The sequence below is a fragment of the Heteronotia binoei genome, chromosome 16 (assembly GCF_032191835.1).
Source record: "Heteronotia binoei isolate CCM8104 ecotype False Entrance Well chromosome 16, APGP_CSIRO_Hbin_v1, whole genome shotgun sequence".
NCBI lineage: Eukaryota > Metazoa > Chordata > Lepidosauria > Squamata > Gekkonidae > Heteronotia > Heteronotia binoei.
In genome coordinates, this window is record NC_083238.1 from 49393622 (window position 1) to 49649135 (window position 255514).

Genomic DNA, 255514 nt, shown 5'->3' on the forward strand with positions numbered 1-255514 from the left:
TTAGCCCAATCTTATCAGATTTTGGAAGCTAAGTAGAAGGGAGGCCACCAAGGAAGGCTCTGCAGAGGAAGGCAATGGCAAACCACTTCTACCTCTTGCTTGCCTTAAAAGCCCCTTGCTGGGATTGCCATATGTGGGTTACAATGTGATGGCATCTGCCAAGGAGTTCAAGGCTGAACTCCATGGGTCCCCGGTGTGGTTGTACACTGTCCTTCCTTTAAAAAAAAATTATGAAGTTTTATTTAATTTCTGCCAAAATAGAGATTTATTCTACAGGAACACATTACTCTAAGATCATGCAGCAGAAAAACAAGAAAACTAACTTAACTATCTAACACTTTTCAAGACTTGCGTTAGATGACACAAACCTTAATTCCAAGAGTCAAAGGCCACAGCTCAGTAATTTTCTACACTGCATGCAATTGCAGTTCAAGTAGCCCAGGCCTTTCGTCCATCAGCATCTAAGCTAGTCTCTCTTCTCCAGGGTCGCAGCTCAATTATAGTTTTTTAGCCAAGCGACATCAGGAGATGATGACACCCAATCAGGACACGTTCTTGGGAGAAATCTCAAGAAGATTATGTCATCCCCGATTCTTCCCCTCCCATCATAGGGGCTGCAGGCTCTCATGAGAAGCTAATTACCATACTTCCAGCTCTGGCCTTGAAGGTGACAAGGGCTGAGTACAGAGAAACCAATTAAATAACACCTGCAAGATGGAACAAGCCTGTTACTATTCACATTAACCCTTGAGGGGAGTCAGGAGTGCTTTGTGCCCACCACACTGTATCATAATCCCAAAAGTAGCCCCAGACTCAAAAAAGTTGGCGACCCTCGTTTCAAACAGACTTTTAAACTGCTTGTAAAGTAATGAACGAGGAGAAAATAAATATTATTTAAATTGCTCTATTCAAATGAGGAAGATAGCTGGATAGTACCTGGATCATTGCAGCACAAAGTCCTTGTCCCACATCCATGCCACCATGTGTCAGGAGCACAGACCCATCAGTCTACAAATGAGCCAGAGCAGCAACCCACCCAAACTCCAAATGTTTGCTGGGTGAAGACTGGGTCACTACTTAAGTCCAGAAGTCCAGAAGGAGGAAAATGGCAGGGGTTGTTTTGTAAAAAAAAAAAAAAAAGGTGGTGGAGCTCATTAGCATTACTCATTAGCATAAGCTGCCCCCCCCCCAGCCAAAAGCAACCTGATGCAAGAAAGGCTCCCTTGGGCCCAGTCAAAAGGCCAGCAAACCACCCGCCACCCAAAATCACATAAGAAGTAGAGAATCTAAATAATAATAATAATAATAAAGTGGCGTGGGCTTCTCCAGGGGTTAATGAGGGTTGCTGGGGGCATGGCAAAAGGCCCTGGTGGCTGGCTGGCTGCCCACTCTCCTAATTCAGATATTGTTATGCAGCTGCAGCTACTATTCAATGGACAAGGTAGGTGGGGAGGAGGAGGGGGAACCACCAGAAAGGTTCAGTAGCTGCACTCCTGTGAGCTCCTGCTGAATCTGAGGCCTGGAAAATGGTATACCAATGCAGGATTTCTACTGTATGGAGAACAATGCAAATTGTGAGGCTGGGGTGGGCAGGGCCGGATCAAACCCTGTGGAGGCCCCTAGGCAGTCGAAATCTTGGGGGGCCCCTCACAAATTACCTTAGAGTCTGAGCCCCATCCCACTGCCCATGGCCCCTGCAACAACCTGTAGGCACCTTCTTAAAAGCCCCTTTTACTAAACTGTGGGGGAGAGGCAGAGAGAGGCAAACTTGGCAACGATGCCAGCAGTAGCCGCACCAGGCAGGTCGGGCAAAAAGCGGCTCAGTTGCTGGCTGTGTGCAGGCTGGGAGGGCTGCAGGCAGGGCGGAAAAGGGTGGGGGGGAGCTGGCCCGGGGCCCCTAAAGGCGTGGGGGCCCATAGGCCAGTGCCTACTTTGCCTAATTGTTAATCCGCCTATGGGGATGGGGAACAACAATGGCGGCAGCAGAACATAACTGAAAAGTCCCAAAAGTTGAATCTTCAAACCTCTCCAATTAGCTGGAAGGTCCCAGGTTGAATCTGCAGCAGAAAGGATCAAGCAGTAAGAAGGATTGCCAGGCCCTACCTGGATCCAGGAGGGGTAGGATTTGCATGTGTGGCATGACGACATCACCTGGAAGTGAACTTATAGTGCCAGACGCATTGCTGGGGGGATGCTCTGTCACTTAGGGAAAAACTCTATGATAATCACTTCTGGGTGATGTCACCACACCAGGCATGTCGCAGAGAACTGGAGCTCTTCAGGGGCAGGATTGCCCCTGGCGACCAGTTATGTGGTGGTGGGTTGGGGCCCCCAAAACCAAGGGAAACCTCGCCCCTGGTGGGAGGCTGGGAACTCTAGCAATAGGTGATGTGAAAGGTCTCCATCCAAGACTCCAGAGAGCTGCTGCCAGTCAGAGTGACCTTGACTGACCTGTGAGATGGCAACTTCACATGAGCATCTTGAGCTCTCTTCTAAAAGCACAAAACAGTCTCCTGGTTTCACCTCCTACTCTGACAAATTCCACCCTTGAGGTCTCATGACCCGCCTGAGTCTCAGGGTCTGAATGTCAGGAGATTTGGCACCCCTCCCCTCCCCCCCCCAAAAAAAGTAGTCCAGAAATTTTCCACATTGTATGTGAATAATGTGTAAAAAGGTAACGGTAGCCCCCTGTGCAAGCACCAGTTGTTTCCGACTCTGGGGTGATGTAGCATCATGACGTTTTCACCGCAGACTTTTTTTACGAGGTGGTTTGCCATTGTCTTCCCTAGTCATCTAGTGCAGGGGTGGGCCAATGGTAGCTCTCCAGATGTTTTTTGCTTACAACTCCCATCAGCCCAGCATGGTCATGCTGGCTGGGGCTGATGGGAGGTGTAAGCAAAAACCATCTGGAGAGCTACCGTTGGCCACCCCTGATTTAGTGGCCCCGTGGCGCAGAGTGGTAAAGCAGCAGTACTGCAGTACTGTGATCTGAACTCTCTGCTCACGACCTGAGTTCGATTCCGGTGGAAGCTGGATTCAGGTAGCCAGCCCAAGGTTGACTCAGTCTTCCATCCTTCTGAGGTCGGTAAAATGAGTCCCCAGCTTGCTGGGGGGAAAGTGTAAAAGACTGGGGAAGGCAATGGCAAACCACCCCGTAAAAAGTCTGCTGTGAAAACGTTGTAAAAGCAATGTCACCCCAGAGTTGGAAGCGACTGGTGCTTGCACAGGGGACCTTTCCTTTCCTTTCCCTAGTCATCTACACTTTACCCCCAGCAAGCTGGGTACTCATTTGACTGAAGGATGGAAAGCTGAGTCAACCTTGAGCCGGCTACCTGAAACTGCTCAGTATTCTTACAGCAGACAGGGCTGGGATAGGAGGCTGAGAAATATCCTGTCCCTGAGGAAGCGTATGTGGGACTAAGGCTGAGAGTGCTCCATATCGATTCTGCAGTACAATCTAGCGACATTGTCTCCTCGCTGCAGGGTGGGGAATGCGAAACCGAGAGAAAGCATTTGACGACTCTCACATCATACGTTGAGATAAACGGTTGCAGGTGAGAGACAGTATTTCTGCAGGGCAGACTTTGGTGAATTTGGAGGCACCTTGAATTGTGGGCTCTGTAAAGCTGGTAAGGATCAAAGCTGACAAAGAAGACTGCAAGAGACTCGTTACCTATTCAGCCTTTATTTGTGCAGCATGTTGCAGATATAAATCCTCCAGTGCAACCCTGCACAATATAGAAAGACATGGTAGATTCTTCATTTTGCTTCGCTAACCATGACCATGGCCTGGATCACCCCCAAGCATCACAGATCATCCAAAAACATTACAATGATTGCACAGATTATCCAGATATGTCAAATATCTGACAAGACAATGGTTTATATCAAGCACAGGATGGAGAAAGTGGAGATAGAGACCCCTTTGATCCTTCTTCCAACATGCTAGATCTTAAGGCCACTCAAAAGTTGATAGGTAAGATTTGGGATGGACAGGAAGAAGAAGAAGAAGAAATTGGATTTATATCCCACCCTCCTCTCCAAAAGAGCCCCATGGCACAGAGTGTTAAAGCTGCAGTACTGCAGTCCTAAGCTCTGCTCATGACCTGAGTTCGATCCCCGGCGGAAGCTGGGTTTTCAGGTAGCCGGCTCCAGGTCAACTCAGCTTTCCATCCTTCTGAGGTCGGTAAAATAAGTCCCCAGCTTGCTGGGGGGAAAGTGTAGATGACTGGGGAAGGCAATGGCAAACCACCCTGTAAAAAGTCTGCTGTGAAAACGTCACCCCAGAGTCAGAAACAACTGGTGCTTGCACAGGGGACCTTTTCTTTCCTCCTCTCCAAATCTCAGAGTCTCAGAGAGGCTCACCATCTTCTTTATCTTCTTCCCCCACAACAGACACCTTGTGAGGTGGGTGGGGCTGAGAGAGCTCTCCCAGAAGCTGCCCTTTCAAGGACAACTCCTGTGAGACTTATGGCTGACCCAAGGCCATTCCAGCAGCTGCAAGTGGAAGAGTGGGGAATCAAACCTGGTTCTCCTAGGTAAGAATCCGCGCACTTAACCACTACACCAAACTGGCTCTCTACACCAAACTGGCACTTCTTCACTCAACAAATAATTAAATAATGAGATTCTGTCTATTTATTGACTTCTTTTGTACCCTGCCCTTCTCCCCAATCCAGTTTACATAATTCTCCCCAAGGTGGTTTACATAATTCTTTTCTCCATTTTGTCCATGGATGGGTATAAACAGTCACTAGAGGAAAGGGTTTAAAAGGGGATTAGGCAGAATAATGGAGGTTAGTTACATCAGTGGCTATTAATAACTGAGACTGAAGGGAGCCTTCATATCCTGAGGGCAGTAAACCTCTGAAAGCCGGTGTTTGTTAGGAGGCAACATCAGGAGAAAAGCTTGTTGGATATTGTAATGCAAGAGATATTGGATATTGCATGCAAGAGGATCTGAGAGGGAAAGGGTTAAGAAAACTCTCTCTCTCTCTCTCTCTCTCTCTCACACACACACACACACATACCATAGTTGGTCCCACCCTCCTCTCATCAGTCAGATCAGTTGTTCTTTGGCCCTTGCTTGTCTTCTGTTTCATCTTATGTAGGGCCTCTCTTCTTCTTCTCAGTCTCACCCGGACTTGGAGCTGTAACAAGTTAACCTTTCTGAAGTTAATCTGTTCACAATAAGTGAAATGTACCTGCATGAATATATGTGATGTAAGATCTGCATCTATTTTTATAAGTAAAATTTCTTTCTCTTGTTACCATTGGAGTCAGATCATCTTTGTAAATTGTTTGAACAGCATTTTCCCTTAACCGGGAAATGTGGAGTATTGGGGGATGCTGTGTACATCTTCTGTGCTTCCATAGCAAATGGTTTCTTTCATTTAACGCAACGGAGCTTGGCCTCTGTGCCCTGTTTTTTGTCCTGTCAGTTAGTCTGTGGGAAGCAGAATGCTAGACTAAAGGGCGTACCTTAATTTATATGGCATAAAACATTTGCAAAGATTTGTTGCGTATTAAAGGTACCCTAGACGTGACAGTACTCATATGTGCAATCAATATCAAACAGCTGAAAAAATTGAAAAATTGGAAAGCAGGAAAAAAATTCGTACAACTGTTTGATGGTTATTATTTCCAAGCTTCAAAATGACTCATAAAACAGATTGCACAGGAACATCTATGAAATCAAATAGTTTGATTTCACTTCAACCCGTGTTGTTAAAGAGCCAGCTAAAATTTTATGGCAGAAGTTATTCCCCCCACCCCAGTCACTTTCTGTGGGTAGCCATAACGGACTTCCTGTGGGTAGCTGCAACGGACATTCTGTGGGTAACCTGTAACAGACTACAGCTCAAATACATTCTAGTGACTCCTCATTTCTCCACAGCCCAAAGCCAATAATGCTAGGAAAAGTTGAAGGCATCAGAAAGAAGAAGAATTGCAGATTTATACCCTGTCCAGTTTGGTGTAGTGGTTAAGTGCACGGACTATCTGGGAGAACTGGGTTTGATTCCCCACTCATCCATTTTCATCTGCTGGAATGGCCTTGGGTCAGCCATAGCTTGGGTTAGCCATAGCTCTGGCAGACGTTGTCCTTGAAAGGGCAGCTGCTGTGAGAGTCCTCTCAACCTTACCCACCCCACAGGGTGTCTGTTGTGGGGGAGGAAGATAAATGAGATTGTGAGCTGCTCTGAGATTCATGAGTGGAGGGTGGGATATAAATCCAATATCATCTTCTTTTTCTTCCTTCTCTCTAAATCAGAGACTCAGAGTGGCTTCCCCAACAACAGACACTCTGTGATGTGGATGGGGCTGAGAGAGCTCTTCCAGAAGCTGCCCTTTCAAGGACAACTACAAGAGCTATGGTTGAACCAAGACCATTCCAGCAGGTGCAAGTGGAGGAGTGGGGAATCAAACCCGGTTCTCCCGGATAAGAGTCTGCATACTTAACCACTACACCAAACTGAAGAGGAAGACCCAACATGTGATGGATGGACTCACTCAAGGAAACCGCAGCCCTTGGTTTGCAAGACCTGAGCAAAACTGTTAAGGACAGGATGTTTCGGAAGTCATTGATTCATAGTGTCACCATAAGCTGCAAGTGACTTGACAGTACACAATACACACAAAGCTGATGCTCATCTATATGCAGGCACATCATGGTTCAAACCCTTATTGTTTTATTGTTTGTATTTAAAATAAATGGTTTTTTTAAAAAATTGTTCAAATCCTTGAATGCAGCCACATTGTGCTGCTGCTGCTCTAAAAGAGGTCACTGCAATCTTAAATAAAATCAAAACTCTTTGAGTGTGTATCATTACTTTACTTATCCAGTCATTGTGTGTAATAGATATTTTAGACATTGGCTAAATAACAGTCAAAGAGGGAAAGCCTGGCGTTTTCCCAAAATTACAACTGATCTCCAGACCACAGAGATGGAGAAAATGGCTACTTTGGTGGGTTGCGTCTATGACACTACACGTTGCTGATTGATATCCCTCCCTTCCCCAAACCCCGCCCTCCTTGCGTCCCAACTTTCCAGGAATTTTTCAAACTGGAGCTCACAATCCTTCCCCATTATGTACTTGTCGGCATCTACTTGTTATGCATTTACCCTGAACAGTTAAGACATCTCATGACCAATGTTCCCTCTAAGCCGCAAAGTCCTGTGAGCAAAAATTCTATTTCGTGAGCTACCGGCATTCAAGTTGTTTCAGTTTCAGTTTATTTCAATTTATATCCCGCCCTTCCCACTGAAGTGGCTCAGGGTGGCTTACAACACATAAGAACTAACATAGGATTGAAAATACAACAAATTACGCCGTTAAAACAGTAAAATGGTAAAATGGAGTTGTGAGCTCCTGCATCAATGAGTGTGCTCTGGGGTCCTCCTTCCTGAGCTAAGACAAAAAGGTGTGAGCTGGAGGCTAAAAATCTGTGAGCTAGCTCGCACGAACTCAGCTTAAAGGCAACACTGCTCATGACAATCAGGAACTCCTTGTTGCATTTTAATGGGATTTACACAAAATTTAACAGAACGGATATCTATTTTTGCATGGAATTGACATTGGAGAACAAAGTATTATTAGAGGAGTTGTTGCTTTGATTTGTCCGGTTGGTTTTTCGCTGATCTGCAGCATGGTACCCACCTTTTTGGACTGAAGAGGAAAACATATTGTGGGTTATTGTGTTTTGACTGGTTTTGTATCTCGCTTTGGTTTGGATATATTATATTAAATATTAAACTAAGTACACAGTATGTCATATAGAAATTCTTAGTAAATTTGTCACAGGGTAACCTGTTAGTCTGTGGGAAACAGAATGCTAGACTAAGCGGTGTCAGGCCTGTAGCTACAGGGGGGCCTGTGGGGGATCTGCCCCCTGACTTCCTGTCAGGTGCCCCGACTCAGGTGACCTGTCCTTCCCTCCATCTCTCGCCGCCACTGCAGGGGTGAAAGCTGAGAGCTACCTGTCACGTTCTCAGGGTGCAGGCAGGCAGGAGTCCAAAGCCAGTCCAAGGTCAAAGTCCAGGAAGTCAAGCAGGAGCCAAGTCACCAATGCAGAATCACAAACTGGAATCAGAAGTCAATGTCCAAAAGCCAAAAGGTCAGGGTGCCAAGGAAATCAAGCAGGTCAGGATCAGGAAGGAGCGTGGATCAGGAAGGAGCATGGAAGGAGCGTGGATGCTTCCACAAGGTTACCACGCCCTGGGTGGGAGCTATATGGGAGTCTCAATCAGCCTGCTCCCTTGGTGGCAGTGACTCTGCTAGAACTCAGGGCTGAGAGATCTGAAGCATCGGCGTGCCTCATGTCTTCTCTCTGAAAGTTCTTTCCGGAGCCTGCTTCAAACTCTTGAGATGGGAGGAGGAGAGCTTGGAGGAGATCGATCGTCAACAGCTGAGACTGGTGCCTGGAGAGTGATTGATGGGCCAGCTGCTGTTTGTTCAGCTGAGGAACTGGCTGGCAACTCTTCCAGGTCTGTTAACCCTTCTAGCTCCTTCTCGTCAGGGCTCATGACACTACCCCTCTATCCCCTCATGATTTAAATTGTATGGGAGGGGATACCCAGGAGCTGCTGCCCCTCCCACACCATTTAAAGGGCCCTCAAGTGGTGGTAGTGGTGGGAGAGAAGGTCAGGCACCCTGAGTGGGGCACCCTGAATTGCAGCAGCCAGGGGAGGGGAGCCAATAAGTGCCCCCTGACTTTTTTACATGCCCCCCAACTTTTAAAATCCTGGCTACGGGCCTGAGTGGCATATATATATATATATATATATATATATATATATATATATATATATATATATACATACCGTATATACTCGAGTATAAGTCGACCCGAATATAAGCCGAGGCTTCTAATTTTACCCCAAAAATCTGGGAAAACTTATTGACTCGAGTATAAGCCGAGGGTGGGATACGCAGCAGTTACTATTCCTGTGGCAGGTAAGGCCACAATGCTGCTTGCAATGAAAGATGAGGAGAATGGTGGTGCAGAACACAAATCAACAATACCAAGGCAGAAGTCATTTCTGGTCAGACTGAAAACACCAGTCCCAGCACGACCCCTCCCCCTTCACTGAGGAGAGGAGAGCAGGGGGCAGCTTTAGCTGTCCTTGGAATTCCGGGGATGCGGGCGGAATAGTGACTCGAGTATAAGCCGAGGAGGGGTTTTTTCTGCCCAAAATTTGGGCAGAAAAACTAGGCTTATACTCGAGTATATAGGGTATATATATATATATATATATAGTCTTCATTTGTGACTGCTCTCGTTGTGTTGTAACTTCCAGTTGGTGGCTGGGATTCTCAACTGATCTCCAGGCGACAGAGATTAATTCACCTGGAGAAAATGGCCACTTGGAAGGTGAACTCTTTGGTTTTATATCCCATTTAAGTCCCTCCCCAAACCCCACCCTCCTCAGGCCCCACCCCCCAAATCTCCAGGTATTTCCCAGCCTGGAGCTGGCAATCCTGTTGACATTGATACAGTAGAACAGAATTTATCCCAGCATTTCAAACTCTAAAACCTCTTGTTTACATCAGTCCAGCAGCTCTTAAGTGACCAATATTTGGCATGCAAACAGATGTTGTTGTTTCTGCGATTAGGCTTGTCGTCATAGACCAAGAACTTACTAAGACAATCATGAAGGGGAAACGGAATATTTTAGTTTGCGTCAACAGCCCATGGTTTATAGGTCCCAGGTTCATCTTTGGGAATCTAAAGCAGGGGAAAAATGAGAGAGAGAGAGAGAGAGAGAGAGAGAGAGAGAGAGAGATGTTTTAAAGTGTGAATTTGTGTCATGAAATGTTGAAAATCCAAAATCCCGTGATTTCCACATCTTGCTTTTAAAATTTAAAAAATACAAGAGAGCTAACCCCAAAGCTCCCCTGGTCTCATCTAGCTTGACTTTAGGAGAACAGAACACATCTCAGCTTTGGCCTACTATCTGGTATGTCTGTGTAAGGCTGAGCAACCGACTGATTTAACTCAGTAGGCAGAGAATCAGGGAATGGAGGCTAACATCACAGGGAGGGTCTATTTTCTGGGGTTGGGAAATTCCTGGAGATTTGGATGTGGATCCTGGGTAAGGTGAGATTTGGGGAGGAAAGAAACTTCAGCTGGGTATAGGGTTGCTAGGTCTGGGTTGGAAAATACCTGGAGGTTTTGGGGGTGGATCTGGGAAAGGGTGCGGTTTGGGGAGGGGAGGGGAGAGGCCTCAGCGTGGGACAATGACATGGAGTTAGGCTTGCCAATCCCCAGGTCCCATCAGGAGTTCTTCCGCTTTCCCAGGCTCCTTCCTGCCCCCAGTCAGCTGGCCAGCGGGGGGAAGCCCCGCCCCCAGAGGACCATGTGACTTTCCCCCTCCAGAGGCTCCAGTTTCCGATTGAAAGGCTTCCTCTTGGGATGAGGTGTCTGTGTTACTTGGAGGCCAATCCCTTGCTTCAGAGTCGCCAGAAACGGGATGGGGGGGGAGGGAAACGTCTGCTGAGCACTTCATTATTCCCTAGGTGGAGATCGATTCTCATAGGGTATAATGGGGAATTGATCTGGAGATTTCGGGGGCTCTGAGGGAGCTGTTTTTTGAGGTAGAGGCACCACATTTTCAGTATAGTATTTAGTGCCTCTCCCCAAAGTACCCTCCAAGTTTCAAAACGATTGGACCAGGGGGTCCAATTCTATGAGCCCCAAAAGAAGGTGCCCCTATCCTTCATTATTTCCTATGGAAGGAAGACATTTAAAAAGGTGTGCTGCCCCTTTAAATGTGATGGCCAGAACTCCCTTGGAGTTCAATTATGCTTTTCACACCCTTGTTCCTGGCTCCACCCCAATGTCTCCTGGCTCCACCCCCAAAGTCTCCTGGCTCCACCCCGAAAGTCACCAGATATTTCTTGAATTGGACTTGGCAACCCTACATGGAGTCCATCAAAGCAGCCATTTTCTCCAGGGGGGCCGATCTCTGCCAGTTGAAGTTCAGTTGTAACGGGTATAATTCTAGCAGGAGCTCCTTTGCATATTAGGCCACACACCCCTGATGTAGCCAATTCTCCAAGAGCTTACAGTAGCCCCTGTACAAAGAGCCTTGTAAGCTCTTGGAGGATTGGTTATATCAGGGGTGTGTGGCCTAATATGCAAAGGAGCTCCTGCTAGATTCCACAAGTGGGTAAAAGTGGGAGATCCCTAGGCTCCACATGGAGGCTGGCAACCCCAGCTGGGTATAATGCCATGAACTCCACCCTCCAACCCAGCCGTTTTCTCCGGTGGAACTGACTTCCATGGGCTGGAGGCAAGTTGTAATTCCAGGAGATCTTCAGGTTGGCACCCCAAATGTTATTTGGAAAAGGGGGGGAGGAATTTAGTATGACTGATACTATAATTCATACTGTTACTGTGCTTTTCAAGCCAAAACCCAGTTTCTGTGATGCCCAGTTATTCTTTCTCTTTCCAAGAGAAGTATATTAGAAGAACCCAGCACTTGGAGTGTTTTGATAGGTCATTAAAGGAAAACAGAGGCCAGGCGTCGCTGACCCAGGCTTTATTGGAAGCAACTGTGGAACAAACCAGAAACAAGTATAACTCCTCCTTAGTTCTCTGACCAGAAGCTACATTTCCAGTTTCTTATTGATTAAAGTTCATCTTTGTACAGTTTCCAGGTTCCCGCTGGACACTGGTGCGGGATTGGGGTGTGATGGTTTTCCAAATCCAGATTGAGAAACTCCTGAAGATTTGGGGATGCTTGTGGGCCAGATAAGAGCCCTGGACAGGCTAATTTTGACCCATGGGTCCTATTTTTGACATCCCTGCCGTAGGGTTTTCAAGGCAAGAGATTAACAGAGGTGATTTGCCATTAACGTCCTCTTCATCATGATCCTGGTATGGCTTGATGGTTTCCCATCTGAATACTGACCAAGTCCAGCCCTGCTTAGATTCCATGATCTGACAAGACTGACGTAGCCTAGGTCATCCAGGTCAGGTCATAGACGGCTGGGTATAAGAAATCCCAGAGAAAATTAAACCAGTAAAGCCCGATAAAATGTATGACAACATAAATGTTCCTGGACTAGAGCTCACTTCTTTGGATGCAATGATCCGATTCTCAGCAGGCCTACCTTTTATGAAGCTCTTTTATGAAAATAATAAACAGCAGGGCCAAGGGGCTATGAATTTCAGGTTCAGTATAGTATATCACTCTGCCCTGCGGCACAGAGTGGTAAAGCTGCAATACTGCAGTTCAAGCTCTCTGCTCATGACCTGAGTTCGATCCTGGCAGAAGCTGGTTCAGGTATCCGGCTCAAGGTTGACTCAGCCTTCCATCCTTCCGGGGTCGGTAAAATGAGTACCCAGCTTGCTGGGGGTAAAGTGTAGGTGACTGGGGAAGGCAATGGCAAACCACCTCATTTAAAGATGTGAAAACATCGTGATGTGACGTCACCCCAGAGTTGGAAACAACTGGTGCTTGCACAGGGGACTACCTTTACCTTTATAAAAAGGACAAGGCAAAGAATACTTAGGAAGTCCTTACCATCTCTGTGAAATGATCAGCACAGGCCATGCGAATCCTTGCTATGTTCAATGGACTGTCCAGCGTAAAAATTTCATTCAGTCCTCTTTCCTTCCGGGCAGCAGCCACGGCATCCTTGATAGCGAAAAACACGGATGACCCCAAGAACAGCCCAGCTTCTCCCATACCCTGCAAATAAAACAAAAAGGCAGTAAAACAGATTGCTGAGGAAGCTGGATTAGAAATAAAAAGCAAATGTTGGTGGCAGCTGAATAGTACTGTGGAACATCATGTAGCAGTTCAGATTGCATCCAGCTGAAGAACCGGCAAAGTCTAACCTTGAACCTTGAATATTTTGAACAGGGTACTTTTCTTTGGAAAGCAGCTAGCTGCAAGATGTAAACGAAAGACCAAAAATTAGCCCATTGCAGGGGTGGAATTCAAGCTGGAGCTCCTTTGCATATTAGGCCACACGCCCCTGATGTAGCCGATCCTCCAAGAGCTTACAGGGCTCTTTTTTGTAAGCTCTTGGAGGATTGGCTGCATCAGGGGTGTGTGGCCTGATATGCAAAGGAGCTCCTGCTAGAATTCCATCCCTGGCTCATTGCAATTTGAAATGTACAGATGCCAAGTGTACAGAGATGAGGATAGGGCTGCCAGGCTGCTCCTGGCAATCGATGGGAGGGCCGGGGGGGGGGGGGTATGGACATGGTGGGGGGGCATAATGACATCACTTCCTGGGAAAATCTGGAAATGATTGTGGGAGGCTCTTGGCAGGGCCAGCCCTGCTACTAGGCAAACTAGGTGATTGCCTAGGGTGCCAGCCTTCTGGGGGTACTGAATTGGGTGCCCCGCATGTGAATTGGTGACATTATCAGTGCCAGAAGTTAGCTTTGCCTAGGATGTCAGACAGTCTAGGGCCGGCCCTTTCTCTAGGAACTGCAATTTCCTGCATTTCCTAGAACTACCTGCTGTTACTTCTGTATTACCTCCAGGGATGACAGTGCCGTGATGGTAATGCTACCACTTTTTCTCATCCCTTGCCCTTGATGCAGAGTTCCTGAACTCATAGGATAAATTAAAAGTCAAATGAATGCTGTAACTGTGCATTCAGTGGATTCAGTGTAATAGAAGAAGACAACATGGGAATTTTATTTGCATTTCTCATTTGCTTACCTTGGAGGAGTAGATTGCGAATGGGTTTCTTGTGTTTGGCAGCAAGTAGATTCTAAATTGTTCTGGGACGTCGCAAACAGCAGGGATTTTATATGTGTCCGGGCCCAACGTGTGCTGTTGTCCTTCTGGAGAGAATTTTATTTCTTCTTTGGTATAAAGTCCGAGTCCCTGCATAAAGCCACCTTCAATCTGAGGGAATAAATATACATGCTTTCTGTATGTATATTTGAAATATTAAATTTGTCAGAGAACGTGGCTTTTGGATCCATAATTTATTCCCACTGGAAAGTGCTAAACAAGGGTGGCCAAACTTGCTTTACGTAAGAGCCACACAGAATAAACATCAGATGCTTGAGAGCTGCAAGACATGAACATCAGATGCTTGAGAGCTGCAAGACAGGAAGGAGGGAGGGAGGCAGCCAAACCGATGGGGGAAACGAGAAGTGGAAAGAAAGCAACTTTAACCTTAAATGCATTCTCCATGCGGCCAGCTGGCTTGGCTTGGCAAAGTGATTTAAAGAGACCTGCGCCTTCTCCAAGCCAGCCGATGAGGTGGTTGGAGCTTTGAGAGCCACACAATGTGTGTGAAAGAGCCACATGTGGCTCCTGAGACATAGTTTGGCCATCCCTGCGCTAAATCGTCTCTCTAGCTAACTATATTCTTCTATTACTGGGAACACACATTATTAGATAGGTGTATTATTGTTATTAGATAGATAGACCAGCTCCAGATTTGGAAATTCCTGAAAATTTGGGAGTAGAGCCTGGGGCAGACGGAGTTTGGGGAGAGAAGGGACCTTGTCGGGGTATCATACCCCAGAGGCCACCTTCCAAAGCAGCCATTTGCTCCAGTGGAACTGACCTCTATAGTCTGGAAATTAGTTGTGATTCTGGGAGATCTGCAGCTAAGGTTGTCATCTCTGAGTTGGGAAATACCTTGAGATTTTGGAGGTGGAGCCTGAGAATGGCATAGTTTGGGGACGCAAAAGCAGGGCCGGCTCATCCACTAGGCAAACTAAGTGGTTGTCTAGGGTGCCGGGAGGGGGGTGCCAAATTGGGCTCCCCCCCGGTGCCCATGACAAACGCCTAGTTTGCCTGTCTCCCCCTGCCCCCACTGCCTACCCCATCCCTTCCCTTCCCTTGAGCTCCGCCCACCCCCCGCACGATCACAAGGAGCGCATTGTGCCAAGGCTCGGCCCTACTGGCTTTGACACGGACAGTGTCTGATCCTTCTTTGAAGAGTGCGCTGGAGGAGGCTTCGCACCCCCTCACTTCTGGACCCTCATTTCAGGTTAATTGATTATTGGTCTAAGAACAAAAGGCACTTTTTGTACACCTTGTTTGATCAGAAAGCCCATATGACAAGACTTCTTTGAGTCCCCAAGATGGGAGAATTAAACCAAAAATCAGTCCATGATATTCCATTATATTGCCGTCAGTACAATAAAGGGAAATGCCTTGCACAAACCTGTCCTATATCGATTCCCGGATTGATGCTGTAACAGGCATCCATAACAATGTCTGTCCGGAGATTCTGACAGAGGAGTAAGAAGAACAGTGATTTTTAAATAATGAGTTTAGAAAAATTTGAAGACAACCATAATTGAAACCCATATGAACTATACCCGCAATGTCTTCATGGATTCTGATCTGTTTTTGGAAGCTCCAAGGTCTACCATGTCCAAGATAGCTGTTGGAGTGAGCGACTCAGCATGGCAGGACATTGGGGGTGGGGGCCCACTACATCACTCTGTTTGTATAGATATCACAGAATAGAATGCCTCCCTTTGTCTTAACATGTGAACCGCCCTCTGACCGCCCTCACGCTTTGTCCTCTCCCTTCTGCACATGGCCTTCCATGGAGAAACACGTCTATGCAGGTCTCTCCCGTAGATCCAATGCCTTCACATATGATGCCGGATTAGCTGGCCATTTATGATAGGAAAGTATTCTTTGGATTAGGTCTCTCTCTTTTCAACTGAAACCTGAATGTGAACTGGATCTACTTGAATAAATGTAAGTTTGCCTTTTGCAGCATACTTCTTGTAAGTTTTATTTGCTGCTCGCAGGATCACACTTCTATGACTGGACAAAACACTGCTGTATTAACTAAATATCCCAGTACTAGTTGTTGGAATTCTGTACCTGTCCTGCGTGTCTTTGCAATGTTCTAAGTTCCAGTCATTATAGTTAAAATGTTTACCTGTTCTCTATTGTCTGCCTGACTAGGAAGAGGAACTTGGCTGTCTGCCAATGAAGACAAAGCTCACAAAAGGACTGTTTGCTTGTTTATGCTATTGGTCAGTTAATCAGGTGACTTCCTTTGTCTAGGTAGAGAGAGGTCAAGGATAAGGAGAAGAGTCTCCATTAGCAATGTGTCTTTCTTAGTGATAAGATGCAACTGATACGGTAGTGTTTCTTATTTTCTTCCCAGTTCCCCATCTCTGTAGAGATAAACTTATGCTTTGTTTATACTGAAAGAGCGCTCAATCTCATTTTGATCCAACGACCCATTGAACTGTTTGGGATATAAAAATTGATTTTCCAAACAAAATATCTCTAACACTAGTCTGGTTCTGGAACTAGACAAAATTTTCCATAAGAGAGGTTGAACTGTATTGTAGCCAACAGTGGTCCACCCAGGCCAGAATCATGGCTATGGTGATATGCACCATTCAGATATACTGTGCTAAAGTACACGGCATACAGAATGTTCTAAAGTCTTGAACATCTTAAGCACAGGTATGCCTTGATTTGACTCTCCAGGTTAACAGATACTAATTATTCCTGCTCTGCATAGAACACCGTCAAGATCTTTTAAAAACAGTGTGTGGTGATGGAAAAGCCAAAGATGATGAACATAAGAACATAAAAGAAGCCATGTTGGATCAGGCCAATGGCCCATCCAGTCCAACACTCTGTGTCACACAGTGGCAAAAAAAATTATACACACACACACACACACACACATATATATATACACTGTGGCTAATAGCCACTGATGGACCTCTGCTCCATATTTTTATCTAACCCCCTCTGGAAGCTGTCTATGCCTGTAGCCGCCACCACCTCCTGTGGCAGTGAATTCCACATGTTAATCACCCTTTGGGTGAAGAAGTACTTCCTTTTATCCGTTGTAACCTGTGAAAATTCCAGACTATGGGCATGTTCTCCACTGCTTCCAGCATAGCTGGGAAATAGAAAAGAGAGAAGTTGGGTCACAGAGATTACCCATTTGTCATGGTCATTTTTTGCCTTTTCCCATTTAAAAGTTCAGCTGACCTCTGACTGATGCTGAAGAAATAGTTCATATCTAAATAGGATGAAGGAAGCCACTAAACCAGGCCTTAACTAACAAAGAGGGGACATTACTAGAGCTGCCAATCTCCAAACGGAGCCTGCTGTTCTCCTAGAATGACAACAGATCTCCAGACTACATAGTTCCCCTGGAGGAAATGGCTGCTTTGGAGGGTGGACTCTATGGCGCCACACTCCCTGTGAGTTCCCTTGTCTCCCCAAACTCTTCCCTACTCAAGCTTCACACCCAAATGTCTAGAAATTTCCCACCCTGGAGTTGCTAATCCTAAAAAGCACACCTTGTGATCCCCTGTCAGGCAGTCAATCTCAACTTCAGAGCAAGCAGCGCCAAAAACAAAGTAGGGTAAAGCATGGCCTTCTCCAGTCTCCCAGTCCATATGGGCATAGTATCCTCTGATAAGAGAAAGAAATCAAGCTGTTTAAATAGTACGAGTTCACTTTCACTAAAAAAAGAGAAAATCCTCATGTGGACTTTAAAAATCATGTGAAATTCCAGATAACCTTGACTTTCACTAAATCCTAAATTTCTAACTCTTGTTCCCTCTACCCCACAATCTAATATATTCTCTAAAACAGTGGACCCCAACCTTTTTGGCAGCAGGGACCAGTTTTGTGCAAGACAATTTTTCCATGGACTGAGGGGCGGGAGGGGGGGACAGGATGGTTTGGGGATGATACAATTGTGCACTTTATTTCTATTAGTTTGGTGCGGTGGTTAAGTGTTTGGACTCTTATCTGGGAGAACCGGGTTTGATTCCCCACTCCTCCACTTGCAGCTGTTGGAATGGCCTTGGGTCAGCCACAGCTCTCACAGAGTCGTCTTTGAAAGGGCAGCTGCTGTGAGAGCTCTCTCAGCCCCACCCACCTCACAGGGTGTCAGTTGTGGGGGAGGAAGATAAAGGAGATTTGAACTGCTCTGAGACGCAGAGATTCAAAGTGGAGGGTGGAATATAAATCAAAATAATATTATTATTATTATTATTATTATTATTATTATTAATATTATTATTATATTGTAATATATAATGACATAATTATACAACTCACAGCCTGGTTGCTAACAAGTCATGGACCAATACTGATCCATGGCCCGGGGGTTGGGGACCTCTGCTCTAAAACATCTGGTCCAGCTGGTTTGAGCCCCACATGCTCTCCTATTTGCTAATTCTACAATGATGATAAGGCTGTCCTAATAGAACCTCTGCCATCATTTCTCCTGATAAGACATATAATAGTCTGGTTAGGAGAACAATCTAGGCCCTCAGCCCCCAAAATAAATCCACTTGGTTAACAAATGCAGGGTTGAGAGGTTGGACTATAAGTGCTCCACAGACATAAGGGGCCAAGTGTGGAATAGGAATATGGAGGGAGGGAAGTCAACATGGTATAGCCCTATCTAATCAGATCTCAGAAGCTAAATAGGGTTGGCTCATGGATGGAGGATGGCCAAGGCAGACTCTGCAGAAGAAGACAATGGCAATTTACCTCTGGTTTTCACTTGCCTCAGAAACCCCTTGCTGAGGTCACCATAAATTGGCTGTGATTTGATGGTACAGATGAAGGAAGGCTTTTCTAAAACCCTTTACCCCATGCTGTCCTTCAGACCAGAAATGTTCCTGGGAAGCCATTATTTGTCCCCTATAAGGCCACCAATACTGGCAGGGGCCTGGTTGCTCCAGCAGGGGAAATAATGGCTTCCTGAAGCCATTTCAAGTTGGGAAAACCTACCCTTTGTGTTCCCAATTTGAACTGGGTTTACATGAGCCTGATTTTGAGAGAAAATGAATGTCATGGAATTTCCAATGTGTCACTTCAGTTTTCACATGTGCTAAATAATGCCGTTTCAACCCACTAGAGTGACAGTTTGCAAGTGGATGTTGACATTTCACACAGTAAAATCCAGTTGCAAAGTGCTAGTACTTTTAAATCTCTGGCCAGATAGTTTTTCCACTCCTCAACGCAAAGAGCTTATTGCTTACTTGATACTGGCAGGTAAAATTTTAGTAGCTCAGAAGTGGAAAAAACCTAATCTTCCTACTATGGATGAATGGTTTGCGAAAGTCAGGGAGCTTATTGTGCAAGATAAATTGTCCACACAGCTTTTAATCATGGAAACACCGAACTATAAGAATAACTTTATTGAAAAATGGTTTCCATATCTTGAATATGTGAACTCAATTGCCTCTGTAGAAGAAATATTGCCTCCTGAATTGTTGAACTTTATTGTTCTGTAATTGATTGATCTATGCTTCTTTTTTGTAAAACCAAACTTTGATATAACTTTTGTATAAGCGTTATTTAAGTTCTTGTTTGTAACTTTTTTTTAACAATAAAATTGAAATTAAAAAAAAAAAAAGTGGATTGAAAGTGAACAATTTAGTGTGCATGAAAGTGCCTATCTCCACAATCTGAACAGTATCCAAGATTCACAAAGGTGCAGCCATTTAGGAAATGATGAGGAATTCCTTACTTGAAGAAACCGGTAGCTGAGAGGCTGATGCTTTCCTCAAAGGCCTTTTTAATCTGGAAGAGTTAGACCATTAAGTGCCATTTCTGATAGACACAAACAAATGTGTACACAAATAAAAACTGGGGAACCTTAAAACTGAAACTTGCTCCTCTCCACAATACAGGCAAGTTTATTATTTTTTGATTATTATTACACAACTCAGGGCAGACTTTTTCATTCTCCTTAGGAAATATATGGAGTCTTAGGGCTCCAGTCTGTGCTGGAGCTTACTAGTCTTCCAGGTCAGTGCAATGAAAACTGTGGGAAATACTACCACTATACACACCAATCTGGAAGGCCCAGGCTAGCCTGGTCTCGCTAGATCTCAGAAGCTAAGCAGGGTCAGCCCTGATTAGTACTTGGATCAGAGACCTCCAAGGATCTCCAGGGTTACTATGCAGAGGCAGGCAACGGCAAACCACCTATGAATGTCTGTTGCCTTTGAAAAGCCTATGGAGTCGCCAGAAGTCATCCACAGCTCGACGGCACGTTCGACTATCACTACTACCATGCAGATCTGAAGAGGTGTGTGTGCACCTGAAAGCTTTTACCCAGAATACAACATTGTTGGTCTTAAAGGTGCTGCTGGACTCTAATTTTGTTCTGCTGCCTCGGACCAACACGGCTACCCACCTAGGGTTTTTTTTTCTACCTCTCCGATGGGGAAAAATGCAAGACACTGCACTAAAACAGAATAAGGGACAGCAGTCTGCAGGTCTCCCTCTCTATATATTCATAATTTTCCCTTGCACAGAAGAAAGTTGTTTAAATTTCATAAATGAACAGAAGAGTACAATCGTGGTATGCTAAGTTACAACTGATGCATTATATGCTGATAAAGCAGTGAAATAAGTTCAGGAATAAGAAAGTAATTACTCCCCACCCCATGCCAGATTTCAATTTTTTCAATGGCCTCAACATTTCCAGAGTAGGTGGAGCTACGTTACACAGAGGAGGTACTTAGAATCACAGAATCATAGAGTTGGAAGGTACCTCCAGGTTCAACCCCCTCCACAATGCAGGAAATTCACAAATACCTCCCCCTAAATTCACAGGATCCGCATTGCTGTCAGATGGCCCTTTAGCCCCAAGGAAGGAGAGCCACCACCTCCCGAGGAAGCCTGTTCCACTGAGGAGCCGCTCTAACGGTCAGGAAGTTCTTCCTAATGTTGAGCCGGAAACTCTTCTGGTTTAATTTCAACCCATTGGTTCTGGTCCTACCTTCTGGGGCCACAGAAAACAATTCCACACCCTCCTCAATAGGACAGCCCTTGTATTTGGTTGGTTCAGAACTCTGCCTTCCATGTTGAGTCAGAAAATCAGTCTACACCAGGGGTGGCCAACGGTAGCTCTCCAGATGTTTTTTGCCTACAACTCCCATCAGCCCAAGATGGGAGTTGTAGGCAAAAAACATCTGGAGAGCTACCGTTGGCCACCCCTGGTCCACACAAGCAGGAACTGGAATGGAGTCCGAGTGTCTGCACAAACGTGTGATCTAAACAGGATGATGGTTTCATTACAAGGATACAAATGGTACTTACCCAATCTTCCCATTTGCCTTGTGGATTTTTTTTAATGATTGGCTCAAGACGTTTTCGGAGTATTTGGCAAGCGCTCTGTTGGACCAAGTGGCAGAGGACACCAGGATTAATCCATCACAACAATAAGACCACGTTTGCGTTTGTTAACGTTCTCTGAATAACTTTGGCAAATATCAAATGCGTTGCCCTTTTCCCTGGCAGGGCTCCTGTGGCTTTAATATCTGTTTGACAGGTAGCAATCCAACAGATAAAGTTTCCCCTGCTTAGAGCTAATAGATCCAAAAGTGTTTGATATGGAACTCTTCCTATGCTATTTTTAAACACTTGGATGGCCCATCAGGAAAAAGGCTATTACTTTGAAAAAAACCCCAATGCATTTAAGAAGCCAAGCTACAGCAAACACTGTGCATAAAAACCCTGGATTTACCCAAGATGTGTTGACTGCATTGTAGTATAAAAATGCAAATGCTCAAGGATGTCACATAGGAACTGCAATAAGCAAAAGAAAGCATTCTAACCTGTACAGCTTTAGCATTGACTTCTGTACCAATCGATCCCGCTGTGAGAAGAGCGTTGGGAATTGGAATGGTGCTTCTTTCAGAAAGATGTATGTATGAGGATGGTATCTTTAATTCGTGGCTAGCGACCTTTTTGTTGAGGAAAGTTAAGATATCATTATTAAAGGTGTGCTCTTCAAAAATTATTGTTTTAATTACAGTTCAGGTTGTTCTGCAGTGTGTGCTTTTTGTTACATCCAAATGTTAGGTGAGGGAGTTTTGTTTTAAGAAATCTTTTCTGGCAGGTTTCTGGGTTCTGTGGGGAAAAAGCATTTATCAGGTTGGGGGGGGGATACTTCTCTGAAGTTAAAATGGACAATTTTGAAGTGCTTTTGCATTTGTTCCTGCACACCCTCAATTTTAAACCTAGGAGCCCTATCAGCTCTGGGTTGGGAAATACCTGGAGATTTTGGGAGTGGAGTCTGAGAAGCGTGGGGTTTGGGGATTGGAGGGACTTGGCTGGGATACAATGTCACAGATCCCGCCTTCCAGAGTGGCCATTTTCTCCAGGCAAACTGATCTGTCACCCAATGCTCAGTTGTAATTCCAGGAGATCTCCAGCCACCACCTGCAAGACTCACCTTGACGACAAACTCTGCATTGCAGCCACTGGTCTTTCTTGTAACAGAGCCAGCCCAAGACCTACCAGAACTTTGCAAACACTCCTGAAGCCTGAAGATGCTTCATGAAGATGCTCAGTATTCTCCTGGCACCAGCCCAAGCCTCAAAAGAATGCAGACAGGCTCAGCAGCTGTCCCCTGCCAGATGCTGGGACCTGGGTGGTCTCTGCTGCAAGAAGGCCAGCAGCTGCAATGTGAACCCAGACAGCAAAATAGAATCCTGCAGTTTCCCCCTTCTCTTTTCATTTCAAGAAACTGAAAGACCCATGGGGGTGGCCTATCAGCTGATAGTCAGACCTCCTCTGTTTAAAAATTAATGTTTAGGGTTCTCTCCCTCTCACCACCCTGGTCCTCAAAGCATTCTCAAACTCCCAGGAGATATTTTTTCATTAATCCCAGAATTCTAGGTTGTTGTTGTTTTGGTCAGATATATCCAAGCTGAGCCAAAGTGGCTATTTTGAGGGTGGTGGCAGCTCAGGTATATCCAGATGGAACACTCTAGCTGGGGCAGTGATGCTCTGTCTTCTTGGTGCCTGGAAGGAGGGCTTTTGGAGTTCTGGACCCGTTGGTGGACCTCCTGATGGCACCTGGTTTCTGGCCACTGTGTGACAGAGAGTGTTGGACTAGATGGGCCATTAGCCTGATCCAACATGGCTTCTCTTATGTTCTTATGTCTGAGGCAGTGATGCTCTTGTATTCTTGGTGTTTGGAGGGCAACAGTAGGAGGGCTTCTGGAGTTCTGGCCCTGCTGGTGGACTTCCTGATGGCACCTGGTTTTTGGCTACTGTATGACACAGAGTGTTGGACTGGATGGGCCATTGGCCTGATCCAACATGGCTTCTCTTATGTTCTTATAGATGGAACACTGTGTCTGAGGCAGTGATGCTCTGTATTCTTGGTGCTTGAGGGGGGCAATGGTAGGAGGGCCTCTGGAGTTCTGGCCTTGTCGGTGGACCTCCTGATGCACTGTGGTTTTTGGCCAAAGTATGACATAGAGTGTTTGACTGGATGGGCTATTGGCCTGATCCAACATGGCTTCTCCTATGTTCTTTTGTTCAGATGCACACACCTAATTGTTATTTGTATTAGAGTTACAACACAAATTCAAACATTCAGCATATAGAGGAACAAATGTGTTAGAGAACTTGTCACGCCACACAAAAATACAGAATTTTCAGATTTATTTAAAAAGAACTAAGAGCCAATCACAATGAGTGCCCAAAACTGAACTGAAAAAACAGCTTTTACTCTATGCCTTCAACATATACAGGAATTTGTCCTACCTGTAACATCTTGGTGTAAAGTCCTTGTCCCAATTCTGCTCCACCACAAAGCACCAGTACTGACCCATCTAAATAGATGTTGACCAGAGCTGAAGCCTGCAGAGAAACAGATTTTTTTCATGCATAATGACATTGTAAACATCACGCCAGCACTTAACAATTTGATGTACAAAAGCATACCAGGAGTAAAACTACGTCTCATTCAAAAAGGGCAGAACAACTACTATAACGGCACCAGGAAATGAACTTTGCTGTAAACCCCACATTTTATAGATGCGAGGTCCTGAGTCTCATTAAAAAGGACTTTAGACAGCACGGCCAAGAAAGACCTGCTTGATATACTGGAAGGCTCTGTCAGTTGCTGTCTGTTGGGTCTTATTGAGTGCTGGCAGCATTACAGCAGATCGGTGCTATCCACTAGGTGGAACAGAGAAAGGGGCAAACAGAGCCCAATTTTTGGGGGAGGGGGGGAGGGCTGATTTTAATGGTTTTATAATGCAATTTTATTTTGTATGCTTTAAATCATTAGACATCTTGGTGACCCTGGTAAGGGCAGAAAGGCAAGGTACGAATGTTATAAATGAATGAATGAACAAACAAACAATAGCAATGGAGCAACAGAGTTTTTGTAAGATGAGAAAGGAAAAACAAAGAGAGGAAGGAAACTTAACCTAAAAACTGGGACCAGGAACCTAAAAGCCTTACGTCCTGGTTGAGGGCATACCATCACAGATCTTATTCTATGCCTCAGCAGAATGGTCCAGAATGCCTCGTTTCCCCCAAAGTAATTTCTTGTCAAGAAATAATTCCTAATTAAGTACAGAGCAGTAAGAGATTGGACTGGTCTGAGAACACAACAACACAGTGTAAGTCAATACGGTGGCCTATCATTTTTCTGCTTTGCTTTTCAAAATAGTAAATCTCCAGAGATTCAAAAGCTTACCTGGTGGTAACATGTGTCATTGAACCCAACGGAGAACAACATGGGGATGATGGCGATCCCTTTCTTCTTCCAGTAGTTTTGTTCATTAAATTCTTCTGTTGCTTTCCTCCTGTTGTAGTAATCAGACCTCTTCAAGCATTCTTTCCAACACACAACCAAATTCCTGGGATCAACCTCTTCTTTGAAGGGAGTGAGGGTAATTGTTTTGAACATGTTCATCTCACGGACCTTCACAAGGAGACAAGCAAGATATCATCATTTGTGCCAAGTACTTCTGAACTATTTTGGGCAGGGGGTCATGCTGTAGAAAAATAGGTGGTGGAGCTCATCCAGGAATTGTTATGCAGCTGCGCCTACTATTCAATGGACAAGGAGGTGGAACTCTCAGAAGGAGGAGGCGGAACTCTCAGAAAGGTTCAGGAGCTGTGCTCCTGTGAGCTCCCACTGAATCTGAGGCCTGATTTTGGGAGACATTTATCCAGGAGTTACATTGTCCTAGCTTACTGATTACATCCATTTCCCCACCATTAGAAAAAAAAATGTAGTTTAAGATCAAGGGAAACTATTATGTATTGTATACCCCATGTGGCTGGGGATGGTGAGATCTGACTTTATCTCTTGGTTTTACCACCTGGGAGAGAATATGAACTAAAAAAAAGACAGAAGATTACAATTAATAAAAACGGTAAGTGTAAACTCATATTAAAATAAGGAACAGGAAATGGACTTAATTTTGTGACCACGGAAATTAGTCTTGATGTTTATTTTCCAGCTTGTGTGATATTTGTATCATACCCTAGGGGCTGTGACTGTTTGAGTTGGCATGCTTCCAGCAAAACTTCACTCAGCTTCTTATTCCCAACCTCATGTTGTTAGGGATTGTAATTCTGCATGGGAAAGGATCTGGGATGGAAAGGGTTAAGAGAATTCTCTCACTCAGGTGAGAGTAAATCTTCTTTTGTCTCTCTCTTTTCTTTGTCAGTAAAAAATTCTTTCTCTTGTTACCACTGGAGTCAGACCATCTTTGTAATTTGTTTGAACAGCATTTTCCCCTTAACTGAAACAGAGAGCATTGGGGTTCTGCGTAAAGCAGGGGTGTCAAACTCATTGGTTATGTGGGCCGGATCTGACATAAATGAGACCTTGTTGGGCTGGGCCATGTCGGGTTGGGCCATGCGTGTATATAAGATTAGGAAGCAGAGATATAAATTTTATAAATAACACAAACACAAATATATATTTTTTAAAAACTTAAAACATGCTTAAAATGTTAGTGCTCATTGGTCTTAAAGATGCTTTCTTTGTATTTCTTCCATGGGATTGTATTTCTCCCATGGGATCCAGGAAACTGGGCAAAGAAAGTTCTGGCTCTTTCCTTCCTTCCCCAGGAGATGGGGGGGAGGAGCCTCAGCCAATAGAAGTAAGAGGTTTGACTCAGTAGCTCTGCTGTGCAATTGAGAGAGCCTGGCAAAGCAAGCTATTCCTCCCCCCTTCCTCCACAAGGGAGGAGACTCAGTCAATGGAGGAAACAGAGGTTTTGCCCTGTAGCTCCTGTGTGATTGAGCAAGCCTTGCAAAGCAAGCTGTTATGCCAAAGGAAGCAAGAGAGAGGGAGCAGGAAGCAGATGACAGCCCATTGCTCAGGGGCCTGATAAGAGCCTTCCAGGGGCCTGATTCGGCCCCCAAACTGCATGTTTGACACCCCTGGCATAAAGCTTCTGTATTTCCAAGGCAATTTTTTCCATTAAACCCAATACATGTTTCCTGTGTTAATATGAAAAACAGGAATAGGACATTTCCAGGACAAAACTGGTGTAAGGAAGAGGATGTTTGAGCTTCCCCTGTCCATGATTCATCCCTGCAAACGCTTTCCTCCTTCATGCTTCAGCCAGGTGCCAGAATTACAAAGAAGCCCCTGGCTAGGAAAATGGCCTCTGGGTCAGAAGGACATTTGCATGAGAAAATTGGTGGGCACAGCTTCTGCCTCTTATTCTCCCCTGTATCTGTGGGCTGGAGAAAAAGCCCAGCAGGAACTCATTTGCATATTAGGCCACACCCCTGATGCCAAGCCAGCTGGAACGGCGTTCCTGTGCATTCCTGCTCCAAAAAAGCCCCTGAAGCATCTGCTGAACATGTAGTTTCACCCTCATTCACAGTGGAGTCATGAACACATGAGTCTGCCTTATACCGAACCAGACCCCTGGTCCACCAAGGTCAGCATTGCCTGCTTTGCAGCAGCTAGAATGACAATAGCTGCAAACTGGGTAGACTCTTCTCCACCTTTATTAGATCAATGGTTTCACAGTCTGCGGGAATTGTTTGTTCCGAATAAAATGGCATGCGATTCTTTTGATTTTTCGATTGAGCAATATGAACATCAAGTGGTAGCTGTCTGGTTTCCTCTGGTAAAGTATTTAACAGAATATGACATTGTACCTAACAGTTCATTCTACAAAAAGCTGATCTATTTTTGATCTGTATTTAATATTTGTTTTGTCCTTGTTTGCTGTGATTTTCATATGTCAGATTTGATGTATGCTAAATCGTTGACACATTGTAATTTTTTTGTGAAAAGGATAAATAAACTTTACTGTTGTCCAGAAAAAAAGTATTGCCTGCTCAGACTGGCAGCCGCTCGCCAGTTTGGTGCAGTGGTTAAGTATGTGGACTCTTATCTGGGAGAACCGGGTTTGATTCCCCACTCCTCCACTTGCACCTGCTGGAATGGCCTTGGGTCAGCCATAGCTCTGACAGAGGTTGTCCTTGAAAGGGCAGCTGCTGTGAGAGTCCTCTCCAGCCCCACCCACCTCACAGGGTGTCTGTTGTGGGGGAGGAAGGTAAAGGAGATTGTGAGCCGCTCTGAGACTCTTCGGAGTGGAGAGCGGGATATAAATCCAATATCATCATCATCTTCTTCTTCTTCTTCTTCTTCTTCTTCTTCTTCTTCTTCTTCTTCTTCTTCTTCTTCTTCTTCTTCTTCTTCTTCTTCTTCTTCTTCTTCTTCTTCTTCTTCAGGCAGGCAGAGGTCTTTCCCTTCACCTACTGCCAGGGATTGAACCTGGGACTTTCTGCATGCAAAGAGGAAGCTCTACCACTGATTTACAGTCCCTCCCACCATCCTTCAGTATGACGTATCATTCACTTCAGGTCTCTTTTTCTAGCAGGAGCTCCTCCGCATATTAGGCCACGCCCCCCTGATGTAGCCAATCCTCCAAGAGCTTAGAGGGCTCTTAATACAGGGCCTACTGTAAGCTCCAGGAGGATTGGCTACATCGGGGGGGCGTGGCCTAATATGCAGAGAAGCTCCTGCTAGAAAAAGAGCCCTGATTCCCTTATTTACCTTATCATGTGGCAAGCCAAGCTCATCTGCTACAGCTGCAACCCACATCTCTGCAGAAAGGGCCGACTGCGGGAAACCGAATCCTCGAAACGCAGTATTCGACGGCAGATTGGTCTTGCAGGCACGTCCACGACATCGGAAGTTGGGGATGTCGTAAGCGTTAAAACTTTTTAGAACTACATATGCTATGAGCTAGTGCATGGGGATAGAGACAAAAAGTAATAATAATGAATCCCGTGCCTTATGGAATCTGCAAGGAAGGGTTAAAAAGGCAGGATGGCTTGAAGTTTCGCAGGCCGAACAGTTTGTTTAGGCTAGCCTACTAAACAAAGCCTCAATGTTGTATAGGAACCAGAGCCAGTAAGTCTGCATGTGTGTGCATGGGAGAAAGAGGGAAAGAGTGAGAGAGAGCACCGTCTCTGTGCTTGTTTTGCATTGTTCCAGACATTTTTGTATGTGTGTGTGTGAGAAAAAGTGAGCGAGAGCACAGTCTCTGTGCTTGTTTTGCATTGTTCCAGACATTTTTGTGTGTGTGTGTGTGTGTGAGAAAGAGTGAGCGAGAGCACAGTCTCTGTGCTTGTTTTGCATTGTTCCAGACATTTGTGTGTGTGTGTGTGTGTGTGAGAAAGAGTGAGCTAGAGCACAGTCTCTGTGCTTGTTTTGCATTGTTCCAGACATTTTTGTATGTGTGTGTGTGAGAAAGAGTGCGAGAGCACAGTCTCTGTGCTTGTTTTGCATTGTTCCAGACATTTTTGTGTGTGTGTGTGTGTGAGAAAGAGTGCGAGAGCACAGTCTCTGTGCTTGTTTTGCATTGTTCCAGACATTTTTGTGTGTGTGTGAGAAAGAGTGAATGAGAGCACAGTCTCTGTGCTTGTTTTGCATTGTTCCAGACATTTTTGTATGTGTGTGTGTGAGAAAGAGTGAGTGAGAGCACAGTCTCTGTGCTTGTTTTGCATTGTTCCAGACATTTTTGTGTGTGTTGTGTGTGAGAAAGAGTGAGCGAGAGCACAGTCTCTGTGCTTGTTTTGCATTGTTCCAGACATTTTTGTATGTGTGTATGAGAAAGAGTGTGAGAGAGCACAGTCTCTGTGCTTGTTTTGCACTGTTCCAGACATTTTTGTATGTGAGTGTGTGAGAAAGAGGGAGAGAGAGCACAGTCTCTGTGTTTGTTTTGCATTGTTCCAGACATTTTTGGATAGAAACCTCAGTGTTGGTGTCCCAAGAAATCCCAGGCCCAGATGATGTCTCTACTGTAAATAGACAAGCTATTCTCCTGCAGTCTCGTGTGCACTATGAAGATAGTAATACTGAAGTTTTATTCAGACAGATACTGATGCCACAAAGTGGCTTACAACAACTTTCTCCCCTTGTTCATTTTATAATCACAACCATTGCTCCCTCTAAGCTGAGTTAGTGTGAGCTAGCTCACAGATTTTTAGCCTCCAGCTCACACATTTTTGTCTTAGCTCAGGAAAAATGGCCCCAGAGCACACTCATTGATGCAGGAGCTCATAACTGGAATGCCAGTAGCTCAAAAATAGTATTCCCTCTAAGCTGAGTTAGTGTGAGCTAGCTCACAGATTTTTAGCCTCCAGCTCACACATTTTTGTCTTAGCTCAAGAAGGAGGACCCCAGAGCCCACTAATTTATGCAGTCACTCACAACTGGAAGGCCAGTAGCTCACAAAGCAGAATTTTTGCTAACAAGACTCTGCAGCTTAGAGGGAAAATTACTCATAACTGTCCTATGAAGGGCAAACTTAAAGAAATGGATCCAGGTTCTATGGATCCGAAGCTTTTAAAATCTGTAGGAGAGCTTGTTTGGACTTGGAGCCCCACTGCTCAGGGAGGAAAGGTTCTAGGGCTGCCAATCCCTGGGGGGGGGGGCAGTCCCCTGGTTGGAGGCCCTCCCCCATTTTCAGGGTCATCAGAAAGCAGGAGGGGGGAGGGAAATGTCTGCTGGGCACTCCATTATTTCCTATGGAGACAGATTCCCATTGGGTATAATGGAAAATTGATCCCTGGGGTTCGGGGGGGCTGTTTTTTGAGATAGAGGCACCAAATTTTCAGCAAAGCACCTGGCGTCTCTCCTCAAAATACCCCCCATATTTCAAAAAGTTTGGACTGGAGGTCCAATTCTATGAGCCCCCCCTATCCTTCATTATTTCCAATGGAGAGAAGGCATTTAAAAGGAGTGTGGTCCCTTTAAATGTGAAGGCCAGACCTCCCTTTGGAGATCAATTGTGCCTGCTACACCCTCCTGGCTCCACCCCCAAAGTCCCCAGATATTTGTTGAGTCGGACTTGGCAACCCTAAAGGGTTCCTATCTTCCCCATCACTATTTTTCCACCCAAAAACAGCGCTGGGGGAATTATTTCCGTTTCTGCAGTGTCACATGGAGCGTTCTTTGCATGTGGAACAGTGCCCCCCCAGTGCTGTTCTGGCATAAGAAAATAGTTTGGGGAGTGGAAGGCAGAAACCCTTACTCTCCTCCCCACCACGTTGGTTGCCTGTGCCCAGATGGGCTCTCCTTCTAATAGCCATTCCATGTAGTGGGGAACCCAGGTTGTGTAGGGGAATGTGAAGACAACCAGGGCTTTTGGGTTTTTTTGTAGAAAAAGCCCAGCAGGAACTCATTTGGGTACTTAGATCAGACATAACATCTATTAGTGATCCCCAGGCCAAGGGAGGCAAGATTAAAGTCAACTTGAGAGAGAGCCTTCTCAATCGCTGCCCCCTTCTGGTGCAATCAGTTGCTGGAAGAAGTTAGGGCCTTGCGGGACCTCGCCTAGTTCCACAAGGCCTGTAAAATGACACTATTCCGGCTGGCCTTTAATCCGGAATGACTTATATGGGAGTAGGGAATGATATCTTATATCCTGAACGCCATCTGAAATGCAATAGTGTCAACTGATATTAGCACCAGAATGTTTTTAATGGTTTTAATAATGTAATGACAACTGTTCTGTTTTATATGTTGTGAGCCGCCCTGAGCCTGCTACGGCGGGATGTAAATCCAATAAATCTAAATCTAAATTTGCATATTAGGCCACTCCCCCTGACATCACCATTGTTTCACACAGGGCTTTTTTGTAGAAAAAGTCCAGCAGGAACTCATTTGCCTATTAGGCCACACCCCTCTGATGTCAAATCGGCCAGAACTGTGTTCCTGTGCATTCCTGCTAAAAAAAAAAAAGCCCCAAATACAACTGTTAAAAAACATGCATGTCAAATTTGGCTGTGAGATAGGCTGAGATGACTAGCCCAAAGTCAACCAGTGGTTCCAAAGTAGATTGGGGACTCAAACCTTGGTGTCCCAGATCCTAGGCCAACACTCTAACCACCACCCCATGCTGGCTTTCAACATTCCTGAGAGGTTTGTGGAAGGGTTCTTCTTCTAGCAGGAGCACCTCTGCATATTAGGCCACACCCCCTGATGTGGCCAATCCTCCTGGACCTTTCAGTAGGCCTTGTACTAAGAGCCCTTTAAACTCTTGGAGGATTGGCTACATCAGGGGGGCGTGGCCTAATAGGCAGAGGAACTCCTGCTAGAAAAAGAGCCCCAATTGAATCACAAGAATGAGCTCTAAGAGCCAGTGTGGTGTAGTGGCTAGGAACATTGGGCTCTAATCTGGAGAACGGTTTGATTCCCCATTCCTCTGCATGAAGCCAGCCGGGTGACCTTGGGTTAGTCACAGCTTTCTCAGCGCTTTCTCAGCCTCACCTACGTCACAGGGTGCCTGTTGTGGGGAGAGGAAAGGAAGGCGATTGTAAGCCACTCCAAGACTCCTTCAGGCAGTGAAAGGCGGGGTAGAAAAACCAACTACTCCTTTTCCTAATCCTCCTTGACCTCTGTACATAAGTAAGCATGAAGGAACTCCAATCAAGAGCCTTCCAGTTAAGGGAATCTATATAAATTACACTTAAAAGTCCTCAAATTTGTATATTGCTTAGACCTGATAGCAGATTGAGATTTGGTCAACATGTCCAGTTGTTATCTAATGTCCAGAAGTTATCTAAATTACAAGTGTCTTTCTGCTCCAAAAAGCAAAAGCCAAGAAATTCCACCTCCCTCTTTCGGCAAACAGAATTTCATCTCATTTTTCAAATTGTGAATGTGCTGCTAAATTGTGAGCAACTTACCTCATCAGACATATCCAATGTACACCCTCCATTTACATAGCACATAAGGTCAACAGCTTGGATTCTACCGTCATTCATAAATCCAATCTAAAAATAAATATTATAATAGTGAAAAATAAAATATTTCAGTAGGGACAAACATCACTCTGGGCTTTTCCTCATTCTTTTCTTCCTTGTCTCAGCGTTCCTTTTTGTTGGTTTCTCCCCCTGCTCTGCATGTGTTTTGTTCCCTTTAGTGGTCAATTCAATAATACAATCAGGGCTTTTTCTGTGGCAGGAACTCCTTTGTATATTAGGCCACACCCTCCCTGATGTAGCCAATCCTCCTGGAGCTTACAGTAGGCCCTGTAGTAAGAGCCCTGGAAGCTCTTGGAGGATTGGCTACATCAGGGGTGTGTGGCCTAACATGCAAAGGAGTTTCTGCTACAAAAAAAGCCCCAATTACAACACTTAGAACCAGTTTGGTGTAATGGTTAAGTGTGCGGACTCTTATCCAGGAGTAGGGTTGCCAAGTCCAATTCAAGAAATATCTGGGGACTTTGGGGGTGGAGCCAGGAGACATTGGGGGCGGAGCCAGGAACAAGGGTGTGACAAGCAGAATTGAACTCCAAGGGAGTTCTGGCCATCACATTTAAAGGGACAGCACACCTTTTAAAATGTTTTCCTTCCATAGGAAATAATGAAGGATAGGGGCACCTTCTTTTGGGGCTCATAGAATTGGACCCCCTGCTCCAATTGTTTTGAAACTTGGGGGGTACTTTGAGGAGAGGCACTAGATACTATATTAAAATTTTGGTGCCTCTACCTCAAAAAACAGCTCCCCCAGAGACAAAGCTATCAGGGGTCTCGCTGTTGACTCTGCTAATAGAAACCTCTGTGTAAACAGGGAGGGATTCCAACAGAGATCAGAGCCCTTTTCTCTTTCATGAAAAATTAAACATTTTTTTCAAACTTTTGGGAACTCACACCCACACCCCCCTGGACAGTAATTAACTTCTTCCTGTTCTGTCGACAGCCCAGTTTTCCAAAAAAACAGAGTGGGATGGATTATTTTTCAAAGGAAGTGTTATTGAAACACTTCTCAGCCATGTCCTAAGAACGGGGAGGGGGGAACTGTCACAGTGTGACCTAGGAAGTGTGGGTTGAGGACATGGGCATTCATCCAGGACAGCTAGGTCCTCGTGGGGTCCTCGCAGGGTACCCAGAGGCTGCCCCATCCCCCCTCCTCCTCCTCCCAGCTCTGAAAGGCGAGGCCCCGTGCCCCCGGAGCAGCCGTGCGGGCGCCCACCCAGCCTCATCCCCGCACATCCCAGCCGCCTCCTCCTCGCTCGCCCGCTGGAGAGCCGGCAGACGCACGCCAGGCTGCCCCGGCTCCGGCAGCCTTGGCGAGGTAGACGAGGAAGGAGGTGAGATGGCCGAGCTCAGCCACCCAAGGGAGGCCCACCCGGGTCCCGTGCGCGCCCTCCTGCCTGGCACTCACCACCTGGCGCGCAATCTCGATGGCCGCCACGGCCCCTTCGCCGCCGCCTCCAGAAGCCGAGCGAGCTCTTTGGCGCCGTTTCCCCCCCCTTCCATTTTTGGGTGGGGCGGGGGAAGAGGGTGGAAATCCTGGACCCCCCCCACCAGAGTGGGAGGGTTGGGAAGCCTATCCGGGAGAACTGGGTTTGATTCCCCACTCCTCCACTTGCAGGTGCTGGAATGGCCTTGAGTCAGCCATAGCTCTGGCAGACGTTGTCCTTGAAAGGGCAGCTTCTGGGAGAGCTCTCTTAGCCGCAGCCATCTCACAGGGTGTCTGTTGTGTGTGTGTGGGGGGGGGGGGGGAAGGTAAAGGAGATTGTGACAACTCTGAAACTCTGAGATTCCGAGTATAGGGGGGGATATAAATCTAATATCATCATCATCTTCATCATCTTCTTCTTCTGCATCTCCCTACAAATTTAAACTGCAGGTTATGCTGGACATAAAGCAATGTAATATTGAATTGACCAGTAGAGAAAGCAAAACACATGTGGAACTAGAACACGCCCCCCCCCCCCAAAAAAAAAGCAACAGGGACACATAAGCTGGAAAAATGAGCATGAGAAAATGCCCTCTGTGAAATGTGTGAGAACTTTTACTACAGGCTCCAAAACAGAAAATCCAGGGTTTACAATGCTGGGGTGAAAAAAGGCTTCATTGCATTTTTAACTTTCTTTTAATTATTTCTATTACTGGTATTATGAGTATTTTTCCCACTTAGTTTATTGCTTGATCAGCAAAACAACAAAACAAAACTCAAGTCTGGAAATGAATTTTTTTAAGATAAAAGAAGGAGGAGGAGAAGAAGGAAAACCAAAAGTTAACATCTGCTTTTGATCAGTCATACATGAGGGCGCAATATTTTAGCGGTCTTTATTTTATAAAACATTGACTGAAATTATGTCAATGAATGGACAGCTAGTGGGCATCATATAATTTTAATATGTCCAGAGCTGCAATCCTCCAGGAGGGGCCTAGAAATCTCCTGGAATCACACCTGATCTCCAGACCACACAGGGGTATAGTCAGGATTTTAAAAGTCAGGGGGCTTTTTAAAAAGTTGGGGGGCACCTTTTCCCATCCACTGCACGGCTTGCCGCTTCTCAGAAGCTTTCTTCTGGCAAAAAAAAGCCCCCACACCAAACTGTGCCCCAGAAGGCCCCTGGAAGTCAGGGGTGCTTTGGGCAGAAGTAGGCTTCTCAATCCCCAGGTCCCAGTGGGGGATCCCCCGGTTTTACAGGCTGCACCCCACCCCCAGCCAGCTGGCCAGCAGGGGGAAGCCCGGCCCCCATAGCCACCATGTACCTCTAGATCTCTGGCAGGTTTAGGAACCTGCAAACAGTTCCTGCTTTAAAATGTGTGTGCGTCCCTTTATATAAGAGCAGGAAGTACTTCATGGGGAAGGGTCAGCAGCAGAGCCTCATCAGAGCACAGCCCCTCTGTTTGTTTTGCTTTCGTTTCACAGCAAGTAAGTGGGTGTGAAAGAGAGCAGCGTAGCCCCTGTACTTTTCAGATGTCCTTGTGGAGGAACCACAGCGAGTAAGTTCAGAAGTCTTTGTAGGGGAGCCAGTAAGAGCATGTGCCTGTCTCTGTGCTTGTTTTGCATTGTTTTCAGAGGCTTTGTATAGGAGCCTGTTTATGGGATGGAGGAAAACGCCACCTCTCTCTCTTTTTATTTCCAGTGTTAGCCTGAAGAACAGCAGTTCCTGTGAGTAAAGCCCCAGTGAGATCACAAAAATGCGAGCTTGATGGATTAGAAAATGGACTGAAGGACATAAAAACAGATATGACAAAGTTGACGCAAAGCAAAAATTTTATTGATACAAAACAAATACTAAAGGAGCAAGGTACAGGCAACTTGGAAATTAAACAGGAAGAATCAGAGACCAGGATTACTAGATCAGACATGTATAAGGTAAAATATACTCCAAGATTTTTAAGCATATCAGAGGAAATAAATGAGGATTTATTTTGTTCAGTAGTGGAAACATTGACCCCCATGCTGGAAAAAGAACAAAAAAAACTCGAGAGGGAAATTGAATATATATATAGGTTAAACTCTCTAAAGCTAAAAAAGAATGGTTCACTTAGAGAAATGCATTCAAGAGACATAAGGAAACAGATCAAAGATGTAGTTTGGAGAAGGGAAAGGGAGCAACTTATTAGATCTAGAGGTCAGAAAAATAAAAAAATGAAAGAGATATTATGGATAATTAGGCATTTAACTCCAAAACCAAGAGAGGTTTTAAATAACCAAGAGAGAAATTGGCGTAAACGGAAGAAATACCAAAAATGGAGGACTCATTAGGAAAGAAATACCAAAAATGGAGGATTCATAATTGGATGGTGCTGCTGAACGGAATGCCAAAGCAAATAGTTAGATTAGTGGGGCAAGTCATAAAGATGGTTAAAGGTGTATGGAAGGAAAGTATTATGTAAGGTGTCAAGCGTCATCGATAAAATATCTTTAATTGAGTTTTCCTTGAGTGCAAGTGAAAAGGATAAATGGGTTTAATTTGTAATGTAATAGTGAAGGTGAATGCAGAAATGGTGAATAGAGATAATGGAATTTGAATGTATATATAATTAGTGAAAATACTGCCTTCGACTTCTGTTTTAATATTTTTTTCTTTTGTATAGTAACAGGCTTGCACACAATATATTAATTTAATAAACTATAAAAATACTAAAAAAAAAATGCGAGCTTGCAAACTCTGTGCATTTTGGCTGCTTTTTGTGTGTTTACACTTTCATTTACTAGAATTGCAACTATTGGGGGATGAGGAAATGATGGCTATTCAGGTGAACTGCATTGCTGTATTTTTATGTGTTTATTTTGGGAATTGGAAAGTCTGGCTCCGCCCAAAGTCTCCTGGTTCCACCCCCAAAGTCCCCAGATATTTTCTGAATTAGACTTGGCAACCCTAGGCAGAAGTCAGGGGGCAGTGCCCCCACAGGCACTCCCTGTGGCCCCTGGCCTGTCTATAGAGATCAGTTCCCCTGAAGAAAACCAGGGGAGCCCTCTTCCAAGCTCCACTTCAAATCTCAAGGGGCGTTTTCACACAGACCTTAATCAGTAGCGACGCCCCTCTTCACCGCGCAGGATCGGCGCGGATTTCGCACTAATTGCCGCGGAGCACCCGGAAGAGCCGGAAAGTCCCGCGGCTTTTGCGGCGCAAATGGAAACTGGTTTTTGGCGGTTTCCGTTTGCGCCGCAAAAGCCGCGGGACTTTCCGGCTCTTCCGGGTGCTCCGCGGCAATTAGTGCGAAATCCGCGCCGATCCTGCGCGGTGAAGAGGGGCGTCGCTACTGATTAAGGTCTGTGCGAAAACGCCCAAGGAATTTCACAACCCAGAGTGGGCAATCCTATATATTACCAAAAACAGGAAGATACTTTTGCCCTGTGCTTTGTTGAGAAATTTACAAGATTCAGTCCCTGGCATCTCTGTTCAAAGGGATCTCAGACAATCAGGCTTGAAGAAGCTTCCACCTAAGATCCTAGAAGAGTGTTGCTTGTTAGAGTACACCAAGGGTGGCCAAACGGTGGCTCAGGAGCCACATGTGGCTCTTTCACACATATTGTATGGCTCTCAAAGCATCCCCCCACTGCCCTGTCAGCCAGCTGGAGAAGGCATTTCTCTCTTTAAATCTCTTCTCCAAGCCAAGCCGGCTGGTGGCTTGGATAATGCATTTAAAGTCGCTTTCTTTCCACCTCTGCCTCCCCCATCCCCTCCTCCCTCCCTCCCTCCCTCCCTCCCTTCCTTCCTTCCTTCCTTCCTTCCTTCCTTCCTTCCTTCCTTCCTTCTTGCCTGCCTGTCTGCCTTGCAGCTCTTAAACATCTAACATTCATGTCTTGCAGCTTTCAAACATCTGACATTTATTCTCAGTGGCTCTTATGTTAAGCAAGTTTGGTTATGTATGCCTGGAACATACTGAATCAGGCCAACTTCTCAGTTTTTAAAAGATGTCTAATTCTGCCATTCATCCTGTTCAGCACAGCCTAGATAATGTTCTTATCATTGCTGACTGGCTTTGCAGCAAGCAATTACTTCTAAGGCCAAGTAATTCTGGGAAGAAAGCATTGTGAGAAAAAGGAATTTAAAGGATATGAAATTACACCTTGTATGTGTGACCTAAACTGAACATGTCAGAAAGAAGAAGAATTGCAGATTTATACCCCACCCTTCTCTCTGAATCACAGACTCAGAGTGGCTTACAGTCTCCTATATCTTCTCCTCCCACAACAGACACCCTGTGAGGTGGGTGGGGCTGAGAGAGCTCTTACAACAGCTATCCTTTCAAGGACAACTCCTATGAGAGCTATGGCTGAACCAAGGCCATTCCAGCAGCTGCAAGTGGAGGAGTGGGGAATCAAACCCGGTTCTCCCAGATAAGAGTCCACACACTTAACCACTACACTAAACTGGTTGCATTACTTACTTTATATTTCCCCAAGAAAGGGTGTCGCCCTCCAAATACAAACATGTCAACATCTCGTTCCAAGGTAAAGCGTACTGGACAGCCGGTTCTAAAAAGAAACAAACCAGAAATGGTAGCTTTGAGATATAATGCTAGCAGAACAAAGATTCAATTCAGATTGCACAGGGCTTCTTTTGTAGCAGGAACTCCTTTGCATATTAGGCCACACCTCCCTGATGTAGCCAATCCTCCTGGAGCTTACACTAGGCCCTGTAAGAAGAGCCCTGTAAGCTCATGTAGGATTGGCTACATCCGGAGGGCGTGGCCTAATATGCTCACGCACAAAGTACTATTTAGAACATAAGAACATAAGAGAAGCCATGTTGGATCAGGCCAACGGCCCATCAAGTCCAACACTCTGTGTCACACAGTGGCAAAAAATGTTATATACACACATACACTGTGGCTAATAGCCACTGATGGACCTCTGCTCCATATTTTTATCTAAACCCCTCTTGAAGGTGGCTATACTTGTGGCCGCCACCACCTCCTGTGGCAGTGAATTCCACATGTTAATCACCCTTTGGGTGAAGAAGTACTTCCTTTTATCCGTTTTAACCTGTCTGCTCAGCAATTTCATCGAATGCCCACGAGTTCTTGTATTGTGAGAAAGGGAGAAAAGTACTTCTTTCTCTACTTTCTCCATTCCATGCATTATCTTGTAAACCTCTATCATGTCACCCCGCAGTCGACGTTTCTCCAAGCTAAAGAGTCCCAAGCGTTTCAACCTTTCTTCATAGGGAAAGTGCTCCAGCCCTTTAATCATTCTAGTTGCCCTTCTCTAAAGCTATAATATCCTTTTTGAGGTGCGGCGACCAGAACTGCACACAGTACTCCAAATGAGACCGCACCATCGATTTATACAGGGGCATTATGATACTGGCTGATTTGTTTTCAATTCCCTTCCTAATAATTCCCAGCATGGCGTTGGCCTTTTTTATTGCAAACACACACTGTCTTGACACTTTCAGTGAGTTATCTATCATGACCCCAAGATCTCTCTCTTGATCAGTCTCTGCCAGTTCACACATACAAGGTGTATTTAAAAAATCAAGCTATCACAAACACTAGGATGAGCCAGGCCATCTTATTTTTTTTTTTAAATCTCAAAAATTTTCTTTATTGAAAATTCAAACAACTTACATAAAATCATAAAGCTTCAAAAGATGATACAACAAATTCCACACATAGATAAGGATACAAAAAAGTACATCTAAGTTAAATAATTAGCAAAACGAATTCTTAAAAAAGGCGACCACTTTTCCATGACAGACTTATATAAACTGAGGTGTTATAGCCCGTGACTGCACCTCATCAGTGATCCTCTCCTCACAACAGACCCCCTGTGAGGTAGGTGGGGCTGAGAGAGCTCTGAGGGAACTGCTCTTGACAGAACAGCTGAGAGAACTGGAACTGACCCAAGGTCACACTAGCTGGCTGCATGTGGAGGAGGCACGGGGACTCAAACCTGGTCCTCCCAGATTAGAGTCCACCACTCTTAACCACTACACCAAACTGGCTCTCAGGGGAGGGGAAGGCGCAATGTCAGCCTACACTGCTGGTGTGGCCATTCCCACAATGGCCCATGTGCCAGTGAGAAGTCGAGAAGTGTGAGGCAGGGGTTGGGCCAGGAGGGGTCCTGGTGGGAGGCGACAAAACTTAACCTCCCTCTCCTGCTTCTCTTCTAGGCAAGCTTTGGCACTCCTATTTGAGATCAGGCACAATCAGAGGTCTTACTTGTGGGCTGCCACTGCAGCTGCGCCGGCAAAAAATGGAGGTTTGCTACTTTTCCCTCCAAAAGCTCCACCCACTCGTGTCGTGTGGCACCTGATCTTGCTGAACTGGACGCCCAACACTGTAGCCACTAATTGCTGTAAGAAAAGAGAAGAAAGCAGGATATTACACGCAGGCCTGTCCCTTTCGGGTTCTTATTCCATCCTTTAATTTCGGTTCTTGGTACATAAATGCTGACTCGTCTCAACCCTAAATCCTGAGCACCACCTAGGCCGCCAACAGTCAGAGCTGCTAGAGCAATACTGCTAAAACAATGGGTCAGTATATCCTCCTCACCCTTCCCTACCAGGTCTCCTGAGGAATCCCCCCAAACCTGGAACCAGCCCTTCAGGTCTGTTAGTGTACTGTTTACAAAGCAGTTTTGTTTGCCCTGAAGGTTGCTGCGATCTGCCAACCAACATCTGTTGGCAATCCCTGGCCCAAAGGACATCCGTCTTGCCGAAAGGCCCTGGCCCCAACCTGGTGGAATCAGCTCCCTATGGAGATTCGGGCCCTACCAGATTTGTTACCTTTCCGTAGGGCCTGTAAGACGGAGCTGTTCCCCTAGGCGTTTGGTTGAGGCAAGCGGGCGTCCTTCTCTTCATTGCCGATACCATCTGCTATCCTCCCCCGCAGTGATCCATCATCAGAATTGTTATATCTGGGCCGCTGATTATACTCCAACCTGCACTATGAGCCCACCCGCCTCTGTTACATAATACTGTGTTGTGTTGTTTTGTTTTTCATTGCATTTTGTTGGTTTTATTGTATTTAAGTGGTTTTATTTGGATGTAATCCGTCCTGAGCCCGTCTGGGAAATTTACGGCGGAAATTTACCTAAATAAATGAATGAATTTGAGCACTATATGAAGATGCTAGAGTCCATGGTGTCTATTGCTGCTTATAGTCAAATAGATTGTCTGGGTTTTTAAACCAGAAATAATACTGGGGAGAAATAATAACTAGAAACAATATCAGGTTGAGGCAACATGCCATGAGCAATGATAACTCTCTCAATATTCTCTTAATATTTGACTTATTAAATGGCTTCTGCTTCAGCCCCTGTAATATACTTAAATGGGTGGGTTCTTTACTCTGTTGAAAAGGAAGAAGAACTTGTCACACTGGCAGCAAAACAGTAGCCCCCGACAATATTTTGATATGTAGCGTCCTTCTCTACATATTTGGTGTAGTGGTTAAGTGTGCAGACTCTTATCTGGGAGAACCGGATTTGATTCCCCACTCCTCCACTTGCAGCTGCTGGAATGGCCTTGGGTCAGTCATAGCTCTCGCAGAGCTGTCCCTGCAATGGCAGCTGCTGTGAGAGCTCTCTCAGCCCCACCCACCTCACAGGGTGTCTGTTGTGGGGGAGGAAGGTAAAGGAGATTGTGAGCCGCTCTGAGACTCTTGAGATTCAGAGTGGAGGGCGGGATATAAATCCAATGTCGTTGTCGTCGTCTTCTTCTTCCATTGGATATGGTAGTTTGAGGCTATCCCATTTTGATGGGATGCATTACTAGCCTTCTTTTCTGCAAGTGGGGTAGGTAAGCAATAGCTATCCAATTGTTGCTGTTGAAACAGTGACAGTGGCAATCAAAGACTCGAATTACCTGGACACTCAAAGCATTCTGGGTAGAGACGTGGATGTCCATTTCGTTGTCCTCTTTTCTTGGAATTGCAACAGTACAGTTTGTTTCCAAGTAAAAATGCTTTTGCCCTCCAATATGATTTTCACCTGTCAAGATCCAATGAAGGGTAAGCACTCAAAGCTAATTTTGACAATTTCCTCAAGTAATTTCCCTATGCAAGGTGATTTTTATATGATTTGTAACTGAACACACTGTCCTCTATATATGTGTGTGGAGGTCCAGATCCTGAAGACCTGTGGCATTATCTGCTGGCCTGTCTACTTTATTCAGCCCTAAGCAGGGCTGCTTTTGTAGGTAAAGCACCACAGGAACTCATTTGCATATTAGGCCACACCCCCTCGTGTCACTATTGTTTCTCACAGGGCTTTTTTGTAGAAAAACCCAGCAGGAATTTATTTATTAGGCCACACATCCCTGACACCAAGCCAGCCGGAACTGTGTTCCTGTGCATTCCTGCTCAAAAAAAGCTCTGGCCCTAAGGAAGAAATTTTTAGGTGCAGTCTTGGCCAATTTAGGCCTTAGCACTGTGGTGGAACAAGTCATAGAATCAAACAAGTCACTGTGGTGGAACAAGTCATAGTTGGAAGGGACCTCCAGATCATCTAGCTAGGTTTGCCAAGTCCCTCCACCACTGTGGAGGGAGACTCCTCTTGTGTGGGGAAATCATGTGGGGTGCAATAACAGCATCATGCTGGGCATGTTGGGCCAGAGACGCTCTAGGATTCATGGTAAAACCTCTATGGTACCATAGAGTTTTACTGAAAATCCTAGAACATCCCTGGTGCAATATGCCCAGCATGATGATGTCACTTCTGTGCAACAATGGGCTCTTTGGGGGGAGGGATCCCCCCAGTGGCCTGCTCCGTGCCGGCCAGGGGATCCCCCCACCCCTGGCAGGAGCTTGGCAGTCAAACATCTAGTTCAATCCCCTGCACAATGCAGGAACTTCAGACATACCTCCCCCCCCCCCCCCCACACACACATACATCCCCAGTGACCCCTGCTCCATGCCCAGAAGATGGCAAAAACCTCCAGGATCCCTGGCCAAACTGACCTGGAGAAAAACTGCTGACTGACCCCAAAGTGTCAATCAGCATTTCCTTGGGCATGTAAGAAAGGGCCACAAGAACTAAGTATTGATGCAACTCATCCCGCCCTCCTTCTCATGATCTGCCTAAATTAAGTCATATTCTTATTTGCAGATGTGGAACCAGAGCTCTCATATAAGGCTGCCCTTTTTGCCTTAGCAGCAAAGAAAATTTGGGCCGAGCTAGGTCAGTTGCTTATAGGAGTCGTTCCTTTCTCTTATGAAACAAGTTTTAAAATGTAATTTTTATAGTATTTTAACTCAGTCTTACTATACTGTGTTTTATTGGATACAATTTTTTAGTGTTAGCCTCTTGTAATGGCCATTGGCAATAAAAATGAACTGAACTGAACTGTCCTCATATACGCTTGGGTAATACTATTATAGAACCTTAAGACCAGCTATACCATCTTGTTGTGACCTGGATAACCCAGGCTAGTTCGATCTCATCCAGGGCTTTTTTTTGTAGTAGGAACTCCTTTGCATATTAGGCCGCACACCCCTGATGTAGCCAATCCTCCAAGAGCTTACCTGAGGGACCATCTGTCCCCATATGTTCCCCAGAGGGTACTAAGATCAGGAACTCAACATCTTTTTGTGATCCCCGAGCTTAGAGAGGCGAGACTGACGGCTACCAGGGATGGCGCCTTCTCAGTAGCGGCCCCTTACTGGTGGAACCAGCTGCCGGAAGAGGTTAGGGCCTTGCGGGACCTCACCCAGTTCCGCAGGGCCTGCAAGACCATACTCTTCCGCCTTTCTTTCGGCTGACTTTGAGACTGCAACAGCAGGAGGAATCCAGGGAATAATAACGCCATCGGATCTGAACAACATCAGAATGTTACTAGCGCCAACTGTTTTTAAATTGTTTTAAATTTAAATGATTGTAATATGATGATTGCTGTAAGCCGCCCTGAGCCTGCCTCGGCAGGGAGGGTGTGGTATAAATTTAATAAAACCTAACCTAAACCTTACAGCGCTCTTCTTACAGGGCCTACTGCAAGCTCCAGGAGGATTGGCTACATCAGGGATGTGTGGCCTAATATGCGAAGGAGCTCCTGCTACCAAAAAAGGCCCTGATCTCATCAGATTTTGGAGGCTAAGCAGAGTCAACCTTGGTTAGTACTTGGACAGGAGACCATCAAGGAATTCCTGGGTCGCTTTGCAGAGAGACAATGGGGAACCACCTCTGAATGACTTTTGCCTTAAAAACACTATTGGGGGGGGGTCACCATATTGACTGCAACTTGAAGGCAATTTCCACCATGTGGTCTTGGGGGTCACTTACCTGTTTACCCATCAATGTGATATATGCAGGGGTGGCATTCTAGCAGGAACTCCTTTGCATATTAGGCCACACACCCCTGATGTAGCCAATCCTCCAAGAGCTTACAAGGCTCTTTTTTTGTAAGTTCTTGGATGATTGGCTACATCAGAGGGATGTGGCCTAATATGCAAAGGAGCTCCTGCTAGAATTCTGCCCCTGGACATATGACATCATCTGCCCACAATTACCCTTTGCTCTCTACACAGGCAAACAGTTCAGTCCCCCCTCAAAGAATAAATGGTCACAAATCCAAAGTTTAAAATAGCAGTATTAGAAGCCAACAGGAGAACATCTCAGCCTCCCAGTAAAATGCTGCTATCTTAGAAGTCACCATGCTTAAAAAAAAAAGCTTTCAAAGGAAGACTGTGGTGTGAAACTGATGAACTAAAATTACTCAAAATGTTTGATGCAACATCACCCCTTTGCCCTTTGCCATAGGCTAACCACAGACCTGAGATCACTTAGTCATTATAGGCACTAAAGATGTTTGTAAAACTTGGATTCTGCCACTACTTCTGGTGTCAACCAGTTTAGCAAAACCAAAGTCATGGCCAATTACTGTAATTTTAAATCATCTTGGCTCTTTAAATTCTACATAATTTCGCCCTCTACTTCCTGCATCTTGGAGCCACTGAACAACAATGAGAACAAATCATAGCAATTACAGAAGAAACAGCTGAGTGTGACTAATCTTGATTAGCCTTTATCATAGACAGAGAGTGATTAAAATGTGGAATTTGCTGCTAAAGGATGTAGTGATGGCCACAGGAATAGATAACTTTAAAGGGGGATTAGATAGATTCACAGAGGATAAATCTATCAAGGGCTACTAGCTATGGTGACTGAAAGAAGCCTTCACTTTCAAAGGCATTGATCCTCTGAATTCCAGCGTTAGGGGGCAACATCAGAGGAAGACCTCGGCCTCTGCGTCCTGTTCTTGGCCATCCAGAAGAACTGGTTGGCCACTGTGTGAGACAGGATGCTGGACTAGGTGGATCACTGGTCTGATCCAGAAGGATTCTTCTTAGGTTCTTATGAAGGCCTTGGATTCTATGCCCTGCTGTTGACCCTTCTGAGGAACTGGTTGACCACTGTGTGAGTTAGGATACTGGACACTGGTCTGAGTCTACTGAACTTCCAGAGAAGAGCTCATGCGCAGTAAATAACTACCATGTGAATAGATCTGTCCTCTTAGGAGCTCAGTAATATGACTAACACTCCATCCGGGACTATACCTTCAATAATTCTGTCAACTGTCTGAAATGCTTCTTCAACATTTCCTTGTTCAATTTTCTTTTCTTCTAAGAAGTATGAATTATGCTGAATGGCATCCTGTAACAAAGACAAAAACATGACATCCCGTCCCAGAAAATAATCAAAAACATGGCAACAACTTTGCTGCCTTCATTTCGTGGAGGGCATCTCTCCTAGTAAAACCGCACTGAGGGTTTTCTTGTTTTTGTCTTTACCTCAATTGTCAGAATCAGTTCCAGATCCTGGTATTCTATCTTCACTTTTTTGGTGGCCTCCTTTGCAAGCTCGTAGGTCTCTGCGACCACACCACAGATAACGTGACCAACGTATACTACCTGCATGGCATAACCAAGCAACAAAAGATAAGGAGAAATGCTTTACCACAATAGTAGCATCTTTACAGTTTTTAATCTTCTCCAATAAACTTAGTTCAGTCACAGGAAGCAATTTTCAAGTTGTGTTCTGACCAATCCTGAGGGTCCTTGTTTCTCTGGAAGATGTACTGCCTAACACTTCTCCTCATCCATGGCATTATGCTACTAAAGGTAAAGGTAGTCCCCTGTTCAAGCGCCAGTCGTTTCCGACTCTGGGGTGACGTTTTCACGGCAGACTTTTGAAGGGGTGGTTTGCCATTGCCTTCCCCAGTCATCTACGCTTCCCCCCCAGCAAGCTGGGCACTCATTTTACCGACGTCGGAAGGATGGAAGGCTGAGTCAACCTGAGCCGGCTACCTGAACCAGCTTTCGCGCAGGAAGAATACTGTTTTGTTTCTAAAGGTGTAAGAAGCTACACATTGTCTCACACAGTGGCCAACCAATGGCAGAGAGGCCAAGGCCTTCCTATAGGGTTGCCAAGTCCAATTCAAGAAATATCTGGGGACTTTGGGGGTGGAGCCAGGAGACATCGGGGGAGGAACCAGGAACAAGGGTGTGATGAGCATATTGAACTCCAAGAGAGTTCTGGCCATCACATTTAAAGGGACAGCACACCTTTTTAAATGTCTTCCTTCTATAGGAAATAATGAAGGATAGGGGCACCTTCTTTTGGGGCTCATAGAATTAGACCCCGTGGTCCAATCGTTTTGAAACTTGGGGGTACCTTGGCGAGAGGTACTAGATACTATACTGAAAATTTGGTCTCTCTACCTCAAAAAAAACTCCCCCAGAGCCCCCGAAACCTCCAGATCAATAATAAAGTGCTCAGCAGACGTTTCCCTCCCCCCACCCTGTTTCTGGCGAGTCTGAAGCAGGGGATTAGCCTCTCTACTCATGAGTTGCTGCCAACTTCTTCACAGCAACACAGACACACCATCCCAAGAGGAAGCCTTTCAATCAGAGACTGAAGCCTCCGGAGGTGCAAAGGCACATGGTCCTCTGGGGGCAGGGCTTCCCCTCCCCCCCGCCGGCCAGCTGACTGGGGGCGGGAAGGAGCCTGGGAAAGTGGAAGAACTCCCGCTGGGACCTGAGGATTGGCAAGCCTACCTTCCTAAGAACATAAGAAGAGCCCAGTTGGATCAGACCAGTGGTCCATCTAGTCCAGCATCCTGTCTCACACAATGGCCAAACAGTTCCTCTGGAGGTTCAACAAAAGGGCACGGAGGCTGAGGCCTTCCTCTGACATTGCCTCCTGATACTGGTATCCAGAGTCTGGAGATGAAGTTCCGTTTAGTCCTCATGGTTACTAGCCACTGATAGACCCATCGTCCATGAATCTGTTTGATCTCCTTCTAATGTTGTCTATGCCTATGGATCCTGTTCTCTAGTACAAACTTTGCCTCATTGACATAGTCCAATTTGTGGGACAAGTGGCACATGTAACTATCCCGGATTCCATCTCCCAACATCACAGAACTTAGATTTTCACTGTGTAATTTTGTCCATAAAAGCTGGAGGGGGTGGAGAGAGAGAGAGAGAAATACTACAGCTAGTTGCATCATCCCCATGTTGATTTACTGAGTTCTAGCTGTAAAGCAACTGAGTTCTGGGGAGGGGCAGTGATCCAGTAGTAGAACACCTGCTTGGTATATAGGGTTGCCAAGTCCAATTCAAGAAATATCTGGGGACTTTGGGGGCGGAGCCAGGAAGCATTGGGGGTGGAGCCAGGAGCAAGGTTGTGAAAAGCATAATTGAACTTCAAGGGAGTTCTGGCCATCACATTTAAACGGACTGCATACCTTTTAAATGCCTTCCTTCCATAGGAAATAATGAGGGATAGGGGCACCTCTTTTGGGGCTCATAGAATTGGGCCCCCTGGTCCAATCGTATTTTGGGGAGAGGCACTAGATGCTATACTGAAAATTTGGTGCCTCTACCTCAAAAAACAGCTCCCTCAGAGCCTCCGATACCCATGGATCAATTCCCCATTATTCCCTATGGGACTTGTTCTCCATAGGGAATAATTGCCCAGCAGACATTTCCCTCCCCCGCCCCCCGCCGCTTTCTGATAACCCTAAAGCAGGGGGGGAAGGCCTCCAAACCTGGGGATTGGCAACCCTTTCTCTCTCTCTCTCTCTCTCTCTCTCTCTCTCTCTCACACACACACACTCTTAGTTGCTCTGAAACAAAAGCAAAACAAACCAAGGGACTGTGTTGCTGATCCTTCCCATGAAGAACTTCTGCTCAACTTTAAAGGCACACAGACACACACACATTTTGAAACGGACCTGTTTGCAGGTTTCTAAACCTGCCCAAGACCTAGAGCTGCATGGTGACTGTGGGGGCGGGGCTTCCCCCACCGACCAGCTGGCTGGGGTCAGGGGGAAGCCTGTAAAGCCGGGGGGTCGCCCGCTGGGACCTGGGGCTTGGGAAGCCTATTGGTATGCAGAAGGTGTCCCAGGTTCAATCCCCGGCATCTCCAGTTGAAAAGACCAGGAAGTAGATGATGTGAAAGATCCCAAGACCCTGCAGAGCTGCTGCCAGGCTGAACAGACAATACTGACCCTGATGGACCAACGGCCTGATTCAGTAATAAGCATCTTCATGTGTTCATCCAGGGCTTTTTTTGTAGCAGGAACTCCTTTGCATATTAGGCCACACACCCTGGATGTAGCCAATCCTCCTGGACCTTACAGGACGCCCTGTAAGAAGAACCCTGCAAGCTCTTGGAGGATTGGCTACAATCAGGGTCTGTGGCCTAATAAGCAGAGGAGTTCCTGCTACAAAAAAACCCCTGTGTCATCTATTCAGCAGTGTTCATGTAAGCAGGATATCTGTCAGCTGATAATTTCGGTGGGCGGAAATGTATATTTAGAAGGCAAAAAGTCAACATCAAAAAGTACCTCATCTTCAGCAAACACTTTCTCATGCTCATTGCCATTTTCGCCTGGAATATCAGCTGCTGATACCACAGCGACCACCCCTGGTACTTCTAAGGCTTCTGAGGTATCGATGAATCTGGAAAGGGGAAAGTAGTACCCAGTTCAGAGAACAAGGAGTAACAATGCACTAAACCCTTGAATGGATGAGGCTGTTTATAGTTCATACAGTAGCATTCAAGAGTGAAAATAAATATACACTTGTCCTATATGTCGTATGATACTGCATAACTGAACTGAGAAACCGCTCATATACCTGGAGTAAAAAATAGTGGTCTTTTCTGCACCCTCAGCTTAGCTTCTGATTTTCTTTGTAGCCAATCCACAAGCACTGGAAATAGTTTGGGCACGGTCAGGGGTGGAATTCTAGCAGGAGCTCCTTTGCATATTAGGCCACACACCCCTGATGAGCCAATCCTCCAAGAGCTCACAAGGCTCTTCTTTGTAAGCTCTTGGAAGATTGGCTACATCAGGGGTGTGTGGCCTAATATGCAAAGGATCTCCTGCTAGAATTCCACCCCTGGGCATGGTTCTTTGGCACATCTGGCCCCCCTCTAGATGGATTTTCACTGTTGTGGAGTCAGTTTACTTTTCTTTGCATGTGTCTTAAAATAATCAGGATTTTCAAGGGAAGGTGATGGTGTCATTGGTGGTGTCACAGCACCACCCTTCCCTTTTATTTGTTGCACATGCTTATATCGATATCATAGCTTTATTTATTAGGTACTAAAATATAGATACAGCAGTGTAATGAGCAGTTTAGTTTTCATTTTTAAAGTAAGCCTCTAGCCCAGGGGTGTCAAACATGTGGCTTGGGGGCCAAATCAGCCCCCAAAGGGGGCCCAATATTTTGCCACTAGTAGTAGCTGAAATTCAGCTTCCTCTTGAGGCCAAGCAAATTTAGTGCTTAAGAGCACACGAAAGCTTACATTCTAAATAAAACTTGGTTGGTCTTAAAGGTGCAACTTGACTCCTGCTTTGTTCAAATCTTTAATTGTGTTTGTCTGTGTCCTTTATAAAGTTTATGTCTCCACTACCTGGCATGACATTTTATGACATGTATGGCCCGGCCTGACAAGGTCTCATTGATGTCAGATCTGCCCCTCATACAAATGAGTTCAACACCGTTGCTCTAGCCCTCTCCCTTGCGAAGATATGCCTTTTTCCATCCTATTTTTGTGAAGGAAAAGTCTAGAGACTTACTTTGTTAAAAAAAAAATGAAAGCTGGGAGTTCAGAGAACTTAATAAGCCTATTGTTACAACACTAAACCTATCATTGCTATGCTATATCAATATATCAATATATCAATATTTTACTGCCTTTACAAAAATTAAACCTCTCAACTTCAAGGTGGGGAGTAGGAGAGAGAATGTTTTGATGATGATGATGTTGATGATGATGATGATGATGATGATGATGATGATGATGATGATGATGATGTTGATGATGATGATGATAGCAACAATGACGATGATGACAATGCATACATTGAAAAGTGGGATGGAGGTTCGTAGTAGTGGATGGGACAAAGAAAAGTGGCAGAAACGTTACAGGTAGTTCCCTGTGGAAGCACCGAGTTGTTACCAACCCATGGGGTGACGTCACATCATGACGTTTTCTTGGCAGACTTTTTAGAAGGAAAAGGGTTTCCATAAAAAGACTGAAAAGTGGTTTTAAAAGAACCAGAAATAACCTGTTGTGGTCAGAAACAAAAGCAAAGACTAACAGCACAAAAATGCACAGGGAAATCAGGGGATAACCGAAGCAGTGTAGGGACAGAATTAGAAATTAGAAATCCCAAGATGTCTCCTGAATGATGTACAGAGAAGCATGAGATAAATATGAGCTGAACATGGAAGCCTTGATACATGGTCCATATGCAGCCAATTCCCATATTATTGTGATTACATGTAAAAAATGTGTATTGATGCTCCCTCTGTAAACCTGCTCTATATTTGCAATTGCCCATTTCTTGTTCTATCCAACCCCTGAATCAAACAAATGTAGATAAAACATGATCTGTGGCTTCATTTGGTTACCGTTTCCTCACAGAGGTTCTTAATTTCGTCACTCACAGAATCTTCGCATGGGCTCGTGTGCTGGTCACCACTGCCATGTAGAGCTGTCTGTCTATTGGACTGATGTCATCAGTGTAGATGGCCTCACCAGTGGCATGCTTAATCCCAGACTCGTGCATGATGGGACGCCCCACTGGGTCTTGAGGAGGCTGCTGAGGGTCAACATCCTGTCACCAGGTAAGGAGTCAGTTACTTTTTAGGTAGATCATGCCAGGTAGTGTTATTTAGACATATCTACTAAATTCGCTTGGCCTCAAGGGGAAGCTGAATTTCAGCTACTACTAGTGGCAAAATATTGGGCCCAAAACTTGAGGAACATTATTATTAGTGGGCAACCCTTCACCTTTCCGAACAAAACTACTGTCTTTCCTCAAAAGGAAGATGACCTTGAATGTAAGACAGTAATAAAAAATAAAAGTAGTTCTCTGTGCAAGCACCAGTCATTTCTGACTCTGGGGTGACATCGCATCACAATGTTTTCACAGCAGACTTTTTACGGGGTGGTTTGCCATTGCCTTCCCCAGTCATCTACACTTCATCCCCAGCAAGCTGGGTACTCATTTTACCAACCTCAGAAGGATGGAAGGCTGAGTCAACCTTGAGCCGGCTACCTGAACCCAGCTTCCGCTGAGATAGAACAGGTTATGAGCAGAGCTTGAACTGCAGTACTGCAGCTTACCACTCCGCGCCATGGAGCTCCTTACCAAGATAGTAATACAAAAATTATAATGGACCCAACTTGTATGCCCATATAAGACAACCTTCTCTTTTTTTATGGTGCACCTGTGTGTGTGTGAGGGTAGGGACTTGTCTTGCATTTTAGTACATACCCAAGTATGACTAGTACCATTCTAGTCATACTGAGAGAATCAGGCAAGAAGATTATTATGCCAAAAAAAAAAGCACTCAAGATTCACAAAACAATAAACATAATGTTTGTACAGGTTCAATGAAGAAAAAAGTACAACTAGTAAAGAAGAAGAGATTTTATTTTGTACCCCGCCCTTAATTTGGGTTTTGGAGTGGCTTATATAATTTTACCTTCCTCTCCCCACAACAAACATTCTGTGAGGTAGGTGAGGCTGATAGAGCTCTGAGAGACCTGCTCTTGAGAGAACAGCTTTTAGAGAACTTGTGACTGACTCAAGGTCACCCAGCTGGCTTCATGTGAAAGAGTGGAGAATCAAACCTGGTTCTCCAGATTAGAGCTGCTGCTCTTAATACTAATAATAATAACAACAATAGGAGTTGTTTTTTATACCCTGCTTTATATCCCTTAAGGTGTCTTAGAGTGGTATACAATCTCCTTCCCTTCCTCTCCCCACCACAGAGACCCTGTGAGCAATGCTCCCTCTAAGCTGTGGGGTCTTGTGAGCAAAAATTCTACTTCATGAGCTGGCATTAAAGTTGTGAGCTACTGCATAAATTAGCTTGTTCTGGGACCATTTTTCCTGAGCAAAGAAAAAGAATACATGAGCTGAAGGCTAAAAAATTATGAGCTAGCTCACATCATCTCAGCTTAGTGGGGGCACTGCCTGTGAAGTAGGTAGGGCTGAGAGAGCTCTGAGAGAGAACTGCTCTTGAGAGAACAGCTCTGAGAGAACCGTGACTGGACCAAGATCAGCCAAATGGCTGCATGTTGAAAAGTGGGGAATCAAACCTGGTTCTCCCAGATTAGAGTCCGCACACTTAACCACTGCACCAAATTGGCTCTGTGTACAGTCCGGAGTGGTGATGGAAAGTGCCTTCAGGTCACAACTGACTTACAGCAGCCCCTGGTTCTCAAGGCAAGAGATTAGATGTGGCTTGCCAATGCCTGCCCCTGAGTAATGGCCATGGACTTTCTTGGTTTTCTCCCACCCAAATACTAACTAGAGCTAACCCTGCTTAGCTTCTGATCAGGCTAGACTGGGCCATTGAGGCCCGGGAGTACAGTCTTAGCTACGGATAAGTTGCTATGGAAACAACTCCACTGACCTGATATTCTTGCATGCCCTGTGGGGGGTTGTCATGGAACTCATCCAAGGCACTCAAGTTTTCCTTTGGCAAGCCAGGGTACTTGGAAGGGTACTGTAGGAAAGACAATGACATGAGGAAACAATATATATCCTAATGATATTTTCAAAGCTGGCTTTTATAAAAAAAAATATGGTGTTTCCAAAGCAGTCTAATCAGCTTGCTTTCACCAATCACCATGATCAGCAAGTCATGACGAATGGCTGTTTCTAAGGGGAAAATCTCTATTTATGTTATTTTAACAAATAATTTATATGCAGGCCAACATAAGTTACTGAATTTCATGGTGTTACAATGCATGTAAAATCTGCTTTATACAGGACATCTTTTCTACATAGAAGAAGGGAAAAAACTAGGTTCAAAAATGCACGAGTTGTTAGCGGGAATGATGTTAAGAACATAAAAAGAGCCCAGATGGATCAGACCAGTGGTCTGTCTAGTCTAGTAACCTGTCTCACACAGTGGCCAACCAGCTCCTCTAGACAGCCCACAACAGGGCACAGAGGCCGAGGCATTCATAAGAACATAAGTAGAGCCCAGCTGGATCAGACCAGTGGTCTGTCTAGTCCAGTATCCTGTCTCACACAGTGGCCAACCAGCTCCTCTGGACAGCCCACAACAGGGCACAGAGTAGGCTTCCCAACCCCCCCGCCCTGGCGGGGGACTCCTGGGTTCGCAGCCTCATCTCCCGCTCTTTAAAAATCGGGAAGTGGGGGAGAACATACATGTAGGCTTCATATTGTTGTAGAGCTCCTGAGTCGTTTGTAAAATGTGTGCCCCTTTAAGGCTGGGCAGGAAGCAGGAAACAGGAAGAGCTTCGGAGAACAGCCCCTCCCTTTTTTTCCTTTCGTTTTCACAGCAAGTAGAGTTCTCCGGAAGAAGATCTAGTAAGTATTTGTGTTTGTGTGAGAGGGCGGGGGCAGGGGATTCCCTGGTTTGGAGGCCCTCCCCCCCTTAGAAAGCGTAGGGGGGGGAGGGAAATGTCTACTGGGCACTCTATTATTCCCTATGGAGAACGATTCCCATAGGGAATAATAGGGAATTGATCCATGGGTATTGGGGGCTCTGGGGGGGCTATGTTTTGAGGTAGAGGCACCAGATTTTCAGTACAGCATCTAGTGCCTCTCCCCAAAATACCCCCCAAGTTTCAAAATGATTGGACCAGGGGGTCCAATTCTATGAGCCCCTAAAGATGGTGCCCCTATCCTTAATTATTTCCTATGGAATAAAGGCATTTTAAAAGGTGTGCTGTCCCTTTAAATGTGATGGCCAGAACTCCCTTGGAGTTCAATTATGCTTGTCACATCCTTGTTCCTGGCTCCACCCCCAATGTCTCCTGGCTCCACCCCCAAAGTCTCCTGGCTCCGCCCCCAAAGTCCCCAGATTTTTCTTTAATTGGACTTGGCAACCCTAGCACAGAGGCCGAGGCCTTCATAAGAACATAAGTAGAGCCCAGCTGGATCAGACCAATAGTCCATCTAGTCCAGCCTCCTTTCTCACACAGTGGCCAACCAGTTCCTCTAGAGGGCCAACAACAGGGCACAAGGTATAGATATAAGAATATCCCTTGCTAATAGATGTAGACCAAAAACTACCATTCAAAGTGAAAAATTCTAGTCCCTGACTCAGGACTGCTCACATAGAGAAGGAAATATCTTGTGTGATCTGGGTCTGATTATCAGACCGTAAATTATACAGTCAGCTCTACCTCCACACAGATACACATTCTGCTTACCGTGCACTTTAAACCTTGTAGCACTTCCAAATAGAATCTGTAAAAGAAGCTGACAAGGAGAGTCCGTCTGTATTCCACTTTTCCACCTACTGCTGAAGGTGAGAGTTGGATTTCTTCAAGAATGAGCCTGCAGGCTTCATCCAACATCTGCTCATTCCAGTTTCTGGGGGAGACATAATATGTCACGCTTGTTGCTTTAGATCTACTAACTTGTAGGCCTAGATAAAACTTTAATGTGTAGACTTAAGGCTTAAACGACACAATGGATCTTCCAGGAAGCTATTTACTTATTTATTTTATACCCCACACCCTCTCCCCACAGGGAACTTGGGGTGGTTTACAACATTTAAAAATAGAACAAATATAAATAAGAGCAATAAACAGAACAACAAAACCAATTACAATGCCAACTTCATTTTTTTTTTTTGGGGCCTGTGTGAGACAGGATGCTGGACTAGATGGACCACTGGTCTGATCCAGCAGGGCTCTTATATTCTTATGAGGGGAAGGCTTCAGCCTCTCTGCCCTGTTATTGGACCTTCAGAGAAATTGGTTGGCGACTGTGTGAGACAAGATGGTCTGGAGGGACAATTGGTCTGACCCAGCAGGGCTCCTGTGATGTTCTTAGGAAGGCCTCAGTCTCTCTGCCCTGTTGTTGGCCCTCCAGAGGAACTGGTTGGCCACTGTGTGAGACAGGGTGCTGGACGAGATGGTCCACTGGTGTGACCCAGCAGGGCTCCGCTGATGTTCTTAGGAAGGCCTTGGCCTCTGTGCCCTTTTGTTGGTCATCCATTGGACTGGCTCGCCACTGTGTGAGGCAGGATGCTGGATTAGATGGACTATTGGTTTGATCAAACAGGACTCTTCCTGTGGAATAATACTGGGAGAGGTGATACCATAGGTATCTGAGACATTTTAGGGCTTTTTAAGTCAAAATCAGCACTTTGAATTTGTACTAGAAGCTGACCAGAAGCCAGGGCAGATGCCAAAATATTGGTGTTATATGTGTAGACTAGGGGCCCCAGTCAGCAATCTAGCAGCCACCTTCTGGACTTTAGGGGAACATTTCCCTTCCCCCCGCTGTTTTCTGATGATCCTGAAGCACAATCTCCTTTACTCCCCCCCCCCCCCCACACACACACAACAGACACCCTGTGAGGCAGGTGGGGCTGAGAAAGCTCTCTCAGAAGCTGCCCTTTCAAGGACAACTCCTGTGAGAACTATGGCTAACCCAAGGCCATTCCAGCAGCTGCAAGTGGAGGAGTGGGGAATCAAACCCGGTTCTCCCAGATAAGAGTCCATGCACTTAACTATTGCACCAAACTGGCTGTTACCAACTATATGTTGGGTTCAGTATATGCTACAGTTTACAGCTGCTGCTGCTACCGGGGCTTGACACCTAAATCGTTCAGTTTTCACTTATACTCAGAAATCAAACTTTCATTTCATTTCATGTATTCAACATATCCTGCCCTACCCACAAAATGGGCTCAGGATGGCTCACATCATAAAACCAACGGAAGCAAAACAATAAATAAGATCAATGATTAATAGCAAAAAAAAAGGCTCATGTCAGATAAAATAAGTGTGTGCACAATTTAAATGAAACAGTGTACATGCACACAAAAGCTGATGCCTAGAATAAAACTTGGTTGGTTCTTAAAGGTGCCACTGGCCTCAAATTTTGTTCTTAAAGGCCTCTGATCTTCATGGCCACACTCAATCTCACTTTCCCCCAAAATGTAAATTGGAACCAAGCAAGTATTTTGAATCCACCAACAATGTTCCCTCTATGCTGCAGAGACTTGTGAGCAAAAACTCTATTTTGTGAGCTACTGGCATTAAAGTTGTGAGCTACTGCATAAATTGTGCTCTAGGGCCATTTTTACTGGGCTAAGACAAAAATGTGTGAGCTGGAGGCTTGAAATCTGTGAGCTACTTCATGCTAACTCAGCTTAGAGGGAACACTGTCCACCAAAGAGAGCCTGCAGTCTGACTGTTGGTGCATTAAAAGTGGAGGGGGAAGGAGTGTCACTATTATCTTGACAATTGCTGCCATATTTTGACAGTTATCTTGATAATTGCTGCCCTATCCAAGGCTGATTGGTTCATCATCTGTTCCACCTCATGAGCCTTTCAAGTCAAGAGAAGCAGAAGCTCAATTAGCATTTCTAAGGAGCTAAGCTTGGGTTGTAAAGTCATTAAGTCATTCATAAAGTCATTCACTGAAGCTCAGAGGGAAAATTACACAAAGCCCTTATCACCCCATTAATGCCTTTGAAGCCCCAGGTCCTGTGTTGATTGCCCAGCGGGGGCTTAGCCTCGGGTGGGAAAATCCAGGGGGGGGGCTGGAGCCCCCCAGCCCCCACGTACTTTATGCCTATGACACTGTTGACTCATGTTCAGCATATGGTCCACTAAGAACCCTAGATCCTTTTTGCATATACTACTGCTAAGACAAGTCTCCCCTATCTTATAACCATGCATTGGATTTTTCCTACCTATATGTAGAACTTTACATTTATCCCTGTTAAAATTAATTTTATTGGTTTTAGCCCAGTTTTCCAGCCTGTCAAGATCATCCTGGATCCTGTTTCTGTCTTCTACTGTATTTGCAACCCCTCCCAATTTAGTATCATCTGCAAATTTAATAAGCATTTCCTCTATTCCTTCATCCAAATCATTTATAAAGATGCTGGACAAAACAGGTCCCAGGACAGATCCTTGAGGCATTCCACTTGTCACTCCTCTCCAAGTGGATGAGGAACCATTCACAAGCAACTGTCAACCAGTTACAGATCCACTTAATGGTAAAAGGATCCAAACCACATTTTACCAACATTAACAAGGATAGTATCTGGATTCTGGAACCTTATCAAAAGCCTTACTTAAATCAAGATAAACTATGTCTACAGCATTCCCCTGAGCCAGCAAGGTAGTAATTTTCTCAAAAAAAAAGAAAAAGAGATCAGGTTAGTCTGACATGACTTGTCCTTGAGAAAGCCATGCTGGCTCTTAGTAATCGCAGCCATCCTTTCTAAATGTTCCAAGAATGTCTGTTTGATTATTTGTTCTAAAACTTTTCCAGGTATAGATGTCAAGCTGACGAGTCAGTAGTTACCTGGATCCTCCTTTTTCCCCTTCTTGAAGATGGGAACAATATTCACCCGCCTTCAATCTTCCAGCACCTCTCCTGTTCTCCAAGAATTCTCAAAAATAATAGCCAGAGGCTCAAAAATTAAATCTGCAAGGTCTTTTAGTACCCTTGGATGCAGTTCATCTGGCCCTGAGGACCAAGTTTCATTTAAAGAAACTAGGTGTTTATATACTACCCCTATGCTGATCCTAGGTTCCAACTGCATACCCTTATTATATGTTTTGTTTTTGCCATGTTGAGCACTGTTTCCCTTAGAAGAAAAACAAGTCTTGTAAATATTTCAAACAAATACATTCAATAGAGGCATGGTTTCCTCCTGGTCACTCCTCTTCAATTCTTCAATTCTGGAAAGCTGCAAATGTTTCCTGAATCAAGGATATTTCCTCTGCATCAGGTCTTCTTCCAAAGACCATCTTGGAAAAGAAAATAGGTCACTCTATCCCTTGGTTCTTTTATTTACAGCTAAACCATGCCTTTGCTACACTGGACCTTCAAAAATTTTCTGCTCTCCACCCACTGACTGAACGTTTGCTACATTCCTCACCCTCCAACAATAAAGGCCTCATTTCTGTGACCTATGATATTTTACTCCGCTTGGACAGTTCGAGACCTCTGGGTCACCAGCTGACGTGGCATCAGGATTGCAATCTTTCCCTTTCTCCAGACCAATGGGCTGACATATATTCATCTCCTCTCTGCTCCTCACCGGTGATCAATACTAGACTACAGACATTTAAAATAATTAATGGATATCTCACACCTGTCCGGCTTGCTTCCTTTTCAAAATCTACCTCTCCTTTATGATGGAAGAAATGTGGCCAACTAGGCACCTTCGCTCACTGTTGGTGGGAATGTCCAGTGGTAATGAAATTTTGGACTGAAGTTCTTCATCGGATTCAACTTATCACCTCCTACCATATAACTCTCGATCCTGCTCTCATCTTCTTGAATTTTTGGGACTCCCTTTCTATCCCTACACTGCGACAGGAACTAATTGTCAGCTTACTAGTTGCTGCCAAAGCCTCAGTTGCATCTTTCTGGAAGGCTCCCACAGCTCCCACTGTTACCACTTGGCTCTCAAAGGTGTGGGAGCATTTCATTATGGAAAAAATCCAATCTAATCTACAACGCTCTAATCCCTCTAACTTTTCTGCCAAATGGTTTCCTTTTGTCAATTATGTTACTTCTCAAGAAATTCCTCCTTATACCTCTTCACAAATGTTTATGGTCTACTTTTAATTGTCTTTGCCCTGCTTTTGTTTCTTACTCTTCTTTCTTGACACAGGAGTGGACACTACTGTTTAGCTTTGATGTTTCCCTCCCCCCCCCTTTCCCCCCTTCTTCATTCCTTCTTCCTCTCGTTCCCTCCCTTTCTCCTCATCAAACCTCATACTTTGTCTAGCTCTATACTGAGTGAATTTACTTTTATTGTTACATACTTCAGGGTGTACTATTAAGTAATTGAACATTTTCCTAATAGTTTCACAGTATGCAAAGCTCTATAGTTTAGTATATACGATCTCTTTTGATTCATTTCATACTGCTGCTTGATATGTTACTTGCATTTTGAATATCTACTTACTTGTTTACTGATTTTACTTTTCTTTCTGTATATCTCTGAGTTCTCTCAATAAATTTTTGAAATGTTAAAAAAAAAAAGTCTGGTATCTCAGGACTATCTCTTAGCCTTTATTCCCGTTCCTAAAGAAAAGTTCACATGCCTCTATTGAATGTATTTGTTTGAAATACAATACAGCTCTTTTACTGCAGATCACATGGCTAAACTCCTGAAACTATAAGTATAGAAAATCCGCCTCACACATTAGAATTAACCATCTTCCCCATTAGGAAGAAGGGCTGTTCTGACAGGATTCCCAGGATCTTCATACCTTCCTCGTAACTTCCGACAGGTGACCGGGGCACTCACTGTGGTACGGCCAATGCCTCCATATAAAATAGTCAGGTTCTCAATGACATCAGTGCCTGGCTGGAACCGGACTTGCATGGCTGAATTGATCACTGACAACGCATTTTTCCTCTGCTCAGCTTGTCGAAATGCAGACACAAATTCATCCTGGCAAGATAAGGAGAAATCTGGTCATTTACCCCTCTACACTGATCCTTGCTTTCATAAGAACATTAGAGAAGCCATGTTGGATCAGACCAATGGCCCATCCAGTCCAACACCCTGTGTCACACAGTGGCCAAAAAACCCAGGCGCCATCAGGAGGTCCATCAGTGGGGCCACGGCACTAGAAGCCCTCCCACTGTGCCCCCCCACAAGCACCAAGAATACAGAGCATCACTGCCCCATCTATAAGAACATAAGAGAAGCCATGTTGGATCAGGCCAAGGGCCCATCCAGTCCAACACTCTGTGTCACATAAGAACATAAGAAAAGCCATGTTGGATCAGGCCAATGTCCCATTCAGTCTGACACTCTGTGTCACATAAGAGAAGCCATGTTGGATCAGGCCAATGGCCCATCCAGTCCAACACTCTGTGTCACACAGTGGCCAAAAAACCCAGGCGCCATCAGGAGGTCCATCAGTGGGACAAGGATACTAGAAGCCATCCCACTGTGCCCCTCCAAGCATCAAGAATACAGAGCATCACTGCCCCAGACAGAGAGTTCCAACCAGAGAGTTGTCATGCAATGTGCCCTGCTCAGTGACATCACCTGTAAGTGACATCATCGCACCGGGGATGCTCTGGATTTGTGGTAAAAATCTATGGCACCATAGAGTTTTTACTGCAAATCCTAGATCCTCATGCCAGGGGCTCTCTAGGATTTGTGATAAAACTCTATGGTACCATAGAGGGGTTTTTTTTACTGATAATCCTAGAGCATCCCTGGCGCAACGTGCACACTTCTGGGTGACATCATCATGCTGCACATGCTTCTTGTGTGTGAAAGGAGTCCTCTGCCACAGCAGCCCTATCTGAAAAGTGATTTTTATCATTAAAACATACCCTACCGGGCCACTGGTACATGAATTTGCATGCAACATGTAGTTTGGTCTCCAGAAAGTAAACCGTGGTTGGTGTGTTTGTTCATGATGGAGTCCCCATTACAGCATTTCACCATAAGTCCAAATATTGCAGATGCTTTTAAAACTGCTGAAGGAGGATGAAGAGTGCCAAACAGCCATAATCAGGCTAAAAGCTCCAAAGCACTCACTTCTTCTGAGAATGGAATCAGAACGGAGACTAGGATCTCTTTTGGTGAAAGGTCTGCCTCTGGCAATCGTGCGAGGAATTCACCACTCAGGGGAATCTGTCGTATTCCGTCTGTTAGAGAAAAATAAAGCCTTTACATCAGGGGCGTCAAACATGCAGTTCAGAGGCCAAATCAGGCCCCCGGAGGGCTCCTATCAGGCCCCTGAGCAACTGGCTGTCATCTGCTTCCTCTTCCCTCTCTCTTGCTTCCTTCTGCATAACGGCTTGCTTTGCAAAGCTTGCTCAATTGCACAGGAGCTAGATATCAAAACCTCTATTTTCTCCATTGGCTGAGGCTCCTCCCTTGAGGAGGAATAGCTTGCTTTGCCAGGCTCTCAATTGCACAGCAGAGTTACTGAGCCAAGCCTTTCTTCCTTCTATCAACTGAGGTTCCTCCCCCCCACACAAGTCCCTGGGGAAGGTAGGAAAGAGCCAGAGCTTCCTTTGTCCAGTTCCCTGGATCCCATGGAAGAAATACAAAGAAAGTCCCTTTAAGACTAATATATATATTTGTGTCTGTCTGTGTTCTGTATAAAATTTTTATCTCAGGTACCTAATCTTAAATAGGTACACACATGGCCCGGCCCAACATGGCCCGGCCCAGCAAGGTCTGATTTATGTCACATCCGGCCCTTATAACAAATGAGTTTTACACGCCTGCTTTACATAATATGCTCTTTAAGCATGCCCAGAAGGATGTATGGGTAGGACTGCATCGCTAGAAGGGTGTAGTTTTGCAAGATTGCTAATCTAGAACTGTTGGTTGAAATCCATGGGAGGAGAAGGAGGGGGAGGAGATTGGATTGATATCTCACTCTTCACTTGGAGTCTCAGAGCAGTTTACAATCTCCTTCCCTTCGTCTCCCCACAACAGACACCCAGGGAGGTAGGTGGAGCTGAGAGACCCCTGAGAGAACTGACCTTGCTAGAACAGCTCTGTGAGAGCTGTGACTGACCCAAGTTCAACCAGTAGGCCTCATGTGGAGGACTGGGGAATCAAACCTGGTTCTCCAGATTAGTGCCTGTCGCTTTTACCCACTATGCTAAACTGCCACATAATTATAATTCTGCATAGCATAGCACTGCACAAAATCTCTATTTCCCACTGGAGTTTGTAGCATGCTCAGAGCTTTGCATGTTCAAATCAGCATGCTTTTTAAGAATGCAAAACCTTTTGCCTTTGATCACAGAGTCATAGAATCATAAGAGTTGGAAGGAAACCACTCTGACTGTCAGGAAGTTCTTCCTAATGTTGAGCCAGAAACTCTTTTGATGTAATTTCAACCCATTGGTTCTGGTCCTACCTTCCGGGGCCACAGAAAACAATTCCACACCATCCTCTATATGACAGCCCTTCAAGTCCTTGAAGATGGTGATCATATCACCTCTCAGCCACCTCCTCTCCAGGCTAAACATGCCCAGGTCCTTCAACCTTTCCTCATAGGACTTGGTCTCCAGCCCCATCACCATCTTCGTCGCCCTCCTCTGGACCCATTCCAGCTTATCTATATGCTTCTTAAAATGTGGTGCCCAAAACTGAACACAAGACTCCAGGTGATGCCTTACCAGAGCAGAGTACTACAGAATTTTCTCTTAGGTTACCCTTTCTGTTGTTCCGTTTGGGCAATGTTATACAACATAAACGTTTACACAATGTAACATCATCCTACAATTTTTTTCACAAAAATAGAGAGAACATCGATTCTGTAATCCGCATGTCTTCCTTCTCTCCCTGTCTAGTGTTATTTTGGGGTAGAACATCAGACATCATTCTTGACTTGACCTATTTTTTTGTGAAGACTTTCGTAATATTTTTCTTATAGGCTTTTAGGGGGCTGCTGTGTTGATCTTCATTGGCAGCCAGACATAACACCTAGAGATTTATAGATACAGCACACTGCTTTGTCCACTATTGTGAATGTGGACTCAACAGAGGACTGAATTGGGTGTTCCTGCCTAGCTCATTGGAGCCATACGAATGGAGCTTGGGGACTTGGGAACAACGGGCAGCAGGATCCAAACCCCTGCTGCCCTACACCAATCACAAGTCCCCGCCAGTTTGAATGACCCAATAACGTGCTTGCGTGGGAACCCTGAGTTGTATATAGTTGGCCCCGTGGACCCAGTTCTCCAGTCTTACAGTGTAGCCACCAACAATGCTGTACTTAACAAAGAGCTGTTATTCATTACCACCTCACCCCTTCAATGCTTAGAACCTACTATATTATATCCACTAAAGCAAGTTTTATTGCTATTAACAGACTGTAAGGCCCTTTACCTGTTGATGCCAGATTGAGGATCGCTTTCCCAGCTGCCAGGACGGGGTTCAGATCCCAAGTTGACCCTCTACTTACGATGTGTCCTCCTAAGGACTGATAAACAAGGGCATTATTACTATCATTAGTAAAACTGATTGCCTAGCTCACATGCATAGCCATACGGCCAATGTGCTTCAGTGCTGTTCACGCTGTTTAACGCTGTCCTCTTTGGCCATTCGTCTGCTAAAAATCACCTTTTGGGCTGCTTGTATAAGGAATGTGGAAGGATTTGCAATTGATTGGATGTAAAACTGCTCCTCTTTGATTGGAATGGGTCCTTGAGCATCACAGAGGGTATTCTACGTGATGACTCTTAAAAATGGCTTTCCCACTATCTACAGGCCCCTTCCTTGGAATGGGCATCTTGTGACAATAGGGTAGCCAGGTCCGACTCAAGACATATCTGGGGACTTTTGGGATGGAGCCAGGAGACTTTGGGGGTGGAGCCAGGAGCAAGGGTGTGACCAGCATGACTGAACTCCAAAGGGAGTTCTGGCCATCACAGTTAAAGGGACTGCATGCCTTTAAATGCCGTCCCTCCATTTGAAAATAATGAAGGATAGGGGCACCTTCTTTTGGGGCTCATGGAATTGAATCCTCTGGTCTAATCTTTTTGAAACTTTGGGGGTGTTTTGAGGAGAAGCACTGAATGCAGTGCTGAAAATTTGGTGCCTCTACCTCAAAAAACAGCCCCCCCCCCGAGCCCCAGAAACCTATGGATCAATGCTCCATTATACCCTGGGAACTGGTCTCCATAGGGTATAATAGAGTGCCCAACAGACATTCCCCCCCTTGCTTTCTGCTAAGTGTGAAGTGGATGGAGGGCCTCCAGACCAGAGGACCCCCTGCTCCTGCCTGGGGATTGGCAACCCTATGTAACAATTTTCTCCCCTCTATGGGTTGAAGGAGCTGAGGGAACATAAGTGAGACAATGGTAGGGGCAAGATTTTAATTGTTTTAACTGCTTGAACTATGAACCTTATTGTTCTGGTGTGTGTCTTTTAAAATGTTTTGAGCCACCCCAAGCTCTACATTGCAGGAGAGGGGGTGGGATATAAATCTAATAAATAAATAAAATAAATAAAATAAACTGAGTAGAGCCCAATTAGACCAACTGTCTCCTTCCCTCTCTTCCAGTCCTTCTAGTATGGTGGATGCTTAGCAACATTCTCAGGGTTATTTATAGGAGCAGAGCATGTTTTCTGGGATGGTCCTACTTCCATGCTGTCCAAAACTAAGTAGTAGAAAATAGCAAGAGTCCAGCAGCACCAAAAAGACTAAAAAAAAATTGTGGCAGGGTATAAGCTTTCATGAGTCACTGCTCACTTCTTCAGATACAGCCAGACTAAAAAAAACAAAGTTTTTGAAGTAGGGATGGGCACAAACCAAAAACTGAACTGCAGTTTGAGCACGAATCAAGCTGATGCATAGTTCATTTTGAACTGGTTCATTTGGTTGCACCATGCCCGAAACGGAAATCGAACTGCCTTTTTTCCTTGGTGGATGGTTTGTTTTGTTTTTCTGGATCATTTTTCCAGGCAGCCTGGCACTGATTCAATCAATTCCTAGACAATATTGAGGGTGACTTCTGGGAGCCCTAGAAACACCCGTAGCAGTTGTCCATACCTTGATCGGCAGCTCTGGGAGCCAATCATGGAGCTCCCATTCTACTATATGGGAGCAGACACCCTAACTCGGCTACTTTCATGCTGCAGAACAAAGAGAGAAGAGTGAGTTGTCATGAGAGCTGAAGCTGAGCTTTTCTAGAGGCACCTGCTTTGGGGGCTATAACTCGGACATTCCAAATCCAATCTTCACCCAACTTGGAGGGCCAGTGGAGGAGAGCCTGCTGAAGACTTCTGGTGAGTTTGGCTTCTCTAACTTATGAGGGGGCTGTTCAACACCTCCTGAAGAAAACAAACCAAATGAACCACAAACCAGCTCAGGAAATCAAATGAACCATGAACCACCAGTTTAGGCAATTAAATGAGCTACGTACCAAAATGAACCACCCGTTTCCTGATTTGAGCCCATCTATTCTGAAATGAAGGGAATCCTTCTGAAGCTCAGGCACGTACCTAGAGCATCAAATGACAGAACTAGTCCTAGTCAGATAAAGGCATCTTTGAGTTTCATGACCCCTATTCAAAGTACACCTTCTCTAAAAGCCTGTCTCCTCACAGCTGCTGTCCAGAAAGCAAGGCCAAGGAACATAAGGTAATCCAGGGGTGGAATTCTAGCAGGAGCTCCTTTGCATGTTAGGCCACACACCCCTGATGTAGCCAATCCTCCAAGAGCTTACAAAAAAGAGCCTTGTAAGCTCTTAGAGGATTGGCTACATCAGGGGGTGTGGCCTAATATGCAAAGGAGCTCCTGCTAGAATGCCACCCCTGAGGTAATCTATACTTCCCAAAAGGTAACAGTCGGGAAGACCTACAGCTAAATTCCTGATCTGTTCTCCTGCCAGTGTTCTCAGTTGCTTCAACAGAGTATGGTAAATCTTTGTCTTCTCTGTGGGAAGTTCTGGAACCACATTTAACAGGATGTCTCTCAGCTGGGCCAGGTGGGTTGCCGCACCTATCACAATCCCTGGAAGCAAATAATTTTGTCATTACAGTTTTCATGTAAGTTATAAACCATGCATATTTCACTGATTTATCAAAAAGATTAATAAGCTTCCCTTTCTCCCAGATGACTGGGATCCAAGATGGGTAACAACAATAAAATAATAAAAGTTCTTTTATAAAACATAAAATTCACACCCACTGGGCAAACTTTATCATTCAAGGCATCTAACAAAGCAATCATCTTGCATGTAGAACAGTTCAATCCTAAAAATACTTTCCTAGGAACGAGTCTCATTGGAGAGACTTTAGTAGGACATAGACATGCTTGCTCTGAAAGACTCTTCTGAAGAACCCTGTTTTAAAAACTCTCTGAAATTGCGAGTGAGATCTTCTGATCTCTTCTAGAAGGCTGTTCTGTAGAATTAGAGCCACCATTTTAAAAGCCTGTGAACAGGCCGCAGTGGAACATATCCTTGTGGGAGGTCAATAGAGCCAAAAGGCACTGTTGTGCTGAGCAAAGCTACTGAATGGGCTCATAGCAGTAAAGGTGATCCTTCAGTTATGCTGATCCCAGATTGTGAAAGGCTTTAAAGATAAATGCCAGGACTTGAACTAGACTCAGAAACCTTCCTTTCTTTCTTTCTTTCTTTCTTTCTTTCTTTCTTTCTTTCTTTCTTTCTTTCTTTCTTTCTTTCTTTCTTTCTTTCTTTCTTTCTTATCTATCATCTGTCTGTCCGTCTGTCCATCCATCCATCTATCATCCATCCATCCATCCATCCATCTGCTCTGGCGGCTTCTTAGGTACATTGGAAACCTACCATTGTCTGCCATGGAGACAAGATATAGATCAGGAATCCTAGCAGGATAAAGGACAACTGGGTGACAAATGCCCAGCATTTTCATATCAAGTCCTAAAGGGGATTAAAAAACAGATGTTAGAAAAGTTAGAGTGGTATTAAACAAAACAATAGCAGAACAGTGTCTTCAAATGAAGGTTGCCTAAATAGCTGAAAGAAAGGTGATGGGGGTGTGGCTTCAGCTGAGACGCTGTGGGTGGAGGTAGGGTTGAGATTCCACTGGTTCTGGTGCAGGACCTCCTGTCCCCAACTGAGTGAGAAGCGGTGGGAGGGAATGGAAGGAAGGAAAGTGTCAACTAACAACTTGATGTCACTTCCTATTTCAAAATAGGAAGTGACATCATGAACAAGAAGTGATATTTTCAGAACAAAGTGGTCATGATGTCAGAGCAAAAAGTTAATGTCGCTGGGAGAAGCCTTCTCCTTGATATAGTTATTGTCTACTTACAGGGACCTTATTTTAGATAAGGGAGCAGTCTGAAAAGATATCCTGCTTGAAGTGGTGCAGTCCATTTTACTTAATTAGGACTCTACCACCTTATTCCATTGCATGTGTAGACCTAGCTTTAGTTTTCTCATAACTGAAGTGTTTGTATGATCCAACGAGAGCTCAGTGCATTGAAAATGGCTGCATCAGGTTTCTGTCTCCAATGAAATTGCTGATGTAGGACCAGTGGGTCCAGATAGTCCCTTGGTGCTCATCTGGAGACTTCTTCAAACTTAGAACTCCCTTCCATTAGAAACAGTGGTGGAGCAGCGGCCTTGTACAAGTCCCAGGTTCAATCCCTGTCATCTCCAATTGAAAGGATTGTGTAGTAGCTGATATAAAAGACATTTGTACCTGAGACCTTGTGGAGAGCCGCTGCATGTCTGAATAGACAATACTAATGGATATATTGATGGACATCTGATATCACTTACTTAAACTTGCTGCAAGCAATATCACATTGAAACAATCCTTACTGTTGACAAAAATTTTGCAACTAATGAAGTGGTCCTATTATCCATAACTAATAAAAAATATTTGAATTAGACTCTGCAAAGAAAGGTAAAATTTGTAAGATATGAACGGTGCTAAGGAGTTCTTCCTCAAGTCCTCCAAAAAACAAAAGCAAAATGCATTCCAAAGTCTCAATTTGACCATCCCTACACTCACATCTTCCAGCTGAATAAGAACCCGGTTCCCTCTAAACTGTTAGGATGAGCTAGCTCACAGATTTTTAGCCTCCAGCTCACACATTTTTGTCTTAGCTCAGGAAGGATGACTCCAGAGCACAATAATTTATGCAGTAGTTCACAACTTTAATGCCAGTAGCTCACAACTTCCACACCAGCAGCTCACAAAGTAGAGGGAACATTAACAACTACTGGTATAAACGCCCTCAGTAACCTTTGACAAAAAGATGTTTAGCCTAGCCAGAAAAAATGCCCTTCTAGGACATCTGCTCTGATTCAACAGAAGGCACCTTCATGAATTAATTTAATTAATCTGGCTCAGCCTTTCTTGGGCTGGACTGGAATTCTAATCATGCATACATCCTGCTATGAATACTCTCCGCTGACATGTGAAAAGATTTCACTCTTTACACACCTATGCTTGTGTTCCCTACCACAAGGGGGGCATAGGGGTACTTGGCTTTCAGACCCAGAAGTTCTTGTAGTGATACAGGAGAAATCCAGGTAGTCCTTTTCTCATTGAAAACCAGAGTTCTTTCTTTGTCCCGTTCACCCATTCTCTGTAAGGAAAAACAAATGTTACCCTAGGGATAATGTAGATGTTAAAGCAGAAACAAGCACTTTTGATAGCAATGGATCAGGGATGGAAAAGAACATGACACCAGACGATGTAGTCATGGAGTTTCTGTCTTCCCATCCTCTAAAACAGGGATATCAAACATGTGGCCCGAGGGCTGGATCACGCCCCCAGAGGGCTACTATCAGGCCTCCAAGCAACTCACTTCCATTTGCTTCCTTCTCCCTCTCTTGCTTCTTTCTCTGTCACAGCGTGCAATGCCAGGCTTGTTCAATTGCACAGAAGCTGCAGAGCAAAGCCTCGATTTTCTCCACTGGCTGACCACCACATGAAGCAACTTATGTACAAAAGCTTGCAATGCCCAGCCATTTCATATTTACCTCTGATGCAGAGGCAGGCAATATAACCACCACTTGAGGAAATGTCCAAGCACCACCAGGGGTCATCAGAAGTTAGTCATGCAAGCAAGCATGCATGCACACACAAAAACTCATTCCCTCCCCCCCAAAACCCCCAATTATTCTCAAAAAGCACAAGTAAAAGGATTATTTCCTACCATTAGTTCAGGTGGAAATATATAATCCTGGGTTGGATCCTGGGGCTGGAATCCCTCTGGCTGGCAGAGACCTGAACACATCTTAAGGAAAAGAAATTAATGGCCAACATTAATTTATGTGGAGATTGGAAAAGCAGGAGTTATAGCTCCTCAGCTCTTCATGCTATTGATCCAGCTCAATCTGAGTTGTTTGATGCCCTCCTGGGTTTCTCGCGTGCAAGAACTACCTTCAACCAGCCCATAATCATCTTACTGCCGAATAATGTAGTTTACTCTATGTGATGGCCACAAACCCCCTCAGCCTGTGGTGGCCACTGTTTTAACTCAGCCATGCTGATGGGCAAGCACATTAAAATCCATGGCGAGAAAGTGATAAGTATGTTATTTCTAGATGCTTAATCTATCCGGTGCTTGCTTTTCATCAAACTACTATACATTTCCCAGGTTTTACGGTTAGATGGCAAAAGCCAGTCCGGACCCAGGCCATAGACAGCTTAATGTGGCCAGAACTCAGTTTGTGGGCTGACCGAGAACTGCAACAGTCTTTGAGCTAAGAGGCCATTCAGAACTTGAGGTAAGTTTGCCAGCTCTGGGGATGAAAACTCCTGGAGCTTTGGGGTGGAGCCTGAAGAGGGTGTAGGGCTCCTAAATTCCTGCTGGGGGGGGGGAGATCCCCCAGTTCCTCCCCCCTCCAAAGAGTCTGTTGCTGTGTGGCATGATGATATCACCTGGAAGTGACATATGCCAGGCATGTCGAATGGGACGCTCTGGGAATTTGCTTGAAACTCTATGACTTCCAAGCACAGACATGAGGGACAAAATGACAGTGTGTGTGTGTGGGTGCACGCTGATGCCAGAAGCTCCACTGCGGCTGCCACTGAGCTTGCCCTTGCCGAGGAAGTGAGAGCAGCAGGGGGCATCTGGCCTGGGGGTACTAGCCTTGCGCCAGCTTCCAAGCGCCCCCTATGGTCACCCAGCTGGCTTCATGGAGTGGGGAATCCAACCCAGTTCTCTAGATTAAAGTCTGCTACTCTTAAACACTACACCAAGCTGGTTCTCAAGGAAGTAACCAGAAATGAGGATGGAGATGGTGGTTCCACATGATTCTTATGCTAGCTGGATTTAGTGTGGCAAGGTGAGCTGTGACAGGGAGATATGCCCCTCTTCTAGCTGGTGTCTACACACCATTTTTTGCATTCTGGATCCACTTCTGAGCTGACTCTGTTTCATGTTCCCATGACCAGCCCAACGCCAGCCATCTCTGAAGCAACATGCGGTCAGGGAACTAACTCGATATCAGCATGAGAAGATACCACAAGGCTATGACCAATCTAAGTCTGTTTTCTGAGTCATCACCTTGGTGTAGCTGTAGGCAAATAAACTGTCAGGGCAGGACTAATTGAACTGACCGGCACAACTCCCTGTTGGCTTGATCTTAGTTGTCTGCTGTCAGTTCAGGACAAATGTAGTCAATGATACATTCTCTTGTTCCTTCCTGAGGATACTTCTAATTGGAAAATTTCACAAATGTCACAATGCCTGCATCGATGGGCCTGATGCATTCAAGTCATACGGGGACAATTAGGATCCTTCTTTTGTCAGCAGTCAAATCTCTCCTCTCGCTGAGGGGCAGTTTATAGCTCGCATAACTATATATGCAGTTCCTGAAATATCACCTCAGAAATAATAAGTGCAAGACATTGCCTGGCCCGAAATGACAAAAAATGGATGCCAATCAGAAACAAGTCTGGACATGTAATTTAGCGGTGTAAGAAAGAGAGGCTGGTTAGTTAATGACCTCCATGCCTTGGAGGGATGCAGCTTCACTTTCTTGTACCCACTGAACTTTAATTAAGCAACACTTAATTCTATTCACCAAACCTAGCAGCTTTTCCCATCCAGTACTTGCAGAGTCATCAAACTTCATTCACGCCTATAGTTCACCTCAGGAAACCCCATCAAGCCATCTCTTTGTCCACCTCCAGAAAACCCATTAAATTATTGCTTTTCTGGCAAACATGTCATACCTGCCAGAAGGCACATTTTGCCTTATAGCAGAAGGCATTCTGCTTCCCAGCTCTTTCTCTCTGGGTGTTTTCGCACTTACGTTTTACTGGCACGAAGACCCTCCTCACGCCGGCGGATCTGCAGTGATTTCGCACTAGAAGCGCCGGCGCAGCCCATTGCGCCGGCTACTTCCGTCGCTAAGCCAGCACAAACGTTTTCCTGCTTCTTGGCGGTTTCCGTTTGCGCTGGCTTAGCGACGGAAGTAGCCGGCGCAATGGGCTGCGCCGGCGCTTCTAGTGCGAAATCACTGCAGATCCGCCGGCGTGAGGAGGGTCTTCGCGCCAGTAAAACGTAAGTGCGAAAACACCCTCTGTGTGTTTCTCTCCCTCTCTTTGTGTATCTTGGATCCTCCACATACACACCCATGTTGCTGGGATCTCTTCTCTTCATGAAATGCTGGTTGTTTTGCTGCTTCCATGGACCTCTCTATAGAATGACAATTATCACCTCCCTGAAATCTTTCTCCTCCTCCCTGTGTTTCCTTTTAGCTAGCTCTTGCGTGTGTGTTTTATTGCATGCATTGTGTTTTATTCTTTCACTGTTTTAAATAAAAACCTTCCTGGATGAACATCTGCCTGATTTATTTTGAGAGTTCTCTTAATGGAAAAATCCCCATAAACATTGGTGGAGAATCCCAATTACCCTCTCTCATTGTCTCCTTAAGCTAATTCCTCCAATTAATTAGAAGACCACCTCTTTGGGTAACAGTGCTTTAGTCCAAAAAAGATAGGCATAGCTGATGCAACTCTGTTCCCACCTTCTGCCCAGAACTAAACACTCTTGTGAAACTCATTGATATTCACAGAAGAGTATTAAAGTTCTACGAAAAATATGGAAAAGGAGGTCACAAGCTTACCCGATCTCCTCTTTTTGGCTCTGTAGCCAAATCTTCTTCTCTTTCTTCCCCCTTCTTGCATTCTTGATCCAAGCAACATTTCCCACTCCCTGCTAAGGGACAGCACTCCTGCAGAGAGTAGTTTTTAAAAAATAATATGATGGATGTAACGGACATAAATATACTGAGTGATTGAGAGAGCCATCCTAAGCAGATCTGCTTTAAATTCTAGTAAGGTCTCTTCAGTGGTGCTCACTCCCAGAAAAGTGTTCTCAGGATTGCACTGTTAAAGCACGTTTGGCTGATCTTTTCTCTTACGAATGTGTGAGCACTCACACCCTATGTATTTTTTATAACAATAATCACTGTGCTTATTTTATTATCCTCCCTGTACGGTGGTTCTTCATTTAGATTCCACTAAGGCCGGTGGCAGAGTAAGCATACCTCCTCAGAGAAATTACTATCATGCTCTGGCCAAGAATACGTCTTTTGGGTAGGAAAAGCTTTTGGTTTTTGTTAGGGTCAACTGTCTTTACCTATAGCTTCAGATCAGGTAAGCCTTCCAGAACATTCTCCTCTTGCAGTCCAGTGTAGTATATATGATGACCTGGATAGCCCAGGCTAGCCTGATCTCATTGGCTCTCAGAAGCTAAGAAGAGCTGGTTCTGACAAGCATTTGGATGGGAGACCTCCAAGGAATACCAGGATAGGGAGATAGGAAGTGGCAAACCACCTCTGAAGACTCCTGCCTTAAAAACTCCATGGGGTCACCATAAGTCCACTGTGACTTGATGGCACTTTGCACCATATGAACATGTTTTTCAGATTAGCTCTACCCTTAAGGTCATGGTCACACTTTACAAATGAAATCTGACTTCCATATTCCCCGTTGAAGGACACTATTGAATCTTCCAATGAACAGATTTGTTAGGGTGAGTCCCCCTTCTTACCGGAGAGAAAACACTGAAGCTGTCGATTATAGGTCTGTACCCAGTGCAACGGCATAAATTACCTTGAAGAAAGGATCAGACAAAGGAAGAACAAATAAATAAATGTTTAAGTTATGATTTCACAGCTGAACCACGGCCTTCACCTCTGGACTATTCAGTGTTTGTACACTTGTCAAATCTGAGTATGGGCTGGATTCATCTCCAGGTGTGTTTCTGGTACTTTAACAGGAAGGAAATCCCACTCCCCTAATGGTACAAGTTTATCAGAAACTATGCCTTATTCTTGCGGGGCTAGAATATTCAAATGTTCACAGCTCCAGTTGCAAAGAAATTCAACTTACCCAAACCCTTATATGCCACCATGTTTTCCTAGTACCATATGTAAGTATGAATCCCAACAAGGCCACTGGTCAAGAAACCTTTTACAAACAATGGCTGATAACAGACCGCCAGCTCGGAGCGGCATGAAGCCACCCCAAAGAGAGCCAGCGGGGAAAGGGGCAGACTGGAAGCCTCCAGATGGCATGTGGTATGCCTCTGGAACAGGGATGGGCTGCGTGCGCTCTGGAGGAGCTTCCAGCGTGCTCGTGTGCCTCCTGGCTACTCCCCAGGCACTTTCTCAAAGCCACCTCAGAAATTAGGTACCACTTTGTAAGTGGTGCCTTTCTGAGCTAGCTTTGACCTGGCCCTGGGTGGGCTGCTGTTGGGATGGGGACAAGCAGCAGATGTGTACGTTGTGGTTGTGTTTTTTTGGTCCGCCTGCCTCCTGTCCCCAGGGTGGCTTAAACCCCCATATGTTCTTTTATTGGGGGGGGGTCTGAATGACCAATATGGCTACCCACCAGACCAACGCAGGTGGGTCTCAATGACCAACGTGGCTACCCACCAGACCAACACAGGTGGGTCTCAATGACCAACGTGGCTACCCACCAGACCAACGCAGGTGGGTCTCAATGACCAACTTGGCTACCCACCAGGCCAATACAGGTGGGTCTCAATGACCAACATGGCTACCCACCAGACCAACACAGGTGGGTCTCAATGACCAACGTGGCTACCCACCAGACCAACGCAGGTGGGTCTCAATGACCAACTTGGCTACCCACCAGACCAATACAGGTGGGTCTCAATGACCAACATGGCTACCCACCAGACCAACACAGGTGGGTCTCTATGACCAACATGGCTACCCACCAGATCAACATAGTCACCCATCTGGGGCTACAAGCAGAGACATCCTCAAGAGAGGATTGGATAAACCTATCGAGCAGAGGTCCATCAGTGGCTCTTAGCCACAAGGTATGTTTGGAACACTCTGTCTGGGGCAAATGATGCTATGTATTCTTGGTGCTTGGGGGGCAACAGTGGGAGGGCTTCTGGAGTTTTGGCCCTGCTGGTGGATCTCTTGGGTTTTGGCCACTGTGTGACACAGAGTGTTAGACTGGATGGGCCATTGGCCTGATCCAGTACGGCTTCTTATACGTTCTTATATTCTTAAGAAAGAGGTGTCACTAGAGCTGAATAGAGCATCAAAACAGGAACAGAAAATGAATTTGAGGAGATTGGTCAGAACTAGATAACTGTTGACCAAGACACAGAAAACCCCAATTTTAATTCATTCTCCATTTGTCAGATACTTTTTTCAAAACCCATTTTGAAGAAAGCCAGCCTACCATCCAGTGCAGCCAAAATCTGCTCCATGGTGGGTTCCGGGTGATTCCTTAGCAGAGAATACATCGACATCACCATTCCGGGGGTGCAGAAGCCACACTGGGAGCTGTGGCATTTGGCCAGCCTTTTCTGGAAGGGAAACCAGCTCTGCTCATGAACACATTTTCATGGATGGTCCACAAAGAAGGATTATCTTCTGGAAGCAATCTGTCCTGGAAGCACATTGGCATCAGTGTTCCCTCTAAGCTGAGTTAGCGTGAGCTAGCTCACAGATTTTGAGCCTCCAGCTCACACATTTTTGTCTTAGCTCAGGAAGGAGGACCCCAGAGCACACTAATTTTATGCAGTAGCTCACAGCTTTAATGCCAGTAGCTCACAAAGTAGAATCTTTGCTCACAAAGCTCTGTAGCTTAGAGGGAACGTTGATTGGCATCATCCTTGTTGTACCATCTCAACCAATGGTGCATGCAGCACAATGCTTTCCATCACCCGTTCTTTCCTGACCCTGCTCTTCTGCCTTTAATAGCCATAGAAGAACCAAGGAAGAAAAGCTGTTACATGCATCCATTTTAAGGTCCTAGGATAAGGTCCTGGCATATGGTCTGAAGGCACACATTATGGTCACCTTGCTGGTCAGTGTAGGATGGGAGACTCAGTACCTGGGAACCCCGTGCAGGACTTTTTAAAGCAGGAGCTCCTTTGCATATTAGGCCACACACCCCTGATGTAGCCAATCCTCCAAGGGTTTACAGGGCTCTTCTTACAGGGCCTACTGTAAGCTCTTGGAGGATTGGCTACATCGGTGTGTGTGTGTGTAGCCTAATATGGAAATGAGTTCCTGCTACAAAAAAAGCCCTGACCCCATGTATACTGTCTTGAGATCCATGGAAGAAAAGAGGGATGTAAATGAAAGAAATACAATAATATATAGAACTTCACCAGCTAGATTTGTAGATCAGGGTCACAGAATAAGAGTTGGTTCCCTGGCCTTTAGCTCTCACCTGAATGGGATGAAGTTTGGTTTTTGTGTTTCCGACTCCTTCTACAGTGGTTACTGCAGCACCATACAATGAGCATAGTGGAAGCAGACAAGAATTGGCAGGGAAATGTCTTTAGAATGTTAAGGATAATTCTCAATTCTTAACTGTATTCATTCCTAATTTGCAGTATTTACTTGGGCCATCGTAAGTGGTTTGGATGCTTTGAGCCTAAATCTAGTCCAACAGGAAATATAGGTCAACACTTGCAATAAAAGGCACTGGGCTCCTCTGGAAACCTTCAAGGGGAAAACACTGTTGTCATGCCTAGAACATTGGAACAGCAAGGAGCTAGGTTAGAAGGTCCCTGTGTCCAGTCACCTACAATATTCCCAGTTGTAACCATTTCTCCATCTGATATAAACTGGGGGAAAGAGGCCACAATCAGGGAAACAGCTGGGCCACAATACTCATTCTTTGCAGATAGATGCCAAGGGATAAAACGGATAAAAGGGTTAATCACCAAAGGGTGATTAACATGTGGAATTCACTGCCACAGAAGGTGGTGGCGGCTACAAGCATAGCCAGCTTTAAGAGGGGATTGGATAAAAATACGGAGCAGAGGTCCATCAGTGGCTATTAGCCACAGTGTATATATATATATGTGTGTGTGTATGTATATGTGTGTGTGTATGTATATACATATATTGGCCACTGTGTGACACAGAGTGTTGGACTGGATGGGCTGTTGGCCTGATCCAACATGGCTACTCTTATGTTCTTATGATGGGGAGCTAAATGATTTTTGCATAAGGTGGTAACTTAGACTGATCCAGGCATTGATGTCTGAACAGAGCTTGGTGATCTCACAGATCTCTTAAATTTTTGATGGCATGTAATGCGTCTCATTCCACCTTCTTCTCATATTCTGCCTCCTTCACCCCAAATTCCCCTCACCCATAAAGGGGTAAGAGCTGCTGTCTAGTTCAAAGCAAGTCAAAAGTTGGGACAAAGGACTCCAACCTTGCTTTTCTCTGAATTCTCAGAGGAATTCTCAAAGGAACGTGGAGGAATTACGGTTCCCAGGATTCTTTGCAGAAGTGCCACGTCAGTTAAAATAGTGAAAAACAATACAATCTCTATGTGTGGAACTACCCACGATCTTTCTTTCTCTTCTTTAAAAGGATACTGTATCTTCTTAGTGTTGGGGTTGTATGTAGAGACCATGACGGTACAAGCTCCACACCCTCCAATTCCACAGCCATACTTGGTTCCTGTGAGACAGACTGATCGTGCACGACACAGTTAAGGAAAACAAAAGGCAGCCTGTGGTGCCATTTTGACATTTTTTTTGTCAGAACATCGTTTGCATTCCTGTTTTCATTTATCAAAGGAAAGACAAATGTAAAATGAATGAAAAGAAAGGGTTTTTTACCAAGCTGGTCACTAAGTTTAAGAAGGAAAGGTCCCCTGTGCAAGCACCAGTCGTTTCCGACTCTGGGGTGACGTTGCTTTCACGTTTTCACGGCAGACTTTTTACGGGGAGGTTTGCCATTGCCTTCCCCAGTCATCTACACTTTCCCCCCAGCAAGCTGGGTCCTCATTTTACCGACCTTGGAAGGATGGAAGGCTGAGTCAACCTGAGCTGGCTACCTGAAAACTCAGCTTCTGCCGGGATCGAACTCAGGTTGTGAGCAGAGAGTTCAGACCACAGTACTGCAGTACTGCTGCTTTACCACTCTGCGGCCCGGGGCCGCTAAGTTTAAGAAAGCATTGCATTAATCTGATCTCTGGTGATTCCTAGAGCTACCCATTGTCATTTCCGGGTGTGCCATGATGGTAAAATGGAGGCGAGGAGAATAATGTGAGCTGCTTTGAGTTCCCATGGGACAGGGGAAGTAAGAACTAAGTAAGGAAATGAATAAATTAATGCTTGCTTTCTACCACATAGAACCCCGTGGCGCAGAGTGTTTTCCCATCCAGGAGCTTGCACAGGAGACTACCTTTACCTTTAAGAGCCCCGTGGCGCAGAGTGGTAAAGCTGCAGTACTGCAGTCAGAGCTCTCTGCTCACGACCTGAGTTCGATCCCCGGGGGAAGCTGGGTTTTCAGATAGCCGGCTTGAGGTTGACTCAGCCTTCTGAGGTCGGTAAAATGAATCCCCAGCTTGCTGGGGGGAAAGTGTAGAGGACTGGGGAAGGCAATGGCAAACCACCCCGTAAAAAGTCTGCCATGAAAACATTGTGAAAGCAACGTCACCCCAGAGTCAGAAACGACTGGTGCTTGGACAGGGGACTACCTTTACCTTTACCTTTTTTTCTACCACATATCCCTATTTTCTGGATAATGACCTGTGAATCAAGCTGACCAATGTAAAACACAAATTATCTCTGTTTGGGAGTGAGGTCTTATAAGGAGAGACTCTCAGGCTGTGCTGGTGGCCCTAACAAAGACTGCAACCAAGGAATTATTCTGACTCCTACCCCACTTTTAAAAAAAAAAAAAATCTGAGTTTGTTCTGCTTACTGGGTTTCCTCTGCTTTTTGAATCAATACTAGGATGGTTATGCAATGTAAAAAGGAAAAAAAGCATCAAAGGATACGCCTCTTTCTCAGGTAATTAAGCAACAGTTCTTCCGGATCAGCACACCTTTCAATTACCTGCGACAGAAATGAAAGAAGAGGAGGATCGTAATACACCTTGCCAAAAAGGATTACCTGTGTTTTTGATAGCGGGTGAATTAATAGCACAATGCTCCCATTTCACTTCCTTCAGCTCCCGCTTTTCTTTCTCACACAAGTTATACAGACAATTGAGAGCCATCCAAAATAAGGAATAAAGACAAGTAATCTATCAGTAGAGAAGTACAAATAGAAGTGAACTTTGCTAAACACCTCAGCATCAGAAGAGCAGTATAGCGTATGAGGAAGAAGTATGAGGAAAACACAATCCTGTTGAAACAGTATGATAGCAAAATGGGTAGTTAAGCCGCAGTTTCTCAGGATTAGCATACAATTCTTCTGAGAGCATTCTTTTAAAAACCTTGAGACATTTTCAGTTGCTCATGATACCCAAGCGTATGTGGGGGATGTTGTTAATTTAGGGTAAAAAGCTGGAAAAATGTTATTTTGAAAAATGTACATCAGTTTCAGCTATAACAGGGCTGGCTGGCCAAATTTGCTTAACATAAGAACTACGTAGAATAAACATCAGATGTTTGAGAGCTGCAAGACATGAACAAATATTACACACACATTTTTATTAAAAATCTTAATACTTCCTTTGCACAGAAAGATAAAATACATATATATGCACTTTATAACACACCAAGGAGACTTGAAGGAGACTTTAAAAAAAAACACAAAAGCTTGGAATAACAGTCCCCATAAGACCAGCATAGGGAAAGGTTAGGGAATTATTTTTTGGCACCAGTTGGAGAAGGAAATGCACATGTACCATATAAATCACCGACCACTGTTTGCATCATTATGCATCACTCTTTGTCATGACACCAAGGTCAGTAAATACAGCTCCTACAAGAGCTATTAAACTAAGGGGAACCCTGTGCCACTCTCTTTAATTGCATCCCTCCTTCCAGTGGCTCCTTGGCTCTTGTGCTCTCCTTCCCCACTTTAGATCTCCAGATGACCGCTGTGGTGGACGAGAAGACCTTGAAAGCCTATTTCCCCCTCCTTCCCTGCTTCATACATGGCAGAAATAGTCACCTACCCATGGGTCAGCTCTCAGAGGTTGACTGAGGTCCCAACAGCAAGCATGCTTACTTGAAAGTAAGCCTACATTAAATGCCTCCTCAGTCTCCAGGAGCCACACAATATGTGTGAAAGAGCCACATGTGGCTCCTAAGCCGCAGTTTAGCCAACCCTGAACTTTTTGCATTTGTTACAGATTGAAGGGAAAGGGAAATGAAAATTTAGTATTGTGTAAAAATGTTCTTGGCATGAGGTATAGGTTGTGGCATAAACACACTTACAGGAAAATTCAGACCCCCTCCCCACTAGTTCAGCCCACATCTTGTTTGCTGCTTGTGAACCAGCAGCTAATGTTTTGGTGATCAGATGGATGGTTCATCAACCTATTTGTGGCTTTTAGGAAGGAATACAGTGAAGCCACTTGCCAAATGATGCATTATGACACAACCAGCTTTCCCTCAACCGTACCCAGTATTTTCCCTGCCATGCCACTAAATGGTTTTTTGAGAAGTTTAGGAAAATAACTTTTAAAAATGATCATTGTGAAAGTGCACATTAACATTCTAACAGTCCTTTGCAGGTGCCCCCAACCTTTTTAAGCTTACAGGCATCTCTGGAATTCTGATACAGGTGGTGGCAGCCACCACGAAATGGCTGCCACAAGAGGAAGAGCTAGGGTTGCCAAGTCCTCTTCATCCCCCAATGGGGGACATTCACGCACATGACGCGCGTATGAAAGACAAATGACGTCACCCAGAAGTGACGTCATCAAATGGCGGCACCCATGGGGGCCACTCTAGGCGTTTCAAGAAAAACTCTATGGTTTCCCTGGACGCTCTAGCCATTTGGGAGGTTAAAACTCTATGGTGCAAAAGTACCATAGAGTTTTAACCTCCCAAATGGCTAGAGCTTCCAGGAAAACCATAGAGTTTTCCTGAAAACACCTAGAGAGGTCCCGCATGGACGCTGCCATTTTGATGACATCACTTCCGGACGAGATCATCGCAGGGGGAGGTTCCCCTCACCAGCCCGATGTGGGCTGGTGGGTTGAGAACCTCCTGGGCAGGAGATTCCCCGCCTGGACTGGGAGGTTGGCAGCCCTAGGAAGAGCCAGCTGCAAAATGGCTGTCATAAAATGGCTGCCACAAAAGGCAGAGCCTGCTGTAGGAGGCAGAAGAAGTACAGGAGAAAAGGGGGGGGGGTAATTTAAACAAATACACTGGTGAAAAAAATTGAAGGAGAATAACAACCTACTTTCCAAAAGCAATTGGTGGGCACCAGGAAAGGTGTTTGGTGGACACCATAGTGCCCAGACCCACACTGAGGACTGCTGATCTATTGCCATGATCCCTGAATTCCCAGTTGTGCTGCAGTAGCACAGACTATGTGTGAAAATGACACTCACATACTTCTGTACAATTCCAAATTTTTCATTTGAAAAAAGTGCTAGGAGTTAGTTTGGGTTTCCAGCTTTTACTTTGCTTTATTTATTTATTTATTTATTTATTTATTTAATTTATACTCCGCCCTTCCCACCGAAACAGGCTGAGGGCGGCTTACAACATAAAATCCCAGAAACAATAAAATAAATAGGTATTAAAAATACACATTCAGCAATAAAATAACAATGATTAAAACAGTTAAAACAGAAAAACAAACTATTAAGTTGCTGCTATTCTGATGGCTACAGCCTTCTTCCACAGCTCTTAGATACCGGTGCCAGTCAATTGTATGCCAGCCGTAAGAGGACAGTCTTGCCGGCCTTGTGGAACTGCACCAGGTTCTGCAAGGCCCTCACCTCATCTGGTAGTTTGTTCCACCAGCAGGGGGCTATGATTGAGAAGGCCCTGTCTCTAGTTGATTTCAATCGGGCCTCTTTCAACCCGGGGATTACTAACAGATTTTGAGATCCCGATCTAAGTACTCTCTGGGGAACATGTGGGGAGAGACGGTCCCTAAGGTAGGCAGGCCCTCGGCCATATAGGGCTTTAAAGGTAATAACCAGCACCTTGTAACGAACCCGGTATACTATTGGCAGCAAGTGCAGTTCCCAGAGTCCCAGCTGAATGTGCTCCTGCCTGGATGTGCTTTCACCATCAACTTCTTTTACAATAAATTAAAACAATCCAGGTTCCTTGAAAATTTATTGGGCTGAATCCGAAGGCTTCTCCAGTGGGAAGGGTTGCGGCATTTCATAGTTGGTTAGAGGGAATTCCAGGTTGGCCGTGTTCTGATCCTGGAGGAACGGGAATCCTAGTTGCAGGGCCCACAATCCCCTGCCTTGAGCAGCCTATTCGGTGAGACTGGATGAGACACCAGACTCCTGTAGGGTTGCCAAGTCCGACTCAAGAAATGTCTGGGGACTTTGGGGGTGGAGCCAGGAGACTTTGGAGGTGGAGCCAGGAGCAAGGGTGTGGCAAGCACAATTGAACTGCAAAGCCAGTTCGGGCCATCACATTTAAAGGGACCATGCTCCTTTTAAATGCTTTCCCTCCATTTGGAAAAATGGATAGGGACACCTTCTTTGGGGGCTCATAGAATTGGACCCCCTGGTCCAATCTTTTTGAAACTTGGTGGGTATTTTGAGGAGAGCCACCAGATGCTATGCTGAAATTTTGGTGCCTCTACCACAGAAAACAGCCCCCCCCCCACAGCCCCAGATACCCACGGATCAATTTTCCATTATGCTCTATGGGAACCGGCCTCCATAGGGCATAATGGAGTTCCCAGCAGACATTTCCCTCCCCCCCCCATTTTCTGCTGACTTTGAAGTGGGGGGAGGGCCTCCAACCGGGGGGATCCCCTGCCCCCACCTGGGGATTGGCAACTCTAGAATCCTGCTTGGCATTTGGGGCGTTAAAACTGAAATACAGGTTTGGGGGGAACTGAATGTTAAGTTTTTCCCCCTCTGGCCCTTTTCTTTATGCAAATCCTCTGCTGCAGCAGTTTTACTACTTGGGGGTGAGCACATGCATGCGAGAAGGATGTAGTTTAAAGAGGTTACTTTCCCCTCCTGCACAATTAAAAATCAACTTAATGGATAAAGCTGATTTTTCAGTGCTCTCTGATGCAGTAAACAAAGTCAATTAAATATTTTGCAACAAACACTACAAGGAGAAAGGGAAGGAATGCAGTGATTTGGCCAGGTTTCTTCCTAAATTTCCTAATGACTTATCTACATTTAGAGTAAATTTCTATGTGAATTTTGTTTTAGAAGTAGAATGATATGATAACATTACTATATCACAGTCACAGAACCTTTACAGGCATAACAACAACAGTATCAAATCAAGGAAGCAGGGGGAAAAGTGGTTAATTAAATATTCTAAGCAGACTTCTCCTCTTATAAGCACAGCAAAGGAAGTTTGCCACCACTTCAGTGGTTTCAGCCTTATCTGAGGCTAGTAAACTTACTATCTTGCTTTCATCAGATTTACTCTCCAGGGATCGCAATATAGGATCTAGATAAGATGCACGTAAATCAGAGTAGAATCTACAGGATAAAAGTACATGGTCTGTTCCTTCAGTATCCTTCAGCCCACAGGGACATAGCCTATCAAAGAATATTTTTTTTAAAAAAAACCTCCTGTATAACACGGCAAATGGAAGCACATTAAAACGGGTCAACATAAATGCCCTTTGAATATGGGGTCAATCAAACAAGAAAAATACTCTGCAAGAGGACCACTAAAAGGAATCCCCCCCATATACTAGTACTATATCAAGATACGAGCTTTCATGTGCAGGCATACGTCCTCAGATACTTTTGCTGATCTTAAAGGTACCACTGGACTCAACATTTGTTCTATTGCTTCCGACCAACACCTGGATCTATTACTACATCAGAATGACACAGCGAGATGCTCTTTTCCTTAATCAGTCTCGGGCATTCAAACACATGAGGAATTATTTGCACATTTTTAACCTAGGTATATAGTACGAACAACTGAATGGTTTTATTTGCCTGAGCGTGGTTTCACACACATGCAATCACAGAACAAATTTCAGCAAGTGAAAAATGACACGCAAAAATGTCCAATGACTACAGAAAATGCATTCAAATTTAATTGGTTTGGAAAGGAAAGGTCCCCTGTGCAAGCACCAGTCGTTTCCGACTCTGGGGTGACGTTGCTTTCACAACTTTTTCCCGGCAGACTTTTTACGGGGTGGTTTGCCATTGCCTCCCCCAGTCTTTTACACTTTCCCCCCAGCAGGCTGGGTACTCATTTTACCCACCTCGGAACGATGGAAGGCTGAGTCAATTTTGGGCCAGCTACCTGAATCCAGCTTCTGCTGGAATCGAACTCAGGTTGTGAGCAGAGAGTTCAGACCATAGTACTGCAGTACTGCTGCTTTACCAATCTGCGCCACGGGGCAGCATCGGTTTGGAAGGTCCCTTTTAAAGGATGATATCATATCATATTACTAGCCTTCCTAATGAGTCTTCCAGTTTTAAAAGTAGCACACCGATAAATAAATAGATAATGATGATGATAATGTAGATGATAGATAACTGATGATGATGAAGATAGATGATGATAGATGATAGATTAGATGATTAGGGGGAGGATGGTGGCTCTGTGGTAGAGCATCTGCTTGGGAAGCAGAAGGTCCCAGGTTCAATCCCCGGCATCTCCAAAAAAGGGACCAGGCAAATAGGTGTGAAAAACCTCATCTTGAGAGACCCTGGAGAGCCGCTGCCAGTCTGAGAAGACAATACTGACTTTGATGGACCAAGGGTCTGATTCAGTATAAGACAGCTTCATATGTTCATGATGATGATGATGATGATTATGATGATGATGAAGAAGAAGAAGAAGAAGAAGAAGAAGAAGATAGATAGATAGATAGATAGATAGATAGATAGATAGATAAAATAAATCTTTTACCTTCTTTCCATTCACAAAAAATACGAGCTCATCTGATTGTGGGGGGCAAGCCATTCTGCCAGTCAAACCTCCCCACAGGAAAGCTGTCAAAGCTTATGTCAGTCACCAGCAAGGGAGTTGTTTTCACCAGATGCTTCCAGAACGGAGTAATTCTTGTGACTTCCAGAACTAAAACAAAAACGAAACCTGCAGGGAGGAGCCAGGGTGCAATCAACCAAAACAAACAAACAAACAAACTGCCTCTACATTGGCGCAGTATTTCCACTTCAAACATGTGGAATTGATCTGGAAGAGCTTAAGCCCATACTAAAGGCGCTGAAGTTGCTGCCTCCAGGATATTGAACACAAAACATTAACATGGCAAATACCTAGTCTCCTCCCCTGTCTCCCAAGCCTCATCACCCGCTGGTCCGTCTTCTCCTCCCTGCTTTCCCTCTTCCCTGCCCAGTCCCTGGCTTCTGGTTCTTCCCTCTCATAATCTGACCCACGTGAGACAGAATCCTACTTCTGCATAGGGCTGCCAAGCCCCTGGGCCAGGCCGGCGCAATGTCACTACCCACACCAATGTCATCACGCTGGCGACATCGCGTGCCAGCCACTCTAGGCATTTCTGGGAAAATCTATGGTTTTCCCAGACGCTTTAGCTTTTGGGGGGGGGAAACTCTATGGTACAATGTGGGCCGGCGGGTTGGGAACCTCCCGGATGGGAGAACTCCCACTCGGCCCGGAGGCTTGGCAGCCCTATGCAGAAGTAGAATTCTGTCCCACGTGGTCAGATTATGAGAAGGAAGAACCATCGCCGGCACGATGACATCATCATGGGTGATGCCATCGCGCCATGTGTGCTTTGCACGTATGAAAACATATGTCCCGGAGGACGCAGAGGACTTGGCAACCCTCCTTCTGCAGACTCATAAATCATGGTGCTACTGGTATCTTTGCCACTTCTTTCTTCTTCTTTCTCCTCAGTCCCAGGATACAGATGGTGCAGATCTCAGAATATTTTCATATGTGAGACTGAAAAATGCACTTGAGCCTATTTTGTGCCTTTTGTGTAGTAGAGTAAACAAGGAACACCCAGTTCTTTATGGCCGAGGGCCTCTTAATTAACAACAGGGGTCGTTTTGTAGAAAAATAGGTGGTGGAGCTCATTAGCGTAATTCATTAGCATATGCCATCCCCCCACCAGCCAAAAGCAACCCAACGCAAGAAAGAGAGCGCTGGGAAACGAGGCCTGCTTGGGCTGGCTAGAAATCCAGCCAGCCCAAGCAGGCCTCGCTCACCTGGGGCTCTCTTTGGTTGCCACACCCCAGTCAAAAGGCCAGCAAGCCACCCGCCACCCAGAATCACATAGGAAGTGAATAAAAGATGGTGTGGGCTTCTCCAAGGGTTAATGATGGCTGCTGGGGGTGTGGCAAAGCCCCTAGTGGCTGGCTGGCTGCCCGCTCTCCTAATCCAGGGATTATTATGCAGCTGCACCTCCTATTCAATGGACAAGGCAGGTAGGTGGGGAGGAGGAGGAGGGCCATCAGAAAGGTTCAGGCCTGATTAACAGTAAATGTGGGGCAGTTAACATGGCTATTGGCATAAGGAATAACAATATTTATTCACTCCATTGCTAGGATCTGGGCAAAGCTTATGTTGAATCATTCATCACAACTTTCACCATGGAAAATGATTTTATATCAACATTTTTGCATGGTGGAACACCCCTCAGGCTATGATTCCACCATGCAAAAGTGTTGATATAAAATTATCTTCCTTCCCACGCGCAGGAAGGAAGTGGGTAGGAGGTAAGGGAAGTGCTGCTTTTTCAGTGGGCCACTAGCACTGCTGCCACGGTTTCCCCTGCCAATGGATCAGCTGATCAGGGGGGGAGGTCGACCTAAGAGGTGCTTCACTGCCCCTTCCTGGGCCTTAAAATGGTGAAAATGGGGGGGAGATGTCGTGGGGGGCAGGGGCGAGGCTGCGCGGAGGGTCGGGGAAGCAAGGCTGCGTGGCCTGGTTGCAAACCGGTCCATGGACCGGGGTTGGGGACCCGTGCTGTAAATCCTGCTTTGAATTTCCCACCACTGGAGGTAGTGGGCATAAGTTAGGCTCATTCTATGGTTAAACCCTGCTCTGAAGCTGTTAGCTTTGTAACCCTGGATATGGATGCCAGCCTCCAGGTGGGACCTGGGGATCCCCTGGAATGACATCTCATCTACAGAGATCAGCTCCTCTAGAGAAAATCGATGTTTTGGAGGGTGGACTCTATGGTGTAGTACCCCACTGAGGTCCCTGTCCTCCCCAGGCTCCACCCCCAAATCTCCAGGAGTTTCCCAACATGGGTCTCTCAATCCAACTCCCATCCGCATGGCTCACTTTGTAGCAGAAGCTCCTTTGCATGTTAGGCCACACCTCCCCCTCCGATGTAGCCAGTCCTTCAAGAGCTTACAGTAGGCCCTGTGAGAAAAACCCTGCAAGCCAGGGGTGTCAAACTCATTTGTTACGAGGGCCGGATCTGACCTAAATGAGACCTCGTTGGGACAAGCCAGGCCGTGTCGGGCTGGGCTATGTGTGTACCTACTTAAGAATAGGTAGCAGAGAGATAAACTTTTTAAAAGACACAGATGAACACAACTAAAGATTTTTTTAAAAAAATCCCCTTAAAATAAAACATGCTTAAAACATTAGCACGTATTGGTCTTAAAGGTGCTTTCTTTGTATCTCTTCCATGCAAGCCAGTGAACTGGGCAAAGGAAGTCCTTCCCTCCCCAGGCAACCAGGAGGGGGAGGAGCCTCAACCAATGGAATAATAATAATAATAACTTTTATTTATATCCCGCCCTCCCCGCCGAGGCAGGCTCAATGGAGAAAATAGAGGTTTTGCTCTGTAGTTCCTGGGCGATTGAGCAAGCCTTGCAAAGCAAGTTGTGATGCAAAAGGAGGCAACGGGGAAGAAGAAGGAAGCAGACAAGAGCCAGTTGCTCAGGGGCCTGATAGGAGCTCTCTGGGGGCCTGATTTGGCCCCTGGGCCACACGTTTGACACCCCTGCTGTAAGCTCTTGGAGGATTGGCTACATTAGGGGTGTGTGGCCTAATATACAAAGGAGCTCCTGCTACTAAGTGAGCCTTGCCCATCCCCCTCTGTTGGCTAGGGGGGGACCTGGCAACCTTAATTTCCAATTACATATTTAATGGTCTGTGGGCAGTTGCAAGTGTTTAAAAAAAAAAAAAAAACTGTGGGAATTTAGCACATCATTCATGAAGTTTGTTTACGAAATAAGACACCCAGGTATGTTTGTTCCTACAGAAACAGGATGGAGCCTTTTGTTGAACAACCATAAGAACGTGCAGTTCTGGTAATCACATAACGTCCATATGCTTGGTAAACTAACAAAGGCTCTCCAGAATTAGAAGCAGGAGATCTGGCTTGAAAGCAGATCAGCAGGTTTCCACGGATTCTTCTATTACATTTTTTTATCCCACCCCTCCTCCCAGAAGTCCAGTGTGAAGTCCACGGTTCTCTGGTTCCCATTTCAACTTCATAAGAACATAAGAGAAGCCATGTTGGATCAGGCCAATGGTCCATCCAGTCCAACACTGTGTCACACAGTGGCCAAAACCCAGGTGCCATTGGGAGGTCCACCAGCAGGGCCAGAACTCCAGAAGCCTTTGCACTGTTGCCCCCCAAGCACCAAGAATACAGAACATCACTGCCCCAGGCATAAGAACATAAGAGAAGCCACATTAGATCAGGCCAATGGCCCATCCAGTCCAACACTCTGTGTCACACAGTGGCAAATTTTTTTTTTATATATACACACTGTGGCTAATAGCCACTGATAGATCTCTGCTCCATATTTTTATCTAAACCCCTCTTGAAGGTGGCTATGCTTGTGGCCGCCACCACCTCCTGTGGCAGTGAATTCCACATGTTAATCACCCTTTGGATGAAGAAGTACTTCCTTTTATCCATTTTAACCTGTCTGCTCAGCAATTTCATCAAATGCCCACAAGTTCTTGTATTGTGAGAAAGCGAGAAAAGTACTTCTTTCTCTACTTTCTCCATCCCATGCATTATCTTGTAAACCTCTATCATGTCACCCCGCAGTCGACGTTTCTCCAAGCTAAAGAGTTCCAAGCGTTTCAACCTTTCTACATAGGGAAAGTGTTCCAGCCCTTTAATCATTCTAGTTGCCCTTTTCTGGACAACATAAGAGAAGCTATGTTGGATCCAGTCCAACACTCTGTGTCGCACAGTGGCCAAAACCCAGGTGCCATCAGAAGGTCCACCAGCAGGGCCAGAACTCCAGAAGCCCTCCCACTGTTGCCTCCCAAGGTGTCCTTAGAAGCAGCTGTTGGCTATTCTTAGAGTGTGCTCCAGATACCATCTAATTCTGCATTATACAGGGATGATTCTGATACTGAGAGAAAGCAATTTTGAGATGACCCTTCAAATGTTGTCCTGAAGTGGTGATATGTCTGTACTACAGACTTTGGTGAGGTTGCAAGCATTCTACTGTCAACTCTATATTTCAAGTAGGGGCTTAAGCTGATAATGAAGACAGTAAAAACTCAGTACCTGCTCCATCTTTATTGGCAAAATACGTTGCATAGCCATTAAAATATTATCCAGCATTTTTATTTGATTAGGATGCACAAGACAGAATATACAGATATTTCACTTCGCGGACTTTGTTCATGTTCTAAATCTTCTGAAACCACACCGAATGCTGAAAAGACTCCAGTATTGAATATCCAGACTGCAGGTAAACTACTTTAAAAGATTAATTAGATAACAATGATACAATAACCTTTATCTGTGCAGTCAGTATTGAACCATGACATTGATGGAGACACAAGAAAAGGAGAAAAATATTGCAATCATCATATTCATGGCCGAGCTATTGCTCCAACAGTGGTCAAGGAGATCACAGAATCATAGAATTGGATGGGACCTCCAGGATCATCTAGTCCAACCCCTTGCATAATGCAAGAAATTCACAAATACCTCCCCCTCACAACCCCAGTGAACCCTGCAAGAGTTTACAGGGCTCTCCTTACAGGGCTTACTGTAAGCTCTTAGAGGATTAGCTACACCACGGGTGTGTGGCCTAACCCTAATATGAAACCTAACCCTAATATGTTCCTGCTACAAAAAAACAAAAACAAACCCTGAGTAAATTTATTGTTAGTTGTTAATCTGGATTATTATGGTCTTTCATGTTTCAGTTCTATGTATTCTATGTATTTTACTGACATGTTGTGCCTCACCCTGAGCCTGCTTGCGGGGGACAGTGGGATATAAATCAAAGCAAACGAATAAATAACAAATTCATCTTCCTTCGAACACCACTGATTTCCACCCCCTGCTCACAGAAACCCTGTGAACTGATCCACTGAGCCTGGCATTTCATATCCCCTCATATTTTCCACTAGGTTCCTTGTCAATGTTCTCATTATGATGCAGTCACTCTAAACAGTTAGTATGTTCCAAGAAGATGAGGAGCTCAATTAGTTGCTGGAAGTGGGGGTAGGGTTGCCAGATACCCCCTGGCCATTGGCATGGGGAGAGGGTAGGGTTGCCAGAACTAGGTTGGGTAACTAGGGTTGCCAATCCCCAGGTGAGGGCTGGAGATCCCCCGGTTTGGAGGCCCTTCACCCCACTTCAAAGTCACCAGAAAGCTGGGAGGGGGAGAAGAGAAATGTCTGCAGGCCATGCCATTATTCCCTATGGAGACTCATTCCCATAGGGAATAATGGAAAATTGATCCATGGGTATCCTTCATTATTTCTAATGGAGGAAAGGCATTTAAAAGGTGTGCGGTCCCTTTAGATGTGATGGCCAGATGACCTTGGAGTTCAGTTATGCTTGTCACAACCTTGTCTCCTGACTCCATCTCCAAAGTCTCCTGGTTCCATCCCCAAAGTCCCCAGATATTTCTTGAATTGAACTTGGCAACCCTATATGTAACTCTTGGAGATGTAAGGATAGAACCTGGGGGGGACAGGGACCTAAGCAAGGTATAGTGCCATAGAGTCCACCCTCCAAAGCATCCATTTCCTCCAGGGGGACTCATCTGTGTAGTCTGGAGATGAGCTAACATTCCAGGAGATCTCCAGGTCCCACCTGGAGGCTGGCATCCCTAAATGGGGGGGAATTCTTATAGAATACAATCAGTTTGTATCATGAATGTTCAGCAATTTACAACTGGGTGCTGTATTTCCCTAGCCTGTTCACCATTGCTACACTCAGCGTGCTGCTGGTTGATTCCAAGTTATAATGAAACAATACAGCATTTATTCCAGCATTACAAAATTAAAAAAGCCCTTATTTCCATCAGTCCCATACAGCTAATGTGAACCCCAACAATATGTAATAGGTGAGTGTTGATTTGTTGATTCCAAGCCTAACCGCAGAAAGAATCCCAGTTATTAAAACAATTCCACTACCTGGGGGATCAAAACCCAAGCATTTTAGGGCCCGTCAATAGCCCATGGTTTATAGGTACCGGGTTCATCCTTTGGAATCTAAAAAAGAATTGGGAGAGAGGGAGAAATTGAAGTGCAATTTCATATTGATAAATGTTGAAAATAATAAAAAAAAAAATGTACTGTAACTCTCTCTCTGTGGGGCTGCCCTTGACTCTGCTCCGGAAACTCCAGTGGGTGCAGAACACAGCTGCCGGTTATTAGCATTGAGGCCTATACGGGTGCGAATGCAGCTGGTGCTGCATGAACTGCAATGGCTCCCCATCAAGTACCAGATCCATTTCAAGGTGCTGGTTCTTACTTTTAAGGCCCTATATGACCTGGGGCCTGCATATCTTTGGGACTGCCTCTCCCCATGCAAGCCCCCCCCCCCCGGCTTTGAAATCATCTACACAACATCTTCTTGCATTCCTTGGTCCTAAGGACACCTGGCTGGCCTCAGCAAGGGCCAGGGCCTTTTCAATCCTGGTGGAATGAGCTCCCGTTGGAGATCCGGGCCCTGCAGAACTTACCTAAGTTTCACAGGGCCTGTAAGACAGAGCTCTTCCGCCAGGCTTTTAATCTACTGGGCGTCCTCTGAAACCTTCCCCCAGCACTTTACTATCCTTGTGCTCGAGCTGGGTCAAGGATCTGAGTCACAACCTTAAGTGGTGTCAATGACTGCAAACTGCGCTAAGTGGTGTTAATTAGCTGAAGTTGTACCCACTGCTGAACTATGGCCTCAGGCTGTACCTGCTGGAGTTATGGTCTTCTTATGAACTACTTCTTGAATTAGTTTGCTCTGGAGCCATTTTTCCTGAGCTGAGACAAAAATGTGTGAGCCAAAGGCTAAAACACTGTGAGCTAGCTCATGCTGACTCAGCTTAGAGGGAATGCTGTCCCATCCAGTCAGTAGACTTTCTTGTACACATTCTCCTGTAATGCCCTTATGTGCTCCAGGCTTAAATGGATTATGCAGTGCCTTGATAAATGGACTATGGTTCCTTTAGTGACAATAGAGCAAAAGGTTCCATTCCTCTTAGAGGATTCTGATTCCCAACGTACTTATTGCATTGCTCAAGTTCTACAGGCTGCAGAGAAGCGTCAAAGGAAGGTGTCTTTAGACATAGCCTTTATTTAAGTTTTGTTTTATGGTTAAAGACCTTGGTCTAAGAACAAGGGATGTAAGAAACCAAATCAGAATAAAATATGTAGGGGGTGCAGGAAAAAAAATAAACACCAAAAAAGGGACATGATATAGGACAGAAAGAAAAGAGTGGAGAGTATTTAGAAAGCGCTTACCATCTCTGTAAAAGGATCGGCACACGCCATGCGAATCCTCGCTATGTTCAGTGGACCTTCGTGGACGAAAAATTCGTTCATTCCTCTTTGTTTCCGGGCAGCGTCCACAGCATCCTTGATAGCGAAGAATATGGAGGATGCCATGAACACTCCAGCTTCTCCCATATCCTGCAAGGTTAAAAAAAAAGGCTGTCAGGTTTGGAAGTGAGATTAGAAATAAAAGAACAGGTTGGTGGCCAGCACATAGCGATAGAGGGTTTTTCTGTTTGAAATTCAGTTTCTATATTTCAAGCAGTTCAATGGATCGCTGGATCAAAATAACCTCTGAGAGGCTTTTTAATTTGAAAGCAAAAATATATTTATTACTACAAGGGGATGGGGAACTGGGAGAGAAAAATAACAAAGCACTAAGATACTACATTGTTGCTATGTTGAAAACATGTCTAAGAGAGTGAGGGAAGACTTCCCCTTTCTTCTTGACCTTTTGCTGGCTAGGCAAAGGAGTCACCTGACTAACTAGCCAAACCAAGGAACAAGTTTTCCCGTGTTCTCTCTTGATTGGCAGAGAGCCAGGACCTTCTTCCTAGGGCATGCAGACAACAGGGAATCAGGTACAGTATTAACCCTATAATGACTGGAACTTTAGAACATTGCAAAGGACATGCAGAACAGATACGTAATTCCAACACATAGAAGACACAAATGTGCCATCTGTTAGAAGTGCCTGGCGTGATGTCCCTGTGCCTCAGTCCTCCAGAAGCAAGTGACCACAGAGATCGCAGGCAGACAGGCAAACACTGAACGTCTTCCTGTTTACTCTCTATTGTCACAGGCTCCCTTTGAAATGTAGATCAACAGTCTTTAGGGAAAAGCAAGTTCCTTCCCTCTTCTCTTTCTCTCTCTCTCTCTTCCATGCGCACACGATGGGGGATCCAGGATCAAGCGTAGATCAACTACACTGTTAGCTAACTAGCCTAGGAATCTTATACTTCAGGGATGGCCAATGGTAGCTCTCCAGATGTTTTTTGCCTACAACTCCCATCAGCCCCAGCCATTGGCCATGCTGGCTGGAATTGATGGGAGTTGTAGGCAAAAAACATCTGGAGAGCTACCATTGGCCACCCCTGCTATACATCTTTTCTCTCCACCAGGGGTCATTTCATAGCAGGAGCTCCTTTGCATATTAGGCCACATACCCCTGATGTAGCCAATCCTCCAAGAGCTTACACAAGAGAGCCCTGTAAGATCTTGGAGAATTGGCTACATCAGGGTGTGTGGCCTAATATGCAAAGGAGATCCTGCTACAAAAAAAAAAGCCCTGCCCTCCACTATAATATATGCTGAGCAGACTTCGGAGGAAGACAGGAGGGCCTGGCGTGACTTTGTCCATGGGGTCGTAAAGAGTCAGACTCGACTGTGCGACTGAACAACAACAAAGAATAAAGTAGATAGCATTTTGTTTCAACTTGAAATGTGGCCCTGTATAGCTCTGTCACTTTGCAACCACACAGTCAGGTCTAATACGAGCACTGCTGTGTCAAAGCCTTGTGCACTCTGCTAATCAAAAAAAAAATCTGGACCACAAGAACCAGCACCCTTCCCAGCACCATCAAGTTGCAACCAACGTATGGTAACCTTAGCAAAGGGCTTTCAAGGCAAATGAAAAGCAGAGGGGATTCCATTGTCTTCCTCTGCAGAGTTCACTGTTCAGGCTGGCAAAGATTCTCATGAGAATTTTATCTGTTATTTTATTTTTAAGCCTTGCTGGTGAATGTTAGGTGTTACTGGAGAATGAAAACAAGAAAAAGGACCTGGAAGTTCTTTTGGTTCTATGTTCTGGGAGCGGCTTTTGCGGGGGGGGGGGGGAGAGGTGTTATTTCCAAAGATACTACTGATTTCTGCAGAACTGCTTCATTAATTGAACTATCTCTAAAACTATCTAGATTCAAACAAAGACTATAAATGTCCCTTCCGGGGATTCAGCTGAACAATGTGGAATTTTCTTTAATGAATATGTTATTTCATAAGTCTCATTTGTTTACTTTGGAGGAGTAGATGGCAATTGGGTTTCTTGTGTTCGGCAGCAAGTAGATTCTAAACTGTTCTGGGACATCGCAAACAGCAGGGATTTTATAAGAGTCTGGGCCTCGGTTGTACTGTTCTCCTTCTGGGGAGAATTTTAGGTCTTCTGCTGTAAAGAATCCAACTCCTTGCATAAAGCCACCTTCAACCTGTGGGTATAAAGAGATGTAATTTAAGTTTGCATGCATGAAGTATTACATCTACTAGAGCAGTGTCAAACATGGAACCTAGGAGCCAAATCAGGCCCCCAGAAGGTTCCTATCAGGCCTCCAAGCAACTGGCTGTTCTCTGCTTCCTTCTCCCTCTCTCTTGCTTCTTTCAGAAAAACAGCTTGCCTTGCCCGGCTTGCTAAATCGCACAGGAGCTACAGAGCAATACCTCTATTTTCTCCATCTGCTGAGGCTCCTTCTTTGGGGGGGAAAGGGCAGAGGAATAGCTTGCTTTGCCAGGCTCTCTCAATTGCACAGCAGAGCTACTAAGCCAAGCCTCTATTCCTTCTATTGGCTGAGGCTCCCCCCCCCCCAGTTCCCTAGGGTAAGAAGGAAAACTTTGCCCAGTTCCCTGGATCATACAGAAGAGATACAAAGAAAGCACCTTTAAGATCAATGACTGCTAATGTTTTAATTTAAAAAAAAATCTTTGTGTTTGTCTGTGTCCTTTAAAGTTTTTATCTCTGCTACCTGGCTTTACATTTTATGACACACACGGCCTGGCCTCGCAAGGTCTCATTTATATCAGATCTGGCTCTCATAACAAATGAGTTCAACAGCCTGTACTAGAGAATGAGGGTTTTATCATCACAATTTAACTTAACGTTTTCCTTCCTGATGCAATGCGTTAAACCCAATCTTGTAATATAATGTATGGGACATATATTGATTTCTTCCTTTGATCCATAGGAGACCTCTCATTGATTGCTGCTCATCGATTGTTGCCTGCTAGTGTGCCTCTGTGCTGGTATGTCACTTCCAAGTTTTATTATAGAGTTTCAGGTGATTCCTAGAGCCACCCATTATCACTTCCAGGTTGTATCCAGAAGTGATAATGGGTAGTTCTAGGAATCACTGGAGTGGGGACATGGGTGGATGACATTGGCAATATTGGTTACGTCACCTCTGGGTTGTATCCTGAAGGGATGTAGTAATGCAGCCAACATTGCCAACATCACCCACCCATGTCCCCGTCCCCTCCTCTCCTGCTGCTTGCTGCCCCACCTTTCTCATTCCATCCAATTCAGGCAGAAAATAATTGCAACTTTTAAACTTATTTACTGTAAACACTGTAGCTTTTCTGTCCTCTGGCACAATGCCTTAACTAGTTAAAAAATGTCCATAGCTATACACACCCTGTCTCCATCCCTGGATCCGCCCTGCCTTCCCCACTCACAAATCCCCAGGGATTTCCCAACCCAGAACGGGCACCCCAAAGGGGCAGGATCTTCAGTGCTGGAAGTGAAATCTGAGATCACAGGTGGAATTCAAGACCTGCAGATTATGACAAAAAGGTAAAGGTAGTCCCCTGTGCAAGCACCAGTCGTTTTTGGCTCTGGGGTGATGTTGCTTTCACGACGTTTTCACGGCAGAGTTTTTACAGGGTGGTTTGCCATTGCCTTCCCCAGTCATCTACACTTTACCCCCAGCAAGCTGGGTACTCATTTTACCAACTTCGAAAGGATGGAAGGCTGAGTCAACCTGGAGCTGGCTACCTGAACCAGCCTCTGCTGGGATTGAACTCAGGTCGTAAGCAGAGGGCTCCGACTGCAGTACTGCAGCTTTACCACTCTGCGCCACGGGGGTCTTGTCAGACTACAAATGCGCTCCTCCTAATATAATATGCACTGATAAGGAACTTTTGAGTGGCTGAAGGATATTTATATCTTCTTTCCAAGAATGCCACCAACTCTCATCTGAATGAAATATGCAAACGGGGCAGATTGAGGCACATGAGCTATTGCTTCTAAGAATAAACACCTTTTTTTGATCAGAAATCCCATAAGACAAGGCTGCACCGAGACATCTGTAAGGCGGGGTGAGGGTGGTTGGACTAAAATGTTTAAATGAATAAAATATCATTTGATGAATATTTGCCTGCAGCACATCATGTGAAATTCCTGGTACACACCTGTCCTATGTCGATTGCTGGATTGATGCTGTAACAGGCATCCATAACAAGGTCTGATCGGAGATTCTGTTAGACAAATAAGCTGATCAGCACAGGTTATTAAAACAATTAAGAAAAGCTTGGTGTAGTGGTTAAGTGTGCGGACCCTTATCTGGGAGAACCGGGTTTGATTCCCCACTCCTCCACTTGCACCTGCTGGAATGGCCTTGGGTCAGCCATAGCTCTGGCACAGGTTGTCCTTGAAAGGGCAGCTGCTGTGAGAGCCCTCTCCAGCCCCACCCACCTCACAGGGTGTCTGTTGTGGGGGAGGAAGGTAAAGGAGATTGTGAGCCACTCTGAGATTCAGAGTGGAGGGCGGTATATAAATCCAGTATCTTCATCTTCCTCAGCTTTCATCCACCAACAATATCCTAGGGTTGCCTGCCTCCAGGTGATAATAATCCAGAGCAAGTGTGGCCAAACTGTGGCTCTTTCACACATATTGTGCAGCTCCCGGAGGCTGAGGCTTACTCTTGAGTCAGTGTGCACAGCATTAGGACCTCAGTCAGCCTCTGAGTGCTGACCCATAGGTAGGCAACTATTTCCAGCATGTGTGAAGTGGGGAGAGAGGGGGAAATAGGGAGGCTTGCAAACTCTTCTCCACCACAGAGGTCGCCCAGACATCTAGTGCAGGGAAAGAGTGCAAGAGCCGAGGGAGAGAAGTGAGCATGTAAGTTGTGCGCAGTATTTGTTCATGTCTTGTGGCTCTCAAGCACCTGATGTTTATTCTTTGTGGCTCTTACATTAAGCAAGCCTGGGCACCCGTGATCCAGAGGGTTCCACAGAACAAACCCAGTGAGTGTTTGCAGCCTCCACGTTGTGGGTGGTGATCTCCTGGGATTACAAACTGATCCCCAGGTGACACAGATCAGTTCACCTGGAGAAAATGGCAGGTGGACTCTATGGCAGGGGTGGCCAACGGTAGCTCTCCAGATGTTTTTTGCCTAGAACTCGCATCAGCCCCAGCCATTGGCCATGCTGGCTGGGGCTGATGGGAGTTGTAGGCAAAAAACTTCTGGAGAGCTACCGTTGGCCACCCCTGCTCTATGGCATCATGCCCCATTGAAGGCCCCCTCCCTGAACCTCACGTTCCTCAAGCTCCGCCTCACAAATCTCCAGGTCTTTCCCAACCCAGAGCTGGCAACCCTAATCATCACAGATTCCAAAAAGCTGATTCTATAAAGAACCAAAGACTATTTCACAAGCAGGGCCAGATCTAGGGGGGAGCAGAGGGGGCACTTGCCTCGGGCGCTGCTGGGGGGGGGCATCAAATTGGGTATGGAGTCCATTCTATTCTATGGGTCCATAAGATAGAATGGGCCAATAAAGGGGCGTCATTTTTAATTCCCCCTCCCATCAAAAATATGTAGATCCGGTCCTGTTCATAAGCTCTGAGATGGAAGGACCCTCCTTCTTTCAAACTGGGCATTACAAAAGTCCTTCAGTATGGGTATCAGCTGCCTTCCTCTGCTTACAGGAACAAGCCTGAGGGGCGGGGGAAAGAAATCTGACTCTATGGTTTGGATATTCAGCCAGATCTCTGTTTCCGGCATTTGAAAGCTCCAGGATCTGTTGCGTCTTCGACAATCCAGAGCTAGAACTGGGAGAATTACATTCTGAAGCAGGAGCTAAGGAGAGGTCGTAATTTTTTAGGGGGGAGGGGCTGTCAACAAGTGTGGCATAGTGGTTAAGAGTGGTGGACTCTAATCTGGAGAATTAGGTTTGATTCCCCACTGGGTGACCTTGGGCCAGTCCCGGTTCTCTCAGAACTCTCTCAGCCCCACCTACCTGAGCCGCCCTGAGGCCGCCTTTGGCGGGGGAGGGCGGGATATAAAAATAAATTTATTATTATTATTATTCACAAGCAGGGCTCTTTTGGTAGCAGGAGCTCCTTTGCATATTAGGAGCCCCCTTGATGTAGCCAATCCTCCGGGAGCTTATAGTAGGCCCTGTACAAAGAGCCTTGTAAGCTCTTGGAGGATTGGCTACATCAGAGGGTGTGTGGCCTAATAGGCAAAGGAGTTCCTGCTACAAAATGAGCCCTGCTCACAAGATGCCTGTTGCAGGGAGAGGAAGGGAAGGCGATTGTAGGACACTTTGAGACTCCTTAAGGTAGAGAAAAGTGGGGTATAAAAAAAATAACTCTTTTTCTTCTTATGGCAACCTCGTGGTTGCTCACAAGACTCTGCAGCTCAAAGAGAACACTGATCACAACCTTGGTATTCCTTGGCAGTCTCTTATCCAAATACTAGTCACAGCTGACCCTGCTTAGCTTCTGAGATCTATCCAGGTCAAATTATTCTTATGTACAGGGCTTTATTATTTTTTTGTAAGCAGGAATGCACAGGAACAGTTCTGGCTGGCTTGGTGCAAATGTATTCCTGCTGGGCTTTTCCTACAAGAAAGCCCTGTGGGAAACACTGGTGATGTTAAGGGGTGGTCTAATAGTCATATGAGTTCCTGCTGGGCTTTTTCTACAAAAAAAGCTCCGCTTATGTATATAGGAAAGGAAAGGTCCCCTGTGCAAGCACCAGTCAATTCCGACTCTGGGGTGATGTTGCTTTCACAACGTTTTCAGGGCAGACTTTTTACGGGGTGGTTTGCCATTGCCTTCCCCAGTCATCTACGCTTTCCCCCCAGCAAGCTGGGGACTCATTTTACCGACCTCAGAAGGTTGGAAGGCTGAGTCAACCTCGAGCCGGCTATCTGAAAATCCAGCTACCGCTGGGGATCGAACTCAGGTCGTGAGCAGGACTTATGACTGCAGAACTGCAGTTTTAACACTCTGTGCCATGGGGCTCTTATGTATATAACTGATGTATAAATGACATACTTGCTAACAAGCTTGGATCGTGTGTGCACATTTTGAAATCATTGCAGTCGGTTATCAAGGATTACCTTATGGTCCCCTGTCAGGCAGTCAATCTCCACTTCAGAGCAAGAAGCCCCAAAAACAAAGTATGAAAAAGGGTTTCCTTCTCCAGCCTTCCAGTCCATATGGGCGACATATCCCCTGATGGGAGAAACAAATCCAACTCTTCAAATACCAGGAGTTCACTGGACTGTAATGTTCTGTGACAATATTGTTGATATGCTGCTCCAACATGAGCTGGACAACTGAAAGGAAGCGGGCTGTTTCACAGACGGCACACGGGTCACAGTCATTCTTTGTCATTTCCCATTTTTGGTTGAGCTCTGTCTATTGCTAAACTCACATCTGTTCTCCCTTTACTTCTAGCCCAGGTATACAGGGTATAATATAGTGGGTTCCACGCAATGAAGAGGCAAGGTGGTAGTGATCATCAGCTCCTTATTAGGTACAGCATAGTATAGGGCTGCACTCAGAGACTGGGGAACTGGGCCAATGGGGCCAACTATATACAACTCAGGGTTCCCGCGCTACCACGTTATTGGGTCATTCAAACCAGCAGAGGACCCGTGATTGGAGCAAGGCAGCAGGGCTTTGGATCCTGCTGCCCATTGTTCCTGAGTCCCCAAGCTCCGTTTGTATGGCTCCAATGAGCCAGGCAGGAACACCCATATGCAGTAAGTCTTTACTTGAGGCCTCATACACAACACAGGGCCACTGACACTTGCTGGATGATGCTCATTCTACATCAGCTACTGAGTTTCTCCAAGGGTGTTAAAAGTTTCTGCCTCTTTGAGAATGTAACACCCACCATCACATTCTCTGATGATGCCTATATAATAGGCCTATGAGGATATGGATCCTCATTCCAAAGATGAGGCTAGGGATGTGGTTTCCTTCTCTCTAACCGTCAGATGTGTGGGGCTCAGTTTGGATCAAGAAATTAGGGTGTTCTAAGCCAACGGTCCCCAACCTTTGGGGTACCAGGGACTGGTTTCATGGAAGACAATTTTTTCACAGACCCGGGGGGAAGGGGGGCAGTGGTTTTGGGATGATACAATTCTGCAGTTTATTTCTATTATTACATTTTAATATGTAATTCAAGAATTATACAACTCATCATAATGCAGAATCAGTGCTTGTTTTCCTACAACTAGGTGCTTGCTCACCCATTGCTTACCTCCTGTGTGGCCCGGATGCTAACAGGCCATGGACCAGTACCAGTCCACGGACCAAGGGTTGGGAACCCCTGTTCTAAGATTTTCCCAATCTGCAAATATTGCCAGGGAACCGCTACTTACCCACTAGAGAAATTGAGATGGGAACCTGTGTTATGTTCTCAGCTGGGCAAACAGCGACTTCCTGAGAGCATTTAAGATCAGGAAACATGTTTGGGGAAGGCTTGAAATGCTCTCCACCTTGTGGTTTTAATTCAAACCAGATCCTTTTGCACCTGAATTCTAGAAAGGAAGTCTGGGAGCTCCTTCCCTGGGATTCCTGTTGTCACCTCTGTTGACTCTTGAGCCATACAATCTGAGAAGCATCTGTGATTCCCCAAAGACAGCAATTTGGGAAATGATACAGGATTCCTTACTTGAAGTAGCCAGTAGCTGAGAGGCTGATGCTTTCCTCAAAAGCTTTCTTAATCTGCAAGAGAAAGATCATCAAGTGACACTTATAGCAAAGGAAGAACAATTTTCTAGCTCTTTATAGTCAAATTTCTGATTTTTCTTGCTATTCAAAATTTCTGATTTTTCTTGCTATTCAAGTACGAGGCAATGATTAATAAAACTGGAGGCAGATCTTCACTTTCTCTTTAGAAAAACAATGAAATTTTAGGGCATTACTATGTCGAAGCCTCCAATAGCAGCACAAACCAAAATTATATGAAGTAGTATATTAATGTTCTGCAGATGATGTTTGTGAATAATTGATAGCGTAAAAAGGTAAAGGTAGTCCCCTGGGCAAGTACCAGTCGTTTTCGACTCTGGGGTGACGTTGCTTTCACAATGTTTTCACAGTAGACTTTTTACTGGGTGGTTTGCCATGGCCTTCCCCAGTCATATATACTTTCCCCCCAGCAAGCTGGGTACTCATTTGACTGACCTTGGAAGGATGGAAGGCTGAGTCATCCTGGAGCCAGCTACCTGAACCAGCTTCTGCTGGGATTGAACTCAGGTCTTGACTTGTGAGCAGAGGGCTCCGACTGCAGTACTGCAGCTTTACCACTCTGCACCATGGGGCTCTTCTAACTAATAGTGTAGGCAGGGCTTTTATTTTTTGTAGCAGGAACTCCGTTGCATATTAGGCCACACACCCCTGATGTAGCCAATCCTCCAAGAGCTTACAGGGCTCTTCTTACAGGGCCTACTCAGGGCTCCAGGAGGATTGGCTACATCAGGGGTGTGTGGCCTAATAGGCAAAGGAGTTTCTGCTTAGGGCTGTCAAGCTCCCACCAGGGGTGGGGGATCCCCTGTCTGGGAGGGCCCCAATGCACTGGCATGGAGCATGCCACCAGGGGGATCCCCTCCCCCGAAGAACCCCATCAGTGTGCAAAGTGATGTCATCACACCGGGGATGGTATGCAGGGATGCTTAGGCTTCCCAACCCTCCTGCCCTGGTGGGGGACCCCTGAATTTTCAGCCTCCTCCCCTGCCCTCAAAAAATCTGGGGCAGGGGGAAAGAGAACATAGCTGTAGGCATCATGTTGGGATCCGTTTTTAAAATGTGTCCCTTTAAGGCTGCACAGGAAACAGGAAGGGCTTCATGGGAAAGTAACAGTTTCCATGGAGAATGGCCCCTCCCTTTCTTTTCCTGTGCAGCCTTGCTTTCGGTTTCATAGCAAGCACATGCTGCTGGAAGAAGACCAAGTACCTTAAGAGTTTGTGTGTGTGTGAGAGAGAGAGGGAGGGGGGATTCCCTGGTATGGAGGCCCTCCCCCCCTTTAGAAAGCGTGGGGGGGAGGGAAATGTCTACTAGGCACTCTATTATTCCCTATGGAGAACGATTCCCATAGGGAATAATAGGGAATTGATCCGTGGGTATTGGGGGCTCTGGGGGGCTATTTTTTGAGGTAGAGGCACCAGATTTTTATTCCGTGAATAAACAATTTTTATTAGTAACATATGGTAGCAAAACTATATTTACAACTTATAAAAGCTTAAAGTAAAAGAAAAAAAACTTTCTACCCCATATCTTACTTTTCCCCCACCCCTCCCCCCCGTTACTTGACCCCCACCAGTGTTGTTTACTTAAAGGAAACAAATATTAAAGGTACCTTTAACTGTTAAGAAAACCCCAAAAAGTTATATTCTTATTTTAAAAACCTTAATCATTATCAAAGATTAGGGTTTGTAGAATCTTTCGGGATCAAGTGCCGTGTTCTACTGGAGAAAGTTTTCCTTCCAGACGTTTCGTTCTCAGCTGCGGAGAACATCCTCAGTGGCGTTGCAGCCGGAGCAGGTGCTCAGACCTTCTTGGCTGCTGTGCATTGAGTGGGGCCAGGACTGCTGGAGAGCTGCTATTTGTAGGCTGGAGGGGGTGTGATGAAAGTCTACACCTGTGGTGCAGTCTACATTGGCACTACCCAACGCAGTATCAACACCCGTCTCACCGAACACAAGAGACACTGTCGCTTGTTTCAGCCAGAAAAATCAGCTCTAGCTGAACATGCACTTCAAGAAAGAGACCACATCATCCACTTTGAAAGAACTGAAGTCCTTTCTACGGTCTCACATTATCATACCCGCCTGAACAGAGAAGCTATTGAGATTTACAAACACCAGCACAATTTTAACAGAAAGGAAGAAGGCATTTTCATCCACCAATCTTGGTACCCAGCTCTGCAAAACACCCTACAGACTATAAATTGCAGGAAGTCTCAGAACAACCAGCAAATTCCACAGAACAATCAGCACAGTCAACAACCATCTTCCTTATCTTCAAACCCCTTCCAACCTTCCCAGCAATTAACACAGAACAATGGTCACATTCAACAGCCAGTTTCTTTATCACTACCCTTCCAGGAAGCCCCACCAAACAATGGGCACATCCACAAACCAATTGCCCTTTCATCACACCCCCTCCAGCCTACAAATAGCAGCTCTCCAGCAGCCCTGGCCCCACTCAATGCACAGCAGCCAAGAAGGTCTGAGCGCCTGCTCCGGCTGCAATGCCACTGAGGATGTTCTCCGCAGCTGAGAACGAAATGTCTGGAAGGAAAACTTTCTCCAGTAGAACACGGCACTTGATCCCGAAAGATTCTACAAACCCTAATGATGTTACCAGCCGTGAAAACCTGAAATCTTTGATTATCAAAGATTGTCCAATGTCCTTTTATTTTCCACTTTTTCTAAGTATCTTCTGAATTTCTTCCACTCCAACTTAAAAAGTTCCAAATCATAGTCTCTTAATTTTCTTGTTAATTTGTCTATTTCACTCCATGACATAACTTTTGTAATCCAGTCCCATTTCTCTGGTATTTTTTCTTGCTTCCACAGCTGCGCATACAATGTCCTAGCAGCTGAGAGCAAGTACCATATTAAAAATCTGTCTTCTTTTGGAAATTTTTCCATTTGTAATCCCAGCAGAAAGGTCTCTGCCACTTTATTGAATTCATATCCCAAAATCTTAGAAATCTCTTGCTGAATCATTTGCCAAAACATTTTAGCCCTTTCACAAGTCCACCACATATGGTAGAAAGAACCTTCGTGCTTTTTACATTTCCAACACCTATCTGGCATCTTGTTGTTCATCTTTGCTAATTTTTTTGGAGTCATATACCATCTATACATCATCTTAAAACAGTTTTCTTTAATACTATGACATGTTGCGAGTTTCATAGAATTCTTCCACAAATATTCCCAAGATTCCATCTTTATTTCTTTATTAACATTAATTGCCCATTTTATCATCTGAGATTTCACTACTTCATCTTCTGTAGACCATTGTAAGAGTAATTTGTATACTTTTGAAATTAATTTCTCATTATCTCCAAGCAGAACTCTTTCCATTTCTGTTTGCTCCTTCCTTATTCCTTCAGTTTTGATATCATTCTCCACCAAACTTTTTTATTTGTTGCATTTTAAACCAATCATATTTGTAACTCAGTTCTTCTGCAGTTTTCAGTTCTATTTTTCCACTTTGTATTTTTAGTAGCTGATTGTATGATAACCGTTTTTCTTTGGCTGTTTTAGCCGTTATCTTTATCACTTCAGCTGGCACTATCCACAAAGGTCTCCTCTCATCACCATATTTCTTATACTTTATCCATGCATTTAGTAGATTACTTCTTATATAATGGTGAGAGAAAAGGCCATCCATCTTCTTTTTTCCGTAATATAAGTATGCATGCCAGCCAAATTTTTTTCCATGGCTTTCCAACACTAAAAGTTTTTTATTTAACAACGTTATCCATTCTCTCATTCATACTAAACAAACTGCTTCGTGATACAATTTCAAATCTGGTAATTGGAATCCACCTCTCTCTTTTGCATCTGTCAAGATTTTCATTTTAATCCTTGGTTTCTTCCCGGCCCACACAAATTCTGAAATCTTCCTTCACCATTTATCAAACTGTTTAGCATCTTTCACAATGGGAATAGTTTGAAACAGATACATTATCCTTGGTAGAATATTCATTTTTATTGCAGCTATTCTGCCCAACAATGACAAATTGAGCTTGTTCCATTTTAGCACATCTTCCTCTATTCTACGCCATAGCTTCCCATAATTATTCTTAAACAAATCAATATTTTTCATTGTTAACTCTACCCCTAGGTACTTTACCTTAGAGGTAACGTCACAGCCCGTTAGTCTTTGTAATTCTTGTTGTCTATTTACCTGCATATTCTTGCACAAAATTTTAGATTTTTCTTTATTTATATAAAGTCCCACCAACTCCCCAAACTCTTGTATTCTCATTAATAACAAAGGTGTAACTTGTATGGGGTTTTCATTTATAAACATTATGTCATCAGCAAATGCTCTGTACTTGTAGGTATATCCTTTTATTTGTAACCCTTCTAGATCTTTTTCTTCTTGAATCTGCATCAATAAAATTTCAAGAGTCATTATAAACAACAATGGTGAAAGCGGACAGCCTTGTCTAGTACCTTTGCTGATTTTCATTTCGTCTGTAAGATCTGCATTAACACACAACCTTGCCCTTTGTTCAGAATATATTGCTTTTATCATTCTTATAAAGCTTTCTCCAAGCTCCATCTTATCCATTACTGCAAACATAAAGTCCCAGTTTAAATTGTCAAATGCTTTCTCTGCATCCGCAAAGAATAATGCTACTTCTTTTTCTGGATGTCTTTCATAATATTCTACAATATTTACAACAGTTCTAATATTGTCTCTTATTTGTCTTTTGGGAAGAAAACCAGCTTGATCTTCCTTTATAAAATTTATCAAATGTTGTTTAAGTCGTTCTGCCAGAATTTTTGTAAATATTTTGTAGTCGTTATTCAAAAGCGAAATTGGTCTGTAGTTTTTCACATTTGTGGCATCTCTATCTTCTTTAGGTATCAAGGAAATAACGGCTTCTTTCCATGTATTTGGTACATTCCCTTTTGTTCTTATTACATTCATCAACTTCTGCAATTTTGGTATTAATTCATCCTTAAAAGTTTTAAAAGTTCTGGCCTGGGAGCTTTCTCATTTTTCATTGCGTTGATTGCTGCTTCAATTTCTATTTTTTCAATTGGGTCATTCAAAACTTTTCTCATATTTTCAGTTAGGGGCTCAATTTTTAATTTTTGTAGATATTCATCTACTTTCTCTCTCTTTACTTCAGCACCTTTAAACAGCTTGGCATAGTACTTAAAAATTCTCTTTTTATTCCCTCTTGAGTAACTACTTCTCTTCCATCTATCACAATTCTACTAATTATTTTGTTTTCTCTCTTTTTCTTCAGTTGCCACGCCAAATACTTTTCCGTCTTATTTGCCCCTTCAAACGATTTCTGCTGAAGCCTTTTCAGATTCCATTCCACTTCTTTGTTTAACAAATGTCTCAATTGAGTTTGTAATATTGAAATTTCCCATAGAATTTTCTTTTTCCCTGGTCTTTTTCTCAGCTCCCCTTCTTTTTTCTTTATTTCATTTTGAATGTCCAATAATTGTTTTTCTTTTTTCCTTTTGTCTTTATTGTTCAGAGTAATCAACAACCCACTCATTACTGCTTTATAAGCATCCCAGACCATCTGAAAGTCAATATCTTCTTTATCATTCACTTGGAAAAATTCCTTAGTTTTTTTTTCTAGAAATGTCACTGTTTCTTTGTAGCAAATCTTCATTCAGTCTCCATCTCCTCAATCTTTTAGACAATTTTGTAATCCACATTATTGGGTTATGATCAGCCCCAATTTTAGGTAAAATCTCTATCTTCCTTGTTATGAGACCTAAGTCTCTAGTTCCCCAAAGCATGTCAATTCTGGAAAAAGTCTTATGTCTTGCAGAAAAAAAAGTATAGTCCCGCACTTCAGGATTGAACTTCCTCCATATATCTTCTAAATTTTCTTGTTTAACTAATTCAAAGAAAGACTTTGGCAGTTTCCCTTCTTTCCCATCGTTTTTTTCCCCTCCAGATCTATCCAATGAGTTCTCGACTGTTCCATTAAAATCTCCCATTAAGAGTGTTTGATCATAAGTCAACTCATCTAACTGTTGTGTAATGTCTTTTAAAAAAGCATCCTTTGCACCGTTAGGTGCATATAGTCCCAATAACAACGTTTTTTCCCCACTTAATATTATCTCAACTGCTACAAATCTTCCATCTTTATCTTTAAATACTAACTTTGGCTCCAATTCTTGTTTAATATAGAAAACTACTCCCCTTTTCTTCTGTTCAGCTAATGAGAAAAATTCCGTTCCCAATTGTTTGTTCCATAAAAATTTATAATCCTTTTGTTTAATGTGTACTTCTTGCAAACAAATTGTATTACAATTTTGCTTCTTGATCCAATGAAATGTTGCCCTTCTTTTTTGTGGTGAATTTAGTCCATTAACGTTCCAAGACAATAATTTGTAATCCATCATGGTGCAAGTTCTTTATTTTCTTCAAAAAATCTACTCAACTCCTGGGCATTTGTAATTGTAACTCTCTTCCCCTGAAGTTCAAAACTCAAACCTTCGGGTATTATCCTTCTGAACCTTGTGCCATTGTCTTTCAGTTTTTCTGTCAACTTTTTGTATGTTCTCCTGTCGTTTATCACTTGTCTTGGCAGCTCCTTCATGATTCTCACTTCACTGCCTCCTACTATCGGTGACTTTACAAAGTTTTTGTTCATGATCCTTCCCACCATTTCCTTTGCCATATATCTTATAACATCTCTTGGCAAATTGTTTTTCTTGGCAAAAAGCGAATTAACTCTGTACATGTAATCATACATGTTTTTGGTCTCATCAGGGTCTTCACCTAAAAATTCTGCAATTATTTTTATTATATATCCTTTCAAATCACCATTCTCTGCTTCAGTTACTCCTCTCAGACATATCTGAGTTTCCATTAATTTACAGTCGTGGATTGTCACTTTTTCTTGAATTTTCAACAAGGCGGTGTCATGTACTTTAACTTTCTCTTTCACCCCCTGCACTTTCTTAAGAGGCACCAGATTTTTAGTATAGCATCTAGTGCCTCTCCCCAAAATACCCCCCAAGTTTCAAAAATATTGGACCAAAGGGTCCAATTCTATGAGCCCCAAAAGATGGTGCCCCTATCCTTAATTATTTCCTATGGAAGAAAGGCATTTTAAAAGGCAAGCTGTCCCTTTAAATGTGATGGCCAGAACTCCCTTGGAGTTCAATTATGCTTGTCACATCCTTGTTCCTGGCTCCACCCCCAATGTCTCCTGGCTCCACCCCCAAAGTCTCCTGGCTCCACCCCCAAAGTCCCCAGATTTTTCTTTAATTGGACTTGGCAACCCTAGGGATGCTCTAGGACTCACACAAAAAAATCTCTATGGTACCATAGAGTTTTACCACAAATCCTAGAGCGTTTCCAGTGTGGCACTCTAGGAATCATGGTAAAGTGAGCCCTAGAGTGTCCCCTGTGCGATGACATCACTTCCGGGTGATGTCACTGCACCTGTGAAGAACATGTGAAGAACAAGCCCCTCGCTGGATCAGCAGTGGGACTTGGCAACCCTGCTCCTGCTCCAAAAAAAGCCCTGAGTATAGATGTGCAATGTGGAAGGAAGTTTAAGCTCATTCTCTCTGTCCCTCCATAGCAAGGGTCCCCAATCTTTTTTGAGCCTGTAGAAACCCATATGGCCGCTGCAGGAAATGGAGCCAGTCACAAAATGGCTGCCACAATTTACCTTCAGTCACACAGTGAATATCCTCATGCTGTGGTAGCAGCTACATTTTTTAAAATCTGCCCAGCCAATCAAATATCCATAGTTAATCATAGGTTTTGCTTGGCAGAAGTCAAACTTTGCCTTGCCCACCATCTAAAATCACTTGGTGGGCATCAGGAAAGGAGGGAACAATGGCAGTGTATGGGCAACTGTAGATGAACAGTTTGCAGGACAATCATCTTATATTTCTGCCCCATCAAGAGAGTCCCTTCCTGGTACATGTTTTAGTATTACTATTTATTAAATCATTTATCCCAAACATTTCTTTGTGGTTCAAGGTGGCTTACAAGAAAAGTTTAAAAAAAACCCCACCCATTTCCAGTTAAAGCCAGAATAACAAACCATCCAAATTTCTCCCTCTCTTAAAAGATGCCTGCCTTTGAAACTAATCAAGTCCTTCTTCAAAAGGATAACTTCATCACCTGTCCTAGTAGCATCCCCATTGAAGTTACCTAAGTATCCTGAAAATCATGTCCCGCTGCCAGAAAAAGGCATGAATTTTAAGTAATATCAGGGCCCCCTTCAGACCAGAAACAATACCTCGGTCATTCCCCCGCTGTTTCAGAACTTCAGGACTGTGCCCATGCTATAGGAATCAGGCAACATATGGGCCAAGCCACCATCTTCTCTAATTTCCCTCACCTCAGCCCACTTCCAATGCATGTACTCACCTCCTGTTCTTCCGCTTCCCCCTCTTTCCACTCTCTTCCCTCTTTTCGCCACTCCCTCAGGGCTAAATCACACACTGCAGCTCACCTCATTTCCCATTCAAGCCTCATCTCCCTGTATTTCACTCCCTTGAACACCCCAAACCCTTTGTCTCTCCCTTCCTCTTCTCCTGTTCCTCTCTTGGGGAATGCCCCACACAGATCCATGGTGGCAGCGGCAGGGGGACTGTAGGAGACTAGCTTAACAGGTTCCACTACAAATTAATTGCCTTCTTATTTTCCCCAACTCCTGATGTTTATTAGTTTTTAGTATATTCCCCAATTTTAGCATATTTTATTACTTTGCCCTTTAACATGATGATGATATTGATGATAATGATGATATTGGATTTTTATCCCGCCCTCCACTCCAAATCTCAGAGTCTCAGAGCAGCTCACATTCTCTATCTTCCTCCCCCACAACAAACACCCTGTGAAGTGGGTGGGGCTGAGAGGACTCTCACAGCAGCTGCTCTTTCAAGGACAACCTCTGAGAGAGCTGTGGCTGACCCAAGGCCATTCCAGCAACTGAGAGTGGAAAAGTGGGGAATCAAACCCAGTTCTCCCAGATAAGAGTCCGCACACTTAACCACTACACCAAACTGGCTCTCACACCAAACTGGATCTCCTTTCTTGTTTTCTTTTTATATATGTTCAATAAACATCAAATCTAGTTTCAATTCACTGTTGACATCTCCCCCCCACCCCCCATGTCATACCTCCCTTCAGAAATATTTGTTCTCCGCAGAGTGTGTATTGTTGTTGTTCAGTCGCACAGTCGAGTTTGACTCTTTGAGACCCCATGGACAAAGTCACACCAGGCCCTCCTGTTTTCCACCATCCTCTGAAGTATGCTCAAATTCATGTTTGTTACATCAATAATGCTGTCCAGCCATCTCATCTTTTCTCGTCCCCTTCTTTTGCCTTCTGTCTTTCCCAACATCAGGATCTTCTCCAGTGAGTGCTCCCTTCTCATTTGGTGGCCAAAGGATTTGAGGTTCAGCTTCAGCATCTGGCTTTCCAGGGTTGATTTCCCTTAGGACTGACTGATTTGATCTTCTTGCAGTTCAAGGGACTCTCAAGATTCTTCTCCAGCACCACATCTCAGAGTGTGTATATACATACACTAAATCCTTTGCCAGGATTCTGAAACACGCATGTAAATTCTGTCCAGCCCCTCCCCCTGATCCATTGGCAACACTGCTGTGTTGATCTTGATAATCCATCAAGACAAGCAGGCTTTAGAATGGGGATCCAACTGTCTACACAAACATATTATTCAAACAGGATAATTATTCCATTTTAGGAATACAAACGATGCTTACCCACTCTTCCCATTTGCCTTTGGGGTTTTTTTTAATGACTGGTTCAAGGCGCTTCCGAAGAGTTCGGCACGCATTCTGTTGGAACAGGCGGCAAAGGAAAACAGGATGAATTCATCACAACAACATGGCCAGGTTTTATTTTCTAACATTCTAACGTAAATTGTGGGTCTAAAGGGCATGATCATTTTTTCAGTCTTTCTTGAGCATCTGTGACTTTTCCTTGACAATAGGACCTTCTCAGGTTAGAGATGTTCATCCCTCTATAGTATTTGAGTTACCGTCAAAGGACCATGTGCTCCCAATGTGGAAATTACTCCTAAGTATATGCATAGGACTGAACAGACTTTCAGTCCCATTAATATCAATGGAATTTAAACGCAACCCACTTCTTTTGGATTGGTGACTGTATATTCTGAAAAAGTATCAATTTATGATTGCATTGATTGGATGTATATTAACTCTTGTTAGCTTTGTTGCAATGTGAAGAACAGGGATACTAATTCTTTAATAAAGAGCTACACCTGCTGTGCTGTAGGTACCTAAGAGAACACTTCAGTCAGGGTTGCAAAACCTGATCTCGATCCTCAGCATCAAAGAGGCCAGACTCAAGATGAAGCAGAGCCTTTTCTGTTGTGGCTCCTGCCTGGTGGAACGAGCTGCCGGAGGAGGTTAGGGCCCTGCGAGAGCTTTCACAGTTCCGCAGAGCCTGTAAAACAGCGCTCTTCCACCAGGCATTTTGGAATTAAAATCGACAACAACAGGAAAGCAGAAATTAATCCAGCTGGCCCACCTCGAATATCATATTGTGACTGGGGATCTTTTCCTTATAGGACATCCAGCAGAAATACTTGAATAATAAAATCTTAACATCAACGGAGTTGGTAGTATCCGCCATCATTCATACATCAATATATTTGATCAAATAGCACCTGCCATTGTTTTATCTAATTGTTTTATATGTTTATGATGTACTTGTATTTTTATCCTTTGTCTATTAATATTGGTTTTATGACCTCTTAATGTGAGCCACCCTGAGTCTGCTTCGGCGGGGAGGGAGGAATACAAGTAGAATTAATAAATAATAGAAATGCTCAGAGATGTTACTTAGAAGACAGTATGGGAGCCCCAAACAAGTGGCCAAACCTGGACTGCTTTGCCGTTGGTTTCTGAGGCAAAAGCTCCCGCTGTGACCATCGCGTTGGGTATTGGAACGGTACTTCTTTCAAAAATACGTATATAAGATGAGGGTATCATTAATTCATGGGTGGCAACCTGTTTATTTTCAAAACAAAAGAAATCATCACTTCTATTAGGAATCACAGCACAGTCTCAAACTCGGGAAGGAACGTAATATTTGCAATTAAAGTCAAGCAGGTAAAGGAACAAACGGGTTAGGAAATCCATGATCTCTCAAACAAAACAAAACAAAACCGAAACTCCTCCAGTTATATTTACATAGGACCCAATTGGAACATATACCTAAAATTGCACTGGCAAAACAACTTTGGCTCTGTAGCTCTATTTTGTTATATACAGAGGTCATTTTGAAGAAAAATAGGTGGTGGAGCTCATCCAGGGATTGTTATGCAGCTGCATATACGATTCAATGGACAAGGTGGGAAGGAGGAGGAGGAACCCTCAGAAAGGTTCAGGAGCTGAGCCTGGTTATATATATATACATGGAAGCTGCATGGTTGTCTTACCTGTAACACCTTGGTGTAAAGCCCTTGTCCCAGCTCACATCCACCACAATGCACCAACACTGACCCATCTAAATAGATGTTCACAAGAGCATAAGCCTACGGAGAAATGGGAAAAATGAGAGACTTTGTTCGTTAATAACTATGCTACTAACATCATACTAATCTTTAACAAATAGATGTTCAAAAACATGGTGGTTGGTCACAGTCAACTTCTGATGACCCCTCATTCGATATAAACCGAATAAAATAAAATAAATAATAAATAAATAAAATGAGGTTTTCAAGACAAGCGATAAACAGGGGTAGTTTGCCATTGCCTAGGGCTGCCAAGCTCCCTCTGGGGGTGGGGTTTCCCCTGGTTTGGGGGGCCCAGGGAGGGGGATCCCCATCCCCAAAGAGACCCATTGTCACACAACATGCCATGTGTGATGATGTCAACCAGAAGTGATGCCATCGCACCAGGTACGTCATGCCAGGTATGCTCTAGGATTTGTGAATTCTAGAGCATCCCTGGTGCGACATGCCTGGCGCAATGATGTCACTTCTAGGCAGCACCGGCCCGAGGACACATGATGCCCTAGGCAGACTGCTGGCTCACCTCCACAGCACCCCCGCCTCCCCCTTGTGGAGCCGCACTCCCACCTCCCCCCCAACATGCCTCCTCCTTCCTCCCTTCCCTACCCCAGGTCTATTTCAAAGCCTGGAAGGGTGATGGAGCCACGCTCTCAGGGGATCTAAAGGCGCCCCCTGCTAATCAGCTGATCAGCAGGTAGAACGTCGATTGCGGGGTGACATGATAGAGGTTTACAAGATTATGCATGGGTTGGAGTAGGTAGAGAAAGAAGTACTTTTCTCCCTTTCTCACAATACAAGAACTCGTGGGCATTCAATGAAATTGCTGAGCAGTCGGTTTAGAATGGATAAAAGGAGGTACTTCTTCACCCAAAGGGTGGTTAACATGTGGAATTCACTGTCACAGGAGGTGGTGGTGGCTACAAGCATAGCCAGCTTCAAAGGGGGTTAGATAAAAATATGGAGCAGAGGTCCATCAGTGGCTATTAGGCACAGTGTGTGTGTGTGTGTGTGTGTGTATATATATATATATATATATATATATATATATATAAAATTTTTGGCCACTGTGTGACACAGAGTATTGGACTGTGTCACACAACATGACTTCTCTTATGTTCTTATGTTCTTAATTTTCTGTTTATACAAATGGTGAAATCAATAACGTTATGGTCACTGCTCTCAAGCGGTGCGATCACTTTTACATCTCTCACCAAGTCTTGGGCATTACTTAGAACCAAATCCAGGATCGACCCACCCCTGGTAGGTTCAGAGACCATCTGCTCCATAGCACAGTCATTGAGAGCATCTAGAAACTCAATCTCTTTCTCTCGACCAAAACACATATTGACCCAATCAATCTGCGGGTAGTTAAAATCACCTATGACGACACAGGTTTTACGTCTAGCCGCTATCTTTAAGCTTCCATCATATTATAGTCGTCCTCTATCTTTTGGTTTGGTGGGCAATAACAAACTCCCATAGTTAAAATTCCTTTTGGGCCCTCTATTTCAACCCAAAGCATTTCCAGAAGGGAATCTAATTCTCCGACCTCAGTCTTACAGGACCGTATGCCCTCTCTGACATACAGAGCCACCCAACCTCCAACCCTTCCCTCCTTATCCTTCCAATATAACTTATATCCAGGAATCACCATGTCCCACTGATTCTCGTCATTCCACCAAGCTTCTGAAATTCCCACAATGTCTATGTTTTTTCCCAACACTAAACATTCCAACTCACCAATTTTACTTTGAACACTTCTAGCATTTGTGTTCAAACATCTATAATTTCCCAGGCAAGCTAGGCCCGCCACCTTCCTCCTGCCGCCTTGAGACTCTGGCAGGCAGTCCATTCTGTTTGTCACCATCTCAGTGGACAACTCTGATCCATTACCTGGTAGAAAAGTAACAGCTAACCCTTCATCTCTTTATGAGTCCTCCTGAACCAAAGACATTTCATCTCCTGTCGGCTTTCCTCCAAGATTTAGTTTAAAAACTGCTCTGCCACCTTTTTGATTTTAAGCGCTAGCAGCCTGGTTCCATCTGGGGACAAGTGGAGACCGTCTTTTTTGTACAGCTCCCACTTGTTCCAGAAAGCATCCCAGTGCCTAACAAACTTAAACCCTTCCTCCTTACACCATCGTCTCATCCACACATTGAGACTTCTAATTTGTGCCTGTCTCTCCAGCCCTGCACATGGAACAGGTAGCACTTCTGAGAAGGCTACCTTGGAGGTCCTGGCCTTAAGTCTCCCACCTAGCAGCCTAAATTTTTCCTCCAGAACCTCACTACTGCATTTCCCCACATTGTTAGTGCCAATATGCACCACGACCACTGGCTCCTCCCCAGCACTGTCTATCAGCCTATCTACTACACGCGTAATGTCCGCTACCTTCGCACCAGGCAGGCAAGTCACCATGCAGTCAGTACGGGGTTTTGCCACCCAGCTGTCTACTTTCCTAAGGATCGAATCACCAGCTACCAAGACCCCCCCTCTCTCCCTGCCCAGGGATGGTTCCTTGGCGTGAAAGGATTCCCACTCACCAACTGAAGAAGAGGTCCCTTCTGAGGGTGCATTCCCCTTATCCTCAGCCCGGTGCCCTGTTCCCTCTAGACCCTCATGCGCCCTAGCAGCAACGGGGCTGCCACGTCCAGAGCGGGGCTCATCTAACACGTCCCCAAGAGTCTTCTCTGAGTGCCTAACTGACTGTCTCTGCTTCTCCAGGTCAGTCACCTCAGCCTCAAGGGTACAAACTCGTTCCCTGAGGACCAGGAGCTCCTTGCATTGAGCACACACCCAAGACTTCTGCCCTGTGGGCAGATAGTCATACATGTGACACTCAGTGCAAAACACTGGAAAGCCCCCACCCCCCTACTGGCATTCTACCTTCATGATAGCTTTTTAAAAATATACAGTCCCCTTTTAAACCCTGTTTGTTTTCATGGCTCCCCGCCTGGAGAGTCTACTTACCTTATTGGGAACACAAGGAATCTGGGTTCCTGGTCCTTACACAGCCCCCAGGTTAAGAGCCACAGGACAAGAGCCCTTTAGCTCTCTGGCAAGGCACAGCTTAATAATGCAAAGAGGGTGGGGAACACAGCCACTCCTAATCAATCAGCAACAATCACCTTCAATCACCTTCACCTTCAGCCCTTCACACAAACTCAGAAGTTTTCAGCAACTCCCCCAGCTGCTGAGCCACAAACCTTATGCTTGTAGCACTTCTCTGCTCTATCCCAGAGCTCTCTGCAATGTGCTCAGTCTCTGGAAAGGCGCACCAGAGTCGAAAATGACTGGTGCTTGCACAGGGGACTACCTTTACCCTTTACAAATGAGAGGGAAATGATGTCAGTCAATAATAATGGCTGTCAACTCTGTATCTGCATCTCCTCAAAGCCAAAACTATAATGAATAAGCACAGCAGTGAGCAATGCTGCTTTAAAAGATAAGAACGTAAGAGAGCCCTGGCGGATCAGACCAAAGTTCCTCTGGAGGTCCCACAACAGGGCACAGAGGCCGAGGCCTTCCTAAGAACATCAGAAAAAACTGGATTACCACAAGCCTAGTTAATCCTGTGTAAATCATGAGGTGTAAAATTGTCCTTTCACAAAGCACGGCTGTGAACACCACTGATGGATGCTCTGTTATGCAGGAAAGTCATGCCCTCTGCTAATTTCAAAGTGTGAAAAACAGAACAAGAAGAAGATGACATTGGATTTATATCCCGCCCTCCACCCTGAATCTCAGAGTCTCAGAGCGGCTCACAATCTCCTTTAGATTCCTCCCCCACAACAGACACCCTGTGAGGTGGGTGGGGCTGAAAGGGCTCACACAGCAGCTGCCCTTTCAAGGACAACCTCTGCCAGAGTTATGGCTGACCCAAGGCCATTCCAGCAGCTGCAAGTGGAGGAGCGGGGAATCAAACCCAGTTCTCCCAGATAAGAGTCCACGCCCTTAAACACTACACCAAACTGGCTCTCTTAATGTATAAAGTACCACTTACAGTTAACAGACAGCTAGCCATGCAGGCAAACTGGGAAAAAAAACAAAATAAACTGGACAGCCTGTCCATCACTCCACTTCCCAATTAGCTTTCACTCTGAAGAGATATATCACAAAAGGAGTTACAGCAATCAGAGAAATCTCTGATTCCTAAGGAAGATAAAGATAGCACAAACGTAAAAAATTATAGACCAATCTCATTGTTGAATAATGACTATAAGATCTATACAAGAATTTTAGCAGAGCGACTGAAACAATACCTGACCAACTTTATAAACAAAGACCAAGCGGGATTTCTTCCTAAAAGACAAATAAGGGACAATGTAAGAGCTGTTATTAATGTTGTGGAATACTATGAAAAGCATCCGGAAAAAGAAGTGGCCTTATTTTTTGTTGACGCAGAGAAAGCCTTCGACAACTTAAATTGGGACTTTATGTTTGCGGTAATGGAAAAAATTAATTTAGGGGAACAATTTATAAAAATGACAAGAGCAATATATACAGATCAGCATGCAAAATTGTGTATAAATGCAGACCTTACCAAAGAATTGAAAGTGAGTAAAGGAACAAGGCAAGGATGCCCGCTATCACCATTGTTGTTTATAATGACTCTTGAAATTTTGTTACAACAAATTCAAAAAGATGAAAAAATAGAAGGTCTAAAAATTAGAAGATTCTCTTATAAATATAAAGCTTTTGCAGATGATATAGTGTTCATAATGGAGAATCCGGTTCAAGTGTCACCACTGCTGTTAGCTAAGATAAAAGAATACGGAGAACTAGCAGGATTATACATAAATAAGGAGAAATCGAAATTCCTCTGTAAAAACATGCAACCAAATAAAACAAACGAACTACAAAAGGTGACAGGTTGTGAAGTCACAACCAAAGTTAGGTACCTTGGAATAGAGATAACAATGAAGAACATTGATTTATACAAAAACAATTATGAAAAACTGTGGTGTAAGATGGACAAAGATTTGATGAAATGGAATAAACTCAACTTGTCCTTACTGGGCAGGATAGCTGCAATCAAAATGAATATTTTGCCAAGGATAATGTATTTGTTTCAAACCATCCCGATTGTAAAAGAAGCAAAACAATTCAACAAATGGCAAAGGAAAATCTCTGATTTCATTTGGGCCGGAAAGAAACCAAGGATAAAGATGAAGATCTTAACGGATGCCAAAGAGAGAGGAGGTTTTCAACTTCCCGATCTAAGACTATACCACGATGCAGTTTGTTTGACATGGATAAAAGATTGGATAATGTTGTTAGATAAAAAACCTTTGTGGTTAGAAGCTCACGGAAATAGATTCGGCTGGCATGCATACATGTACTATGGGAAGAATAAAATGGATGGTTTTTTCTCTCACCACTATGTCAGAAATACATTACTAAATACTTGGATAAAATACAAGAAATACGGGGACGAGAGAAAACCATTATGGATAGTGCCAGCAGAAGTAATAAAAATAACAGCTGATTCTGAAGAAAAAAGAGAAATGTCATATAACCAACTGCTTAAGATTCAAGGAGACAAAATTGAATTAAAAACCTCAGAAGAGCTAAATAACAATTATGATTGGTTTCAAATGCAACAAATTAAAAGTTTGATGGAAAATGACATAAAATCAGAGGGGATTAGACGAGAACAAACAGAACTGGAAAGAGTCCTGTTAGGTGACAATGAAAAATTGATATCAAAAGTATATAAGTTATTATTGAAATGGTCTACAGAAGAAGAAGTAGTAAAGTCTCAAATGGTCAAATGGGCAATTAATGTGAATAGAGAAATACAAATGGAAACATGGGAGCACCTCTGGAAGAACTCAATGAAGATATCAACTTGTCAAAGCATTAAGGAGAACTGTTTTAAAATGATGTATAGGTGGTATATGACTCCGAAAAAATTGGCTAAGATAAGTAAGAAAATGTCGGATAGATGTTGGAAATGTAAAAAACATGAAGGTTCTTTCTTCCATATGTGGTGGACATGTGAAAGAGCGAAAGAATTCTGGAAGATGATACAACAAGAAATCACCAAAATTTTGGGCTATGATTTTAAGAAAATTGCAGAGACGTTTTTACTTGGATTACAATTAGAAAAATACCCAAAAGAAGACAGGACTTTAATTTGGTACCTGTTATCAGCTGCTAGGACTTTGTACGCGCAGCTTTGGAAGCAAGAAAAAATACCAGAGAAATGGGAATGGACCATGAAAGTTTTATCGTGGTGTGAAATGGACAAATTAACCAGAACACTAAGAGACTATGATTTAGAGATATTCAAAAGGGAGTGGAGAAAATTTAAAGGATATATGGAGAAAACTTGGAAAGTAAAGAAATATTGGACATTTTTTTAGTTGTAAGAATATATATACGGAACTTTGAGCAATCAGAAGTGCCTTTAGTATGGATTTGAACTTATAACCTCGGGGAAGTCAACATTGGAGGGAGGGGGGATGGAAATGTCATATGGGTTATTGTGAAAAAAAAGAAAAAATTAAGAAATAGATAAGCTTTGTAACCATATGCTACCAATAAATTGTTTAAAACAAAAACAAAAGGAGTTACAGCAGGAAGTGATCAAAACTGCCTCTTAGTAGACCCCCCACAGATACTCCTGTTTCTATGCATGTATGATTCTTACTTGACACCATTGATTTCAGTGGGTCTTAATCATAACCAGCATTAGTCACTGAGGAGTATGATGCTTTTGCTTTGCTTTTTAGAAGAGGAGGCCTCTAGGATATGGTCACGAGGGGATGCCTTGTCCCCAGCTCCTTCAAGTGGCCTCTCTAGGAATCATCAAAACTTCCTGGTTTTACCATAGGGTTTCTGGCAATTCCTAGAGAGCCATGACATCACTTCCCAGGGACACCTGGAAGTACATCACACCATTGTCAATGCCTGCCCCATTCCAGGTCTGCACTGGTTGCCAGACTGGGCCAAGCAACTCTGCTTTAGAGACTCAAAAATCTACCTGATGTTCATATGTTTTGGTGCCTCCATTTGAAAACAACATGGGAATGATCGAAATGCCTTTCTTCTTCCAGTAGTTTTGCTTGTTAAATTCCTCAATTGCTTTTCTTCTGTTGTAGTAGTCAGACCTCTTAAAGCATTGATTCCAACATTCAATCATATTCTTCGGATCAACCTTTTTTTTGTAGGGTGTGTCAGTAACCGTTTTGTACATGTTCATCTCCCGGACCTTCAAAAGGAGACACGCGAGATGTTGTCATTTTATCTGCTCGTGCTTTAAGCACTGCCTGTTTTATCTGTTGATATTATTTTCTGTAGCCATGCCTTTTACATATGTATTCTTGTACCATGCATCTGACTCGCCAACTAATTCACCTCTGTATTCATGGGCCGGGGAATAAGAATTCGTTAAACATGTAGTTTCACCATTGACCAAATAAGAATTGCTCCAACATGACTTACTTTCTCGTGAGGCAAGCCAAGCTCATCTGCCACAGCTGCAATCCACATTTCTGTGGCAAGGCCCGATTGCGGGAAACCGAATCCTCGTAATGCAGTATTCGATGGCATATGAGTCTTGCAGGTACGTCCGCGACATCGGTAGTTGGGGATGTCGTAGGCATTAAAACTTTTCAGCACCACAAAGTCTATCACCTAATGCACAAGGACAGATGATCAATTTATGATCGTGAGTTCTGTGACGCACAGATTCTGCAAAGGAGTGTAAGGAAAGGTCTTGGTGGGTGAAAATGTTGCAGGTCTGGCTTAACTGGTCAGTTGGGAAGACGATAAACCTGACTCTATCATGCTAAGTAGAGTTATGTCCTTCTCAGTCCTTTGAAGTCAGTGGGCTTAGAACACTGTAACTCTGCTTAGGATGGCACTGTAAGCACACTGGTGTTGTGCCATGGCCCAAGAAATCCCAGGTTGTACATTGTCTCAACTATGAGCTCAATAGGTGGCAGTAGGTGATGAACCGTTCTCTTGCAACCTAAGAACTCCATCTCCAGATAATAGTGACATACCGGACAGAATTGCGGTAAGGATCAAATCTCTAAAATGTTCTCTAAATGCTTGGCAAAAATATAAGCATTAAGGATCCCAGTTCAACAACCATCTAGAGGAATCTAGATAACATTACATTGAATTAAAACATATGCTGCTTAGACCTGAGAAGATGGTTGAGAATTGTTCAGTGTGTTCTGGAAGGAGGTTATCTAAGCCACAGGCATGTTCCTGCTTTAACAGGTAAATGTCAAGAAATTCCTTCTCCCTTGCCCATCAAGAGGGAGGCAAGATTGAAGACCACCAGAGAGAGAGCCTTTTCAATCGCGGCCCCCTATTGGTGGAACCAACTCCCAAAAGAAGTAAGAGCCTTGCTGGACCTTGCCCAGTTCCGCAAGGCCTATAAGACAACTCTGTTTCGACTCGCCTTCAACTGAACTTATAGTAGTATGTGAGGATACCCAAGAGGGCTGAAGACACTGGAAATTAATGACACTAGCACCAACATTGTTTTAATCTGTTTTAATTGTTTATTGTTCAATTGTTTAATGTTTTAACTGTTAAAGCTTAGAACTGCTGTGAGACGCCCTGAGCCTGCTTCGGCGGGGAGGGCGGGATACAAATCCAATAAAACAAACAAACAAATAAATAAATAAAATCAGCAGGGGTGGAATTCTAGCAGGAGCTCCTTTGCATATTAAACCACACTAGGGTTGCCAAGTCCAATTCAAGCAATATCTGGGGACTTTGGGGGTGGAGCCAGGAGACTTTGGGGGTGGAGCCAGGAGACATTAGGGGTGGAGCCAAGATCAAGGCTGTGACAAGCATAATTGAACTCCAAAGGGAGTTCTGGCCATCACATTTAAAGGGACGGCACACCTTTTCCATTCCTTCCTTCCATAGGAAATAATGAAGGATTGGGCACTTTCTTTTGGGGCTCATAGAACTGGACCCCCTGGTCCAATCCTTTTGAAACTTGGGGGGTATTTTGGGGAGAGGCACTAGATGCTATACTGAAAATGTGGTGCCTCTATCCCAAAACCCAGCCCCCCCCAGAGCCCCAGATACCTGCGGATCAATTCTCCATGATTTTCTATGGGAATAAATCTCCATAGGGAATAATAGAGTTCCCAGCAGACATCTCCCTCCCCTCCCCCTGCTTTCTGACGACCCTGAAGCGGGGGGAGGCCCTCCAAATGAGGGGATCTCCTGCCCCCACCTGGGGATTGGCAAACCTAGGCCACACTCCCTTATGTAGCCAGAACTCCAAGAGCTTACAAAAAAAGAGCCTTTGTAAGCCCTTGGAGGATTAGCTACATCAGGGGTGGGTGGCCTAATATGCAAAGGAGCTCCTGCTAGAATTCCACCCCTGCCCATCAGGAATGAATATAATTTCATCCCATTTTTCAGTTGCTTTGTGAGAAGCCTACTGTAAAGGATTGCTTCTTTCTGAGACCTCTTATATGTAACACCTGTAAAGGCACCTCTTTCTAGAGTGTTCTGAGGCAATGTGTGTTACGCTGCCTCCCTGCCTTCCTTACTTTCAGTGCCACCAAAGGCTCTTGCCTTGGAATTCTTAGCTGGAACCCCAAAACAGGATGGCTTAGTTATATTCAGTAGAATGATGGAATGGTGATTGTGTGAAGGTGGCTCTGAGGTAAAAGGGAAGCCTTCACTCTAAATAAAACAGCTGTTCTCTTAAACATAGAGTTAATTTAGAAGTATAATATAAATAATAGAGGTATAAGAGTATAATGGTTTCACTGAGTTCATAAATGTAATGGTTTCAGATAGGTACATAAGCATAATGTTTTCAGAGAGGTACACTTCTCCTCCTTTCTCTGAAGTTCCTTAAATGGACTTAGCCACAAAGGTTTATTTCCTGACTTGCCACATAGGCCAATAACATACACAACTAGGGTTCCAGGTCCCTCAAAGACACCAGTGGGGAGATGGGGGGGACATTCTGGGAGCTGGAAACATCCCACATCGCTGGAAGTGACGTCATGACATCACATGTAGGCACGTCAGTGATGACACTCTGGGATGTATGGTAAAAATCAGCTTCAAACCATAGAGTTTTGCTCCCAAACGAGAGCATTGCCCCCTCAACATCTCCAACGTGCCTATGTCACTTTTGGGTGATGCAGGCACGTTGTATGATGTCACTTCTGGTTGTAGCTGTTGGGGGGTGCTTCCTCTCCCTGGCCAGCTGGCCAGCTTTGGGCAAAAACCCATAGGGGATCTCCCACCTCCAATTGGGAAATGGCAACCCTCTCCACAACAGATTTCTCTCACACTCCACAGCACCTTATTATTCACCCACTCTGCTCTCTTCCTCCCTCTCTCACACACTCTCTGAACAAACTGTCCCTTCAAACCCCTTCGGCACAGCTACCATCCAATCTTAACATATTTCAGTTACCTATCTAGCTCCTTCCTCCTTCCTTCCTTTCTTCCTTCCTTCTTTCCTTTTCTTTCTCAGGCCTGCATTTTAGATTAGCACCAACCATTTTAGATTAGCACCAAACCAATTTTGAATTGTTTTAAACTGTAGAATTTGTGATTTTATAATATAATTGTTTTAATTGTTACCATGATTTTATACAGTGAGCCGCCCTGAGCCTGCCTCCGCGGGAAGGGCAGGATATAAATCAAATCAAACAAAAATAAAAACAAACAAACAGCAGCAGCATACTCCCACATTAACTCACAGAAATAAAATTCACACAAAATAGTTTCATAGCGAAGCACCACACTTACCATTTCAGACATATCCTTTGTACACCCACCATTTATATAGTACACAAGGTCAGCAGCTTGGATTGTACCATCATTCATGAATCCCACCTAATAAAAGCAACAACATTGCAGTAGTGAGAAGAAGCATTAAGTGTTACCATTCCAATTCACTGAAATTTGGGGGGATTTTTCCTGCGGGTTACAAAGCAATGAATATTTGCTACATTTTAAGATAGGCTTCAATATATCTTGATTTTCTTTATTTGTTTTTATAATAGGTTTTATAAATTGAAAAGAAAACAGTGCTATGTTTTGACAAAAATACAATGCTGTGGTTTTCTCTGAGAACATGGCATCCGGTTTTCACATAAAATATAAGACCCAGGCAATATTTTACTTATCTCGTTTATTGCTTAATCTCTCACACACAGACCACCCCCACAAAAAAAAAAAAAGCCTGAAAAGGGATTTTTCAAAGGAAACACAAAAGTTAAACTTTTGTTGCATTTGATTTTGGTAAAGACACCAACTTTCAAGTACGTGCTAAAGAATGATGTTACAATATTTTAGATAATATTAGATATTATTTTCAAATATTTTAGATATTTAGAATATTTTAGACAATGTTTTAGAGAGCCAGTTTGGTGTAGTGAGAGCCAGTTTGGTATAGTGGTTAAGTGTGCGGACTTTTATGCGGGAGAACCGGGTTTGATTCCCCACTCCTCCACTTACAGCTGCTGGAATGGCCTTGGGTCAGCCATAGCTCTTGCAGAGCTGTCCTTGAAAGGGCAGCTGCTGTGAGAGCCCTCTCAGCCCCAACCACCTCACAAGATGTCTGTTTTGGGGAGGGGAAGGGAAAAGAGATTGTAAGCCACTCTGAGACTCCTTTAGGTAGTGAAGGACAAGGTATAAATCCAATTTATCCTCCCCCCCCCCCCAAAGATAAAGGTGCTACTACCCTGTGGTCTAGTCATGGCTGGCCCTGCCACTAGGCAGATTAGGCATTTGCCTAGCGTGCCGGTCAGGGTGCAGAATTGCGTGCTCCCCCCGGTGCTCCCCCCAGTTGCACAGAGGCTGGTAGCTTTGCTTCGCTTCTGATCAAAAGGGAGGCAGAGCGAAGCCAGCTGGCTAGATGGCTTGCATGCCTTCGCCTTCCTTCCTAGGTGCCCTCCCCATCCTACCCCACTGTGAGGGCGGCAGGGTGTGGCACCACTACGAAGGAGGGCAGTGGGGGACGGTGGGCAGCAGGTTTGACTGGGGCACTGTGCGCCCTAGGGCTGCCCCTGGGTCTAGTGAAGGTTTACATGTAGAAGGCAATGTACTCTCTAAGCTGTAGGGTCTTGTGAGCAAAAATTCTACTTTGTGAGCTACTGGCATTAAAGTTGTAAGCTACTGCATAATTTAATGTGCTCTGGGGTTATTCTTCCTGAGCTAAGACAAAAATATGTGAGCTGGAAGCTAAAAACCTGTGAGCTAGGTCATGCTAACTCAGCTTAGAGAGAACACTGGTAGAAGGTTCTAGATTCGACCACTACCGCCTCCATTCAAAGGGATCTTTGGGAAAGGTTTCTGGCCTACAACACTGGACAATTGTTGATAGTTACGAGTATACTCAATCAGGCCAAATACTCGGTTTCTAAAATATGTTTAATTCTTCCATTCGTCCTGTGCAGCCCAGCATACAGAATACCCCTCTTTTCCTTGTCGACTGGATTACCTATGTCCTGTGCAGCTTAAGACAAAGCAAACTTTTGGGAGAAGAACACTGAGACAAAGAAATTTCAAGGACTTAGACCAGAGAATGTACAAATTACAGCTCACAACAGTCCTGTTTGGATAATACTGTGCGTGACCGACAGACCTGACTGACTGATCGATTGATTCAATTTTCATTCCACCCTTCCCGCAAACCTCAGAGTCCATATTACTTACTTTATATTGCCCCAAAAGAGGGTGTCGACCTCCAGTTATGAACATGTCATCATCTCGTTCCAGAATAAAACGTACTGGACAGCCAGTCCTAATTAAAAAAGCAGGAAGGGACTCATGCTGACTTCAGAGCAAAGATCAAATCCAGGTTGCCTACTCAAAACCTGAAAAGTACTGAAACCCTTCTATTTAACACCATTTGTAAAACTACGCACAAAATTAAAATGCTGCATTTATTTCAAATGAAGATTACTCCCCGCCCCCCAGTGTGCCATCAAGAAAAAGAGGGGGTCAGCTTACAGTTACATAACAGTTACAAACATGTAAAATAGTACGGAAAAAGTGTAATTTTTTTCCAAAGGGGGCGTCACCTTACATTCATGGAAGGCTGCCTTTCAGGCAAATACGGTACAGAAAATGAAATGGAGAACTTAGTTGATGATGTTTGTATAGCTGTTGTGACAAGTGGGGGGTAAGGTGGAGGTTTTGAGGGGGTTTTGCCTGTTATCTTTAGTTGTCCCACCCTTCTGCCACACTTCCATTCTGAGGAGAATGGAGCTTTCCCTGTTTCTAAAAATCGCCTTGTTTGTCACTGCTACCATTAACCCTTAAGAACACAAGAGAAGCCATGTTGGATCAGGCCAAAGGCCCATCCACTCCAACACTCTGTGTCATACAGTGGCCAAAAACCAGTTGCCATCAGGAGGTCCACCAGTGGGGCCAGAACTCCAGAAGCCCTTGCACTGTTGCCCTCCAAACACCAAGAATACAGAGCAAAAAACGAGAAGAAGAATCATGTTTATTACTTATATCCTAGTGGTTTGGTTTATAGAAGGCATAGAATAGCCAATGTAGCCAAGGGAAGAACAAAAAGAGTTTATTCAGAAACTGAATATTTAAAAGGATGATGTGATTTTTAAGCTGGAGTTTATGTAGGTACACCTTAGTATTTTATTTAGTGTTGTTACTATAACTATAGTATATATCTTTGTGCGGTGGTGGCAGCTGCTCCCAGAGCACCATTTAAGAAATCCTGCACAGGTGATCAGATCTTCAATGGTCAATCAAAAGTCCTGCCAGCCCTGCCCACTTCTTAAAACACCTGGCAGGTGTCAGGAAAGGTTTTGGCAGGTGCCCTGGCACTCATGGGCACTGCAAGTTTTATTATGGACAAACTGGGCATAGGGTAAATTTGTAAGGACCCGGTATCTTCTCATAACATTCTGGAATTGCCATAATCCTCTGAACATGGTGAAAAGAAAGTATTAGAATGTATTTATTAATGTACAGATTTATTTAGTCCTGGATTCATTGCTGCATGAAATGGCGGCAGCTAAAGGAGGGCTAATTTTTAGTAGCAGAAACTTCTTTGCATATTAGGCCACACCCCTCTGATGTAGCCAATCGTCCTGGAACTTACAGGGCTCTTAGTACAGGGCCTACTGTAAGCTTCAAGAGGATTGGCTATATCGGGGGGGTGTTGCCTAATATGCCAAGGAGCTCCTGCTACAAAGCCCTTTAACCACACGGGATGAACACAGTAAGAGGTTGGTGATTAGGAGATAACTGTGTTCCAAAATTTTACTCACAAGGTATTTTAAAATTGGGGGGGGGGGTTATCACAATAAACTATTTTCCATTATTTTTTGCTTGTTCAACTGAAATTGCTTTATGAAATTTCTCACACATTTACACAAAATGAGAAAAATATCCTTAAGGGACTAAGACCCAAACTTCACATAAGAGTAATGTGTCAATTACAAAACAAAATTTACAAAGAGAACACTAAAGAGACCACTTAAGCCAGAACGCCTATAACAAAGTTCTTGCTTGCTATGTAGACCTCTTGTTTCATGTTAATGTTGCCATGCAGTATTCACACCTGAAACAAAGTTCCAATGTTCTCCAAAATAGTCAACAGTGTTGGAGAACCGCTAATGCTGCTAGAGCATGTGCCTCGCCTGGTGAGTGGGTGCTGTAACAATTTGGGAGAGTCCCAGTGTTTTGACACGAAGCAACCAGAACAGTCCCAGTGTCGCCATGGATGAATCTAGGTCCGTTGCCTGAATGGAGGTTGGGTCATTGACATGGACATTGAAATCACCCAGGATCAAGAGCCTTGGGTGTTCCAATGCTCAGCCTGCCATGGCTTCCATCAGGGATGGTAAGGCGCTGGATGGTGCATTAGATGGACGGTACACCAGCCAAACCGCCAATCTCTCCCTAACATTCCACGCCAGACCAACACATTCAATGCCGGCAATTTTTGGCGACGGGAGCACCCAAAAGGAGTAAGCCTCCCATATTAATAGAGCTACCCCTCTCCCTCGCCCGCTAGTCCATGATTGGTGAAAGACTGAGAATCCTTGGGGGGGAGTGACCTGGGAGAGAGTCACTGACTCCCCGTTGTGCACCCAGGTCTCAGTTACTCAAGCCAGGTCCATATCCTGCTCAAGCAGGAAGTCATGAAGGACTGAGGTTTTATTATTTATGGACCTGGCATTGCATAACACCAATGATGGAGGTGAGTAGTTCAACCTGGCCCCACTACCCATTACCATTGGGATGGGACACAACCTAGAAGGAGGCCGAGCTCCTCCATAGCTTCTTTAAAAAGCCAGGGACTGATAGTTTTGCAGACAAAAAGGTAGCTGGGGAGGAGGTGGGGGGCGGGGCAAGGAGGTGGGGAGGGGGTTGACGCTGGAGGTTCAGGAACTGAGCTCCTGCTCAATCGTAGGCCTGTGCATATGAGAATTAGTGGGAATTCTGCATTTCTTTTCATCAGAAAGTAATGAAAAAAAGAAAGAAAAGCAATGAACAACATTAAAAAAGAACCGTTCTATACACTTTCTATATATTTGGTTTTAACGGGTTTATTCACATATACTGATATTATTTTGGAAAAATAAAAAAATTAAAATATTAAAAATAAAAACATTAAAATAAGTAATTAATTGTTTACTAACTTTGTTGAGCCCAGAACAGTCGTTTAGTGTTTAGGAGTGGACCTACTGACATTTTAACCTCGGTGGAAATGGTCACATTAAATGCCAAAACTGGGGAAGGAGGAAAAATGGAGACAGCCCTACCCCCCACTCCCAGATCCTAGACAGAGTTATCAGAATTCCAAACACATGGACTTCAACATGGGGTCACAAAGGTACACCTCTGCTTAGAACTGCACTGATGTCTCAAGTCCAAAGAAGACATCAGTCCCCTTTTTCTTTATTTCTATAAAATCACAATCACAACTCTTACTTGTGTGCTGCTACCGCTGCGGCAGAAGCAAAAAAGGAAGGTTTCGTTATTTTCCCTCCAAAAGCTCCACCGACTCGTGTCGTGCGGCACCTGATCCTATTGGCCTGGACACCCAACGTTGAGGCTACCAGTTGCTGCAACAAAAGAGAAAACAAACTTTTTACATAGGCCAGTCCCATCGTTTTTGCTACATGTTCATGTTGGAAAAGGCAATCCCTGGTGTACAAAGGAGAACAGAAGAAGTCCCTGCAGGTGGCAGCAAGAATACAATTAGATAGGATAGTGAGGTCTCTCCTGTTAAGTGTCTGTCATTCCTTGTCTGTCTCCAGATTACTACCCTCAAGGCAATTTCTCCTTTCTTCTTGGAAGCGCCACACCCAGACTTACCCTCTCTCTCAACTGAGATGTAGTTAGGAACCTATCTCTGTCTCTCTTCTTCCCTATCAAGTATGATAATTCCTAAATAAACCCAGGGGGTGGAATTCTAGCAGGAGCTCCTTTGCATATTAAGCCACACCCCCTGATGTAGCCAATCCTCCAAGAGCTTACAATTTTGGAACAGACACCCTGTGAAGTAGGTGGGGCTGAGAAGGTTCTCACAGCAGCTGCCCTTTCAAGGACAACTCTCCGAGAGCTATGGCTGACCCAAGGCCATTCCAGCAGCTGCAAGTGGAGGAGTGGGGAATCAAACCCACTTCTCCCAGACAGAAGTCCACACACTTAACCACTACACCAAACTGACTCTCCTTATCACAAATGGCCAGTACTTTCCCTGTCACAAATGACCAGCTAATCTGGCATCATGTGTGTGGGAGGATGAGGGCATTGTATCTACAGGAGAGACCTGCAGACACACGTGTCTCCATGGAAGGCCATGTGGGAGAGAGTGAGAGGACAAAGTGAAAGACAGAGGAGGGGTCAGAGTGCAGCTCCCAGGTAAAGACAAAGCAAGGCATCCTATTCAAAGAGAAGACATCAAGACACGCTAAGAGTGATATAGCACCCCCAGTATCCAGGCGTACTGAGTTACTCACACCAACATTATTAACCAAGGGAAGTCCTGCTTAGATTCCCAGATCTGACGAGATAGGGCTAGTCAGGGGTGGAATTCTAGCAGAAGCTCCTTTGCATATTAGGCCACAAACCCCTGATGTAGCCAATCCTCCAAGAGCTTACAGGGCTCTTTTTTGTAAGCTCTTGGAGGATTGGCTACATCAGGGGTGTGTGGCCTCATATGCAAAGGAGCTCCTGCTAGAATTCCGCCCCTGGGGCTAGCCTGGGTCATCCAAATCAGGTCATACCATTGTAGCTGTTGGCAAAGTTTCAGCATGACGACAGTCCCAAGACTGGCATTACCTGGACGTTTGCAGCATCCTGTGTGGAAACATAGACGATCATTTCATTGTCCTCTTTTCTCGGAATGACAACGGTGCTATTTGTTTCCATGTAAAAATGTTTTTGCCATCCAGTATGGTTTTCACCTGTTAAGAGCAAATGAAGAGGGAAGCACGTGAGCTAATCTTAACCATTTCCCCAGTGTATATCCAGTTTCCTCATTGTATATCGGCACCAGATTTTTCAAAAATGTCTTCAAATTACAACAGAACCTAATAGAATCAGTTATGCCAGCTTGGGCTCATTCAGTTGCTCATCTTCCCATGTGACATTTGTCATCATGCCCCCATAATTTTCTTGCTGCCCAAGTGTATCCTTAACCAGTTTCTTTTCCTGAGTGTGTGACTGGAGGGAGGGGGTTGTCTTCAGTTACTGCTTTTCTCCTGTTGGAGAGCACACATTAAAGTTTCATTTCTAAAAAATAATTGTGCACCTATAAACCTGTAAAAAAAAATCAACACAGGGAAAAAAGGAGAGTGACTGAAGCCTCCACAACTTTGTGCAAAGGATCCATCTGGGAGTGTTAGGGCTAGAGATGTGAAGGCCTGGGGAAAAAACCAGAAAAATTAAGGGGGGGGGGGAAACGGGTTTTTTCGGTTTTTTTCCTGAAGCCTTTTTTTTTTCTGAAAAATTGAAAAAATTGAAAAAAAGAAAAGAAATTGATTATGGAATGTTTTATTTTAACATGATTAATAAAATATTTTATTATTTATTTGAATACAAGGTATTCAAATATTTCCCAAATCATTTCAAAAAAATATGTATGGTATCAGATTATTCTAATTTCTGTGCACTGAGGACAAGCAAGTCCTAGGTTATGCCCATTCATTGAAACTTAGTCCTACATTCCCTTCTGTACACTTCCCCCCTCTTCAATTCTTATGAGAATGAGTTTTTTATTTTTATTTAATACTGTGGAGAGGAACTATGAATAATTGTTACTTCTGGATTTTTAAAAATTGTTTCGTGGAGGTTTTTTTGTCCGTTCCACATAAACTAGTAAAGAATTCAGGAGAGTGTTGCTCCATTTGTTAGAATTGCAAATAAATATTATTTAAAAAATAAATTGTAATAATTATTTGGATACACTATATTTTTAATATGCTAGTTGTGATAATTTCATGCCAAATAAAATTGTCCATAGTCATATTTTACGTTCGTAAAGTAACAGAATGACTTTCAATCTGGAAAAGAAAAAATAAGTGCTAATGTAGCATTTTTTTTCAATTTTTCCGAAAATTTCTGTTTCTCCCCAAAAAAAACCCAGGAAAAAAATGGGGTTTTTTTCTGAGCTTCAAAATTTCCGGAAATTTTACATCTCTAGTTAGGGCACCAGATCTGCGGAGAAGGGCAATAAATGGAGAATGGGAAACTTTAAAATGAAGAGGTAATAATGAGTGAAAGAAGTGCCTCGATGACACTTTGCAAGCCCACATGTGGGCAGTTCATGACACGATTTTGTTGTACGAGGGAAAAAATGCCACACATCTGGTTTGGAAAAGACATGGGGGGAGAAACACAGAAAAAAAATGGAAATGCAGCCCATTGATAATGATCTGAAGGACTATCTCCTCCATATGATTTGAAGGACCGTTTCCTTCCATATTTCCCTGTGCACCAACTACAGTAATCAAGCAGCCATCTCCTGGCTATCCTGCCACTTAGTGCTGGTCATCTGGCATCAACCAGAGCCTGGGCCTTCTCCATCATGGCTCCAGCACGGCCGGTGTCATGGATAATACAAAGAGCATTGAAGAACAATTGTTGACAAAGGCCAGTGACACGTTCAAAAGTTTTTTTCTAGAACAGCTTTGGAAGTACTTCTACAGGCCACAACTAAAGAACAATCTGTTCTAGCAAATATCTTGAATCAAACTGGTGTATAGAAATGTTTTACTAACAACAAAAGTGACCTCAGGTCACTATGAGCATAAAATAACTAGGAGAGAAGTCTGGTAGGTATTAACAGATACAAGACATATGTTAACTGGGAAACCAAGAAATTAGGCAGGCCAGGTCACAGCAGGGGATCCCCCGGCTTTGCAGGCTCTTTCCTGCCCCCAGTTAGCTGACCAGTGGGGGAAACCCCATCCCAACAGCCACCATGTGCCTTTCCACCTCAGAAGGCTAGAAGAAGCTTGGAAACTGCTTGCTTTCTGGAAGGTGGGTGTGCCTTTAAATCTGTAGGAGCCAGGCTGAATGGGGCGGGATGAGCTGGCGGAACAACATAGCTGCTCCCAGTGAGCTGTGAAGCTGTAAGAAAGGGAAACTATCCCAGTCCGTCTGTTTGTTTTATATTCCTTTCAAAAGTCATCTGCACAATAAGATAGAGAGTAAATAGTAAACTAGAACCTTTGGTTTCCCTGTGTTAGTCTGAAAACTTGGTTGAATATACAGCAGATGATGACATTCAACAACTCTGTGAGTAAACTGCCTCAGTAAGATCACAAAAGTGCGTGATTGCAAACTGTTTGTTTTGGCTGCTTTGTGTGAGGGTGGGGTGGGAGAGGGAGAGAAAGAAAGAGAGAGAGGACATGCAGCTGCTGCGAGATGAGGAAATGAAGAATGTATTCAGGAGAATTGCTCTGCTGTATTTGTATTTATTTTAGGGAATGTGAAAGTCTCCTGGTTCCACCCCCAAAGTCCCCAGATATTCTCTGAGTTAGGCTTGGCAACCCTACAAAAAACTGAAGTGTCAAGAGAACAAGTTACACTCAGTCAAGGATGGGGGACCTTGCTCAGTTCCGCAGGGCCTGTAAGACAGCCCTCTTCCGGTTAGCCTATGCCTGATGAGATAATGTAGCTACCAGATTTTTGTGTTTATACTGTATAGTTTAATGTTTAATTTTAAGGTTTTTAGGTTTTAATTGTCTGATTTTAGAGGTAATAACTTGCTCTGATTTTACTGTTTTATTGTTTTATTGTTGTTGTAAGCCGCCCTGAGCCACTTGTGGGAAGGGCGGGATAGAAGTCACCAAATAAATAAAATAAAAATAAATAAAAGCATACAGTTGATCAGTTAATGGTTAATAAATAATTATACACTTGTGGAAACTTTAGTCATCAAAACGGATACATCTTTCTGTTCCAGTTAAAATTGGTAATAATGACCAAATGTTTATCTAAAGAGACAGGAGCATAAATTTAGTTCTTACTGTTTCCATGACAAAAGTCATAAACAGTGAGAAGATAATTTTAGTGTATGTTATCTAGGACCCAAACTCCATGACCAAAAAAGGCAAGGTACTAAGTACCAGAGGTCTGATATTGTTTGTATAGAAGGCATTAAAGATGCATGTTTAGTGATCACAAAACAAATTGCAAATATATGAAAATTGACTGTAGTTACAAAATTATGAAAATATCAACATGCATCAAAATAACCATGATTAAGATCATAGCAATAAATTGACTTTTACAACATTAGCAATTACATATATTAACCATTGCAATAACACGCACAAAATCCTTGCAATTAAAAAAAAATTCTTGTGAAATTGAACACGTAATCTGGCAGGGGAGACACCTTGATCATGAAGGTTTTCGTAGGGTGAGGCTCATCCATTGCACTCCGAGGGTGCTGACCCCTGCAATTTCTTGTTGTGAGTCCTTGTTCTGTTTATTTCTTACAACACAATTTCATAACTTTTTTTTCCGTTGCAAGCATTTTTGTGCATGTTATTGCAATGGTTAATGTATGTAATTGCTAATGTCAAAGACAATTTATTGTTGTGATCTTAATCATTGCTATTGTGATGCATGTGGATGTTTTCATAATTTTGTAATTACAATCAATATTCATACCTTTGCAATTTGATATTTGTAACGTGGTCACTATATGTGCTCCTTTAATATCTTCTATGCCAGGGGTGGCCAAACAGTGGCTCTCAAAGCCCCCACCACCTCATTGGCCAGCTTAGAGAAGGCGTTTAAAGTTAAATAATGCATTTAAAGTAAAAGCTGTTTTCTTTCTACCTCTTCCTCCCTATCTATTTCCTTCCTTCCTTCTCTCAAACATCTGATGCTTATCATCAGTTTGGTGTAGTAGTTAAGTGCGTGGAGTCAGTGGTTAAATGTAGAGAACCAGTTTGGTGTCGTGGTTAAGTGCGCGGACTCTTATCTGGGAGAACTGGGTTTGATTCCCCACTCCTCCACTTGCAGCTGCTGGAATGGCCTCGGGTCAGCCATAGCTCTGGCAGAGGTTGTCCTTGAAACGGCAGCTGCTGTGAGAGCCCTCTCAGCCCCACCCACCTCACAGGGTGTCTTGTGGGGGGAGAAGATGTAGGAGATTGTAAGCTGCTCTGAGTCTCTGATTCAGAGAGAAGGGCGGGGTATAAATCTGCAATTCTTCTTCTTCTTATTTTGTATTTAGGAAGTTTGGCCACCCCTGTTCTATACAAACAATATCAAACCTTTACTACTCAGTACCTTCCCCTTTTTTTGTTATCAAGAGTTTTCCTATCTCTTTTTGTTGGTTTTAGGGTTTTTTTAGGTTTTCCCAAACTCCACAACACATTTTTGAGCGAGTAGAGTCTTTCCCTGTAGACACACAGCAGCTACAAGGAATATCTCTTTAAAAATGAAAGGGATCCTGATTCAGCTCAGAACTGCAATGTGAGGTAAGAGAGTCCTGTCTTACTCCTATGCCATTTCCTCAAGCTGAAACAGCCCTGATAGGGAGGAGTTACCTGCTTGAGCAGTATTATGTGTGCACACAGCTCCAAAATGGGGGATATAATTCCCTCCAGGGGATGTTTCAGTTCAGGAAAAAGGCACCAAGGAGACAGAAGTCCCTCCTTTCCCATGCTCCAATTCTGAGCTGAATTGGATTCCCAATGATTTTTAAAATGAGGTGCCCCAGAGCTATTGTGTGGCTGTGGGGAGAGTGAGTTGTTCATGGATGTGGAGAAAGCGACTGTACTTGGCCTGAGAATATAAGAGTAAAGGTTTTTGCAGGTGTTTTATTTTGTAAGACAAAAATTAGCTGAGACTGTGAGCTGCAGTTAGTGAGACAGTCAGAGATGGTTTTAATATGAGGTAGTCTCTTGGAGACATAAATATGGCAGCTCTGGAATGAAACGCAACCACTTTCTTTACTCCCTCAGCCTGAAGCTCATTTCATCTGGGCACCTACTGGTGGGTAACCTGAACTTTCAGCTCTGCCAAATTTACCTTATCACTTAACTACATAGATAACCAGGGCTCATTTTGTAGCAAGAGCTCCTTTGCCTATTAGGCCACACCCCCCTGATGTAGCCAATCCTCCAAGAGCTTACAGGGATCTTCTTACAGGGCCTACTGTAAGCCCTTGGAGGATTGGCTACACTGAGGAGGTGTGACCTAATATGCAAAGGAGCTCCTGTAGCTAATCCATACAAAGAGGACTTGACAGCTAGGAAAAGTCCAAATGTAAAAATTGAGGACTTGCAGCTGAAGGATACCAGTGCAGACCGACTAAGGGTGGATGCATACAAGCCTACCTCCCGTGCAAGATGAGCTGTTATCAAAGGGTCACAACAGCAATGTCTACTGAGGTGGGAGACGAAAGCTCACACGCAACAAATAAGTAGAAGAATAACGTTTGTCCAATGGCACCTTTAAGGGCAACAAAGTTTTATTCAAGGTACAAGCTTTTGTGTTGGTCTTAAGTTTCATGTTGTTCTTAAAGCAGCTACCCTACATGAATATAACAAGTGCCATGTGAATTGATCAGCTCAATCTGGCCTATTTTACGACTGTTGAAACGTCCCTAAGACCGCATTGGAAATCTTACCTTCGATAATTCTGTCTACTGTCTGAAATGCTTTTTCAACATCTCCTTGTTCTATTTTCTTTTCTTGTAGGAGGTATGAATTATGCCTTATGGCATCCTGCAATGAGGGCGAAAACATGACATCCAATCCCAGAAGAGCAGACCAAAATACAACAGCAACATTGCCATTTTCATTTTGGGATTCTGTAGACATGTGGCGTATTTTCCTAGGAAAATCTCCAAGTTCACTTTTGCCAAGGAGCTGGATCATGCCTAACGTGGACTAGATACCATTTCCCCTGCTCATTTGCTTCCTGATGTGCAAATGTCAGCACCCAACAGGCTTAATGGACAAGAAAGAAACCAACAAGCAAATAAGCAAAAAGTACTTTGGCCAACCTCAGACACTGAAGAAACCTGCACACTTTGTATGAGGATATGATAGGGTATTCCCAATGCCACGTGTATGCATAGCAGTACTCAATTAATCTTCCCCACAGTCAGTTGTATGTACAAGTTTTATACTAAACGGCTGGTTTTTACCTCAATTGTCAGAATCGGTTCCAAGTCTTGATACTGTATCTTCACTTTTTTGGCAGCTTCCTTTGCAAGCTCATAGGTCTCCGCGACCACGCCACAGATAATGTGACCAACATATATTACCTGCATGGTATAGCCAAGCAACAGAAGGTTAGGAGAACCGTTTCATCACAATGCCAGCAACAGTGGATTTTTTTAACCTGTTTGTTCAGTCTAAGGAAGCAGTTTTCTAATTGTGTTCTCAGTAACCCTGAGGTTCCTTGCTTCTCTTGGAAGGCAAATTGTCTAACGCTACTGTGGGGAGGGCTTCTGGAGTTCTGGCCCTGCTGGTGGACCTCCTGATGGCCCCTGCGTTTTGGCCACTGTGTGACACAGAGTGTTGGACTGGATGGGCCATACACTTACATCTTACATCATTCCCTGAATTGTGCCACCAGATAAAAGTATTGTATGCTACAATGACTGCAGTACAGAAGTCTAAACACCCACACCAACAAATACCTCATCTTCAGCAAATACTTTCTCATGTTCATCACCATTTTTCCCTGGAATATCAGCAGCTGATACCACAGCAACCACTCCTGGAGTTTCTAAGGCTGCTGACAAATGAATAGCTCTGGAAACAAGAAAGGAGGATTAATGTCCTAATTCAGAAGACAACAAGGGGTAATGGTAAACTGAACTGTTGAATGTAAGAAGCATTCAAGGGGTAAAATGTCTACATGTTGGGTATCTTTTTTGGGTCATTCCATTCAGTCACATTTTTTTTCACTCAAATTCTTAATTTCGTCACTCACATAATCTTCGCATGGGCTCGTGTGCTGGTCACCGGCGCCATGTAGAGCTGCCCATCTACTGGAGCAATGTCATCGGTGTAGACAGCCTCACCAGTGGCATGCTTAATCCCAGACTCGTGCATGATGGGACGCCCCACTGGGTCCTGGGGAGGCTGCTGGGAGTCGACATCCTGTCAAAGAGTAAGGAGTCCCTTACTATAGAGATAGATCAGATCATATCAGGAAGTATTGCTCAGAGTTTATCGGGGTGGTTCTAACCACCCTCCACGGAACCTTCCTCCAGATTAAATGGCCTTTCCTCCAATGAAAGGGGTAGGATCCACATCCTCTACTGATTTCACCTGGCTACAAGAAGAGGCTGAATTTCTGCCTGCACTGGCTAAATCAGAGGTGTCAATCTCATTTCTTATGAGAGCCAGATATGACCTAAATTTCATTTTGTCAGTTAAGGCCATGTGTGTCACAAAATGCAATGCCAGGTATTAGAGATATAACTTATAAAGGACACAAGCAAAACTAATTGAGGATATTTTTTTTATTTGAAACATGTTTAAAATAGCAATACTCTTCCTTACAGTAGCTCCATGATGCCCACCCTCCCTCTTCCCCTGTCCACTATGCATTAGCACTGGGACAATATTCAAGGACATAATGCACACGTCAGGAGTGTCAAACATGAGGCCCAGGGGCCAAATCAGGCCCCCAAAGGGCTCCTATCAGGCCCCCGAGCAACTGGCTGTCATCTCCTTCCTTCTCCCTCTCTCTTGTTTGGTGTAGTGGTTAAATGCGCGGACTCTTATCTGGGAGAACCAGGTTTGATTCCCCACTCCTCCACTTGCACCTGCTGGAATGGCCTTGGGTTAGTCATAGCTATCGCAGAAGTTGTCCTTGAAAAAGCAGCTTCTGGAAAAGCCCTCTCAGCCCCACCCACCTCACAGGCGGAAAAAGATAAAGGAGTTGTCCTTGAAAAAGCAGCTGCTGTGAGAGCTCTCTCAGCCCCATCTACCTCACAGGGTGTCTGTTGTGGGGGAGAAGATATAGGAGATTGTAAGCCGTTCTGAGTCTCTTTCAGAGAGAAGGGCAAGGTATAAATATGCAGTCTTCTTCTTCTTTTTGCTCCTTTCTGCATCACAATTTGTTTTGCCAGGCTTGCTCAATCACACAGCAGCTACAGAGCAAAACCTCTATTTTCTCCATTGGCTGAGGCTCTTCCCTTGGAGAGGAAGGTGAGGAGGCAGAGCTTGCTTTGCCAGGCTCTCTCAATCGCACAGCAGAACTACTAAGCCAAGCCTCTCTTCCTTCTATTGGCTGAAGCTCCTCCCCCTCCTGGTCCCCTGGAGAGGAAGGAAATAGCCAGAGCTTCCTTTGCCCAGTTCCCTGGATCCCATGGGAGAAATACAAAAAAAAAAAAAAGACTAACAAGCACTGATGTTTTAAGTTTCTTTTTTTAAAAAATCTTTAATTGTGTCTGTGTCCTCTATAAAGTTTATATCTCTGCTACCTAATCTTAGATAGGTACACAAACGTCCCAGCCTGACATGGCCCGGCCCAACAAGGTTTCATTTATGTCAAATCTGGCCCTCATAACAAATGAGTTTGACACCCCTGCCCTGTGTCATCTGGCAATAAAAGTAATTAGTTGCTCGTGGGCCAGATATGAGTGCTGGATAGAATGTGTCCAGCCCACAGGCCATATGTTTGACACTTCTGGACTAAATATTGAGCTCAGGACTTGAAGAACACTATTATTAATTGGCAAAGCTTTGGCTCACTGAAGGATAGCCATATCATTGACACCAATATCAGCTCTTAGTATGTTGTGGTGCCCTCCAATGTCCAGACATGCTGAGCTGCTCACTCCGACAACATGGGCACCATCACCGCTCCGAAAATTACTCCACTGACCTGATATTCTTGCATGCCCTGTGGGGGATGGTCATGGAACTCGCTTAAGGCACTCAAGGTTTCCTCTGACAAGTCAGGATACCTGGAGGGGTACTGTAGGAAGGGAAACTATTTCAGAAAACAATATGTTGTAACAATATTTTCAAAGCTGGCTTTTATGGAAATGTTTTTAAAGCGTTTATTAGCTTGCTTTTCCATCTGTAACCATTCTCAGAAAGTCACCTTGAACGGTTGTTTATAAGGGGAAAATATCTATTTATACTATCCTAACAGGTAATTCAGGAGTCAAGTGGCACCTTTAAGACCAACACACTTTTATTCGGGATGTAAGCTTCCGTGTGCATGCACACTTCTTCAGACAAGGAAGGAGGTACAGTAATTCACTCCTCATTCCTCGTCTGAAGAAATGTGCATGCACATGAAAGCTTACATTCTGAATAAAAGTTTGTTGGCCTTAAAGGTGATACTTGACTCCTGCTTTGTTCTACTGCTTCAGACAAGATGTCTGCCCACCTGGATCTATCTAACAGATAATTTTATATTTAGGGCACTGTAAAACAAAATAGGAGTCAATTGACCTTTAAGACCAACTAAGTTTTAATTAGAACGTAAGCTTTGATGTGCTCTTAAGCACACTTCATCATATGAGGAATCCGGCACAGTGAGCAGAGCCACACATAGCTGGTAGGTAGTGGCTCAAAATGCAAAATGGTACAGATTTAAGATCCAATGGCAGAATAGTAAAATTATCTGGAAGGCAGTGGTTTAGAATGTAAAATGGTACAAATATAAGATCCAATGACAGAATAGTAAAATTAACAAATTGAGCAAATTTTTGGTCAGATCAAAGGTTGCTCAATTTGTTAATTTTACTATTCTGTCATTGTAAAATTAGTAAAATTAATAGTAAAATTAACAAATTGAAAAAAAAACTTTGATCTGATCAAAGGTTTGCTCAATTTGTTAATGTTATTATTCTGTCATTGGATCTTATATTTGTACCATTTTACATTCTAAACCCCGGCCTACCAGATAATTTTACTATTCTGCCATTGGATCTTAAATCTGTACCATTCTGCATTCTGGGCCACTGCCTACCAGCTATGTGCGGCTCTGCTCACTGTGCTGGATTCCTCGTCTGATGAAGTGTGCTTAGAGCACATGAAAGCTTACATTTTGAATAAAACTAAGTTGGTCTTAAAGGTGCAATTGACTCCTATTGTTCTGCTACAGATTAACACAGCTGCCTACTTAGGGCATATTAAGTAACTGGATTTGATGCATCAAAGGGAAAATATTCTTGGTACACTGCAAACAAGATCAGTTTTATACTGGGTATTTTCCCTACAACTGTATAAGAATAAGGTAAAAACATGAATTTGTTAGCAGGGATGGCATTCTGTTAACAGGGCAGGAAGCAGGAAAATTAGAGGCCAAAAAAGTTTAGTGGGGAGAGCCATCACTTGCCAATCTGAGAGACTATAGCGCTCTTTGTTCTATGTAAATGGGCACTCCACAGCACTTATCAAATGACCAGTGATGGGAAAGCAAGCTTGGGCTGCTCTTGTGCTTTTAAAAACAGCTCAGCCTGCTGGAATCCAAACAGTGGGTAGACCAAGCCACTATTGAAAATGGGAAGTTATTTATTCTAGTGCCCTGGAATTAGGGTTGCCAAGTCCCTCCACCGCTCTAGGATTCGCGGTAAAATTCTATGGTAACATAGAGTTTTTAGTGCGAGTCCTAGAGCATCCCCAGCGTGATGTCTTCCAGGTGATCATTGTGCCGGAGACGGTGCACACCGACCGTGCTCTTCAAGGGCAGGGATCTCCCCTGGTGGCCTGCTGCCTGCCAGTGGGTTGGGGCCCTCCAGGGTGGAGGATGCCCTGCCCCTGGCGGGAGCTTGGCAGCCCTACCTGGAATGGCCAGGACTGTTCATGCAGAGAAGGAAACATCTTGTGTGATGCATGCCAGTCAATCTGCCAGTCTTGCCCTTGCAATGTGGCAAGCCCCCCCCCCCCCCCCCCGCCAGGTGGCACAGATGGCTAGCATACTACATGCCTATAGGGAGCTTATCATGACATGCAGGGTTTTTTTGTAGCAGAAACTCCTTTGCATATTAGGGCACACAGCCCTGCTGTAGCCAATCCTCCAAGAGCTTACAGGGCCTCTACTGTAAGCTCCAGGAAGATTGGCTACATCAGGGGTGTGTGGCCTAATATGCAAAGGAGTTCCTGCTACAAAAAAAGCCCTGATGACATGTGGCTTTATAGGGGCTGAGTGAGCACACTGTGAGATCTGTCAAATATTCACTCTACAACAACACAGATATGAAAGGTGATTTCTACTCACCATGCACTTTAAACCTTGTAGCACTTCCAGATAAAATCTGAAAAAGAAGCTGACGAGGAGAGTCCGTCTGTATTCCACTTTCCCACCTAATGCAGAAGGCGAGAGTTGGATTTCTTCCAGAATGAGCCTGCAAGCATCGTCCAGCATCTGCTCATTCCAGCTTCTGAGGAGGATATGATGCACAAGGTAAGGTAAAGGTAGTCCCCTGTGCAAGTACCAGTCGTTTCCGTCTCTGGGGTGACGTTGCTTTCACAACATTTTCACAGCAGACTTTTTACGGGATGGTTTGCCATTGCCTTTCCCAGCCACCTACACTTTCCCCCCAGTAAACTGGGTACTCATTTTTCTGACCTCGGAAGGATGGAAGGCTAAGTCAACCTGGAGCCGGCTACCTGAACCAGCTTCCACTGGGATCAAACTCAGGTTGTGAGCTCCGACTGCAGTACGGCAGCTTTACCACTCTGCGCCATGGGGCTGCATATGATGCACAAACACGCCTGCTTATTTAATATCTTGCAGAGTTAGCCTTTTTTTTAAAAAAAATGTACATAGTGCAACATTTTACTTCAATGTAGCTGCCCCAAATTTGACCAGAACAGTGGCCAAGGAAGGCACCTCTCTGAAGCCATCCCTGTGGGGAAATCTGCAGTTATTGTGACAGGTGAAAAAAAAAATCCTTTTAAAGTCAGTGGTGTTCTTGACATACTTAAATAAGGGACGTTGGCTGTTTATCTCATTACATATACTAACCGATCCTCCACTATATTTTAATGGATTCTTTTTTCCTAATGGCAAATTAGAATGATGCTTATATGTATGTTACACATATAAATTAAACCTCTGAGAAACCTATGCCCTCGTTTTAACCCAGAGCTAACATTACAACAGACTTTTATTTCTTGTGCTGCACATCCAGGATACCTTAATGACGTAGACATCAATCTGCTATTCCAACTTATATTGCCTTCGTTGTTGTCTTAGGTCAGTCAACACAAACTAACACTCACCAGACGCCAACTTGTGATTCTTCTGCTAAAAAACATTTCCATGACTCTGCACACTAACTCACTGCCCACTTTCTCTATATTTAGGACTGCTGGCCATTCCATACTATTGTCTGATGAAGTGTGCTTGGAGCACACGAAAGCTTACATTCTGAATAAACCTTCATTGGTCTTAAAAGTGAAACTTGACTCCTGCTTTGTTCTAACAGAAATTCCAGACACACTGTGAGAAACTGGGGAGATTAAAATATAAGCCAGTGATGGAATAGGCAGATAAGAAGCTGAAACCATGTGGATACAGATCGAGAACGGCTTGTCAGGTAAATCTTGCAACTACATGCATTATTTTAGTGGAGGAAGAGGAGGAGGAGGAAAAAGTTGGTTTTATACCCTGATGTAGGAGTCTCTGAGAGGCTTACAATCACATTCCGTTCCTTTCCCCACAGCAGACACCCTGTGAGGTAGGCAGGGCTGAGAGAGCTCTGAAAGAGCTGTGGTTAAGAAGAAGATATTGGATTTATATCCTGCCCTCCACTCCGAAGAGTCTCAGAGCAGCTCATAATCTCCTTTACCTTCCTCCCCCACAACAGACACCCTGTGAGGTGGGTGGGGCTGGAGAGGGCTCTCATAGCAGCTGCCCTTTCAAGGACAACCTCTGCCAGAGCTATGGCTGACCCAAGGCCATGCTAGCAAGTGCAAGTGGATGAGTGGGGAATAAAACCCGGTTCTCCCAGATAAGAGTCCGCACGTTTAACCACTACACCAAATTGGCTCTCCAACCCAAGGTCACCCAGCTGGCTTTATGTGGGGAAGAAGAAGAAGATGATGATATTGGATTTATATCTCGCCCTATACTCTGAATCTCAGAGCGGTCACAATTCTCTTTACCTTCCCACCCCCCACAACAGACACCCTGTGAGGTAGGTGAGGCTGAGAGAGCTCTTACAGAAGCTGCCCTTTCAAGGACAACTCCTAAGAGAACTATGGTTGACCCAAGGCCATTCCAGCAGCTGCAAGTGGAGGAATGGGAAATCAAACTTGGTTCTCCCAGATAAGAGTCTGGGCACTTTACCACTACACCAAACTGGCTCTCCAATGAACAATGAAGTGGAAAATGAAGCCTGGTTCTCCAGATTAGAGTCCCGCTGCTATTAACCACTGCACCACAGTGGAAAATCCATCTCGCTAGTCCGTTTGGAAAACAATTAAGCATCTTTCCCATTAGCAAGAAGGGCTGTTCTGACAGGATTCCCAGAGGACCATTGTACCTTCCTCGTAGCTTCCGAGAGGTGACCGGGGCACTCACTGTGGTACGGCCAATGCCTCCGTACAAAATAGTCAGGTCCTCAATGACATCAGTGCCTGGCTGGAACTGAACTTGCATTGCCGAATTGGTCACGGACATCGCATTCTTCCTCCGCTCAGCTTGTCGGAATGCGGACACAAATTCATCCTGGCAAGGCAAAGTAAAACCTAGCCATTTTTACTCTTTACACCAGGATAATTTCCTAATTGACCATGCAATCAGTCCCTCTCTCCAGGGCCAACCTACACAGGAATCATTCCAGACTACATATGTACATAAGTGCTGTCAAGTGGCAATCAAATTATGGCAACCCCAGAGTACCAGACAGACATGCCCTATGAATTTTCAGTTCCCCTTCTGCTAACTGGGTAGCTTGTAAGAAGAAGACGACGACTACAGATTTATACCGTCCTTCTCTCTGAATCAGAGCTGCTTACAATCTCCTTTATCTTCTTCCCCCACAACAGACACCCTGTGAGGTGAGCAGTGCTGAGAGCGCTCTCCCAGAAGCTGCCCTTTCAAGGACAACCTCTGTAAGAGCTGCAGCTGACCCAAGGCCATTCCAAGAGGTACATGTGGAGGAGTGGGGAATCAAACTTCTTTGAGTGCTGTTGAGTTGTCTGTTTTTAAAATGTTTTTAAAATGTTTTTATTGTTTTATCATATGTTTTACTCCGCCCAGAGCCCTACAGGGAATGGGCGGAATAGAAATTTACTAAAATAAATAAAATATATAATAAACCTGTTTCTCCCAGATAAGAATCCTCACACTTAACCACTGAACCAATCTGGTAGCGTGTCACTTTTATGATCTGGTATACTTTTATTACAATGCCATTGTGCCACCTTATTATGATTTGATACTTGATAGGGTTACACGCCAAGTAAAGAACTGTGACTGAGGAGGGTCTGCGAGTGCGACTATACATTCGTCCTCAGAAATAGCCACCTGGACACACTAAAAGTGGAAACAGAAACCAAATTTATCAGAACAAACAGTCAGCGGATGGGAAACTATATTTAAAAGTGAGCTTTGTTTAGGATTGGTAGAGAGAGGTTTAAAGATATATTCAAAACTGATTTTTACAACACTGGAGATGCCTAGAGAGTAGTGTTTTTTTCCCTTGATTTACTTTGCCTTGTTGCTGTTATAGATGTTTCACTTCTTATACTGTGATACAGATATTACTACAATGCCTTATACTCCCTGTTGAACTTGTTAGCAGTTGGTCACATAGAGATCTCATTATGCTTTAACTCTATGTTTATAGACCAGGGGCTTTCCTATCTGCCCCCCGCTCATCTGGCTAGATTATAATTCTCTTCTCTTCAAGAGCACTAACTTCCTTTGACTCGCTTGAGAGGTCTCTGTGCCTCCTCAAACCTTTTGTCAAATCCCTGTCTTCCGGAAGGACAGTCTCTGTGGTTAATAAGCTTCCATATGGAGAATGGCTAATTCTCCACTCAAGTAGTGTTTCTGGTTTTTGCATCAGGAAACTTCTTTCACTTATTGAAGATGTGAGGTTCTGATATTTTTTTGCCAGAATCATGGTCATCAGGCCTCGGATTCAGTGGGAGCTCACAGGAGCACAGCTCCTGAACCTTTCTGAGAGTTCCTCCTCCTCCTTCTGAGAGTTCCACTTCCTTGTCCAATAGTAGGTGCAGCTGCATAACAATCCCTGGATGAGCTCCACCACCTAGTTTTCTACAAAACGACCCCTGACTGTCACCATTCCAAATCTGTCGTTTGCAGAATTCACAACACACTCCTCTGCTACAGGCAGGGCTGAACAGACACTTTTTCATCAGTCTCTCACTAGGACTTTCCCCCCGCCCACAGTTCCAACTCCAACTGTTTTTCCCTGCTACTGGCCAACCGACTCCTTCCCACTTTTAAAAAAAACTGCCTCCTGTTCCATTCCACAGTAAGCTGCCTTCTCCCAATCAGAATGAATTCCGTGAACTGTCAATCGTTTTTCAGCTTGTTTACACTTTATCGAGCAGCATGGCTTAAAAGCCTGCAATTGCTTGCTGTCCATCACACCCAGCAAGAGGTTTTCAAGGCGTGAGAAGCAGAGGTGCTTTGCCAGTGCCGTTCTCTGAAGAGTCTGCCTTGGTGGTCTGCCTTCCAAGTATGCTTAGCTTCCGAGATCTGATGAGGCTGGCCTATACCATGCCACCTTCCCTTCCAATCTAAGAAACTGTTATTTTAGTCATCACTATCACATGTGTTGAGACCATAACTGTTGTTTTAGTCATCACTATCACATGCGTTGGACCATAAGGAAGGCTGAGTGCAGAAGAATAGTTGCTTTTGAGCTGTGGTGCTGGAGAAGACTCTTGAGAGTCCCTTGGGCTGCAAGAAGATCAAATTAGTCAGTCCTAAGGGAAATGAACCCTGACTGTTCCCTGGAAGGTCAGATGCTGAAGCTGAAGCTCAAATACTTTGGCCACCAAATGAGAAGGGAGCACTCAGTGGAGAAGATCCTGATGCTGGGAAAGACCGAAGGCAAAAGAAGAAGGGGACGGCAAAAGATGAGATGGCTGGACAGCATTACTGATGTAACTAACACAAATTTGAGCAGACTTCAGAGGATGGTGGAAGACAGGAGGGCCTGGCGTGACTTTGTCCATGGGGTCGCAAAGAGTCGGACTTGACTGTATGACTGAACAACAACAAAAATCACGTGTTCATAGATTTGCTTCAAAGACTGGATAAACATATGGAGTAGAGGTCCATCAGTGGCTACTAGCCACAAGGTATAGATGGAACACACTGTCTAGGGCAGTGATGCTCTGTATTCTTGGTGCTTGGAGGGCAACAGTGGGAGGACTTCAGGAGTTCTGACCCTGACTTCAGGAGTTCTGACCCTGCACTTGGGTTTTTGGCCACTGTGTAACACATGGCTTCTCTTAGGTTCTTATGACAAAGTTTGTTTGGCCACAGATGACAATGGGGCAAAAAGGAACCACTATATACAACAGGGCAGAAATGCCTCTATCATCCTGTTTATCACCCTGTTTAAAAATGTGTCAACAGGCAATGATGTGCAAATTTCTTACATGGACGAACTCTCAGGCTCCCTGATACTTAACACCCAGACAACCTTTTATATGGGGATTTTCATACAGGAATTCTTGCCAGACAAAATGCACCATGTTGCTGAAGGTATATTGGGGTGAGGGGAGAAGGAGCAAAAAAAAAAGTTCTTACCTTCTTTGAGAATGGAATAAAAACTGAGACTATGACCTCTTTTGGGGAAAGGTCTGCCCCTGGCAATCGTTCAAGAAATTCACCATTTAGGGGAATCTGTCGTCTTCTGTCTGTTAGAGGAAAAGTACAGCCGTTAAAGAATATGTTCTTTGCAGATATGACTCTTACATAGACCATGAGAGGGTTTTTTTTTTTTTTTAAAAAGACAATATACCGTAATATTTATACTCTGAATGAACACAAGATCTATAAATACCTCACCAAGCTTCTTCAAAGATCTTATTTCAAACAGAAACATTTAGTATAATCACTAATTTATATTACTAATCCAGAGACTGGAGCTGTGAATGGTCAAGACAGATCTTTCTACAAACTTGAAAAAGGCTCCAGGTTTGCAGAAAACTATGAAATCTAAAAGGTCCATCAGTGGCTATTAGCCACAGCCTATTGTTGGAACTCTTAGTCTGGGGCAGTGATGCTCTGTATTCTTGGTACTTGGTGGGGGGCACAGTGGGAGGGCTTCTGGTAGACCTCCTGATGGCACTTGGGTTTTCTTTTTGGGGGGCCACTGTGTGGCACAGAGTGTTGGACTGGATGGGCCATTGGCCTGATCCAACATGGCTTCTCTTATGTTCTTATGTACAACAACAACATCACTGAGGAGTTTTAAAAAACTGAAAGACGATAAAAGGAGTGTCTGCACCATTTACAAAATGGATTCTCTCCGTGGTTGTTGCTAGGCAACCACAGTATCCCAAGCTTGGTTCTGTCAGTATAAGGCAAGGGAGGGAACAGGACCCTTTCCAGGCCTATTTCTCGAGGTGGGGGGACAGATCTCTGTTTGAAGTTTAGTTGTAATTCTGTAGGATCTTCTGGTTCCACAAGGAGCTTGACAACCCTAGCACCTGGCAGCATCAGCTGGACATATATGGACATATGAAGCTGCCTTATACTGAATCAGACCCTTGGTCCATCAAAGTCAGTATTGTCTACTCAGACTGGCAGCGGCTCTCCAGGGTCTCAAGCTGAAGTTTTTCACATCTATTTGCCTGGACCCTTTTTTGGAGATGCCAGGGATTGAACCTGGGACCTTCTGCTTCCCAAGCAGATGCTCTACCACTGAGCCACCGTCCCTCCCCTGGATGACTTGATACCACCTGACTTACATGACTGAACTTGGCCTGGCTTCTTGCTACTGTTCAGCAGAAGCTACCCTATGAAAACCAGTGTGGTGCAGCAATGAGGGCTTCAGAATCAGTCTGGGAGACCCAGGTTAAAATCTTCATCTTGTTGTGGAAGCTGACTGGGTGGTTTTGGACCAGTCACATACTTTCAGCCTAACCTATCTCACAGGGATGTTGTTCAGATAGGAGAGAATAATGAAAGCTGCTTTGGTCCCCAATGTGGAGAAATACTGCAGTTTTCCTGGGTAGAGGCTGCAGGAGAGGAAAGCTGAAGACTGAGGAGCAGATAAAGGTAGGTTGGCTGTTAAGTGGGAAGGGGTTCCCAACTCCAGTTTGGAAAATTCCTAGATATTTGTGGGGTACAACCTGGCGAGGGTGGAGTTTGAGGATGGGAGGAACATCAGACAGGTATAATGACATTGACTCCATCCTCCAGAGCACCCATTTTCTCCAGGGGAACTGATCTCTGTAGTCTGGTGATGAGTTGCAGTTCCAAGGAATCTCCACCTCCCACCCAGAGGCTGGAATCCCTCCTATTAGAAAATATAGAACTCCTATACACCATCTTGTCCAGTTATCAATGTGTCTAAATCATGTTTTATTAATAGACTGTAAGGCCTTTTACCTGTTGATGCCAGATTGAGGATAGCTTTCCCAGCTGCTAGAACAGGATTCAGATCCCATGGTGATCCTCTACTTACAATGTGTCCTCCTAAGGACTGACAAAAAAGGATATTACTCCTCCTAGTACTACTACTACTCCTCTACTGCTACTGATTGTCTGTCTGTCTCACATAGACTTACAAACCTTTTAACCTTACTTAGAAATTTCTGGAGTGTTGATCAGTGTGCATGTCTTCAAACAAGCAAAACTATCTGTTCAATGGTAAGGAAGTTTCTGCACTTAAAAATAACGCGGAGGTGCATTCAATAAAACAACAATAGCACACCAATCTAGCTCCACCCCCCCCCCCATTCCTGTCTAAATATCTAGATTGGGGTCCCCAACATGGTGCCTGCAGGTGCCATGGCATCTGCTGAAACATTTCCTGGCATACATCAAGTGTTTTTAAAAAGTGGGCAGGCCCAGGTGGGACTTCTGTCCAACAAGACTACTGAATCGCCATTGGAGATTTGATTGGCTGTGCGGATTTCTAAAACATTTTTCTGGCAGGTGCTGCCATCACAGCATGACAATGATCTTCACTGAAGGTAAGCCATGGTGGCCATTTTGTGGCTGGCTCTGCTTTCTGCAGCAGACATTTTCTGGCAGCCATTTTGTGACTGTGCCCACCACACTGTTCCAGAATTCACTAGGGTTGCCAGGTTCCCCCGGCCACTGGCAGGGAATAGGGGTGTAGGGTTGTTAGAGTCAGGTTGCAAAACTCCTGGAGATTTGGGACCTTAGTGGGGTTCAGTGCTATAGCAGGGGTGTCAAACATGCAGTCCCCACGATGTAATCTGCGCTTTGTGAAAATCAACATTTGGGAAGACCTACAGCCAGATTCCTGATCTGTTCTCCCGCCAGTGTTCTCAGCTGCTTCAACAGAGTACGGTAAATCTTTGTCTTCTCCGCAGGGAGTTCTGGGACCACGTCTAACAAGATGTCTCTCAGCTGGGCCAAGTGGGTTGCCGCACCTATCACTAGCCCTGGAACCAGATAATTTCCAGCAGGTGTTACATTTTTGGTCCTCACAGTCAGCAAGTAGAGTTGGTTTCAGAACGGGTATTCATTAGAGATGAAGGAAATAGAAGCTGAAGTTATAAACTGGATGGATGGATGGATGAAAGGAAGAAGAAGAAGATGATGATGAAGATAGATGAGAGGGATAGATGAGAGAGAGAGAGACAGACAGATGGACGGACGGGTGGATGGATGGATAGTTACTGGTCTAACTAATGTATAAAGTCACTTGCTAAAACATGTGCAAATAAATACAAACAAATATATCATATCTATCTGCTTCATTTTATGACTAATAATCGCTAATCTTAGCTGCAATGAGGACAATGAAGCCCAAAAGTATTGCTTGCCTGTTGTAATACAGTGGGTGGGAGGTGTCATTTTATTTAGCTCTTTGATAAAGTTTATTGATCAGCTGAAAAACCAAAACCCCAATCCCAGGTATTTGCCCACAGTGGCTTCTGAGGTAACATCGAACACTTACCATTATTTGTCCTGTAGGCAACATGCAGATCTCGAATCCTTGCAGGATAAAGGATAACTGGATAATAAATACCCAGCTTTTTCACATCAATTCCTAAAGGGGGGTGAAATCAGAACCAGATGTCTGGATGATTAAAGTGAAATCAGGCTACATAGTAGCAGAATAGTGCTTTAGACCATGGAACAAAAGGCTGAAAGGAAGGTGAAGGGGTGAACGCAAGTGAGAAATAGCGAATGGAAAGCAATGAACCATTCCTCTTTTTACACACACCCTAATATCTCTCTCTACCTTCCCCTGTAGTCAGCATTTAGTCATGGCTCTATTATAACCCATCTAGTTCTTTTTTTAGAATGATACTGAATGTTTCCAGAACTGGTAACAGGACTGTGTCTATTCTGTGGATCTCTAACTAGACATTTCAAAGAATCAGTATTATGTTAATAAACCCTCGTATCTCAAAAATCAGCACAGCAGGGAGAAGATGAGGCTACCTTTCTCCTTAATATAAGTTTCTATTATAGAGAATTTATCTTAAGTAAGGTTGTTTTTTTAAAAAAAAGATATCCCAAACCTGCTTGAAGTGGTATAGGCCATTCTAGTGAATTAGGACTCCACCGCCTCATTACACTTCATGTACAGGTGTTGCTTTAGGCACCATCCCAGTGAAGTTCACTTGAAATGTTTTGTATGATCAGTGGAGAGCTCAGTGAATGGACAATTGCTGTCAGGCTTCTGTTTCCAGTGACATCACTCATGAAGGTCCACTTGGCCAAGACTCTTGATAGGATGGAAACTATTTCCTTGGTGCTTATCTGTAAACCTCTCACTTACAACTTCCTGTGGTTTCCAGTGGAAACAGGGCTGCTGCCAACACACAAGGAAGGCCCAACCTGTGCATGGCAGTGATGATCCTGGTAGCCATGGTGACAGCTGCACATACTACCCCCTAGGGTTGCCAGATCCTAACTGGCTGTTGGCAGAGGAATCCTTGGACTTATTCAGGATCTTCTGTAGGGTCTTTGGGACCCAGAAATGGTGTGATTATGTGGCTGCTGTCAGGGTGACACTCTAGTTTTTTGGGCAAAACTCTATGCTTTGTAGCCGATTTTACCATAGACTTTTGAGAAAAAAACAACCTAGAGTGGTGCCACATGATGGCGGTGATGTGATGACATCACTTCCAGGTGACATCATCTTGTCACCTTTGGGCCAGTTGGGGGCAAGAGCTGGCCAATGGCAGGGAAGCACCCCACAAAAGTGGGGTTTCCCCCACCCCAGCAGGGATCTGGCAACCCTACCAGCTCCATCGGTCAAAGGGCAGTGTGGGCAGCTCAAAGTATGAGCACTGGGAAGGCTTGTGAGTTGGGGAAGGAGGCACTGGCAAGTGGGGGAACACACAGGTGGGTGTAGAAATGGAGATGTAAACAGAGGCCCTGGGCACTTTCGGGCCAGGAGGGAATAAAAAGGCCACACCAGTGACTAAGAGATTGAAAATTAATGCTAAGGCTGATTATACAAGTAAAGCAAACACTGTATTTTATTACTCAGTTAAAAATTCCTTTCAAGAGGACATGGCTACTGATCTTGGACTCTTGTTGAAGGAGCACTGAGACAAGCAGATTTCCCTGAAGAAGCTGGTTTAGTGAAATGCATCAGAAATGTTTAGCTGAGTAATAAAATATAATTTTTACTTTGCTTTACCTCTCAGCCCAGTGCCATCCAAATCTTGGAACCATCCCTGACTGGCGACATAATCATATTACGTGATGTCCACTCTTTACCTACCTATGCTTGTGTTCCCTACCACAAGAGGGGCATTGGGGTGCTGGGCTTTCAGGACCAGAAGTTCCTGGAGGGCTACAGGAGAAATCCAGGTAGTCCTTTCTCCTCTGAAAACCAGAGTTCTTCGTTTGCTCTCTTCAGCTAGTCTCTGTAAGGAAAAAAACAAAACAACATGTCTTTGGACCAATGTTAATACCACATCAACAGGTTTAGTATCTTCTCACTCTGCAGTTGACTCATTGTGTAGGTAGATTTGATTTAATTTTGATTTATTTGATTTTTTTTTAGCCTGCCCTTCCTGCAAACAGGCCCTGGGTCGGGTACAACATAGTCATAACAATAAAATACATATAAACAAGATTAAAACTATCCACATTAAAACCACAGTTTAATATAGAAAGATGGCGACCAAAATATAGAGTGAATCCATTAAGGCCTGGCTCCTCTTTGCTTTGTGTTATAGTGATTCCTCCTTTGTAGCAATTGAAGGTGATTCCTATTAGTCATTGCCTCCCCCCTCCCCCCATGTTGCGCCTAGTTTGTCCCCCCCCCCCGCGCATCCTCCTCCCTCCCTTCCCCATCCCAGGTCAATTACAATGTCTGGAAGGGAGCTGCTCAGGGCTGTGTAAAGGCCCCCCCCATCACCTGATCATCAAACAGAGCTCACTCAGCCTGGGCAAGCCAACGGCAGCAGGAACCAACCCCGCCCCGAAAGGGCTCTGCCGCTGCAGCGTGTAGAGCCAAGCTCCATCACCGGCCCCTCCCCCCCACAGGATCAGAGGGACACTGCGAGGAGGCTCACGCCACTTCGGCAGAGCCAGGCTGATTCCAAGTGATTTAAATCACGCGCTAAAGGAAGTGAGGGAGGGGCGAAACTCCTCCTCCTTCAGCCTGCTCTCCAAAGAACATTGAATGAGGCCAGGCTCTGTCGAAGCAGGTAGGGTTTCTGAGCCTCCTCTGATTGCGTGGGTGGGGGAGGGTGGATGGAGAAGCGGCGCTGGGGAAAGGAAGGGAGGGGATGGGTCCTGGCAGTGACAGCAAGCTGAGCCTCGGCATGTGGGGGGGGGGGTGGCGGAGCGGCACTTGAAGCAATGCGAGGGCAGGGGGGCGGCGGCAGTGGGGGGTGTCAGAGGGCAGGGAGTGGTGGCCCAGCTGCAAACAGGCCGCGGACCGGAACTGGTCCGCGACCCAGGGTTTGGGAACCCCTGTCTTAGAGCGCTGGCTACATCAGGGGTGTGTGGCCTAATATACAAAAGAGCTTCTGCTGGAATTCCACACCTGTGTATAATACATATATACATCTTCTTGTGCTTTTATGCAACATGGGAAATAATTTAATCGGCCACAATAAACATAAGTCTTACCCTTTTGCAATATACTTGTTTGGAGTCTATTCACTGCATGTGACGCTGTGCTTCTATGACTGTGTGACTTTGCTATAATAACTAACACATATTCCCAATATGTAATTTCACCCACAGGCTTCCACAAGCAGATTGCCACAGGCTGTACTTTCTCTCTCAAAACCTATACTCCTATTAGAAATTATTCTCAACAAGCCCAGGTAAAAGGATTACTTCCTACCATGAGTTCAGGCGGGAATATGTAATCTTGGGTTGGGTCCTTGGGCTGGAAGTCTTCTGGTTGGCAGAGACCTGAATGCATCTTAAGAAAAAGAAATTAAAGTCTAACATTAGCACTTAACAACCATAGGAAAAGCTATATTTGAAAAGTGTCACCTTCGCATGCCATTGATTTGGATAGCTCTGAGTGCTCAAACGTGCACATGGCTCTTTTGCCATGTAAGAACTACTTTGTTCTCTTCTTTCCATTATAAGAATCAGCTGCTTTTCAAGTAGCCTGTATTGTTTTATTGCCAAATACTGTCATTTATTCTTAGTGATGGCCCACAAAATGCTCAGTCTCTGGTGACTCCTCTGTCCCTTTAGCCTTGCTGAAGTGCCAGGGAGGGGCTGTGGCTCAGTGGAAGAGCCTCTGCTTTGTGTGCAGAAGGTCCCAGGTTCAATCCCCTGCATCTCCAGTTTCGAAGCGCCAGCTAATAGGTGATGTGAAATACCTCCACCTGAGACCCTGGAGAACTGCTACCAGTCAGAGTAGACAATACTGACCTTGATGGACCAAGGGTTTGATTCAGTCTAAGGCAGCTTCATCATCTACGTTCAACTGTAAAACCCATGGAGAAGCAGTCACAAGCATGTTGCTGATACATGCTTAAGTTGGACACACGAAGCTGCCTTATACTGTATCAGACCATAGGTCTGTTGAAGTCAGTATTGCCCACACAGCTTGGTAGCAGCTCTCCAAGGTCTCAGGCAGAGGTTTTTCACATCACTTTGCACCTGGTCCTTTTAACTGAAGATGCTGGGGATTGAACCTGGGACCTTCTGCATACCAAGCAGAGGTTCTGCCACTGAATCAGGGCCCATCCACAAAATCTTGTTCATTTTTATCCAACCACCATGGCCTTTCCCACATCTTATGGTCGGGACCCTCTTCCTCCCAAAGCTTTGCATCTCCAAGTCTGAGTAGTGACGATCCACGAAGATACTTCAGTTAATGGCGCTGGTGGGTAATAAAAACCCATTGTACGAACAACGTCAATGTTATTTGAATATGTTCTACCAAATTTTATTCAGGTTTTGCTGTTGATCTCTTCCAACTGTGCTACTTTAACCTAATTTTAAACTCTAATCAAACTATCAGCAAAGCGGTATGTTGCCAACTCAGAATTTGCTCAGCCTGGATTAACTACAGATATCAACAAGCACCCAGATTCTTGGGTAAGAGTTAGGGAAAGAGCTACATTTGCTGCACTGCATTAGGGTGTGGTGGGCATATCTTCTGCTGGAGAAAAGCAATTTAATTAAGGCATGAGTTGTCACACTCTGTACTAGTCAAACAGCTTATTAACAGCTTATGACTCACAAAAATACTGTTTGTCAGAACATGTCTTATTGTAAAACCCTTTTGGGAAGAAAAAATGGGAATAGTTGGTTAAGGGTTCCACTCAACTGCTAATCCAGGTGCTCACTGGATGGGCCTTTCTTGTAATGGACCAAAAAATTATGGCTCTTAAAAAGGTCTTACTAAACATTGTTAGCCAGTACATCACAGTGTTTGTTTTTTGTAGACCCAAAATTTAGCCTGATTGTTCTTGATTGGTGCTGGATCAGAACTTCATCAGCTGCAGTGGTGTAAGGAAAAAAAACAGTCTCCAGTTGAGCGATCAAGAGAAGAAATGGAGCACTTAACTAGGAATGACTGATACCATGAACTTCCACAAATTTTAAATCAGTTTGTAGGTTGTTCATGAAGAACCATTTAAACCTATGCTTTCAGCTCTTCACGAAAACCAGCTGAGTGTGGTGGGGAGTGGAAAGTAGGAGTTACAAACTGATATGAACTGATTGATTTTGTAAGTGAGCCTCCTGGTTTATTTCAGTTTGTGGCTCGCCATGAACCACGAACTGAAACAAACTGCAAAAATGTGATTCGTCCCCATCCCTACATAGAGCCCAGAATTCTGAGGAACACTGTGGACAGATTTCACACAGATTGCCATGGTTTGAAATGGTGAACCAAAGCTGGTGAGGAGTGACAGGAGCTCTGGTGAGTTTCAAAAATTTGGAGAGAAAAAGAGCTGAGAAATTCCTGTCATTGGCACCGATTTGCTTCACAGTTAATGAAGACCCAACGAGCCATTGCCAAAAGATCAGCAAATACTTAATTGATCTTGTCCCAGAGAAAGATTTTTCAGCAGTGCCTTACACTGTGGCATCCCGCAAACTAACACAATATTTTGGGAAGACTATTACAGTATCCCTCCACCTGAGAGCCATTCATATGCAATGGTCTATCTACGTAGATCTGCTTTCCTCTCACAACTGCAAACTGCCTTCCCCAAATGGAACTGTATAATGTGGTGAAAATTGCTGTTTGGACCCACAATGCAAGTCAGCACAAACAAACAAGTGAAAATGCTGACCCCCCCCCCCACACACACACACATCAATTTGGACAGGCAATCGTTCTTTCATGAGAACACATCTACATGATTTGAAGTATATGTAGAAGGTCCTGAGAAAAACACTTGGGTCACAGTTGGTGCCACCACAACATTTAACCAAGTGTCTTCATAGAACCTGAAGATGAACAAATATCCCAGTGAGAAAAGTCCATATATGAAGGTTAGTTTCAACTCCAGAGACTCACTGGTACTCACAGAAGATTACAGAAGTTTCATGAAAACATGAAAATTAGGAAGCCACAGTTTACCCGATCTCCTCTTTTAGGCTCTGGAGCTAAACCTTCTTCTTCTTTTTCTTTTTCTTTCTCCTTCTCATCTTCTTGATCCAAGCAACACCTCCCACTCCCTGCCAGGGGACAGGACTCCTGAAGAAAACATTAAAAGAATAAAATAAAAGATACCTACAACTTCCAAGAAAGATCAGCACCAACTGAAAGTATGTATTAGAGTTTTTTCTCTCTCTCTCAGGGCGTTTTCGCACTGACCTTACTCCGGAGCCATTCCAACAGGCTCTTTTTTGTAAGCTCTTGGAGGATTGGCTACATCAGGGGTTTGTGGCCTAATATGCAAAGGAGCTCCTGCTGGAATTCCAGCCCTGGCCCAGACACTGCAGCTGGTTCAGAACCAAGGTCATTTTGTAGAAAAATGGTTGGCGGAGATCCACCAGGGATTGTTATGCAGTTGCACCTACTATTCAATGGAGAAGGTAGGTAGGTGGGGAGGAAGAGGGGGAACCCTCAGAAAGGTTCAGGAGCTGTGCTCCTGTGAGCTCCTGCTGAATTCAAGGCCTGATTGTGACAGAATTATTTATCTCATATCTGATGAGAGTTATTTACCCACCAACACTTTTCCTGGTGCTCACCAAATGTTCTTAAGAAAGTGATCAAGACCAAATGGGACTTTTGCCTAGCAAGGGTGTGCCATGCAAGGCTCAAGGAGACATGATTGGTTGTGCAGATTTTTTTTTTAAATGTTGCTATGACAGCATGAGGACCTTCACTGTGTGGCTGACATTAAGCTGTCTGTCTCACAGCTGTTTTGTGGCTGGTTCCACTTCCTGTGGCAGCTGCTTTATGGCAGCCATTTTGTGGATACGCCCACCACGCTGTGTCAGAATTCCAAAAGTGGTCTCAGGCAAAAAGGTTGGGGGCCCTGGCTTTGATCTTCTCTCTTTATTTGAGATTCTGCAGACATGAAGATGTCTTCTAGTGCTCCCACCTTTTTCTATCTAAAATGGAGGAAATCTTCCTCTTTTCCTTCTGCCTGTTGGTCTTAAAATAACTATCATAACAGAATATACCACAGGAACCACACCCCTAGTATTCAGTGGAAGAGCTACTTCTAGGTCAGCAGCAGGGCTTTTTTTGTAGGAGGAACTCATTTGCATATTAGGCCACTCCCCCGGATGTAGCCAATCCTCCTGGAGTTTACAGTAGGCCCTGTAAGAAGAGCCTTGTAAGCTCTTGGAAGATTAGCTACCACAGGAGTGTGTGGCCTACTATGCAAAGGAGTTCCTGCTACAAGGATTCAAACAGAACATGCCCTCGGATCCAGATATTCAGAAGATGCCAGGGGGCATTTCTCATGCAATGAAAATGTCTAAATGCATACAAAGTTCATAGTTTCAAGCACAGAAACCCATTTTTTTCAGTTCGGTATAGTAAGAACCTACCCCACCTCTCCCTTTTCAGCAGAATTTAGTTTTTCATGGTGTAAAATATTGTTTTTAGCACACAGCCTTACCATCTTCTCCCAACATTGCATATATAAACAGGTATTTCAAATCTGCTCTACCCATGGGGCATAATCGCTTTTGCAAATATCATCCAACTTCTATATTCTCCAGCAAAGGACATTTTTGAGAATATCAGCAAACTGATTTCCCCCCTCTTACCTTTGAGAAAGCACTGAAGCTATCAATGATAGGTCTGTATCCAGTACAACGACATAAATTACCTGAAAGAAAGGATCAGACAAATAAATAAATATTTGTTGAAGGTTCACAGCTCATCTGGACCACAGTTTTCCTCTGGACAGTTCAATGTTGTGACATTCCTAAAACTGGAGTGATGGTATAGGTCAGGGCTGTCAAACATGCGGCCTGAGGGCTGAATCAGGCCCCCGGAGGGCTCCTATCAGCCCCCCAAGCAACTGGCTCTTGTCTGTTTCCTTCTCCCTCTCTTTTGCTTCCTTCTGCATCTCAACTTGCTTTGAAAGGCTTACTCAATCGCACAGAAGTTACAGAGCAAAACCTCTTTTTTTTTTCATTGGCTGAGGCTCCTCCCCCTCCTGGTCCCCTGAGGAGGGAGGGAAAGAGTCAGAGCTTCCTTTGCCCAGTTCCCTGGATCCCATGGCAGAAATACAGAGAAAGCACCTTTAAGACCAACAAGTGCTAATGTTTTAAGCATGTTTTAAGTTTCTTTAAAATTTAGTCATGTTTGTCTGTGTCCTTTAAAAAGTTTATATCTCTGCTATCTAATCTTAAATAGGTACACAAACAGCCCAACACAGCCAGGCCCAGCCCAACAAGGTCTCATTTATGTCAGATCTGGCCCTCATAACAAATGAGTTCAACACCCCTGGTCCAGGTTACTCTGTTTCTGATTATTTAACAGAAAAACAATCCCTTTCTCCAAAAACTGGACAAGCTTATCAGATATGACACCTTAATGCCCTGACTTGGATAGCCCAGGCAAGCCCAATCTCAGAAGCTAAGTGAGATTGACTCTGGCAAGTCCTTTGATAGGAGAGCTCCTTGGGACACCTGCAATCAGGAGGGCAGGGGCAGGCTTTATTCAGCCACGTCCCTGACTATCCTCCAGGTTCCCAGTAAGGGTCAGTCATCAAAGGTCGCCATGACTTCCAGGTGCGGACACACACAAAATACAAAAATACCCAAAAGAAAACGATGCCTTATCATTGTGGGGCTAGAAGGTATAAATGCTTGCAGCTCCGACTGCAGACAGATCCAATATATTCAAGCCCTTATATAGCACTGAGTTTTTTGATAATTACTCCCAAGTATGTGTGCACAGCGGCCTGAATAGTTAAGACTACTCTGAACTCACCAGAGCTTGAAGTTAAGCAGGGTCAGCAATGGTTAGTATTTTTATTTTATTTATTTTATTCGATTTTTAGCCCGCTCTTCTGGTACAGCAGGCTCAGGGCGAGTTACATCGTAAAAACAATCAACAATAAAAACAATAAAAGACCAATTTAAAATACATAAAAATCTAAAACAAGAGTGACAACAGAGACTAAAATGGCAGGTTCTGCCTCACAGAAATGGCCTATTGTCCATGTCCAGCAGATCTTATAGCACTGGGATGGAATGAAGTACTTGAATGGGTGACTCCCCAAGGAAGGCCATGGTGGTTATGGAGGGGAAGGCAATGGCAAACCACCTCTTTTCATCTCATGCCTTGGAAAGGTCCCAGAAGTCCGTTGCGACTTGACAGCACAATTATTATGAAGTGTGCATAGGACTTCAGGTTAAGAGAACACTACACAATCCCATGATCAACCAGCTTAGTATGACAGAAACAGAGTGGGAAGAGAGATGTCCTATGCACAGACTAAACAGGGTTGCACAATATTAATTTGAATAATGTGGCTGGTGGACTCCTCTGATTGAGGCCACCGTGTGTGCCACAAGTAGACAGCAGGTGCAATGCTGAAAAGTGCCTGCAGGACAAAGAGGGACAAACGAAGTTGAAGGGACAATAAAAGAGAACCAGAAAATGAAGACTGCTCACAACTAGACACGTGTTCACATAAGATATTAGCCCACTTCCCCCACCATTTCTTTTACTTCTGTGTCCCTTTGCTGAGTAGTTCCCAGAGAAGGCCAGCCTACCATCCAGAGCGGCTGAAATCTGCTCCATGCTGGGTTCCGGGTGATTCCTTAGTAGAGAATACATCGACATCACCATTCCGGGGGTGCAGAAGCCACACTGGGAGCCGTGGCACTCGGCCAGCCTTTTCTGGAAGGGAAATCAGCTGTGCTCATGAAACAGATATTAAACAGATGGTCCACAAAGAAGGGTGATCGTCCAGGAGCAAGCAGAGCCCCACCAACACGTTGGCCTCCTCCTCATTGTGCCACCCTAACTAGCATTGCTTGCGTTCTGATCCTTCCCACCTTCTCTCCTTTCCTGGCTCAGTTTCTCTGTCTTCAATAGCCGTGGAAGAACCAAGGAAGATCCATCTCTTTAGTTCCACCCATTTTAAGGTCCCAGGAAATGGTCTGAAGGCACATGCCACGGCCACCTGGCTGATCTGCACAGAACGTTCCCTCTAAGCTGCAGACTCTTGTGAGCAAAAAGTCTACTTTGTGAGCTACTGGTATTAAAGTTGTGAGCTACTGCATAAATTATTGTGCTCTGAGGTCCTCCTTTGTAAGCTAAGACAAAAATGTGTGAGCTGGAGGCTAAAAATCTGTGAGTTAGTTCACACAAACTCAGCTTAGAGGGAACACTGGATGGGACACTCACTATCTGGGAATACCAAGTACACTGTCTTGAGATTCATGGAAGATTCAGTTTGGTGTAGTGCTTAAGTGCACATACTCTTCTCTGGGGTAACCAGGTTTGATTCTCCACTCCTCCACTTGCAGCTGCTGGAATGGCCTTGGGTCAGCCATAGCTCTTACAGAGTTGTCCTTGAAAGGGCAGCTTCTGGGAGAGCTCTCTCAGCCCCACTCACCTCACAGGGTGTTTGTTGAGGTGATGGTGGGGAAGGTAAAGGAGATTGTGATTGCTCTGAGATTCAGAGTATAGGGTGGGATATAAACCCAATATCTTCTTCAAATCAAATATAAAGGAAATAAATGCAACACAATACAGAACTTCACCATCCTGGCTCAGTGCTAAACATCATCACAAAACAAGCATTGATTCCCTAGCCTTTAGCTCTCACCTGTATGGGATGAAGTTTGGTTTTAGTGTTTCCGACTCCTTCCACAGTGGTTACTGCAGCACCATACAATGAACACAATGGAAGTAGACAAGAGTTGGCTGGGAAATGTCTGGAATGTTAAGGAAAATTCCCAATATTTAACTGGGTCAGTTCCTTTTTGGAGTGCTGTTTGGGGTCTTTTTCATCTGTTTGGATGGTCTGAGGATAAATTTGCTCCAATTGAAAATCTCTGCCAAACCTAAAGCATCAGAATTCAAAAGGCATCAGGCTGTGCTGGAAAACTTCCAGGGAAAAACACAGTGGTTCTTCCCCAGAACATTGGTACCACAGCCTGGGATGAGTGTTTCCCAGTTGTCACTCTTTTTCCAGCCATTATATCAGTACATGGCTCAGTGGTAGAACATCTGCATGACATGCAGAAGGTCTTATGTTCAACTCCTAGCGTGTTCACTTATGGAGCAGTCAGTAGGTGATATGAAAGACTTCCACCTGAAACCCTGCAGAGCTACTGCCAATGTAACTTTGTTGGTCCAATTGTCTGATTCCATATAAGACAACATGTGCTCATGACTCAGGGAAAGGAGCTACAATAAGGGAAAGCATAGAAGAAGCGACCAGAGTGCTTTACCCTTGTGTACATCAAGAGGTCAGGGACAAGCAACATAAATTTTTGCCTAAGGTAGTAATTTCATTTGAGCCAGACATTGATGGTTGCCCTCCAGTTTTTCATTGCCAATAATGTTTCTGACTCCAAATCCATATCCCTTCAAATTTCTGCCCCTCACCATTCCATACTCCCTGAACTTCTGAAGGATTTAGTGCTGTTGTCAAGCAAGAAGCAAATCAAAGGTAAGGCCGAGAGCCTCCAAACAGGAAGTGTTTTCTTTCCAAGCACCCATAGGAAGTATAACTCCCAGGACTCCAAGGGGGAAAGCCATGCCAAATTTAACTGGTGTAAAAGCTCTCTTGTGTAAGATACACTTTCTTGTGTAAGGTACTCTTTCTTTCCTTTTAAAAAGGATACCGTATCTTCTTAGTGTCTGGATTGTACGTAGAGACCATGACGGTGCAGGCTCCACACCCTCCGATTCCACAGCCATACTTGGTTCCTGTGAGACGGACTTTATTTTGCATGACACAGTTAAAGAAAACAAAGGCAGCCTCTGATTTCATACTGGCCTTTTTCAGTGTAGTCATTAAAAGAATAATAATTTCTACTTACTTTATAATTAGATACAGAATTAAAGGCGAAGAAGACACAGGAAGGAAACTAAAGACCACTTCAAAACAATATGTCCCCTGTGTTCATGAAAATCTTAAACTAAATCCTGATTGACTACTTGTGAGTACTAGATCTGGGTGTGCTCACCAACATTTCTATGGCGAGAACACAAAGAGCATAGGGGACTGGATGAAAATGCAAGATATCATAGGATTCATTAATTCAGAACTGCTGCAATCGAAGGGTACATTCATTATATCAAATTTATCAAACTGGAAACCAAACGAAACAGTTCCAAGGTTTAGAATTAATATATCCACTCCACTCTGTCAAAAGCTTTCTTAGGCAAAGTTTTACATATTTCAGTGTTAGTTATGTTTTACATATTTCAATGTTAATAACGTTTACTACCCTCCTTATATTGTTATATTAAAACACTTCAGGCATGCCTCCTGAACGGGACTCAAGCAGGATTGTCTGAAAAGGTAAAAATAAGCCATCAGTAGCCAGTTACTAAAACGGATCTGTCTGAAATGTCAAAAATATTTCGTTAGTGACCAGTTCCTGAAGTGGAATACATAAACTGTCTGAAAAGCTTCTATGTTTGCCAATAATGCCATTAAGTCTGGCAGCCAAACTCTGAATCAAAAATTTATAATAATTGTTTAACAAGGAGATTGGTCTATGTGCATAGTTTTCTTCTTTAAGATTAAAATGGCCTTAGATTGATATAAAGAGGCAGAGCTTTGACGCTCAAAAGCTTACTCCTCAAAAATCTTGGTGCTCTCTAAGAAGAAGAATGATGCAGATTTATACCCCACCTTTCTCTCTGAATCAGAGACTCAGAGTAGCTTACAATTTCCTATACCTTCTCCCCCCACAACAAACACCCTGTAAGGTAGGTGGGGCTGAGAGGGCTCTCACAGCAGCTGCCCTTTCAAGGACAACTCCTGTGAGAGCTCTGGCTGACACAAGGCCATTCCAGCAGCTGCAAGTGGAGGAGTGGGGAATCAAACCCGGTTCCCCCAGATAAGAGTCTGCACACTTAACCACTACACCAAACTGGCTCTAAGGTACTCCTGAACTCAAATCTATCTATTCTACTGCAGATGAACATAGCTATGCTTTGAAACTACCTTCTATGCTTGAGAAGTTTACAGAATCACTCACCTCTGAGGGTGGATTGAGATGGATAAATATCTTTGGCTGTAGTCACACATACTAAATAACGCAATTTCGATCCACTTTCAGTGCACTTTCCAACTGAATTGTACTGTGTGAACTGGCAAAATCCAGGTGGAAAGTGCACTGAAAGTGGATTGAAACTGCATTATTTAGTGTGTGTGACTGCAACCTAAGCAAATCAAAAAGCCGTGCAGAGGCCAGAAAAGTTGTGTCTGCTAAAATGGTAGAAAAGAGCAAGAGTCCAGTAGGACCTCGAAGACTCACAAAATTTGTGGCAGGGGAGGAGCTCACATACCCTGCCATACTTTTAAGGTCCGACTGGACTCATCCTCTTTTCTACTGCTAAAAACGGTCAAGGTAGTTCCCTATGCAAGCAACAGTCATTTCTGACTCTGGGGTGATGTCGCATCACAATGTTTTCACAGCAGACTTTTTACGGGGTGGTTTGCCATTGCCTTCCCTGGTCATTTACACTTTCCCCCCAGCAAGCTGGGGACTCATTTTACCGACCTCAGAAGGATGGAAGGCTGAGTCAACCTGAGCCAGCTATCTGAACCCAGCTTCTGCTGGGCTCAAACTCAGGTCGTGAGCAGAACTTAGAACTGCAGTACTGGAGCTTTACTATTCTGCACCACGGGGCTTGCTCTTTTCTGCTGCTACAGACAGACTAACATAGCTACTCATCTTCAACTATCTGCTGAAACTGTCACTATTGAAAAGTAAGGAGCCCAATCCATTTTTTTAGTATCAGGTCACCCTGCCATAATTATTACAACATCTGAGGCTATTTCAGTTCACAGGAGAGGGAGCATCAAAAGATACGGCACTTTCTCAGGTAATGAAGGAGCAGTTCTTCAGGATCAGCACACCTGTTTATTACCTGCATTAGAAATGAAGCAAGGGAACAATCGTAATTATCTGTGCTTTTGATGGGGGTAAATTATTCGTATTTATTTAAGGAACATGTATGTTCCCTCTCCCGAGATCTGCTTGAGGCAGCTCACAAAGTAAAAACAATATAATAAAATCATGAAAACAACATTATTATTATTAAACTACAACAAATAAGCAAGGGTAGCAAAACAGCATAAAACAATATTCAGTTGCATAAAGCATTTCTACAGGTAATTATCTGACTTTGAAACTTGATTTCTTGCTCAGAGCTTCCAGGGCTTTTAGCACAGGGCCTCCTGTAAACTCCAGGAGGATTGGCTACATCAGGGGTGTGTGGCCTAATATGCAAAGGAGTTTCTGCTCCTAAAAAAAGCCCTGGGCACAACATAAAAATATGAAAGTTATCCTGAACCAGGCAATATAGACTTAAGAAGGAGAGAAAAGTATACAAGGAACAAGATTATAAAATGGGCAGCTGTGTTATCGTTTGAACAGTAGAAAAAAGCAAGAGTCCAGGAGCACATTAAAGATTTGTGGTAGGGTAGGAGCTTTTGTGAGTCATTGCTCACTTGTTCAGATACCTGAATCTTCCTTTGGTACCTTCAGATACCTGGTTCTAGTGTTCCCTCTAAGCTGAGTTTGTGTGAGCTAGCTCATAGATTTTTATCCTCCAGCTCACACATTTTTGTCTTAGCTCAGGAAGGATGACCCCAGAGCACACTAATTTATGCAGTAAGAACATAAGAGAATTCATGTTGGATCCAGCCAACGGCCCATCCAATCCAACACTCTGTGTCACACAGTGGCAAAAAAAACCCAAGTGCCATCAGGAGGTCCACCAGTGGGGCCAGGACACTAGAAGCCCTCCCACTGTGCCCCCCCCCCCAATAGCTCACAACTTTAATGCCAGTAGCTCACAAAGTAGAATTTTTGCTCACAAGGCTTTGCAGCTCAGAGGGAACATTGCCTGGTACCTGAAGAAGTAGTGACTCACAAAAGCTCCTACCATGCCACAAATTTTGTGAGTCTTTAAGGTGCTACTGGACTCTTGCTTTTTTCTGCCTCAAATAACAGACATGCTTCAAAAAACAAACCAGCATCCCACTTAAGCCTCTCATGTGAATGTTGATGTTCATGAAAAAGCAGAAGACAGCAACTTTTACATATACATGAAACGGTACACAATGTCCCTTTGCGTTCTAGTTACCGAACTGGGGAAAGGAAAAATGCACTTTCTATGTGAACATGTCCTCAACATGAGACTCATGGGGTTGTGTGGCACAAACACCGACTCCACAGAGGCATAAATTTGCTGCCACAATTTGAGTTTTTGGAAAGGTGCTGTTAAGTCACAACCAATTTATGGTGACCCCAGCCAGGGGCTTTCAAAGAAAATGAGAAGCAGAGGGGGTTTGCCAGTGATCTCCATTCCCTGTTGCTTATCTGGCTTGTTTTATACATTTTGATTTATTGTAGCTGGGTTTGGATCCAAAGACTTCTCCGGTGAGGTACAAAAGACTTCTTCCCAACAGTGCCAGATTAAACCCTGTGGAGGCCCCTAGGCGATCAAAATCTCAGGGGGCCCCTTGCAAATTATCTCTGAGTTGGAGCACCCGCCCCACCACCTGTGGCCCCCACTGCAGCCTGCAGGCACCTTCTCAAAAGCCGCTTTGACAAAACTGTGCAGAAGAGGCAGAGAGAGGCAAATTTGGCAATGATGCTAGCAGCAGCCACACCAGGCAAGTCAGGCAAAGAGTGGCTCAGTTGCTGGCTATGCGTGCAGGGTTGCAAGTAGGGGGAAAACTGGGGGGGGGGAGCTGGCCCGGGGCCCCTAAAGGTCTGGGGGCCCATAGGCCAGTGCCTAGTTTGCCTAATTGTTAATCCAGCCCTGCTTCCCAAAGCCACAGCCTCTTGTGCAAGGTGCATATATTGGGGGGGAGGAGAAGAGAGCTTTTCCTACTGATCTCCCTCTCCGCCCACTGCAGACTCTGCATCGCATGCACACATACCCCAGTCAGGCACAGACTGGCCATGTAATTTCGCCATTCTTGAGGAGATGGCTAACCTAAGAAACTCCAAAAGGAGAAACAACAGAAAACAAAAGGCAGACATCTTTTTTGGCTTGTACCAGGCAATAACTGCCTGAGGCTCTTCCAACAAGTCTCTGCAAATCATTAAAAAAACCCCAACAACCAACCAGACACTTTCTTTTTCTGGGACACATGTTCAGCCGCTAGGCTTCCTTGCCCAGTGGCTCATGAATTCTTGGAAAGGCTAACCCAGGAGGGCATATGGAGTGGGACACCTGGCTCTAGTTGGTTGCCATTTGGCATGTTGCCCCTCAATCCACTGGCAGAGTGAAAAGGAAGGAAGGAGCTGAAAAGAGGCCGAGGAAGGGGAGCCTAAGGATGGTCCATGGCAAGGAAAAGGGAGGAATGGTGCACACAGAGGCTTCATGGACACAAAAGTTTGTGCACAACTCTCTTTCCCCTCCAAGGGTGGAAGAAATGGGTTCATGCTTTAGACCAGGGGTCTCCTCTCTTTTTGAGATTGCAGGCACCTTGGGAATTCTGGTTCTGTACAATCGATGCTGACACAAAATGGCTGCCTCAAGAAGTGGGACCAGACTCAAAACGGCAGCCATAACTTACCTTGAGTCACACAGCAAAGATCCTTGTTTGGGGGTGGCAGCTGATGCCAAAGCTATTGCGATGGGCAGTAAATGGTTATGGCTTTAATTCAGTCTGAGAACCTTGAATGACTGGGGAAGTGGAACCCACTTCTTAATGAGATCCAGGCCCTGCAGGGACTGTAAAGTGGAGTTGCACCACCAAGCATATGGATGAGGCCAAGTGAATTCCTTTATATAGCTCTGCCTATCTCTTCCCTTCCTTTGCTCCTTCCCCTGGGACAATGATAGCACTATTAATTGTAAATATTTGAATTGGTTAAATTTATATGTTTTAAATTGTACTTTGTCTATTGTATGTTGTTAACTGCTCTGAGCTCCACTGTAGTAAGGGTGAGCGGAAACTGAACAAATAAATAAATGGAATTCTTCAGTAGAGAGAGTCAGTTAGGAGTGGCAGTTGATAGAACAGTGAGAGAGCAAAGGAGACTGAGAGAGGACCAAAAAGGATCTTAAATTAGAGAAGGGGACTAGGGTTGCCAGATCCAATTCAGGAAATATCTGGGAACTTTGGGGGTGGAGCCAGGACATTCTGGCCATCACATTCCTTTTAAATGCCTTCCTTTCGTTGGAAATAATGGAGGATAGGGGCACCTTCTTTTGGGGCTCATAGAACTGGATGCCCTGGCCCAATTGTTTTGGAACCTTGGGGGGGGGGATTTGGGGGGGGGTGAGGAGAAGCACTAGATGGTATGTTAAAAATTTGGTGCCTCAAATTAAAAAAACAGCCTCCCAGAGCCCCATATACCCTGGGTCAATTCTCCATTATACCCTATGGCAGGGGTGGCCAATGGTAGCTCTCCAGATGTTTTTTTTTTTGCCTACAACTCCCATCAACCCCAGCCAGCATGGCCAATGGCTGGGGTGATGGGAGTTGTAGGCAAAAAACATCTGGGGAGCTACTGTTGGCCACCCCTGCCCTATGGGGACTGGTCTCCATAGGGTATAATGGAGTGGGGGGGCCTCAAAACCAGGGGATCCCCTGCCCCCAACTGGGGATTGGCAACCTTAAGTGGGACATATAGCCCATCCCTACCAAGACTGAGGGGGAAAGGTCCTAGTGAAGGATGAGGGAAATAGCTCTGAGGGAAATAGCTCCTAGAAGATGTCTGAGGGAAATAGCTCCTAGAAGATGGAGGTAATCCCTAGCCAGTGGATAAGGAAGGGAACTGGAACTTGAGTGGATGTTCCTGCCTTCACCCACTTTAGTGTCTGTGAGACTGAGAAGTTTATGTTTGTTTATGTAAGCAGAGACTGCCAAGAAATCTCTTTCCTCAAGTGTTAGACCTGTCAGAATAACAGAAACAGTTTGTGACAAATCATCTTGTGTTTATTTTTATACAAAGCTACCTCATACTCGTTGCCTGTATTTGTTGCCTGTTCACCTCATAAGTACTAAGCCTGACTCCTACTTGATCATTTTCCCTCAACGTGAAATAGAACAAGTTTGTTAATTTTGATGTACCATCTACATCTCGTGCACCATTACCAAACCAGGGCAAAAGAAGCATTTTTGCTTCTTCCCTCAGTTGCCTGGGCTGGGTCAGCCTTTTCCAATATTCATTCAATTGACTAGGTGGGGCAGCCAGAGAAAAACAAGGGAGAAAGAAAAAGGGACTGCTTAGCTAAGGACAAACTAAAGGGAAACCCTGTGAGGGAGGGCAAAATCATTACAGCAGTGTTTTAAAAAAACTGTGCAGCCAATCAAACCTCTAATGGCCAATCAGAAGCCTTGCTGGGCAAAAGCCCCACCTACTTTGTAAAAATACTTTTCTTTATTGCAGAAGTCTACATAACAAATTGGCTTTTTAGAATTTTTGTTATTTTTAAAAATGTATTTTTAAAATGTTAAGATACAAGGGAACAGAGTATTATTTCAGAATTTAAAAGAAAATAGGAGATATACATGCTTTAAAATAGCACAGATTAACTGTGAAAAAATACAGCTCCTCATTTCACTTCCTGAGTGGTGGTTAGGGTTGCCAAGTCCAATTCAAGAAATATCTGGGGACTTTGGGGGTGGAGCCAGGAGACTTTGAGGGTGGAGCCAGGAGACATTGGGGGCGGAGCCAGGAACAAGGGTGTGACAAGCATAATTGAACTCCAAGGGAGTTCTGGTCATCACATTTAAAGGGACAGCACACCTTTTAAAATGTCTTTCTTCCATAGGAAATAATGAAGGATAGGGGCACCTTCTTTGGGGGCTCATAGAACTGGAGCCCCTGGTCCAATCGTTTTGAAACTTGGAGGGTATTTTGGGGAGAGGCACTAGATACTAAACTGAAAATTTGGTGCCTCTACCTCAAAAAATAGCTCCCCCAGAGCCCCCGAAACCTCCAGATCAATTCCCCATTATACCCTATGAGAAATATTTCACATAGGGAATAATGACGACGTTTCCCTCTCCTCCACACAGCCATGGAATTTTACCAGAAGAGTTGCAAGGGGGCGGGGATGTTGAAATCAGATAAGCCTGTGTACCTGCCTGCTAGCTTGCTTCGTGCTTAAGACTGTCTGTGTATTATAGGGTTCAGTTCAGTATTTTGAGGGGCAAATATGCCCCACTAAGCTCTGCTTTGGCGCCAAAGTAAAAACCTCACTTCATACCAGTAATTGAGTGCGGCCTCGTTATTTTTCTGCTACAGGACCAGGTGAGGCTCCTGCCCAGCAGGGCTTCTGATTGGCTGAGCAAATCAAAATACAGTTGTTCCAGCATCAACTGCCACCACAACCGCTCTCTCACTCTTCTTTCCCAGTGTATTTTTTTAAAAGTACTCATTTGGCATTTGGGTTTCCTCTGTGTGTGTAAGTATGTGGTTGGCTCTTCCTCCCATGGCAGCCATTTTGTGGTTATATCCACCACACTGTTTTCTAGATTGTTATCCTACCTGTCCCCCACCAAGGATCTCACAGTTGTCACAGTCACAACAAATGAGTTGTCTGAAATGTTTCTGGTCTCATATTCCGACAATGGGTCCAATGTTCCATCAAGGTGCTTGGCAAATACAGTTAACTATGAGGGTTGCCAGGTCTGGCTCAAGAAATATCTGGGGACCTTAGGGGTGGAGCCAGGAGACTTTGGGGGTGGGCCGGGAACAAGGGTGTGACAAGCACAGTTGAACTCCAAAGGGAGCTCTGTTCATCACCTTTAAAGGGACTGCGCACCTTTTAAATGCCTTTCTTCCATTTGGAAATAATGAAAGATAGGGACACCTTCTTTTGGGACTCCTAGAATTAGACCTCCTGGTCCAATTTTTTTTTAAACTTAGGATGTACTTTGAGGAGAGGCGCTGGATGCTATGCTGAAAATTTGGTGTCTCTACCTCAAAACACAGCCCCCCAGAGCCCCAGATACCCATGGATCAATTCTCTATTATACCCTATAGGAATTAGTCTCCATAGGATATACTGGAGTGTCCAGTGGACATTTCCCTCCCACCCCCACTTTCTGATGATCCTGAAGTGGGGGGAGGGCCTCCAAACTGGGGGATCCCCTGCCCCCAACTGAGGATTAGAGCAACCAAAAAAAGAGCAATGTGGATAACGGAGCAGGGAATAAAGGTTACCATGGACCTCCACACAAACCAGCCTCAAAATTAATACACCTTAAATATCACTCATAACACTCAGTAATTATATAAAGTATCAAAATTTCATTGAATCAATCAAAAGGTTATAGAAGATATTAAGGAACAAGAGTCCACACCCACAGTCTTTTAAAAACAAATTATTATCCAAGTAATATAGATTACGGGGTTCAGACAGGAATTCAAGAGGTGGAGTCTTCAAACATGGAGCACTGCTCCTAACGTATTCCATTTGGTATGGTCATGTGTAAGCGATAGCACTGAAATTGTGTTAAAATTTCTTCTAGAAAGCTCATAGAAGCATTAGCGAAATGTGGACTGAGTACTGCCGAGTCACGTTTATCTCCTGTGCCTGACTGTACAGAGGATAAGATTTATGGAGCATGGTTCTCCGTGGAAGAATTCCTGAAGTTCAATTGGAATACGTTAAGAGCAGTGCTCCATGTTTGAAGACTCTACCTCGTGAGTGTTATGAGTGATATTTAAGGTGTATTCATTTTGAGGCTGGTTTGTGTGGAGGTCCGTGGTAACCTTTATTCCCTGCCCCAACTGAGGATTGGCAACCCTATTAATTATACAGTTTCAATCCTTAAAAAAACAGTCTCCTGAGAGTAAACCCCACTGAGCACAGTAGGATTTACTGCTGAATAGAAATGTCTGCGTAGGATAGCACTGTAAGCTGAGGATTGCAAAGATGAGGGAGGCCCTACAATGTTTTCCCTCAGGGCTGTTTCTGCTTTCCACCCCACCCCCGCCCATGCTGTTCGAGAATCCTACATCTTCTAGGTGGGCCACACAGGGAAGGGCTCCAGACAGATCTGGTCCTTGAGAAGGGCTTTCCTTGCAGTTGCAGGCTAACCCAACATTTCTCTATTTCTCCAGAATACACTATGTGTGGGGAAAAAAGAATGGTGCAGTCTGCCCAACCTTTTCCCCTGCAGGGCTGCAGTTTCTGTATTTTGCTCCTGATTATGAGAAGGCGAGTTCAGACCAGCTGAGCCATTCTCCCGGAGGCACTGGGATCTCCTTTCGGCAAGCTCATCCCAGCTGCTTTCTTAGAAAGATGCAAAACTCCTCACTTGGAAAACCCTTTTAGCTGATGTCAACATTCATTTGAGGCTAGCTGAGACATTAGACTCTTGCTGGCTTGGCTTTTGAGGGTTCTAAGTGAAACGTAGCCTTGGGAGAAAAGGAAGTGTTCAGCTTTCTCTCTTGGGTCCTTTTCCTGATCAAAATTGCCCCACTCGGCAGCTTTTCCTCCTGTGAGCGCCTGGGAGAGAGAGGATGCGGTCCCCTCTAGCTGTTTTAAGCTTTATGCTTTACAAGTGGCAGTCTCTGAGCTTCCCTCTCCTCTGCATGTGAATTCACATTTTAACGTTCAATAGCAGTACAGAGATAACCCTGTTTGTACATTAATTTATAGAGATTGATAGTTATGACCCTTGGTCACAGAGAATTAGGGTTGCCAAGTCCAATTCGATAAATATCTGGGGACGTTGGGAGTGGAGCCAGGAGATGTTGGGGGGTGGAGCCAGGAACAAGGGTGTGACAAACACAATTGAACTCCAAATCCTGGTCTAATCCTTTTGAAAGTTGTGGGTGGGTTGAGGAGAGGCACTGGATGCTATGCTGAAAACAGCTCCCCCAGAGCCCCAGTTATCCGAGGATCAATTCTCCATTATACCCTATGGAAATCGGTCTGCATAGGGAATCATGGAGTGCCCATCATCATCATCATCATCATCATTTTATTTATATCCCGCCCTCCCCGCCGAAGCAGGCTCAGGGCAGCTAACAGCACAAGTCAATACATACAGTGGACATCCCCCCTGCCGTTTTCTGATGACTCTGAAATGGGCAGAGGGCCTCCAAACCGGGGGATCCCCTGCCCCCACCATTTTACATATGGCCTTTTTAAAAGGAGAAGTTTGGTATTTGATTAGATTTCATATGGAGGTTTTTTTCTACAAATTATTTTCCTATTTAAGACCATTGCAGGGCACTGACTGCTTAAGATGACAGCACACTTCCTAGTTAACCTTTTAAAAATTGGAGTGACGTAATAGGGTAATTACTGCTCCATTAGATAAAAATTATTTCGACAGTAGCGGAGTCTATTTTCAAACAGCATCAGTCTAACACAGCTGGCCGCTCTCTTCCACAGCTGGCCACTCTCTTTAATCAGATGTTAATCAAATACCCTAGGAAAGATTTGCACATTTCTGCCAACGTAAATACAATAGACAACTAGAGGTTTTTATTTCCCCAAAGATGATTCCAATGCTGCAACTGCAAAGCAGTCTCAGTTAGTGAGACATTACATGCTAAAATGCCCAATGACTTTTAATTTGAACACATTTTCTCTGGTGAATTGGCAACATCCCCCTGGTCTATCATTAGCCTTCCTTGCATATATTTAAGTTTCTAGTAGTTTTTTTTTCTAATTAGAAACAATCCATCAAACCACAATTTTTTTTAAAAAAGCAATCAATGAATCCTTACCTTTCTGCCATTCACAAAAAATATGAGCTCATCCGATTGTGGGAAGCTAGCCATCCTGCCAGTGAACGCTACAGCTGGAAAGCTCCTACACACCAGCAAGGGAGTCAATCCCACCAGTTTCTTTCAAGGTAGGAGTACTTCTTGTGTTTCCCCTAGAACTTAGATTAAAATGAAATACGCAGGGAGGAGCCAGGATGCAATTAATCAAAACACCTCTAACGATATATCGCCAATTAATTAGACAGAGTAAGGTAAGATAAAAGGAGGAATAAATCTGTCACTTGAAAGAAATGCAAGCAACCCCCCATCCCCTCAGTTAGCCCGCCAGCCCAATCAACAGGAATGGAATCTGGCACAGCGTTTCAAGGCGAGGAGGGGAGTAATTATTCAAGCCAAACAAAGTCAGCTACTTTCAAAACAGAAACTAAATACCAAAAACTGAAACCTCTAGGGAGTCTGAGGAAACTCTAAATAAAGCTAAGCTGAGCTATTTAGCAATACAACAAAAATATGTCAGAACAGCCACTGCACAGGACTGAAACGCCACCCAGCCCAACCAAAAGTCCCCTCTACATGATTGCAGTATTTGATGATGATGATGATCAGGGCTTTTTTGGTAGAACCCCCCCCAGCAGGAACTCATTTGCATATTAGGCCACACCCACTTTCACCATTGTTTCACATAAGGCTTTTTTGTAGAAAAAGCCAGCAGGAATCAATTATTGCCACACCCCCTGATTCCAAGCCAGCCGGAACTGCGTTCCTGTGTGTTTCTGCTCATAAAAAGCCCTGATGTGATGTTGGATTTATATCCTGCCCTCCACTCCGAATCTCAGAGCAGCGCACAATCTCCTTTACCTTCCTCCTCCGTGACAGACACCTTGTGAGGTTGGTGGGGCTGAGAGAGCTCTCCCAGAAGCTGCCCTTTCAAGGACAACTTCTGCCAGAGCTATGGCTGACCCAAGGCCATGCTAGCAGGTGCAAGTGGAGGAGTGGGGAATCAAACCCGGTTCTTCCAGGTAAGAGTCTGCACACTTAACCACTACACCAAACTGGCTACCAGTTTCAACTTTAAACATACGTGGAACTCATTTGGAAGTCGATATTAAAAGTTCTAAGGATTTTTAATAAGTAGCTCTTATTAGACAAATCCACAATCTCTTCCAGTCTCCAAGCTTGTCCTTTTATTACCCACCCCCCAGGTCCTTTTATTACCTGCTGGTCCTTTTATTACCCACCCCCCAGGTTCCCCTATTCCCTGCTCAGTCCCTGAACACCCAGTTCTTCACTCTCCTGCCTCATGAGCTAGGGTTGCCATCTCTGGGTTGGGAAATTCCTGGAGATTTAGGGGGCAGAGCCTACCTTGGGGAGGGACCCCATCCCATTCAGTAGAAAATGGTAAGAGTCCAGTAGCACCGTAAAGACTAACGAAATTTGTGGCAGGGTTGGATCTTTTGAGAGTCATTGCTCATTTCTTCTGATGCAAAAGGAATGTGAGTCCATGTGAGACTGCAGATTTATACGCTGCCCTTCTCTCTGAATCAAGAGTTTCAGAGGGGCTCACAATCTCCTTTACCTTCCTCCCCCACAACAGACACCCTGTGAGGTGGGTGGGGCTGAGAGAGCTCTCACAGCAGCTGCCCTTTCAAGGACAACCTCTGCCAGAGCTCTGGCTGACCCAAGGCCATTCCAGCAGCTGCAAGTGGAGGAGTGGGGAATCAAACCCGGTTCTCCCAGATAAGAGAGCTCTGGCTGACCCAAGGCCATTCCAGCAGCTGTAGGTGGAGGAGTGGGGAATCAAACCCGGTTCTCCCAGATAAGAGAGCTCTGGCTGACCCAAGGCCATTCCAGCAGCTGCAGGTGGAGGAGTGGGGAATCAAACCCGGTTCTCCCAGATAAGAGAGCTCTGGCTGACCCAAGGCCATTCCAGCAGCTGCAGGTGGAGGAGTGAGGAATCAAACCCGGTTCTCCCAGATAAGAGAGCTCTGGCTGACCCAAGGCCATTCCAGCAGCTGCAACTGGAGCAGTCGTGAATCACACCTGGTTCTCCCAGATAAGAGAGCTATGGCTGTCCCAAGGCCATGCCAGCAAGTGCAAGCGGAGGAGTGGGGAATCAAACCCGGTTCTCCCAGATAAGAGAGCTCTGGCTGACCCAAGGCCATTCCAGCAGCTGCAGGTGGAGGAGTGGGGAATCAAACCCGGTTCTCCCAGATAAGAGAGCTCTGGCTGACCCAAGGCCATTCCAGCAGCTGCAGGTGGAGGAGTGGGGAATCAAACCCGGTTCTCCCAGATAAGAAAGCTCTGGCTGACCCAAGGCCATTCCAGCAGCTGCAGGTGGAGGAGTGGGGAATCAAACCCGGTTCTCCCAGATAAGAGAGCTCTGGCTGACCCAAGGCCATTCCAGCAGCTGCAGGTGGAGGAGTGGGGAATCAAACCCGGTTCTCCCAGATAAGAGAGCTCTGGCTGACCCAAGGCCATTCCAGCAGCTGCAGGTGGAGGAGTGGGGAATCAAACCCGGTTCTCCCAGATAAGAGAGCTCTGGCTGACCCAAGGCCATTCCAGCAGCTGCAGGTGGAGGAGTGGGGAATCAAACCCGGTTCTCCCAGATAAGAGTCCGCACACTTAACCGCTACACCAAACAGGAGCTGCCGCCAGCTGGAGGAGATAATACTGACTCTGATGAACTGAGGGTCTGATTCAGTAGAAGGCACCTTCACGGGTCCATAGGCAAGCCTCAACTCCTGCAGACTCAGACTCATTTTGAAATGTGCAACTCAACAGTGCCCTTGAGCCTGTTTCATGCTGTCTGCCTATGTACAGAAGTAGTGAACATAGAACAGCATATGACAGAGGGAAAATCCTAATTTCACATATATACCAATGGGGTCTGAATTTCAGTGGGGACAAGCCTCGAAAAAGACCTTGGGGTTGTAGTAGGGAGCTCACTGAAAACATTGACTCAGTGTCCAGTGGTGATGAACAAAGGCAAACTCCATGGTAACGATTATCAGGAGAAGGACTGAGAATAAAACTGCACATGTAGCAGTGCCCTAACACAAGTCCCTGGTGAGGCTCTATTTGACTTAGGGGAGACGTCTTAGTTTATAAAATTATGCATGATCTGAAGAAAGTGGCAAGGATGTTTTCATAATACTAAACTTCCCATGGTACCCAATACAGTTGATTAGCAGCAACTTCCAGGGAGACCAAAAGACAAAACTTTTAACAATACAAATTGAAATTAAATGACAGGATGACTGGCCCTGGTAAAGTTGTACTACACATTTTGTTTGGAACAGCCCACGCATACTAGAGATGGCAGGGCAACAGCATTACCCTCTAATGGCTTTTAGCGAGGAGCAGAAAGTAGGGGTTTAAATAGCTCTGAGCCAAAACCAATCAGTTGAGTGGTGGAGCACCACATTTAAATAGTTCTGAGTTGAACCCAAGAAGCCCCCTTTAAACAGCTGAGATGCATGTTCAAAGAGGGTTTCTTGGACTGTCTTTGGGCTTGCTGTCCAAGAAAGCCCCTTTAAACAGCTGAGTCATGCAGAACATTCTGTTTAAAGGGGCTTTCCTTGGGTTCAGCTCCGAGCCATTTAAACCCCTATTTTCTGCTCATGGTGAAAAGCGGTGGGGAGCAGATAGCAGGGATCACAAATCCATACAAACTGGTTTGGTTTGCAAACCAACCTTCCAGTTCATATAGGTTTATGCTTCGGTTTGTGGTTCAGCTATGAACCGAATTGCAAAAACGCAGTTCATGCCCGTCCCTACTGCGACTATGCCAAATAATTATAATTCATTATTAACTGAGTCACTCGCAGCATTTCTACCCTGCCTTTCTCCACAGGAGGAATGCAAGGCGGCTGATACTATTTGTCTCTCCTCTGTTTTATCCTCACAACCGCCCTGTGAGGTAGGTTCAGCTGAGAGTGCCTGAATGACCCAAAGTCACCCAGCAATCTTCCCACTGCAGAGCAGGAGATTCGAACCCGCCATCTCCCAGACCTTGATACCTCCAGCACAGAGCAGCACGCTGGTTCTTGGCTACACAGCATACTGTGAAGCTGAATGAAACTCGCCAAACCTTTGGGGGGAAAAGTCAGTTTTTGAAAAGCCGAGGCATGGCAATAAAAACGGAAAAGCGATTCGGTGTTGGAAAAGCAATTTATTTTTTACACTTGAAAGTCTCTTAAAATTACAGTTATAAAAAAACCAACACAAAGACCAATTAAAATATTGTTTAGAGTGCTTAGGGGTTGGGTCTCTACTGAAGCAAATTGTACCTGGCTGCTACCACTTCTGGAATAATGGAAGCTTGCGGGGTGGAAGAGGAATCTTTAGTCAGAGCTGGTTCCTGGCATATAATTATAAACCTATGCTTACAACCCAAAAGAAATGGAGGCCATAAAATTGAAAACATTGTCATTTCACCTGTGGGAATTACTGCTGGCACACTCACATTGACTAGATTTCAATACCCATTACATTAAGATATCTAATCATAGCTACGATAACACGGTAGTAAAGGTAATCTTGTTTTTCCCACATGAAAGGATATGTAGAATATTCTGATGGAGCGACTTCAGAAGCGTAATCCACACATCCTTTCACGCTCCTGGGTCTTTCCACCTGAACTTCTGAAAAGATTGTCTTAACGCCCAGCCCTCAGGTGAGTTTAATGGCAATTCATGTTAAAGGTGCCGGTGTGATACAACAGGCTATTCTTCTTTCAATGTAATTTCTATCACTCAGCAGTTGTATAATAATTCTTATTCTGAGGATGCTGGATGACTCTTCCCACTCCTGCAGACCTGGGTATACTATGAGAGTTAATAAAACATGGGCTTTTTTTTTTGTAGCGGGAACTCCTTTGCCTATTAGGCCACACACCCCTAATGTAGCCAATCCTGCGAAAGCTTACAGGGCTCTTATAACAGGGTCTACTGTAAGCTCTCGAAGGATAGGCTACATCAGGGGTGTGTGGCCTAATATGCAAAGGAATTCCTGCTACAAAAAAAGCCCTACATAAAACCCCCCTCAAAGTCTAAAACCAAATCCAATGCAAACTTCTGAGATATATATACTGAGGTCACAACCAAAGCCAACAAAGGAGAAAACGAATCAATTTGACGCTCGGCATCAAATCGCAGGAAGCTACCAACATCCAGTGGAGGGGAGCAGGGGCGTACCAACATAATGACCCTAGAACAGGGGTGGCCAATGGTAGCTCTCCAGATGTTTTTTGCTTACAACTCCCATCAGCCCCAGCCAGCATGGCCAATGGCTGGGGTTGATGGGAGTTGTAGGCAAAAAACATCTGGAGTTACTGTTGGCCACCACTGTCCTAGAACACAAGGTATGGAATTTGGATTGCCAACTCCAGGTAATGAAATTCCTGGAGATTTGGCAGCAGAGCCTGGAGAGGGCGGAGTTTGGGGAGGGAGTTCAGCAAGAATCTGGCACCAGAGTCCGCCCTCCAAAGTCGCCATTTTCTCCAGGAAAACTGATCTCTGCAGTGTGGAGATCAGCTGTAATTCCAGGAGAACTTTGGGCCCCATCTGAAGGTTGGCAACCCTACATTCATCTCAACATTGCCCAGGGGTGTTCCAGATGCAGCTGCTGTGCAGGGTAGCCACACATTCTTTATAACATACAGTTTTCCCCAGAGAGGCAATGAAATGCAGAGGAAGAAACAAGAGAGATGAGGATTTAAGGAACCCATGGCAAAATGATAACGGGAGGATCTAAGATGAGGAATGTATGGTTGAGGAGACTCAACAGGCAAAAGAATTAGAAAGGAGACCAGGACCGATTTCCCACTAGTCTTACGCCGCTCTCACACTTCTCTTCTCTGCGGGGATTCCGTCAGAATTCACACTATCTGCCCTGAGGCTGCAACTAGCTTCACCTTTTTCACGCGGCAAACAGAAACTGTTTTTTTTAGAGGTTTCTGCTTGGCACACGAAAAAGGCGAAGCTAGTTGCTGCCCTGAGGCAGATAGTGTGAAATCCGACGGAAGCCCTGGACAGAAGAGGAGCGTGAGAGCAGGATAAGGCTAGTGAGAAATTGGTCCAGGATATTTGCTGAGGGGGACACAGATTGGGACTAACATGGGCAAATTTACCGTATCGTTTTGAAATAACCAAGTCACCAAAATTTTGTTGTCTGTTTTTGTATCAATGATGGCCCAAATAAACACACCAATCAACTAAGTCACTGGATCTTTAACTGTAATCCTCTAGTAACACATTATTTGAAAGTTCAGAATTCCAGCTCGCCTGAGACTGAACAAGCAGCCTGAAATATTTCTCCCCCCCCCCCCCCCCACAAATGAAAATAAATACTGGATTAAAATGAATCACATTGATTGACTGTTGGGCGATGTTCCTCCAAGAAGTCACTGACGGTCCTTTGCATCCGCTCCATTTTCACTTCTACAGAGAGATGGACCAGGATGGAGATGGCTTTTCATCCTTTGGGATCTGGGAGAATGAAGAAAAAAGGAGCAATCAGTTTGGAAATGTAAAGAAAAGGTAAAGGCAATCCCCTGTGCAAGCACCAGTCATTTCCGACTCTGGGGTGATGTCGCATCACGGCGTTTTCATGGCAGACTTTTTACGGGGTGCTTTGCCATTGCCTTCCCCAGTCATCTACACTTCCCCCCAGCAAGCTGGGTACTCATTTTACCGACCTCGGAAGGATGGAAGGCTGAGTCAACTTTTAGGCGGCTACCTGAACCCAGCTTCTGCCAGGATCGAACTCAGGTCGTGAGCAGAGCTTTGGACTGCAGTACAGCAGCTTTACCATTCTGCATGGAATTTGGATTGCCAACTCCAGTTTGAAAGAAGTCACTGCTAAATCACCTTGGGTTTCTGGGGAATTGCAAGATGAGTAACATCAAGACTATAGCACCAAACTAATTTGTTGGTTTTAAAATTTGATGGTTTTAATTAGATGGTTTTAATGTAATAATACATATAATTGAGTTATAATAATAATAATAAACTTTAATTTGTATCCCGCCCTCCCCGCCGAAGCAGGCTCAGGGCGGCTAACAAGACATGGTTTCCCATGATTTACATAAGACAATTTTAAAATACAATTGGTACATACATTTAAAAACAGTTACATAAGGTTAAAAACTACATAAAAGTTAAGACTACCATAAATTAAGGTGCTATTCAGTAGATATTTTTCGATGGCAAGGTATCGTTTTCAGGACTCCTTATATGCTTGCATAAAGAGGGTAGTTTCGCAAGCCCTGCAGAACTGACTAAAGTCCTGCAGGGCTCGCACTTCCTCCGGTAGTTGATTCCACCAGTGGGGGGGCCATTACGGAGAAGGCCTGCTCTCTTGTTACTTTCAGTTTGGCCTCCTTTGGTCCAGGGATCCTTAAAAGGCCTTGGGAGCTAGATCTTAGTGCTCTCTGGGGAACATGTGGGGAGAGGCAGTCCCTAAGGTAGACAGGGCCTCAGCCATATAGGGCTTTAAAGGTAATAACCAGCACCTTGTAGCGAACTCGGAATATAATTGGAAGCCAGTGCAGCTCCTTCAGCCCGGGCCGCACGTGTTCCCACCGAGGCAGTCCCAGTAGCAGCCTGGCCGCCGCATTCTGCACTAGCTGCAATTTCTGGGTTCGGCACAAGGGCAGCCCCATGTAGAGGGCATTACAGTAGTCTAGTCTCAAGGTGACCGTTGCATGGATCACTGTTGCTAGGTCGCTACATTCTAGGAAGGGGGCCAACTGTCTTGCCCTTCTAAGATGGAAGAAGGTGGATTTCGCAGTGGCAACTATCTGTGCCTCCATTGTCAGGGAGGACTCCAGCAGCACTCCCAGGCTTTTGACCCTGCGCACTGGTATCAGTGACTCACCGTCAAAGGCCGGTAGGGGGATCTCCCCTCCTAGCCCGCAGCGATCCACGCAAAGGACCTCTGTCTTCGCTGGGTTCAGCTTCAGCCCACTCAGCCTGATCCAGTCTGCCACGGCCTGCAGCGCCCGGTCCAAGTTTATAGGGGTGTCGGCGGTCCGGGCGCCCATCAATAGATAGAGCTGGGTGTCATCAGCGTACTGATGGCAACCCAGCCCATGTCTCCGGGCAATCTGGGCAAGGGGGCGCATAAAGATATTAACAACATTGGGGAGAGAACTGCCCCCTGAGGCACCCCACAATTAAGTAGGTGTCTCTGGGACATCTCTCCTCATTATAATATATAATTGTTATGTAACCAGTGTACTTTTATTATTGTATTATTGTAATGTTTGCATTTTATATTATGCTATGTAAGCCACCCTGAGCCTGCTTCGGCGGGGAGGATGGGATATAAATTAAATATTATTATTATTATTAACCTACTCCACACTCAAAGTCTGCCTCATTATGAGGCAAAGACAGGCTGGAGATCTGGGACAGCACAAAGGGTAACAGAGTGAGATCTTGACTGTGGGGCACAATCTATGTTGGAATAAAATGCAGGGGCACTGTGTGAGATCACTAGTCTAATTTTCCTCAGCCCCCATTCCTTACAATGCAGCCTGAGCAGAAGAACTCCCCAGAGGATGACGTTGTGAGGAACCGGTCAGCTTGGGAGTATGACCACAATAAATTTTTCCTCATTCACCTTCCCTCAGTCCCTCAGGCACACACATAGAAATCCTGATTGAGTATAAGGCAGTTCCATGTGTCTAGTCAAGGGGTGGCCAAACTTGCTTAATGTAAGAGACACATAGAAGAAACATCAGATGTTTGAGAGCTGCAAGATGGATGGATGGAAGGAAGGAAGGAAGGAAGGAAGGAAGGAAGGAAGGAAGGAAGGAAGGAGGGAGGGAGGAATATAGATGGGGAAGTGGGAGGGAGGGAGAGGTGGAAAAAAAGCAACTTTGACTTTAAATGCATTCTCCAAGCCACAGGCTGGCTTGGATTGGAGAAGTGATTTTGAGAGAAAAATGCCTTCTCCAAGCTGGACAACAGGGCAGTGGGGGCTTCAAGAGCCACACAATATGTGTGAAAGAGCCACATGGGGCTCCCAAGGTACTGTTTGGCCACCCGTGGTCTATGACTTCAATGCCCAAATCAGAAACTCGGGAATCACAGAATCATAGAGTTGGAAGGGAACTCTAGGGTCATCTAGTCCAACCCCCCTATGGAAAACTATGGAGAACCATCAGTCTCCAAAGTGAATAGGTCAGTCATGCTCTGAATCTAACCAGATGGTGTATCAGACATTCCATATTAAGCAAGCCTTCATTTCCTAGATGAAAGTCTGCTTAATCTGCAGGATAGGGCTTCTTAATATCAGAAGATTTTCAGCCCAGCCTTTGGACACAGGAACACTGAACTTAAAACAGCGCTTTTCTTCACTGGAGGAACAGGAGCCAATCATGTCTCAACACAAGCAAGAAACCTCTTTACCATTTCAGTAAACTGGTCCGCACAGGCCATTCGAATGCATTCAGGAGTCAAGGGACTGTTCAGGCCAAAGTCCTCGGACAATCCGCGTTCTCGTCTTGCAGCGGCCACTGCGTCCCACATGGCGAAGAACATGGAGCATCCCAGGAAAAGCCCTGATTCACCAAGGCCCTGCCAAAAACAAAGCAAAAAACCAGCCAATCCATATGCAAAAGAACCTTCTCAGGAAAACTCTTCCATTAATTAGTATGTCACAACCTGAGAAGCTCCTACAAGATAATGACTCAGCCCTACCCCACCTTCCTAAGTAATTATAAATTACCTGCCTACCATCTTCTTCTCACTTTGACACAGAGAGAATGCTAGCTTTCTGTGTTATACCTCTGAAGATGCCAGTCACAGCTGCTGGTGAAATGTCTGGTTCTACAATGCCAAGACCAAAGCCATACAGCCCGGAAAATCTACAACTAATCAACTCCAGCCGTGAAAGACTTTGACAACGTAAACAATTTTTTAAAAAAATCACAGAAAGAGAATTATTGGGGGTGGGGCTTTTGAAGCATGTTAGAAAAGAGATGGTCTGTTTTATATATGATAGACACTGTTGGATAAGGTCAGTGGCCCATCTAGTCCAACACTGTCACACAGAAGCCAAGATCCAGGTGCAATTCTGGAGGTCCACACCCACCAGCAGAGCCAGAACTCCAGAAGCCCTCCCTCTGTTGCCCCCCCCAAAAGCACCAAGAATTCAGAGCATGCCCTGATCTGTGATTCTAAGCCTAATCACAGAAACAATCACAGTCAGATCATGTGCCAACTGCAGTTCATTTTAGTTCTAACAGATTGTTACAAAAAAAGAGAGGGTTTTATTTTGAAATGCTGTGATCAATTCTGTTCCATCGTTATACACTTTTAGATGCTGTTCCCCTAGAAGCTCCTTGCCTGGAGCCATCCTTTTTAGCCCACCCTGGTTCCTTGGTCCTACGACAGCCGAATGTACAGACACAATCCATATTTGATAGGAAACCAGAGAACCATGATCAGGTTGCTTGCAATTAACAGGCCAGTGGGATCTTTGATATGCCCTAATCAACAGGGCTTTTTTTTGTAGCAGGGACTCCTTTGCATATTAGGCCACACATCCCTGATGTAGCCAGTCCTCCTGGAGCTTACAGTAAAGCCCTATAAGACTGGCTACATCAGGGGTGTGTGGTCTAATATGCAAAGGAGTCCCTGCTACAACCCCCCCCCCTGCTAATCAATACTCATAAGGATATAAGAGAAGCCATGTTAGATCAGTCCAATGGCCCATCCAGTCCACCACACTGTGCCACACAGTGGCCAAAAAAAACCAGGTGTCACCAGGAGGTCCACCAGTCTTGCCTAGGGTGCCTGACAGTCTAGGGGCAGCCCTTACAATATATAAAAGCAATAATTAAAAAAATTCACTGCCGCAGGAGGTGGTGACGGCTGCAAGCATAGAGAGCTCCAAGAGGGGATTGGATAAGCATCTGGTGCAGAGGTCCATCAGTGGCTATTAGCCACAGTGTACTGTTGGAACTCTTTGTCTGGGACAGTGATGCTTTGTATTCTTGGTGCTTGGGAGGGGGCACAGCGGGAGGGCTTCTAATGTCCTGGCCCCACTAGTGGACCTCCTGATGGCACTTGGGTTTTTGGGCCACTGTGTGACACACAGAGTGTTGGAATGGATGGGCCACTGGCCTGATCCAACATGGGGGGCACGGAGGAGGGATCACTGAGGGAATGCCAAGTGAAACAAAACAGTCTCCTCCAAGGTAATGTTGCCAGCTATGGGCTGGGAAATACCTGGAGATTTTCAGGGTGGAAGACTGGGTTTGGGGAAGAACTTCAATGCAGTATACTGCTACAGGGTCCTCTTTCCAAAGCAGCCATTATCTCAAGGGGAGATGATCATTGTAGTCTGGAGATCAGTCATTAATATCCCAGGATATCCCATAATCTCCAGCCACTACCTCTTACCTTGGAAGAGTAGATGGCTGTTGTGCTTTGTGAAGAAGCCAGCAAGGAGACACTAAAATGTTCAGGGATATCACACACCGCAGGGATTTTATACTCATCTGGACCTCGTGTGTAAAGGACACCTTTGGGGGAGAATTTAATTTCCTCCATTGTGTAAAGTCCAAGTCCTTGAACAAAGCCGCCTTCAATCTGACAAGAAAAAGTAACAATTGAGTACCAGAGCTCTAACTTCCACCTTGTGCTTAAGAAGTGTCAGTTATAAATTAAATCTTTTAAAAAATAGCATTAAACAAAACATCCAAAAAGAAGAAGGGCACAGGTTTACAACGTGCTTCTACCCTAGAGAAGCCCCATGGCGCAGAGTGGTAAAGCTGTAGTACTGCAGTCCAAGCTCTCTGCTCACGACCTGAGTTCGATCCCGGTGGAAGCTGGGTTCAGGTAGCCGGCTCAAGGTTGACTCAACCTTCCATCCTTCCGAGGTCGGTCAAATGAATACCCAGCTTGCTGGGGGGAAAGTGTAGATGACTGGGGAAGGCAATGGCAAACCATCCCGTGAAAACGTTGTGAAAGCAACGTCACTCCAGAGTCAGAAATGAGTGGTGCTTGCATAGGGGACTACTTTTACCTTTCCCCCCCCCCTCTACCCTAAGGCGTCTCTAGGCAACTTACATCACCTCCCCTTCCTCTCCCTACAACAGACATTTGTGAGGCGGGTGGGGCTGAGAGAGTCCTGAGAGAATTCGGGATTGGCCTAAAGTTACCCAGCAGGCCTCATGTGTCTTACAACAGCTTACAATCACCTTCCCTTCCTCTATCCTACAACAGACACTTTGTGAGACAGGTGGGGCTGATAGAGCTCTAAGAGAACCATGACAGCCCCAAGGTCACCCAGTAGGCCTCATGTGTCTCAAAGCAGCTTCCAATCGCCTTCCCTTCCTCTCCCCACAACAGGCCCCTAATGAGGCAGGAGGAGCTGAGAGAGCCCTGAGAGAGCTGAGACTGACCCAAGGTCACCCAGCAGACCTCATGTGGAGGAGACATAGGGAAGCCAACCCGGTTCTCCAGATTAGAGTCTATCGTTCTCAACCGCTACAACACGCTAGCTCTCCAAGAAACTTACAATAATTTAAAAAAATGGGTAAATTAATATTATTATTAGATCTCTATATCTTGTTTTCCTTTTCATTGTACAATTTTAAGCACATAAGAGAAGCCATGTTGGATCAGGCCAATGGCCCATCCAGTCCAACACTCTGTGTCACTTTGTGACACAGGTGCCATCAGGAAATCCATCAGTGGGGCCAGGACACCAGAAGCCCTCCCACTGTTGCCCCTCCCAAGCACCAAGAATACAGAGCATCACTGCCCCAGACAGAGAGTTCCAACGATGCGCTGTGGCTAATAGCCACTGAAGGACCTCTGCTCCATATGCTCATCCAATCCCCTCTTGAAGCTGGCTATGATGGCAGCCGTCACCACCTCCTGTGGCAGTGAATTGGTAAATTTAGTTTCAGAGGGTAGCTGTGTTGGTGTGCAGTAGACGAGTTAAATTCGCATCCAGCAGCACCTTAAGAGATCAATAAGGTTTCCAGGGTATGAGCATTTGAGAGTCAATGCTCCCCGTGTCAGATAAACTTGGACATTTTTGCCATGTACCTCACTTTATACCTGCATAGTTACATTGGGATAGATGCGTCACCTGGTTTTAATAATGCTGTTCTTGCAGCTAAATATTAGGGGGGGGGGGGTTTCTGATATTCTCGAATCCCAATAGCAGTACTACATTCAGATTTGGGATTTTTTGGAAATCCTGAATTTTTTTCAGCTCCATTATAATCAATGGTCCCCATAGGGTATAATGGGGGTCGATCTGGGGCTTGGGGAGGGCTGTTTTTTGAGGTGGAGGCACCAAATGTGTTGCTGGTGCCTCCCCTAACCCTCCCCCTGTCCCCGTTTCAAAAAGACTGGACCAGGAGATCTAAGTCTATGTGCCCCCAAAGAAAGTTTTAATGGTGGATAATATTGTGGTCCCTTTAAAGGCCTTCTCCAAGCCACAAGTGAACTCGAAAGGCAGAGTCCCTTTAAAAGCTTTCTCCAAGTCAAATTTATAAATAAATAAATGCCCTTTATCTTCAACTATCTGGCGGTCCCAAAAAATCTTGAATATTTTCGGGATTTTGGGGGCTCAGTCATTTGGGATAGCTGAAAAAATACCCCAATCTATATCCGACTGGAAGAATAGCCAGAAAACACCAATATTTTGTATGATTTTTTTTTTGGCTTGGATATAGCCAAATGTAAACCCCTACTAAAGGGGTGGCCAACGGTAGCTCTCCAGATGTTTTTTGCCTATAACTCCCATCAGCCCCAGCCAGCATGGCTGATGGCTGGGGCTGATGGGAGTTGTAGGCAAAAAACATCTGGAGAGCTACCGTTGGCCACCCCTGCCCTACTAGATACCCATTCAGTGCAGGATGAGGGCTTGGATGCTGCTGTACTGTCTGCACCAATAAGAGACAGAGGACTCTTTTGTACAGTTGAACCACAAAAACAAATACATTTCCTTGACGTACCTGACCGATATCCACTGCAGGATTGATGCTGCAGCCAATATCCATAACAATGTCTGTTCTGACATTCTGTCAAGAAGCACAAATTGAAAATTTGCATTACTTATTTAAAAGAGTTATTACCCACCTTTCTACTGTGCTGTGCTCAAACCGGCTTAGAATAAAAAACAACAGTTATAACACGTATAAAAGATGACAGTTTAACATCTCAGCACCACTAATGAAGAAAAACTAAATTAGTCAAATGCAGTCCAAAATAAAATTTAAAAATTAGGGGAGATGAAAGAAGGATATGCTAACTGAGGGGGGGAAAGCTAGATATGTCAGAGTTGGGATTTAAAAAAAAAAACACCTGGAGAGCAATGTTCCCTCTAAGTTGCAGAGTTTTGTGAGCAAAAATTCTACTTTGTGAGCTACTGGTATTAAAGTTGTGAGCCATTGGCATTAAAGTTGTGAGCTACTGCATAAATTATTGTGCTCAGGGACCATTTTCCCCACACTATGGCAAAAATGTGTGAGTTGGAGGCTAAAAATAAACAGGTTGCTTACCTGTAACTGATGATCTTCGAGTGGTCATCTGTGCAGTCACACACATGGGTTTTCCTGCTGGAATGAACCCGACCTCGGAGAATTTAAAGCTAGCCTAGGTCGGGTTCGTTCCAGCCATGTGTGGGACTGCACAGAGACCACGATGAAGATCTGTGAGCTAGCTCACACTAACTCAGCTTAGAGGGAACACTGCTGAAGAGTGTCCAAAATTTAAGCTGTACCAAATCTTCCAAGCCTGACTTGAAAGCAATACAGAAGATAAGCAATAGGTTTTGCTTTATTTCTATGTAAAATCCGGTGGTTACCTTGCGATCTCCAGTCAGGCAATCTATTTCAGCCTCAGTGCAAACAGCTCCAAAAATGAAATATTCAAATGGGTGGCCTTGCCCCTTCTCCCAGTCAATGTTTGCTTCATAAGCCCTGGAAGAAGTGGGGGAAGGAATGAGGTGAGTGAAAGTTGCCATCCATGGCAACGGCATCACAGCATATTAAAAAGCCTCAACTGATTCTGATTGGTTAGTGCATCATCTTATAAAGAATATAAAATCGAGCTTTGTTGCATCAGAAAAAATGTCCACTTATACTAATATCAAACAATGGCCACAGAGCCGGATTAACAATTAGGCCAAGTAGGCACTGGCCTAAGGGCCCCCACGCCTTTAGGGTCCCCAGGCCAATTTCCCCCCGGTTTCCTCCTGCTTACAGCCCTCCCAGCCTGCATGCACAGCCAGGAACCGAGCGCTCTTTGCCCGACTTGCCTGGTGTGGCTACTGCTGGCGTGGTCACCAAGTTTGCCTCTCTTTGCCTCCCCCACACAGATTAGTCAAAGGGGCTTTTGAGAAGCGGGGGCCGTGGGGTGGGCGCTCAGACTCTAAAATAATTTGCAAGGGGGCCCCCCGGATTCTGACTGCCTAGGAGCCTCCACAGGGTTTAATCCGGCACTGAATGGCCAACCAGTTCACTAATGGAACCTGTAGTTCTCCAGCATCTCTGTTCTGATCCCACTTCTGAAAATAGAGTTTCTATGTATCCACTGTGGTTAACAGCCATTGCTAGCTCTATCCAGGAAAAGTTTAGATGCACTGGCCATTACTACTTCTCTTAGTCTCATGTTTGCCAATTCCAGTTTAGGAGCAGTGCCTGGGAAGGGAAGAATTTGTGATATTACATCCTGTGATGTCCCACCTAGGTGGGTGGTCAGCTCTTCCAAATGCTCCCCTTCCTGTGAGGTCACTTCCACTGTTCATAATTCAAATTTCCCCATCTCATAACACTTTTGTCCAGCTTTTTCTCTCCCCTTACATCACTTGCAGGGTTCTTTGCTCCTAAATAGAAGTCCCAGAATAAGTGGTTGTTATCTAGTCATGTTCCACTTAACTTTTAAAAACCTCTCAAACTCCTCTTCAGGTTCTTCTCAATGTTGAGAAAGTCTACTTTGAAGGCCCAGAAGAGGACACCAGCCTCAAGCAGTTCCACCCATCTCTCAAACTCCAACCAGCCTCTGGTCTTAAGTGTCTTAATAAGAGACTATCAATTTCTCATAGTCTCTATGGCAGGGCTTTTTTTATAGCACGAACTCCTTTGTATATTAGGCCATGCCCCCCCCCCAATGTAGCCAATCCTCCAAGAGCTTACAGGGCTCTTCTTACAGGGCCTACTGTAAGCTCTTAGAGCAGGGGTGGCCAACGGTAGCCCCAGCCAGCATGGCTGATGGGAGTTGTAGGCAAAAAACATCTGGAGAGCCACCACTGGCTCCCCTGTCTTAGAGGATTGGCTACATCAGGAGTGTGTGGCCTAATATGCAAAGGAGTTCCTGCTACAACCCCCCACCCCTGCTCTACGGTATACCATAAAAGAAGCAGAAATTCTACGGCACTCACACTCTGTAACCACTCTAGGACTTCAGTTTCTCTGGGCTCTATGGTATGATGGCACCATTTACTCTCTAAAGCTGCCATTTCCTGCAGGGGATGAGATCTCTGTAGCTTGGAGATCATTTGTAATTCTGGGAGAACGAAGTCCCACCTTCAGGCTGGTAATTGCGCTCGGTCTTATGCATTCATGCAGTCCTATAAAGCTTTTCTTTCAAGAAAACAAACCTCAAAAAGAATTCTGTACAAAGAATAATAATTTGAAGCAAGGGTGGAATTCTATCAGGAGCTCTTTTGCATATTAGGCCACACCCCCTGATGTAGCCAATCCTCCAGGAGCTTTTTTGTAAGCTCTTGGAGGATTGGCTACATCAGGGGTGTGTGGCCTAATACGCAAAGAAGCTCCTGCCAGAATTCCACCCCTGCTTTTAAGTCAATACACGAACCTCCACAGGCAAGCATCCCCAAATGCTTTCCACCAATCATGTATTCAGACTTCTTGAGCGAACATTTTCTTTCTGGCGTTGTAGCTGTGATGCGGTGCCTGCTATTTTTAAATTTGCAAAGGCTACAGCGTAACTGAAAAGATAAACTTATTCATTCATATTCAATGCAATCCTCGCTTAATCGTGCTCTGTCACAACACTGTAATCCTAAACAGAAGTTACGATGTTCTAAGTCCATCAAAGTGAATAAGTTTAGAAGGATGTAACACTGTTCAGGACTGCACTGGTAGCCTCCTTGGGCGTTGACTTCTTAAAAGTCATTAGTTCATCAGGTGAGACTGTCTGCAGAAAGGAGTTCAAACGTTTTACCTGAAATAACCTGTTGCTGATAGATTAATGCTCTGATCAAAAGCTTCTTTTGCCTGTGGAAGAGATAACTCTAGTAAGCTTATTCTTGCTCCAAACCATATTGTAATAAACCACACTACAGTACTGTGCAAAAACCAGTAAGCAATTCTGCCTCTAGTACATCTCTCTCTGTAGGTGGAAAGGCAGTAAAAACACAGTAAAATTACTTCTAGCTCAGACTTCTTCTCCATATGCTTATCCAATCCCCTCTTGAAGCTGTTACCACCTCCTGTGACAATGAATTCCACGGAAAGACTTCCATTTATCCATTCTAACCTGACTGCTCAGCAATTTCATTGAGCACCCACGAGTTCTCATTTTGTAAGAAAGGCAGAAAAGGACTTTCTCTACCTTCTCTACCCCATGCATAATCTTGTAAACCTCCATCATGTCACCACTCAGTCGATGTTTCTCCAAGCTAAAGAGCCCCAAGTGCTTTAACCTTTCTTCATAGGGAAAGTGTTCCAACCCTTTAATCATTCTAGTTGCCCTTTTCTGCACTTTTTCCAATGCTATATTCCAGTCCTTCTCCTTGAAGACAGACCCCCATCCCAATTAAGATCACTTTTATTTAGCCACCTTAAATCATTAACCAGCCTGCTCTTGCTGAGCCAGGCCTCCACTGGTCCTCGCAGTCAGACCTTGTCTGTCCCTGAATACCATGTTACACCCTCTTTTTACTACAAACCAGCCCCAAGAGTATTTTATTTAGGGGTGGAATTCTAGCAGAATTCTAATCCTTTGCACATTAGGCCCTACACCCCTGATGTAGCCAATCCTCCAAGAGCTTACAAGGCTCTTTTTTGCAAGCTCTTGGAGGATTGGCTACATCAGAGGGAATGGCCTAATATGCAAAGGAGCTTCTGCTAGAATTCTACCCCTGATTTTATTATAGCTCAGATTCCTGTTATTTTCTAAAACCACATTATCCGTAGAAATCTTCTCACCCATTCTCTCCAAGAGCCCTTCGGATTCTGAGAGATGATGGGTTCAAGGCGCTTCAGAAGAGCTTGGCAGGCATCCTGATGGTTGGGGGGAACAAAAAGAAAAAGGAAAGCCGGTTGTAAAAGAACTCAGATTCTTTCATTTCTATAGCGCTGCTGCGCTCACAGCACAAAAGATGTATATGAAACCCACAACGTTGAAAAGAGCACTTCGGCAGAAAATCTAGAGCAGGGACGTCAAACATGCAGCCCGGGGGTTGAATTAAGCCCCAAGTAACCGGCTGTCATCTGCTTCCTTTTCCCTCTCTCTTGCTTCCTTCTGCATCACAGCTTGCTTTGCGAGGCTTGCTCAATCGCACAGGAGCTACAGAGCAAAATTTTCTCCATTGGCTAAGGCTCTTCCCTTGGGGAGAAAGGAGGGAAAGGCAGAGCTTGTTTTTCCAGTCTCTCTCAATCACACAGCAGAACTACTGAGCCAAGCCTCTCTTCCTTCTACTGGTTGAGGCTCCTCCCCCTCCTGGTCCCTTGGGAAGGAAGGAAAGAGCCAGAACTTCCTTTGCCCAGTTCTCTGGATCCCATGGGAGAAATACAAAGAAAGCACCTTTAAGACCAATGAGTGCTAATGTTTTAAGAATGTTTTAAGTTTTTAATATATATATATATATATGTATATATATTTAATTGTGTTTGTGTTCTTTATAAAGTTTATATCTCTGCTACCTAATCTTAAACAGGTACACACATGGCCCAGCCTGATATAGCTCGGCCCAACCTGACATGGCCCAGCCCAACAAGGTCTCATTTATGTCAGATCCTGCCCTCATAACAAATGAGCTCGATGCCCCTGATCTAGAGGCCTACATTATTCCTTCACCTTTTGGGGAAACTTCAAATTCATAAACTGGGTTTCTAGTAGACAAGAATCTGGCTAACGGCATATAAAAGTACACTCAGTAAAACAACACAAAAGATCCAATAAATAAACTTTAATATATAGAACAATTAAAAAATCCTATCCCTATTAAAGTCTATCTACTATCAAACAGGGTATATAATTGAAAATTGGCTGAATGACGATCAGCCATTTGCCATTTTTCTAAGATTGCAAACCTAAGATCACCCACTCAAAAGTAGAAACTCACAAGCAACTGTGCCGAGCAAAAACTTGGAATAAACTTCTAACTATGTACTGAATTGGGCTGCACAGCTTTGGTGGCAATAAATAACTATTAGAAGCAGCTCCATATCAATATACTTTGAAATTATAACGAGCACCGGGAAAACTTGCATTCCGATCATTAGCTAGAAGATTAACTTTGAACATTTATATCTCATCTCTCCAGACATTTGCTTGTTGGAGTGAAAAATGAACAAATAAAGAAATAAATAACAGAAATTCAATTCTATAAAATTAATTTCAAACAGTTAGAAATAAAAAAAATCTCAGTAACGTCATAAAAAACTATACAACAAAAGATCAGTAAAGTCAGTATTATAAAGTAACAGCCTGTAAAACACCTCAGTGTGCTAAAATGGGTATTTAACTTTGCACCTAAAATCCAATAAAGTAAACCCAATAAATGTAAATTAAGAGGGAGGGCATCCATAATAATGGCACCACCACTCAAAAAGCCATGTCTCTGATCACCTCCACAGCACAAAGAGCCAAGTTCAAGATCACGATCTTATTCATGCTCTCAGGTTACCTTCACTGCCATTCCATTGACGTCAGTTCCCATAGATCCCACTGAAGCACATGCATTAGGGACCGTCGTCGTACTTGTCTCACAAAAGTGAATATTTGACATCGGCATCTTTAATTCTCGGCTAGCGACCTAGGACGAAGGATGAACGCAGTCATTACCTGTATTAAGGACAGGCAGGACTTTTTATACAATACAATCCCAAAGTGGTACACCCCAAAATTCATTCAACACATGCTATTGTCTGGGATTCTCTTCTAGAGCAGAAACAAAGGTAGAAGGATGTTCATGTGGGCTATTATCAGGCATTTCGTCACAGTCTTAAAAGTACTGCTGGACTCAACCTTCGTTCTACAGTTAAGTTTAACTGTGATTAATAAAGTGACATCAAACCACGGTTTAAGATCCTGGCTTCAATTCTTTATTCAATCCTTTATTATGGTCCAAGAACCAGCTGGTTGAAACAAGTAGAAAGCAGGTTTTTAAAAGTACATAAAAATAAGTTCTAAATCAATTGCATTCACTCATCACACAATTCCTTTTCCTAAGAGCTAATACACAGAATTTTGCTACCACATGTGTTACCCGTTTCTGACTATCCCTTAATGCAGGGGTGGGGAACCTTTTTTCTGCCAAGGGCCATATGGATATTTATAACATCATTCGCAGGCTATAGAAAATTACCAACTTTTTAAAAAGTGCTCTGCCAGGGGAGAATGATTCAGGCTGGCAAAATTAATGCAAATAATTGTTTTTCTATTTGAAGTCATGTGGGGAGAACCAAATCTGACACACACACACACCCGGCCTGCCGCCTTAGACAAATGCATAGGTCCAGAACTTTTTTGTAGAAAAAGCCCAGCAGGAACTCAATAGTATATTAGACCACATCCCCTAATATTAGTATATTAGGCCACACCATCTGGGATAATCAAGTGAAAACTGAACTGTGACAGTAACTTTTCCAGGCCCTGCAGCAATTCTGGCCGGCCAGCCAGGCTCCAGGGAGGCTGCTGCAGAGTACATCTGGGCCCTGTGATCCCTGCCTGGCCCTGGGGAGGCTGCTGCAGTGCAGCTGGGCCCCACAATCCTTGCTGGCCAGCCAGGCCCCAGGGAGGCTGCCACGTGGCTTGGTTCGGTCAAGCAATCCCTGAGGGCCACACCAAGTGACCTCGAGGGCCATATATGGCCCTCGGGACAGAAGTTCCCCACCCCTGCCTTAACAAGAATATCTGCAATATTTCAGGTCTGAGGTTGATATAGTCTTGCAAGGATTTGAATTTGGAAAGTAGTGGATAAGTATTTGACATCTCTCATCCTAGAATCAAAGATTTGGAAGGGACCTCTAGGGCAGGGGTGGCCAACGGTAGCTCTCCAGATGTTTTTGCCTACAACTCCCATCAGCCCCAGCCATCAGCCATGCTGGCTGGGGCTGATGGGAGTTGTTGGCAAAAAAAATCTGGAGAGCTACCGTTGGCCACCCCTGCTCTAGGGTCATCTAGTCCAACCCCCTGGACAATGCAGGAAACTCACAAACACCTCTCCCTAAATTCACAGGATCTTCATTGCTGTCAAATGGCCATCTAGCCTCTGTTTAAAAACCTCCAAGGAAGGAGAGCCCACCGCCTCCCAAGGAAGCCTGTTCCACTGAGGAATCGCTCCAACAGTCATGAAGTTCTTCCTAATGTTGAGCCGGAAACTCTTTTAATTTCAACCCATTGGTTCTGGTCCTACCTTCTGGGGCCACATAAAACAATTCCACACCATCCTCTATATGACAGCCCTTCAAGTACTTGAAGATGGTGATCATATCACCTCTCAGCCGCCTCCTCTCCAGGCTAAACATCCCCAGCTCCTTCAACCTTTTCTCATAGCACTCAGTCTCCAGACCCCTCGCCATCTTCATCACTCTCTTCTGGACCCGTTCCAGCTTGTTTATATTCTTCTTAAAATGTGGTGCCCAAAACTGAGCACAATACTCCAGGTGAGGTCTTACCGCAGCAGAGTAAAGCAATACCATCACATCACGTGATCTACACCTATACTACTGTTGATACAGTCCAAAATTGCATTTGCCTTTTTAGTCACCGCATCACACTGTTGACTCATGTTCAGCATATGATCCACTAAGACCCCTAGATCCTTTTCGCACATACTACTGCTAAGACAAGTCTCCCCCATCCTATAACCATGCATTGGATTTTTCCTACGTAAATGCAGAACTTTACATTTATCCCTGTTAAAATTCATTTTATTGGTTTTAGCCCAGTTTTCCAGCCTGTCAAGGTCATCCTGTATCCTGTTTCTGTCTTCTTCTGTGTTTGCAGCCCCTCCCAATTTAGTATCATCTGCAAATTTAATAAGCATTCCCTCTATTCCTTCATCCAAATCATTGATAAAGATGCTGAATAAAACAGGTCCCAGGACAGATCCTTGAGGCACTCCACTTGTCACTCCTCTCCAAGAGGATGAGGAACCATTCACAAGCACTCTTTGGGTGTGATCTGTCAACCAGTTACAGATCCACCTAATGGTAACAGGATCCAAACCACATTTTGCCAACTTGTCAACAAGGATAGTATGTGGAATCTTATCAAGCCTTACTGAAATCAAGATAAACGAAGTCTACAGCATTCCCCTCATCCAGCAAGGTAGTCACTTTCTCAAAAAAAGAGATCAGGTTGGTCTGAAATGACTTGTTCTTGAACAACCCATGCTGGCTCTTAGTAATCACATCCATTCTTTCTAAATGTTCCAGGACCGACTGTTTGATGATTTGTTCTAAAACTTTTCCAGGTATAAATGTCAAGCTGACAGGTCGGTAGAGGTTACAATGTAAAAGAATGTGTGTGATAGTCTCAATTGCATTACTCGAACAAGGGCACCAGCGCTGTTGGATAGACAAGTTGGAAAACAGCAGAAGGAAAGGCGTTAAAGCGGGCTCTTGAAAAAGCCCATCTGTGCCTTGCTTGAGTAATGTCCAAAAGATAAGAGGATGGTGTAAAATTCAAGTCCTTCCTCAGACTCTTAGTTAGTACTTGCACTCAATCTCACTAAATATAGTTTAAATCTGGCTTTCAGGTTACATCTGAACTGAGCCAATGCCACTGGACCTTCAAGAAGCTTTAAAGTGCCCTTATTTTTCAGGACACGGCTGAAAAATAAGCCGGCTGCTTCCATGGAACAGCTTGGGAGAGTTTCACTGTTGCCAGCAGAATCATGCCAGCAAGTAATACAGCTGGTGCAGGCTATTTTAATTAATTAATGCTTAATTGCTTAATGGACAAAAGCGGGGCTTTTTTTGAGCAGGAACGCACAGGAACACAGTTCCAGCTGGCTTGGCATCAGGGGGTATGACTTAATATGCAAACAAGTCCCTGATGGGCTTTTTTGACAAAAAAAACCATGCATGGAACAATGGTGATGTCAGGGGGTGTGGCCTAATATGCAAATGAGTTCCTGCTGGGCTTTTTCTACAAAAGAAAGCCTGGACAAAGGAAAAACGACATCTCATACAAAATTGTTTCATCCAAGTTAACAAGTACTTGAGTACCTGGATCATTTTGGTGTGAAGTCCTTGTCCCATTTCTACGCCGCCATGTGTCAGGAGCACAGACCCATCAGTATATAAATGAACCAGAGCGGCTGCCTACCAATCACAAAGCAAAACAAAACAAACACAGAATTTTTTTTTTTAAAAAATGAGCAGCAGTATTTGGGGGCATCAACCTTAGTCAACAAAAGAGAGGTCTCAAACTGTCGAAACAAACTGGATCACAGAATAAAATTCAGTACGATCTTGATGAATTGGTGAGCTGAGCAGGTAGTAACAAAACTAAGTTCAACATGGAAACCAGTAAATATTTGACACAAAAAGTTCAGAATCATGCCACTGAACTGAATGAATCAGGCCAAACAGAATCCCTTCTCAGCTCTTTTGTGCCAGGCGCAGAGGTAAAGAAACCGAGCCCGAATCAAGAATGTTGTGCTGTGCCCCTCCCCTTTCAAAATTCACCCAGAGGCAGCTCCGATAATTGCAGCTGCCATCAAAAGTCCTTCTGTTTTTTTTAAAAAGTACACTTTCTTTCTCTCGTCACCACTGGAGTCAGATCATCTTTGTAATCTGTTTGAACAGCATTTCCCCCTTAATTAGAAAATGTGAAGGATACTACATAAAGCTTCTGTGCTTCCAAGGCAATTTTTTTAACCTTTAATCCAGTAACGATGACGCTATGAGGCAAGTTGGACTGAAAACGGCCAAAGATTGCCCAGCAAATTTCCATGGCACAAGTGGGGATTTGAACCTGGATTTCCCAGATCCTAAGGACATCATGCTGGGTCTTAAAAACAGACAGGTATGCAGGTAAAGCACCCATGGACATAGGGTCTCCTAATTCCTCCTTGCAATTGGGGGAAACAGTGTCCTGGCTTTAACAACTCTCCCATAAAGATTTATGTCTGTGTTCTAAACAAACTGACCTGACCCAGAACGCGTGTGCAAAAACCAACTGGAAACTTCATGGGTATAATGGCGATCCCTTTTTTCTTCCAGTAATTTTGCTTGTTGAATTCATTCGCAGCGGCTTTTCTGGCGTCATAGGCAGACTTCTCCAGGCATTCGTTCCAACACCTAAGCAGGTTCTGGGCCTTGAACTCTTGTTTGTAAGGTGCTAGTCCGTTTTCTTTATACATATTGATTTCCCTAACCTGGAAGCAAAGAATTACGATAAACACTGAACACCAAAAGAGAAATGGTAATGGACTCTGGAATTCTGGGTATGTTGACATAAAACCTGTCCCAGACTTTCTAGGAATTATTTGTGGAACTTGACACCATTTAAGAGCATTACAAAATTGGTGATACATTTTGTTATGCTTACCAGGTCATAAAACAACTGTTTTGCTGGCATTTATGTAACCATAAATCAGATCTATGTGGTGCTGCCCTTGAAGACTGTTTGGAAGCTACAATTGGTACAGAATGCTGTGGCTGGAGTTCTGACAGGTTGTAGGGACTGTATCACTTCCATCGTGTTTGATCTACAGTGGCTTCCAGTTTGCTTCCAGGCTCAATTCAAGGTGCTGGTATTGACCTTTAAGTCCCTGGACAGCCTGAAATCATCATCTTCTCCCACAAAAATGTACCCAGGGCTTTTTTTGTAGCAGGGACTTCTTTGCATATTAGGCTACACCCCCCTGATGAGCCAATCCTCCTGGAGCTTACAATAGGCCCTGTTCTAAGACCCCTGTAAGCTCACAGAGGATTGGCTACATCAGGGATGTGTGGCCTAATATGCTACGGAGCTCCTGCTACAAAAACCCCCTGAATGTACCCATTCTCTCTAGTCATCTTTGGAGGCCTTGCTTCAGTTGCTCCTGCCATCTGAGGCTAGATGGGTGGCAATCCAATAAAGAGTTTTCTCAGTTGTGGCACCAAACTTTAGAACTCCTCCCCAAGGAGACTCTACTGGTATCTTCCACCAGTAGGTGCAGCCCTTTTTTGTTTCATTTGGCATACCCCTAGTTACTGTTATTGGCCCTTCTCCCCAGTTCTGGTGTCACTCATGCGTTTTTGTTGAATAGTTCTATAATTCTAAAAGTTGTTCTTAATTGTTAAGTGTTTTGATGTTGTTATGTCCGCCACCTTGGGGACCATAATGCAGTGGAAAAGCAGTATTAAAATGTTTATAAATAAAATTAATACTAATACTCGGAACCCCCCGCAAAAGAGACTCTATTTGCACTTATAAAAATATTGTTAGAACTTGTTTTAATTCCAAAAAAGGTGATCAGGATTTAAACAACAGATAACACGGCATTTTCAACAAAAGCCGACATCTAAGGTTTATGTGGAAAATAAAAATGTCCGTCTCTTATGGTGTTGGTAAGGTTGCCAACTCCACGTTGGGGAATACCTGGTGATTTTAGGTGCAAAGCTGAAAAGGACAGGGTTTGGGTAGGGGAGAGAGTTTAGTGGGGTATAGTGCCATAGACTCCAGATTCCACTTTCCAAAGAGGCCATTTTCTCCAGGGGAATTGATCTCTGCTGCCTGGAAATCGGCTGCTATTTCAGGAGGCCTCCATCCAATACAGTCTCCGCACCTTGTGAGATCCTTTCAAGTCTTCCTCATGTTCACTAAATTGGTTTATTACTAACTGGTAGTTCTGGTGGTGATCACTAACCCACTCATGTTAGTGAGACTACAGAGAGAAGTTAAAAAAATCTCGTTTTTTCCTCAAACACTGAGATGCTTCTCTGTGAGGTATGGGCCACTGGCAAATCCTCCAATAGGCCTGTGATAACTCACAGACATACACATTTCTCTCAAGCCCCAGTTCTTTTCTTCTTCAGGCCTCTGGGAGCTCTGGAACTAATATCCTGCATTCACAATCTCATGCCATTACCCAGAATCCCCCTGGCCATAGTGAGCCCCTTTTCTATTGGTTCTAAAATTTTCATTAAAAATAAGCATTCCATCCTCCTTCTTTCACCTTACCTGCTCTGGCAATAAACCACACCTGGCCGCAACGCGTGTTATCCAAGTTTCGGTAACCAGACCGCCTTGCGGGAAGCCAAATCCCCGGAAAGCTGTGTTGGATGGCATGTTTGTCTTGCAAGCAAGAGCGCAAGAACGTATGTTTGGGATGTGGTAGGCATTATCCATTTTCAAAAGGAGTATCTCTGTAACCTGTATTATGGGGACATTAACGAATGGGCATTAGAGTTGTTCAGCTTACATTACCAAGTTGTGTTAAGAGAAGAAACAATTGGCATCAAGAAAGAATTTCTTGCGTCACTGAAGAGTAGAAGTGGCCACGTGGCATATTAGGTCTGACAATACATCTGCACAGTTCTTGAGGCAGGGCCACAAAAGGATGTACAACATCTTGCCCCTTTTTGACCCAATTTCATTGTCTACCACTACTTGAAATTCACCTTAAAGAAATACTCACCAAAATGGAATCGTCAGGAGTACATCCTCCATTAACATACGCACTGACATCCATGGCCAAAATTCTGCCATTGTTCATAAAGCCAATCTGAAGGGGATTAAACATTCAATTTATATAGCGGTCTGTTATATTGGTATTGTTCACTTAGCTGTAACTGTGCACACAGCAAGAGGAGGATATGAATCCTGACTCGTAGGGATACCAGCCTTCAGGTGGGACCTGGGTGTCAAGCCTGACTATTTCAGTGTAAGATGGCTGAACAAATGTCAAACCCAGGCTCTGGTTTTCCTCCATTATTTACAACGCATCCTCCACATCCTCCCTGCCATCTGGCTGAGAATGTTTCTGTTACTGCGAATGACCTGCTGTGTCTAAAGCGTATACTCCCCAACATTCACAGGCTTGTTATTGGCTCATGGGTTGGTGACAGAATGCTTTTGTAGAATAAAGGAAAATCACTGCTGTACCCTTTGAATAGAACGCTTTTTTTGTAACAGTTGACGATACCCTATATAGCATCATGTAACCTCTGGTATCTCAGCCTTTCCAAGGACCATGTTCCTTGGGCACCTTCAAGTTCTTAAATAAACTAGTCTATTTGAAACAAAACAAAGGACTTCATTATTGAGAATATCGGGGATTGACATTTTGGAAAGACTCCCACTTGAGGACTTAGCTGAATTTGGAGACTTTTAACGCTATGACAGAAAAGGTCCCAGATAATGGAGAAGCCCCCACAGGACCAGGTACTCCGGCAGACAAGGGTCCAAATACCGGAGCAATCCCAAGGCCCGCTCCATGGCACGTACTGAACGCACAGAGGCAAGTCAGGAGAGGGTCACCGCTGCACATACAGCATTTATTCATCACTCCAAAGGATTGGGGGCCACACAGGTCAACCACCCTGATGGACGAGAGACCCAAACACCGAGAAGCGATCCTGGAACTCCCACCCCTACACACTAGACATGGAGAAGAGGAAAATCCGGGGACCTCGGAGGTGAGTGGGGGTGATGGCAGAGAAGACCGGGGCACAGACCCGGTCTCCTAGGAGGACGAAGAGGATCAAGACCTCGAACCCCGGGACTTCCTCCAACTTATGAGATTCCAGATGATGGAGATAGCTCAGAATCTCTGAGAAGAGATGCGGGTGAACAATGCATTCATGATCCGAGAGATGAGGTTGCAAATTAACCAAGCCTTAAACCCTCCAGCACTGGCAGGGGGGCAACCTGTCCCACAACAGTCGCGCCGCCTCCGCCGGCCGACTACAAGAGAGGCTGGGAACTGATGGCTACCTTCGACGGGGACCCCGAAGAAGTAGAATACTTCACCATCCAGGCAAATAGCTTCATGTACTACTGGGGCCACACTTTCCCGGATGAGTTTAGCCGGGTGGACTACCTAGGTTCCAAACGACAAGGGGCAGCCAAGCGGTGGTATGTTAGCCTATACGAGACACGCAGCCCTGAATTAGACACAGTAGCAGCATTCCTACGCACGATCCTAATACAATATGAAGACCCCCTCCAGGAGATCCGAGTGCTGACCGCCCTCAGAAACATGAAGTAGGGGCCCCGATCGGTGCGAGAGTACACGGAGGACTTTCAGGCCAACACCGCAAAAGTGCGAGAGCAGCACGAACAAATGAAGATCGAACAATTCCAGAGGGGTCTGAACACGTGTCCTGGATCAAGCCCTCCAACAGGTCCAACCTACAACCCTAGTAGGATGGGTCCAATTAGCGAGAGAAGTGGAAACCAACATGAAGAGAGTGGCTCTCCAGCATCAACAGCAGCAAGGGGAAAGGGGGGATGTGAGTCTTGGTCTGGGGCAAAAGCTGAAGGGAAGAGAACAGCCCTTGGGATGGGGGACCAAAAACCCTAACCCGCGTTGGTGCTTCCACTGTGGAGACCAGAACCACCTAGCTGTGAATTGCCTGGAGGGACCTCGAGCCCCTCTACCCCGACTCTGAAGCCCAGCGCTCACAAAATGAAGAAACCAGATGGGCATCCGAGGGAACCGGCTAAAGCCAACATCGCAACCCTAAACCATCGGGAGGAGGAGCTCAACGGAAAACTATGCCTCACTATAGAGGAAGTGGGGTCGATCCCCCAGGAATACAGAGACCTGAAGGCGATGTTTAGTGAAGAGGAAGCCAACGAACTCCCCCCCCACACACACACAGGGACACTGTGCAATAAAACTGATATCCAGGCAGAGCCTATCCAAAGCCAAAATTTACTCTATGGGGTGGGCTGAAAAAGCCGAACTTCAGAAATTCCTAAACAAGAACTTAAAGCGTGGGTTCATACGCCCCGCCACGGTCACCCCATGCCGCACCAGTACTGTTTTGTAAGAAAAAAGATGGGGGGCTACGGCTTTGTACGGACTTTCGCGGGATAAACGCGATTTCTGCATCAAATGCGTATCCCATCCCCCTCATCAAGGACCTCTTAAGCATGGTGTCGCGGGAGAAAATATTTACAAAATTGGATCTGAGAGATGCGTACTTTAGAGTCCGCATTAAAGAGGGGGACAAGTGGAAAATGGCATTCAACACTCCCATGGGGCAATTCAAGTACTTGGTGATGCTGTTTGGATTACAGGGAGCACCTGGGGTGTTTATGAACTTTATCAATGAAGTACTCAGGAAGTACTTGTAGCAAGGGGTGATGGTGTACCTGGATGACATCATAATCTACTCGGAAGATCTTCCCACACATGTCAAATTAGTTCGGGAAGTATTGGAAACCTTGTATGAACATAGACTATTTGCCAAACTGTCTAAGTGTGAGTTTCACAAGACGGAATTCGACTACCTAGGTTACAGGGTTTCGCGGAAGGGTTTAGCAATGGACCCAGCTAAGATCCAAGCCATACTAGACTGGGAGCCCCCCCCAAAACACGCAAACAATTACAATCCTTCATTGGATTTTCGAACTTTTACTGAAATTTTATCCAGAGGTTCGCCCACATCATGCTCCCCCTGACTGACCTGTTAAAAACGAAGGGGAAAGGTACTAGAGGCAAAGCGGCCCGGCACAAGGCTAATATGGACAGATAAGTGTCAGGAAGCCTTCAACTGCCAAAAAAGACTGTTCACTAGTGAACCAATCTTAATCCATCCCAATGAATTAAAACAATTTGTGGGGCAATGTGACGCTAGTGACGTCACTGTGGGGGAAATTTTGATGCAGCCGGATGAGGGGGGAGTCCGCAGACCCTGTGCATACATTTCGAAAAAATTCTCCTCTGTCAAAGAGTCATACAAAAAAAATGATTAAGCACACTCCCTGACTTGGGATTTTAAAGCGGGAGACATTGTATTCCTTTCAACCAAGAACTTGCCAATTTCACAGCCATCCAAGAAACCAGCGTATAAATTTGTGGGTCCTTTCTGTATCAAAAGGATTATAAATAACGTGACTGTAGAGTTGGACTTGCCTAAGATGTTTAGTAAAATTTACTCTGTTTTCCATCCCAACTTACTCCAGAAAGACCCTGGTGCAATGCGTTGGCACCCAAGACCAGCCACGCTGGACCCAATCGCCATGGGGAATCAAAATCACCACGAAGTGGAAGAAATTTTAGATGCTAAAGTGAAACGGGGGGTGTTGTAGTTTCTAATTCAATGGAAACATTTCCCGAGATCCCATGAAGAGTGGGTAGCACAACCAGATGTAGAGGCCCCGGTCTTAATAAAACAGTTCTATGCTAAATACCCGCTCAAACCCCAGGGGTGGCCCTAAAGGGGGGCAATATGTCAAGCCTGACTATTTCAGTGTGAGATGGTTGAACAAATGTCAAACTCAGGCTCTGGTTTTCCTCCATTATTTACAACCCATCCTCCCTGCCATCAAGTCCTTAAATAAACTAGTCTATTTGAAACAAAAGAAAGGACTTCATTATTGAGAATATCGGGGCTTGACACTGGGGATCACCTGGAATTACAGTTCAACTCCAGACACCGGAGATCAGTTCAAGAGAAAAGGGATGCTTTGAAGTGTTGATTCTAGAGCATTGTACTCCACTGAAGTCCCTGTCCCCCAGGCTCCACCCCCAAATCTCACTGTACCCCACTGAGGTCCCTGTCACCCAGGCTCCACCCCCAAATCTCACTGTACCCCACTGAGGTCCCTGTCACCCAGGCTCCACCCCCAAATTTCTCTGTACCCCACTGAGGTCTCTGTCCCCCAGGCTCCACCCCCAAATCTCATGGTATCCCACTGAGATCCCTGTCCCCCAGGCTCTACCTCAAATCTCATGGTACCCCACTGAGGTCCATGTCCCCCAGGCTCCACCCCTAAATCTCATTGTACCCCAGAGGGCTCTGTCCTCCAGGCTCGACCTCCAAATCTCATTGTACCCCACTGAGGTCCCTTTCCCCCAGGCTCCACCCCTAAATCTCATTATACCCCACTGAGGTCCCTGTCCCCCAGGCTCCATCCCCAAATCTCACTGTGCCCCACTGAGGTCCCTGTCCCCCAGGCTGCACCCCCAAATCTCATGGTATCCCACTGAGGTCCCTGTTCCCCAGGTTCCACCCCCAAATTTCATTTTACCCCACTGAGGTCTCTGTCCCCCAGGCTCCACCCCCAAATCTCACTGTACCCCATTGAGGTCCCTGTCCCCCAGGGTCTACCCTCAAATCTCATGGTACCCCACTGAGGTCCCTGTCTCCCAGGTTCCACCCCCAAATCTCACTGTACCCCACTGAAGTCCCTGTCCCCAGGCTCCACCCCCAAATCTCACGGTACCCCTCTGAGGTCCCTGTCCCCCAGGCTCCACCCCCAAATGAAAGCAACTACAGATTGTACAAGACAGCTGATAGGCTCACGATTCAGCAAAGATTGCGTTGAGACCCCAACAATTACAGCTGACAACCCGGGGGAGAGCACCAGGGGAGGAACTTATCTTCCAATGCCACAATGTCATTTCCACCTATGTGAAGAGAAGCAACATCACTATGTCATGGGATGCTCTAGGATTCACAAGAGACTCTGTGGTAAAAACCACAGAGCTTCAGGAGAATCCTAGAGTGTCTTGCGATGCGGTGACATCACTTCTGATTACACAGCGGGAAGTTAAATGGTAGTGTCAGAAGTCTGCTTCTCTGCACCCCCATCCTCCCCACTAGATGTTTTCAGAGGATAGCTGGGTTAGTCTGCAGTAGAAGAACTAGATTTGAGTCCAGTCGCACCTTAGAGCCCAAAAAGAAGTTTGGGTCGACTCCAAGCTCTAACGAAGGGAAGTCTGACTCTCGAAAACTCACACTCTGAAAATCTTGTTGGTATCTAAGGTGCTCCTGGGCCCGAATCCAACTCTTTGTAACACTGTTTAATTTATATAGAACTTTTGATTAAGCAGAGTGTTTCCCACCTAACTTTATCCCACGCAACAAATCTTCAAAGCACAAGAAGAAATTAAGAGACATTTCAATGTTCTGTTAAGTTTGGCTCTGGGGAAAAGGCGGGCTGCCTAAAGCTACTGGGGGGCTTACACCTGTGTCAGGATATGACTTGCACAACCCATTTAGTTCAGTTCTTTATTATTATAGTCATCTGCCCAACATACAATCAATTTTATGACTTGCACATTTGAATATGACTTTTCCCTGTGAGCTGCCTGCAGCACATGGGCTTGTTGTACTGCTTACTTTGTTCTTTTTTAATTTGTTTTTATTAATTATTTCACACACACAAAACCAAAAAAGAAAACCATATATACATACCCACTTAAGAGGATAGAGGATAGAGGTGATAAATTTCATACAGTTTACTTACTATATGAGTTTGTAATAGTATCTCCTGTCATTCATACATTCTACCCAGTTTTGTGTCACTATATATTTAATTATGCTGTCTTCAGACTTAGCCAATCATACAACTTAATCCATTTTCCAGTAGCATCTGGTCTAGATTTTCTGTTCAACAACTCCGTTAATACATCTAATTCAGCTGTATCTAGAACAGGGGTGGCCAAACTTGATTAACATAAAAGCCACAAGACATGAACATCAGATGTCTGAGAGAAGGAAGGAAGAAAAATAGATGGAGGGAGAGAGAGGCGGAAAAAGCAACTTTAACTTTAAATGCATTCTGCAGGCTGCTGGCTGGCTTGGCTTGAAGAAGTGATTTAAAGAGAGAAATGTCTTCCCCAAGCTGGCTCATGGGGTGGCAGGAGCTTCGAGAATCACACAATATGTACAAAAGAGCCACATGTGGCTCCCGAGCCAGTTTGGCCACCCCTGATCTAGAATCTTTTTAAATAGTTCTTCTGTTTTAGGTATCTGCTTTTCTTTCCGATACATTGCATATAAGATTCTGGCTGCTGTGATCATATACACCACTAAACGTCTGTTCTTCAATTGACTGCGTACTGCTTACTTTGTATTTGGCAATGGTAGGGTGCCGACCTCCACAGATTAACATATCAGTGCCTCTGTCTAGAATGCAGCGGACTGGACGGCCTGTCCTAGGCAAAAAAGAGATAGAGAGGGGAAAGGTGATTACTGGAGATCCTTTTCAGAGTTTGTCCTCTGATGTCGCAGGTAAGAGTTGGCCCAATGAAAGTGCTTGCTCTGAGCAATAAGGTTGCCAACTTCCAGGCAGTGACTGGAGAGCTGCTGGAATTACAACTGGTCCCCAGACTGTAAAGATCAGAGAGAGAATGGCTCTTTTCGAGGGTGGACTGTATGGCATTATATCCTGCTGAGACCCCTCCCCTTCCCAAGCCCTGCCCTCCCCAGGCTCCACCCCCAAAATCTCCAGGTATTTCCCAACTCTTTGAGCAGGAAGACGACACTCAAACGGTGCTGCCAAAACACCACTATCGCCATCAAACTGAGAAAAAGAGAACTTGGAGGACACTGTGTGAGGAGAAAAAAGAAAAGCAACCCGACACAAGAAAGGACAGCCCCGAGTGAGCGAGGCCTGTTTGGGCTGGCTAGAAATCCAAGCAACCCAAGCAGGCCTCGCTCATCTGGGGCTCTCCTGGGTTTCCCCCCCACAGTCAAAAGGCCAGCAAGCCACCCACTGCCCAAAATCACATAAAAAGCGGAGCAAGGGTGGCGTGGGCTTCTCCAGGGGTTAATGAGGGCTGCTGGGGGCGTGGCAAAGCCCCTGGTGGCTGGCTGGCTGCCCGCTCTCCTAATCCAGGGATTGTTATGCAGCTGCACCTACTATTCAATGGACAAGGTAGGTGGGGAGAAGGAGGGGGACCCTCAGAAAGGTTCAGGAGCTGTGCTGAATTCAAGGCCTGGATGTACTGCTACTGTGATTATTTGAAAATAAGCTGCTTTTCTTTACCAGAAGCAATGACCAAGGTGCGATTTCAAGGCGTCCATCTTCTCCTTGTACTCAATCAGCCTGCCAGTTAAGATCTGGGTTAGTCTGCAGTCCAAGGGGAGGCAAGTGGTGACTGGAGACAGAGCATTTTCTATGGCACCTGACTCTGGAATCCCCTCCCTGCTCAAGGCTTGCCTGGTGTCTAATTTACTTTCTTCCAAAGCATGACGTCAAAATACACCCTTTTAATTTAATTTGCTATTTACGCCACACCCTATCCCGTAAGGCGGGCTCAGGGCGGCTTGCAACATTAAAACATTGCAGTAACAATAAATAAAACATGTCCAATCAAACACAACAAATGTAAAATCTCTCATAAACATAATACATAAAATAGAGGGTCACAACTCCTGACAACCATACAGCCAGAAGCCACCATTCAGCAGTTGGTACGACTTCAGCTGGTTAACACCACTTAGCACAGCTTCAGGTCATTGACACCAACTCAAGCACGAGGATAGTAAAGTGCTGGGGGAAGGTTTCAGAGGACTCCCGGTAAATTAAAAGCCTGGCGTAAGAGCCCTGTCTTACAGGCCCTGCGAAATTTAGTTAAGTCCTGCAGGGCCCGGATCTCCAACAGGAGCTCATTCCACCAGGTAGGGGCCTGGATTGAAAAGGCCCTGGCGCTCATTGAGGCCAACTGGGCTTCTTTAAGACTAGGGATCACAAGATGTTGTGTAGATGATCTCAAAGCCCAGGAGGGCTCATATGGGGAGAGGCGGTCCCGAAGATATGCAGACCCCCAGGCTGTATAGCTTCTACCCAAGCTTTAACTTAGGGGTCTTATTTGACCAATGTAGGAGAGCCAGGGATGGACTCAATGTCTGCTCAGAGGGCCGAAACAGAACACAGCCTGTGGCTCGGCCTTATCACAGTGCCGGAAGTGACTTCACAGGCATCTTTCAGACAGGCTTTGCAATCCATTTTGGTAGCTGGCTGCTAACAGGATTTTGGTGTCATTTCAGACACAACCACTTTAGCAACCATCTGCTAATGGATTTTATTTTATTTTTTTTTCATTCAAAGCCACTTGTGTTCGGTTAGCAAAGGGTGGCTGAGCCGTTCTAGAGGTAAACGGCTTCCTTTTTTTTCATCTCTTCTGAACTGTAGTGCTCTGTTTAAAACATGGGTGTCAAACATGCAATTTGGGGGCCAAATCAGGCCCCCGGGGGGCTCCTATCAGCCCCCCGAACAACTGGCTGTCTGCTTTCTTCTCCCTATATCTTGCTTCTTTCTGCATCACAGCTTGCTTTGCAAGGCTTGCCCAATTGCACAGCAGAGTTACTGAACCAAGCCTTTCTTCTTTCTATTGGCTGAGGCTCCTCCTCCCTGTCCCCTGGGGAAGGAAGGAAAGAGTCAGAGCTTCCTTTGCCCAGTTCCCTTGATCCCATGGGAGAAATACAAAGAAAGAATCTTTAAGACCAATGAGTGCTAACATTTTAAGCATGCTTTAAGTTTTTAAACATAAATATTTGTGTTTGTCTGTGTTCTTTATAAAATTTATATATTTGTGCTTGTCTGTGTTCTTTATAAAATTTATATCCCTGCTACCTAATCTTAAATAGGTACACACAGGGCCCAGCCCAACCTAACATGGCCCGGCCCAACAAGGTCTCATTTATGTCAGATCCGGCCCTCATAACAAATGAGTTCGACATCCCAGGTTTAAAAGGTCTGCGGTGCTTCCAAAAGCACTGCACCCCCTGCCCCTTTTCACCGTGCAATCTTCCTCAAAGCTAAGCAGGGTCAGCCCTGGTTAGTACTTGATTGGGAGACCACCAAAGGAAGTCCAGGCAGTCTCACTTTGCAGAGGCACACAACCGCAAGAATAGCTCAGACCATCTTCAGATCTCCTAGCTATGCTACATGCAATGCGATACAATAATAATAATTATTATTAGACCCTTGGTCCATCAAGGTTAGTCTTGTCCATTCAGACTGGCAGCGGCTCTCCAGGGTCTCAGGCAGGCAGAGGTCTTGCCCATCACCTACAGCCTGGTCCTTTTTAACTGGAGGTGCCGGGGATTGAACCGGGGACCTTCTGCATGCAAAGCTGAGCCATGGTCCTTTCCAACCTGCTTGCAGTAATTAATGGCACCATTTTCTCATTTCTACCCCCACTGCATTCCTGAACTGCGGTCAATACACATGCTCACTTTTTGGCGGCCACGGCTGTAACGCAAGCCAACAGACTTGTTTTCAGCAGCTTCCCACCAAAAGCTCCTCCGATTCTCTTGACGTGGCACATAATCCGATTGCTTGGGACACCTAAACATGATGAGACCATATCCTGCAAAAAAAAAAAAAATGCAAATTTTTGTTTTAAAACTTGACTGTCATACATTTGGTGCAGTACGTAGCTTTTGCAAACAAAACGAAACAAAATCCACAAAGCTTTCTCAGCCTCTTTGCACCCGAAGAAATGCTCTTGTGGTGCTTTTAAAAGCTTAATTTACTTAAAAATAGTGATATCATACAGTTAGACTGATTTCCCACTCACATTACGCCGCTCTCACGCTCCTCTTCTCAGTGGGGCTTCCGTCGGATTTCACACTACTGGTTTTTAGAGGTTTCTTTGCCACGCGAAAAAGCCAAAGCTAGTTACAGCCCCGGGGCAGATAGTGTGAAATTGCACGGAACCCCCCACACAGAAGAGGAACGTGAGAGCAGCATAAGGCGAGTGGGAAATCAGCCAGAGCCTTTAAATACATTTTATTTAAAGAGGATGATAAGATGACATTGGATTTACATCCCGCCCTTCACTCTGAAACTCAGAGCGGCTTACAATCTCCTTTATCTTCCTCCTCCACAACAGACACCCTGGGAGGGAGGTGGATTATTCAGTGTGTGGATGGGCATCAACTGGAAGTGACTTGAAAGCACAAAACACACAACATATTTAGATTCATGGGGGTCTGCAGCAATTGAGAAAAGTCTCAATCCAGAGGCAGCTTTAAGACCCACAAAGTTTAATTCTGGGCACAAGCATTCATGTGCAAGCACACTTCTTCAGAACAGTGCACACACATGAAAGCTTATACCCAGAATTAAACATTGTGGGTCTTAAAGGCGCCCCTTGGAACTCAATCCTTGTTCTATAACTTCATTTAGTTATATTTCTTAACCTAAGAGATTATGAAGGAGAAGACGACGACGACTGCAAATTTATACGCTGCCCTTTTCTCTGGATCAGAGACTCAGAGCGGCTTACAATCTCCTATATCTTCTCCCCCCACAACAGACATCCTGTGAGGTGGGTGGGGCTGAGAGGGCTCTCCCAGAAGCTGCCCTTTCAAGGACAGAGTCTCAGAGTGGCTTACAATCTCCTATATATTCTTCCCCCACAACAGACATCCTGTGAGGTAGGTGGGGCTGAGAGGGCTCTCCCAGAAGCTGCCCTTTCAAGGACAGAGTCTCAGAGTGGCTTACAATCTCCTATATCTTCTCCCCCCACAATATACATCTGGTGAGGTGGGTGGGGCTGACAGGGCTCTCACAGCAGTTGCCCTTTTGAGGACAATCTCTGGCAGAGTTATGGCTGACCAAAGGCCATTCCAGCAGCTGCAAGTGGAGGAGTGGGAAATCAAACCCAGTGCTCCCAGATAAGAGTGTGCGCTTAACCACTACACCAAACTGACAAGGGAGATCATGCCCTCTGACCTGTACAAATGCTGGATGCTGAGTTGATGCATAGATGTCCATTTCTTTATCTTCCGCTTTCGGAACCACAAGAATACTCTGCGTTTCCATGTAAAAGTGCTGCTGTCCCCCAATAAGGACCTCACCTATTTAAAAAAAAAAGGAAGGAAAAGTCTTCAGTCCCCCCAAACGGAGGAGTCTGGTGTTTTGGGGGACAGGTCGGTCACGAGTCCTCTGCTTTTTCCCACAGCATGTTAAACATGGTGGAAAACACTCAGAGGGCCATGACAGCTCTGGAAAGCTGGGAAGGGAGGAGGCATTCATTTAGGGGTCCCCAATCTGCCCCATGGCACAGAGTGGTAAACTGCAGAATTGCAGTCCAAGCTCATGACCTGAGTTTTATCCCAGCAGAAGCTGGGTTCAGGTAGCTGACTCACGGTTGACTCAGCCTTCCATCCTTCCGAGGTCAGTAAAATGAGTACCCAGCTTGCTGGGGGGAAAGTGTAGATGACTGGGGAAGGCAATGGCAAACCACCCTGTGAAAAGTCTGCTGTGAAAACACTGCAATGAAATTCACCTCAGAGTTAGAAACAACTGGAGGCGGGGCCATGCACAGAAACACAGAGGAAGGCCAAAATGCAAGGGGAGAGAAGGGTAATTTTTTTTTTTAAGCACTGGGAAAAAGGAATGAGAGAAACTAACAAAACCAACAGTGTGGTGGCAGCCGCTGCTGAAATAGCATTATTTTAACCTGCAGAGTCAATCAAACCTTTAGTGGCCAATCAAAAGCCCTGCTGGGTATCAGCCCCGTCTGGTCTCACCCACTTGCTAAAAACACTTGGTGGGAGCCAAGAAAGGGCACAGCACCCTGCTCTAGCTGAAAGAGGTTTTGTCCATCTGTCTTGAGAAGTCAAGTCGGGGGAGGGATGGTGGCTCAGTGGTAGAGCATCTGCTTGGGAAGCAGAAGGTCCCAGGTTCAATCCCTGGCATCTTCAAAAAAGGGTCCAGGCAAATAGGTGTGAAAAACCTCAGCTTGAGACCCTGGAGAGCCGCTGCCAGTCTGAGAAGACAATACTGACTTCGATGGACCGAGGGTCTGATTCAGTGTAAGGCAGCTTCATATGTAAGACTAAGGACTGGCCTCAGAGAGGAAAGGCAAGATGCCTTCTGTAGTCCTAAAACACACTTGTTTAGAATTATATCAAATAGGAGTAAAGCCCATTAAGTTAAAATGGGACTTAGCAGCAACGTTCCCTCTAAGCTGCAGAGTCTTGTGAGCAAAAATTCCACTTTGTGAGCTACTGGCATTCAAGTTGTGATCTTCTGGCATTAAAGTTGTGAGCTACTGCATAAATTAGTGTTCTCTGGGGCCATTTTTCCTGAGCTAAGGCAAAAATGTGTGAGCTGGAGGCTAAAAATCTGTGAGCTAGCTCGCGCTAACTCAGCTTAGAGGGAACACAGCTTAGCAGATAGCCTCATGAGTCCCACCTTGCTGGGCGAAAGCACCAAAGGCAGTAAGTAGGACAGTTCTCCACTTGTTCTGAGTCCAACAGATGGCCAGAATTTAACCATGCCCAGCAGGAGAGAGAGTGATCGGTAGAAAGCACAGGGATATCATAGAAAATTTAGACAAGGGCAAAGCAAACAGAAGTTAGGATTACATCACTGGACTACAGCACGAAGCAAGCATCATGGGTTGCCAGCCACCAGGTGGGGCCTGGAGATCTCCTGGAATTATAACCAGGGCTTTTTCTGTAGCAGGAACTCTTTTGCATATTCAGCCACACCTCCCTGATGTAGCCAATCCTCCAAGAGTTTACAGGGGTCTTATTGCAGGGCCTACTGTAATCTCTTGGAAGACTGGCTACATCAGGGGTGTGTAGTCTAATATGCAAAGGAGCTCCTGCTACAAAAAAAGCCCTGGTTATAACTGGTCTCCAGAAAACAGAGATCAGTTCCATGGGAAGCAATTATTGTTTTGGAGGGTGGACTCTCGGGCATGACAACCTGCTGAGGCCCCTCCCCTCCCTCCCCAAACCCCGCCCTCCATAGGCTCCACCCACTTAGCTCCAGGAATTTCCCTACCCACAGCTGGCAACCCTAAAATGACTGAGGAGAATGGAGCAGAGCTGTTTTCTGTTGCCCAGGAAGGTCAGACTAGAACCAAAGTTTGAAACTAAATCAAAAGAGTTCTGGGCTCAACATTAGGAAGAATTTCCAGCCGTTCCTCAGCGGAACAGGCTTCCTCAGGAGGCAGTGGGCTCTCCTTGGGAAGTTTTCAAGCAGAGGCCAGAGGGCCATCTGACAGCAATGCTGGTTCTGTGACCTTAGGCAGATCCTGAGTGGAAGGGCAGGAAGACAGATGAGCCAGCTCAGTTCTTGTGGTTCTTTCTTATATGCCCAGGGTAAGGATGATAGCCATTTTGGGGGTCAGGAAAGAGTTTTCCTCCAGATCAGATTGGAGCAGGGATCCTGGAGGTTTTTTGCCTTCCTCTGGGCATAAAACAAGGGTCACCAGGGGAGGGGAAGAGAGTTAGCTGTGAATTTCCTGTGCTGGATTAGATGACCCTTGGGATCCCCTACAGCTCTATGCTTCTAGGATATTACCCTGTCCTTGAGGTTTTATGAATGAATGCAAAGGTTATTTTGTGCAGTTTTATAAATACCAAGCCCAACTTTTCCTAGCACTGAGAGGCCGGCAGCAGAAGACAACTGCAGATACTACACTTCTCTATTGCAATAAAATCTATAAAAGGAAACTACGGAGGAGCATCTTAAAGGCTTGGTCTGTACACAGAAATCTAAAGAGCACACCCATGAGGTCGCTTGAGTTAAATATCCACATTCCTAGGGATTGTACCTCACCTGTAAAATAGCTGTTTACCATACTATACTGTGCACTAACAATACTGACACGATTTTAAAGATCCAAGTGAATAATTGAGTCGCAGTGCCCCAGGCAGCAGAGTGTGGACAGTTTTCCACCCAACGGGCTGCCGTTTACCTTCCAGTATCTGGTCGACAGTTTTAAATGCTTCGTCCACGTTCCCGTGTTCCAGTTTTCGTACCGGTTCAAAGAATGAGTTGTGTTCTATCGCCTCCTTCAGGGGCAGAAGAGAAACACAGCTTGTTTTAGTTCCCTCTATGTTCCCTTCCTTTGAAAACAAGCTAAATAGATGTAGGAAAAGAAAGGAAAGGTCCCCTGTGCAAATACCAGTCGTTTCCGACTCTGGGGTGACGTTGCTTTCAAGTTTTCACAGCAAACTTTTTACAGGGTGGTTTGCCATTGCCTTCCCTAGTCCTCTACACTTTCCCCCCAGCAAGCTGGGGACTCATTTTACCGACCTCAGAAGGATGGAAGGCCAAGTCAACCTCAAGCCAGCTATCTGAAAACCCAGCTTCCACCGGGGATCTAACTCAGGTGGTGAGCAGAGTTTAGGACTGCAGTACTACGGCTTTAACACTCTGTGCCACGGGGCTCTTTTGAAATAGATGTAAGTATAGATCAAAGAATTCTTAAGCCACCTGAACGCGTGCAAACAGATTCTTATTGTTTTGTTGTGGAGCAGAAGTGGATCTTCAAAGCCAAGACAACATAGAAAAATCCATCAATCTTATATGCGCAACTGTCACACAAATAGAAATAAATTAATTCTGAAGTATATGGAAGCTAACTGACCCAATGCATGATACTTTTCCCAAATCAAACAACCAAATAAGGGGAAAAACAAAACTCAACCCCAAATATACTGGAAATGGGGTGTAGCCTAACATGCAAATGAGTTCTTGCTGGGCTTTTTCTACAAAAAAATCCCTGTGTGAAACAATGGTGACATCAAGGGGGGGTGGCCTAACATGCAAATGAATTCCCGCCCTGTGGGAAACAATGGCAGCATTAGGGGGTGTGGCCTAACATGCAAATGAGTTTCTGCTGGGCCTTTTATACAAAAAACCCCTGTATACAACAATGGCGACATCAGAGGGTGTGACCTAACATGCAAATGAGTTAATGCTGGGATTTTTCTACAAAAAAATCCCAACATGAAACAACAGTGACATTAGGGTGTGTGGCCTAACATACAAATGACTTCCTGCTGGGCTTTTTCTACAGAAAAAGTCCTGGACCCACTGAATAACATGGCACTGAGGAGATCTGCTCCGGATTCTTCCCTCAGTGGCATAACAGCAAAGTGTTTTCATGTAGCTAAGTTATGGATCAAGTTGCCCATCACACTTCACTAGGCACAAAATGGGGCACAGCTGTGCCACACAGATAAAATGCAGCAAGAAGGGACAACTGGTTTTCACCTCTATGGTCAGGATGACAGGCTCCTCTGGCTCATACCGAATGTTCACCTTGGCAGCTGCTCTCTTAGCCTGAGCCTCTGACTCCGCAACCACGGCACAGACGATCTGACCCACGCAGGTCACCTGCACAACACAGAAAGCGGCTTCATCCTTCCTGCGTTTAAATTTGCACCAACACACACTTGGGGGAGATGGATCATCTGCTAACAACAAGGCAGAACAAGTCTGAGTCCAAAGGGGCCTTTAAGACCAACAAAGCTTTACTGAAGGTATAAGCCTCTGTGTTTGTGCACACTTATTCAGGCAACTTATACCCAGAATTAAACTTTGCTGGTCTTAAAGGTGTCCCTGGATTCAAATATTGTTCTGCTGCCTCAGACCAACATGGCTGCCTACCTGGATCTAACAATAACAAGGTAGCAACTGAGACACTTTTTCCAGGGTAGCTGCAGGTGGATAGCCATGTTAGCCTGGAGCAGAGTGGTGAGTGACATCAAATCAGCAAGTAACTTATGGAGATCCTGTAGAGTTTCCAAGACAACAGACGGAAGAAGGAAGAAAGAAGAAGGAGAAGAGGAGGGGGAGATTGGATTTATAGCCCGCCTTTCCCTAGCCAGAGGAGTCTCAGAGCGGCTTACAATCTCCTTTCCCCTCCCCACAACAGACACCCTGTGAGGTGGGCGGGGCTGAGAGAGCTGCGAGAGAACTGCACTTGAGCAGAACAGCCTTGAGAGAACTTGTGGCTAACCCAAGGCCACATCAGCTGACCCTGCATTAGCCTCCAAGAGCTAACAAGATGGGACTAGCTTGGGCCATCCAAGTCAGGGTCCTGTAGTACCAGTTCAAAACCTGAGCCCAGGAGCACTTTACAAATCAACAACATTTTTCAGCATAGAAACTTCCAAGAGTGAAGCTTACATTGTCAGATGCAAATGAGGAAGAGTTCTCATTTTCATACAGTACACACATAGAGCACCCATATATTTTATATGTACAAATTTCAATGAATCCAGATACAGTACATGTAGATATGTTCAGAATCTCTATAAATTCAATGAGTCCAGAAAGAACATATGTACAAATATACAGAATTCCTATAAATTCAGTTCAGCATAGAGAACATTAGATACAGTTCGACCAATCCAACCCTCAACAAAGAATTACTGAATATAATTTTAGCAATCCTGCAACAAGCATCTAGAGTTCCTCCCATTTTGAAGAAATCTATGTTGAAACAGGTGGAAATCAGAATCTAGATATTGCTGGATTGTTAAAATAATATTCGATAATTCTTCATTGAGGTCCATAATGGTCAGACTGGTATTCTCTGCACTGGATTGAATTTATCTATAAGAATTCTGGCCCGAGGTCGCCCAGTGAGCTTCCATGGCAGAATGGGGATCCCAACATGGATCTCTCCAAACCCAGTCGGACACTCCAACCACACTACACCACTTTGGATCTGCTCCTACACAGTATACCTTGTCTCTGGCAAATATAATATCCGGGACATCATAGTTATAGAACTCATTAGTAGCTGGAACGTCCTGAATAGAGACGACATCGACCACCCCCGGCATCTTGAGGGCTTCGGAAGCATTTATTGATCTGAGTGGAGGAACCAAATGGCAGAAAGCAATTAGCTACGACAAGGCACATATATGCTTTAACCCACAGGGAAAATAAACACACCCTCCATGAATCTATCTAATCCCCTTTTAATAAGGACACCATAGGGAGATGACACACTGCAGTATGCTAGGTTGGATCCCTTGTGGCATTTCCGCAGACAGAAGGAATCCTGCCTGCCAAACACACCTTTTCCACATCACCCTGCCTGCTGCATCCCAAAACGCAGTTCAGGGAACATTTTGGGGTCTAGTAGGAAGAGGCGAGAAAGTTACAAACAGCAGACAGAAGTCCTTTGGTCTGTAGATCAGCTACAGCAGATCCAAGCCACTAAGAGGCAAAAGCCTTTGGCACCAACACAATTTTTCTACGCAAGAAAAAGATGATACAGGATTTATATCCTGCCCTCCACTCCAAATCTCAGAGCGGCTCACAATCTCCTTTACCTTCCTCCCCCACAACAGACACCCTGTGAGGTGGGTGGGGCTGAGAGAGCTCTCACAGAAGCTGCCCTTTCAAGGACATAGCTCTGCAAGAGCTATGGCTGACCCAAGGCCATTCCAGCAGCTGCAAGTAGAGGAGTGGGAAATCAAACCCGGGTCTTCTCAGGTAAGAGTCTAAACACTTAACCACTACACCAAATTTGCTCTCTTAAAGATAGCAGGTTCTTGGTTACGCAGTTGGCAATTGACTGGGAAGGATTCAAAGACCATGTGATCTCATATGAAAAAGCAGAAATATTAATGCTGCATCTTTCTGAATAGCATCCAAATGGATATGCAAGCACTACATGGAGAAGTTTTTCCACAGATCAGACTACTGTTTTGTGGAAGAGAAGCTGTTAAAGACACCATTTCAGGTGGGGAGCTGTGTTGGTCCACCAAACAGCAGGATATGCGTCCAACAGGAATTTCTGGGCATGATAACATATAGGAAGAAAAATGACAGGTATTGCATAAGACAGGGGTGGCCAGCAGTAGCTCTCCAGATGTTTTTTGCCTACAACTTCCATCAGCCCCAGCCATCAGCCATGCTGGCTGGGGCTGATGGGAGTTGTAGGCAAAAAAACATCTGGAAAGCTACCGCTGGCCACCCCTCGCATAAGACACTGCACAAGCAGAACTGCACCAAGTCTGTCTAAGCTTCTTGTGCATTGCTGGATCCAAGCCATTGTCTCCAGGGCTTCCTCATGAGCAAATGGCAGAGTTAAAACTAAGAGAGAACACATCACAGGAATCCACTGGAAAGGGCAGCAGGCGTCTTCCAACTCCATTTCTTTCACTCCTACCCAGCGGTTGTTTTGTAGAAAAATAGGTGGTGGAGCTCATTGTCATGTTCTCAGGGTGCAGGCAGGCAGGAGTCCAAAGCCAGTCCAAGGTCAAAGTCCACGAAGTCAAGCAGGAGCCAGGTAACCAATGCAGAATCACAAACCGGAATCAGAAGTCCATGTCCAAAAGCCAAAAGGTCAGGGTGCCAAGGAAATCAAGCAGGTCAGCATCAGGAAGGAGCGTGGATACAAGCCAGAAAATAGACTTGTTGCTTCCACAAGGTTACCAGGTCCTGGGTGGGAGCTATATGGGAGTCTCAATCAGCCTGCTCCCTGGGTGGCAGTGACTCTGCTAGAACTCAGGGCTGAGAGATCTGAAGCATTGGTGTGCCTCATGTCTTCGCTCTGAAAGTTCTTTCTGGAGCCTGCTTCAAACACTTGAGATGGGAGGAGGAGAGCATGGAGGAGATTGATCGTCAACAGCTGAGACTGGTGCCTGGAGAGTGATTGATGGGCCAGCTGCTGTTTGTTCAGCTGAGGAACTGGCTGGCAACTCTTCCAGGTCTGTTAACCCTTCCACCTCCTCCTCGTCAGGACTCATGACACTCATTAGCATAACTCATGAGCATATTCTGCTCCCCCACCAGCCAAAAGCAACCCAACGCAAGTAAGGAGAGCCCTGGGTGAGCAAGACCTGCTTGGGCTGGCTAGAGAGTCAGCGAGCCCAAGCAGGCCTCACTCACCTGAGACTCTCCTTGGCCACCCCCCCATCAGTCAAAAGGCCAGCAAGCCACCTGCCACCCAAAATCACATAAAAAGTGGAGAAAGAGTGGTGTGGGCTTCTCCAGGGGTTAATGAGGGCTGCTGGGGGCATGGAAAAGCCCCTGGTGGCTGGCTGGCTGCCCGCTCTCCTAATCCAGGGATTCTTATGCAGCTGCACCTACTATTCAATGGACAAGGTAGGTGGGGAGGAAGAGGGGGAGCCCTCAGAAAGGTTCAGGAACTGCACTCCTGTGAGCTCCTGCTGAATTCAAGGCCTGCCCCTAGCTAATCGCCGCTGTCACAGACGAAGGCAGAAATTTTCTAAACCACCTTGAAAGAGCTCACTTTCAAACGCCACCAAGCAAGCCATAGCAGTACTCACACGATCTTTGCATGGGCTTTGGAACTGGTGACCAGAGCAAGGGAGAGCTCTTCGTCCACAGCACGAAGGTCATCACAGTAAATCGCTTCCCCTGTGGTATGTTTAAGACCGGCCAGGTGCATGATCGGGCGGCCAACCGAGTCCTGGGCAAGCTGTCCTGGCGCCACGTCCTTCTCGAGCATCACAAAAGACAAAAATAAGAACAAAAGTCAAAACGTCTCCAGGTGTCCGCTCCAAATGTAGTCTTTGTAGGCCTCCACCCCTTTTGTACAGCTACCAGTAACTAGACATAATTAGACAAGCTGCATTCTAATATGTAAGCTAAAAGAAAGAATGACTTGGGTGTACTTTCGAGGAGAAGACTGGATTTCTACCCTGCCCTTCACTAACCAAAGGAGTCAAAGGGTATTTTACATTCAGTTTGATCCAGACTTTTAGAGTCTTCAAATCGCCTGCCACTGTTCTACTTTAATTATTTTCCTTTTGCATTTAAGCGTTTCAATTTGGGGGGTGTCTCTGATCAGAGGGCAGCCGGAATACCAGTGCTTAGTTAAATGTATACGATTGCTTGGAAATCGTGTCAACACTGCAAAAACAATACAAATTTAAATTACTAGATGAGGCAAGCAATGATATGTAAAAAGTTCAAGTGCCGTCAGTGCTCATGCAAATTACGGCACCTTGTGACTTTTGGAGGAGTCTTAAAATGCATGAAAACTTCTGCAATAGAAGTTTGAAACGCCTGTAGGGAAAAGACCAGATCAAAACTAGTGCTGAGAAAAACATTGCAGCAGCAGCTCCAAAACTCATCTCACCGAAACAAATGTAGATGCTTCTGGCAGCAACGATGCAAAACAGTTGTGAGAATGTTAGGTAATGTAAAAGGTGAGTTTCCAATGCTGTGACAGAGCGTCACAAACTGTCAGTGTAAAAACACCCTCAGAGCGGCTTACAACCTTCTTCCCTTCCCCTTCCCACAACAGACACTCTGTGAGGTAGGTGGGGCTGAGAGAGCTCTGAAATAACTGTTCGAGAGAACACCTCTGAGAAAACTTGTGGCTACAACTGGTTGCATGTGAAGGAGCGGGGAATCAAACCCGGTTGTCCCAGGTTAGAGTCCACCGCTCTTAACCACCACACCAAACAAAACACTGTATAAATGCCCCCTCTTGAGGGATGCTTTGTGAGAGGAGTTCCAGTGGGGCATGAAGGCCCTCGTGGGAGAGTCCACAGGCAATATTCATTCTCAAAACTACCAGTTTTAAACAACTCCGTCTCTACAAGGGGCTCTCCACCAGTGGATATCCATAACAATTTGTGGTACAAAAACATCTTTCATTTCACGCCCCGGTGCTAGGGAAACAGCTAATCAATCTATCTCAATTGAGTACCCAGAGACAAAACAACCAATTAAATCACAGTCTAATGCCACAGAACACTCCCCCCTCCCCCAAAACTATATCTGTGAAAGAATGACCAATGTACAGTGAGGCAGTGGTAAAATAAGGCTGCTACTGACCTGGTACATTTGTATACTCTGAGGTATTTTGGAGTGCAGAGGTTTGAGGGCACTCAAATAATTGTCTGGAATGTCAGGATACAGACCAGGAGGCTGAAAGAAGATAATTTAAGACACATTTTTAAAAGAAAACATTTAAATCTCATTAAAATAGAATTGAATGCTAACCTTGCAGAGAGAGAGAGAGAGAGAGGAAGAGAGAGAGAGAGAGAGAGAGAGAGAGAGAATCTTCTACATCAGAGGTGGCCAACGTTAGCACTCCAGATGTTTTTTGCCCACAACTCCCATCAGCCCCACCCATGCTGGCTGGGGCTGATGGGAGTTGTAGGCAAAAAACATCTGGAGAGCTAACGTTGGCCACCCCTGTTCTACATTTTCTTCTATAAATCAGTATACAAGTACTCCAGACTGCTAGAGGTACAGACAAAACCTAGAACTTTCCTTGACAGTCTTTACAACATCAGCAGTATGAAGGAGAAAATACTCCCGTTGACTTTTAGTAGGGCTTTTTTTGAGCAGGAACGTAGTTCTGGCTGGCTTGGCATCGGGGGTGTGGCCTAATATGCAAATGAGTTCCTGCTGTGTGGAACAATGGTGATGTCAGGGGGTGTGGCCTAATAGGCAAACGAGTTCCTGATGGACTTTTTCTACCAACCAACCCCCCCACACACCTTTTAGTAAATAAAGTGTGTTATAATAACTGGACTAGGATCTAGGACATCGAATCAGTTACGCTATGGGGAATCCCATTGGGCTGACAAAGCAAGAGGAGGTTGGCCATCACCTGCTTCTGCACTGAGACTCTGGTATCCCTTGGTGGTCTTCCATCTGAATACTGACCACGGCTGACCCAGCTTAGCTTCCAAGATCAGACTAGCCTGGGCTATCCAGGGAAGGGCAGAGAGCTTACACATATTGTAAGACAAAAATCTACGGAGGAGGGTGTTACCATTATTTTCAGGGACTGCAGCACCTCCAGGTAGAATCTGAACATGAAACTAACAACGAGGGTCCTTCTGTACTCCACTTTGCCCCCAGGAGCTGAGCTCAGGAGACAAATTTCCTTGAGTAGGCTTCTGCAAGCTTCATCCAACAGCTGCCCGTCCCAGGATCTGCCAACAACAAGTAGTTTAAACGTACTCAGCAGGCAATACGAAGACATCAAACTACTGCAAGATTTGTACCGATCATTTCAACGAATACTTTCAGACAGGAACACAGCGCTGACAGGGCCGGCCCTGGACTGTCTGGCACCCGAGGCAAGGTTAACTTCTGGTGCCCCCCTCCTCCCGCACTAGTAATACCACCGAGTCACATGGGGGGTTCCCAGTTCAGCGCTGCCAGTAGGCCCAGTGGCAGGGCTGACCCTGAATGCTGAATGTACAGTCTTAATCCTCAAACTGCTACTCAGATGGGTTAGAATCAAATCCTAATACAGGAAAATTTTCTGACTTTTCAACCAACATGTAGGCCCTGAGGTGGCAGACGTTCATTGTTGCTGTTTTTAAGTTTAATTTTAAAAAAAGAGAATGGAAAAAAAAATTCAAACATTCTGGCCTCCCCAGCTTATGTCCCCTCTCCTCTACCCTGTGGTTTTTAGATACTATTTTTAGATCATTTAGATACTGTTTTTAGATACTATTCTGACTATACTCACAACGCTCACAAGAAGATAATTTATACAATATATGTCCCTCTTCATTTTTGGGATATGTCAGGACCTTCAGAAATTACTCTTAAAGTGAAGGAGTCCCTGGTCCAAAGATCTGTCTATTTGAGGCGAGTGTCCACATGTAGGAAGCATATTCCATTGGAATTTAGGCTCAAATCAGAAATGTTTTATTTTATAGTGTGATAATTGTACTTTATGGTGTGAATTTTAACTACCTATATCATTCAGGGAAGCTGTTTGGCTGAAAGGCCTCTAGCTTTAATGAACATTTTTACTATTTGCTATGTATTAAAGGTTTTGCAAAGCTGCAACTAACAGTTCCACTCAGGAAGTGACTTTTATTAGGGTTAAAGTTTTTCCGACACTGTCTTGCTGCCTTAAACAGACATATTTGCAAGTTCTGGCCCCATTGTGTAATCCCAGCCTAACTGCATTAATTTGTCTTACTACTTAAATTCAAGCGTTATACTTTGTAATCTGTTCATTTATTGACTGAAAAGTTGGTTTTTTTAAAAAATGTATCTACCTAAAAATAAATCTTCCTAAAAATGAAAATAATAGTAATAATTTCCACTTTAGCCTTCAGAACTGAATTGTCCTTATCTAAGTTGGAATGATCACAGAGCACCATAATGGAAAAAGTAATGCAGCAATTCCCTTTCATTGCCTAATCCTCAAAGAATTCTAATCGGCAGAGTAAGGTCTGAAGTATTTGCAAAGCCTTCTTCTGTAAACAGTAATCTTACCATATAATTGTTATCTATTAAATATTTACCTTCTAATAACATTAATTTCTCAAACTGTGTGAAGAAGGGATACTTGTTGGCATTTAATGCTCTAGCATGTTCAAGGGGATCACATAATCATAATCAAACATGATCCTTTTTGTTTGTTTGTTTTGTACTTAAGCTCCTTTTATTCCAACACAAAGCCTTTTTTCCTGTCATCTTGTTCTTCACCTAATCACCTTTACACAATACTCTCTTACACAATCTGAACAGAGTCTGGAAACGGATGGCTATTCCACATTCTCATTTCCCTTGCTTGTATTCCTGTTGGTTTCCAGTGAATTTAAAAAAATGTTCTACAGGTGTTCTGCTCCCTCTAGTGGTCGATTCAATATTACATGGGATGGAGAAACTAGAGAAAGAAGTACTTTTCTCCCTTTCTCACAATACAAGAACTCGTGGGCATTCAATGCAATTGCTGTGCAGTCAGGTTAAAACGGATAAAAGGAAGGACTTCTTCATCCAAAGGGTGATTAACATGTGGAATTCACTGCCGCAGGAGGTGGTGGTGGCTACATGCATAGCCAGCTTTAAGAGGGGACTGGATAAAAATATGGAGCAGAGGTCCATCAGTGGCTATTAGCCACAGTATATATGTATGTGTGTGCATATATACATACATACACACATATATTGGCCACTGTGTGACACAGAGTATTGGACTGGATGGGCCATTGGCCTGATCCAACATGGCTTCTCTTATGTTCTTACATCTTTTTACATCTGACACACCTTCCTGAAGATTTAAACTGCAAGTTTTTATGCCGGACATAAAGCACTGTCATTTTAAATCAACTACTAGAGGAAGCAAAACACAAGTGGAACAGGAGAAAAGCTCCAAACCAACAGGAACACACAAGCAAGGAAAAACAGAATGCAGAAAAGCCCCTAATTAGGGTATTTCAGGAGGTGAAATTCACATTAATTCGTTTTCACTTATCTAAAATCAAACTACTGTGGGTGGATAGCACAATCAGTACTGAGAGTACCAGGTAATTCTTATGGTTTGATAATCCAAATGTGCCCCAAGCTATCAAATTTAGCTGCTTTTATGAATCTGAGAACCAGGGTGAAATTCTAGCACGAGCTCATTGGAAATTAGGCCACACCCTTCTGATGCAGCCAATCCTCCAAGAGCTTACAGGGCTCTTAGTACAGGGCCTACTGTAAGCTGTTGGAGGACTGACTACATCAGGGGTGTGTTGCCTAACATGCAAAGGAGTTCCTACTAGAATTCCACCCCTGCTGAGAACTTAAGGCTTATCCAGATGAACAGGAAACTATGGTTTGAATAAACCAATGGTCCTGTACCTATGGTCAGGTATAGATGGTTTGAATAAGCCCTTAATCAAAAAACAACCTACAAACCATCTTACATTACCTCCCAATGAGGGCCTGGCACGTTTGCTTTGCTGCGAGCGTAGTGGAGCCCATGCCTCCATAAAAGATGCCAATGTCTTTAACGGTGTCACGGTCGTCTTCAAAAAGAACTCTCATCCCTGCGTTAACTATCGGCAAAGCGTTTTCACGTCGCTGGGCTTGTCGGAAGGCTGATACAAACTCTCCCTGAAAGGGGTGGGTGAGTGGGAATGAAAAAGACAAGCTTAAAAGGCGACCATGTTTTGAAGCAATTTCAGGTCTCCTTACTCATTTTGAGATGATGATGATATTGGATTTATATCCCGCCCTATACTCTGAATCTCAGAGTGGCTCACAATCTCCTTTACACCTTCCTCCCCCACACCAAACACCCTGTGAGGTAGGTGGGGCTGAGAGACCTCTCCCAGAAGCTGCCCTTTCAAGGACAGCTCTGCCAGAGCTATGGCTGACCCAAGGCCATTCCAGCAGCTGCAAGTAGAGGAGTGGGGAACCAAACCCAGTTCTCTCAGATAAGAGTCCGCACACATAACCACTACACTAAATGAAATAAATAAATGAAATAAATAAATAAATACACCAAACTGATATATGTATTTCGTGCCCTCAAGTCACTTCTGACTTACAGTGACACTAATGACTTCCAAAACATCCTATTGATGACAGTGCTGCTCAGGTCTTGCAAACTGAAGGTCACGGTTTCCTTTACAGTCAATCCTCCTCATCCATCTTTTCCTGGTGCCTTCAACTTGTCCTAGCGCTATTGTCTTTTCCAGTCTCCAATGAGGAAAGATCTTACTCCCGAAAGCTCATGCCCTGGAAATCCTGTTGCTCTCTAAGTTGCTCCTGGACTCAAAACTAGCTGTCTTTTCCAGTGAAAAGGCTTATTTTGTAACACTAGCTCCTTTGCATATTAGGCCACACACCCCTGATGTAGCCAATCCTCCAAGAGCTTACAAGGCTCTTCTTACAGAGCCTACTGTAAGCTCTTGTTCGACTGGCTACATCAGGGGTGTGTGGCCTAATATGCAAAGGAGCTCCTGCTATAAAATGTAATTTCTGAAATGTTTATCTTCCTGGGGGTGGGGGGGGGACACTTACTTTACTGGAATGTGGAATGTGAACAGATACTAGGATCTCTTCTGGTTCCAAGGTATTGTTTCCAAGCCCATCGACAAAAAGGTCACCCACAGGAAGCCATCGTGTTCTCCCTAATGGAGGAAATCAGAGTCTAAAGTGGTGCATGTGGACACTACGGTGCCCATTGATGCCTTTTCTGCTGCCTGCCAAATGTTTTTAGAAACAGACGGGGCCAGGTAGTGCTTCTACCCAGCAAGGCTTCTGATTGGCTACTGAAGATATGACTAGCTGTGCAGATGTAAAAAGCAGCTGCCACCACCGCACAAGGGTCTGCACTGTGTGAATGATATTAAGCTGCGGCAGCCATTTTGTGGCTGGCTCTGCCTCCTGCGGCAGCCATTTTGTGGCAGGTATTCTGTTGCTCTGCTTACCATGCCGTGTCAGAATTCCAAATGCGCTCACAAGCTCAAAAAAGACTGGGGACACCCAAGTTTAAACAATGAAAAATAAATGCCAAAGAGCTTCAACAAATACTCAGCTGAGTCCTTTGGGCTGTCCGAGATGGGCTTTCTGGCGTTCATTCTACACAGACTAAAGAAGGGGAGTGGAGAAATTCCCTGAGTGTGTAAGAAAGGGCCACAAGAACTAAGCAGTGATGCAACCCTTCCTGCCCTCCTTCTCATGATCTGCCAAATTCACAGAATCAACATTGCTCTCAGATGGCCATCTAGCCTCTGCTTGAAAACCTCCAAAGGAGAGGTCTCCAAAGAAGGAGAAGTCTGGTTTGATCCCTGGTAACTCTAGTTAAAAAGACCAAGTAACGGTTATGTGAAACAATTCAGCCTGTGACCCTGGAGAGCTGCAGCCAGTGTGACTCCTACTGACATTAACAACATTAATAATCCCATAACTGTGACTTTGGTCTCACTTTGTGACGCCACGTAGAGGATGCAGTTTCCAGCAGCCAGAATAGGATTGATGTCAGATGTAGGACTTCTACTTATGATATTTCCTCCCAAAGACTAAGAAAGAGAACAAAAGGATAATGGAGTTTCAATATTAAAAAAAAATATTAATTGCCCACAAAAATAAGTATTGTCTGATCAGACAATAATTACAGTAAACACACAGTACATCTCATGCAAACTGACCCGAAGTATATTTGTCAAAATGGCCCAAAGATACTCAGAATGTATTACCATGATTGTTATTATTATCATATTCAAGGAGTACTGGAAACTAAAAGATTGGAATTAAATTCTGGATATGGAAGAATAACCAAAGAAATTCATGCTGCCTTTAGTTCTTAATTCTGTCAGGATTACTGAACAACGTCAAAACTTGAGAACTAGTGGATAACAGGTAAAATAAATTTAATGTAATTGTTTAAAGAAGGTATACTAATTGTATTCCTACTTGCTATGATACAGGGAAACTATTTGTGGATTACTGAAGTATCGTGGATTATTATTAATTGTAAAGCAGCCCTGTGACGCAGAGTGGTAAAGCTGCAGTACTGCAGTCTGAGCTCTCTGCTCACAACCTGAGTTCGATCCTGGCGGAAGCTGGGTTCAGGTAGCCGGCTCAAGGTTGACTCAGCCTTCTATCCTTCCGAGGTCGGTAAAATGACTACCCAGCTTGCTGGGGGGAAAGTGTAGATGACTGGGGAAGGCAAACCACCCTGTAAAAAGTCTGCCGTGAAAACGTTGTGAAAGCAATGTCACCCCAGAGTCAGAAACGACTGGTGTTTGCACAGGGGACTACCTTTACCTTTTTGTTCTGTAAAACAGAAAAAGACATGGAGAAAAAGTAAACAAATTGAGCAAAGAATTTATTGCTGTGGTGGCAGCTATAAATATAGACAGCTTCAAGAAGGGATTAGATAAAACCTATCGATCAGAGGCCCATCAGTGGCTATCAGCCACAAAGTCTAGATGGAACACTCTGTCTGGACCAGTGATGCTCTGTATTCTTGGTGCTTGGGAGGCAACAGTAGGAGGGCTTCTGAAATTCTGGTCCCACTGGTGGATCTCCTGATGACACCTGGGTTTTGTGTGATGCAGATTGTTGGAATGGGTGGGCCACTGGCCCGATCAGCATGATTTCTGTTATGTTCTTATCTCTGGGGTAGTGGTGCTCTGTATTCTTGGTGCTGGGGGGGCAACAGTGGGAGGGCTTCTAGGGTTGTGGCTCTGCTGGTGAACTTCCTGATGACACCTGGGTTTTGACCACTGTGTGACACAAAGTGCTGGACTGGGTGGGCCACTGGCCTGATCCAACATGGCTTCTCTTATATTCTAAAGATGCTCATTCCACCTGTACTACTATTCTACCAGGTTTCTAAAACCTGCGCCATGCGCACGGATTGCTAAACACAGGCGGTTCACGCATTTACAAAACCCTGAAGTTGCCAACTTGTTATTTTGGCAAATTAATGAACATACAGCTACATTTCGGATCTGCTGCCCAGCCAGAGTTTTTAATTGTTGCAAAAGGGCACGGAATATCTTGGTTTTCTCTGCTGGGAGTTTCGAAACGGCATCTGTCAGAACATCTTTCACCAAGGTCAGGCTACAGGCGGCTCCAAGCAGCAGCCCTGAAAAGAACAAAAGCACATAAATTAGAATCAATCTACTGGCGCACCTTTCAGGCTGATTCATCCAGGCTAGATTCCTTCATGCAGTGAAATCAGGAACAAGCCAGTATCAGGAAGACTCTCGTTTTATTATGGTTAGTGGTTTTAAGGAATGGAATCTATACAGCATTAAGGTGTCGGCTTCAGATTGTTTTGTACAAGGTGGATAAGACAATGTTGTGGTTTCAGTGCTGCGGTTTCATCAAGAGCCTTGGTACTGGATAGTCACACAAGAAGTAGAGAGCCAGTTTGGTGTAGTGGTTAAGTGTGCGGACTCTTATCTGGGAGAACCAGGTTTGATTCCCCACTCCTCCACTTGCACCTGCTGGAATGGCCTTGGGTCAGCCATAGCTCTGGCAGAGGTTGTCCTTGAAGGGGCAGCTGCTGTGAGAGCCCTCTCAGCCCCACCCACCTCACAGGGTGTCTGTTGTGGGGGAGGAAGGGAAAGGAGATTGTGAGCCGCTCTGAGACTCTTCGGAGTGGAGGGCGGGATATAAATCCAATATCTTTATCTACCTCACAGGGTGTCTGTTGTGGGGGAGGAAGGTAAAGGAGGTTGTGAGCTGCTCTGAGACTCTTCGGAGTGGAGGGCGGGATATAAATCCAATACCTTCATCTACCTCACAGGGTGTCTGTTGTGGGGGAGGAAGGTAAAGGAGATTGTGAGCCACTCTGAGACTCTTCGGAGTGGAGGGCGGGATATAAATCCAATACCTTCATCTACCTCACAGGGTGTCTGTTGTGGGGGAGGAAGGTAAGGGAGATTGTGAGCCGCTCTGAGACTCTTCGGAGTGGAGGGCGGGATAGAAATCCAATATCTTTATCTACCTCACAGGGTGTCTGTTGTGGGGGAGGAAGGTAAAGGAGATTGTGAGCCGCTCTGAGACTCTTCAGAGTGGAAGGCGGGATATAAATCCAATATCTTTATCTACCTCACAGGGTGTCTGTTGTGGGGGAGGAAGGTAAAGGAGGTTGTGAGCTGCTCTGAGACTCTTCGGAGTGGAGGGCGGGATATAAATCCAATACCTTCATCTACCTCACAGGGTGTCTGTTGTGGGGGAGGAAGGTAAAGGAGATTGTGAGCCACTCTGAGACTCTTCGGAGTGAAGGGCGGGATATAAATCCAATACCTTCATCTACCTCACAGGGTGTCTGTTGTGGGGGAGGAAGGTAAAGGAGGTTGTGAGCTGCTCTGAGACTCTTCGGAGTGGAGGGCGGGATATAAATCCAATACCTTCATCTACCTCACAGGGTGTCTGTTGTGGGGGAGGAAGGTAAAGGAGATTGTGAGCCACTCTGAGACTCTTCGGAGTGGAGGGCGGGATATAAATCCAATACCTTCATCTACCTCACAGGGTGTCTGTTGTGGGGGAGGAAGGTAAGGGAGATTGTGAGCCGCTCTGAGACTCTTCGGAGTGGAGGGCGGGATAGAAATCCAATATCTTCTTCTTCTTCTAGAGAAAGCAAGGGGACAGCACTTCCACTGGTAGCTCTAGCAATAACTGGTAGTTCTCACAGCACTTCCACTGCGGTATTCTCCAGTCCTACAACTGCTCACCAAAATTATTTTCCCTCGGTTCAAAACTAACCACACGTAAACACTTATAGCGTTCATTTTTCAGAACTCACTCCAAGGGCAAGAAGGTACATTTTGGCTGCTTGTGGGTAAAGTTTTCAAAACGACCCCACTGCTCTTAAAATATTGTATGTCTTCAACATAAGCACAGGTGATCCCCAAGGGGCAGGAAGACAGAAGTGACTGACCTTCAGTGTGTTTCACCGTATGCAGATCCAATATCCTTGTGGGTGAAATGATAACTGGATGAAATGCGTCTTTAAATTTCATATCCGGTCCTAAAAAGAATAGAGAGGATGACAGAAAAGAGGGCTTGATTTGTAACACATACAGAAAATATTTGCTTGTTTTTCAAATGCGTCACTTTGGACTAAGGTTGCCAGGTCTGTTTCAGATACCAGTGGGGCATGTGGGCGATGTTCCAGGAGCTGGAAGTGACACCCCTGACATGCCTGCATCACCAGAAGTGATGTCGTGCAACATGCCTACGTCACCCGGAAGTAATGCAGGCATGCTGGGGGTGACGCTCTGGTTTTGGGGCAAAACTCTATGATAAAATCGCCCTTAAACTATAGAGTTTTGCCCAAAAATCAGAGTGTCACCCCGACATGCCCGTGTCACTTCCAGATGAATAGGTACGTCACAGAACCAGGGCTGGCTTGCCCACTAGGCAAATTAGGCATTTGCCTAGGGCGCCGGGAGGGGGGGCTGAATTGGACTCCCCCTCTCCTGGCACCCCAGACAAATGCATAATTTCCACATCCATTCCCCATTATCTCCCAGCTCACTGGCTCTCCTTGGCAGCAGTGGTGGGCAGCCCACCTTCCATGCCCCCAAGAGCGTAATCAGAGGAGCAACACCAGCCTTCTCCTTACCCGCTTGGATGGGCAGTACCGCATTCTCTCTTAAGAGAGTGTCCAACAAGGCTTCGCTCCCCACTCCCTTCCAGTCCAAGTACTGCCTGTTAAAGTAGCGGGCAAGGAGAAGGCTGGCGTCACTCCTCTGAGCGCACCCTTGGGGGGAGCTACAGTGTGGCGCTGCAACACAGCCCCACAAATAACAGAAGGGAGGGGAGGGGGCGTGGCACAGGCAGGAAGAGAAAAGGGGAGGAGTGGTGGGGCACGGGGCCAAGGTGCCCAACAAGTCTGCCTGGGATGCCGCGAACCCTAGGGCTGGCCCTGTGCACAACGCTGCTGTTGGGAGGGGGGTTCTTCCTGCTGGCCACTTGGCCAGCAGCAGACGGGAACCCACAAAACCCAGGGAACCCCCACCCCCAACTATCTTGGACTGCGCTTTCAAACAGCGCGGTAGTCATAGGGATGCGCAGAATTCAAAAGCGAAAGACCATCAAAAGAATCCAAGAATATACAACACCAGATATGAATTTTTAAAAAGTTACCATCAGATTCAATATACCAGGGGTGGCCAACGGTAGCTCTCCAGATGTTTTTTGCCTACAACTCCCATCAGCCCCAGCAAGCATGGCCAATGGCTGGGGCTGATGGGAGTTGTAGGCAAAAAAAAACATCCGGAGAGCTACCATTGGCCACCCCTGCAATATACCACTGCCATAACAAAGAGTACAAATTAAAAACACCTCAGATTAGCAGTGGCCTTAGAAAACCGTTGTGTTTTATGTTGGTTTGTTAGTTCCTGCCTGGCTCATTGGAGCCTTTAGGACTGAGTTTGGGGACACTGAAATAATGCGGAGCAGGATCCGAACCTCTGCTTCCCCAGACCAAACGCCAAACCCGTGCTGCTTCAAATGACCCAATGACGTTTAGCGCGGGAACTCCTGAGTGTATATAGTTGGCCCCGTCGGCCCAGTACAGTAGTCTTAGTCTTTAGTCAATGCTGTAATCACTAATAAAGAGGTGTGATGCACTGCAACTAAGTCTCCTCATGCATCAAACCCACTATTTAATAAAAACAAATACATTCTTCAATTCTGACAAAACGTTTACAAAGCTAGATGTCCTCGAGACTAGATAGGCTTTCTACACTGTTCTTACAGAGTTAACCAGTGCAAATGAAAGAACAGAGAAGACATATCTCATGTTATGAAATTGTGTGTTTCTGAGAAGCAATCAACCCGCGGTGACCCCATGATGTTCTACCTCGTGGGGTTTTCAACGCAAGAGGCATTCAGAGATAGTTTGCCATGACCTTCCTCTGCACAAAAGCCCGTGTCTTAGTCTCCCATCCATATACCCAGGAGTGGAATTCTAGCAGGAGTTCATTTGCATATTAGGCCACACACCCTTGATATAGCCAATCCTTGGCTACATCAGGGGTGTGTGGCCTAATATGCAAAGGCGCTCCTGCTAGAATTCCACCCCTGCGTATGCCTATCCCACTTAGCTTCTGAGCTCTAACAAGACTAGAGCAGTCTGGACTATTAGAGCACCTATAGCTATTGGGTGGTACGTAGATTACAAGATTATGCATGGGATGGAGAAAGTAGAGAAAGAAGTCCTTTTCTCCCTTTCTCACAATACAAGAACTCGTGGGCATTCAATGAAATTGCTGAGCAGTCAGGTTAAAATGGATAAAAGGAAGTACTTCTTCACCCAAAGGGTGATTAACATGTGGAACTCACTGCCACAGGAGGTGGTGGTGGCTACAAGCATAGACAGCTTCAAGAGGGGATTGGATAAAAATATGGAGCAGAGGTCCATCAGTGGCTATTAGTCACAGTGTATATATATTTTGGCCACTGTGAGACACAGAGTGTTGGACTGGATGAGCCACTGGCCTGATCCCACATGGCTTCTCTTATGTTATGTTCTTATCAGCAAAAAAGCTGTCAAAAGGGTGTAGGACACATCATCCTCACCTGTTACATGTTATGTTACAGGTTATGGTGAAAGTCTTCATACAAATAGTAGCTCAGAGAGAAGGAGACAGTCTGGTATCTACAAAAACCTGGCCCAAACCTGGTTTTGTTTGCACTGAGGACTGACTTTTCAATGGCTGTCAACAAGAGAACTGATCTGTAATGTAGGAAATGAACTCTCCATACCAACACAAGTGTTCCCTACAACGAGAGGTGCCAGGGGGTACTTGGCTTTCAGTTCCAGGAGTTCCCTGAGATTTACAGGAGAAATCCACGTCGTTCTTTCTCCATGGAAGACAAGAGTTTGTGCGGTTTGACACTCTGCCTTTCGCTGTAAAGGAGAACAAAATTACCTCAGAGTTTAAACCATGACGCTTGCTCTTTTTACTGAAGGCCAAACTACATCTTACACTCCACGCAAGTTTGCAATGGGGACTTGGAAGCTGTGTTGCAGGTGCGAGTTCCTGGTGGCGACTCCTGTGTAAAAGCACAACAGAGGGCCAGATTTGGATTGGGACCATGATACACTGGAGGAGAGGCTCCTGCCTTCCCTGTGGTGTTTTTGGGAGTTGAAAGGGCCCAGGGGCTGTGGTGTGGGGAGGTGTTATTTGCCCCATCAGGAGGTTGCATATGGGAACAGCCAGTTTGGTGTAGTGGTTAAGTGTGCAGACTCTTATCTGGGAGAACCGAGTTTGATTCCCCACTGATGGAAAATATACGTTAAATTCAGAGGCGTGGAGTTGCAATAACTGGAGTCAAGGCTTAAGCTTATCAAAAGAAATAAAGTTTACTAGAAAACATCAGGATAGGGTTCTTGGGATAAAAAAGAAAAACAACTTCAGCTTACCAGCTAGTCTAACTATGTCTGTCCTTTCCATGGCTACATTATACAACAACCTTTTGTCTAGCTAGTTCTTCTTCCCAGAAAGCAGTTGCAAACTGGAAATAACACAATTCAACTTGCATACAAGATCAAAGTTTTTCACATCTAATGACCTTTCTGACCAATGTTAGGTTTGTATGCTTCCCGGGCTTAGAAGACTTATAATACATCACTTCCTCTATCAGGTAAACAGTTAACTCTATAATGTCTGAAATGTGCATAGCTTGTATTCCAACACCCACTCCTCCACATACACCTGCTGAGGTGATCTTGGGTCAGCCTTCTCTAAGAGCAGTTCTGGGAGAACTCTCTTAGCCTCACCTACTTCACAGGGTGTCTGTTGTGGGGAGGGGAAGGGAAAGGAGATTGTAAATCGCTCTGAGTCTCCTTTGGGTAATAAAGAACACGGTATAAATCTAGTCTCTTCTCTGTTACTTCACCAACTTTTCTCTGCTGATTTTGTATGGTAACTTGAGAGTTCAAGCACTCTTCAACTGTCAGTGAACTCTGTTTGCTTGAAGTTACTTTAATCTTTGAAAGCTAATTGAAAGTTACCTAAAAGTTAAACTGCTTTTTAACTGAAATTAAGAGTTGAGATTGGCCTTCTTATGTTGCTATATCAAATGTAACTCATACAAACTTCCTGTTTGGCTCATTTGCACTTGTGCTGATTATTCCATAATTTGGTTAACAACCAACCACTTATCTACACAGCAATCATAGGCTTGTGAAAGAACAAATTTAGAAATGGGTTTACAATGCACTACTGAGATAACAAAATCAGCTTTCTCTGGAGAGAAGTCTCAGACGAAGATTAGCTGAGTATTCTGTGTGTGACTCAGAATTTTTGACAATCCCTAAAAGCAGCCCAACAAAAAATTAAAACCCAGTTACTGTGTTAAGATATTGCTCACTATAATGTAATTATTTAATAATTTTGACAATTTTAGCATCTGTGTTTGCAGTACCCATGGGGCTAATTTTACATGCCTGTATTTCTTACTGTCTTGCATAAGAACAAGAAAAACAGATTGCTTACCTGTAACTGATGATCTTCGAGTGGTTATCTGTGCAGTCACACACATGGGTCTTGCCGCAGGCAACAGATCCATACCTCCGAGTCTCCAATAGCTCGCCTAGAGCGTTTTTGGCGCACTCTCCCGCTCGCCCTGGGGAGCAGGCATCGACTGCGCATGCCTGGAGCAAGCAGGAGGTGCCCCTCCCACTCAGTTTCTTCCAGCCGCTACTGACAGTCTACACAGGTAAAAACCAGAGCCGAAAAAGCCAGCAGAGGGGAAGGCTGGGGGTGTGTGTGTGACTGCACAGATGACCACTCGAAGATCATCAGTTACAGGTAAACAACCTGTTTATCTTCATCGTGGTCTCTGTGCAGTCCCACACATGGGTGACTAGCAAGCTGAAAGTCAAAAAGAAAGGTGGGTGCTGGCAAGAAAAAACATTTTCATACTTACAATGTATGCATGCACTCACCTGGGGTGATTTCAGTGGAAGATGGACCTGAGGACTGCTTGGCCGAAGGAGACGTCTCGTCTGGCACGAACGTCCAAAGCATAGTGGGAGACGAACGTGGATGGCGAGGACCATGATGCAGCAGAGCAAATGTCCTCTAAGGAGATGCCCTCCAAGAAGGCCGAGGAGGTCAAGACTGCTCTAGTCGAATGAGCCTTAAGACCCTCAGGTAAAGGTTGGTTAGCAACTTCGTAGCACAACTGGATTGCAATGGATACCCACTTAGAGAGTCTCTGGGTAGAAATTTTGCAACCTCTTTGAGGACTGCCGTAGGCCACAAACAAGTTAGGGTCCTTACGGAATGGTTGTGTACAAGAGAGGTAAAAGGACAAAGCTCTTCTGACATCGAGGGTGTGTAGAGCTCTTTGTCCAGAGTCTTTAGGATCAGGAAAAAACATGGGCAACGAAGTAGAAGTTGAAAGATGAAATTTCGATACAACCTTGGGTAAGAAAGCAGGATCCGCTCTCAGGACCACCTTGTTCCTATGAAATACCGTGTAAGGTGGATCAGAGCGGAAAGCACACAAGTAACTGGCCCGCTTGCCAGAAGTGAGCGTAACCAACAGGGCAGTCTTCCAAGAGAGAAGATTAAGGTTCACAGTAGCCAAGGGTTCAAACAGGGGTTTCATAAGTTGTGCAAGAACTAACAACAAACTCCAAACTGGCACAGTTGGTTTGATAGGAGGGTGAAAGTGCAACATGCCCCTGAGGAATGATTTGGACAATCTAAGGGAGAAAACAGTCTGACCATCAATAGGCTTATGGAAGGCTGAGATGGCTGAAAGGTGAACCTTCAATGAGGAACAGCTGAGACCCGAAACCTGTAGAGACAGAAGGTATTCTAGGATCGAAGGGAGAGGTACAGATTCTGGATCAAGTTGTCGAGAAGACGCAAAGAGCAGAAACGCCTCCACTTGTATTGGTATGAGCACCTAGTAGAAGGTTTTCTGGCATTTAGGATAACTTCTGCGACTCCTGGTGGTAAAATTATGGACGAATTCTCCACGCTGAAAGCCTCAGGATTTGGGGGTTGTAGTGGACCGATGATGCTCCTGATGGGAAGTTAGAGAATCCGAATGCGGGTCGGGTTCGAGGATGTCAAACGGCATCACACTACGGACTGAGGGCGAACGAGATTGAACAGGGGTGACCTCAACTGGAGCTGGAGAGTGAGATGTGAGATGAGGCATGTCGGAAATGACATCGGAAGGCACTGAAAGCTCTGGTGGAACTAGAGGTTGGATCGGAGCTGAGTTGGTAGAAACCAATGTCATAGCCATTGAAATAGTAGTCGAAGTGGTTGCCCTCGGGGAAGTTGTGGGAGTCGACCTTGTCGGATTGCGAGGTTTCTTCGAAGCCGAGACCAAAGGATCGGTGTGGTGAGACTTCTTCAAAGACTTATGGCCGGTGTCAGAGTGCTTGGATGCTCTCTTGTCGGACTTATGCTTTTTAAGGGGTTGAGGAGCAGCCGAATCTCCCGCTCAGGTTGGTGGAGGCGGCGAATCAGAGCTGGGCATGGCCCGGAGAGACTTTTCGAGCAGGAAACTTTGAAGTCTAGCCACTCGATTTTTTCACGCCTGTTTTTTCACGCCTGTGGGCACGTATCGACCCAATGAGCTTCACCCAAGCAGAAAAGACAGTAAGAATGTCCGTCTGAAGTAGGAATTTTAGATCCACACCTCTGACACTTTTTGAAAGTCATTTTCCCTTCCATACACTCCGGACAAGGGAGGGGAAGGGAGGGGAGAAAAGAAAGAAAGGAAAGCGCAGAAACAAGGGCTTTTTTAAAATTTTATAAGGACGAAAAGAGTAGAATGGAGATAAAGAGAAAAGGTGAATACAATACCAAACAGGAGAAGACAAGCTGAGGAGAAGGGAATGCAGCAAGGTAGGTGTTGTCCGGGCGGCAGAAAGGAAGAAACTGAGTGGGAGGGGCGCCTCCTGCTTGCTCCAGGCATGTGAAGTCAATGCCTGCTCCCCATGGCGAGTGGGAGAGCGCGCCAAAAAACGCTCTAGGCAAGCTATTGGAGACTCCGAGGTATGGATCCGTTGCTTGCGGCAAGACCCATGCGTGGGACTGCACAGAGACCACGATGAAGATCTATTTCTTTTTTTTTCAATAAAAGATAAAAGTCTGTACAGGTTTTCGGTCTGGTTTGCTGCTTAACTTCAGAGGACCAAACTCAAGCTTCACTTTTTGTATTATCAGATTAAAAAGCTGATAGATAGATCCTGAAGAACTCTGCTGCTAAATGGCTTGTGTAGGCAAAGCCTTTTGAAACGGTTTCGTCCAGATGCTCTAACTGGACGCATGAAACTACCTTATACTGAATCAGATTCATGGTCCGTCAAGGTCAGTCTTGTCTACTCAGACTGGCAGTGGCTCTCCACGGTCTCAGGCAGGCAGAGGCCTTTCCCATCACCTACTGGGCAAAGATCCTTCAAGTTGAGATGCTGAGGACTGAACCTGAGACCTTCTGCATGCCAAGCAGATGCTCTACGAGGGAGCCACATTAACCAAATGCTGAAATGTATCTAACTGCTCATAAAGGGTCAAAATCACTGCCAAAATACCAGCTGGTAGGCTCTACCTTACTTTCTCCCTGGCTTTTTATAAAGGTCTGGCATGCTGCAATCTGGAAAGAAAGAAAGAAAGAAAGAAAGAAAGAAAGAAAGAAAGAAAGAAAGAAAGAAAGAAAGAAAGAAAGAAAGAAAGAAAGAAAGAAAGAAAGAAAGAAAGAAAGAAAGAAAGACCGCAGACTTATACCCTGCCCTTCTCTCTGAATCAGAGTCTCAGAGTGGCTTACAATCTCCTTTATCTTCTTCCCCCACAACAGACACGCGGTGAGGTGGGTGGGGCTGAGAGAGCTCTCCCAGAAGCTGCCCTTTCAAGGACAATTCCTACAAGAGCTATGGCTGACCCAAGGCCATTCCAGCAGCTGCAAGTGGAGGAGTGGGGAATCAAACCCGGTTCTCCCAGGTAAGAGTCCGCACACTTAACCACTACACCAACCGGCTCTCACTCATATAGAGAGTGATCCTAAAATGTTCTATCCAGAAGTAGGTTTCATGTTGTTCAGTGGGGTTAGTCTCTAGAACTACAGATTTAGCAATGTGCTTGGTAAGACTGCAACATCATTGAATAAAATGGACCATTCAACCAGCAGCCAGCACAGTGTAGCGGTTAAGAGTGATGAACTAATATCTGGGAGACCCAGGTTCAAATCCCCACTTGTTGCGATGGAAATGCACTAGGAGACCTTGGGATAGTCACACTCTCCTTCTAGCCTACCTCACAGGGTTGCTGTGAGGATAAAATGGAGGAGACGCAGTGGTGGAATTCTAGCTGGAGCTCCTTTACAGCTCCTCTTTTACAAGACAAAAGAGTTTTGTAAGCTCTTGGAGGATTGGCTACATCAGGGCTGTGTGGCCTAATATGCAAAGGAGCTCCTGCTAGAATTTCACCCTTGAGGAGAGGAGAAATGTTGAGGAGAGGAGAAATGTAAGCTGCCTTGGGGAGAAAGGCAGGGTATAAAAGAGTTAATTAAGTGTAAAGGAATTAAATAACAGCCTCACATTTCCCCACATAATGAGACTGAGCCCTACACTTTAACACATTACGCAATACAAACGCCACTGAATTTTACCATGAGTTCTGGAGGAAATATTAGCTCTTGGGTGGGATCCAAAGGCTGAAATTCATCTGCAGAAAACAATGTTGTGCAAACCTTTAAAAAGAAGAAAAATAATATTGTGAACAAGTAATCTCGTAAGCATGAAATTAGGTGGAAGTGTGTGGAAACTCCACTGAAATCAACACTATTTTTTTTGTACACAAAGTTGCCTTATGCTGAATCAGACCAGGGCTTTTTTTTTTTAGCCGAAACTCATTTGTATATTAGGCCACGCTCCCGATGTAGCCAATCCACAGGGCTCTTCTTCCAGGGCCTACTGTAAGCTCTAGAAGGATTGGCTACATTAGAGGGTGTAGCCTAATATGCAAAGGAGTTCCTGCTACAAAAAAGCCCTGAATTAGTCCCTCAAAGTCAGTACTTTCTACTCAGACTGTCAGCAGGTCTCCAGGGTCTCAGGTAGAGGTCTTTCCCATCATTTACTACCTGATCCTTTCAACTAGAGATGCTGGTAATTGAACCTTGGACCTCTTGCCTGCCAAGGAAATGCCTTACCCCTGAGCCACAGCCTCTCCCTAAGAAAGAATCTGGTTTTATTCTGAAAGAATCCAAATTTACAGATTTTACAGCTTCCTCCTTCTAAACAAAAGACTTAAAACGGGGGTGTCAAGCATGCAGTTCGGGGGCTGAATCAGGCCCCTGGAGGGCATCTATCAGGCCCCTGGAGGGCATCTATCAGGCTCCCGAGCAACTGGCTGTCATCTGCTTCCTTCTCCCTCTCTCTTGCTTCCTTCTGCATAACAGCTTGCTTTGCAAGGCTTGCTCAATCGCACAGGAGCTACAAAGCAGAACCTCTATTTTCTCCATTGGCTGAGGCTCCGCCCTTGGGGAGGAATAGTTTGCTTTGCCAGGCTCTCTCAATTGCACAGCAGAGCTACTGAGCAAAGACTCTCTTCCTTCTATTGGCTGAGGCTCCCCCCGCCAGTCCCCTGGGGAAGGAAAGAGCCAGAGCTTCTTTTGCCCAGTTCCCTGGGTCCCATGGGAGAAATACAAAGAAAGCATCTTAAAGTGCTAATGTTTTCAGCATGTTTTAATTTTTTTTAAATATATTTTAGTTTGTCTGTGTTCTTTATATAATTTATATCTCTGCTACCTAATCTTAAATAGGTACACACATGGCCAGCCCAACATGACATGGTCCGGCCCAACAAGGTCTCATGTATGTCAGATCTGGCCCTCATAACAAATGAGTTCAACACCCCTGGCTTAAAAGATTACTGTGGCTTTTCCACATTCTCATTTTCCTTGCTTGTGTGTTCCTGTTGCTGGGGAAGGGGGTCTGTTTTGCATGTGTTTTGCTCCCTCTAGTGACCAACTCGATATTACATCGTTTTATGTCTGGCATACAAACCTTCAGTTTAAATCAGGAGATATGGCAAACAAATAGCGAGGTAGTATTAACCTGACAGAGGGAGCAAAACATTAGCAGAAGCAACAGGAACACACAAGCAAGAATGAGAATGTGGAGAAGTCCTACGCTTATGAAACAATGGATGCAGACCAGTGTTCCCTCTAAGCTGCAGAGTCTTGTGAGCAAAAATTCTACTTTGTGAGCTACTGGCATTAAAGTTCTGAGCTACTGCATAAATGACTGTGCTCTGGGGTCATCCTTCCTGAGCTAAGACAAAAATGTGTGAGCTGAAAGCTAAAAGAGAGAAGGAATATATTAATCTGAAGAGAGAAGGAATATATTAATCTGTAATTCACCTTCCTTTCCTTGTTAGGTAACAAAGGTATACTATCTTCTTCATCCAAGCAACAGCCCTTGTTTTCCTTATTTTGGCAGCAAAACGATTCCTGAAACATAAAACCATTTAAGTATCATTACAGCAATGACCATTTTTGAGCTGAGAAGTGCTTGGTATTAATGCTTTACTACATCTCCTCATGACTAGGCCGCTTCCAAAACCGGCCCTCAGGAACGCCATTTTGTCACCCTCCAGTGGAAATACTTACCCTACAGAAGGTTTTACAGCCATCTATAATGGGCCTGTAGCCAGTGCAGCGACACAAATTCCCTAATTAAACAATATAAATAAAACTGTCACTCTTAATAGAAGAAAATATAAAGAACGGATTTCTCTTCTCAGTCTTTTCACAGCATTTACCTGCAAGCGCTTCAGTGATTTGTTCTGTTGAGGGCTCCATCTCGTTGCGCAGTAAAGCATAGATGGACATCACCATTCCCGGGGTGCAGAAACCACACTGAGAGCCATGGCTTTTCGCTATCCGTTCCTGGAACAATGTAAAAACTGCTGCAGGGTAACTAAACTCTCTTGTTCAGATTTAAAAAAAAAAAAAAAGATCGTAATTAAATAAATATTATTATAAAGTGAGCCATAGTGGATTTGGTTAACTGCTTGCATAAACTGGTACCTATTTTCCAAAAGCACCTGTCGCGGGGACAATACTTATCTTGTGATGTTATTATAAAACATGGGTGGCTAGATTCTGGGATGGAAGCTGTAAACGCTGACCCTGCCTTGATATGGTAACATAACCAAACTTGGGCCTGGATGTCCAAGAACACTGAATGCCATCCTAAATCATATGGAATTAGCACCAATTCGTTTCAACTGTTTTAAATTGTTTATTGTAATGTTTAATTTAACTGCTTGATTGTTATTCTATTATGCTTGTGAGCCGCCCTGAGCCTGCTTCAGCAGGGAGAGTGGGATATAAATCAAATAAACTAAAATTTACTAAACTATAGCTTCAAGTTACTCCCCAGTAACTCATACAAAAATGAAGCCAAAAAGCTATACTGAAGACATTCAAGAAAACTTCTAAAGCTGTAGAAGCAGCGAGCTTTGAATGTGATGAAAGGATAAGAAACTGGTTTTTGAATAAAAACAACCTGTTCTTTATTGTGAGATATACAGTACATGATTATTTACTGTGAAATATGTTCTTTACTGTGAAATCTATAATAGATTTTCCTTTAAATTTTGGTATATTAAAAGCAATAATTAGTAAGTAGAAATGATGAAACATTTAACACAGGAAATGTAACAATGATGAAACTGCTCCCAAACAAAAGATACTTGTTTATGAAAGTAGAACCGTCTCCTACTCTGGGCCCCATTTGTCTACTTAATGCTGTCCCTCAGATCCAAAGACTGTCCTAAGTAGCTCACAAACATAAAAATTAATTACAACTAGGGCTTTTTTTTTCAGCAGGAACACAGTTCCGGCTGGCTTGCCATCAGGGGTGTGTGGCCTAATAGGCAAATGAGTTCCTGCTGGGCTTTTTCTACTAAAAAAGCCCTGATTATAACAGTAATAAAAACACACAGCAAGAGTTAAACACCCCCCACCCCAAAAAAAACAGCTGGGAATGGAGTCCAAAGCCGCACTGCGGGGCAGAGGGCTGCATTTTGCAAATAAATCTCAATAGCATTACTAGTTAGTGGAATGTACATGAATGGTTAGTTGACTGGAGGTACTAAATAGCTCTTTGCAGGAGGGAGCACTGACCGCTTTGAAAGAGGTGCCTGCCAGACCCCTCCTGAAGAGAATAAGATGGTTAAGTGAGTGACAACTACAAATTTCCAGGAGGTCTTAGAGTAGAATTATCTAGACCCATTTCAATTTGTCCCCCAGGCTTGGGACAGCAATGGACTCAGTTGGCCTATTACCTTTAGGCGCTTATATTGTTATGTGTTGTAAGAACTGTAAGCCAGCAGTCCCCAGCCTTTTTGGCACCAGGGACTGGTTTTGTGGAAGACAATTTTTCCACGGACTGGGTGTGTGTGTGATAGTTTCGGGATGACACAATTATGTACTTTATTTTTATTAGTTTGGTGAGGTGCTTGTGTGCGGGCTCTTATCTGGAAGAACCGGGTTTGATTCCCCTCTCCTCCACTTGCAGCTGCTGGAACGGCCTTGGGTCAGGCACAGCTCTCGCAGAGTTGTTCTTGAAAGGGCAGCTTCTGGGAGAGTTCTCTCAAGCCCACCTACCTCACAGGGTGTCTGTTGTGGGGGAGGAAGATAAAGGAGTTTGTAAGCCGCTCTGAGACTCTGAGATTTGGAGTGGAGGGCAGGATATATATCCAGCGTATTATTATAATTATTATTATTACATTGTAATATATAATGAAATAATTATACAACTCACAGCCCAGTTGCTAACTGGCCACGGACTGGTACTGGTCCACGGCCCAGGAGTTGGGGACCCCTGCTGTAAGCCACCTCAAACAGGATTCTGAAGAGGCAGCAGACAATTATCCAAAGCGAATAAATAAAACTCTTATTTATACAATCACCCTGCATATATTTACCTGAACTGGATGAATCCTGGTTTTGGTGCTTCCAATTCCTTCCACGGTGATGACGGCACAGCCGTACAGCGAACATAAGGGAAGCAAGCATGCGTTGGCGGAATAATGACTTGGGTCGTAAAGGAGAATATATTTAGCATTTATCACACATATTTGTTTATCTCTCACACTCTGACTTAGATTATCCAGGCTAGCCCAATCTCATAATATCTCTCAGAAGCCAAACACAGACAGCCCTGGTCAGCATTTGGATGGGAGACCACCAAGGAAGTCCAGGGTCGCTATGCAGGGGCAGGCAATGGCAACACCACCGCTGAAAGTCTCTTGCCTTGGAAACCCCACGGGGTCACCCTAAATCGGCTGTGACTGGATGGCAAAAACAAACAAAAATGATGTATTACAGTCGGTGTTCCCTCTAAGCATGAGCTAGCTCACAGGTTTTTTAAGCCCCTGGCTCATACTTTTCTGTCTAAGGTCAGGAATAAGGGCCCCAGAGCAAACTAACGTATGCAGGAGCTCACAACTTTAATGCCAGCAGCTCACAAAATAGAATTTTTGCTCTCAAGACTCCGCAGCTTAGAGGGAGCATGACTGTCCCCCCTCTAAGCTGATAGATCCAGGTGGGCAGCCGTGTAGGTCTGAGTCAACAGAACAAAGTAGGAGTCCAGCAGCACCTTGAAGACCAACGAAGTTTTATTCAGAACGTAAGCTTTCATGTGCAGGCACACTTCTTCAGACAAGGGAACATTCTGAATAAAACTTTCTTTCTCTTAAAAGTGCTACTGGACTCCTACTTCCCTCTAAGCTGAGTTAGCGTGAGCTAGCTCATAGGTTTTTTAGCCTCTGGCTCGCACATTTTTGTCTTAGCTCAGGAAAAATGGCCCCAGAGCACACTAATTGATGCAGGAGCTCACAACTTCAATGCCAGTAGCTCACAAAGTAGAATTTTTGCTCACAAGACTCTGCAGCTTAGAGGGAGTGTTGATTACAGTTATGAATGGATTGCTATAATTCTGAGTACATTATCCTGAATTTGGAAGACTTCCACATCTACATGAGGACACTGACAATCCTCCCCCCCCACACACACACACATATTTTGTTAATATCTAAAAACTCAGAGAAGGTTTCATGGACTGACGAATGCTGACAGTCACTTAATTTGAGGGTTGGCATATGACATAATTAAAAACAAAACAAAGCACCTATCTGCTTATTCTGCTTGCAACCCACCCTTAACTTCCCTGGGCGGGATGGAAATCCCGTGAATAAATACATAAAAATAGATGGGTGTGGCTGCAGAGAGGAATCCTGCACCTCCATCTTGTGTGTGTGGGAGACATAAGAATGAGGGAGATGGAAGGAAATTACTTCCAACAGGCCATGGCAAACCCCCTTCATCAGAAAGGTGGGGGGGAGGGAAGTGTCTGCTGGGCAATCCATTATTCCCTATGGAGGCTGATTCCCATAGGGAATAACGGAGAATTGATACATGAGTATCTGGGGCTGGGGGAGGGCTGTTTTTTTTTAGTTAGGGGCACAAAATTTTAAACATAGCATCCAGCGCCTCTCCTCCAAATACCCTCCAAGTTTCAAAAGGATTAGGCCAGGGGGTCCAATTCTATGTCCCCAAAGAAGGTGCCCTTATCCTTCCTTATCTCCAATGGAGTGAAGGCACTTAAAAGGAGTACAGTCCCTTTAAATGTGATGGCCAGAACTCCTTTTGGAGTTCAATGATGCTGGTCACAACCTGGCTCCACCCCCAAAGTCTCCTGGCTCCACCCCCCAAAGTCCCCAGATATTTCTTGAATTGGACTTGGCAACCCTACTAAAGAGTGTTGATCTACGCTTCAAAGGGATTCAGGGACAATAAACCGGAAGATGCTTAGTTTCTGCCCATCTGCTTGCAACTCTGTGGTCACTTGCTTCTGGAGGCTGAGACACTGGGGTGTCGCATCTGCTATTTCCAACACAGGGTTGTTATGTAGAGGCAGGCAACAGCAAGCCCTCTTCCATTTACCTCTTGCCTTGAAAACCTTACTGGGTTGCCAGAAGTCAGCTGCAATATAGCAGCACTTTCCGCCACCGTGCTGGTACCACATCTCCGCGAAGATCAAGGCTGGCTTCTGGTCAGCCCTAACTGAGGATCAAAGATGCTTTTTTTCCCTCATAGCCACACCTCCTCATCCGTGAGAGTGCAACAGAATGGAGGGAACCCATCTTTCTTATCTAGCTATAGAAACAGCACACTACTTTGCCAACAGATTTGAGCAGGGGTGGAATTCTAGCAGAAGCTCCTTTGCATATTAGGCCACACCTCCCTGATGTAGCCAATCCTCCAAGGGTTTACAAGGCTCTTTTTTGTAAGCTCTTGGAGGATTGGCTACATCAGGGGTGTGTGGCCTAATATGCAAAGGAGCTCCTGCTAGAATTCCACCCCTGGATTTGAGAAAGATAATTGTATCACACAGTTTGCCATCGTCCGCAGAAGGATACATGATCTTCTTCGCAACTGGCTCATATCTTGAGATCATCACCGTGCATGCACCGCAACCGCCTCCACCGCAGCCGTACTTGGTACCCGTGAGACGAACTGAAAGGACTGGTGTTAAGGGCGTATGACTGGTGTTGGTGCATTACTGGCACCTTTCCAACCTAGACTTCCAACATTACCATCTCAAGCGATCTCTCCAAAGGCACACATTTAGCAGCAAAGTATAAACGTGCTATTCCTCATAGACTTTAACTGGAACGCTGGCAAAAATTACTTATGTTAAATAAAATGGCATTGTCATTTCTAGCACCACAGACCGAATCATTTGAAATGTGGAGGCACCTAAATGGATGTAAATTAAATGGATGTAAATTAAAGCTTGAGTCCAGTGACACCTTTAAGGCCAACAAAATTGTATTCATGGTACAAAGCTTTTGTGCGCATGCACACTTCTTCAGATAAAATGAAGTGGCCGAAAATTATTCAAACTTATAGACGGGGGCTGAACAACAAATTGGCAAATAACATGAGGAAGGTATTTTGAGACAAAACTGGAATAACAAGTTAAGTGCCTAGGATCAACTCAGCAACTATATTCAGTGTGACAAACCAGTGGGTTCTAAATCAAATCAAACTGAACTCTCCCTAAAACAGGGGTGCCAAACTCATGTGTTATAAGGGAAAGATCGGACATAAATGAGACCCTGTTGGGCCAGGCCATGTGTGTCATAAAATGTAATGTTAGGAAGTAGAGATATAAACTTTATAAAGGATACAGAGGTGCTTTTTTTCCCCTTTAAGGTGCTTTAAAAAAAGCACCTCTGTGTCCTTTATAAAAAGGTGCTATTTTGGGTATCTCTCCTGTGGGATCAAGGGAACAAGGCAAAGGAAGCCCTGACTCTTTTCCCTCCCTCCCCAGGAGATGAAGTGGAAGAGGAACCTCAATCAACAGGGCTTGGCTCAGTAGTTCTTCTGTGTGATTGAGAGAGCCTGGCAGAGCAAGCTCTCCCTCTTCCCCCTTCCTCCCCAAGGGAGACGCCTCAGCCAGACATATATTTTAAAAGAGGATATGTCTTCTGGATTGAAGAGAAATTAAAGTGTTAACAAGATAGGATCTGTATCCTCATGACAATAATTGAATGCATTGTCAGTGTTATCTACGTGCTGTGATTGTAACTGTAGAAGGGGGGATTTCTGTGTTTATAAGTAAGGGTGGGATAGAAATGTAAAATGAATATAATAACGTATTTACTGGACGGAACTAAAGAAATAATGCTATCATATTAAGTTTAAGAAAAATTAAAGTGTTAGAAGGCTGGATTTGTAATATTATGACAATAATTAAATGCACTGTTAAGAATTTTCGATGAGCTGCGTTGAAACTGCCAATATAGAAGGGGGATATCTTATTTATTTATTTATTTGACTTATATCCTGCCCTCCCCGCCGAAGCAGGCTGAGGGCGGATTACACTGACAGATCATAAAAGACCAGTATTCATAAGCCATAACATAAAAATACACAATACATCATAAGTAAAAACATGTAAAACAGTATCCTACAACAATGGTAGGTGCTACTGATCTTTCAGAAGATTGTATTATTATCCATGTTCATATTTTGTTATTTCTAACTTATTATTTTTCTTTCTTTATCTCTGAGTTCTTCCAAACCAAATAAAATCTTTGAAATAACAAAAGAGGATACGTCTTTTCCTCAAATAAGACAGCGTCATCTGCTCAGGGTCTGCATTCTTCTCTACAACCTGAAGTGGAAAGCGAAAAACGAATCAAGAGTAGTCTCTGAGTTAATCATTGATTCTTTTATCACCTCCTTTCAACATTTGCTATGCAAATCTTCTATAACTGGCCAAGACAGTTCTTTTAGAGCAGTATATTCAGTTAATTCCTAGGCTTTTTCTGTAGCAGGAACTCCTTTGCATATTAGGCCACACACCCCTGATGCAGCCAATCCTCCAAGAGTTTACAGTAGGCCCTGTAAGCTCCCAGAGGATTGGCTACATCAAAGGGGCATGGCCTAATATGCAAAGGAGTTCCTGCTACAAAAAAGCCCCGGTTAATTCTAAGAGAAGCAGATGGGATGACTTGCTCAAAGTACACCAAGTGTCTCCAACATGCTGTCCGTGGGTACCACAGCACCCGCCCAGCACCTTTTCTGGCCCCACCAAGTGTTTTTGCTAAGTGCGCAGAGCCAGGTGGAACTTCTGCTCAGAGGAGCTTCTGACTGGCCCTTGGAGATCTGATTGGCTATGCTGATTTTTGAAAAGACACTTCAGCAACAGCTTCCACCACAGTGCAAGAATCTTCACTGCACGAGGAAAGTTTAGTTGTGCGTACGCAAGAAAGTACTTTTAGCCAAGACATTTTAAAAGGCATCCTTCTGCCTGAAATGTTAAAAAGTTATCATCAGAGATGTATAAAACCTCTCTCCCAGAGCCAGGAGGCAACACTCAGATCCAGAGGACTTGTGCCTCTAAACGTGGAGGCTCCCCACAAGTCACCATGGCTAATAGCCATTGACAAACTTATTCTCCGTTAATTCCCTTTTCAAGGTGCCCATCACTACATCCTCTGACAGCAAAGTCTACATTTTAAGAAGGCTCTGCAGAAAGGAGACTCGCCTGGAAGTCTCCTGGAAGGCAACCAGAAGTCCAGCGGCATGTTGCTACTAGTCTGCAAGATCCCACATCACTTCAACTTGCTCTTCATGCAAGGAGGCTCCTTTATTACTCCGCATGCACCATCGCTTGTTGCGACGTAACAGAACCCAGGGAGAGGAGAGAGTTTCACTGTAAGAAAATAGCTATGCTGCTATTTGTGGCTGTAAACAAAATCCTGGGCATGGAATCAGAGAGGCTAGGATACCCTGACGAGAGAGAGGGCATGTCTGTCCTCTTTTTCATTTATTTATTCATTCTATTTATTATATTTTGTGGGTGTGTTCGTTCTCTTTTGGGCTCTTTGCTTTTTTAAACAAACAGATGCAAATGTCCTCTTTTGGGGTTGGAAAGTCAGGAATATTCCCAGTGGGCAGCAATAATCACAGCTTAAATGGTAGGGCTATTTAAAACGGGCTTTATCATAGCGATCACTTGTTTGAAGTCGTCAGCTGGGAAATCCCTTCTTATTTGCTTTTCAAAATGCAAGAGCCCTAGAGAAGCAGGAATTAAGGTTGCCAATCCCCAGGTGGGGATTCTAGCTGGCAACATCCAGTTGGAAAGTGCATTGAAAGCAGCCTGAAAGTGCATTATTTAGCGAGTGCGATGGCAGGCGACCCCCACCCCAGGCAAGAGGAGGACGAGAGACGTGCACGCCCCGAGGAGCCTCCAATTCCCACTTACCCTTCTACCGTTCACGTAGAAAACCAGCTCGTCTGAAGCGCTCTTGGGGCCGCCGCCTCCTGGCGCCGTTGCCGCGAGCGACATTTTGCAGGCCCCGCGAGTTGGATGCAAGCGATCTGCCGGAGGGAGCCAGCCTGGGAAGGGGTGGGAGCGGCCGAGAAGTCACAGACAGCGGAGTCTCCCACCTCTCCGGGAAGAGCAGACGGGTGGGGCTCGGAGGCGGCGCCTAGACCGGGGAGGGAGGCGCTGGATTTAAAGGCTGCCCGGATCACAAGCGACAGGCTTGTCCGAGGGCTCCAGGTCGCGTTGCAAAAGCGTCTCCCAGCTGCTCCGGCCATCGTGTCTTGCGTAACCCGCGGCGCACTGTTCCAAGTTTTGCATTTTTGCAAAAACGCTCTGTTCCTCCAACTGAGCGAGTGAATAAAAGCTACCTCCTGCCCTGGGCGTCCTGAAAGGATTTGCTCCGTTCGCACTAAATCACTTTCAGTACACTTTCCAACTGGATTTTACTGTGGGAATGGGCAAAATCCAGCTGGAAAGTGCATTGGAATGGGATTGAAGGTGGCTTATTTTGTGTGCCTGATTAGTATTAATAGAAATCCGACTTAACGGGGGTTAAAGTGGGGTTTCGCCGATCTTTTCCTGTCTTGCAACTGATTTTGTGGCAGTTGGTCATGTGCTTCTCGGCCGTCCCGTTCTCCACTACGTTAAAGGTGCATGGTTGTGTCTGTCTTTCTTTGCCAGCAAATATTTCTGCACGCTAAGGTGATTTTTAAGTATGGGGTGGTGGTTGGGGATACCCAGTTGTGAATCTTCACTCTGCTTTGAAAGCTTGCTGGGTGACCTTGGCAGGCAACCCCTCCCTGAAACATTGAGATAAAGACTCCAGAAATCAGTGTTGTGTGGCACACTAGGAATTTCTCGAATTGCCACAGAGACTTGGGGAATCCCTAGAACAGGGGTGTCAAACATGCAGTTTGGGGGCTGAATCAGGCCCCCAGAAGACTCCTATCAGCCCCCCCCCCCCCGAGTAACTGGCTGTCATCTGTTTCCTTCTCCCTCTCTCTTGCTTCCTTCTGCATAACAGCTTGCTTTGCCAGGCTTGCTCAATCGCACAGGAGCTACAGAGCAAAGTCTCTATTTTCTCCATTGGCTGAGGCTCCTCCCTTGGGGGAGGAAGTGGGGAGGAATAGTTTTCTTTGCCAGGCTCTCTCAATTGCACAGAAGACCTATTGAGCCAAGACTCTCTTCCTTCTGTTGGCTGAGGCTCCTCCCCTTAGTCCCCTGGGGATGGAAGGAAAGAGCCAGAGCTTCCTTTGCCCAGTTCCCTGTATCCCATGGGAGAAATACAAAGAAAGCATCTTTAAGACCAATGAGTGCTAACGTTTTAAGTATGTTTTAAGTTTTTTAAAAGTGTATATTTGTGTTTGTCTGTGTTCTTTATAAAATTTATATCTCTGCTGCCTAATCTTAAGTAGGTACACACATGGCCTGGCCTGACATAATCCAGCCCAACAAGGTCTCATTTATGTTAGATCCAGCCGTCATAACAAATGAGTTTGACTCCCCTGCCCTGGAGCCTGTCCTTTTCCACCTGTTTCTGCTCCCACCTGCTCTCTTCAGCCAGGGGAGGTGACCTTGGGCCAAACACAGTCTCTGGCTAACCCACCTCACACCGGGAGGGATGCTGGCAACCGCGGGAGTTGAGAAAGTAATGGGGGGAGGGTATTGTTTAAAGTGCCATCCTACATACTGCTGGCCCTGCAACTAGGCAACCACTTAGGGCGCCAGCCTTCTGGGGGCACCAGATTGGGTGCCCCCATGTGACTCAGTGATAGGGTTGCCAAGTCCCCCATGGCCTCCAGTGGGGGACTTTTTTCATGTGCTCATTGCCCGCCCGGTGTGATGACATCATCCAGAAGTGACATCATCACACCAGTGATATCCCCCCTACACACTCTAGACATTTCTGGGGAAATTCTATGGTTTTCTTGGACGTTCTAACGATTTGGGAGGGGAAAACTTTATGGTACCTATTGTACCATAGAGTTTTCCCTCCCAAATTGTTAGGGCATCTGGGGAAACCATACAGTTTTCCTGGAAACACCTCAAGCAGTTGGTGCGCAGCATCACCCGTGCGATGACATCACTTCTGGGTGACATAATTGCACTGGCGATGTCGGGAAAGGTTCCCCCTGCCAGCCCAATGTGAGCCAGCAGGTTGGGAACCTCCAGGGCGGGAGAACCCCCGCCCGGCCCGGGGGATTGGCAGCCCTATTCAGTGACATTATCAGTGCAGGCCGGGGTCAGAAGTTAGCCTTGCCTATGGTGCCAGACAGTCTAGGGCTGGCCTTGGTGGCAGGAGCTGGGGGGACATGAGAGGGGGCCAGCAGCCAACAGTGTGATGTTACTTCAACTCTAGACTGGGAAGATGCCTAGAGCGATCTCAGTGAAGTACAATGTAGGGTTACCATATTTTGAAAAGCAAAAAAAAGAAGACATATTTCCCAGCGGACTACTTCAAACAAGGGATCACTATGACAGATTTCATTTTTAATGCTCCTGTGATAACTGCTAGTAACTAGGAATATTCCTAGCTTTCCAACCCCAAAAGGTCATTTGCATCAGGTTTTTTTTAAAGAAAGAGCCCCAAAGAGGGCAGACGCACACACACAAAAGGACATGTCCTTTAAAAACAGGACATCTGGTAAGCAGTGTTCCCTCTAAGCTGAGTTAGTGTGAGCTAGCTCACATTTTTTTAGCCTCTGGTGCTCACATGTTTGTCTTAGGAAGGATGAGGCATCCCCTTCCTCTTTAAAAGTGGGAACTTTGGAAATTGCATGTTTTTTCTTTGCTGCATGATGAGTTGCAGTGTTCCTTCTTCTGCTTTCCTTTGGCTTTGATGTGCTGAAGTCTCTTCTTCCACCACAGCAGCTATAACCCAGGATGAGTTTGGGTTGACTATGTTTGCCCAAGAACAAAAAACCCTTCTCTTTGATGATCCCCCTAAAAATCTTTATTATTAAATTTCAATAATGTGGATCACTTTTTCTTATACAGAACTTAACAATACTCAATTTAACTCATTTTAAGTTAGAATTTACTATGCAATCTTTCAGATATTTAAACTTACCCACAAAGATTCATAACAAAATGGTTTGGACTGTGTAGACTTAAATCTTGCTCGTTTCTTTCATTTCTAATACAGCAAAAGAGTGCAGAACAACGGGGATTTCAAATGAACATGAAGTTAATAAAATACATTATGGAAGAACACTTCGCAGTTATATAAACTGTTTGAGAAGTAAACCATTCAAACCAGTAGCTTTTCGGTGCATCCTCTTTATAGTAACCTTGATTTGCTTTTAAAACTTTGCTTAATGTTGACTTTGGAGACTGCAGAGTGAAGAAATCCAGTATCTGTGAATTCATCTCCTCTCCTCAGTTTGCTGGGAGGAGAAAAAAGGAGTAAATCACCAATGCCGTTCATGTTAGAACTGCAGAGTGTTTACGGAATGCAAACTGTATTGGTAAATATCAAAACTAACTAAATTTGTAACAGAAATATTCATGGACAGAAATATCCCGAAGTTGCTCAGGCCACTCAAAGCATATAATGCATGCAATATAATGTCCTACAATTTTTTTGAACTGTACTTTATTATTAAAAACGTTTCTGTGCCACTCTTCCACCCAAATAGAGTCTCCGAAGCAGTGAACATCAAAACAGTAAAGCATTTCAGCCACTAAAAGAGGATTTAAAATGTATATATGTATATATTGACTCTCAAAAGCTGATATCCTGGATTTTATTTTTTGTATTTTTTAAAATGTGCACGAGTGTGTGTGTGCACCTGGAAGCCACAGCGACCTCTGGTGACTGACCCCTTACTGGCGGCCTGGAGGATATTCAGAGAGGTGGCTGAATAAAGCCTGCCCCTGCCCTCTCGACTGCTGGTGTTCCAAGGAGGTCTCTCATCCAAGTGCCTGCCAGAGTCGACCCTACTTAGCTTCTGAGATCGGGCTTGCCTGAGCTACCCAAGTCAGGGCATATCCTGAAAACCTTGTTGGTCTCTAAGGTGCTACTGGACTTCAGTCTAGCTAGTCTGATCCAGCTGAGCACAAGATGGAAATGGAATGGCAAGCCACTCTTGTTAACTGGGGCCAGGAATTTCACTTGCAGGGGAAGCTCAGATGAAAAGAGATGCGAGTTTGATTGGGGAAGGGGAAGACCTTGATGAGAGAACAAGGCATGCTCAAGAAGAGGCCAAAAGGGCTTTTATGGTAGAAGGCTTTCCAAATAAGGATAGCAGGAAAGGGAAGGAGTTAGAGATAATTTGGGTGTTAACTTTGGGACCAAAATTCATAAAGTTAGAAGCTGAAGCCATTGGGCATGGTTTCCAGGTCCCTCCTGGCCATTGGGGGGCAATGGGGGGGGGGGCGCTGTGTTTGCCGGATCCAGGTTGTGAAACTCCTTAAGATTTGGGAATGGAGCCTGGGGAGGATAGAGAGCTCAGTGGGGTACAATGCCTTAGAGCAGGGGTGACCAAACTTGCTTAATGTAAGAGCCACATAGAATAAACATCAGGTGTCTGAGAGCTGCAAGAAGGAAGGAAAATGGAGGGAGAGAGAGGTAAAATGAAAGCAACTTTAACTTTAAATGCATTCTCCTAGCCACTTTGGGCCTCAGTTTGGCCACCCCTGCCTTAGAGCTCACTCCCCAGAGCATCTATTTTCTCCAGAGGAACTGATCTCTGTAGCCTGGAGATGAGCTGTAATTCCAGGGGGAAACCTTGGTCCCACCTGGAGGCTGGCAACCCTGCCACATGACAGCGGAGTATTGTACCCAATGGCTGGGTTACTTCTCTCCAGGCTTCTCCTTCATTCCAGGATTTACACCTTTCTGCAGCTGAAATAGTTATCCATACTTCATGACTCAAATTTAGTCATTTAAACTGGCCAATTCCCGCCAATTCTACGGCCTTGTTCTCCTTCTTTGTCTTGCACATACCGCTGGGGAAAAAAAAACTCCCAGGTGATACCTGCTAGACCTTCTTTAGTTTGGCAGAACAAGTGGGTGGTCACAGACCTAAAAGCTGAAGACTGATGCCAACAAAATGGAGGCTGGATGGTTACAGCAGCGTAGTTTATTTTATTCTAATGGGAAAAATATATTTAATAAACACTAACGTGTTCATTTTGGGTTCTCGGTAACAAACAGTAGTTCGCCTTCGTCTAGTAGCTGGTATGAAATTTTCTTCTAAGCCTTTCTTGGATTTTGGAAGGCAAAGTATACTAATATTTGTCAAATCTTCCAGAGCTTTATTACCTGTGAATACAATGAATTATTAATAATAACTAATTACTGAATTATTAATAAACTTTTTAAAATTCTGACAGTTAAACTTTTCCAAATATGTACCACAGTTCTAACATGGACAGTGCAATCCTAAACACATTATACCCTTTTATATCCATTGGAGTCTGTTTAGGATTGCACCGTAATTAAATTTGAATTGAAGTCAGGTGAATTACTTTTAAAGAATGAATATTATAGATCTCCCATGCTGAATGGCTTAAAGTGAATGGAATTAAAATGATTTCCAGATATAGCCACCTCTTTTAGATCTGCTCCGCTACTGAAGGGGATGAGGGAGTGACTAAAATCAATTTGCCTCCTCCCACCCTACAAACAGCTGCTTAGCCTCTCTGAGGACGAAAATGTTCACTTGTGAATGTTTTCTCTGAGTTTGTTTATTAAAAATAGCTGTGTAACCTGAAATCTGGTTCGTGCCTGGTACTACAGATTTGCACTGAATAGGAGGTGGGGAGTGGTCCCTTCAGATTCAAGTAATATGGGCACAGGGCTGGCCCTAGACTGTCTGGCAGCTTAGGAGAGGCTAACTTCTGGTGCCCGCCCCCCCCCCCGGATGATAAGGTCACCGAGTCACATGGGGTGCTCAATTTGGTGCCCCCAGAAGGTTGGCACTCTAGGGAATCACCTAGTTTGCCTAGCGGCAGAGCTGGCCCTGTATGGGCATCAAGAGTACATGGAGAATGTATAGATCACCCACAGGGGATTGACATCTAAGAGACTGTGTGGGTCACCCATTTCCTTCCCTTCACTGAAACAGTCCTATTTACCTGCCAGTCCTACTGAAATAACAAGATCTTGGACTGGGCCTAGCTTAAATAGCGGTAAATGAAATGACTTAAAGAAGAAGCTGTAACACGACCACACGTACCAAAGTCTGGTATTTTGCAAGACTCCTTACAAGTTACATCTCTTTTTTCTGTAGGAGTACGCTCATTTTTTTCTTGATTTGTTCTTTGAAAATCTTCTGCGTTCTTCTGAAATGAAATGGTTTTATGAATGTTGTGTACCTCAGTGGCTGTCTCAGCACTGTTAGAAATAATGCATTCTTTGCTTTTATCTTGATTACTTGAACAAACAACGTAGGTTTTTCTTCTTGGCTTTTGTATAGAATCTATCCTTTTGAACGTGTCATCACCAGATTCAGCCTCCTTTAAGGAGCATGTGGGGGTAACACTGTGAACATCTAAAGTCTTCTGTACCTTTTCAGCTTTCTTGTAGGTGATATCAACATGTGGAACATTTTCGTCATGTAAGTTCTGTTTCACAATTTTTTTCTGCTTAAGAGAATCTCTGGGTATAATACACGTTTTTCTGCTAGCTTTTGCAAAAATTTTCCTTTTATTATCCTGTGAAAGTACTTCATTTACTTGTTTGGTTGACAGAACATCTAATGTATGAGTAGTTATTTCTGCTGTTAGATTGCAATGGAGATTAACTTCTCTGCTGTTGTTCCTACTTTTCATGATGTTTTTACCTTGATTTTTCTGGCAGTCAGGTCTGCATTCATTTGATCCAAGTTCTTTCAAATTTCTTCTTAAATCTTGGCCATTTTCTATTTCACAGTAATTTAATTGGTTTATTTTATATGTAGCACGACAGGTAATATTTTTCATTGTCTGCTTAGTAGTATCTTCATTTAATAAATATTGTTTTGAAGCTGTATCAACAAAACAATTTTCTACAGAAGGTGATCTTTCAGTACAGTAATCTCCTAATGGCACTTTGTTGCCAGATGCATTGAAGTCTTCTTCTGGGGCTTGGTTGTTTGGATTCTCTACTATTTTAGAAACACTGGTTTTTCGTTTTTCTTTTGGTATCAGATTAGTAATCTGTCGACAGTTTAAGTCTGGAAATCTCATAGGATATATCTGTACATCATTTTCTTTGTTACATGTGGGATGTTGCCCAGCTGCGCTTTTATTTGTGCTCTCCAAATTCATTTCTTGATAACTTCTCCTTTGAAATGATTCATTTTTCTGTGGCTGAGATTGTAGAGATTCCACAGTACTGATATTTTTAAACTTTTTGTTACCTGGAACTTTTCTATCACCTTTTTTAGGTTTATTGTTATTTTTCTCAGTCTTTTTTTCTATGCTTGTTGTTCTCAAATTTGTTGAAATGTTACCCACT

The 255514-nt window shown here is 44.7% G+C and overlaps 4 protein-coding genes across 4 annotated transcripts; all 4 read right to left on the reverse strand.

The window, feature by feature from the left end:
* Positions 1 to 9672: 9672 nt before the first annotated feature.
* Positions 9673 to 88265, reverse strand: LOC132585235 (aldehyde oxidase 3-like). The gene is made up of 35 exons (XM_060257041.1): positions 88257 to 88265; positions 77693 to 77750; positions 76281 to 76377; positions 75116 to 75224; positions 74117 to 74243; positions 72444 to 72505; positions 71515 to 71622; positions 68592 to 68672; positions 67874 to 68018; positions 66244 to 66336; positions 65296 to 65447; positions 62819 to 62912; positions 60503 to 60612; positions 59211 to 59395; positions 54165 to 54327; positions 52391 to 52483; positions 50411 to 50580; positions 48298 to 48412; positions 45236 to 45355; positions 45002 to 45098; positions 41317 to 41441; positions 39671 to 39804; positions 37895 to 37982; positions 31937 to 32023; positions 27795 to 27986; positions 24456 to 24683; positions 23513 to 23608; positions 21571 to 21699; positions 21053 to 21127; positions 19473 to 19525; positions 17281 to 17395; positions 15153 to 15218; positions 13685 to 13873; positions 12530 to 12697; positions 9673 to 9726 (listed from the first exon to the last, which is right to left on the reverse strand). Exons 1-35 carry the CDS (start codon positions 88263 to 88265, stop codon positions 9673 to 9675), a joined length of 3987 nt encoding a protein of 1328 aa, XP_060113024.1.
* A 1886-nt stretch (positions 88266 to 90151) lies between these two features.
* On the reverse strand, positions 90152 to 161125 carry LOC132585236 (aldehyde oxidase 2-like). The gene is made up of 33 exons (XM_060257042.1): positions 161035 to 161125; positions 160011 to 160119; positions 158950 to 159076; positions 156988 to 157049; positions 155342 to 155458; positions 152630 to 152710; positions 151049 to 151193; positions 149264 to 149356; positions 148594 to 148745; positions 147721 to 147814; positions 145912 to 146021; positions 142661 to 142845; positions 140389 to 140551; positions 138040 to 138132; positions 136135 to 136304; positions 135839 to 135953; positions 135341 to 135460; positions 134819 to 134915; positions 129007 to 129131; positions 127651 to 127784; positions 124396 to 124483; positions 122485 to 122571; positions 119179 to 119370; positions 118718 to 118945; positions 111655 to 111750; positions 111095 to 111223; positions 109952 to 110026; positions 100153 to 100205; positions 98588 to 98702; positions 95651 to 95716; positions 93490 to 93678; positions 91448 to 91615; positions 90152 to 90205 (listed from the first exon to the last, which is right to left on the reverse strand). Exons 1-33 carry the CDS (start codon positions 161070 to 161072, stop codon positions 90152 to 90154), a joined length of 3870 nt encoding a protein of 1289 aa, XP_060113025.1. The 5' UTR covers positions 161073 to 161125.
* Positions 161126 to 176240: 15115 nt separating this feature from the next.
* On the reverse strand, positions 176241 to 248119 carry LOC132585291 (aldehyde oxidase-like). The gene is made up of 35 exons (XM_060257097.1): positions 248008 to 248119; positions 246354 to 246411; positions 244649 to 244745; positions 242153 to 242261; positions 239981 to 240107; positions 239829 to 239890; positions 239580 to 239669; positions 237828 to 237908; positions 231954 to 232098; positions 229120 to 229209; positions 227165 to 227316; positions 225649 to 225742; positions 224742 to 224851; positions 223645 to 223829; positions 220753 to 220915; positions 219804 to 219896; positions 218285 to 218454; positions 215726 to 215852; positions 214245 to 214367; positions 212941 to 213037; positions 209958 to 210082; positions 208454 to 208587; positions 205338 to 205425; positions 198949 to 199035; positions 198492 to 198683; positions 196474 to 196701; positions 195548 to 195643; positions 191998 to 192126; positions 190295 to 190369; positions 189309 to 189361; positions 186928 to 187042; positions 186077 to 186142; positions 183504 to 183692; positions 181506 to 181673; positions 176241 to 178577 (listed from the first exon to the last, which is right to left on the reverse strand). The coding sequence occupies exons 1-35, from the start codon at positions 248089 to 248091 to the stop codon at positions 178530 to 178532; spliced, it is 4050 nt and encodes a 1349-aa protein (XP_060113080.1). The 5' UTR covers positions 248092 to 248119; the 3' UTR covers positions 176241 to 178529.
* Positions 248120 to 251246: 3127 nt separating this feature from the next.
* Positions 251247 to 255225, reverse strand: LOC132585293 (shugoshin 1-like). The gene is made up of 3 exons (XM_060257103.1): positions 254253 to 255225; positions 253198 to 253336; positions 251247 to 251456 (listed from the first exon to the last, which is right to left on the reverse strand). Exons 1-3 carry the CDS (start codon positions 254995 to 254997, stop codon positions 251351 to 251353), a joined length of 990 nt encoding a protein of 329 aa, XP_060113086.1. The 5' UTR covers positions 254998 to 255225; the 3' UTR covers positions 251247 to 251350.
* Positions 255226 to 255514: the final 289 nt, after the last annotated feature.

Bases quoted from the DNA above. Each gene is read 5' to 3' on its own strand.
- LOC132585293 (XM_060257103.1), bottom strand. From the start codon at position 254,997: ATGAAAAATATTACCTGTCGTGCTACATATAAAATAAACCAATTAAAT. The intron at 253,337-254,252 runs GTACGTGTGGTC...TTGTATTCACAG, and splicing joins TTGCAAAATACCAGACTTTG to GTAATAAAGCTCTGGAAGAT. The intron at 251,457-253,197 runs GTTAGTGTTTAT...TTCTCCTCCCAG, and splicing joins CGAGAACCCAAAATGAACAC to CAAACTGAGGAGAGGAGATG.
- LOC132585235 (XM_060257041.1), bottom strand. The intron at 45,099-45,235 runs GTAAAGACAAAA...TCTTTGTTACAG, and splicing joins AACTGATTCTGACAATTGAG to GATGCCATTCAGCATAATTC. The intron at 37,983-39,670 runs GTAAGACCTCTG...GTTTCTTTTTAG, and splicing joins GCTGCAGTGGCAGCCCACAA to AACCGGCTGTCCAGTACGCT.
- LOC132585236 (XM_060257042.1), bottom strand. From the start codon at position 161,072: ATGGTCTCTACGTACAATCCAGACACTAAGAAGATACG. The intron at 136,305-138,039 runs GTCAGTGGAGTA...ACTCTTTGACAG, and splicing joins AGGGCATGCAAGAATATCAG to GATGTCGACTCCCAGCAGCC. The intron at 93,679-95,650 runs GTGTGTACCAGG...TTATACCCACAG, and splicing joins CAGCAATCGACATAGGACAG to GTTGAAGGTGGCTTTATGCA.
- LOC132585291 (XM_060257097.1), bottom strand. From the start codon at position 248,091: ATGTCGCTCGCGGCAACGGCGCCAGGAGGCGGCGGCCCCAAGAGCGCT. The intron at 239,891-239,980 runs GTAAATGCTGTG...TTGTTTAATTAG, and splicing joins AATCACTGAAGCGCTTGCAG to GGAATTTGTGTCGCTGCACT. The intron at 199,036-205,337 runs GTAAGCAGTACG...AATCCCCTTCAG, and splicing joins CTACCATTGCCAAATACAAA to ATTGGCTTTATGAACAATGG.